This window comes from Poecilia reticulata, chromosome 3, assembly GCF_904066995.2.
Source record: "Poecilia reticulata chromosome 3, P_reticulata-male-v2, whole genome shotgun sequence".
NCBI lineage: Eukaryota > Metazoa > Chordata > Actinopteri > Cyprinodontiformes > Poeciliidae > Poecilia > Poecilia reticulata.
In genome coordinates this window covers 29998152-30286509 of record NC_088832.1, presented here as the reverse complement: position 1 = coordinate 30286509, position 288358 = coordinate 29998152, and the positions used below count along the sequence as shown (strand labels likewise).

Here is a 288358-nt window from a genome sequence, read left to right as displayed (position 1 = left end):
TGGTTAAAAATATAACTTTTAAAGGTATATAAGGAGATTATTTGATGTGCAGCCTTTAAGGAAAAGAAATAAAAGCAACACATGTAAGTTTCTTAGTCAGTGATTTGAATTACCTGGAATCAAGGGTGAATATTAAAATGAACTGAATATCCTTGAGAGTGTCTCCCTCGCTGATGAGTTTAGCCTGTTTTTATAAGTGTCAACCATGTGTTGCTACTAGTTACTCTTATTGGTCTGCCACTGTGAAATGGTCACCAAGCTAATTATTTTATTCAGAGTCCTCTTGATAGTCTTAGACTCTGAGAGAATTTATGTTAAGTTATTAATGAGGACAAACCTGAAAGGCTCCCAGCTGCCTTACGAAGATTTTCCTTTATGATTTCATTGGTTAAATCTTCTTCCCGCTGTGATTCAGTCAATATAAGCTCATCCCCTTTGCACAGATGCTGTATGTGTAACCCCAAAGCAACCAGTAGGGAACTAAATTAATTAGTGTGCACCAAGAAGAAATTTGCTGGTTGTAAATGCTTTTTCTTAAACCTTCTAATCTTTTGCTGGTGTCTGAATTACTTAAAATTCAACTACAAATGTGATTTATTGTTGTTATATGCTCATCCTGGAACAGTAAATTAAGTCAGTGACTCAATTCAGTCTGCTGGGTTTCCTTAGATGGAACACATTTTATCAATTTGAATAATAAACTGAACTTAACTGCACCGTTTGATAGCTAGAATCAAATAGGAATTTCTGTAACTGACTTGGAATTTGTTTGTGTGATTAGATTGAGTTAACTTCTTTCAACTGTCTTGAGACAATGTGTTAACTGTTGTTAGAAATATAGAAATAGTGAGTTTACGAGCCAAAGATCTGATACTACATTTGCATCTGATGGTATGGTTGTGAAAATCGTAGAATCTCAAAAAACAAGAGCAGCAGAAGACCTGGGTTGACACATGTCACTTAAAGAATTTAAGAACTACTGTGTCATTCTTTCTCAGATAATATTTTACTCTATCTATTTGAAGCATTTATTTACAACATTCTGGACCATATTTTTTTTTCCTCATTCTACTCCTTCCATAAGGATGAAGACAAATGGCTTTGTTTCAGTCCAAGAAAATATGTTTGAGTGTTTTCCTCTCATGAGCTTAAAAATTCATTACATTTTACATATAGCTTTGCAAACATAAAAAATGGTGAGTAAACAATTAGGCTAAGTCGAGATTTAATAGGTGGAGTTAATGCACCTGTAAAATCTCAACCATGCCAGGTACTGAAAACATGAGTCATTACCAGAGGAACTTCTACCCTTCCATTTATAACTGGTATGACTGAAATACAGTCATACCAGTTATAAAAGCTTTATCCCTTTTCGCTTTAACAAAAGCATTATCTCTTTAATGGTTGTGTCTTGTGTATCAAGATGACAACGCCGCACAGTGATTCACTGCCTGATATTTGTAGCAATAGCAAACAGAAGTTCAAATGTGTCCCCTTTCTAAATTCTTGTAACTGCTAGCTGTGCTGCAGCACTAATACCAGCTTTCATATTTTTACAGTCTTAAGTTGCTAAAATCACTGACTGCCACAAGAGGGAGCTGTGGCCCTGGCACCATTCCACGTTCTCTGCTAATGGTTAACGTAGAGCTGAGTTGTTCTGGCAGGAACAAATCCAAGCACTCCCAGGTTATCTGGGTATTTAATTTATATCATTTCTTTAAAAAAATCTCCCCACCTTCCTAAAATGAATCAAGGCTTGTTCTATCTCATTGGTTGGCACTCAATGAAAACTCCTGAAGAAAAACCTTGGCTTGCAAACCAGTCACCCCTCAAAACAGTACACTTCATTACGCAGGTACATTCTTCACAACCACAGAGAGATGGTAGAATAAATGGCTTGTGAGCACTAAATTTCCCAGTCTGCCTTCTGCACCTGGCAGTGACTGCTGACCATGAGGGCATGCCTCATTTTCCTGAGTCATCCTTCTCTTTTGAGTTCACTCAAAGTTCACATACGTTGGTGATACATGGCTGACTATAAGCCTGTTTGGAAACTATCAGCCCTGAATGCATCACTGTGTCTTAACAGATAAATGCACTGTTTGTTTCTATTTATGTGGGAGGCTTTCTGAAATTTAATTCTGCAAAATTGAACAATTGTTTCTTTGTAAACTTTTTATTTGCAACATTTTTTACCCTTCTTCTCAGAACTATTGTATGAATGAATCTATTATAACTAAATAGATTTTTCAAAAACAAATTAAGCTTAATTTACACTGCTTATCTCTAGTTTGTGATGTGAAAATACTTACGCTATGTCAGTGGTTCTTAACCTGGATTCGATCGAACCCCAGGGGTTCGGTGAGTCGGTCTCAGGGGTTCGGCGGAGCCTCTGCCGCGGAGATAAAGACACATGTGTAAAGTCGTGATGACGCCCCGCTTTGCCATCACTTGCTGCAAAGGATCACGTTACATTGCTTAGCTAATCAGAGCTGCGGAGGAGCCCTGATTGAAAGAGTTCCACTCTCAGCATGGATTTGAGCTTGTGTCTTTAGCAAAACTCACCGTTTTTACCAAATTCTATAGTCTAAATTTGCTCCTTAGTCGCATCTTTTTGGGTTTGCTACTGCCTCTAGTGGCGTGGGGGTGGTAACACAACAAATAATTACAGTATTCTGATTTAGTAAAGTAAAGTATTCTGTGTGTCGGCGGGGGGTAGGAATGAGAAGGGTTCGGTGAATGCGCATATGAAACTGGGGGGTTCAGTACCTCAAAAAAGGTAACGAACCACTGCGCTATGTATTTGAAGCTCATCTCTTTCAGTATTGTGTCGAACAGAATTTATCAGAAGTGTTCTGCAAACACTAGCTGTTCCTGTATTTGCACGATGCAAGTCTATTGCTAGTGAGGCTTGGTAAAGGGCAACTGAAAGTCAAACACTTTCTTCTGCATCTGGCAACTGTGCCTTGAGGGCATACTATATATTATTCTACAGTGTATCATGCTTTGAATATTACTGCAATGCTCCACAGGTTTACAGGTGTTTTACTTTGCATATCTAAAACAAAAACCCAGCCTATTTTATATGCCGTTCCTCAGTATTCATTACTTGTCCATGCAAATCTTGCTTCCCGCCGGATGTCTATTTGGAAACCTTTCATACTTGTTTATCTATCCCAAAGCAGACTCTGAAAAAGGAGGAGGCTGACCTTTCAGATCCACCCCAGTGACCCAACAGCAACAGTGACGAGCGCGGAAAGATCACTGACAGACAATACCCTGTCAGACACATGGGTAATGTATAAGCAGCTGAGAACACCCGACCTGTGCAGCAAGACACAGACAGGGGAAGAATGTTAAAGATGTAGGCTGTACAATTTTTTCCTTTTATTAAGCCAGATTTTTTTAGATCACTATGGGAAGCAATCATCTGATATTGACAGTGCCCAGAGTGATCTCAGTTTTGGGGAATTTTTAAGGAACATGACAAGAAGCTAAGCTTGCGGTCTCAAATAGAATATGTTGGCATTCAAAAGCTTGTTCATGCATTTTCATGTTGCTTCAAGTAATTTCATGTACAGTGGCTGCACAATATTTCCTTTGTCTGATCATTTATTTTAGAGATTCTTAGAGATTAAGCAGAAGACAACTTGGTTTCTTCTCTTGTTTCCATGTAAGTTGTTTTGTTCACATCCCAAGATGTAAATTTCTGCAAAAATTACTGGGGAAATGAGTTAAGACTCTATAGTAGGTGTATATCTGATGATATGCCTGCTGTTTCATGTTGTTTTTCCATGTTTAACATAGATGGCTTCTTCCACTGAGTTCATATGTGCATTACTGTCCTCAAACTTGTGACTCTTATTCTTGAGATATAAATGAACAGCTGAGTCTTGAATAGGAACTCAATATCTATTTGGAAACCTTGTGTGTTATAATTGCTCCATGATTGACTTTAATGGCTCTATTCATCAATATTAACATCTATTCTGACTAGATGCTATGAGACTTTTACTTTCAACCATGCTTAGAAGTGAAGAAGCCTTTTGAATAACATCTTCAAGAGGAGTAGAAACCCAATTACCTTCGACTTAAGCATTTAGGATTTTCTAGACAGAGCTGACTTTTTCACATTCAGTACTTGTTTTAACATTCATTGCTACATTGACAGTAGTGTAAACAAATGGCTGTTGCCTAATTTTTGTTTTATTCTATAAGCCAAGTTTAATCCATTTTGGTTCTAGCTACACGGTAAACGGTAAGTTGCCTCCATCTGCATAGAGTTTTATGAAGCCCAGGTCTTACAAAGTCTGAGGACTCCAAAGCACACTACAAATCGATTCGTCAATACCACATTCCTACACACATTCACACTCTAATGGCAGGCGTGCTGCTTCGTATACAACTGATAGGCAAAGCAGTCGAACTGTCTTGCTCTTGCCAACCACCAACCATGTATGACCCTGCAAAAATAAGGAGGTAAAAACAATGGATAAGTAGATGGGTGAAGTCCACACAGATAAGCCTCATAGCGAAATTCAAACTTAACATTGTTTTAATATTCCATTCCATCAATTTAAACAAGAATATCTGCAATCTTACAATGTGTCATACAAGCTGTAAGGCAAAAAAATACTTTCCTGGGAAATATGACAAAAATGTGGCATTATAAATAATTCTATAAAAGTGTGGCAGTAAACCAAAACTGAGAAATTACTTTTAATTTATTGGTCATTCTTCACCGACCAACACGAAACTGAAAAAATATATTTTGTCTGATTTTTAATCTGCATTGTGATTTTTGTCCATCTTGAGAGTCATTTTAAGACATCAGTGAGTGCACAGACTGCAGTGGGTTTTCAGTTGTTTGAATGTTTTTGTCAAACTGAAACTCAATTTGTTCTTTATTTCAGAAGTATTTGTCTCTTTGGATTTGTGCGCCAATCTTGGCAATGCAGGCTGAACCACCAGCCTCCATATGTCGGTTGTTCTTAGTCATCCAACTTACCAAATGCAGCTGGAAAATCAGAAATCAGATAGTCTGTGCTTTGTACCACATACTAGCATGCTGTATCTGAATAATGAGGACAGACTTCTTTCTATAAGCAACATGATGGCACAAATGTACATTGTTAATGATTGTTAATGTCCCACAGAATTAAATAGATAACTTTAGATAAGATTAATCTTTATTGTTCACTAAGGTTGAAATTGCTCTTCAGCTCTTCAATCGTGAAATATAATAGATTGTTACAGTGACACATTATTTAACTCTGTTAAGATTTTGGTAATTAGTGTAAAATATTGTTTTAATTCTGAGTTGTCCACAGCCTCATTTGTTGTCAGGTGACTGAAAAGTTTAAGATTCGAGAAATTTATAGTTCTGAGTCTTCCCTTTAATTTTGGCCCAATCCAGAGGTTTTAGGATTTTGATATCCAAACTGGCTGATTTTGTGTCTAGTAGACCAATTGTGATGATTACAGGATTAGTCTTGTAATCATTTGACCAATTACAATTACTGGGACTACTATTCTTGTAGTCCCAGTGGAGCTTTATAAACTTCAGCTTACAATCATGATGATAGGTCAGAAAAGGCTTTTTTTTAGGCACAACTACTTAACAACTGACTGGCAGGTAGTGTCTAAATCTTGTTGTCATGGAGACTTTGTGAGCCCAACATGTCGATCTTTGCTGCAGCTCTGAAACGGTGAGCCTTGAAAATGCTTTACCTCCCTTACCTTCCTCCCCTCTGTGTGAGATAGCAAGATAACCGTAGGCACTCATCCAGCCCAGTGGCTAAAAAGCTGGTTTCTCTGTCATGTGATAGTTATGCCTCAGGTAAACAGAAAGTTCTAGATTACAAATAGAAAATCCATGGCATAAACTGAAGTAGAAATGGTAAAAATAATTAAGATACATCTATTTTGAGGGAATCATCAGAGGTACCAATTATGATTTTGTAAAAGAAAAGACATTTCTTAATATGGGATGTTTCTTCCTGCTTATGGAATGCAACTGTTAGTGTGAGGTTGTGCTGCAATAAACAAAACATGTATTTACTTATTTATTTATTGAATTCCTTTTTTTGACAGATGTCCAAACAAATTACTTTGCATCTATCTATTAAAATAAAGACAAAAATGGGGAGAAAAATTCAGAAGTTCTAAAAGTCTGTCCATTTTGAATATGCCAAGGTTGTTGTGATGGAAAGAAAAACAAAAAAATTCTGGATGACTTTCTTTTTCACAGTAATGATGTCAAATTACTTGGACTGTAGAAACTATCTCAGTAAGTTTATGCCATCTTTTCTGATTTAATATACACTAGTTGGAGAAGCCCTGACTTCTTCATACTTTTCCAACACTTAAAAGTAGACTAAAGCCCCTTTTTAGCAGTGATTAGAAACAATAATGGTATGAATAACCACCAGCAGACTTGGTTTTAAAATAACCTCAAAGGTGTCTCAGTTGCTCACATGTTCTCTTTGGACATGTTTGGATTTCTTCTAGGCTGTGAATAAAAATTAGTTGTTGGTGTGTGTGATTTTTTGTTCTGTCTCAGTATTGGAAATATGCAAAAAGTTGGTCAGCAGTTATAAATAAATAAGTCATTGTTGTAATGCCATTAAATATTCTCTTTTTTTTTTTGGTGAGAATGGTCATTTTTAATAAAATGTACATACATACAAATAGTTTTTTTTTTTTATTGATTCTCCTTTTCTCTTGTGTTATTATCTGTTGAGGGCTGATTTTCTAATATCTTATCAGAAAACAAATTGCAAACCTAAAGATGTAAATTACAGAAAAGCTAACATAAACTGTTACGGAGTGAAGCTTCTTCAAACAAAACGGAGGCTCGTATGTCTTTTACTGAACCTTTCTGTTCAGTTCTTTATTGAAGAGCGAAAACGACGACAGCTGATAACGGCAACAGCTGTTCGTAACCAAGACAACCAAAATATCAACAAAGCAAGATAGTGACAAAACAGAACTAGATACTTAAGCATTCTTCAAAATAAAAGACTTCTTCTATTCAAATAAATCATGTCTTGAACTTAAATATATTTCACTTCATCCTTGTAATTAGATACAATCATGTTCAATTCAATTAATAATAATTATGTAATTTATGCTTAACATATAATTGTAAATCAGTCACTTATCATACTGAACAACATATAAGTGTAAAAAAGTCACAACATAAACAAGATGGAATTATTTTGTTAAAAAAAACTGTTTCAGAAAATATAAATTATCTTTAGTACTTCCATTAGGATGACGTCTCTGTACGTGAAATGAAAAGGTTTAGATAAAGTATTATCCAAGTAGAAAGTGAGGACTTTGCAATGGAAACCAATCTACATTTGGGTTTTGTGTATATGGCATCCTTCCACCATGTTTTGCAGCCCCAAATGTAGTTATGGCTGCTGTGCCATAAATCATACCTGCGGCACACACTGTATTTCATCTTCCAACCCATTTATAATCAGCCTCCTCTGACTCACAGGTGTGAAAATGAGACACAAAGTCCCTTAAGGATACAATTTTTCTTTGCAGTCGTGAAGGATTCCTCAGAGTATTATGAAGGACAAAGAACTACACAGCAGGACAACTTTGTTGTCTTCAGACTCATGTCTTGGAAAGTTGTAATGGTATCCCCAGAGGTAATTTGTTCCTCAAAAACATTCAGACGTGTAAAGGGACTCTTCATCGGGTTTCGGCTTTCTTCCTAGAATATCTAAAGCAGTGGAGAATCAGGCACACTTCTGTGTACTACATCTGATTCTCCGTATTTTTTTTCTCTGCTACCTTCACAGCTGGTGAGCTAATGGCAATGAGACTGTGCTATATGATCAAATGTTTATGGAACATGATTAGAGTACAAATGTTCAGTGACTTAAGAATAAGTTGCTGAATTTATTAAACAGTTGGTGCACTGGTTTTGAAAAATACTGAACAAAAATAAAGCAAGGAAAAAGACAATTTCCACCTATGGATAGAGAACAGCATAGTGGGAGGACTTCAGTCCACCTGCAAACACAGCATTATAATGGGTTTCTGCCATAAAGATAGCAAGAAGGAGAAGTATAGCCAGAACATTGCAAAGCGCTTCAAAGAATGTTTATACGGTTGTCTGGACACATGAGGGGGTGTTGCAGCGCATGAAGAAGATACAATATTGGAGAAGATTGAGCTTACTAAACAGCATGAGGTCTTCTGGAGCAATGGTATTTACAACATGCCCACAAACTCTATCTATTGTGACTACAAATCAAAAAGGAATTGAGCTGACAATGATTGTTGTCCTTCTTCATTTATCATAATGTGGCGCACCTAAAAATGCCACCACATTATTTTGGTTATTTTATCATTTTGAAATATTTACATGTAAAATTTATTATATTTTATCCAAAAATGAACAAATTATATTTTGTTTGCATTTCGGCATATTAATCTGCTTGCATCTGTATAGCGCTTTCCTGAGCTTGGGATGGGAGCAGTAGCGGCGAAACGGAACCTTTGTTTGGGGGGCGTTGCTTCCGGGTTGATGTTAGGGTGGAGTTCCGGTTTGCCTCAAACGCAAACAGCAGCGCTTCGGTGGTGATTGGTAACTTTTATTTTATTATCCTTCAGGTCAGTACACGGCGAAAACATACCAAAACTACTCTGTAAGATGTTTACTTCTTATTTGACCGGTTTATGTTACGGTTTCTGTGCACCGTTTTACCAGTAGTTACCAGTTTTATCAGGCGAGGGTAAAGTTGGCAGTATGCCAGAACGTGCTGGTAAAGTCTGTAGATGGGAAGGTGATTAGAAGGTTGTGATAACTTACTAACTCTGGGTTTTAGGAGTTTTATTTTGCTTTTGTTTTAATAATATTCAGTTCAAGTTACTTGTTGACTCATAAAGTACCTCAGAATGAGAGTAAAGTGAGTCCAGCCAAAGTTAAAGGTAAATAAATTATTCTTTGTTCATGAAGTGTGGGAATTGAGGTTAAAGTTGAAACAATGCTAAGTAAATTTCTGTATTTGTTTTGTAAGTCTTGTAATTTTATTTTTGATCGGTATTCAGTTAAAATTGGTGTACATTTTAATGCTCATGCAACAGTTGATTTAACAAAGAACTAAATGCAGTAAAGCATGAAAACTGTTGATTTACCCTGTTTGATACACATACCGTGATTGTCTTCATCTAAGTGAAGGATGTAAATGTGGAAAGGGTAATGTGTGAACAAAACAAACAGCCAATCAAAAAAACAAATCCATGTTTTTCTTGTGGACGCTAATGAAGACATTTACATTTCTATACATCTCACGGCACTAAGTCTTGTTTTCTCTCTCTCTCCCGACATACTTGTCCAAACTCATCAAATATTTTTATTATATTAAATAAGGGATAGGAAAGCAGCAGCAGCTGAGAGATGAGTGTTATCACATTTATCACCAGTAATATAAAATTTCCCCTGCAGACTGAAACGTACTCTTCCTCTTACGACATTAAAACTCTGTTGGCTAAGTCTAATTAGAGAGGTGAAAGAAACGGGAGATAAAATGGCCGATAGAAGAATCTGTCTGATCATATTTTTGCATCAGCTTTGACATGTTTTTTATGAAACAATAGATGAATCATATCTGCTTCAGTGTAGAAGATTAATGCTGCTTTCTGTGAAAGCTGTCATACCGAGTGACATCAGAATCCACGAGAAACTCAAATCGGCAAGAGCTTCTTGCTTTAAGCCTACGGCTTCAAAGGCGTTGCCGACATGCTGAGTAGGAGGTCTGACGTTTTTTATGTTTGACTCATTTGGAAAGCAGTGTCAGGAGAACAGTGTTGTGCACAACAGACATATTCTCCCAATTGAATGTAAGTCACGATCCCTTACGTACCCACACGTCCCCAATGGCCTCTCAGCGATGGAGGTAGATGGTGCATAGGCTTCTTTGTACTAATTGGCTTCATTGACTGAACCTTGTTGAGGTTTAGATATGAGACCTGCCTGGTGAGCATGCTGCACGTCTTAGAAAATAAATTAAACCAACACGTCTTCTTTTGTCACAGAAGGTGAGAACAAATCGCAGGAATACTGAAGTCAAACCACAAAATGAAGGACTTGCTAACTTACTAAAGTGTCTGTGAACTTTAAAATGGAAGTACTGCAGTTTTTAGGTGACTTTATGAAGTGCATAGAAAATTGAGAGCAGAACTGTTCTCCTGACAAAGAAAAAAACATGAAATATGCAGTAATAGGTATCTAAAAACCAATTTAGAGAAACTAGTTTTTGATTCCGTCTTTCCACCTTTGAAGTCAATGACAAGACCTTATGTTAATTAAAAATAAGACTTCCAGCGTGATGCTCTGTTGACCACTTAGCTGTTTTTCAGAGGCTCATTAGATAGACAGACACTGATTTGAGTATTACAAAAGGTCTGGCTTGTAGGTTAAACTAATTTTCAGCAAGTTATCTCAAGAATAATGAATTCAAATGTAGTCAATAAACTGCAGGCACAGCTTCAATTTAGATAGGAATCATTTAATTTTGTTTCAATACATTTTGCTTAGCTGGAAGTGTAAATTAACCTGCCTATACCTCCCAAAGAAATGTTTATGTGCTTTATCACAGGATTGGAATCGGTTAATTGATTTAAGTAACCTGTGAAACATTCAGATTTAAAATTGGAATGGTGAATTTAAAGGTTTTCAGCGTTTTTGCTATTCATCCGCAGTGCTCTGCTAAAGTGTTAAAACTTATTCAACATTCAACTCATCCAGCCCACACCTAATTTGTAAATAAAGTCTGTCTGTCTTGTTTATTCCCAGTATATTTGATGTCAAATCTGAGCTTTATCGAAGAGTGACGAGGAAAAAGCTGATGCATATATTCCATTAGATGTCCTGCTTACTGTTTTACAAAAGACATTTAGAAAGTGAAAGAATTTGATCTGAGACCCTATTTGAACCCGCTTGAATTATGGAACATAGCAGGAATTTTTTTTCAGCAGGACCAGAGAAGCTGATGAGTTAATGGGAAGAGGGATGGAGCTACAGTATATCTGGGGTCAATTCCAGAAGGTGAGAATTACTATCCTGCAATTTTTAGATAATTCCCTTCTCCAGCACATCTGAATTAAATGGCTAAATTCCCTCATTAGCTGTCATTTGGCTCTGCAGGTGCTTAGTAATGAGCCATGCATCTGATCCAGGTGTTCTGCAGAAGGGATGCATCTAAAAGTTGCAGGGTAGCAACTCTTGATGGCCGGTCTGGCCATATTTGGGCCAGATACTGTAAAATTCTGGAAGGAAATAGTTTGAGGTTTCAAAACATTTGAAATTGAGATAGGGGTTCATGTTCCTTTGGTGAAACATACAGCCAGAGCCCTATTAGTGGGTTATGCATCAACTTACTTCACACTTCACAAAACTGCATAAAAACAAATAAATTACAATAAGCTTTGTGGCAAATCTTGAACAAGATCTAGCAGTATGAATATTTTTAAAAGGCCCTGTTTTCCCACAAAATAACCTGCTGAATTCCCCACAGCTAATGTTATTTTACATTTGTATGTGTTCTGTTTAAGAAATTGAAAAAAATCCTGTTTTTTTTAAGTGTTTAAACTCATCTGATTAATCAAAATAAAAACATTTTTATGCATCTAGTTGTTTGTGCATGCTTTTTCAAGCTCTTTAGTATCTTAATAAGAAGAGGTGGCGAAATTCCCCACTATCTATCTGCACTATTATTTCAGTAGTAATTGTGGTGATTCTTTAGGGGCAGCAGCAAGCCCACAGCTCTGATTGATGTCAGAAATTATGGCGAGGAAGGAAGCAAATCAGCCGTGCCTGCTGCATCTACCAATATCACAGCACACTTTCCCAACTTGTTGGTTAAGGGCGAGCCAAAGCACATATCAATCATATTCACAGTACCTATTGATCGAGTGCAGATTTCAATCAGGTAATGACGAGTGAAAGAATAGAGGGAGCCAAAACATTTATTTTGAGAGTAATTTTTTTTGACAGTTGTGATGGAACATGTATTTTGATGTAAAACAGCAAAGTAAGGAAATGGAAAGGAGCTAATCAGAACATTTTTAAATATCTTGTTTATGTATGTATGCACAAAAGTACAAAGATGTGATTTGTGAAAGGGCAAAAACAGCATCTGCATGTTATTAAAATAGATGCTTTTCTTTTAAAGGCCCCCTGGTCCATGTTGAAGCATAAAGAGAACAAGAAGGATTAATAATAGTTGCTTTATGAAGCAGGTAAATGCTACGTAATTCTCCAAAGTCCATGCTGATGCTATATCAGATCTCTGCTCGGACACTTAGAGGTTGGAAGACTTGAAAAGTGCAATATGTTGTAACTAAAAAGTGCTAAAAATAAGTACACAACTCCCCTTATGAAATAAAATCATTCCATGAATAACAAAACGGCATCCAGCTTTCCTCCGCCTCCCTCAGTAGTGCAGAAAACAAACTAAATCATTTTATAATTCACAAACTCATCCTGTGACTACCAGTTACCGAATAGTTCAAATTGAAGTTTAAATAGGACTTGTAGTGTCCTGTATTGTGCTGTAACAGCAAGTGATTACTGATAAATAAAAATTCATTGTTCATCTGGGTTTCTGAATTTTGTATCAAATGTCTCAGCTGGTCACAGTGTTATCTGGTATTTAAGAATTGGAAAACAGCAGTTGTGTTTTTTTTTGTTTGTTTTAACTGGCAGGAGCCAAATTCGCAGGAGTCTTTTTTCTTCAGCTCAGCTTCATGTGGTGTTTTTTTGCCTTCAAAACACTCAAAAAGTTGTACAATCTTTTGCATCCTTCATCAAAAGCAAATTTAAAATAAATGTTCAAAATTGGAAAGCCTTCATTTGATTCTCTTTGGCAACATACTTAAATGGCAGAAAGTTCATTTTGGCTGTCGCAGTGTAATTTAGACTGGCTTAGCAAATACAATGCATGATTTGTATCTGAAACCTAGATTATTGTAAATGGATCCCTTTTTTCCCATTAGCAAGCGCCACTCTACGACAGTTCTTTTTCCAACACTTCCCATTCTTCTTTCCCCAAAAAAGACAATTTTCTCAATTTCTTTCTGGAATGCATCCAGGTGTTGGTCCAGGGAGTCCTTTTAAGTTTCAGCGTCGTCCTGGAATGTTGGTCATTTGAATGCTGTCCCCTTGGAGTCCTGGGTTGTAGTAACTGCCATAGTTCAGGTCCAAAGGTTCACCATTGTCTAATCTGAGGACTGATAATTAGAAAATCACAGGTCAGTTATTTTAGAATTGGAATGTCATTTTCAATTGAAAATCCAAACCAAACCAAATCTAAATATTTATATCCTAAGAAATTAAATAGTAATTTTACAATTGCAAGTTGTGTTGATTTGTTATCTTCATCAGATATCAAAAGTTGTTTCATGATTTGAAATATTTAGTTGTAAAATAGGGAGAAAAATAGAAATCTGTATGGGTCCAATACTTAGTTATGGCACAGTAATTCTGTGGAGATTGGTTTAATTCGCTTTGTAGAAAGAAGGAAGTCATTAGATATTGTGAGAGTGTGAATGAACACGTGACAAATGCACTGCATGGACATGCAGTGCATTTGTCTACAGATTGCTATTATCAATATATATATAATATGTCTCTTCAATTAAGCTTTTGTTTTACATTTTCTTAACAAGGTTTCTTGTGAAAAGAACAGTACAGTTCTGCACTTACAATGGCTCAAAGTCCAGTTGACTTTTGTAATCTGGTTGCACCACAGACAAAATGACCTGTCGCCACAACCCAAAATGTCTATAATGCCTATATACAGTATGAATATTCGCTTGTGGGCGTGTTGAAAAAAAAATGCTTTCTGCATTCTTGTGCCATTTAATTTTGCTCTGAGCTTTACAGCGAGGTTAAATATGAGGGTGCTTAGGGTAAACTGTGACTGACAAAGTACCTAGTATCTCAATGCTTATGACAAGAATGAGACAGATTGTTCACTATCCTATTACGTGACTATTTTGCTTGGTGAGGTTTCCTCATTATGGAGGGGTTACCTTATTAAAGCAGGATGAGTTATGCAGCTCCAAACATCAGCCTATTACAGTACAGTCTGGAGGCAGTAAAATCTGCCAGCCAGCACATCCAAAGCTCTCTTATTAACACGTGTTAATTGGCTATGTATCATGTCTCCCAACAATGTTAAACTTATGGAAACTAGTTTAAGAATGAACATAAAAATTCTCCGGGAAAGTAAATGTGCACTATTAAGGAGCAATGACTTGGACATCTGGCCTAGCAAAAATTTTATTTCAACATTTATTCTAAAGTTGAAAGTCAATCTCCCATCAGCCAGATGGACATCCATCTATCTATCCACAGTGTTGGGCAAAAATATTTACACTCATGGAATTTTTTCCCATCCTGTCACATTACGGATATATGAAGGGGATAAACAATGTAGAGCTTAGATCTGAAATTGATGCAAAACAACACAGTATTTCTAATTTCGCTATTAAATAGAAATCTAAAAAATGATGTAAACATTTGTATTCAACTTCTGTTATTGTGATGTCTCTAAATAAAATCCATTGTAATTGAGGATACTTTGAAGGACCTGCTGAGAAACACAGCAAAGCAGGACAGTCTGTTCATAACTATTACTATCAAGCATTTATGGAAGATCAGCAAGGACAAAACTATTATTGAAAGAAACAGTAAACGTATGAAGAAAGTTTTCCAGTCAGATGATGGTTTGTGGTAAGCTGACACGACACTGAGGAGGAGAGGCCTGTTAGAGGTAGAAATTAAACTCGTTGCAGCCAAAGCTGCAGCGAAATTGTTTAAACTGAAGCATTTTAACGTAAAGTGGCCAAATCTAGATCTAAAACTCAATGGAATTCAATGACAAGATCCAGCTCTTTGTGTTTACTAGGGCTGCTGCAAGCCACCAAAACAAATCCATAAATTAATGAATTAATTTAAAAAATAATTTGGGCATTGTACACTTCAGATTTTTACTTGTAAAAAAGTTAAATGTGTACAATTATCTTACTATAATAAACAAATTACATAAAATCCCAATAAAATATAGTTGTGGCTGTAAGGGACAAAATGTGAAAACTCTTTAAAACTAGTACGAATACTTAGGGAAGGAGCTGTATTTGCAACAGTCCCACCTCTTCTGCAGGCTCTGGTGAATAAAAGCTTTATCTCCCGCATGGAAAACATCTTCTCAGCAGGTGTCTTAGGTTTAACCTACCTGGATCTGAAGGGTACTCCTCCACCAGCTTTCTGTGAGTGAAAGCTTTCTGATGTTTCTTTTTCAGAATGATGTAGGCCACCAATCCCACGACGGCTGTCACAGCTGCTGTTCCCAGCACGGCCAACCAAGCCACACTCCTCTTACTCCTGTAAGGATCCACTACTGAACCTTCATTAGAGAAACGAGGGGTGTGGGTGGGAAAGAGTTATAAATAATTTGTCAACAATTAAATGATTTATATCAACTCCCATCTTTGAGGGCTAATTTTCACATAATTGGGGCTGAAAATGTGTTTTTGAAAAACGTGTTGGCACGCTGCATAGATACACATCCTAATTAGGCAGAATTGCGGAATTTACACTGTGATAATTAATGCAATTAACATGCCAAAAATCACGATCATTTTCTGAATTCATTTGAATATTTTAAGGTGCCATGCTGCGTTCATCATCTCAATAAGGTTTATGGGGAGTGAGTAGCACTTGGATGACATCTCTCAGTTGATGTCTCTATGGGTCACAGATATTAGAATCCATTTAACTAAAGGAAGTTATGGCTCGCACAGAACATCAAGCAGAAACAATATTCTGGCATGATGAGTTTTGGGAAGCTGTTGCATAGCCTTCCTCATTCTTATTGGTGTATTAATAAGAGCAGATACATATAGGCCATATGGTCATATTTTAATATGACCATCTGATTCAGCAAAAAAAAATTAGAAATTCATTTTTTCTATCAGGAAATGTTATGTGCATGGTCATATGTACAATTTTGTTTGGCACTGGAATGATGTTACATCATTCCAGTGCCAATGATTTTACATCATTCCAGTGCCAATATTGTTTTTATTGATAAAAACAATACTTTTATCTTTCAGCAATACTGAAGTAGGAATGCAGCAGTTCAATAGCCAAAGATCAAAATCAAACATTTTTCCTTTACTCTGCTGATCAAATACTGATGTGTGTATTTTTTTTTATCCTCTTCAGTAAAAACTTCAAAATGCCAACATTTTATTCATTCACACTTAATTAAAAGTATTCTAATTAAGTTTGCATTATATACCAGCAGCATAAACTTGGGTCTGTAAACTATTAAGATCTAATAATCAAAGCAATTATATGGAGAAATATGCCGAGGTTTTATTTGCAGTTGTACATTAAACAATGAAATGAACCCAACAACTTTGTATTTGTCAGAGTTCAAATGTTGCTATCCTAGCCTAGAAATAAAATAAAATCTTATAAACGTGCATTCACTTGTTTGAAAAATATTGTGAAGCCCAGGAGATTAAACTGATTGAATGAGCAAAGTGAGACCTCTAAAGGTGTATAAATCAAATAAGTGTAAGTCAAAACTGACATTAGCATTTATCCTGCAGCCAGCTGTACCACTGTAATATTCACTGTGGCCAAGTGAAATCAAACACCAAGGACTGAGTGGGTGTTTCCATTTATTGAGGTAAGGGAAAGCAAAGTATTATACTACCTGCATATTTATAGATATTTTGTTTATCTCCAGAACACGGTGGGGAGTCATTGTATGTTGTCTGTGAACATGCTGTGCCTGTCATGGTAACTGTGAAGAATCTTTTCTTTTTTTTTTTTTCTTCTGCTTCTGGCTCGCCCACAGTTTCACAACTGTTCCTACCGTTTATTGCCATCATTTGTTAGTGTTACGTCTTGCTGTCACATCTGTCCATGGGATGCGAGTTTTATTTAAAATCCAACCCTGTACCTACTCTTTATCGGCCATTTTGTTCTCACTGAGCTTGCCCACATGTAGCTTTCCGGGTGGTTTAACAGAAAAAAACAGAAGAATCTCCGCTTGAATTGCACAAATGTGTATGACATGCAGCCTTTCCCACTCCCAAATCTTCAAAATCTGGAGGTCGACACCACAAAGCTAGTCTCACGCTCCTGCATTAAGTGAAAGGCATCTTTAAATTCAGGACTCTGCTGCCTTTTTTCAGGCTGTTTTTGCAGCTAAAACAGGGTCTCATTGTCCTGCTGAGAGGGGAGCTGTAACAGACCCTTTCTCCCTTAGAGGCTCCATCGATAAAACCTGAAACTCAATCCAACCTTTGCCTTTGAAAGAACGAACATTTGTCCTTTGCCAGTGGGAAAAGAAATGGAGCCAAATGTGGGTCAGGGAAAGGGCGGAAATACCCAGTGTGTTAACATGCAACCGTGATAAATGTGCTTATAAGGAGCACATCTCACAGAATACATTAAGGATTTCATGCTAGTTTCTCTCACAAATTAGTGTTTGCCTTATAAAAAGTTTAAAAGATGTCACTCTTGTAATCAGGATGTGTTAAGTACATTTGAATACTCTCTTTTGAGGAAAAAAAGCAGGATTTCTCTCAGGCAAACTAGTGAACGAACGGCCAACATGAAATTTAAAACAACTGCAATTTATTAAAAAAACAGTAAAAGCATCATAGGGTTGACCACGCCAAAAATGTTTTGCAATCCATGTAACTCAACCCAATCTTCTGAACTGCTTCACAAACATTACCGGGTCCAAAATGCAGATGGACTGGACCACTGTAGTGTTGAGGAGAGTATTTGAACCCTCACAGATTTCTTTTGCTTTTTTTCTCTCGTATTTCAGATAGTCAAATTTCCAATGTAGGATAGGATAGGAGTAACCTAAGTAAAACCCAAAACCAAGTTCCATTCTATGTTTTTATATGGAAAAACATTCTAAACCCACCCCACAGAAAAATTAACAGCCACTGTCAATTAGGATATTTTATTCAGTCTGATATGGGAAAAAGTATCAGACCTTATCTAAAAAAAAACTAATATATAATGACATAGTTAAAAGGAATTTGAAAAATGAAATTTTGAAAATGAAAAATGGTGATTTTTGTTTATCCTCATAGGGCCAGGTCTGGGATATATTTCTGATAAGTTTTGCGCATCTGTACCTCCAAATAATTATTTTTGCTTTCTTCCAAACTATCCATTCGTGAATAAGTATTAAACTAGTTTCTAGAAAGGCACATATACAAGAATTAATTTTTCAGGTCTGAAATATGTTTCAGAGTCGGCCATACCTGTGTCTGTCGCAGAACCCCGATCCGAGCCAATTCCAATTTTCTTGTTAGCCGATTCCGGTGTGTCTAAAACTGCAGTAGTGGTGCTCTCAGACCTTGTTTGTGTGGTTTCATATGGTGGCTCAGTTGTAGTTGAAGATTTGGTGGTTGACCCCTTTATCTCTGGTGCTGCTGTGGTTACAGTGGTTGACCCCTGTATCTCTGGTGCTGCTGTGGTTACAGTGGTTGACCCCTGTATCTCTGGTGCTGCTGTGGTTCCAGTGGTTGACCTATTTATCTCTGGTGCTGCTGTGGTTACAGTGGTTGACCCCTGTATCTCTGGTGCTGCTGTGGTAACAGTGGTTGACCCGTTCATCTCAGGTGATGCTGTGGTTGTCACAGATGTGTTGGTATTTTCTGTCAGGTTTCTTAATCTTTCATCTTTTTCAGGTGTTACAGTTGTTGTTGTTGTTGTTGCAGGTTTTTCCGTGGTCGTTGTGGACTGTAAGTTAGGGTTATTGGAGAGGCCTCTAGCGCTAGTTGTAGTTGAGTTGAACTCCTCTTCAGGGTCCATCATGTTGGTTTGGCTTGAGTTTGCAGACGTGGTCACATTTCTCGGAGAGATGGCCGCGTCTGGCAATTTTGGTTCTTCAGCTGTTTCATTTTCAAATGCATGGGGCATGATTGTGCTGACATCACTTGAATTTGCACTCTTATCCTGACTTGTCATATTCTCCTCCTCTTCAGCCATGAAGCCAGATGCTATTCCGCTGCTCAAGCCATTGTTGAATGCTGTTACCTGATCAGTTCCCTGGTCAAATCCACCGTCTCCGCTAGATGCAGCATTTTCACTTTGGACTTCATTTCTGGGCAGCTGACGGAGCCAGGTCTTATCAATTGTACGTCCCGGAGAGTCGGTTGAATTTTGCAGACATACCAGGTGAAATGCTTGAAGAAGCAGGAGGAGGCTTGCTGTGATTTTTAAAGGCTTCATTTTTCTGTTGTTTTTCTGGACATAAAAAGAGAACAGACAAAGTAAAAACTAGGAATACACATCATATTACTTTGTAAGTTTTCCTTTGATAGCTTTATTTACATGTTAAATGTAAGACTGAGATACATGATAGGGTATTTCATTATCAGAGAGATCTCAGAAACTAAACCTATTTGTCACTGATTTAAAAACTAGAAATTGTGAATACTAAAGTATCCACAAAACAAATTAAGAATAATGTCTTTATAATTTAATTTACTCATGTAATATAAAATCTTTAATAGAGAAGTGTCTCTATTCACAATATCCAGAATCCAAACCAACAGAATAACTCCTGCCCTTTTGGCCAAAGCCCAACATGTAGGCTATGTAAGCTTTTAAAAAGTTAAAACTTTAGAGCTACAAAGATAAAAAAAATAATATAATATAATAACAGTTGTATCTTCTTTTGCATGTGTATGAGTTTAGAGGTGGATAGATTGGATTTTTAGTCCAGTAACTAGGTTCAAATCAAGGGTATCTTCATAACAGTGCAGAACTGTTGAGGGGAACATCTTTGCATATTTCTCATGGGACAGTACAGACCTTGACAGTGTCACTAGAACTGTCGCATGAATTTTCAAAGAGGTGTCAAGATACTTCTCTAAAGCATCAAAGGGAACCTTTGAAACAGCATCAGGCCATATCAGCAAATATTGGTATCTATTCAGCCTTACAATGATTGAAAACAAAATGAATGTCCATGAAGATGTTAAAAATTCCCTGAAATATTTTCAGTTTTGAGGTGAATATCTTTACAGGCTTTAAGTTGCTTTTACATCTTGATATTTTAGTGTGTCTTTCTAATGAACAAATGAGAAGCTGTCATGTCTTCAAAACATCTATTGTGTCTCCATTTTGTATGGTGTGTGTATACTGGGAGGAAAGGTGTAGAGTTCACAGGACAACAGGATGTCTCTCTTTCTTTTGTATTTTAGGATGAAGTGCTAGTGTAGGGATGGGTGCTTATTGACCTGAATTGATCAAATAACTAATAGCTGACGTAACCAAAGGGTAAGAGCTGTGTCCAAACTGAGATCTGTGAATTTTCAATGGTGGGTGAAGTGTCTACATGCTGTCGCATGGCATTAACTCATGTTATTATTTTGCTCGTTGTTTTCACATTAAAGTAGCAGTTGTGTAAATTCTGCATTTGTATACAGTATAAATAGCGTCGCAGAGTTGCCACACTCAAGACAGAATGTTTTGACGTGCGACCAATCAATGGCAGGCTGCCTTAGCTGGGTGCCAAATTGTGTATTCTACAGTATCTAATGGGTAGGAAGATGATGCTACAGTGTTCTTTCCCTAAGGCAGCATATCTTCTTTTGCCATTAAAACACACAGCAAGTATGCAGTATAGGCATGAGGCTATAATCATCCTCTGTCGACATTGCGGATAAGATCAATTATCCAGCTTTGATTTCTGATCCATACCAATTAAATGGGTCTTTCTAAGGATCCCCTAAAAATTCCTTCATGACCATAATTGCCATGTGGCATTAACAACTAGTAACAATAGATGTACATTTCAGATGGACTGGTAATAATTTGCAGTCACAAGGCTTCTAGATTTTCTTGTCAGTCTGTTGCTGCAGAAGTCATTATTATTCATGTTGTTTAAAAACAGTCCGGCAATGAGAGGGAGTGGCAGGATGCTCTTGTTATTTCTTATTTAAATATTTCCCTTCCTAATGAAGAGAATAACAGTTTATGTGACATTTAATAAAACCCACATCCAATGGGGTAAGTTTTATTTTAATAATTACATGCCACCCAGTTGCAATTGGGTGAGTCATTTTCTACTATGGGAAACTGCAAACTCAAACATTGTTTTAATGACTATAGAGCACAGTATTCTGCTGAGCACCAGTGTTTTTTCATGCTTCATAAGTACAAATACATTTAACAATGCATATTTTAAAAGCTAAAACATCTTAGAAGTGTTTATGATGATATTGCATTTTGGTTTTCTGTGACTAAAGCTCCTCTTTGCACACCTGCCAAGAGTAAATGCCTTCAGGAGAAATCTTTGTGTGCTAAACGGCTGTTTTTCCTTCCACATTTAAACTCATCCTTAACCACACTGAGTGCAGCAAAACATCTCTGCTTTTACCAATTTCCCAAAAGTTCAAAAACAAAATTGTTGCTTTGATAGTGCAGGTCAGGTCCACTGACACAAGTCATAATAGAAATCCTTGAGTAGTCGGCCCTGTCCGACTTCCTGAGACCCTCTCAGATGATAGTTAACAGCTCCAGGATCATGACACCCTGATCCGCAACATGGGGAGCTCATCTGCGAATTTCTATGCAGTTTATACAGTTCAGCAGAGTCGCAACACAATCTTTAGAAAAAAATGTGACTTACTGAAGGGGTGAATTGGCACAAATGCTCTGTGAGCTTTGTGTTCTCCCTTCGGCATGACTCCTACATACAAATGACAGCAACTCCCTACAGGGCATGGTTGCTCTGAGTTTCTCTGTTGATCTACTGCTTTGTTCCTTCTTAGTACCACAGTGAAAGGATCCATCTACCGAGTGTAAAATTGGTGCCTCCTGGAAATAAGGACATGCAAATGAGGTGATTTTATTTCTGATTCAGCCTCTTGTAACAATGCCATGTGTTTGCTGTAGCAATGCAGTCTGGACACAGCCAACTGGAAATGATATAAAACAATTTTCTCTTAATTAATGATTGTTTTTCTGTGTTGTCATGCCTTAGATTGACAAACAACAATGAGCTTGAAACAGTAATCTATGGTCAGTTTCTCAACAGCTTGTTTGTCATCCTCACAGCATGTGCCAGTTTTTGTCCGCTCTTTGAAAAATGAATGGAAACGCTGTGGGTGGTATGACGGCGCCTGCTTGCTGTGTGAATACTGGATCGATCAAACTGTTCACATTTGCCTGTCATTTAGAAAAGTGTTTCAATCCACCAGGGTGGAGAGAATGGAGTGAGATTAAGTCACCGGGATGAAGTGTTGATATTTTATTTTAAAGAGGAAGAAAAAAGGCAAACAAGTTTGTGTTTCGGAACAATGTGTGCTTTGTATCGTTATTTTCTGTCACACAATGTGGTAAATTGCAGAGGTAGAAATATAAAAGGTAAAATATAAAACACAGCAAATATTTTTGCATGGAAATTATGATTAACCTGAAGTGCAGCTGTTGAGTGAAAACTAAAAACAATGCTCTCAGAAGGGAGCCATGTAGCTTGTTCCACCTCCACTGTCCTTATTTCTGTTTTTAACTTGTGGACACTTTGAACCTTTGCAGAGAAGCAAGGTTTTGCGCATCTGTACCTCCAAAGTAGAAAAGAACGTTGCTGTTACTCTGCAAGCAATCTTTTCTAGGGGTGCTGCATAGCATTATTAAAATGTTGCAGTATTTCTCCCCAGTGAAGTCCGCATCAGGATGCTGTATCTAGTTGCTGCAACTGAGGGACTTTGTCAGGTGAAATAAACTTAAGGTATTGTTTTGAGCTCCCCAGGTAAGTCCTTGAAGCTCAACACTGAATCTGTTTAAGACTCTCATTTTGAACAATGAAAGAAAGTTTTATTCTTGACCTGCCCTGTTCTACTGACAGCTAATAAAAAAAACCCTGAGGAGGCCTTCATCACTCTTCAGAGGGTGGTATTATGTATTTTCCAGGTATGTAGTGCAATTTTATAGCACAAACGAGTAACTATGTTACCGTCAGTTGTTATAAAAATATATACATCAAGCATAAGTTACAAGAAATTTGACATTGCAATATGATGCTTTTAAATTAGCCTTTCTCTCTTTAAGAAGTTCCTTCTCTTTCTTTACCCTGGTTATATGAAGTTCAACAGACACGCAGTTGCATCAGATTTTTTTAATTGCTTTTGCTGTTAGTCTGGAGCAAGTGAGTGGGGGAGGCGTAGCTATGGGGAGTTCTGTGAGGCGGATACTCAGCTGGACACTGCAGCCCTGAGGAGGAGGTTTGTGGAAGTAGGTGGCGCTTTGTATGAGCATGCGCTTAGGCGCCCCTGAATTCAGGGATTCCTCAAATATCCATAGAAAAAAGCAAAACTCCAGGCATGTTTCTGATGAGGGAATAACATTATAATATGACAGCTCAAAAAAGTTGATTTACATGATTCTGTCTTTAAATCATTTTTGTGAGAGCATCATGAGATGGCTAGCTGTCTGCTACTAGCAGCATTAAGGTTGGCTTCAAAGTTTCCAGTTTGTGCAAAAGTTAACAGCAATTTCTTCATAATTTCTTTTTTTTTAATGAAACTTTTTAATCTCCTGTAGTTTAAAATCTAAAACATAGAAAAAAAAACTTAAACTGGACATAATATAATGCATACGGAAGAGGATTGGGGCCACTGGAAAAAAAAAATAAAACAGTTCTGACTTTAATCTCATAATTCTGACTTTTTTCTCAGAAGTCAGAATTCTGAGAAAACAGTAAAAATTCTGAGATTAAAGCCTGATTTTTTTTTTTCGTTTTTCCAGTGGCCCTAATCCTCTTCAGTAAATATGTGTTTGCTAAAACCAAAAATTTTGGTGACAGAAAACTATGGTTTTTCAACTATGAGAAGCTAAGATGTTTCAAAAAAAGTGGTTAAATAATAAATTTTTATCAAATGTATTTGTACTATTTTAATGCTGGAAATAAGTATACACATAAATAATAAATTCTTCTCTCTGCTTTCGAGTTCTCTGATTACACTGCAGGGTCTGGATTGTAAATAAAACCAGTTATTGTAAAACAAGTCAGACAGGTGACGCAGCAAAGATATTGACTTGTTCGGATTTCAGCCATGTAAATGTATTTGACGTCTGTAAGGAAACAATTCTGATTAAACAAAAACCTTATTTTAAGCTTTAAAACTGGTTTCAGAAATGCCACAGGTCACCTGCTGTGATTCAGACCTGTCAGAGTCAAACGTTACCAGTATTTTGAGCTTGTGCTACCCACATATGTGGGTTGTTTTAATCCGAACCACTGTCACTTCCTCTCCGTCATGTTATTCTCACATCCTCCCTCGGCACCGCTCTGAGAGTATATTTGACCGCGAGCGTCACACCAACAAGCCTTTGAGAGGTCAGGGGAGACAGCAGGAGACGTGTTTACCTCTGACCCGTCACGCTCAGAGGAGCCCTCTGTTGAAAAGAGTTCCCACTCTGCTGAATTGTCAGAGTCTGTAGCAGCTATCGCCTCAGCAGCCCTGTCAGCCTCAACTTTCCAGAGATCCAGTCCCACGTAAACAAAAGAACACACAGTGGCTAAAGGTAACACTACACCCTGCAAACCATTCAGCCACCACACAAAGACCAATACGACTAATTATGTGACATTTAAGCCGCCCAGGCTTTTCCTATGTTATTGTCATCTTTTAATTTATGCTAATATTAGTAACATTTCACGTTGTACAGACCTGTTCTCTGTTTTTATATAGTAATAAGAGAACAGCTATTCTTTTTTATACAAAAAACTTATGATCAGATAAACAACTGATGATAGCTCATTAAAGATGTGTCAGTCTAATAACATTTAAAACAACTAACTCTAAATTATCTTTACCTTTGTGGTTTGTTTTTATATCATACTTTAATGTAGCTATTTAAGGTTTTACAATTAGGTACATAATATAAACTATTATGCTTCCTTCCTGTTAAATTCTGTGCCATGGTTTCAGGACTCTAACTTCCTGAATCTAAAGCTTTGTAAAGCCACCACCTTGCCTGTTAGGATTATGTAAGCCCATGTGTCATATATGTTGCTAAAATAAAACTATATCCTCTGTAAATCCTTACCTTATTTTTTAAGCTGTGTCAGATGAGAACAGGTGCACCGAAACGTCTTCGCTGGCCTGCCAATATGTAAGAATGAATCATTGGTTGTCCTGGAGAGAGAAATGGATAAAAGGAGGAGGAGGGCCTACAAGAGTGGCATTCACAACCTGCTCAACCTGTTCTTACACCTGCCAACACACCCAGTACTGCATTCACCTGGTTCTTTGGAAAGGCCACGTGGGATGGAGATTGGAAAAACAAAGAAAACAAGAGGCTTTCAGGGTTTAGTTTGTCTTTGCTCACTTATTTCATGTTCTCATGTAGAAGCCAATAGAAGTCTTTAGTTGCCACGCTGGATCTGTGAATTCCCACAGTGGGCGGAGTCGTCTTCCACTTGTCCTCTGAGCCTCCTCTCTGTTCACCTGGGGACTGTAGACGACAGCTGGTCGTCATGGTAACAAAGAAGAGCCGAGCAAGCTCGGGTTTCATCCACGCCTTTTGTCTTAATTCTATATGAGTCTTTGCCATGTGACGTGTGACTTTGTGAACTCGCAGGTACCGTGCGTCAAATGAGCTGGGATTGTTTTTGTCTCGTTCTTCAATCAAGTGAGTCATGCTGCCGCTGAATTCATTTGAGCAGAAGAGTGAGGCGGATGAAGTGGCACTCGAAGCTCGGTGTGCTCCGAGCTGAGAACAAGGAGTGGTTGTGCTCTCTTGTTAATGTAACCCAGAAGTTCAGGTTTCAATTTAAAAGTTAGAAAACAATTTCAATACCCTGAAAACCCTGAACCCACTCAATGGAACCATTATTTTCGGTTATAAGCTCATATTAGCATCTGCAGCTTGTGTCAAACTTTCCCAGTGGAGTATGTCAAGTATGTTCCTTTTTTTTTTTTTTTCTTTCTTTCTTTCTACTGTTCCAGTGAGAAAAGGTGAGCTTTACAGTGAGGCACAGTGCCAAATTCCATCTGGTTCATTTATTCCAGTAGCATGTTAATCTGTTTTGCATGATGTCATGTATCATAACAAATATTTACTATGCTTCTATCATTTAATTACAAATAGAGCTGCATAATATGATAAATCGCATTCATCATTGCAATGTCAATATCAATTCAAAACACTGTGTGTTTGCAATATTCATTTGGACCTTGTATTTCAAGAGCCATGCATTGCCTCTTTGCATGTCAATTACATATTTGGTCTCTAATTGTCATCAAAGCACATGCTGAGACCCTAAACCCAAAGAAAACAGTGAGCGCATTTTAATTACGAAAAATAAAATACTACCTACTACAGCAGTGCTATTGCAACTGCATGTTTTTCTAAGTACTGCTATAATAAATATAGTGTTATGTACAGGGTTGTAATAAAAGAATGATGCCTCTATGCATTTAGCTTTACCAACACAGGACCGCTATTGGACAATCTGAGAGGTATTGAGGGGTTGTAAATAAAATCAAATTAGATATTTGGTTAAACTATTGTTTTTAAAACCAGTAAAAGTACCTTGCCGTTCCCTGACACCATTTGATATGGTCTGTAAAATAAATTCCTTATCTAGTAAATTTTGCAAGATTTTTGCTGAAGTTTTAGACCTTTTGATGCACCAAAAGAGAAGTAGAGCAGTAACTTGATTGGTTCAGATGAGCCTAAATACGTCATCTTTTCCCAAACAATTTGAGTAAAGCGAGTACAATGTAAAGATGAAAATCCTGGGAGAGCAACAAAAATGTTACAGTGTCCCAGTGTGCCCTGCTTATTTTTATAACCAGGAAATACATACGCATACTGACAAGCATGTGCTTCGGTGTTCTAAATATAACCAAATGAGATGTTTAACCCTCTGAAAGCACCATTGTTGAGAGCTCTGCTGTTGATAAAGTGATAAAGTGTCATAAAGGAGTTTCAAAACACGCAGTTGAATTTGCAAAGTTTCTTTACAAACAGCTTGTTGGCACTTTATGTGGTCTGCCAGTATTTGAAGCTAATGGGATCATGTAGTCTCATAGGAGGCATGAATAATAGAAAAACATCTAAATTTTTAACTGAGTGTAAAAAAGCTTCATGCCTCAAGCCATTAGGATTTGAAAGCCATTAAAAGCCTAGAGGGTACTTTATGACAAACTTCATAACAAAGACATTGCGTATTTATGAATTGCCACGTTGCAGTGTAACAGCTATGACAACTGTCTTTGTCTTTGGCAGAAATAAATTAAAACAGAGAAATTAAAGTCATGACAAGAAAAACACTTTTACAAATAGCTAATTAACAAATTAACACAGTAGATTACACAGTTTATGATAGTCTTCTGTGTCTGAACTGTTAAAAATGACTACCATTATTTGAGGATCATGTAGTGACAGGTGGAGGATAAGCAGCCATTCTTCTCAGCTTACTTTCCTTTTGAATAATGAAAGTTCAGCAAAGTAGATTTTAAAAATCCCTTTAAATGGTTGTCCTATATCTTTTGAAGCATTTTATCTGTTCAGATACAATATTGTCAATTTCTCAAATATAAAAATATTTTTAAGAAGCTTATATGTGTTGGCAAAGCAAAATCAATTTTCATTATCAATTTAAATGCACAGGTGAACTTGAAACTATTATATAAAGTCTGTGAAAGAAAATCCTACCAGTAGGTTTTATGTCTTGGTTTCAATTTATAGTTTAGAAAAGTCATCAATACTGTTTCACACTTCAACACAAAAGCTTGATTCTCATAAGGCCTATGAGAAATTATAATTGAAACGTAATTGTACGTAAATATTACAAAATTATCTAAGGTTAGGGCAGTAACATTAAATACCAGAAATGGATCTTGTCATAATGTTAAGTTTTTGTAAAGCTTTTTTCATCTATGAGTTTTGTTTTTAAATATTTTGAGTAATTTCTCTGCTGGTTTTTGTATTCTTCTTCTTATATGCACTCATATATTATATACAATTTTTATATATATCAAATAACATAAAGCCAAATATTTTCACTTGTTGTTGATATATGTTATCATTTGTATGTGATATATAAATATACATTCACAAATGTTTTATTGTGTTTTTAGGTGCCTTTTTTTCACAATCTTCCCCTTCAGTTTTTTATCAAAGATAACACAGTTCTACTGGCAAAAAATTGGAGTTCAACAACAGCAAAGGCATTCCCAAAGAGCTAGTGGCTAAAAACTTATACAGTGGATGGAGGAATGATGCATCTCACAATTCATCTGGCAGGTTATTGTTTTTTTTTATTTTATTTTATTTTATTTTTTTCTGTTTCTCTCAGACAGAACTTTCACATACTGCACTGTTCTTCTGTCATGGATACATTTTAGGCCTCCGGACACTTGTCGACATCAAACGCTTCACACTACACTGATATGTGGCAGGTGTTGCTGAAGGATCTTTGGAAATCACACAGTTATTATATACATAGAAAGGAATGTTGGTCAGATTTTTGTCTGTCTTTTCTTTGTTTGCGACTAAACGAAGTATGTGGCCTTGAGCAGATTACCAGTAATGATAAATGTTTTAGGAAACAAAAAAAGTCAGCATAAATATTCAAGTGAAAAAGACCATTCTGAAAGAAAGGGATCTAAACATATGCTGCAAAAGAAGTTATGCAAAACTTCTGCTTTGGACAAAAGAAGACAGTTTGGCCTCCTAGAAGCAAAATGTAGTGAAACTGAGACCGGATAACAGCTTAATCTGAGTTGCAAAGCAATTCCAAACGGCAGAATTCACAATCTGACTTTTTTTTCTTAGTCACTAGAGATTCCTTCTTTCTGCTGAAACACAAGGTTCAAATCAATTAAAACTTTAAGCAAGTGACTTTTGATCATTATACAAAAGAAAGTTCAGTTTCTATTATAGATCACTTCATTGCCATATGCTTTTTTTTCTTCTTCTAAAAAGTGCTTAATTTTGAGCAGCTTAATTCTTCTGCCAGAAAGAGTAAAGCATGTAATCCATCAGAGCTAATTTGATAATCCCTAGAGACTTCAACATGTGGATCATTTTCAGCTCATTTTACTTTTTCCACTAAAACAAATGATGTGTAGAATATTTTTTATGAATAACTGATAGTCATTACTACTGTAATGCAGAGCGTTTCCTCAAAATGGTCTCCATGTAGATGAAATAATTCACAAGAGTCCCACGTATTGGCAAACCTTGAACAAGTAGAAAAGAGAGGAAATGTCTCCTTTAGTTGTTTTTTAATTTAGTCTGTCCATCATTCATATGTATGGATCACTGCTGTGCAGAAGCTCTATAGTTCCACTGAATAGTAATAAATCTATTCATGCATTCATGCTTGCTTCTGTGCATATGTGTTTTTGCATAAATTCCTCTCAGATATAGCATTTAAAATGGCCTCATTGAAATGTATGCTGTATGATTCTTTGGAAAAAGAAGATTCGTGTAAAATATCAAGGTTTGTGTAGCATTATGACAAACTTATTGAATGAAAAATTACAAATGTCACACCCTGAGAGGAATAAATGCTTTTTTTGGTTGTACCCTTAAGAATGATGGAACACAAGCTTCACGGAATCCAAAGATTTCCAGGCTTTAAAATCAAATTACAAATAAAGTGTTCTCATTTATCAACAAAAACCATGTTAAAACCCAGGAATCTAACTTCTTAATTGAATATTTGAAGATTCTCTCTTGTCTAACATCATCAGCCATTTCTGGGTGTAGAAGAAAATAGGGCTAAATATATGAACATTTATGAGCCTATTGAGAAGCCACTTTGGCTTCACCAGAGAGAGCCAGCAACAAAAATGGCTCTAAAGAGAAGACATAATAGCCTGAATGTCATGATGGGCCTGCACTTATCTGAATCTCTGAAGCATCCTTTAAGCTATTACAGAACTCTGATTAGAAAAAATCTGAACTCACTGCTTGTATTTCCTGCTTAAATTTGAGAGACACCAAGTTTCATTTGCTTACTATCTTGATTTGAATGAGTACAGTTTAAATAATGTCTCGTCTTTTCATTTAATCCTCTAAAATAAAGCACTCAGATGTGCCTGTTAAGCATTAGATTTATTGAGTGCTTTCTTGTATTCTTGAAGACTTTGGCTGCTGTAAGTTTGTGCGGTTTAGTGTGAACAGAAACACTTTGCAATTCTTTGGAGAAACAATGAAAAAAAAGGGAAAAAAAACTGTTTGCTCCCACTTATTTCCTCCGTTGATCATAAAAAGTGCATAATTTCTAGCAAGTCTAATCCTTTGTGGTTTCCCCCGTGAGGTTTTAATGGATTTTGACTCTGACTTAGTGAAAATGAAATTTTGCACTAAATTGCCTCTAGGCGACACATTTATCTGAGGTAGCAACATGTAGCTTAATTACCAACATACGCCTATGACACTGGAGTAACAGCTACCTCCGCATCCCTGCATACTAATTCAGTCCCGTCTCTCTCTGGAGAGGCCCAGCATGCAACAGAGTAAGTCTGACAATCAAGATTTACCAACAACCATCATTATAGTTTTAAGTAATGGACATCTTGCTTTGCTTTGGGAAGAATCTCAATGCCACACTTTTGTTTTTTTTATACTAAGCCAATGGTATGTCTTTCTCTCTGGGCCTGATTAGAGTCCATATCCAACTGTTACATTGCTTTGAACTCACAAAAGGAAATAATGATACCCTCTAAAACCCCACAAAGAGCATTGGAGTCATGTGTGTATGTGCATGTAGGAGAGTGGATGCTTTTCTGTGGCTCTGGGGAGGATGCTTCACTGTCAGAGTTGAATTATCTTCTTCAGGTTTATGTCTGACAGAAACCACAGAGACCCCAGAAGGCAGGAGAGAAAGCTGACTGGCTGTGCAGTGATATCTCTAAAGTTTAACCCTTACTTTCAAACCTCATAAAGTGTCGAATGCTTTCCTTCCCTCTTATTTGGAGCCCAACACGTGTCAGTTTCGTGCCCTTTATGAGAAACACAGACTCAATTGCGCTGGCAGCTTATTAACTTTTTATTGTGAATAGCCAGTGAAAGCATTGTGAATCCATTTGAGGGTTTCCTATATCTTTTTATTTCTCTACTATTTTTAACATCAAAAAACGCAGCTCTGCTGTCTTCAGTTGTCAAGACCTCAATAAAAAATGCATAGTAATATTCTGAAAGTCTGAAGAAGAACAGCTCAATATTTCTAAAATAGGAATCTAAAAAATAAATGTAAAAAAAAAAACCCAATCAATTGCCCAAGATGTGATTCCCTTTTCAGAGGAGATATTTATTCTTTTTGGGGGTGGTGAAATGCAGTCTTGCAGGCAGGTGAACACCACAGGGAGTACCACAATAACCTGATTTATTAACGTTGAGAGATTCTGTTTTCAGAGAGTTAAAGGTATAAGTAAATCGTTTAACTTGAATTTGGCCCATAGCAAGGTTATTCCCTGCACAGAAGTGGAACTTCACTGTATCCAAGCCAAAAATACAAATCTGTTTGTCATCTTGAACACTTCGGTGTGTGAGGCTTCATTTATATTCACGCTTTTTTGACACGAAAGGACAAACAAATGCCGTTAACATTTTTCAAAAGCACGTTATATATACATCCTTTGTCTGTAGAAATAGAGTGACTGGCATATTTGTATAAAGTACAACATGCAGATACATTAGTATTTACGGTATTTTACAACTTCTGTTTTTGCTTTTAAGTTATATCTAAGTTATTTGTCAAAATAATGTAGTGAAACCTCTGAATCCGTATGTGATTTGTTCAAAGAGGCAGTTTGTATCTTGAAAATACGTAAATAGAAATGCCACAATAAAATAGATGAATGAATAAATAATGGGGGCAATGAACAGAGTTTTTTTTTTTTTGGAATAGAAGCTTGGAATAGTTGAGAAGACTATTTATTTATACTAACTTCCAATTCTTTGGAAGGACAAACAACTTCCTTTGTGACTTAAGGAAATACACTGTTGTACATTCTCCTTCATAGAGCCATGTACAAAAGGCCCAAATCCCAAAAAAGCAATGACAAATCTCAGCATCACTGGCATTTCACGCTACTGCCTAGACCAGATGGCAGATGTCTCATCACTATCTCCAGACTTGCAGCTAAAAGCAGGTCATTTACACTTGCTTGTTAGAAGTCCCAAATCATTGTTATGGTAAAGAGTAATGTTGCATGAGGTAGGTTTGTTCGGTGTAATGCTGTGCACAGAAGCATTGCGCTTTTTCTATGTCAGGGGCACAGTTCTTTGATGCCTTTGGAAGTAAACACCTCTACTGTCTGCTGCTTTTTGTGGCAGGCACAGGAAAAGCAGGGAAAACAACAATATGCAATACACTGACAAAAGGTAACTAGAGGTGCCCACGGCGCTGGATCGTGCTCTGGATCTCGTACTTGCAAACAATTTTCTTGGTATTCCTATTCAGAGGAAACCTTGTTTAATGGGGAAATCATGTGAAATATGCATTTGGAAGAAATTAAATTCAGATTTTAAGTTTATGGATGGAAATGGTCTTGGCGATTAGGCAACATGCTTCCCCCGGTCATCACACTACCTCCACCATGTTGTCAGATTTTTATTGAAGATGTAATGTTTCTTTTTTCTTTATTTTTTTAGCTTTGGACTCACTTTTGGTAAATCAGAATTATGAAAATGGAACTTGACTAAGGCATGTGCAGAATGTAATGCTTTTATTGTTGATCTAAGTTCCACCTAAATGACTCCTCAGTTCACTCATACAACAATTTTGGTTGGCTTGCCAAACCTGGAACGATTCTCTGCTGTTCCATGTTTTCTCTATTTGGGTGCTTTTGGTCCCCTCCAGACTGGCAGATGTCTATGACATTTCTTTAGATTGGTGCATGATGTGTTTCTTTTTCAGATGCATTAGCCCGCTTCATATTTTCAGACAGTTTCTTTTTAAAGTGATTTCTTAATACTTAAGTCTGAGTGTGGCAAGGGAAACTAGACCAGTATAGTTATTTGTTGTCAATTCATGATTTAAAAGGGAAGGAAACGATTATTTTTTCAAAATGACTAGTTTGCATCATGTTTGTTCCCTCAATGACAAAATCCATTTAAAACTGCTTTGGCAATTACTGATATTTGGTTTCCCAGATATTGTTTGATGATCTGAAGCATTTAAGTGCAGCAAAAAAGACATAGAGAAGATAGTAGAGGAAACAAGTTTCCTCTACACGCCACATATTATGGCTTGGATTTTGTGGGTAATAACTTGTATTCCCATCCTTTTCCTTTTTTCTCTCTCCTGAAACCAGAAGCATCCACCATCCCAAATTCAGTTCCATTATGATCACCAGCTGCTACTTTTCTCATTAGTTTCCTCACTGTATACCTCACTGAATAATTCAACCTTTGTAGTTTGTTGCACTTTCTCTTCCCTCAATTCACATTTTCTCTATCTCATCATTTTGTCGTAAACCCTATTTTTTTTCAGAACTTATATTGTAGATTTATCAAGTAAAACATTGTTGAATAAAGATAAGTTCTTTGCAGACATTTGAAAAACAAATATCATTGCAAAAATATGTAAAAAGGGGAAAATCTTTCAGGAAAAAAAAAGCAGAGAAAGAGGAAGCGAAATGTAAACTGAAAAGATAAAAAAATAGAAAAGAACTGACATAGCAGGCTGGCAGGCGGTGTGGCGGCCCCATAAATGAAGGCTAATAGCCCTCAACGCAGTTTGAATTGCGACCTTGACACCTTTGCTGCATGTCATTTGCTTTCCCTCCCTCCCCATTTCCTGTCTGGTTACTGTCAAACCAGAGCACTAGCACCGCAAATTCTCAAAAAAGAAAACTGAGATGGGAGAGCAATGTTTAATGCAGAGATCAGCAACTCCCGTCCTTCGGTGCCACATGTACTATACCTTCTGCATGCGTCTCTGCTCCAACAAACTTGGATGAAATGAATGCTTTGATGACCAAGCCAAACAGCAAAATGGACAGGCCCAGGAGGTAATTCAGCTTTTTTGAATCTATGGTGAATTGTTGGATTGGTTCTAATTCACAATCTCCCCCATGAATGTGTTTGGCTCTGTTCCTGGTGTACCTTTCTCTTCCACACCTTTTCCTTTCACTTAACCTTTTCATAATTGTGTTTGGATGCAGCAATCTGTGAACAGCCAGCTGCTTCAGCAACAACCTTTTGTGGCTTACCCTAAATATCGAGCATATCAGGGTCAGGTGGACATTTGCAAGATCAGCACTCTTCTCCACATAATCCTGCAGCCAGCTACATTTTTGTATTGAAAAGAAAAAAAATAATTTTATGAAATATTTAAATTATCTAATGAGGTTAAAATTTTGATTTGTATTCGCTGTTTATGCAGAATCTAACTTTCCAAAACTAAAAGCACTCGTAACAAATTTATGTTAATTGAATTTTTTGACTTAATAATTAAATAATTACAATTAGATATTTGATTATATAAATAATTTACTGAAAGGAACTGACAATTACTAAGACAATTACTTGTTGGCAGAGTCAACTAATCCCTGAAGAAAGTTGTTGGAAAACAATCTATTTAAGGCTCAAATGTTCTTAATGTTTCAAAGGTTGAGATATTTTTCTACATCTCCAAAACAAAGCACACAGTTATATTAAAATATATTGTAAACATATTGCATCAGTTTCAATTTTTTGGAAATGTGTTGCATTTTATTTCCTGCCGACCAGAATTTTGTACAGGGAATTATAAATACTTTGGTTGTTAAGGAGAAGTTGATAGAATAAACCTACTGGTTAAGAAATTTAATTCCTTATTTGTTACACGTGTCCTGACCATTGAACCATTTCTAAAAGTAGAAATCCCAACTTCTTGATTGGACAGTATTACATGAGGCACCAATAACTAAAAAGCATGGAGTAGCTCCAAATCCACATTTAGCTTTAGTTCAGTATCTAAGTGAAGCTGTTGCTATTTTAAAAACAACTTTATCTATAAGAAGCCAGAAGAGATAAACATACTCATTAATAATTCAGTAAAAACACAACAGTACGGATCATGTAGGCAGTTCACTCTGAACAGTTGATTAATTATTGATGGTTGGTCTGTTGTGGTCAATATTAATTGCTTTCTCTCGTCAGCACTGCATGGGAAGGAGGGGCGACAGGTGCAGCCGCTTGTGTCTGCTTGGATGGTATCATCAATTGACTGATATGTCGTTCTTTAAAGAGACAATGAAAGTGGGGTAAAGCTCTGGTTGCGTTCTTCAAACCATCCATGACATTGTTTCATCTTCCATGCATGTCATGGATGTGCTTTCTGTCAGGTCAAAGGTTTTTCTGGGTTTTCAGGACACTATTATCTGTTATGTTTTGTTTATTGTCCCCTTTTCTGTATTTTGTGCTACTGAACAACGCCGGGACGTGTTGGAAGCTTGTTTCTGCTCTTTGTTGCATGTCAGAATATGGACTAGTTGTCCTAGTTTTATAACTAAGCAGCTGCTGGAGCTGAGATGCAGTTGTTTAGCAGAGCAGGAACATCTGTTATAAAATAAAGATACCGAGTCTAAAAGATGCCTTAGAGCTGCAAAGTTCAAAGACACTTTTTGACATGTAATTCCTTTATTACATGTCAAAATGTGCAGTTATTCCTAATTTGTTTCGATAAAAATGAAAGCAAAAGAAAAAAAAACTGAGATCACCTGTGTAGTTTCTGTTTATGGTGTGTTTACTTGAGGAAATAACCCTCACCTCTGTTTGACAAAGCAGGAAAATCCAGTTTAAAAAGATGAATATTTCTCAGCCTAACAACTGATCTTTGACACTGACGGAAATTCTTTATGCAGGAAAGAAAACTACACACACAAAGAGACAGGCCCTTCATATTGTCGTATTCTTTGTGAATCATAAATCATCTAAAGCTCTTAGTGACAGCAGCTATTTTTGAAAACCATCTGTAGAACCCAGTAGTAATTGGTTATACGTTATTTCCTTTGGGACAGTGAAAGAAAAATTTATGACAGAGAATCATTATGATCACCAATGCATCAAGAACAGCTTTTTATGGGACTAAGCAATAAATCAAGTGATTCTCCTCAATCAGAACACTCCTTTCATTCTGTTTTTTATTTTATTTTGATTGCAAGCACATGTTCAAAATTACTCACTAAGACTAAAAGTGCAATATTTCTAGTCAGTCCATGTCAGAAACAAGTAGAACTGTTTAAATGATATACTATTCAGGGTCTCAAAATAAGCTACTTATTTTTATAATGAGTGTTCGAAGTGTGTTCGTTTATTTCATGAGAGAAATAAAGTTACAAACACCTAAAGCATTTTAAGTAACATCAGCTGGGGTGAACTGACTCAGTCACAGTTTTCAGATGTTGTTCGAAACAAATCAATATATGATCTAAAGAAAGAGTTTCCTCTGTGTTGCATTCAGTTTTGTCTAACTGTGTGACAACTGCATCTTCATATGTTTCGTGTGATTTAAAGGGAGCCTATCATAATGACAAAAAAATAAAAATAAACAAACATTGACCTAACAACAACACAAAACAATGAAGATCTTTGGGTTTCTGCTGAGTTCTGTTTTCAATAGTGGTCTAATACATCAACACATCATTATAAAAGCAATTTAACTCAACAGACAGGTTTGAAATTTACTTCAGGATGACCGGAAGCAACCATTATTAAAATAAAACAGCCACTCAGTAATGGAAACCACAGCTGACTGTGAATATAATACCTACATAGGAGTGTGAAGTCTCTACCCATTTATTCTTATAATTGGTTTCCCCTGAAGCAAAGATGTGACGAGCTGATGCACCACTGACCACTAGATGTCAGCATCAGCCAGCACCCTCACCTGTGATTACAGACAATAGGAGTATATAATGATGATGATTATGATGATGATGATGAAGAACTTGATTATAAACTTTAATTTATGGGTGCATCTCTTACACACTGACATTATGTTTGTGGGAGAATAGCTGGAAATGCTCAATCAGTTGTCTGTAGTTGCCATATAAATCTGAAGTAGCTTCAGCCAGGGGGTGGTTAGTCTCCTTACCTTTACTTGAGTAACTCTGAAAGAAATCAGCTTAGAAGAGTCATAATCCTGCTATTTCCTGTACATTTTACTTCTGAGGCAACGCTACTCTTCCTGTAATACAAACTCTGCATGTACTTCAGTTTCCTCTTAACAGCTTAAAAACAGGTTGCTGCAAATTGGGAGCAGCCTATCACAACCCTACACAGATAAAATAAAGAATGCAATGTGACGGGGCGCGGCAGTGGCACAGGGGTAAAGCGTGCGACCCAAACATGAGGGTCTCAGTCCTCAGACATCACGGGTTTGAGTTCCAGCCCGTTGACCTTTGTTCTCCCCCTCTCTCAAACTTTCCTGTCACTTCATTACCAGAAAAATGCTGTAGAGATGAAAAGAATCCTTTAAAAAATGTTTAAGAATGCAGTATGACAACAAACATTAAAAAAAAGTCCAATATCCTCCGAAAAACACAAACTCAAATTAGTAGTAAATTATACCTGGATATTTTCTGTCAAGTAAAAGCTGTTGCAAGGTTGTGCCATAATTCATAAAGTATGTAAAATTGCATGTTCAAGGAGAGTAATGCAGAAAAAGAATAAACCGTAACGGAGTGGGACAACCATGCACAGGATAATCTGATATGTTGAAAATTTGCTTTTATAAAATAAGCACTATCATCAGCTCTCCTGCTCTTTCGTAATGGAAGCTTGGTGATATAGTCTCACAGTGCAGAACAAAACTCTTATGAAATTTCAGATGTGTAGATTTAATTTGCTTTTAAACAGAGATCACGAAGCCAGCAGCACCAATTTTTCTGTGCAGCAGCTGAATTACCTCATTTTTATTCACATGAGTGCAAGCCAAAATTCTCTAAATGACTTCATAAAAAATATAGTTTGTAAAGCATTCTCCAGTGGCCTGCAAAGCGCCAGATCCCAGTCATATAAAACATATCTGACGTAAGGTGGGATTGGAGGCTTGAAGCATGATGACCTTGTATGATTTGTTTCTTTTATTCAGTCAGAATCCCTAACACTTGGGGGTGATTTTCTTTGCCTTGCTGAATAAAACACACCAGCTCTCCAGAAATAAAGCTTTATAACATCAACATTTACTGCTTTGAACAGTTTTTCAAAGAACATGCAGATGCATTTTTTGTTTTTATCATTTCTTTCATTTCCCAGTAAAGATAAGTGAAAAGTTTTGGTTCACAGCTGAGATTTACATGAACTGAATATGCATCCTGAATATGTAACCCTGTGCATGGACCAAATACACAAGATGAGAGTTTTGTGCCAAAGATGACATCAGTATCCAGTCATGTGCTGAAACATCTGCTGCTGTGTGATTCAGACTCACAAAGACAGTGAGGCAGATGAAAGAAGAATGCAGCCAGACATCACAGGAAGAATTCTCAGGGAATTCATTCAGCTAAAAAAAAAAAAAAAAAAATCTATTGTTCCTCACGTTTTCTGGAAGATGGAAGTGTTTCAAATCTGTGCTTGAAATGGTTCAATTGTTTTACATCTTTGGTGTAATCCAGGAGATTTTTCACTCAAGTCTTCACACACTTTGCTGTCTGTTCCTCGCTGTGCAACAGAAAGTACACTCAAGCAGGATGAGGCTTTTTACTGCCCATATTTTTGTAAATGGGTGTAAACATCAGATGACAGCTGAGATTAGTGCAAATTCTTTTAAACTTGTTTCATCTTCATTAGTCTTTGCACGTGTTTAACATCAAACAATCATTTTTTTTAATAGATCTTATTTTTGTCAGTGTGCTGGCATTTCTTCCAATGAGATAAGACAGTCTGCCTTAAATACCTTCGCATATGTTTCCAAAAGGGAAAATCTGACAGGGTGAAATATCACAGCACATTTATTCTGGCATTTGACAGTAATTAATACAACCTAAGGCATAATTAGTGCGACTGCTGCATATGTAGAGTTAGACAGAGGGCCAAGTGCCAAATGCAATCACCGTCTTGGTGTTTCCTAGTGATCCATACCAAGTTTCAGACTGAAATGAAGACGAGGCTTGTCACATGTGAGGCAAAAAATGAAACTCTTCTCACTTCAAAGTGAGTGAAATTCATTAGAGCACATTCTGCAGGTGGAGGACTGAAAAACGTCGGCCTAATCAGGCTAAACTGTCTGCTAGAAAAACAAATCATGAGCACCAGCTGCATGCTTTTTTTTCTTACAGTGAAATAGAATTATGCGTTCAGTAAGTCATAAGAGTTATGAGACTAATGAAATGCACAGAGTGCCACAAATGTCAGTGCGTTATGTTGGGATCTTGTGTGACCGACGCAACACAAAATGGTGCTGAACTGTAAAGCGGGAGGAAAAAGATACATGGTTTAAAAATGTTAAGTAATTAAGATCTACGAAGTTTAAACTGCCTCCTATTTAGCTCTGAGTTATTACCTTGTGGAATCGCTTTGTCCTCCAATTACAGCTAAAAGTATTTTGCTGTTATGTCTCTACCTGTTCTGCACGTCTTAACTTTGTTGCCAGTCTTTGCAAATTAGTTCATGCTCAGCCTGATTAGATGAAGAACACAAGTAAACATCAAAAAGATTCTTAACTGGATTTAAGTACTGACAAGCTTAGTCATTGTAACACATTGGTGTAATGTGATCATTCAATTGCAGCTCTGTTTGTATGTTTAGAGTCATTCTCCTGCTGTAAGGGGAAACTTTATCCATTATCTCAAGTGCTGTGCAGCCTCTAACAGATTTTGTTTCAGTATTGCTCTGTATTTAGTTCCATTCATCCTCCCATTCTGTCTGGGCTTCCTGTCTCTGTTGAACAAAGCATTCCTGCACTATGATGCTGCCACCAATATGTTTATTGTACTGGGATTGTTAGTTTTAAGTGTTCAGTGTGTGTTGTTAGCTTTGTACCATGTGGAACATTTTGAATATGGGACATAAACCCAATTAATCGAACCAGAGCACCATCTTTCATGTTTGCTGCATTACTTTTTCTTTTTAAATAACCACTTTTTTGTTGCCGCCCCTCTTGCGTTGGACTGTGCTCTGTGAGATTAGCAAAGCTTGGGAAGTGATGTTACTGTCAGGAATCCAGGGTGTTGTGTCTGTGTGGTGGGTTTCTTCCTCACCTCTGACTTTTCAGTTTCACCAGAGGGGGCAGTGCAGCATGGTGCTGCAGGTGTGCTGCTACACACCTGCAAATCATCAGGCTCATCAACCAGAGGTTAAGTGGAGCTGGTGATCAGTTCTCCTCTCAATGCCTGAGAATTAAACCAATGCTGTAAAGCTCTAGCTACCTCGCAGTTCTCTTTGAGATTTCCTTGTACTCGGTTGTGTGAAGTGTTTGTTCTAGATAACCTCCATCAGCTCCCAGGATCTGTTCTTTTGTGGAGTTACCTGGACTGATGTGCTTAGACTCTCTCTGAGATTCTGGGTGTATTATCCAACTTGCATCACATGGTTCCTTCTCCTCCTAACAGCCTGTCTGCTCTACTACATTCTCACCATCCACCAGCTCCAAATTTCTGCCCTCCATCAATCAACCTGCTCCGGTTCACCCAGCGCTCTCCAGGCTTCAACCCCCACATAGAACCATCATTTCTAGATTCTGGCTGGCAAACTTTCATCTTCTCCACATGTTCCCCAAGACCACTAATTTTTTTTGTAAGTAAATCTTTAACTTTTTAATGTCTCCTGAGTGTATCTTGCATGTGGGTCAGACATTTACCTAAAATCACGACAGTTTTATAACCCAACTGTACATAAACTTCATAAGTTTATTTCTGACCAGTTCACTACTTTCATTGGTCCTCATGATGCTCATGATTTCCTCACGATTCTTAAATGTTCTTTAACAATCATCGTAACAGAACACATTTGTACTAAGATAAAAAAAAAGACTACTTACTGCTGCTGAATTAGATTCTATTTAGGGGTGTCAATAAAAGGGGTCAAATTAAAATTTGGTTTTGGATTTTTGATTTGTAAAATGTAGGTACATTTTTAAGGCTAACATCCTAAATACAAAATATTAGGTGTAAATAAAGGTCTAACTACTTCACATGTGAATGTGTGCTACATTGAATTTGTGTGAAAAAACTCAAGGGGTATGAATCCAAAGTGCTGTAAATTGAAGACTTAGTCTTACAAATATAATCCACAAAAACAGCTTTAACCAGTTAAAAATAAAGAACCTTTAATGCCTGTTTTGCTGGAAATAATCACAAATTATGTTTTAGCTGATAGTTTAAACCCTATGAGCTATAAGCTAAACTATGTTTTGGTTTGGTTTATTTATGACATCATATTTCTAGAGCACTCTTTGGTTCAGTGCACTTGGCCAATGTTTGTATCGGGGGAATTGGGAAACTTTGCTTCAGACAACATATTTGATATCCTAGGGTTTTCACAAATTTGAGACTAAATCTGGATTTAATAGATGCTATACACGAAAGAGAATTTGACCTGTTTTTGCCAGCTTTGTGGAGATTTACTGTGATATGGAACAAAAAGGCAACTGGCTGACCCTCACTATCCTCTATTATTCAGATTTTTTTGTACAGCAGTGTTCGTTTATTGGATCATTTTCCTTAAATGTATCTTTGATACGCTCATCTGTAACCACATGTACACATAAAACGTCTGAAAGGCAAAGCTTCATTTGAAAATCTGGGTTCATTCAGTGTTTCAGTGACAAATGGAAAAAATTACATATGCAGCACCTCTTCTAGCGCTTTGTTGGAGAGGAGAATTGGAAAACCTTTGTTTTTAGTCACCCAAACCGCAGTAATTACGTCATATGGTCTTCTCTTTGGTTGCTTTGGAAATCATGGACCACATCCTTTAACTGTGCTGTGTGCCACCAAATGGATCTTTGAATAAGAACGTGTTTACAGCAAGGGTTGAAAAGGTGCTACGTTGTAAGCCATGTGAGAAAATTAGCTCTTAAAAGAGAAAAAAGGTCTTGGAGCAAAACCAAAAACCACCGTCTCAATAAACCACTCCACAGAAACGTAAAATGGTTGCATTAAGCCACATTTAAGAAAATAAAAATAAATAAATTAGGAGCTCGGAATAAAATTATGTAGTCACCTCTCAATAAAAATGAGTTCAATAAAGTGTGGGCACAGTGTCTAAACTCTGAGAAAACCCTGAGGGCTTGCAGCACATGTTAAAGTTTAATGTCCAATGGCCAAATGCCTAGGTGTAGAAAATTATTCAAATATATGGTTTGACTGTTTTCCCATGGCACTTTCCACATCCAGTAAAGATGAAACTGCAGACAAAATCATAAATCACTCCTTGAACATTCTTAGAGCTCTAATGTTCCCAGGGTATATGGTTAGCTGAGGATTTGCATACCTTTTAAAACAAATACGTGATTTTGTTGGATTTTTCTTAAGCTAAGACAAAACTGTCTGAACCTTTCAGAAACTTATCAAATAAAAGCACATCAATTAATTAAATAAACCATTTTCACTCTGATTTTGACAATTTTGAGAGGTCAAAAGGATTAAAACTGAAGCTAGCTATTTGGAAAATCCACTGTCCAGGAACAGTTTGTTCCTGGACAGACTACTAATTTATTCCAGATCAAGACCCTGAGCAGTAGGTTTAGAAAACGTTTGTCATATTAAAAACAGATGTATTTGTGGGAGATAGGGGAGCTAAACTAAAACCTTGTTAGAATATCTACTTATGTTAAATTCAGGAGTAATGATTTCAGTCATTATTTTAAATGAAACAGGCAGAAGTGAGTCTTGGGTTGCCCCTCAAAGTACCATCTTAAAAGTTAAATTTTCCAGCAAAAGTAATTTTGTTTCCTCAATTTTACATCATAATTAACTAAAATTACAGTGATGGTGTTTGTACAAAAGAAGCATACTGTCTCAAGAACACAAAGTGCCAGCACCAATTATACCAATTATTGGTACACCTGTGGATGAAACCTATAATCATCTTCTACTGCAATCATAGCAATGACAGGAAAATAAAGGTTTTTTTTTTTTTTTTTAATTGATATTTATCAGAGTTCCCAGGAACTATTGGTGTCTATTTTCTTTTAGTAGAAATGCAACATAACACATAAGACTATTTGTTTTAACCACAAGCCACTGAGTTGGATGAGGACCTAAGTTTATTTTACCACCACCCACAGTAAGCAAGATGGTAAAAGAGATTCAAAAGTAAACATATTAAACTCATCGTTCCAAAACTACTGCAAAGATGGGCCTCTTGGGATCAACAAGTCTGCAAAACAATCTTAAGACGGACCACCTAGAGCAGGGGTGTTCAAATATTGCAACGATTCTGGGAGGGTCCTACGTTCAAGAACAGCCTAAATTTAGTTTGGCAAATCTGCAAGACCCTTTTTCTGTTTTAAATCTACAATGATTTACTCATCCTTTTGACTGCAGAAATCTGACCACCGTGTTATTTCAGTAAAATATAGTGATTCGTTTATTGTTTATCTAGCAGGCAAAGAAAATATTTTTCACAATTACAATTAGAAAATTACAAAAAAGTTTGTGGCCTCTGGAGTACTTTCAACTTGACATTTTTGGTCCCTCTGCAAAAATATTTGGACACTACTTATTTAGAGAGATTGTCCTAAAAAGATGCTCCAATCTTATTAAATACTTCACTTACAAGACTAAGTGCTATCCTGTTGGTAAAAACAGTATGTTTAGTAAATACGTACTGACAGCAAGGTTGCCAATAATCATCCCATTAAATATTTATTGACTTTGTATGTTTTCCTTTTACAATTAATGTTCTTGGTAACACTTTATTTGATGAAGTGTGCATAAGACTGACATGATATTCTCATAAAACATGACATAACACCTGTAATAAACACGAAGGAATCTTTCTGAATGTCTGACAGTTGTCATGAAGTGTCATTCGGTAAATAATGACACTTTTATTGCAAAGTTGCTTTAAAAGTTGCATTAAAAGTCCATGAAAAGTGCCAGCTTTGCGATATTTTATAAATAATGAAACTTTAATTCACAGGCAGACAGCAGCAGGGAGAATCTCATTCCTGTGGTCTGGCACTCACACACAGCCAGGATGCTAAACAGAACTTCAGCCACCATTCATGTAGCAGCGTGATCCACAGATTACCGCATTGTTTCAGCTCTTGCCAACTACCACACAAACTGCTTACAGCATGTGGAAAGCATTCTCTCACACTAGAAGGACTGACCATGTGGCAAAGTTACAAGATGCAGTCAACAACTTTATTGCGCCACTGTGAAGTGGATGTTTTAAAACGACATACACATGGACTAATAGCTCAAATCAAAGGATTACAATGGCTGACTGCTGCTTTTTAATAGAAGCCCAAATGTACCTGAAAGCATGAAGACTCTGGTCTTGGGTAAATACTGGATAACCTTTAAGCTGTAAACATGAAAATGAACCACTTTTGGGCTCGAATTGTGAGTAAGAAGAAACACTTTAAATGACCTTTTAGTTTTAATTTACGGATTATTCTCAATCAGCAGCGCAACCCGCAAGCGTAGCCTCTTGAATTAACCTCTTATAAGTGCAACAGTTAAGTTTTAGTACATGGCACAGACTCCCAACGTCTCTGACCTGCTCCAAAGGCTTTTAGTGTTCTTGTGTAATTACACACTCATACCACCAAAGAACAGCAAAAAAGGCTCAAGCTTCATTAAAGGCCAACCATGGTTAATCTTAGAGCTTTTAGCACCAACTGCCGTCTTTATTCCATTAACAGTAGCTGCACAGAAGTTAACTGTATCCAGAGGCGTGTTTTTTTTCTTTCTGTTTTTTCCACACCTGTGACTACAAGTTAAAATTGGCAAGTGGCTACATCTGGTATATCTTAATAGTTTTGGTATTTATTTCCAAGAATACATTGAGTAATTTTGCCAATTGGAGATCAAAATGAGCAACATTTCCCTAACCCTGAGTGAACCCTCTTGCTCCAAAGCAACATTGATATCACAAGTCAGTATTGGTTTAGAAAAGCCAGATTGATGTCCATCTAGTTAATTTGTGAGGTTACTAAATTATTGAGGAGAGAACAATTAATCTATTATGAGTTCTTTATATTGTGTGTAAAAATAAAGTAGTTATTCTGTACTGAACAATTAGCGCTGCTTAGCATTAAGACTCCTTATAAATCTGCTGTCTCTGTGTTGGAAATGTGAATGCAGTAAGTTGTCTGAAAACATGATCCACAGAACATAATAGTTTCTGCAGGCTCTAACACATGTTGCCCCCTTGACCCTCGCATGGCTGTTCATAACCTATTAAAGCTCAACAGGAGTTCTGCTCATTGAGGCCACAACCTGACAAAAAGATGGAGTGAAGTAATCCCTGTCAGAGCAGAACACGTTTAAGGAGCTAAGCATAGAAAATAACCTCTTCGAGTTACAAAAAAAAAAAAGAAAGAAGGAAAAGAGAAAGGAAGACAGAAATGTGCACAGTGTAAAGTACCAACTTGACAGTTCACACTGCATCCACTCATCATGAAAGTTTACAGGAATCACACTGACTCCAAGGATGAGAAATTCAGAGAGCTTTTCCAAAGCGGAGCAATGTTATTGATCAGGTGTTCTGTATTGGACCTCCGATGAAAGATTAGTTCCTTTATGTTTGTACTTCATTGCTGAGACGAATTTTAAACTGCCGTGGCTTTTGTTTGACTTTCAAATATTTTTGCCTCTTTGAGATGGAAAGTCTTGGTTTCAACAGGGGAATCACGATGCATGTGGTCAACTACTTGACACACAGTTTTATTTCTACCCTCTTAGGTGAAAAGAATGGATGTCAGTATTGATGTTTTTGGGGAGATAACTGCCCTGGAGCCGACTCAAATCTAAAGATGGAACAATGGCCCCTTAGTAATGTGCAGAATAAACAGTGAACTGTCCTATGAGCAGCATATGAATGAATTGGCCCTGCAGCTATTAAAACAGCTTAGTAGCAACATTCTGAAGGTCATACACTGAACATATCAAGAAAACAAATAAGGTGATAATTGAAGAAGCATAACCTTTGTAAAAACGCATAAAAATAAGCAACAAGGTCAGGACGGAAAACGCATAAAACTCTGGGAAATGTGTTTGTCAGATGTTCCAGACTACTTTAGCTGTTACTTGTTTAAACAAATATTTCTATTTGTGTGTAGGTGGAATAAGCAGTATCCAGGTCTTCAAGAGCGATCATTCAGAGCACATGAGGTACACACACAAAAAAAATCAGCTCTGCTCACTCTTGTCAGAAACATTGGAATACAGTTTTATACTACAAAGTCGCCTATTTCCAATATTTCTATATACATTTAAAGAAATCTGATTATGATATAGAATTGATTTTCTGAAATTGAAATTTTATTTTTAGTTTGTTACAGTGTTTCCATACATTCATTCAGAGGTTTACTTATACTAGTATAGTTGAAAGCAAAGTTACAAAGTCCTTCCTAAAACAAAATGATTTCCTTCACACAGAAGTTGTTGCTCCTAACCTCCCCGAAACGCCTCATTTGCAGTCCTATTTCTTTTTTATTTTACTTGACGACAAATTTAGAAAGCACATCTGCATAATGCTTGCCTTGTAGCTATGGTACACAAAAAATAATAATAATAATAATAAACAGCTGCTGAGCCGTACTTCAGCGTTTGATCGATGGGACCAAACTGGGGCCTCTGTGCTAAAATGAAACAAGAATTTAAAATTAAATCCTCTAATACAAAACCCCAAACATTCAACCATTATCCCAATCCACTCAAAGCCCCTGAGGAAAACGAAGCGCGTATGAAAAATGAATGAAAGAATCCTTATTTTGGTAAAATGTTTATTTTCAACAGAGATTATAAGAGCATAAAAATGTTCCTGGTTCAGAGCTAAATAACACTCTCCTCCAACTAAAAGTTTACACTCACACTTTACACATATGAAAAAAAAAAACAGATGTGCAGTTGTATAACTGTATCTTTGACCCTTAGTCAGACCAAGAAGCAGCAGCACAAACAACAAGATTACAACAAGTAGTTTCTTATTAGTAAATCAAAAACAAAACACTTGTCTTTTCTAGCAGCTATATACACTTAGCAGTAAAACCAGCTGACTAGATTTGCTCGAGCTCTGTTTGGGTTGCTAGGTGAGGGTCGGGACTTGGCAGTGGTTGCTAGGGTAACAGGGTTCAGAGCTGTTACCCTGAAACCCTAATTGTGACTGAGTAATCAGGAGGTTTTTGGAACGGCTTGTTTTCCACACACTAAGAAAATGCTAAGTTTTTGCCAAAACGTTTCTGGGTTTGTTTGTTTTTAAGCACTTGGACTGTTTCAAGAAGCAACAGACACACAAATGAAATGAAAAAATATCCAAAAAGTAAAATTTGCATAATAGTCAAGTCACGTTTATTGGTATAGAATCATCAAAATTATCAAGCAAATACACATCAAATATGTGAACCAGAACCAAACATGGAGATACAGCATTCAGTTTTTCAACAAATCTGAATCGAATTTCCAGAAAACCGCAGAACAGATGAAGATCTGAGCTCCTTTAAATCGAGGCTTAGAACCCACCTGTTTAGAGTTGCCTATGATTAGTGTTAAGTGAAACATTGATCAACACATTTGATGTGTATTTGCTTGGTGATTTTGATTATGGCCTTTGATAAAAATGAACTGTTTACTGCTTATTTCATGAGTGATGATTGTGTGATATTTTTGTGATGCAAAGCGCTTTGAACTGCCTTGTTGCTGAAATGTGCTATACACATTAGCTTGACTTGACTTTGTTTGATAAGTTATATTTACATTAACTAATTTTAAAAAATCTGTTATGGGAAAATGAGAAGCAAAGTCATATTTATTTTGGAGAGCCGAAAGTCCAGAATCAGCTGGAACAGGCAAGTGTGCATGTTTCCCACCTATTTTGAACCATAATGGATATTGAGCCACATAGTTATACCAGGAAATTGCCACTGAATGTGCAACCATGCTAAAGAAAGAAAAAAACTAAATCCTAAAAAGAAAGGCAAAATAGATGCTAAAACATGAATACAGATATTTTTACTGGTCTTATTCTTTAACATTTTGTCAGATTGGTTGCAGTCATTCACTCCTCACATGATGCAAAATCAGTTAGGAGGTTGGTACTAAGCCAAGTTTCCATGTTGCAGTCATGTCTGATTGCGTACAGCCTGAATTCCACTTTATAATATTGACATTTATTTTAAAATCAATTTTAGTTGCCGCTTCACCTTCACTGTCACTAAAGCGTGGTGCTTTGGATTTGCTTTATTAACCACACAAAAGAAGAAGGGGCTGGGGAAGTTTTCAAAGTAAAGCCCTGATAAGAAAAAGGGGGGAAAAAAAGAGTCGGCTTTGGATTTGCCTTTCTGGACATGGCGTAGGTTTAGAGATTTCCACGCTTGTCGTTATCACGGAGCATGATTTACACACAATCCTGAGTGCAATATGGTGGTGACTCATTTCTGCATATGTCCAAGCGATTCTATGGTTCATATCAGCTCTTCCAACACACTGCCAAAATGATTCTCAATGGTTCAATGCATCATGTCTCAGTTAAACCAACTCTAACCTCATTCTTCTCTTTGAAATCCGGTGTGTAGCCGACTCTGACTAAGCTCCTCGTTTTCAGCAAACACATTCACAAAAGTGTCCATCTGCCTACTCCTATTGTTTGCATCGATCACTCAGTGTTGCTCACAAATCATCGTTCAGTGGATGCTTTGGAGGGATCTTTTAGCCTGTAGCCCACATTTTGAGAGAAAATGTATAAAAAAACGCAAGACTTGAATCTAGTTTTGTGTTTGGTATTTTTGATTTTTCCTTATTCCTAATGTTAGAATGTGGGTCTCTATTTGTGTGTTGATGAAATGAAGTGTGTCCACAGCCCCACATTTGTCAAACCTCTTGAAATTAATTTTCCAGACTCTGTCACTGTTTAATCTGCAACACAGCACTGCACTGTGGTTTTCTGTGTTTTTACCCATATTTTAACCAATGTGGAGCAGGCATTTCCCAAAGCTCTGCAGCCTTTGCTGCTGCTGACTCCCACACAGTGCAGCTCAGGGCACAGTGGAAAACATGCAGTCTTTACAGCTAGACAAAGTTAAGGGCTTTTTTATTAGTTTCTTTTTTGTAATTTTCTCCGTCCTTTTTTTTTTGTTCACTTTGTGAGTATTTATTCTGAAAACTTAGAATGATCATTGCGAGTTTCGCAACTGATTTAAGTTTTATAGTGTCTGCATAAAATAATGTTTGTGCTGTTATTCATTTATTTGAATAGCACATTTCAGCAACAAGGCACTTCAGATATACATTATGGAAATTCTTATTTTAGAAGCAACTAATTATTCAGTATAGCAATGCTGTACCATCGGTACTTTGTAGCCCCATTTGTACACCAACACCTCATCAAGGCTTGCCCTGGACTGGCTTTTACAGGGATAAAATGAACTTGAAAAAAAGTTTTCATACTTATTATAATTATTTTTAGTAATAAATAAATTTGCAATTCATGAGATAAACACAAACCAAATGATCTACCACACATCGCTGAGGTCTCTTCAGCTAACCACTAGCAAAATGTGATGAGCTTCAAAGAACTGAGTCAACTATTCTTATCAAACACCACCACATTTTGACCCCTATTTGTCAGAATAAGGTCAGGTTAAACACTTCACTGTGAAAAATTTAAATAAAACATTATCCTTATGAGATGTTGGCTTTATATCAGATGCTATTCTAACGTATTCAGGTTTAAGCATTAATAATAATCACATTAGCATGAATAGACACTGAAACAGAACAAAATCAAATGGTTGGGCTCATCTCACTCCATATATATGGAAGTGTGCATAGTTTTAAGCATATAAAAATTTCAGAACTCTAACTTTGGATGCTGTGGGGAGTTTTCTTTTTGGCGTGTATTTTTGCTGCCCTGGCCATTCTGAAGATAAAAGGTATTGACTGCACCCCTGAACCTTACACTGTACTTTTCAGATCATTTTGAAAATATTATTCTTAAGCATAATTTATTTTCTGCTACTTTAAAATTATTTGCTGCGTCACACACAATTTCACTAGAATACATTTTTTTGCGGATGCAACAGAACTGTAAAACCTGAATAAAAAAAAATTAAACTCAAACTTCTTTCATTTACAATATTTACTCTTCCTTCCTTGTAAAGATAATGTATTTCTGCCAAGACTTGGATTCCAAATGCAGGAAAGAGTTTCAGGATTACTTTAAATGGTCTTGTGTTTAAAAAGAATGCAGTAGAAGTAATCAAACAAATCTGGCTCCTAGGCTATGAGGTTATGTCAAACATTTCAAAAGTTCAAATCTATTTTGTCTGTTTAGTGAGCTGCCTCTTCAAATCTGAAAGAAACTTGGCAGAAGAAACTTGCCGAGCAACGTAAAACTCAGTAGTCAACTATAACAACATATAACACAGAGAACCAGAGGCTCTGCACCACTAAGCAGGATGGATTACAGACATGTATCTTTGTGCCAGCTTGCTTGGTATGTCATCATGTGCTCAAGTGGTACTTTTCCACTGCCCAGAAACAAATAAAACATCTCCCTCAAGTTCCATTTTATTATATTTTTCAATGTGATGTACGTCTTGCTTTTGAGAATTTGAGCTTAACTGTGTTTATCCTTGTCTGTAACCCAATAAAAGGACATACATTTCCAAATCTTTGCTGGCACTGCAAAGGTTCCTAACAAAAATATTTGAGTTAAAAGTTAGAAATAAGAATCGTGAAAACTTTTTTTTGTTTTTCCATGCCACCTAGCAGGTTGCAGATGCATCTAAGTAGCATCACTGCATATATGCATACTTGACCAGTTAGTGTAAAATAGCTGTTACACACTTGTATGAATTTCCTTAAAAACCACAATAGCCAGCTGGGTTCTTGAGCATGTTTTCATCAGCACTACATAGGACCAGAGCTCTGCAGGATTAACTTTCTTGTGGGGTTTGTTTTTATAATTTACATTGCCATAAACAAAAAAGTGAATTGTTTATGCTTCCCAAGTTCATATACCTCAAATCCCCCAAAGTCATTATGAACTGAATGGGACCAAATGACGCCAGGCTTGATGCACATAAACATTATTATGACTTTAGGATTATGATTCTTCTGTTGATGAATGTGGGTTTGAAATGGAAAAAGAAAAAATAGGCCCATTTATGATACATTTCACATTTTGAGGGGATTTATTCTTTGCAAATCTGTGTGTTCTCTTCATTTTCATAAGGCTATTACACCACTGTGCATCTACCTTGTGTTTAGATGGCATAGGAAGATGGGCTGTGTAGAACTCACTGCCTCCCAACATCTGATAGCATAACAAAGAAACCTGATTCAAATCTAAATGAATCTATGCTCAGGAGAAAAGTACATGTTTCTTACGTTTTATTCTTTTTTTTTTGTTTGTTTGTTTTGTTTTTTTACGCTTTTATCTTTTATGTAATCAAAAAACGGTAACATCCGACAGATAAACTGGGCAAATACAAAATCCTGATTTCAGATATCCAAAAGGCTCTCCAATCCATCGGGCCTTATCAAATAAATTAATTGCCCTCTAATCTATCCATTTTACTCTATTTCCCCATGCAGATTTAATTAAAATTCAGACACAATAAATTATTTTTGAGCCTGAATAGCCTGATCATATCCTGGCATCCCAATGCAATTTGAATTTAGGTATTAAAATCTTGTTTAGAGGTAGACTTACTCATGTGGATTTTTCGTATTTCTATATAAACCTAAACTTACAAACTAAAGAGAAATGTATCATAAACGGGCGTATTTCACAATTTTCTGACATAAATCATGGTTTTATTAACTGCAGATTAACTACAGATTTTTTTTGCAGTGTTGACTTACTGTAATTCCATATATTTTCTACGGTAATATAATGTTTCAGATATCACGGTTAGAAAATGTTGGTATTTCACTTTTTTTTTTTACAGTAAATTTACAGAGTTTTTTTTTTTTTTTCCAGTGTAGGAGGATATGTGCAGTTAAAGATCTGAAGTCACTGCTGGACAGATCTCAAGAACCATTATGTCTCTGACAGAAAACTGTTCTGACTGCTGCCAACGTGCAAAATCTCTTAATCTATGGCTTTGGTAGGAATCATATTTATTTTCTAGCTCTTTTACTTGTGTGTTGGTCTTATTGAACTTATTACACAGTATTGTTGTGCATCGCTGCACCTATCGAAAGATACCTTTCCCTCCTAATCTTTTTTCTCCATGGTTAATTTCGGTATGGTTTTTCCATTAGATACTATACACGATAGGAAAAACGGCTCACTGCCAGATCTAGATAAAACTGCAGCTTCAATGAAGCAAAGGCTTTAGGATGTAATTAGAAATGTAAAAATGTTTAAATATTTGTAATTAAGACAGAAATGATCACTTCTAAATAGTTTTAAATGTTTTTTCTTGACTTGGAAAATGAGTCTCTGCTGGTGGAATATTCATTTGGTGCGGCGGCAGAGGGAAGATCCTTCAACAGTGAAGAAAAAGATTTCACAGTTGTTAAAGCACAGAGTTTTATGTCACCGGAACGAGACACTGCCTGTCAGATTTGTTAAAGCAGTTTCTGCCTTAACAGGCCAAAAAATACAAGCCAGCTGCAAAACAGAAAATAATGCATGTAGATCCATGCTGTTCGTCCACACAGTCTTCCCAAACTGTTAATGCAACTTATGTGCTAAATTCAAATGCAAAATTGAAATCTAAACGTACACATTTTCATGTGATATTTCTCTTTGCGACTGTTTTGTTTTAGTTGACCAGTTTTGAACATGTTTTTATTATATTGGCTGCTTCATCTTCGGTTTTATGGATTTGGACATTATCTCTCCTAGATAAAGCAACTGCAGGATTTATTGTTACGACTAAATCTGCTTTTCATTGAATAAAAATTACTACAGACTCAGTTAATATAGCTATTGTAATGGAATGTATACAATTAACATTAATACAATACATTATTGTGTGTATTGTATTTCTAATACAATGCATACAATATATTGTATGTATCTATTACTAGATCTGAATAGATGTAATAGATCTATTACTATGTCTAGTAATAGATCTAGTAATCTAGATTACTAGAAAAACTTTCTAGTAATAGTTCAGGAGTAATGGCAGCCTTCTGTATGTAAGGTTTTAAGATATATTTTGTTCAGAATATAATTCCAGATAAATCTTCTGTCCTTGTTATTTTTATTTATTGTATATTTCCTTATTATTGCAAGCAAATTTTATTGAGAAACAATGTTTCTCTCACTGTCCAAAACTGACTAAGTTAATTGGTCTCTCTAAATTGCACAGTCTTAGTTTGTGTTTTCATGGTTGTTTGTGTTCCTTGATGTACTTGCAACCTACCCAAGATTCTCATGAATGGATGGATGAATATTTTTGGCATCAGAAAGTTTGCTTTAAGTTTTATATGGCATCTGAAAGTTTTATACGGCATCTGGAAAGAAACTGCTGCAAACAGAAAGTCTAATTTCTCCAGAAAATGTTGGGATCATCTGAATTATTAGTCTCCAAAGAGAAAATTATACAACTCCTCCTGTCCTTTCCAACTGGTTTTGTCATAAAAGACAAGTTCACAAGAGGTGAAGTATTCCCAGTTACTCAGAGATCAGTCACTCCACACGTGTGTGGACATAGTGCCAGTACATGTTGCTGTGTATTAGTCAGAACCACCATTTTTTTAACAAGGAAAGTCTAAAGCTATGAGTGATGCCACAAAACAGCCACAGCTGCCCATATCTGCAGGAAAGAAGATCATTATTCGAAACAGATTCAGCTTTCATAAACTTTCACACAAAAGCTGTTCTCATTGGTTTTTGAAAAATCTGGTACCCATCCAAATAAATGACATCAAGAAAAGGGACTGTGACTGGCACTAAAGATAAACTCCTTCATTATTTTATTCATGAAGTATTTCAGAGGCAGCAAGTCTGGTTTATGGTAAAAGAAATCCCAGATCTAGAGTCAAAGCAGAATATTTAAGATGAGATGTGTGTGTGTGTGTGTGTGTGTGTGTGTGTGTGTGTGTGTGTGTGTGTGTGTGTGTGTGTGTGTGTGTGTGCATGTTGAGTTTTATTTGTCAATTTCAGCACAAAAGGATTTCATCTAATTTAAGATGCTCCACCGAACAGGACAAAAGTTTTAACATCCCTTGAACTTTTTAACATTTTGTGTAATTTAACCATAAACATCAACAATGATTTCATGTGAGCAAAACAAAATCAAAAATAAAGTAAGTGCAGTGTTGAAAACTATAAATGACAAATATTTCCTATCACAGTCTTTTAGTGCAGTTATTGCTTAAAGTCTTTTGTCGGAAAGGATATTTATAAGCGTTTTACATTTAAAAACTAAAACATTAACCCGTTAATAAATTAGCTCAGGCCTTTTCAAGGAGCATCTAGGAATATCAATTTTTACAGCTTCCTGATTAGATTTAAGTCTGGACTTTAGGTGAACTCTGAAGTAAATTGGCTGCACTGGTTTTTATTTCAGTGCATTAGATGAATGCATACTATCAAGATTTTGCATTTGCATTGTGTTTTGTTGCATTTCATTTCATTTGGATTAAGTCCAAATGAAATACTTTGAAGTATTTAATCGTGATCTGACAAAATATGAAAAAGTTAAAGATGTGTGAATACATTTGTGAGGTGATGTACATCAAAACTCCTAGTGAAGAAAATGAAAGCAAAACCTTTTCCCAGCTTTCATCAACATCTGAATCATGGTCAAATAATTGACAGAGACCAAATTATAACCAAAAACAAAGGCCTCTAAAATGGGCAAAGCAAGTCATTAAACATTGCCGGCATAAACGGAACTAATAATTATTAGACAGAAAGTGATAAAAACAGGATCCTGATTGCCACTCATGCTCTGTTCCTCCATGAGGCTCAGAGCAGCAGAAACATTTGCCTGAGAATTTTACCCCAAAATAAACAGAATTACCAGCCATTCTGAGATGTGTTTTGTAATGACATGGACATTGAATGTGCAGAAAAAATTGATTTGTTCTTGGGCCATTGTCTCTGGCTGAAAAGAAATAACTTCATTAGAGCGAGCGGGCACACTCCGAGCTTGGATTACTGGAGCAGGAACTAATACTGAAAGGAAAGGAGAGTAGAAACAAATGAATTGAAATGGAATAAATTAGGCGAGGGTAAACATAACACAAACAGCAATTATTCAAATTGTAAGAAATGAAAATGTCAAACACACGAAATCCATGTATTATTTATGCTTCACATTATACCACACAGCAGCTCTGAAACAGAGGTGTTGAAGAGGGTAAACTCTTGACCTGCATGTTCTCTGCAAAAAAGTTATTTAAATCAAATTTCATCAAAAAAAATAATAATAATCTGAGTCATGATCCAGAGAAATTATTGGATGCTGCTAGCTTTGACAACCTAAATGTATGCACTGCATGAAAACTGTTTTGACCTTTTGATAACACAAGAACAAAAAAATAAATAAATACAAGAGACTTTCTGAATGTCATATTAGAGCATGCAGTATCTTGTTATACTGCAACAGTTTTGCTGGAGCCACTGAGCCTTGCAGCAAGTGATTTTGCTGCAGAGGAAGTACTCTGTCAAAATGTTCTTTCAGTTAGCTGAGAATGTCCGTGGATTAGAGCTGTACGTGCTCTGCATGCACAGCTGTGGACCTTAACAGACTGCTGACGATCTAACATGTCCACCCATTGCTGTCAGAAAAATAAGCCCAAAATGAAAATGCTCTGCCCGTTACATGATTCTAGTATATAAATTAAACAGTGTACAGATATTCTGCAGCCATTTAAGCCTATTTTAGCAGCCAAGAGAATGAATGTTATGCTTCCTGCGTGATGTTGTCATGTTTCCAAAGCAGAATGTCCATTTTATAGCACCGACACAAAACTTTTTTTTTCACACAGATGCATCGTTTGAGGCCTGTAAGAGACAAGTCAATGCATCTCCAACTTTGTATCTCTCTCGCTTTCTCTGCTGTCCTATCTAAATTCTCTCGTCCCTGCAGTCTGTCAGGAAATACAATAGATTCACTGACTCGTACAAGCCGCTGATAATGAAAAAGGATAAGAACAAATATTGGAACCTCTCTCTGTGTAAGCCTCAGTTGCCACAGAGTCTTAAAACTTTACGTTATGGATGATGTCATCGGCACCACCCTGTATTCAGAGTGAATGCTATAATTTATTTGGTTTATGGCTCTGTACCACTCTGCCACATGGTTTTTGGAGAGCCTCTTGCAGCGCTGTATCTGGATATAATTTAAAGCAAGCTGTGACGTCAGGACTCAAAGTTAAGAGAGTTGTAAGAGGCGCAGCCAAAAACAATTTCTTGGGAGATTTTCAATTATTTCTATCTGTAGGGGCTGAGAGGGGCAGGATATGTTGGCAGCACTGCACAAAAGCTTCAAACAGACCAGTTCAGCATACATTTGCTACTTTATATGTGCAGTAATTGTGAAATGGTTTGCATGTCCCTCAAATGCTACTCCATATTTGCCTGAAGGGATTTGAGTAGGCCTAACCTGTTTAACAATGTCTTGCAATTCCAGCATCGTGGAAACACTGGTAAATTAAGTTAAAAAAGCATGTTTGATGTTATCAGTTCATGTTGTGATGACAAATAATTGTAGTTGCTCAGGAAACACAAGTTCCTTCGCTCACTTCTTGATATGAATGAGATTGGCCGTAGCCGCTGGACAGCACCCCATCAAGAAAAGTGTGAGTTGTGCTTATTTTCATGTTTTCTCTTGCCGTTCACTGTGTTGAAAAGTCACATCTGTAAAAATACATACAGTGAGCAAGTAACTTCTCCAGTGATTTTCTGTCCAGGAAGAAGACAAATACAGTAACCGGAGCCAAATGTATCATCTTCAGACAGAGAACATGGAGGACATGTTGTTCTTATGGGTTGTAATTTCCTCTCTTTCTGCTTCCATTTTATTCACACAACTCTACCTATTTATTTTCTTTTGTTGCAAGTATTTGATGAATCATGGAGATAATCACAGAAATGTTCAAATCTCATGTGTAATGCATGGCAGATTATGATCTCTGAATGAACCAAAATAACTCTAAAACAACTCCACCAGATATTATTTCTTGGAGTTAAAAAAAACACACTTTTGTAGTAGACTTTACATAGAATATAGAAATGACTTGAATCATTGCATCAAACATCACCATGAACACTATGGCTGATGTGAAATCCAGTGGCAGATCGCCACAACCAGCTACAAAGTTTAAAACCCCAACCACCTTCAGCTAGAACTTATTATCTCTCCTAACTAATTAGATCTTATTCAAGCATTACTATCTTTGAGCTGGTGAAACATTCCAGTAAAACTGTCATATTTTGTTGCTGGACACTGATGCGTTCCCTGAAGGTCACATTTTTTTCTGCAGATTAGGGAGACATGAGAGTATAAATGTCAGGCACATTCATTTCAGTTTTCTTCTAGACATATTTTGCCTGGCAACCTTTAAACTTTTTCGGACAGAGATACAACAATGCCATCAATTACGGCATCATTTTAACATGCACGTATGCAAGCTATGGAGTTACTACTATGTACCGTTTGTCTGCTGAAATATGTATTACATTTAATAAACTAGATATGCTGAAATGCATGTGGTGATGTTACCACAAATCCAGCCATTGACAAACTTCATCTTTTACTTTCGATATGTTGGGGTGAAAATACTGTGGTTTCCACTTCCTGCATCAAGGCCATCATCCTGCTTGCTATACTTTCAGCAGATGCTCCACTAAACCCTCTTTAGCTGAACATTTCCTGCTGGGAGCACATATTGTAAGCAGTAGCTGCAGGAAAGGTCTGGACCAGATTTCCATCAAATTCTCCTTAACAGCTCAGATGTTTTTTGTGTGAAATGACTTGCAAAAGCTTCAAGGACAAGAGATGTACAAAATGTCAAAGTGCAATGAAAACTAGCACCGATGCTTCATTTTTTACCACCTTTAGCAAAGTAAAACATCCTTTTTCAAAGGAGATGGCACAGTTCAAAGTTTACATATTTCATCAGCTTCAGTTTCACCTCTGCAAACTCAAGTAAAAAGAAAAAAATCATGTACCACATTTTCTTGTCCTCTTTACATTTTTCATCAAGGTTAAAGAAACATTTTTACCATCTATGTCTTCCTCTCCTCAACTACTGAGCACAACCCCAAATAATGATCAGATACGTTCAAGTTCAGCCTGCAACCTGTTCTCACTACGCCAATGGATTTTAATCAGCTTGGCACAAGTTTTCTTTCAGTTTTTGTCTCATCTTCAGCTCATTTAAGTGAACTATTATGGCATTAGAATTATTGTAATTATTTCATTAGAATAGAATTACCTTTTTATCCTTTATAGCTGTTTGGTTTTTAACAGTCTTTCTCTCTGTTGTTGCTACAGTTGTTTTCATGCGCGCTGGTTTTCTGTTTGTGTGTAATCTTGCCCTGGTTTCTCACTGTTCCTCCTTCACATCTGAGTTTCATCCCTCAGTCGGGATTAAATGTGCCGTATCCCATGTTGACTGAATGGTCAGCCAGCCTGCCTTATTAAATTAAGAGAAGCCGTTTTGATTCCTTTGAACATTGTAGCCTCTCTTCAAATTGTGCCTTTAACTAAAGGATGCAAATAAGCAAATGTTAGGGAACTCCTGGCAGGGAACTGTAAGTTCCCAGAATTTACAGCTGTAAAAAATGTAATTGAGTTTATGGTATCACACATATGCTAATTTAGGTGGAGATGAATTTGAATATGGCACATACAGTATTTATACAGCTAGATATGATGGCAATTAAAGACCTTAGTCAATAGCAATCCAACAAATTTCCCAGTTTCTGGCATAGAGATTATTTTGTTGATGATACATTATTTATTATTTTATTGATGCTAAAAAGAGAATGGGGCCGGCTTACATTATAAGCTTCTGCCTTCTGGACAATCCATTAAGCTCAATAATCACTGTATTCCAAATACAGGTTACAACTGTAAAATCAAAGCCATGTTGTTCGCACAGTACTATCTGGCAGTAAAGTTCTTCCAGTATGATCCCTGCAATGTGGAAAATATGCATCAACAGCCATCTTGGCTGCATTACTGCAGTCGTAAGCGTGCATACTTATGCAGCCACGTTTGTATCTTTCACAATTTTTCCCTTTCATAGATTTTATTTCCCTTTTATTTATGCAGAACATATGCCCTGTAAGGGTGGAAACATTCTTGGACAGATTCTTTTTTTTTTTTTATCAAAACAGATCTCTGCAAGGAGAGCTTGTATTTCAATGGGACAACTTGTACAAATAAGGATAAAAAAATGAAATAATTTATCGCAAGACAAAAACCTGACATTTCAGGTGATTAACTGTATGTCAGTGTTGGCTTTATCTATGTAAAAATAGTATATATTCTGCTTTTGTATATCTTAAAGTCCTGCCAAGTTAAAAAACTATATTTCAGTAAATTTTTTTGCCACAACTGTAAAGCATCCAGTGGATGAGTTTAAAATGTAGCCTCAAACTTCCCTGCTTCCTGCTTAAACACTTCTTGGTCATCATACCAGGTTTAGTTTCTCTTCAAATGCAGTTTACAAACTCCAAGGCTGCTAATTTACTCAAGTGGTTTCCTTGTTCTCCGAGTACTTAGTCATGAAAAGGTGGCATATTATGTTGTTAGACCTGGTCTAATTGTTTCTGCATGGGGTAAACTCATTCTGAGTTCACAAACATAATGACAGACTGCATTGTTTTTCAATTGCCTTCGTAAGTTTTGTGCCCCAGTTACTGCGAGTTTAATTCAGAAAAGGTTTAAACCACAAACTTCTGTCTTTTTTATTACATTTATATTTGATAGCCTAAACCAAAGTTCTGCATAGTTCTAAAGTGGAAGGAAAAGGACTTTCACATGTTTTAACAGATTAAAACCCAAAACTGCAGATTCTAATCGGTTTTCATGCAGCATTTCATTGTATTTGCTCCATCTGTCTTCCCATATCATTCACCATGTTTCAATACATGTTTAAATACTGAAAGCTTAAGACTTCCTGGCTGGACTTTAACCTTCTCGATACCTGCAAGGTTTAAAAAAAATGTTCTCCTAAAATGTTTTTCAGTAATTTAATTTAGTGAAGAACATGTTTTGCTTTGGGAACTCGGCTTACAAATGTTTTGCACAATGAGGTTTGTCTTAGATTTTTAAAGCTAATATTAGTTTTTTGTCCTAGGCTTTTGTTTGCATTTTATATTTGGTAATGTTACACTTTCTTTTGTCTTCTCTTACGACAAACCTGTCTCTAGTTCTGACACATCTGCATTGCTATAGTCATTTTCTTCTCAGAATTGTTCTTTTCTCAAATACCTCTTTATGTTTATTATCTGCATTAAGTGCTATTAGAAGTCTTCTATTTTCTTTCTATCTTGTATGTAATGCACTTTTGGGCTGAAATTTTCTGGATTCCCAGTCTCACCAAGACAGGTTGTTTACCTTATTTACCTTCCTCCTGAGTCCCAGTCTGCATTTGGGCTCTAATGCACACACAGCAAATGTCAATTTACAGAGTTCCACTAACATAATGCAATTCAGTGCTGCCCTAGTATCAACTGGTGCCAAAATCTGAAAATATCCCTTTGCCAACAATCAACTGAAGCACTCTTAGCCAAGCTGCTGAATCACTCTAAGTCAAGTTCAGTTTGAGAGACGTTTTGCAAACTGGGATTAAATCTAAGTATGGTCAATTTAAATGGAAGTTGAGGGCATTTTATTCCCTAATTAGGACATTTACAGTATGCATGGCAGCTTTTAAATGCACATTTCATCCCACATTCTGACATCAGTAGAGCACCTGTGAAAATTTATTGTTCTTTTGCCACAATAAGATGTTATCCCATGACTCCTATGCGAGTAGGAGTGAAAATTATTTATATGTAAATTTGCATACTTTTAGTTTTGGGTGCATATAGCCAAATACTTCCAATCAAAATAGCATTCCACCCTAAAGCCATGCTGTGACTTCATTTTCTATATTCCTTTTTTTAGTCTGACACCATATTAAATTTCTTCTGCAGCATAATGTCAAGAGGCAGGCGCTTGTTAGGCCTCTTCATGCCCCTTTGAGCTTGACATTATTCTCATTTCTTACCAAGAGGCGTGCTAAATTTTAAGAAAAGCAGAGAATTAATGACCAAGTCATTATTTCTATCCAAACAGGCAATTTTTACTGAGCCATTTTCTGTATAAAAAAAATGGTGCGATATCAAAATGCTGTTAATGCAATCTCCTGAAAACAAGTCAAACCCAGAAATGATGCTTCAAGTTAGTTTAAATTGCTAAAAGTACAGCACACTGTGGCTGACTCTGTCTGCAGGCAACCTGAAAAGGCAACGCACATCAGGAGGAACCCTGCCAGAAGCTGTCAGAACTTTCTAACACATCTCAGTACTTTAGATTAAACCCATAATTAGAAATCTACAGAAACCTGTGAGCTGCAGTGATACTGAGACAAAGCCCAAGTGATCGAATCACGTCAGGCGGTGTTGTTTTAGTTTTTCATGTTATTGAGGTCGGATACTGACAGAAGGAGGAATGAGAAATGTGGAATTTCTGCACATCGTCAATCACCCTGATACACATTGCAGACAGTGGTTTATGTAAGGCTTATGTAACATACTCACTCATGTTCCATTTGCCAATTTTAACCCTGCTTTCATAATCTGAGAGGCAATTTAAAAGAAAAGAGAGTATTTGTTATAATTAGTTTTAAATGCTCTATTACTGGAAATGGTACAATAAGAGCATAATAGAAATGCTGAACATGTGAAATTGAATTTTAGAGAAATCATATTTTAGATTTAATTTGTTTCAGAGTTGCCTTGTGGATGTGCTGGTGGCTTTATTATCTTCTCTTTTAACAAATCTTTTTGAAAATGAGCGGACAAGTTGCAGCACAAAGAAACAGAGGAACAGTTTGTCGTTGATTGATCAGTCTCGCTTTTGTAAAATTGCACACTTTTGTTAGCGAAATTGACGACTCTTAGAAAAGCCCAATTTAATTAAACTTGCAACATTAATTCTAAACAAAGAACAGTTGAGTTTTTGTCTGTAGAACAAAGGCTACGGATGCATACAGATGTATTTGGCTCACACATTTGAACAATTTTCATTAAAAAAAAAGGAAACAGGTGAAAACTTATGTAAACATTTTTGGCCTTTCAAATGTGTTAACGAATCAGCATATAGCCCTTTTTATACATAAACCTGTTAAGGGGTTTACTGTGGAATCTTAATGTGAAGAAATTCTTATTTGACTAATGAGAAAATGACTCTCAGATGACTCTTAGGTTACTTTAATGGCCTTTGAAAAACATCAACTAATACCCCTATTAGACTAATTGCCATTCTGCCTTTTGTTTTATTGCCTCATAAAGATATGCAGTTTAAGGAAGTTGGCCAAGCTATCACAAAAAAATCAATCGGCTTATATAGTTCACCCTTTGAAAAAACTAATGGCACAAACACTTCTTTTCTGTGCTTATTTTGTTCAAATACAAAACCTTATTCAGCTTTCCATGTACATGTTTCAGAGATGTCCTAAACCGGTGTACTGTATAGCCAAACAAGAAAAAACACACACGAAGCACAGTGATTGTTTTTTTTTTATATGCAATTTTAATTCACATTTGTAGGTTTTACTTGTCTTCTGTACAGCTGCAGAAAATCCCTGAACTATATTTTTAGAACTCTACTAACCTTTTGGATAATTACGCAGCAGGAAAAGCAAATGCACAGAAACGGTTCATGAAGAAGACAAAGGCAAGCTGCAATAGACAGATTTTATGTTGAGGCACCAATTATATATCCTACAGACGGCTGCAAACAACCACATCATCTGTTATGACTGCAAAGAATGATCGCCATGCAGAAATATCAGTGTTAGTCCAGTCAAACTAGCTAGTTTCAACATAATTGCACATGATTAGAGGTAGCGTGAGATTAACCACCAGATTTGCATAAGTCACAAAATGCGTACTATGAAGCAGTCAATTTGTATGGCTAATGTTCCAGTGGTAGAAGCTAGAGCAGTCTAAATTTATGTTTACGTGTGACAAACAAGTGGAGAAAGCAATAATAGTTGTGAAGACTGACCATGATGACACTCGGTATCCGTTATGGCTCATGGATCATTACTGTCATATTCTGACTCAAACATAGACGCAGACGAGGTCTCCATCTTGCAAAAGCTCATCTAACTGGATGAAAATGTTTTAGAATGCAGAAAGAAATCCGTTAAAAGCCTATTATCCAGCACGGTGTTCACAAAAGCCAATAAATCACCTTGATCTCTGTGTTTACAACTATTCTGGCAATCCATGGATTGCCAGAATAGTTGTAAATCCATTAACTTGCCATTGGATCCCCTCTGACATGGGCTGATTTTCACTATGCAAAAACTACATATTTTGTTGTAATCCTGTAATAAAAAATTATGATTTTTATATCTCTATTGTTTCTTCATTCTATTGATGATCCATTAACAACAATATTAGCCACTTTCTAAAAAGTGATTAATAGATCAAGTTGTTTAGAGATAATTTCCTCTTGTTAAAAGTTCAAACAGAAAAATACTAATTTTCTATGGGAAAGGGATAGAATTGGGTATTTCCAAAGATTATAACCATATGCTTACCATGTGAAAGTCTTTCTTCTCAAACCTAACTCCTGCATGTCAAAACTCTGAATAATCACCCCTGCAGTGGAAAGAATGAGAGCAGTATTCCTCAGCAGGGGTAGGCGATCTAATGATGTCTGCTGTTTCCTCGGGAAAAATATGCACACACTCTGTGACACTGTGGGTCTAAGACATTAGATCACTCTTAGCATGTTAGTGCATGAACTCATCATGTCAAAAATCTAAGTGGTTCTTTCTTCACTGCATTTTTCTCCAGTAGCTAACTGGAGAAGGTTGACCCTGTTATTAAATTGGTTTCAATTTCAGACTTCTAACTTTACTGGCAGAAATTTTAAATACAAAAACATTTCTCATTGTATTTCTATTGCACCCAAATTAGTAGCTTTGGGAATAGAGAAGTAAATATTTAAATATATTACAGGTCTAGCCTGTATACATTTGGAGTTCCCGTCACTCACTGTGTTGTGTACTTTTGCTTCTTTTGAACTAAACTTGACGTCCTATTACATTGCTAACAAATTACACAGACATACAGAACTCTTTACAGCAGTTTCTGATGACATTTCACTAAATGATGAACATAAAAATTCTAATTTCAACAGCTGCTCATGAGATCAAATCACTGCATTGTGCAATCAAGAACTGGACATGAAACCTTGAAATTTCTACACCTCTCTTCTGAGCCACAGCTGTCCCGCATTTTCACAGAGACAAACGTTTTACTCTGGGCACGCTGCATTTGAGAGAGCGCTCTCATTATAGTTTATCTGTAGATGTCAAAATGTAATACCCTTCCAATTATCCATACAAGTTTGAATGTTGGTGATAAACTGGGGCATTTTGTGTTCCCTTTCAGGACAGAAGAAGCCATTCTTTCATAAGCTAAATAAATGTCTTGAGTAATCCTCTTGGATTTACCAGAAAATGCATCGTCACTGAGAAAAAAACAGGACTGTTTCTAAAGCTCCTAAAGCTTTTTTTTTAAATATGTGATCCTAACAAAGAAGAGCAGATAACATTTTTGTACTTTAAAAAACCCCATCATTCATTATAAAGTTAATAAAACCGGGTCATACTTGAACTTCTGCCCTAATATATTCTGAATACTAAAGGTAAGCAAATATATTTTATGTTGACGTATTATTTCTTAATACATTTATGCTTTGCACTTACTTTTTATGATACAAGAACTTAAGTGGCTTTTACACTTGAGTTAAAATTTAGGGGTTTTAAATTTCATGTTTATTCTGTCACAATATTTTTTTTGTAAACTAATCTGAAGAGAGAAGTATAGTGACCATGTTTTTGCTAATTCTAAAAAAAGACTATTTCATTACCTGTAAGAGGTCTTCATGTCTGACCCATTCTTGATGCATCCTTTGCCTCTGATGACCTTTATCATTTTGACTTTCTGCAGGTTGCTTTGGTACCAGCCTGGTGCTATTGCACCACCACTTATGCATCTGTGTTGCTCGTTCTAACAGGCCAGCTTGTTGTAAACCGCATCATTTACATACCCATCTTTTATTTGCCTCCGCACCAAATTACACTCGAATTAAACAATTCCTTCTGGGTACTGAGCTGTTTTATACATTGGCATTGCAATAGTTGATGAACTTAAACAAAGAAGGATCATTAAGGAGTTCTTAAAGTACACACTACAATGTCCTTCCACAATAAAAAAAAAAAAATAGTCATTTTTCTAGATTGCCAGCTGATGAGTTCCACCCTCAACAAGAAATCTACTGGGCATCATCCTGTTTGCACAAATACTAAGTATTGTTTCATGATTATTTTATGATTTACCATAAAACCATATAGAAAAATTAAGTTATCAATTATAGTAATTACAACTTTATTTATTTTTAGATTAATTATACACAGACATAACTAGAGGCAACAGCCAGGAGAGCGTGTTTTATTTAAGAGTAAAGAGTCAATATACTTTATGGAAAATCCCTATGAATTATACTGGCGTTTGTGGTTACAAGGTTCAAGGGAGGGGTGTGAATACTATTGCAAGGATTTGCAGTTATTTTATGAATAGTGCTAATATTTTTTTATAAAGTTATCCGGTGTGCTGTTATTTAGCAATATAAATCAATGCTTTTATTTATACCGACAATACTGTGACTATTGGGATTTATTTATTTTTATTTTTAATGTAATAAGATTTACCACACTGCAAATATTTCAGTCAAATGTCATTTGCTATTAAAAAAGTACAACATTTTTAAATGTGTGTGCCTGGACTGTAATTACAGGTCTGGTTTACAAAAGGGCATTTCAGGTTTATATGTGGTCACTTGTATATTTCTCAGGAGTGTAATAATCTTGAACCATATACGCCAACTTGCAACGGATGTGCGAATTAACACAAACTTGGTCTTGGTTCTGGTTTGAGCGAGGTTTTTTTTTTTAACTGGCCGGCCCCGGTGGCAGTCTGGACCAGACTGAATGCAGCCTTTTGAAAATGACGGAGGGGCTGTAATTTGAGAGTAGCACAGAGGTATTATTAGTCAAAAACTGAAGCGCGGCACTTGAGACGTCCAGATGTTGCGTTTGAGGCACCAGGCAGAGTCGGGACTACAGCCACGCCGAGGAAAACTTTTTTTTACTCACCGCTCTCCTGCTCGCCAACGGTGATGCAAGCTGTCCAGCTGGGTTAAAGAACGAAAAAGAGAAGCCGTGAAACAATTTCACGCCACTTTTTTGGTTTGTTTGGAGAGGCGGACGCTGAAACTACGGCCAAACTTCAAGTAACTGCGCAGTTTGGAACCTGTTTGCAGAGTTTGCGCTGAAATGAAATAGCCTTTAAAAGTGCATTTTAGCAAGTATTTAAACCTTTTTTTTTTTTTTTTGCACCCTGCAGCAAGTTTGCATCATGGCTTTTGTTCACTTGCTCTTAAGTGCCTGGATGTTGTTACAGCCAGCGTGCGGAGCTTTTTACCGGGGACCATTACATCCGGAGATGTCTAATGGCACTTTTCATCATTATTTTGTCCCGGACGGCGAATATGAGGACAACGACGACCCAGAGCAGTGTCAAATGCTTTTTAAGATGACCGACGAGCGAAAGTGCAGTCTGGACGAGGACCAAGACTCTGTCATAAGGGACGACTTCACCCTCGTCAAGCGGCAGATCGAGGACTCGGCGCGGGTGCTGGAGGGGATCGGGAAGAGCATCTCCTACGACCTGGACGGAGAGGACAGCTACGGGATGTATCTGCGCAGGGAGACGGCCCAGATCGGCGAGGCGTTCACAAACTCGGAGAAATCTCTGCTGGAGCTGGAGGTGAAGTTCAAGCAGAGCCAGGAGAGCGAGCTGAAGGAGGAGCACCGGCTCAGTGACGACTTCCTCACCATGATCGTGCACACACGGGACGCCCTGAAGGAGACCCTGGACATCTCCCTGGGCCTGAAGGACAAACACGAGTTGCTGTCTCTGATCATCCGCAGCCACGGAACGAGACTGAGCAGACTGAAGAACGAGTACCTCAAATTCTAATAGGAAAATAATCCCTTCAAACTTCCCATTACATCACTTTAAATATTGTTTTTATTGTGGAGTGTGACCAGGGCCGGATTTAGGATAATGCCGGCCCCTGGGCTAAATCCACTTTTGGTGCCTAATCTCACATAATTAATAATTTGCTGCAATTATTTAGGTATTGCAAATTTATTGTTTTGTTATTTTCTTAAAATATAAATATATTTACAGTAGATAATTGGCCAGTGTAGCTTGGAATGATTGACAGTTATAGTTTTCACAGTGAGTACAAATAAATATGTAGAAAGTATTCATTTCAAAGTCCCCAAATTGGAAAACAATTTTTAAATTTGTGTGAAATGTGTATACATTCAATGCAAAAATGGGTCCCGCCACTTGTCAGAATTAGTTTTGCAGTCAGTTTAATTAAATAAATTGTTTTAAATATGAAAAAATAATAATAAACTGAATTAGTTTGTGTAATTATGCACCTGAAAGAAAAGTCACTAGTAACTTTGCTGATAGTAAGAGAGTCTTGGAGATGAAAAAATAATCTGGGCATACAGCTTTTAAACTATCTCTTCATAAGAGTAATTGAAAATTGAAAAATATGTATTTTTACTAAACTGGATTGTAACCACAATGAACAATGAATTATTCACATTTTTATAAGCTGTCAAGTGCCATCATGTTTTGTTTTGGGGGTTTTTCTCAGTATTTGTAAATGACATATTGGGGATACAATTTTTTTTTTTGCCACATGGAAAAATCTTAATGGATCAAACTACCGGCTATCCTGGCAAGACAGCCTAACTACCTAGCAGATCGTAAATAATAGTTAGATGACAAAACAAGATACATCCTCATATTTCACAACGTTTAATTTTAATTATCTAAATTGAAACTAGCTAATGGTTTGCACACACACAAAATATGTAAACACTAAATGAGACACGGGTAGCTGTATTTCCCTTGTATATTCCCTAGATGTCAAATATTGTCATGCTGGCAATGCTGGATGGATGGATGGATGGAATTAGAGCTAGAGGCTTTGACTTTCAAAACATGAGATTTAAGTAAGTTTTTAATATGTTTTGCAGATTTATATAGGACTAGAATTAAAATCTGATCACATCCCCAGTTTATAGTGTCTGCACCATGTCCTGAATGCCTTGTGCCTGCTTTGGTTTTGCCTTTGAATAATCTATATTTAGCAGTGAAATAGCTGACCATAGTCAGGGAGAAAGATCCTATAAAAAAGTAACAATATTTGTGTCTCTTTGACCCTCTTGAAGAATGTTTTTCTGAGAAAATCAAAGAATGTTTACATGTGCATCGACGCATCAGTTGTAATTTTTCTCTGGCTTTGTTTTATTGGCTTGCAAATGTTGCACAATTTTTACTGTCTGAGTGCTAAAGGTTGTGACTTCTGTTTTAAAGTGGGTGGTGCCCCTTGCTGTGCTGTTTTGTACAAGGAGTGTAGTCTTGTAAAATATACAGGTTATTATTAAAAGTAAATACTGTGAGTACCTTTATAACAGAATACCTTAATCTGTACTAGTGTTTATGCATTTCTTTTTCAACTCAAGGAACACGCATATCTGTGTTTATGTTTTTGGTGTAATACTTTGACAGACAAGACTGCAGGCAGCACTCATGTACTTTTGAGTTTAAGGAATAATCTGTATGACAACATACTTAATCGACTGTATTGTGACTTTTAAAATAAAGTAATTAAGTACAACGGGGCTGCTGAGTTGCAACATGAATCAAAGCATTTTTCCCAGCATTCTTATTTTTATCCATTAGTTTGTAATGTCACTATGATACGCAAGATTTTCATTACCAGTGAGGTCCTGTGGCGCATGGGGGACCCTGTGATGTAGCTGTGGCACACACATAATTTATAGTATACAAAATATTGCCACATGGTTGAAAATGACAGAGTTCCTAGCATGTTTGCTTAACAAGACTTTGAGGTCTGCTAAGAATTATATTCTCAGGCCCTGGCCTAATTACATGTACTTTGAAGAGAGAAGCTGCTTACTGGTATTTATGGGGAACGAAGTTGTAAGGGGTGTGTGTTTTAGGTGCTGCGGTCGGCCTTACAAACGGCCTGTTTGTTCTCATCCAGCGAGCTCCAATCTACTATTTGTTTGTTTATTTTAACCGTGGTTCAGTCTTTGAAGGTCACAGATAATGTTGCATAAACGCTCTGACACTTTGAGGCAAAGGAATTAAAATGTCATAACTACATAATGTTAAATACCAGGGGTTGTAAATTATGTAACGGTTCAGTTTCGCTCACAAAGACTTTGTGCCAACCGATTACACAAAGGCGTGTAACATACAGCTCAGGAACCTTTAACCTGATTTCTATGTCTCTGCAGCAAAGGGAAGACACCAGTTTTCTTATTAAAATTTAAATAGACAATGTGTACCATGTAGTGAAAAATCTAAGAAATACTACAGAACAATTAGCTTTATTCCAAAGTGAAGATGTTGCTTAAATTTATATCCAATACTGATAATACTATGTAATTTAGCATTTATCATCGGAAGGCAGAATTTACTTTGCTCAAATCAATTATTTAGTAAAGCGTTTTGTGTTGAGTTAAATTAAATTTACAGGAAGTAGCTAAAATTTGTTAATGTAGGTGCATTCTTCCATGGTCTCACTAAATTTATTCCAAATAATATTTTGCTGCTATTTTACAGATAAAACTTATTTAATTTTGCAGGAGCTTAAGGCAGTAAATTTTTATTATGTCAATGCACTTGGCAGATATTACACTTCAACCCAATGACTCCACGTCTGTTATTCAACACACCTACCTGCTGCAAGGTGAGTGAGTTGCAACCATTATTACTCAGCCTTTGAAAATGATCTCTGCTCCATAATGATTCTAGCAGCTATCTGTTACCCTGGGTTAATTATTGCAAAAGGATGCTTTTAAAGCTCGGATGTGAGCGTATACCATTTAGATAAACGACCGTGCTCCTGCGGTTCCTGGAACAGATCATCCCTGCACCTTCAGGAAAACAAGGAAAAAATAAGAGACGAGAGGTAAGACTGAATACTTAAAAGTTAATATTTAATCTCCATGCTTATGAGTTTTAGCATTCAAGTTGTATTATTGTGAGATATTAATCCAAAATGTTAAATACCTATAGAATTCTTATGAATATTGAAAAAGTAAACATTGTTCAAACTTAATAAAACTATGGAAAAAATGTTGCAGCCTCAAAATGAATAACTTATTGACAGCACCAGCATACTGATGTTAGATTGCAACAACCACAGTTAGACAAAATATTTATTTGCAAAAACAAAAAGCACTTAATTTTAAATATTTTTGCTTCAAATAATCTTGAAATACATTTCTAGCAATATGAAAGTAAGCTGGCAAACTGTCAAAACTGGAATAAACTGCATTTATGCTACAAAGTATTGTTGCTCTCTCCTTTCAGTGATGAGTTTGTGCTTCACTGAGAATTTTTGTCTCCTTTAGTGGCAGTGAGGCAACTGTTGTAACCAAGCCCTTCTCCAGGTTCAGTCTGCGTCTTTGCTTTGTTTTGACCACAGCCACTGGAGAAACTGGGGTCTAACATAAATATCTGAAGGCAAATGGAAGACATGGCTCCACAGCTTTCTCTGTCATGTTACAGGAGGGTGTTCCTTTTCACACACAATCCACTGTCATGTGGCATGAACAGGAGTTGGTCAAACCATCTTGACATTGGGAATAATTGATTATTTACATTTTCATTTTAGAATAATAAAGCTAGGGGTTGCTGTGGCGGCTCGGAGGTAAAGCACAGCCCTCATATGAAGGCCCTAGACCTCGACGCGGCAGTTACAGGCTCCAGTCCCGATCTGATGACCCTTATCGCATGTCTTCCCCTTCTGTCATTTCCAAACTTCCTGCCTAATGGCTCTCAAATGAAGGCTGCTAGAGCCAATAAAGAGCAATGAAACTGAACAATCTACAATTTTTTACATGGGTACTATTTTTTTTTTTAACACAAAAAAAGTACTCCTTGGAATTCCTTCAAATACTTTCATTTGAGAGTCAGTCAGCTAGGCATCTTTAGAGGGGAAATCTTTGCTCCCAATTTTTAAAGAGCAAAGAGTAAAATGGGGTTGAATACTTTTACAATGTACTGCAACTTCTATTTCTTGGTTATTTTAGTTTAGTTTCCGCTTCATAATTGTGGCCTCTTGTTTTATTGTTAATTTTATTATTTAATACGCCATTTCTAGTTGGTTATGTCCCACTTCGTCATTTTAGGTTAAGTTACCTATTATTTTAATTCGCGTCTTGTTTGATGTCTTTTTTTTTTTCCAAGAAAACTTAACATAACACTTATGTCCTTGGACAGTGGGAACATACAAACTCCAGCAGAAAGACCCAAATTCAGGATTTGAACTAACGACCTTCTTCCTGCAATACAACAGTGTTGTACTGTACAACTGTACCACCCAATTGCAATTTGTTTTCTTGTAAGCCTTGTACCAGCTCACTCCTCTCAACAGCCTTTTTGATGCAGAACAATAAAACATGTTCTGTTGCCTTTTTCAAAGACAGCCACATTTCTCTTGTAATCTGAATATGGTTATTTCTTCCCGTTTTCCTCATTATGGGGACTTATTATGAATGTTATAAAGCCACCTGTTTTTCTTTCCCATTGTATCTCCAATCTCCTCCTGACCTTTTGTGTAATTACTGGTTTAATTAATTTCTTCTTTACTAAATGGCATCATTATATCAATTTGACTACTATTTGTAGCATGTTTTTCATATTTGTCTGCCTGCTTGTTTCCTTTTAGTTCTTCAAGCGAAGGTATACAGTAATTATTAAAATAACTTTTAATCTCATCGCTTAAATTTTTTATGGTTGAATTTACAATAATATGAGTGGCATGCTGTCTGAATTTTTGGTTTCAATGAATATATTGATGAACTATAATTAGATAAAACGAACCTCTTCGGGTAAAGACTTCCTCAATTCATCCCGCAGCTAAGACATTTGTCCTTTGAGCGGTGAGATTTCTGATCAGTTACAGTTAGTAGCACTGTTGCCTTGCAACAAGAAGGTTCTAGATTCAAATCCCAGCCTAGTATCTTTCTGCATGAAGTTTGCATGGCTTCTCTCTGGTCATGCCAAAAATGACTATCTGCTCTTCTTTCAATTAACATAGGTGGAGCTGGTGCCACAGGTTACATAATATTTTTTCTTATAGTTATGTTTAAACCTCTTTTTTTATGAATCAAGATTAAAAGACAGAGCTAGGTAGCCTAGCTAAGCCTAGTTAAATAATTATAGGGATGGCAAGAATTTGCTGATTAGGATAATGCATTTGAAATTAAAACCTTGCTTTGATTCTTTGAAGCCACCCTATGTGGGGAAATTAATATTGTTTAAAACATAATTTCAGTTTGAAGGCAGGTTCAGTTGGTTTATCAGCTGGATGTGTGTCTGAGAATAGAAAGTAGAGCAAAGTTTACACACATGCTATGATTGTCTTGTCCCTGACCAGACAGGCAGGCACGGCCGACCTTTCACCTACTTCCCCTCTCAAGCTAACAGCTGCTGCGTTGCTAAAGACAACAACCGGTCGGCGTTTACAAAATACAGGTAACGTTTGTTATTGGCGACAATTTTAGTGTTTTTACTGTTTATTTGTCAGTGCCGCTTGAATTCATAAACCTTGGCTTAAGTCGGTAAATAAGCCCTCAGGGAAAATAGGGGGAGTGTTTGTTTCGCTTATGGCTTTTTAAACTGGATTCCGGATGTAGCTTTAAAAACCTGCTTCATGCTAACAGCCTTATTGATAGCTCAGTCTTTTAAGCCAGCAGCTGGAGGCTATATGTGGGATTTCTAGTGAGGCTGTTTTCAAGTTGAATGTCGGTGAACTCTACGATATAAGCCGTGTGTATGTTGTCAAACACCGAGTCACGTGCGGTGTAATAGTTGCATTGTATTAAAATATACTCATGTTTTTGAACATTATCTGTAATTTGATCCCTAATGAATTGAAAGTTATTTTATCAAACCTATTAAAGGCTAATAACTGATGTATGACCAGGGATTGTTTGTTTTTCGCTGAACTAAACTTTCAGTTTCATGAAGAGACGAGACTCAACACATCTGATTCAAATGGATGCCATGCTGAGGAATTAGTTCAGAATTGCAGAATAGAATAGAAAAAAATAACCTTTATTGTCCCTCAGTAGGGAAATTTAGGTATTACAGCAGCAAAGTGACAGGCAAGTTCAAGCATTTAGATGTACACAAAAACATAAGAATAGAGCCACAAATAATATACTGTGCAGTAAGAGCAAATTTACGTCATAAGAAAATACTGTACAGTTAATTTGCAACTGAGGAGAAAAAATTCAAAAATGTGCATTTGTGCATCAATGAAAGATTCCATTTACAAGAATAGGGGAAAACAATGTTATTTGAAATGTTATTTGAAATGAGAACAACTGTACAAGTAACAGTTTGGAGTAGAATTTGTTAGCAGTGATAGCTAGAGTCTTAACTGCTGGAAGGTAGTAGTAGTATGCTACAAACACTCCTCTGTGCACCAGCAATATTTCTCAACACTGTTTCCCAGGTCCCACACCCCTTCATGTTTTAATTCTGCACAGTTGATTCAAATGATTGTTACCTCTACAGCACACTATCAAAGACTCTGTTAATCACTGTTACGACTGGCTCAAGGTCATAACAAAACGGGAGACCATGCAGGGGTTAAAGTGTAGAACAATGAATATTTATTAACAAAACCAACAATGGATTGTGGATATCAGTATCAGTGGTGTAATGCAAATGCTTGGATGTGTTGTACGAGTGCATATGGAAGTGTTGAAGTGCCAAAACAAAGACATTTGCAAAGGTGCAAAAAGGAGGGGAGCTGAGACCTGGCAACAAAACACCTCAAGCGGCAAAGTTGACGCCGAAGGCGACCCAGAAGACGGAGACAGCCAGGTTTAAGTACTCTGCACTCCCAATCAACCTGATCAGCAGCACCTGTAAAGGGGAGGAGCACAAGGACAGACAAAAGCAACACCTGCAGCCCAGCCCTTAAGGCCCAGGGCCGTAACAATCACCCATTCATTTAGTTCACGTGTATGTGGCAGTAGGGAACGCCTAAAACGTGTAGGACAGGTCCTGCCGGCTAAGGTTGGGAAACCCTGATATAGAGCAGGTGTGTCCACCTCCAGGCCCCAGGAGCTTGGTAATGAACAATCATTTGACTGAAGTGTTGCAACCTAAAGCATGCAGGATACTGGTTATTGAGGACAGGTGTTGGACGCATCTTATATACAGGATTTGATACAAATTATTAAAAAATTTACATTTTGACAAGTTACAACCACAAACCTTACGATTAAATTAAACACATGTAGACTCTTACTAATTTAATTCGAAGACTTATGGAGCCAAATGATAGCTGTGGATATTATTTATGGACATCAGAGTAAAGGGTGGGCGGTGCATAAAGGAATCCATGCTTTTTAGATTTTTATAAAGAAATGTTGAAAATAACATACATTTGCATACTTGATTATGTAAAGGCAGACTAATTCCTATCAGGTTAGGTTTTGTTTGCTTTTGTGTTTTTTACATTAAAGTAGACTTGAATAATTCTCATAATTTCTTTCTCCTTCTAAATTTTTTTAGTACTGGTGATAAAGCTTGGGAAGAGCATTCAGAAATGTGGATGAGTACACTTGCACGTTTTACTCGTCCCGTTTTTCAAAGGAGCCCGTATCCAGTGGTCTGCAAGGCAATGAAAGCTTGCTGTAGGATTGAGCTGCCTGCTCCAAGTTTCTACATGACTCCAGTACATTTTCGCAGACATCAAACCCTTGGTTCTGCCTCCATGCCTGTGGCTGCTCACTCAATGAGACATGTCCGTGCTCTGGAGGAGGAGAGGCTGATGGCGGTAGAATGGGAAGATGGAGGCCAAAGCTTGTACCCATTCACCTGGCTGAGAGACAACTGCCAGTGTCCGCGCTGCACCCTGCAGTCAGCTGAGGCCCGCTTGCTGTTGATGGCTGATCTTGATATCCACACCGGAATGGATTCTGTGGAGGTTACCAAAGATGGCAAGGTTAGTTGTTACCTTTATCTCGCCTATTTCCTATGGTTGATTACTCGCGCCAATACTTTGTTGCAAAAACATAAATATTGTTTGTTTTTACATAAACAATATTTATGTTTATGCAAACATAAATAATTGTTTATATTCTTAAGCTCTTTACATTGTGTGTGTCAGCCCAGTATTGAGTAAATGGGATCTTGTGTTCCTTTGATTTTGGGTCAGTTTCAAAAGGTTGTACAGCTTAGCAGTACAGCTATTTGTAAGAAGCAAACAAGCACTGGTTTTGTTCATTGTTGACTTTGTTCTTAGCCAATAAAGTCAATAATGAACAAGTAATGAACAAGAAATTTTAATTTCTGCAGCTGTGATATTTCATACGTATTTCTGGTAAAGGAGAAAGTGGCTGCACATGTAACATAACCCTGCCTGGCAAAAGAAAAGTCACCACCTGGATTTAATTGAGCAAATAGGTACAAGCCTCCAATTGGTTTGTTACTGGATGATTATCTTTCACTTGGCAACAAGTTACTTATCCCCAACCAATGCAATGGGCTGCTCCTCACTCCTTAACCATGCTGAGACACGCATGCTGTGGTTGTGGAAAAGATGCTAGTCTGTTTAAGAAGGAACAAATCATTGGCATGATTTGTTCCTAGCTGAAAAAAAAACATCTAAGGATATTGCAGAAAACATAAAACTTTAGTTAAGAACTCTGCAATGAATTAATAAAAACTGAAAGGAAAGAGGAAAACCATGAACTTGGAGGAAGAAATGTGGTCAGAATAAAACCCCAGAATGATTGTGGTTGAAGATCACTTAAACATTTGAAATCAAATTGAAAAAAAAACAACAACAACAGTGGAACTCAGGACTTTAATTGTAAAAATAAGAGCATTTCCACACACACAAAACAAAAGGAGATCAAAGGTTTGAGGCTGAAAGACTGTGTAGCCAGAAGAAAACCACTAATCAGTGAGGTTAACCAAGGACAAATGTTTTAATTTGAAAGGTACCATAACAAATGGACTCTGAGCAATGGAAGACGGTCAAGTGGTGATGAGTCTACAAGTACCCTGTGATGGCTTTTTGCAATGGTCAGACTCTCCCATCATCAATATAAGATCTTGGTGAAAAAAATAAAGCAACATTATATGAAAGCAAATCTTCCATACAGAAGCTTAATGAAACAATGCCGCTGCGAATACATGCCGTAATCTAAGCTGAAGGTGATGAAATATTAGTGTATTTGACATTTTTTGTAGGTTATGTGTTTTTTTTTTATTTGACTGGTTGAGGTTTTTTGGTGGTCGAACCTTTTGCCTCTAAATTTAGATCATGAGTGATTAGTTTAATCCTTTGAAATTTAACAAAGCCAGCAAAATGTTTTCATTTTGGTGGCTTACCTCAATTTATTTTTTCGATACACAAGGGACACTAGAAACTGTTTATTGCTTATGGTAATATCATATTACCGTGATATTACCATATGTTTAATCCTTTATAAAACTGGTGTATGTTTAAGTGCCCACATTTTCTTTTTAAAATATGTATTTATTTTGTATTAGAGCAGTTGTCCCTATGAAATGTACCTAAGTATATAAACTAGATTATTATTTGCTTTTGTATTTCTACTAGTGATGTGTGTTAAATTATATGCACACAACTTTGTGCTTAGGTACGGAAAAATCCTTTGCCAGGATGAGAATCACTGACCTCTGAGTGCAGCTGCCTTATGATGAAGTGCTGAGGTCAAAAAGGGAGATGATCTAATTTTGGCATGCTCACCATGAACCTTAGGTCCTCCAACAGAATCACCTCTGAGCTGCTTCTCCCTAAGGATTCAGCTCCTGAAGTGGGACACAGCTTTAAGCAGATTCAGTTTTGACTGTTCCAACCATCCAGGAGAGTCATCCTCAGATGTTTTTTGCCTTTGTTATGTAAATTGACTAAAATAACCCCGGTATAACTTTATGTTTGCACTGTACTTACTGTTCTTGAATTCCTTGAAAAGGTCATTCTTGCTTTTAGTTATTTAAAAATACTGAAACTCTGACTTCATCAAGTGCCTTTAAATGCATTTTAGTTGAACATAGTCAAAAAGTACATCATCATAATAAAAGATATATTTTTAAATATGTTTCTCCATTTGTGGATTAAACCATTTTTTTGAATTTCTAAAAGTAGATGTTAATAAAAGAAAACCTACAGTGGGTCAAAAACTGTTTATTTGTTCAAAAAAACCAATGCTTTCTTTGTTAACATGTTTCGACATCAAAATATGAAGAGTTGAAAACAGGGAATGTTTTGATGAGAATCAGTATGTAGTTATGTTTCCTCAGGTTTCCATTGTGTGGCCCGACCAGCACATGAGTGTGTTTGATGCAGAGTGGCTGAAGAAACGCTGTTTTTCTGATGCTGCCAGACAAGTAATGCAGGAGGAGCTGTTCCTCAATGGTGAGTTTATCTTCATCTTTTCTGTTCAAAATATGTTTTTCTGTGTTTTAGAACTCAGCTTGTTGTAGATCCCTTTGATATAATATTTTTTTCTGGTGTAGGAAGCACTTATCAAGTAATCTTTTCAACAAAAATGTTACAAAATAAAAGTAGAGGTAGAATTTGTCTCTGAGTTGTTTGAGACCATCCCACAAAGTCAACAGTAAAGTCCTTTTATTTTATAGGCCATAAAATAGGAAAGACTGTGTAAAAACAGAAGTTTGAGATACTAGTTATGGTAAGAGAAACAGATTTGTTTAGACATTCACATATGAAAAATGAACCGTTACCTCTTTGGCCATGTAAAGTGACTTTAATGAACAGAGTGCATTTGATGATCACTAAACATGTGTCATGTTAACTATAGACAGTGTATTGTTTAAAAACAACACATAAGGTGTCAGCACTATTAATATTAAAGTATTAGCATTAAAGCACAAAGTCATGAATGTTTTTCTCAGTTGAAACTGGAGGATACCATGTCACGAGCCACATAGTTATTCCAATAATAGTCAACGGTGATATTGTAGAAAGAGACTTTTGTCTTTTTGGACTTTAATATAATTGTCTTTCTATGGAAAATAACCCAGTGAAACTCATTTAAGCTTTGCTTTAATTCAGCAGTTAAATGTAAGAAACATTGGGCATTAAACATGTGTTACTGATTCCTTAACAGAGATAGTTTTCAATCCTACTTAAATAAAAGGGATTAAATGGTCCCATAACTTTGAAATAAAGTGCCTCAAATAATAAACTGGTATTGGTGTGTTCACTGATCACTGAAAAAGTGGGAGTCTTCAGGTTAGCTGTGTTTAACAAATGGCAAATTACCAGTTTTTATTTGCTGACCTGGCAACCGCCAACCTGAACCAACTGAGGGAAACCTGTTCAACAGAAGTTGTGCTCAGTGTTGCTTTCCACATATTTAAATTAATCTGTATTGACACAATAGAGCAAAATTTGTGACCAGAGACCAACAGCAGGGACAGTGATGCAGACTCTTCACAGGTAAAGAGCGATTTTAACTTGCCGAGAAAAACCGCATTTATTGCAAGCAGAAAGCAGGCAGTTGTCAGGACAGGGTTTTTACAGATGTTTCAGAATTACGCTCATTCACACTTCAAAACATTTCTGTCTGAATTATAGGTAGCTTAGAGAGAAGGCCATGTGTAGTTTCTATTTATTTATTTCACTTTTTATTTCACCCTTTTACCTTGTCAATTCCTTTCCATTTTGTGTGCAGAGTAATAATTTAGTTACAGGAATGATATTTTGCTGAACATTTCATGTTCAGTGTTGCCATTTGGCACTTAATGATCTGGCTACTTCCCCTGAAGATGTTCGAGGCTAAAGGGCAGCTAAAGCTTTAGATTTTTTATTATATAGTTTAAAGAACTAAAGTCGGTCTCCTGGTGCTGAGCTGTTGCCGTTAGTGATTATGTGCGTTTTTAGCCACTAAGGAGAGTTGCGGTTTGATGTGAGAGGATGACAAATCACTCAATGGACCTCTGAAAAATTTGTTCCCCCCACTCCTGATATGATTTTTATGCCTCTAACAGGAAAACTGCATCAGTTTTTCACAATTTATGCCTGGTACTAAAATGGTCATAAGGATGCTAATTACTTCAAAGTATGCATTAACACAGGACTGCATGAAAACTTCTGTGCCTGTACTTACTCTTTATTTAAGACTTTGTAAACACCAGATAACATGTTAATATTTCCTGGTTTGATGAATATTGCACAAGCTTGCACTCGTACAACTTCCACGAAGAGAAATTTTTTAAACGCCACAATGTATATCTTTTAATAATTGTCGTTCAGACGGACAGGATGTTAGATGAAGAATAATTTGAAGGTCCTTCTGGTGTCAGACCCAGTCACAATTTATATTATTTTGTAAAGTATGCTGTAGTTTTGTGAAGTTTTGAGGGTAGTTGAGCTCCTTCCACATGTATTGGGAAATATTTGCTGTTAGCCGTTACGTTCCACTGTAAAGATGAGATTTAGAATGATACTCTCTGTCTCTGTGTTCTGAGACTGGTGATCACTTTCCAATTATTGTTGATCTAACGGGCAAAGAAATTAATTTTTACGGAGGCCATAAATCATAGCGCAGCTGTCTCCCAATTAAAATGACGAACAAACACTTCGGTGAATTACTTAGTTTCAGAGTTGTAACTAAGGGCAATTTATCAGCTTGCCAAACAGCAGGTGTTTTCTGGTTGTTCATAAATAACAAACCAGCATGTGAAATAAAGCTTATCACTCATGACAATTCATCTTGTGTGGCAATACGAGGGCCACTGGATATGCCTTTGCAGTATACTGCACAATGATAGCTCAAAAGCTTAACTAAAGCAAACATTTTTTACATTCTGAAGGACATAACAAATTTGCACTTTATTTTATTTTAATAAGTAAACAAGGCTGAAATTCACTCAAGTGAACATATGTCTTCCCAGCGATTGCTGTCAAATAACAGACTTCTCAGTTTGGTCTTCTTCATCATCATTTTGCTTTTTGTTTTTGCAAATATTACAAATTTGCTTCAGAGTTGCATTTTGACAGCAATATTATATATTTGGACTGTGTCAGTCGATTGTTTGAACGTCCGTCTTGGACTCTATGCTTCTGTTATCCATACATACTTTTAAATTTAGACCTTTAAAACCTATTTTTTCTAAAAATGAGTGGCTAAATGTGATGTTTACTGACTGTCATGGGGCAACCTGGAAGAGAAATTTCCTTTTTGAAATTGAAATATAATGGGTACTTACCCAGTGGTCACAGCTTGAATTAATTAGATAAATAGAATGTGCATTTTTTATTTAGTCGTTACTAAGCATTGAGTGTGTATGTGTGTGACTGTGAGAAAGACTATTAGGTCCTGCTCAGACATGAACATTAATGGCTTCATCAATCTGGTAAAGCGGTTGTATTCAGTCATTCAGACGTAGCCCGCTTTCATGTTAATGTTCCTCGCTGCGTCATTCAAACGGTGACAAAAAGAGCCATAGTGTGCACTTGATATTTTGAATTTGCATAAATGAGGTACTTCAGTCTTCATACAGCTGCGTTGAGATACTTTCATGTTTTTGAAAGTATCTCATCATATCACCATAATAATCCATATTTATTTGAGATTTGTTGAGTATCATGAAATAGCAAAGCTGTTGGATAATAGTACAAATTTAATTTTAAAGGTTTTTCCACCTCAAGAATAGACATGGTCAAATGTTTGCATTCTGTGCTTGGAGGTCAGTGAAATGTTACGTTTGCTCTATTGAAAGCTGAATCGGTCAAAGAAATTGCTCAATTTATACCTGTATGTTTTTAGTATGTCTAGAATGTATTAATAAAACAGATTTTTTATGATAAAGTCACAGATAATTTTGTTAGCCCTTGAGACTATTAGTCTTTGTTTTATAGTGATGTTTTAAACTATGCATTTATCATTATTTAGTATCATAGATGTCTTTCAGCTTTTCATCGGTCAATTTGAAGGGCACAAACATGCTGCAGGGTACTTTGGTATTGTTGTGTGCACCATGCTGAACATGGAGCAGAAAAAGCAAAGGTCAGAGCTTCCTGACAAGCTTAGATTATAACTATCCATGTTCATGTCCATCCAGCTTCATGTCCCTTTGAATTATTCTGAGAAGACCTGTAACCCCAGCTCGATCTGGCTGATGGTCAAGATAGTGGAAAAGGGTAAGAAACCATTCAAAACACTTCAAAGTACACAGATATAACTAAAATATTACTCTCTTGTCCCTAGTAATTTATGAAGACTCAGAAAGACTTCTACATAGAGAGAAAGACATGAAAAAAAAACAATTTGCATGTTCACAAAATCTAAGATTTCTAGAATTGTGTATATATATATATATATATATATAGATATGTAATACCGATGAGACAAAACTGGAGATTTTTTTTTCCAGTTTTGCTCTGTGTCTAAAGAGAGAAAAAAGTGAAGATTTAGCAGAAAAGGACACTGCATACCTACTGTAAAACATGGAGGGGACAACCCCATAGCTCAGGCATGTGAAAAGTACAAGAAACTGTTGTCAGTTTCCAGAAATTCCTCCATCCACTTTAAAGTTGCTGTAGACCTCTCTGTATCCTTTCTGAACCGTTTTCTTCCTGTTTTTTTCAGTAGTTTTGGAGAGGCATGCAGTTCAGTTTTTTTCTTTAGTTTTTCCACTTGATGATATAAATCTTCATTGTGTTCCTTGGCATATCTTGAATTTCGAGAATAATTTTGTAACCGTTTCTTGACCAATAACTTTTAGACTTGTTGAACACTCTGCACACCATGGCTTTTACTGTGAAATGCGAATAAGAAAATGTCTTATTAAACGCTAGATCACTTCACTGTAATTTTGAGCTAATCAGAGATACTCTAACAAGTGGTTGCTGGCTCTGGTGTAGATATTGCGATTAATTTGAACACAGTCAAATCTGCAGATTCTTAATTTAAGTTTTTTCTCTCTTAAAGTATTGATTTTGTAGTGGTAATAAAATACATTAAAGGTGGAAAGACCTGATGTTTTATTGGGGATAAAACACCCCAATAATTTTATGTCCTGCACACATTACAATATGCGTCTTGTCATATTTATGATGTAAAATTTTAAATGAACTTGCCACGCTGATTCAAACCACACACTGTCCTGTTCTTTGCTCTTTTAGTACATTAATTTAAAATTTATCTCTTTACTTTTATAAGAAGGGTTACTTTGTCTTTAAAAACATCGGTTTTCTTAAAGACTGGAAGGGAACTCATTTTACAGTATATTTACAATGGCTCAGTACACTTTACAGTCTGCCAGACAGCAGAGGAGAAAGTTCAGCTGTGGAACAAGGTAGCAGCACTTCAGTGGAGCGGGGTATGGACTGCAGTCAGTTTGTGTACACACAAGTGGTCCTGAAGGACCCACAGGGCTAAGCGGCTCTTGTTCCACACTGATTAAGAGTTCATGTGTAAGTGTGTGTTAAATTTTATAAGTCCTTTATTCATATGGAAGTGTAAACCGATCCCTCTTATAGCACTTTACAGATGAATAGTTATTTTTTAATTTCTTTAAAAACCTTTACTTCCAAGGTAGAAGGACTTCACCATGATGCCATTTAACTTCTGAGCTTAAAGACAATAAAACCTGATATGTGTGTGTACACATTCACTTTGAGTTTAATTATTTCCTCCTGCGCACCAGGCTTACATTCCTTACACCAGACTAGAAAAATCTACATTCCTCTAAGATAAATGATGCTTAATTTTACTCTGCTTCCCACTTCCTGAAACAAAGTCCACAGTTTAAATTTCTCTTGTCTTTTTCACGCAGCGCAGCTAGATTTTATAGGCCCAAGTCTGCCTGTTAAAGAGTTTCAGCTATGAAAGTGTGGCACGCAGGGGACGCTGAGGTCAATATGATAATTGAAGGTTTGGGGTTATTATTCACCATGCATTATATGGTCTTTTTCAAGTTTGAGGTAATGTTTTTGTCTTCGACTTGTACGTTTCTATGGAATTTCAGATCTGAAACCGCAGTGCGCAGTTCACAAGAGGGACATAAAAAAGTAGTTTTACGGTGTGCATTTAGATGTATCACGTAAAAACATTAACTATTTAATGCTAAGTGAACTAAATGAACATTTTGTTTCTTGCATATATATAGCAGTGTTTTGTGTGATGGAGACTCTTTATGTCAGGTTTAGGCTCTACTTGGCAAACAGGATAATTCCTGTTCTCAATTATTCTCAAGATGTTAAATGCAATTTTTTACTTCCTCCTCAGTCAAGTCTGCAGCTTTATCTCCATTTTGTCACCATAAGTGTAATGGATTCACATGCAACTGTCAGTATATTTGGCTTAATGGCCTCATACAGCTGCTCCAGAAAAACCTGAACTATGTAATGCTTTGAGAAATGGTATGAGTCAGTGAAGCATCAAAAAGGCTGATGTCTGTATAACTGAGGGACTTATTCAGACCCCTCCATCTGTCTCTGCCATATGGAAAACTGATTTAAAGTGAGGGTCGAGAAAAAAGCTGCATGTTCTTAAAAATACATTCTCTGTCCTGTCAGTGTTGCCTTTCATGGGAACGAACAAAATGCTGAGTCTCCAAATCCATGTTACAGGAGTTCAAACAAAGAACTTTCTGCTTTCCAAAAAAAGTTCTTGCAGGCTTCCCTTTCTGTCTGCTCTCCTGTGTTTATATTTTTTAACATAGGTTTCTGTGGCAATTCTTCTACAGATGTTTGGCCAGGCCAGTTATTCCTGATAAAGATCGTTCACATTCAGATTTATTTAAGTCCCAAAGGGCAATTAATGTTGAAGCAAGTAAAAAAGAAAAAAAAAAGACATAGAAACTAGGAGACATACAGACAGCATTAAATACTATTTCACTTTTTAACAAAATGCTGTAACGAATCAGCATTTATAGTAGCCACTACACAGGTCAATACAAAAGTATCTCTCGAACTCTTAGATTTAATTATAATCTCAACTTTAATGTATTTTAATGAGCTTTTGTGTGATGCACCATCAAAGGGCGGCACGTTACTGTGAAGGGGAAGGAAAAGAACACACGGTTTTAATTTTTCATGCAAATATTAAATATTATACATTCTGAAGCAAACAAAAATTTTGACATGTGGCTCCTGTTCTCTTTACATTGATACCTCTAAATAAAGCAAGTTACTTTCAGAAGTCAGGTAAGTTTTATCCAACGGACCTATATAAATAATGAGCCCTATGAAGGCCTTGGAGGTTTGTAAGAACAAACCACATCATTAGAGACAATGAACACAACAGCGGTAGGTTATAAATTAATATAAGATTGTGTTGAAATCCAAATCTAAATTAAATAGACGTAATCTCTCCATCCAATCAGTTTGAGCTATTTTCTGAAGAAAATGGCTAAAAACAAGTTGTCTCCATGTGCAAAAGTGTTAGAAACATACTCCTAAAGAGTTTCAGAAACATTCACTTAGAAGGCATGAATACAAATTCAGTAACCATCTACTTTATAGATGGTTACTTTAAAAATAATTTGAAAACCTTATATCCTTTTGATTCCTCCTCATAATCACAGACATCCCAATGAAATGCGATGATGTAACATGAAAAATTTCAGGGGTGTGAATACATTTTGAAGGCACTGTAATGATTAATTAAGGACAACTGATTTATTCACAGTTCCTGTCTTTAAAAAAAACAAAACTTGTTGTACATCTAAGGTTTGTGTATCCGAGTTGGTGTTCTAAATATTACATCTAATGTTTGAGAGGAAATAAACCAAGAATGTATCAAATATTTCCACTGTAACTCTCAAGTTGATATGCTTTAATTACATATTGATTTGTGACGCTTTTGTTAGTCCCCCATCAGTAGAAATCTTTATTTGAATATCACTCACATAGTGTTTACCCACTCCCTAACCTTTAGGTCGCGCACTGTAATTTTTCTGTTCTGACAAGGTGAACTTTAAATGTTTTGCGTCACTTAGGAGACCGAGGATTTTAAATTGTTCCTGGGAAAGCTTGTGTCAATCACAATGCAGTGCAATGACTCTTGCTTTCACCAATAAATCTGTCAGTGATCTACTCCACGCCTGCCAGATGCTTTCAATATTTAAACCATGTCATCATCTTAAGCCTCCCATTTTGTGCCTGTCATGTTTGTTTAGTTGAGATGGGAATTATGACAAATTTCATGTCACTGCATATGGAATGAGGTAAAAAAAACGATGCCCCAAGATTGATATTTAGTAAATGTTTTCTGTCTTTCTGCTAAAGATCCCATTACGATCCTCACCCTCAACAAGGCGTAAAGACAAGTGTTTGTTAAGAGCTTGAGTCATTTATTGGTTAGAGTTACCTAATTAGGTTTCAGTAATACAAGCAAGTACCAGTGCTTTGTGTTCTTCGGCCCACCTCCCCTTCACATTTAGTGTGGTTTCACACATCAAGTGAACAATGCTTGACTGGTAATTTGATCGTGTAGTGGCAGGAAACAAAAAAGGCTTAATGACTTTCTGCTCCATTTACATTTATCTTTTGAGAAGTGCTGTACTTGGCTCTGAGTGCAAAAAGCAGTTGACATGCACACGTTTGCAGTAGAGCTTCATTTTTTTTGGCCAGACTGATACATCGATATTTGTTTCTTTATTTACTTTCCTCTTCAAGTAGTTGTCTATTGATATTTTGTGTGCTTGTAGAAATTTCTACTTTTTTGATTGTTTTCCTTTCTGGATATTAGTTTTAGCCATTGTCATATAAATAAATTAAGAAACAAAAGACGGATGCAAAAAGGCATATTTTTTTCATTTGGTTGAAAAAAGATATTTACACACGTCTGACATTAAATCAGACTGAATGACACTTTCTAGGTCAGATGAGCATTAACAAAATTATTCCCATTTGCTAAGTGCCAGAATAATGAGAGGGACTTTTTTTTATTACTGTGAAATGAAAATGTATGCTTTTAATTATTCTATTTTCATTTTTTACTTTAAAAAAAAGTGTTTTCCTTCATTAGGGGACTTTTAATCAGTTTGACTGCCCTATATTTGAACTATTATCAAGTCAGAATAAATGTATTGAATTTGGATGCGTTTGTGTGATTGCAATTGAGGTGACATTTTTGGAGACTTGGTGCTATATAAGAGACTCAAAATTTCCATTGAAATTACCATTGGGGGCCTGTATTGTGAAAGAGTTGCCTTGGTGCTAAAAGGTCTTGCATTTGAAACGTGGCATGAGGTTTTTTTGCTTTGAGTTTGCTTGTTCTACCTGTGCATTCATGGGTCCTCCCCGTGTTCTCCGGCTTCTTCCCACAGTTCAGAAACATGACTCTCTTAGATACGAGTACGTGTGCACGGTTGTCCTGTGATGCACTGGTAACATCTTCAGAGTGTACTCTACCCAATGGCAGCTGGACAGTGGATGGATGGATGCATCACGGTGTGGAAACACCCAACGTTGTTTCTGTACACCACTTACATGCTGCATTTTTGTGTCTTGGCGAATCACTTTAATTCTTATTTGTTTTTAAATGATTCTTTGCATATTTTGTTGGGTTTTGTAGTTCCTTCTGTGTGGCTTGTTTCTAACTCATGTGTTCCAGCTTTAGACATATGGTTTTCATAAGTTAGTAATCCATTTCAGTTACACATTCATCATAAACTTGCTGAATGACTGGGTCATAACTCTCCTGCACAGACCTGTTTGAGTTTGGACTTTTCTTCATTAAAGCTGCTGACTGATTCTGTTAAGCAGCAGCCGATTTGTCAGATTCTCGTCTTGCTGGTGGATTCTGGTCTTGATTTATTCTTTTTTTTTTCTTTTTTTTGTCAGCCTACAGCCTCTTGGAGACGTGTCTTTATTTCAGTGGGAATTTTCTTAGTTCTTCCAAACATTATCATCATTTCACACAACATTTAGTTCTTTAGCACAACCAACTTTCTAGAAAGTATTTGGGGAATTTATTCTGTAAACCACATCTTGAGTGTTTTTAATTTGTTAGCTTCTTTCACTGTTAGTGTGGTATAATGGACGTCGAATGGTTTCAGCAACTAACACTTTTCAAATAATGGACTCAGTCCAGGAATTTAGATTCGGCCCTTTTCAACATTTTTTTTCCTGTTTTTTCTCACAGCATTTATCTCCCTAATTGTTCACGGATCAGCTATATTTAGGTCACTTCCCACCTCTTTGTCATCTCAACATCTTTGTCAGACTGCGGGGAAAGCTAAATGAACATAATGATTGGCTTTTTCATTTTGTAAAACCAGGCGTCCTGCTTGGCACTTGAAACAACACTGACAGCATTGAGTAGAAGTTGCCAAAAAATTGACTCCCGTTTGAGAAACGTCTGCAGGGCTCGTCTTGGTTTTATGCACCCGAAGTTGCAGATGGAGAAAGTGTTAGGTTTGGATTAGTGTGTTGGGGCTTGGAGCTCTCCAGCGAGAAAACAGAAAACACTGCTCACTTTGTCTCCTCAAGCTGGGAATCCAGGAGTTAGCTGCACTGTCATACTACTGCTCTGTTTTATAAATAGGTGTTTGTGTTGGATTAGTAAAAGGTGGAGTGAGGTTTTTTTTTTTATATTTTACTTTGCAATTTGACGATATGTTATATAAGCTATAACCGTGTAACACAACATAAAACATGCTATTAGGAATAAAATCTGGAGCCAGATGTTTACCGGTTCAGTCATGACTCAAAGTTTCATCATTGTTTAGAAGCTCAGACAGAATTTCCTTCTTTCCAAGAAAAACAGTCATTAGTCGTTAGTCAGAACAACGTAACGTCTAAAATTAGAAACCGTCTTAAAATGCAGGTGTAGGTTTTGGTCTGTTTTGGGAAACCGTTTTAACACCAGAACTCAACATTCTGGTCAATTTCTTTATAACGTGTAGAAAAAAAATGAAAACATGTCCAGTTAAATTCTACCTTCAGCCACTCCCTCTGTCTGAAGCCAGAAAGAATTGAAGTGGTGGTCAGTTTAATTTATTACCAGCTTGTTAGGTCTATTGAACTAGTTCAGTGTCTGATTATACTCGACATAAGTGTCAGCCTATTAAGAGTTAGGCCTTTTGACTAAATCTGTGGGACCTGTGTTTGCATTTTGTCTTAACCAAATGAACTGAGACACAACTCCAGGTAATCCCTCTGAGTAAAAATAGTGATGTCATATATTCAAGGTTACTAAGATAGCTTATAATCTCTTTTAAAAATTTTCTAACAAGCACGGCTTCAGTAATTGCTGTGGTTTCAATGTGCTGCCATACTGACAGACAATTTAAAATGCTAAATCAACAAGGCTTGAATTTTTTTTTCCTCTCTCATTTGTTTTGGCCTGGGTTTTTTTTATCCAGCAGCACTGTATTTTTGGCTGGAGGTTGTACTTCAATTGTTTGTCCAATCCCTTTTCAGAAGCCAGTTTAAAATGTAGTAATACCTGCAGTAATGAGTAACCTTTATGCCCTTCTTCTACCTGCTGAAATATTTTACACACAGTGCCCTGCTGCTAATCTTTTTGAACATGCTGTTTTAGAGTTGCATAAATAAAACAACTGGCATATTTCACTGGTCATCCAGGATCAAGGACATAGTTAAGCTGGGTTTTGTTTCATTCCCAGAACAGGTTGAAATTTTCAGAGGTAGTTTTTGGTTCATTTCTGCCTGCTTGCATTTAACCTAGAATTTCTCAGATTATCCTTTGCTTTTCTCTTTTTAAAATTTCTGGTATCTTTTTTTTACCTTGTGAATAATTGATAGCAAAATTTAAAAGAACTTTTCTAGTTTAGCTCATGTTATTGAACTCCTAAGATTTGACTTAAATAAATATCTTAATGATTTTTTTATTGTAAAAATGTGTGAGAACTGTTAATGGAATACAAGTTCAATACTATTTTTTAAGTGAAACTCCTAATAAAACACTCCAGCTCAAATAAACCATTAGAGATATAATATGAATGAATCCTAAAAACTCACTGAAATATAGACTGCATAATAATAGGTTTAGAGCCATGAGCATATGATGTTAGCAATTGAGAACATATTTCTTTACCAAAGGTTTGGCAATAATAGCAAAAAGATATAGTAGTCAACAATGTGATAATTTTCATGTAAACAGCTGCTGAAATCATCCGGCTACGTTTGGATTTATTTATTTATTTTTTAATCTCACGACCAGGTTGAATCTGATTTTCTATGCTCGGCCGCTTCACAAGGGTTTATGCCATCTGGCTTTGAACCCTCCTCAGTACATTCCAGACGGACCACTGAAGTGAGCTGATCCAAGCTCAGAGATAAAACGTATCCAAGTCAAAACAAAAGCTCTGTGGATAACGGCAGTGATTGAAGCGGAGCTTTAAAGGACTCCCACCAGAGGAGAGCAGCGCAGGCCTCCAAGCTTCAGCAGAGCACAGTGAGAGCAGAGCCAAAGTGCCATGAACTGCGTAACAACCACAGGAGCCCGGGCTTCAGGTTTCCTCATCTGGAAAAGCCACTGTAGCACTCTACAACTGTGGGAGAAACAGAGGAGGGAATTGTCTGCATATACTGTCTTGTCTGGATGTCAGAAGCTGTCCCTTCAAGCACATGCCAGCACTTTTCTTCCTGTGAACACCACAGTAACTTTACACAAATGACCACACAGGAAAAAGCTCCAGGCAGTCATATAGTTTGTGTTTTTATTGCTAGGAAGTTATTAAAAGAAACTCTGGCAAATTGTGGTAGTTTACGTCTGTTAGTCACATCTGGAGGTTTTGCAAGAAAAACATTGTTGTTCAGAAAGAAGATATAACTTATAAAAATTTAACAGTATTTTTTAATATACCTAAAATTTTATACAGAATAATTTTCCTAACAAATAAAACATGTAAAGGATAACAGTCCTATCCTTGATATAGGCAATCATTGTGCATCATGTTTTAGAAAACCCCAAAAGATTGTCATACTTAGCTGCTCTTTAAACCTTAAATTGTGATCTAAAAGTGTAAGATTAAAATTCTAATACTTAGCTTTTATAATTCACTTTGCAATCACACCACATGATTATAATATGCACCTCAGATGTGACAAAAAAAATGCAAACCCTTTAACTCTCACCCCCGGAAAAAACCCTTCCATTGCAGGTTAAGAGGTTAATGTATATAATGGTGGCAGCATCATGCTGTGAGGATTCTTCTCTTCAGCAGGTAGAAGGAAGCTGGTTGGATGATTTAGGAAGATGAATACCGGACACTTATGAAAGAAAACCCCGAGAGACTTGAGACAGAGATTGACCTGAAACTTACCTTTGCTAATCTGAAAATGTTAGCAAAGGTAAGTTTAAAACTGAGTTGAAGAAAGTACTTGATTTGTTAATAAGGAGGCAGTTCACTGCTGCAGGACACTGGCTCTTATGGACTGCAGATTAAGATTAAAGCATGTTCATGCTCTAAAAAGGTCCAGTCAAAGTCCAGACTTAAATCTTGTTCTGAATCTCTGGCAAGATTTGAAAAGTGCTTTTCCCATCTGTTTTGAGTTGGAGTTTTGCAAAGAAACATGGATAAAAATCTATTTTTTTCTTGGTATGCAACACTTGAAGAAATAAAACCCTAAAAGGTTTGAAGTTATTTTAAAATTAATCATCTCCACACGCGGTTCTACTTTAGCTTATACTGTCCCAGCTTTCTGTACTACAGCAATCTGCAAAGATTTCTGGGAGGTGAAGTCTTAGTCTGTTTTTTCTTTTCCGTCTTCTGCTTTTTTTCTTTGCCGTTGCTTATTTTTTCCTTATTTTTTATGCAAATACACTGAGCTACATCAGGAGTGCTTGTCTTAAATGTTTAAAGTCTTTTTTGTTGCTTCTCATGCATGTCAGTACACATCCATCAACACAAACTGCAGGTAGGACAGCATGTCCCTGCAAGAAGCTTTTGGCCTGATGTAAATACCTATAAAGAGAATTTTTAATAACGGGTTTCTGATCATGTGAAGCTCCTTCGACACTCTCAGTGTAACACTTGTTCACATGAGCCGATGGTTCAGTTGATATATTTCTTTTAGTCCAATAAGGCGCATCTCGTGGTGTGTACCACTGAAGCTGCTCGAGACATCTCACTCCAGCAGCCTTCCCTTCCGAGTCTCTTTGCTCTCACAGCTCCTTATTTTCATACTGCGTATGACTTCAATGCCATGTCTGTTGTCAGTGAGGCCCGCTGTGTTCCCCACCATCAAGGCCCTGTGCAGCTGCTCCGCCTGCCTCTGGCTCTGCTTGTGTGTGTGGCAGGACTGCAAGTGTCCCAGAACAGAGTCATACTGTACGTTCAAATGCTAATAACTGCTAGTGAGAAGAACAGTCTCTTTGAGTCAAGTCATCCCGACTGAACTAAAATTAAGCCTGGGTAACTATTGAATTTTTCATTGCCTTTCTGGTGATTCTGCAGCGTCACGTCAATATATATTTTAATAAATGTGTGTGTGTGTCTTCTGAATTCAACTTTACTGAATTCAGAATGACTTTTAAAGACCTGCATCGGGTCAAATATTTTTAGTGCCCTGAGAAACAAGCATTGACTGTTTGACTTTTGAGGAGGAGGCACAACATCCAGTGAATCTTTTTTTTTTTTAGAACATCATGTCTTTTACTAAAGTATTCATATCCCTCCACAGTTGATTATGTCTCTGCAGAGTTTTTTTGTTTTTATTTCAATTTTATGTTCTACTAATTCTTTTGAAAATGGGAGCCATGGCCTCTGGGGGGCGCTAGGGAGGCTTCAGAAAGTTGACATGGACATCAGATTAATAAAATCATAATATATTACCTGACGGTGCAAATTTTAACCTCAGAATTCAGTCCCATCTAAAATCAGGAGGTAGCCATTAGTGGATAAGGGGTAGAAGTTATTTTTTGTAAACAAAAAACAAATGTAATCCAATTCTTTGTGGACTTTTCTGCCTCAGCCACTAACAGTTTTCTTGTAGTATTGCCATTTTTGATACCTCCAATTGGTTAGCTTTTTGTATTCCAAAAAGTCACCATTTTGACCGTAGCATATTTTTCCACGTGCTACTTTCCTTCAGTGCACTTCCAATGACTTAATTCCTGGCCCTCATTTTAAAAGGCCAGATTTGTAGAATATAAAACTAGCAGTTTGAGTTTGGTCTTCATGCTGCCATTTATCTCTCAATCTTTTTCTTTTGTTTCAGCATTAAAATTTGTCATCCACACTTCATAAAACTGCTTTCACACAGTCCACACATGATTGTACTTTTCGTTTCATCTGTTTACAGCTTGACCCGGTTCTGAACTTTTCACTGTTTAGGTTAAAAGGCCCTCATTATTTTCTTTCCATCTCCCATATCTAAGATTTGTGATTAACTCTCCCAGTCGTAAACAAGCTGCTGTGCGTCTCTGATTACATGATTAGACGGTAGATATTCAAGCAAGGTTCTCATCTTTTGTTCAGCCCAGCAGGCACACAGTGAACTGTCCTGATAATGGCGAGCGTGACAAGTTTCTGAATGAGATTTGTGCTGAACTGCTGCTGGGACTGAACACGTATAGGAAGACTACAACCTGAGCCAGAAGCTTTCTGTAAGGATCGACATCCTGAAGTGAAAAAAACTGAAGCACTGCTATGCCTGTGCACGTTCCCCAATTAATTGTAGCATCCAGGTTTGACCTTTGCCCAGGTTTCCCATGCTCTCTCTGTTTGCCTCCATCCTCATGACACGTTTTAACAGGCAGCGGATCCTTGACCTGAGTGAGTTGTGGAGCCAGTAACTGATCATTTGTGACAACAGCCTGGAGGGAGGTCTGTGAGTCCTGATGACCGCCGTGCTCCTGACTCGTGTAGCATCGGTCTTCGCGCCTCACTGGTTTTAAAAAACAAGGCAATAAAATCACCACTTGAAGTTGTTTTGTTGCGTCTTTAAATTTTCACAGGCCTCAGCAAACGGGCGTATTTTCTTTGGTGGTTTTGGACACTTCTCATGAGAATAAATCATGCTTGGTTTTCAGCAGGAACATTCTGACTCTATCAAATCCTCGGTTTATTTTCTTGTAGGCTGCTTTGTGCTGCAGCTTTATTAAGCTTTGTTTTGAACATAGCAGTTACTTAAGAGACACAAGGAGGCGCCATAAACATCAGACAGGTACACCCTTTGTGTGAAATCCCCCCCCACCCCCCTCTACCCACAAATGTACTTAGCAGCTGTTCCTTTGGAAGTCACTGGAGGGAGGCTGCATGGAAAAAGGAGTGAAGCCAGCTGGGTGGAGAGCAATGGGAAGATTCTTTCCATTTCTGTCTGTCTGATGGAGACGTGCTGTTTTTTTTTTAACGTTTTTTTTTTTTTTACTTTTCAGAGAACCATTCATCTTCAAGTGAGCAGCAGAGTTTATAATATTATTCAGCTCCAATAAGCAAAGGATGCAGTAATGGATTTAGAGAGAAATCACTTCCTTTCTAGAATAAAACAAACTGTCGTAGTTGATCTTGTCAAATGCAAAAGAACGTTTTTAGGATAAGAAAACTGGAGAAAAGAAAGTGTTGATCTAAAAATGTTTGTCTAGAAGTCTTTTTCCCACAGTAAACAAAATAACTAGATGTCAGATGTTTTATAATTCCCGAATTCAACATGTGCTGCACATCTGGACAGCTGTGCTCCATCTTATCAAAACACTCCAACTTACATGGAGGATTTCTGAATGGTGTTTGTCTGTGTTTAGATTTACAGTTGTGCCCTGGATTAAAAGTGCATTGGAAAATAAAGCTTCTCTTTTATTAACAAGAACCCAAAACTGATTCCTAACAGACACAAAGAATGCAATAAAGAAACATCAATGTGAACGCTCCCAGCTGTAGTTTCTATGGAGCAGCTTTGGGGTAAAAACCATAATGTGTTTGCATTTCAGAGCGTTACTATTGGGACGCGACGCTCAGTATTCCCCAAGCTGACTTCCAGGAAGTTCTCCATGACGACGGGGCTGCGCTCGCCTGGCTCCTGGCCCTGCGGCGAGTTGGTATCGTGCACCTAAAGGGGGCGCCTGCAGAGCAAGGTCAAGTGGCCAGACTGGCTGAGAGGATTGGATATCTCAGGCTGACGTTTTACGGGTAAGACTGTTTACTGGAAGCACATTCAGCACTGTGACTAAGCATAAAGGTGGTGGAGAATTTTAAATGTAATCACCACGAATGTGTGCTAATGTTACAAAAATGTAGGGCTTTTTACTGTTCATACTATTTTGAAAGGCTGGATCGCTTTTACAGCAAATACCTTGGAATATTTTTTTAAAATTACAGTTGGATGCACAAGGTTAAATGTAATGTGAAGTTAATGGTAATACTTATGGGCTCTGAGTATCCATCCTTCCCCATGGTCTTTAGAAACTGTTATAAGAAAACAACCAGTTTTAACAAACTTTACCAATTCTGATTATTGGGGATTACTGTATACTCAATAGAGATTTTGTTTCACCCTGAGTTGACTAGAAAACTTGTGCATCGATTTTTTTTTTAAGGTGAAAATGATTCCACGTTAAAGAAAATAGATGAAATGCGTCTTAATTATTTACTCTTATGATGCGTACATGCAAACTTCTCTACATTCAAAAAAAGAAGTCAACCTTTTTAAGCACAGATGTATTTAGAGCGTATTTAGAGTTTATGCACGAGTCATTCATCTGTTGCTTTGGGTTCATATTGACTCCAAAGTTGAGCTTACTGAGTATCGCTTAGCCTTTTTCAATCACAGCAGTTCATCACTTTGACTTGCTGATTGTTTGAGGACAGAGAGGAGGAAAACAAACCAAGTATTCCATCTTTCCAGAGGAATATCCTGGTGCACTCAGCTGCAACTGAAGTTTGAATCATAAAGCTCTTCCACCAGCAGGAGATGAGCTCATTCTGCAGGAAGTGAAAAGTCGGCAGACGAAAACTAAGAGTCTGCCACGAGAGAAGTTGGTAATGACTCGAGCTTCGTCCAGAACGAGGCATACAAACAGAACATTGAAGATAACTTTAGCTCATTAGTGCTCGACTCATGCTGCATCTCAATGAAGGATCTACTTAAGAGTCTACAGTCTGAGCATTCCTGTGAAGCTGCCCGGTTTCCCCTCAGGGATCCCTCCGAAGTTCATCTCATCTCATCCTTTTCTCCTCGCTGCCTAATTGTCGTTGCTGATCTTCTGTTGCCAAAGTGGAATAATTAAAGTGGGGTTTATTAATGAATGTTATCTTTGTCCTCAGGCATACATGGCAGGTCCAGGACAAATCCATGGCAAACAATGTGGCGTACACTTCAGGGAAGCTGAGCCTGCATACAGACTATCCAGCTTTACACTTTGCACCTGGGGTGAGTAAAATCTTTCTTAAATGCCGTTTAGAGGATTAAACAGGAACGGGATCAGCGATGAATCATGTCTTGGCATTTGGCCTCCATGACTTCAGAGCCTTAAAGGGAGCATTTGCTCGGCATGTGTGCCTCGGCCTGCTGTAGGTGCAGTTCCTGCACTGCATTAACCAGGCGAAGGAAGGAGGGGAGAGCGAGGTGGTGGACGGTTTCCACATGGCCGAGCAGCTGCAGCGAGAAGATCCAGAGGCCTTCCGGACGCTCACCTCGCTCCGTGTGGACTTCACCGACACCGGGACGGACTACTGCGACTTCATGCTGCACTCCAAGAACCACATCATCGAGTAAGTATTGACGAGACGTCAGGTGACTGTTTCACAATACACACACACACACATCTGATTTGGTGGTACATTGTGTAACTGTAAGAGTGTGTGTACGTGTGTTTGTGTGTGTACAGTTATTTCATTTGGAATGCAGACACTGCCATCTGCTGTTCAGAAATATTAAAAACTGATATGTATTTTCTTTGTGACTCTAAAAAAAAAGATGCGTTTAGGGCCCTTTGGATTTTGAACCACAACCTCAGCCTTTGGAATATGGCTGAAACATTCATGAAAATTTGGGATCTGTTGATCTGTTGGTTCAAATCTACAGGTTCCCATTATATTTGCTTTTTCCATTGTGTGAACGTAATGAGGTGATTATAAATTGCCTCATTGGCAGAAAACAAATCAGAATCAAAATTTTCTCAGTTGCTCAGCTTCCATGATTATTGAAATAACTGTCAATTAATTTAGAAATTGATTAATTAACTAAAGTATAAAGACTCTGACAATAGTCACTTAGTTAAAGAACAACACCCTCTTTGTAAATATGTTCATTAGCCCTTAAACTGTTGATGTTTGGTCAAACAAAGTGTAACGTTTTTCACATGTTGATGTTAGAAGTGGATTTTTTCACAGCAGATGTACCTTTACACTAACATAACACTGTTAATGCATGTCAGGCAAAAAAAGTGTATTTTACTTATAAAAGGAACTTAGCTATGTCTTTGATTTTTATTTTGCATTTTTGATATGGTACAACATTGACTTCAATTTAATCTTCAGAATAATCAATAGATTATTAAAATATTTGGCAGCTGCAGCTCTACATTTTATAGGTATAAAACAGGATGTTTAAAAACATTAGAGTTTAAGTTAAATAGCGTCCTGGAAGAAAATTGTTTCAGCTCCAAACATTGAAACTCACCAAAGTCTAATCATGTCCTTCTGTAATATCTCTAATCAGCGTTGACTCCGAGGGAAAAGTCACAAAAATCAACTACAACAACGCCACCAGAGACTCTGTGCTGGACCTCCCCTTACATCAGGTCCAGCCCTTCTATAGAGCCCTGAGGGCCTATGTGGACATCATGAACAGGCCGGAAAACGTGGTCACCTACACCATGAAGCCAGGTCAGTGGGTCCCTTTGAAAATGAAAAGTTTGCCTATACTTTATTTACCTGATAAACACAAAATAGATCATTGAAAGATTCAGTTTCAGAATGAGACTTTATTGATCCCAATGGAGAATTTATTTGTAGCCTACAGGGCCATACATTTATCTCGAAACATTCATCTACTAACCAAAATCATGAATTCTGTGGAAAAAAAAAAAAGATGTATAAATACAACGCTAGTACCTATAAAAAAATAACAAAAGCTGTGGGCATCAAATATACTCGACAGCCTAATTGGAGAAAGAATAAAGTAAAGATTAGTTCTGGACTTGGGCATAATTGTGGTGTCCAGAGGGACACCACACTTTTCAAATAGCTAAAAAAATATGCACCTCCATTCATTATTCCACCTTTATTTATCAAGAAATCTTAGGAAAATGAATTAAAGTTTGTGTTGTAATCAACATTCTGTAATGATTTACAAAAAGCAAGGGCAGTGTGTTTTCAGAGAGAAGGACGTTGTTCTGCAGGCTACTGCAGCTTGTCGTAAACATGGTGAACAACATCTTTGTCATCGTTAAGGTCACGGTGACATTAAAACGTCACTGCCGTCTCTGTCACAGTTGGCCAAATCAAGTTACCAATGTCTAGCAAAAGCCATGACATGCATCTGCGCTGCATCTAGCAGCTGAGATTCAGGACATTAATGTGCAGCAGGATGGATCTGTTGGCTCCCACAGCATTATTTCAAGTAGTAAACGTCCAACCCATTGGTAACCTCTGTGTCCTCTGTATTCACTGAAGGACTTTCCTCCAATAAAAAAATAAATAAATAAAAATCTTCAGCCAGATTCTCATTATTAGATGGATAAAACCAGATTTGTTTCTGCTGTGTCTTGAACTTTAAATGATGCCTGACCTTAAGCTTCTTGACGTTTAGCCTTTCTGGTTTGTGTTATACATTACCTGCACAATACCATCTCAGATCAACAGCAAACGCTCATGTCTGATCCTGCGTGTTTTATTCCAGGTGACATTGTGACCTTTGACAACTGGCGTCTGCTGCACGGCAGGAAGAGCTACATCAGCAGGCCAGACAGGCTGCGACACTTGGAGGGTGCCTACTTGGACTGGGACGAAGTGATGTCTCGTCTCCGGATTGTCCGCAGAAATGTCCACGGGGACGCGTGAGCGTCGGACAAAAGGTCACATTTACATAGAAAGACTTAAAGCCTCTTCTAGGATCTGAAAATTCTATTAAAACTACACATTGGTTGGCAACACTATTTGAAAGGGTGTGCATAAAACTGACATGACACTGTCAAAAACATGACATAACATCTGTCATTAACATAAAGAAGTCTTTATGAATGTTTGATAGTTGTCATGAAGTGTCATTCAGTAAATAATGACACTTTTAACGCAAAGTTGCTCTAAAAGTTGCATTGAAAGTAAATAAAAAATCCCAACTTTGTATTAAATTATAATTTAAAAAATCATGCAAAGTTGGCACTTTTAATGGACTTTTAATGCAACTTTGCATTAAAAGTGTCATTATTTACTGAATGACACTTCATGACAACCGTCATAAACATTCATAAAACTCCTTTATGTTCACGACAGGTGTCATGTTTATGAGTGTCATGTCAGTTTTATGCACACCCCTTCAAATAAAGTCTTAAAAAGTGCTGACAGAATCAAGATGTTGAAATATTAGATAGCAAGCTAAAAGCAAAGCATATTTAATATTCAGTTTGAAGCCTGAAACTTGTGCAACACAACAATGCAACGACAAATACGCCTTGTTAGTAGATCTAAAAGGTGCCTTTAGTTTTTTTTTTCTTTTTTAAACCTAACCTAACGTAGTTAGGTTTTTTTAATTAACCTTACTATGCTTCATAGACTATCCAGGGTATTTCACATAAAAATAAGCTCCAATTTATTATTTTTTAAATGTCATCATTCCCTGTTCTGATTTGCCAAAAAAGAAAAGTTTCCTGTTATTTTTAAAGAAATCATGATTCCTTGCATCACAAAGATATTTTGACAAAATGTCCTAAGATGTGAGGTTAATTGCAACAAAGTGCACATTTTTTTGTCTTTGTAAACAAGCTGTCATGTTTCTCATACATCCATGACTATATTCACACAGGTACAGTTTTTTTAAAATGGAAAAGTGAATATGGCACATTTTTTCTTATAAGAGCTAATTTGAAAGAAATTGGTTTTGGTTTATTTATGGGCAGCTCTGGTCTCAAAGTGGTGCAATTTGTACTTTTAATGGTTTAGTGTGAAGTTAAACAGCCATGTGTCAAACCAGTTCCTGCAATAAATCTTACAAAAAACACAAATGTAAGTTTTTTGTCAAAAAAAAAAAAAAATACACAACAGCTTCATTTAGGACAACTTTATTATATTGCCAAAGCTGTACATAATCTATAAATACCTTTATTTTATTTTTTTAACCTCAAAGTACTGGAATACTTACACCTGGCATCTCCTTACTGTTTCCCTCCCTTTCTCAGCCAGTGAGAACAATAACAGAGATGAATTGTAATATTCCAGATTAAAAAAAAAAAGAACAAAAAAAAAGTTTGTAGGCAAAGCAGAATTCGGAGATCAGTTGTATAGATGAAACGTCATCTTCTCAATGACGTCCTGGAATTTCTACCTTGCACAGTTAAGTTACTAAAAATACAAGCATGTCAGGATCAAAATAAAAGCTCTTCCAGTGATATTACTGTAGCAATATATTGCTGGTCAGGAAACTGTTCACCACGTGACCACACATGCACTCACTCATACACACACACTGTGGAATGGGCCTATTTTTCACCGTCATGGAACACAAAGAGAACTTAAAGACAAAATCTCCTCACAGAGTCGGTCATGATTATACATGTTGGCTTGAACACGTCTGAAGGGTCGATCACATGACAGAAATCTGATTACAAAAGTCATTTTGAGAGAAAATTAGGATTTCTGTCATTGTTCTGTCTTTACCTCTGAAGTTTTGGATTCTGGATTTGACTTTGATTTCCATGATCCAAAAACCCCTCAGGTTTTCTGTCGGCTGCTCATCACAATTTAACATTTACATTCAGCAACTCACTTCCTGGTGAAAAAATGTACAGTGAATTTTCTGTTTAGCAGAAAATTGTATCATTTGTACTTTTTAAATTGGGAGATTTTCAAAGTAATTAATATAAAGTAAAGCCTGGACAGCTAAGTCAATTCAACCCTTCATAAATTCATACATTCGTTTCGTTCCCAAGTTTTCTGCTGCCAAGAGCATCAAAAGTAAGAAATCCCACCATTTTCAGTCCATGAACACATTTTGGTTGAGAGAAGTCTAAGCAAAAATAAGTTGGGGACATGCTTGGTATAAATTATGAAAATCTTGTAGTTCCTGCAGTTTCTGTTGGATTCAAAACTATTTCTACCAAGGAATGTGATGCATCTTTGTTTGTTTTAGTGCTATTACAAGCATAATAATAAAGCAGGTGAAATGTGCAAACTAAAGCAAGAAACAACTAAAAATGGAAAATTGGGGAAGTAAAATCTGCTTATTAAACTTTTTAAAAAACAACTTAGTTTATGCTTGAATTATTAAACTGCTGCTGCACTTCTCAAATGCTGCTTTTCATAAGTGAATCCATAAATCTGTTCATCAAATCAAAACTCAAGAAACAAATTTTTGCTCTGAAAAATGTTAACCTTCAAATAATGCAGATAGAGCTGCTTTCTTATGTTACATGCAGACCCATTTTTCTGCTTGCAGAGGACGTTCTGTCTACAGGTTGAAGTTGGAAGTGAATCTAACTTTAATGATAAACCACCTTGAACTGTTCAGTTTTCTGTCTTGTGACTGACCGATAATTAACCATGGAGGACACTTTGACCAGTCATATCACACTGTATATTCAGTAAACACACAATAGATGTATATATATATATATATATATATATATATATATATATAAAAAAAAACGAAACATCTTACATTCTTCACCCTGTGGGAGCCAAGAGAACCCGACTCTGGCAATGGCTAACTACTTCTTAAGTATTGCACATCAAGCAAATCAACATTTTGTAACTTTTTTTTTTTCTCCAGAGAAATGTACAGTCTAAATGCATATATTAAATAAATACTATATATAGAAATATATATATAATATTTATTTTCATCCTTATAGTAACATGCAGTTAATACCAGAGGAGCACAGACGAGAAGTTTTACAGCAGAACTAGAACAGTTATTCAGCCTGGTGGGCAAGAGAACACATCTGAGAACACCGAAAGTATTTTAGGACCAAACACCATTAAGAAGAGTTTACATGCGGTGCTGTAGTGCAGGATGCAGCTGCTTTGTCACTGCACTCTAACGGGGTCTCCCGGATGCTTCACCAGATTCAACTTGGACAAACTGGAACTTTACAGTAATCACACGTCACAGAATAGCACAGAGCTGTATGGAGGTGGGCAGGAGGTGGTGAGCTGCTGCTGCTGCAGCTGCAGCACAGGACCTGCATGCAGCCTGTGGCTCAGACCTGGCGTCGCCGAGGCCTTCACACAGAGCTGACAAATTGCTTCTCCGACTCCAAAGAGCAAGCAAATGTGGAACTAGTTGGGTTCGGAACATCAGGACGACAACGGAGAATGTTTGGAGTTATTTACACGACATCAAGGACCAAACATGTCTAACACAACTGGATCTAAAAAGGATCACAGGCTCATATTTACACAGGAGGAGGGAGGGGGAGCAGGGATTGTGTGCTTAGATTTAAATTTGGGGATTGTCTGGTTAAAGAGAGATGAAGTTCAAGTAGAGAGGCACACCGAGGATGAGGAAGGAGGCTGGGAGGGGGCAGGGGAGCAGGAGGTGTTGACTAGCTAGGAAGGGGTCTTGGTGAGAGCAGCTTGGGTTTTCCTTCCGCTTCCTTCCCCTTCACAGCCGCCACGTAGGAGAAGAGGCAGAGGACAGAGTAACAGATCTGATGTGCCTGCAGAGGGGAACAGAGGCGAATTATACAGGAAACAGAACCAGTAATAAGTTAAACCCATTAAAGTAAACGGACATCAAACACTAAAACAGGAAATGCACCATTTAAAGTCCTTAAAGGAGCAGTATTATGTATTTTCAGGTACTTAGTGCCATTTTATAGCACAGCAAGTAACCGTGTTAACTTTAGTTGTTATAAAAATACTAAATATACCAGATATGATGTAAAAGAATGTTTACTTAGCAGTTTATCTCCTTGTCTCTAAAACTCCTGCTCTTTCTGAAACTCCATCAGGAAGCCATCGTCTCCATTAACCCTTTAACGTTTTTTACCAGTGTTGCACTGAGAAGTAGCTTGTATCGAGGTCAGCTGATGCACAGTTCCATCAGGTATTTGCTAATTGCTGCTGACTAGTCTGAAGGAGCAGAGTTGGGGAGTCGTGGGGTGGGAGTGCTCTTTGAGGACGAAGCTTGTAAGCTTGGAGACGGCAGCTCTGAGGAGGAGCTGCGCCTCGAAGGCAGTGCTGGGTCCACCCGGGCAAAACGCACAGGTGAATGGTTGCCATGGGAGATTAAATGATTTCTCAAACATGCATGAAAGAATCAAAGCAACATCTAGGTATGTTTCTAATGAAGGAAATGTCAATTGTACATAATACTGCCCATTAAGAGGCTCTGCAGATGCATGATACAGAATAATACAGCAAATTTCAGTAATATTAGATATGCATTTTTTTATTAAAGGAGAAACTCCATAGGTCAAATAAAATGTCATGCATCATGCAAAGCTATCTTAGCTGCTCATATTCAAAAGCATTTGAACCTTGAACGTTGCTTTACTGCAGGTTTGTGCAAAATTTAATACGGCACACAGTAAAAGCTTTTATGATCCTGTGGGGAAAGAGTTACTGATGTTGCTCAAACTGGAAAAAGTTACAAGGCCATCTTGGAGTTTAAATCCAGGATCAGGCAGGTCATGTAGGAACGCAAGAAATATAAGACCATGAGTAAACTTCCCAAGAGTGGCCTAAAAGCAGAGATTACGCAAAGTGCTCTGCACTCATTAGGGAACAGAAGCAGACTTCTAAGAATTAAAACCCTCAATCCCTTCAGCTGTGCACTTTCATCAACTGCTAGTAATTTCGGGATGCAAAAATTAATAACTTAAAAAAACACATCGAACTTCAGCTAAAATCGGAGTTGAGCTCCAAGAGTAGATCCAAGTCCAATTAAATTTGTGTTGCAAGACATAAAAACTGATGTTTTCAGACAAGTTTACAAACTTTGATTTTTAATTGATAAATGTAAAAAAAAAAAAAAAAAAAAAAAAAACTTTCCACCCCAATTTAATTAGAAAATTTTCTCAATATGTTTTATAGTTTTATTGCAAACATTTAAAAGGAACCAATATTTTTGCAAGGTACTGTATTAATATTATATATTTCATCAGTTTCTTTAGATGTTTCTTCATCTTAATGTAATAATTTCACTAACTATTTCTGGGGATTTTTGAAAACCTGATAATATCTCAGGCTTTTACTCGCATATAAAAAAAAACTTTACCAAAAAAAAAACCTGCCAAATTGCACTACTTTGTCCTAAACAATTGGATTGTTTAGGACAATCCAATGATGAGACATACATGTCAACTATGACACATAGTTGACATGTATGTCTCATAGTCTCATAGTTTGTCATGTATGAGTCATACATGACAAACTAATCACCATACCGACGCCAGCTGAGTCATCACCATATTTAGTCACAATGCATCCTAAAATACTCCAGGCAGAGGGAGTTTATGCTTCAAACAACGGCAAAAAGCTTTCTAGCTCTGATTAAAGACAGAACAAGAGGACTCACCATGGGGGTCTTGTACTTGTGGATCACCACTTCTTTAGTTTCAGGAACTATGTCGGTGCAAGAGACAAAACAAAGAATTCAAAGGCAGCAGGAAATTGGATGAGTTCATGATTGAGAGCTTCGGGAAGTTACAGGGTTGGAATTTCAATTATGTGTACAATGGGAAGTGGACCAAGAAGTTACACCGTAACAGTCAGAAAGCTTGTGAATAAATTTACAGAGTTCAAGCCAAGGACAAGAGAGCACTGTTTGGGAAAATTATGTTTTGCTCTTCGCTACTTTTCAAAGAGAAGCAGCTGGTGTCGAAATGACAAACAGGCTGCTGGTGACACATTCATGGCCCACTAAATGGACAAATAAAACACACACGTTTCTTATAACAGACTGTAGAGGTTATAAGATTTGAACGATTCGAAAAGAAATAAATAGAAAGACGACCTCCTTTTTCTAACCCTTTTCCCCCTGTGACCTGCCGCCACAGAGGAGCAGCTAGAAGATGCTAAGACCCTGCCCAGAGGACAGACTGACTTTTCATTAGTAACTGTGAACCCAGAGCAGAGATGAAGAGGCTGAGATCTGGACAGATGTCGGGGGATTTTGGAAATGCTAAATCCCTTGGAATCAACCCCCGTAAAGCAGCCGTCCCACCTGAGATCCCAACTGGTTGAGATACTGAGGCGGACATTCAGCAAACGACGACCACATGAGGAAAAATGTCAAGATGGATGTTCAAAGCAAAAAAAAAAGAAGAAGAAAAAAGCAAGTGATGAATGAAGGAGAGGAATACTTATTTATACAAAGAAGGTGAAAAATAATCAGCGCAGTGATGGAAAATGGAATAAAAAAATAATCAGCATTAATCTAGTTTGGGGGATTTTTTGAAGAAGAAAGGTGGCAACACTTTACCTGCTGGAGAATGAAGGTTTTCATAGTGGCAAAGATGAGGGCAACATTACAAAAGCAGCACAGAGGCATGACAGTAACTCAGCCAGACATCCAACTTCTACCTCCTGTGATTCTTCTGTGCTGCTCTGTCAGAACTGAGTCATCAGTTTTAACTCCAGCTTGCATAAATAAACAGAGCTGTAACTAATCCAACTGTTGATCACGACTGTCTGGACATAGAGACCATCATAGGTGTAAAACAATTTTTATTTTATCTCAGATTTATTATTCTGAAAAACTTTTTTTTTTAAATAAATGTAAATTAAGATTATAGATTTATTGTCCCATGCTTTAAAAATTGTAATAAAATCTAATAAAAATAAATTATTTATTGAAACATGTGACTTTTTCCTGCGTGTATGGAGTTCACTGAAATTAAAGACTGATTTATCTGCTGCTTATGTTTTATTGGTTAGACTGCACGAGTTGCTGTGGCAACGTCGACTGCTTCTTTTGCTGCAGAGACGGTGCTGCTAAGAAACAAAGAAATCTTCTGTATGCTGGAGTTGTTTGCCTTCGCTCACTTATGGTAATCAAATTGTGGCGGTAAAGCCTCAGATCAGAGTGTGCTTTCTACCAGCTTGTGGTGGAGAATTCACAAGCGTCTGCAGAGGAACATCTCAGGCTGTATGAAAATGAATGACGGCAACTTCACTAAGCTGCTAGCATCCCTCTGTCTACCAACAGCCACAGGAAACATGCCTCATGATTCATCCATCTGCTGAAATCACAATGAGTCATCTAGTATTTTTTCTGTTTTAGACAAAGTAGGTCACTTTATAAATCAGCAACTAAGCGCGTCAGTTTTACGTTTTTATCCATAAATATTAATGCACACCAAAGATTGATCTGGTTTACTATCAGCTGATCCTATAAAAAAATAAAAAAAACACTGATTAAACTTTCTTTCACCTTGACTTCAACAATAATTAGGTGCCAGATGTATCTTTTCTACAGCCGTTTATAGTGTCATAACGCAGCTCAGAAGTGCTTTAAAAGTCTTTGATCTTCTGTGTACGTTTTTGCTGTTCTTCTGATTGTAATTCACCAATTCACAGCAGCTTTGATGTGTCGGTTTTCCTCCATACAGTGCAGTACACTCGCCAGCTTGATATGGACTTTAATGTAAAGTTTAATCCTGCGTCTCAGATTCTGAAGTAAAGATTCTCTTTACTTCAGAATTTGAATCTTTATTAAAGCTACATTTTAACTGCAAAGTAATTTAGTCCTCTTGATTATGGAACTGAATGCTCAGCAACATTTATCAGTGATACAACCAATTTTACCTGGATCTGTTCTGATTGTTGATTAAATTACGGGATAATACATTTTTGAATCTGATTTAGATTTATAGCTCATCTTATCAATTTGTTTGTGTTGTAATTCATACTGAGAGATCGAGGTGTTATGCTTTGACAAAGTTGCAGGTAGCAAAGAGATAAAACACCTACATTTAAACTTGGGGAACTAAAACGCTTTTCAGTTATCCAGTAAAACTTTCTTCACAGAAAAAGGAATTATTTAACAAGGTTTGCCATTAAAACAGATTTAAACAGTTGGGTATAGCCATTAATAACTGTTAGGAAGCTTATCGCATAACTTTAATAAAATCTACACGTAAAAACAGTGAAATTGCAAGGAAGAGATGAATAAGAACTAAATACAACAATTAATTTGTTTTTAGTAATTAAGTTAATTTAAGTAAGTTTTCCAAAGGTAGTTTTAGTCTGAAATCTGAAATAAAATTGGCAGACTAGAAAAGTCGATATCAGCCAGTTATCGTCCAATCAGTGCTACTCCAGATTTTGCAAGTAAAATAATGAGATTTCCTGCTGCTTCCATTCAGTGTTACATTTCGCGTAATTATATTAATTTTAAAGGTAATATGACACATTTAGGGAATTGAAAAATATGGAAACGGTTTTAAAACTGGTTATAAAGAAATGTTAAGGGTTTTTTTTAAAGACGCCTGCCTTGATTGTAAATATAAACATTCAGTGGAAGACAGCAGAAGAAACATCTTCACACACTATTCCTTCTTATCAACTACATCAAGTGTTACTCTGACTCTACTCTGTAACTGAAAACTACATCCTCTATAAAATTTGATGCCCTCTTCCCCACATGCAGACATCAAAACCTCAGCCTTCCTAAAACAGAATGAGGATTCAATTTAGCAAGCCGATCCAAACTCTCGTCAGAGAATTTGCCATGAAGCTGAGTTACTGCCGTGCCGAGTACAGGCCTAGAATCAATAGATGGTGTAATTACCAAATTCCTCCAGGACAAAGACTCCCTTCACTGTATTGCACTTTTTAATGTGACTCAGCTCTATGAAAACCTAAAAACAAACAAAAACAAACAAAAACAAGACAGAACATTATTAACTCAACAACACCGGATGAAGAGTAAACACTTCATATTTAGAAATTAAAAGAAATTAACCGTGTTAAACTCGTTTCATTCAGTATGAAAGGTAAAATAAAAACAACTACACATGAAATGCAAGCGCTTCACAGCTACCAAAAGAAAAGAAACACACTATGAGAAGTTTCCATGGTCAAACGCATACATGGGGAATGGGAAGAAATGCATTTAGTCTGCTCAACAGTAAGTCAGAGTAACTCATTTAGTCAATGAAGTGCATCAGACGTATGAAACGTGTGGTTATATACAAGAAGAATTTATAATGGCAATATGGCCCATATGATGCATACATGGAAGTTTTATACAAAATGGAGACAAGGACACAAAATTAGACTTGCCATACACTACGACAATAAAAAAAAAAAAAGAAAGAAAGAGAAACAGGTAGAGGAAACAAAAGGAACCCAATAAGATGTAACTGCTAATAAGCAAACACAGCAGAGGTTGTGTACCTTCCGCTCCTTGCAGGGGGAGAGAGCATGGGAGAGAAATGGTTTGGATTATTATCGGACAGAAGAGCACAAATACTCGACGACACTCCGAGAGGGCGCTATCTATCTGCAGGAGCCTCGTAAAGATTCAAATCAAGAATCTGAGAGCCAATGATTTAAAAAAAAAAAGAGAAAAAAACACCACAAGAAGATTCAACCACAAGAGCTAGCAAATAGGAATAAGGGAAAAAGGAATAAAGTTTGACTAGAGTGTTGAGAAATTGATTCACCTTTGATTTCCTGGATTTTAAAACATCTCAGTCCCCCAGAGCCCTCCATGCCTCCTCCTCCAGCAACAACGGCTGGCACCAACACAACTCACTCACAACAGCAGAACAGGTAACATGAGGGCAGACCGCTAATCCCACTAGCATGAAGGATGTCACCTCTGACATCACCTCAGAACAAGTCATCTTAGCTCAACTCTGAGCAGTGGGAAAAAACAAAACAAAAAAAACACTTGACAAAACACACAAGAAAAACTGAGTCCAAATGTAAGCTTCTATCTACACCAATCTCCCATCAGATAATCCTTTTTAAGAAAAATGTGTTTGACTTGAAATTGTTACCGTCCACAGCAGCATATAAATTTAATCTTTGGAAAGAAAAAATTCAGGCCAAGAGCCTGAAAAAAAAAATCAAAAGAGGAGATAGAAACTTTAATAGTGTTTACACAGCTCTTGTAAATGTACTTAATGGATGTCACTTTTGTCATCTAAAAACCACAAACATCATGGTATTGTATTGGAATTTTATGTGATTGAGAGTATGGAAGTGCATACTCATAGAGTGGAAGGTAAAGGATACCAATTTCTCACAAATAAATAACTGAAAATTGTGGTGAGCATTTCTCTGTAATCCCTGTGTAGAACCACCTTTTGAGGAAATTACTGCAAGTCTTTTAGGTTATGTCTTCACCAGCTTTGCACATCTGGAGTCTTAAATCTTCCCAGTCTTCAATCCCAGCAGCTCAGACTCAGGGATCACATTACATGAATGTGATCCCTGCATGAAGAAGCCACATTGCATGAAGAAACCAATTAGGTGGCTTCTGAAGGCAACTGGTTGCACTGGATTTTATTTAAAAGCAACAGAACAAAAGAGACTTAATCCTACGCACCAACAATTGTCAGATTTTTATTTGTGAAAAAAAAAAAAAAAGAATGTCTTTCAGGTCACAAATATACACTACTATGCGTTTGTTTATCACAAAAAAAATTCCAGTAAAATACAGTGAAGTTTCTGGTTGTGGCATGTCAAAATATGAAAAAAGGATCTTTGTTAAACGTCCATATCGACATGTTCATGTTTGGTTCCACTTTGATTTATAAGCCACAGAATGATCTGTCAGTTTAGTTCAACCTTGGAGTCAACTACACTGCTGCCTAATGCATGAAAACGAACTGCCCTCCACACAGATTTATCAGCAGAAATAAATGCTGTGACACACAAGTGAAAAAAAAGGGTTTAAATTTTGGGCTTTGAAGACCAAACATTAAATAAAAAACTCAAAAAATGTCTTTGGGGCAGAAAATTTAAAAGAAAAAATATATACTGCACATATGTTTGCAGATATATTTTCTTCAGTAATTTGCTTGAGCAAAACAAATGTAAATTTTCTGTTTCATCATCTCCTTTGCACCTAGTTACGGAGCGATCAGTAGAACTGGCCTGCTATGATCATTCTGCCATTGGGGAGAGTTTGCCTTCTACATTTTGTGACAGTAAAAAGTTTCTTCCGTTTCATTCTAATAAGATACGGGACAGAAAGATAATCAAGAGTTCCAAAGCGGGAGAAAAAAATGCAGTTGGACAAAATGTGCATCAAGTTGATAACAGTTGTCTTCTTTGAGATGATGATGTCAAAAATGTAAAAATGTAAAAAATGTCTCTTGACCTTATTTGGATCCTAAGCTTTCAGGTCTTTGCATCAAATGAAACTAGTCTGCACTCTAATCAGCTAAGAAAATACACAAGCCAAGACTGCCGCTGCCCGCACAGACGTGAAGACGACACATGACAATGTTCAAGGGTCCAAACTTAAAATGAAAAGTTGCTATTATAATATAGCCAATTATTAATGAAAAGTCTTTGCTTAAGGTCATCTGTCTAATCACTGTTGCACAACACACACATTAACACATCGTTTCCTCCCACACAGTAAATGAACATGAGGTCTGAGCACCACAGATGTCGAAGGAAACCAGCGAGGCGGGATGTGTTAACATTTTTTAGAGAACGTCAAGCATGCATAAACACACAAAAAAAAGAGCTAATCCAAAAAAGCAAAAGCACAAACAGAAATTCTTCCTCTAGAGGAAAACGCACGTCAGGACCAGCCAATCAAATACGTTGAAATCAGTAGTACTACACGTCACGTTTTTTATCAAAATTTTTAATGACAATAGAGGAAGACGTCACGGGATGACAAGAAATGCTACAAAGGCAAACGGGAAAGACAAGGAGAGATGGGAACAGAAGGACGTGATGAAGTCTGAGCCATCATGAGTAATTGTTTTTATTCTCATGCCCTTATGCGAGATGAGAGGCAGTTTCTCTGCTGTGGTAATGGCCTCCTACCTGGCTGTGCATGAACTTCAGGTTGATTCCTTCCAGCGTAACCTGAAGCAGTCCACCTTCACCGGTTTTCATGTCCTGGACGGGGAATTCACCGCCAAGCTCTGGGCCTGAGGATAAGGATGGAGAGCGGTTTTCTAACCACAAGGATCAGACGGGGGGTTTTTTCTAATGTGAAATTTCACACATTTCCAGGCTCAAATGCAGAGTTCAGTCCTCATCAGATAACTTTTAAAGGTGACCTAGTATGCTTCCTTCAACAGGAGAGGACAGGTCTATGGGCGATACAGAACATGTTCATTAACTTTCGTGCACAAAATCCTTCTTAATGATAAGACTTTAGTTTGCTCAGTTCTGCCTATTTTGAGCTCTTTTCAGAATGAGCTACTTTAGAGCCTCTTGTCACTTTAAATCCAAATAAGATTATGCTGGCCACGCCCCCCAACTCAACATTAGATTCACATGTAAAAACAACTGCACACAAATGTGCAACTACACAAGAGTACATCCGCCTGCAGAACCACTAAGAACGCAAGTGGTTTCTGAATGGAACGAAAACAACAAAACACTTTTCCAACAGACACTGTGCAGCACATACAATGGTAAAACCAGCTGACCAAATGTGCTGGAGCTCCACTTGGGTTGCTAGGTAAGGGCACAGTGCCTGTAAAATGTGACTTAACAACTGGGAGGTTTGCAAACACTTGGTTTTTTGGACACCAAAAGACGTAGTCTTAATGTCAGAAAATTGCTGTATGGATTTTTTAAGCCCTTGGGCTGTTTTTAGAAGCAGCTGAGACCCAAATCGAAGAACAAAAACATACAAAATGTGAATTTTTCAAAATATGTCTCCTTTAAAGTTCAAATACAAACATGCATTACCTGCAAGGAAATAAGTGAATGGATGGATAGACTGAGAAAATATTTTCCACTTTTTTCATGCCTTCACTTCTGATGAATATGAAAACTACCTAAATTGATGGGGGGTTTTTAAGTCTGCAGTAGTGTTTTTTTTTTCCATTCTAATTATAAAAATTAATTAATGATTAGAATGAATTAATTAGAATAATAAAATTCTAATTCAGAATTTTATGAATAAAAGTATCAGTTATTTGCTTTATGGCAAGGTGCTCCATCATGCTGGATATCCTCTTGTTTTAATTTATATAAACAAGAGGATATCAATTAAATGTCAAAATAAGAGTTGGAAACAGACTGAGCCTCAGTCATTTCAAAGGTAGCAACCTGGTTTAATGCTTTGCTGTCTTGCTGCGGCTCTCTCCATGCTGTCTTTGACACAGTAGTAGAGCTCGCGACACTGAAACAAACAGAGGAAAGTTACTTTCATTTTTAAACAACTTCTTCCTAAAGTTTGCAGAAGCACAAGATGCACAGTTGCAGACCTTTTTGGTATAGAACTTGTTGAGCTGTGTCTCTTGGCCGTTACGTCTCCACAGACACAACACCTTGGTCTTGGGGCAATACGTCATGTTGATGAGCTTCTCGTACCACCAGCGCTCATAAACCGTACCGATGTTGCTGCGCAGGACTATGCAGTCATCACAAACCTTTAAACATTGGTGAACGTTTGTTAGTGCAAAAACAAGAACAGAGCATGATATATGCAGCACTGATGAAAGCCTTTTCCTACCTCCATAAAAAAGATGTCTCCTGTTGTATCAGTGCCAGCATGAACAACAAATGTTTGTTTCTTGATGTGACGACTTCCACTGGGCCTGATGGACAGCTCACGACCATTCTACATAGGATTGGTAAAAATCAATTACAAAAAACTAAGAGGTCAAATGAAAAAAGTGGACAATATATTCACCATGTTGGCCAATTTGTCCAGTATCTCATTGATCTCTTGGCTGTATGTGAGTCCGATGTGAGATTTGCCCATCAAACGTCTCACTTTCTTCCTGACGTCATTTTTGGTCACCTAAATCAACAAAAAACATTTACATGCTGGTCCACTCATCTCAAGGAAAGAAAAATATAAAACTACAGCTGCTTAAACAGAGCAATAGGCTGTCATACTTTCATCATCAGCATGTAAGCAATCATGTTGTGTAGAAGGGTGGCCAAGAGCCTGTCCTCATCGTCCTCCAGACGCTTGCGATCGTGCTCTCCAAGTGACAAGTATCTGAGTTATTACGAAAGACAGAGGGATTCTTAAAACAGTTTTAAAACTCACATTTAGATGGTGAAAAAATAACCTTTCAATCATTTCCTGAGGTCCCTGGTCCATCCCCATTCCTTCACGCTCCAACATCACAGCATCTAAGAAGGCGTCCTCCCAGAACTGCACCTGATCCCAAAGGGTGGAGCGCTCCTTACCTGAAAACAGTTTTTTTCTCAAGTAAGCAAATCTTCTTCAGCTGCTCACTTGGTTCAACTCAAATCGTATGCCAACTTCAATAGAAAATTCCTAAACATATGTATATTTCTTTTACAATTCTAATTTGAGGAACACAAGACATCCAGACTGAAATCAGATTCATCTGGACCTACCCTCAATGACTGACTTGGGTCTTTTTAGAACAAAGTTTCAGGTCTTTTTAATCAGGAAGGCTTTTAATAATTGCATAGATAGAAATGGGACATTTTATTCCAGATTTCTAGCTTTTTTTCCCCTTTGTTTATTATTGGTCTTTGTGAAGAATTTCAGCTCTCTGACTTTTGTAAAGCACTACATAAATCAATAAATGAGTGAAAAGGGACTGCAAATAAAACAATCTGTGTGTAGCCAATATATACAGAAAGATGGTAGATGTGAGACTTTTTTTTCTGTTTTGATATAAAAAAAAACATTTTCCCACCCTTATTTGCACAGATCTACACCTCACTAAAGAACAGGTAAAGCTCTCATCACATCAAAAGACTGAACAGAGCTAGATGAGCTAAGCAAAGAAACACACTCCACCAGCACAACACACACATAACAAAAAAGGGGCAAAGGCAAGAGATCAGCCCTACTTAGAGAAAAGGTTTCCATGGCCGCATCCTCTAGCTGATCCCAAACGGAGCTCTTATCCCGCCCTGGAGAAATTTCCCATGAGCAGCAGGAAAAGAGAAAAAAGCAGCGAGAGCAGCACCGGGGTTAGGCAAAGAGGTGTGAGTGGGTTTAATGGCAAAAAACGAGAGCTGAGCGAGCCGAGATGCACACCACAGAAACATGACAAGGATTAATACAGAGCGTGATTTTTAACACACCGCTTCAAAGCTTCAAGTTTGCATCAGACATTTTCACAGACAAGGACAGATAATAGAACTGGAGTTTGTGTTGACAGAACTACATTAATCCTTCAAGTATTTTGCATTTTAAACACAATTCAGGACTCAGGAAATGGTCCGGTAATATTCTACCAATGCAGATTTTAACTGTTATAGAGCTGAACAATGTTTACTAAAATATGAGTTCAAAGCATCTTGTTCACTTGCATCCACCTAAATAAAATGAGTATACCTGTGGTAATTTAGTAAAACCTTAAAAAATACATGTAAAAAAAAATATACAAGTCAAATGCACAATGTCAACAAAGCATAACAATTTAAACTCAAAGGAAACAGAGCTGTTTCAATAGACATGAAACATCAGATGATCTAATCGTCTGTAGAGCAAGTTTACAGAGCAAACAGATATCAAGAGAGCAGCACCTACCCAGCAAACCTTCAAACAGATAAATCCTCATACTGATGTCCTCCATCGGTTGAACTGGAGGCCCTTTGACTATTGCAGGTAAAGGATCTTTTGCACCTGGTTTAAGAGTGTGAGTTTTTCCCTATGGAAGAAGGACCAGGTTTGTCAAACTGCAAGCACAATGATCACAAGTTTGCTTTGCTAAAATTATCACGACAAAAATTTTATTTTATAAAAAATTTTGGCAGTCGGCAAATTTAGTACTTGCAACGTTTATATTTAATAAAAGAAAAACAAAATTTATGTCCAATGTCAGCTTGCACTTACAAGAGAAAATTTATTTGGACAACTATTCTACATGGCAGTAACAAGGTTTAAGGACTCAGAGAGGATTTTAACCAATCAGTATTCTTTAGAGTATATGGAAGTTTTTTTTGTTATTTTTTTTACTTACAAAGACTGAGCTTGTGGCTGGATTGGTTTCAATCTCGCTGTCAGACAGAGTTCCTCTGGACTGATTCAAATGAGGAGCAGCTCTCCCTCCAAGACCATCTCCTGCTGTGCTGCTCAGGTCACTGTCGGCTCCCAGGGTCTCACCAGAGCTATTGCTAATCTAAAATGTTAAAATTCAGAGTATGAATAAAGGTTTCACACGTAGACTTTTGAATGTTTACATTCACTGTTCACTTAATGCAGTAAAGGTAAATAGAACACAGTATTTTCCATTTTATTAGAGCTTTTTATTAATGAAACTGTAGCTCTGTGTCTTTGGGAGTTTTGCATATTTTCTAATTACATGAGCCATCTGAAAATTCAAACTTATTTTCCTTACCTACATTAAGGAATTAATTCAACATACAGTGGATTATTCTTATACCACAAAAGCATCATGTCTCATTTTTGAGGTTACAGAAAACGAACAATTCCTAAATTTATTCCATATGCTAAATTTAAAATAAATTCAATATTTTGGATACAATCTATAAACAGTAAAAATGGCATTTTGGAACTATATTAAAGAAGAGGATTTAGTAATTATTACAGTTCATTCACAGGCATGTGCCAGTTATCAGTATTAAGGTTTATCGAAATGTAGCCGTTAACATCTTTCATACCATACAGTTTAATCGAGAGCCAAAAAGCCAAAAAGGGCCAAAAAGTCCCGAGTCTATTCTGGGTTGATGGGAGTACAGAGCAGGGCTGTCCCTCCCCCACCTGTTGCTCAACACTGTGTCAGCAGGCTAAAATACAGCACCTAAGGCTGGTTAACAATATTTCCGGTCACAAAAAAATAAAATTCTAAAAAAACTATTTAAGTATATAGTGAAAGTCTTTTTTTTCTAGGTTTTTTTCTGCTCAAGCCTATATCAAAATACACAATGCAGACAGCATTGTTACTGTAGTAATAATCAATACGACACATTATTGAAACAGCAGTTGGAAAATATGATTATTTAAAATAAAACAAAGTGGCTCATGTCATGTATTTTTGGATGAATGATGGGCGCACTCCTGTTGACCAGCTGGAAAAAAAACAAACAAAAAAAAAGAATAAATAAAGTGCAAGTCATCCGAGTTGGCCGTGCCCTACCACTGTGCTGGCCTCTGAGTCCTGGCTGGTGCTCCTCGTGAGGATCGGCGGCTCTGAACTGGTTACAGACTCCGTGTCGCTCTTCTATACAAGGAATGAAAAAAAAAAGTTGATTAGCTGTCGCAGAATGTGAACTCTCTCTCCAAATAAGGTGCACTTAGGTTATAATTATAATCTCAAAGTAAAACAGTTCAATGTACTATAACAACAAACAAAACAAATTACATCCAAGATTTTATTATCACTAATATCTTTTCACACAGCAGTAATTATAGGACAAACCTGAGAACCAGATGCGACACTGAGTCCACTATCAGCACTGATCTGTGATTTCTTCTCCTCTGCGTCAGTCACCTGCGGGCGATGCTGCTTTGCCCCTTCAGCCCCTGCAAATTACATCTAATTATCAGCCTGTTTTCACATGTGGCCTCATGATGTTCTTACCTTACAGAAGGCCGCCTCACTCAAAGCCTGCACAGCATAGTAGCCCTGACACTACATCCCTTTGAAGGGACAAAGGCGTTTAGACATCTCACTATGTGTGTACCCTGCACACTCAATTACAATAGCTTTATGAAGTTTGAGAAAAACCTTTCATTTCCAATATATAAGCTGCTACTAGCTTTAAAGTGTAGGGAGGCATTTTTCTTTACTAATTATACAGAATAGGAAGCTTGTTTCGTAAAAAAAAATTCAAAACTTCCTGTGCAAGTTACTCTGGTTCAGAGTAAGATCATCTTAACAGGACAGAGAGAGAAGACAGAGGCAAGCACAGAAAGCAGAAAACATTGCAATTCGGAAAACATTACAAATGAAAACAAAACTGCAAGAGCGAGACATTATTTTTCAATCAGTGTTGCAAATGTGGCCCAATTTACACCAAAATCCCACAAACAGACACAGGCAGTTAGGCATGCAGACAAACTCATGGTCGGTAAAGGAGACATTTTCTGTTTCAAGTGTGCCTGTTATCTTTGTAGGTGGACATGTGGCGACACGTACATCCATAGAGGTCCGTGTAGTTCTCACTTTTTTGTGACATTTAACTTTGGCAAAGCGATTCATAATGCATCAGAAAACTGTGGGAAGTTGGCTGTAATGTTACAGCAAGTCACTTGAAACTGGAAAAAAGTACAGTTAAAAAGAGCAGGACAGGGCAGCAGGTATTCATTTCTGCTCATCTAGATGCATGATTGCAAGAGAGGAAAAAGAAAAACATGATAAAACAATACACTTTGCTTCAGCTTAAGCCAATAAATGTTAGAGTAAGCTTCTCTCATTTTTATGTCAGCTAGTCCAACAATCCTAAAGATTTTAACTTTTACTCTTCATCATATTTTGTTTTTAGCCTTATATAATGAAAACACAAGTTGTGCATAATTGTCAAATAGAAGGATGAGGTATGTTTTTCACCTTTTTTTGCTTTTACAAATACAAATATTAACAGTGTGACATGCATTTTTACTCTTTTGGAATAATTAAAATAAGATGACCTCAGCCTATCCAACTTCAACTTTTAATTTATACTCAAATATTTAAAACACATTGACACTATAACCCCTAATTTGGGGAGGGGTTGTCCATTCAGATCTCGATTATTGCTGGTTAGTTTCACGGATAAAAATATACACGAGTGAGGGAAGAGGTAAAAAAAAATAAAAATAAGTGCAAAGGGGGTTGAAAAAAAAATCACTTTAACACCCCAGTTTTTAAGTTAGGTTTTTTTTTTTTTTTGGTGTGTGAAAAGTCTCTTACTCTGTTGTTTTTCCATAGCTTTTTGCTTATCCTGGTGCTTGCTCCACAATTCTACCCAAGATGCATTGCAAGCAAGGAGAGAAAGACAGAGAGAGAGTCAGAGAGCTGGTTGAAAAGGCATGTATGGTGGGTGAGCATTAAAACCAAACTCAAAACAAAATAAGCATTATAATGCTTTACTTTCTAAAAGAAGGTGTTTTGTAATGTTGGCATGTAGTGTTGATTCATTTAGGACAAAATTATATAAAAAACAAATGTTATAGGGCTATATTGGATTTGTTATGCAACAGCTACTTAGGTAACATTACAAAACACCCCAAGCTCTCCACACAGAGTCCTGGAGAGCCACACAGTGCTGTTACAGAGCTTTGGCTCTGATCGTCTACGTTCATCCATCGCATGTGTCTGGCTTTCCAGAGCAAAGGTGAAAACGAGGAGGCTGATTGGGAAAAAGAGCGTGGGATGATGTTGATAGCCAGTGAGTGGAATGGAGTAGTTGCAGAAGCTGAGATGCAAGTCTCACAGCATTCTGTAGAATTGAAGGTGCAACTTCTAACAGGTAGAAAAAGGGGTGAGGGTAGGAGAGGTGTGGGTGGACGAACTGAGAGGAGTCCCCTGTAGACAGACCCAGAATTTTATTTGAAAAATCAAGGACTATATGCCCAAAAAACAAGTCTGTTGTAGGAATTTTCTATATACTGGGACTGTTTACTGGGGAGTTTTGTTTCCACCCTCCATGCTGATAGTAAAAGGAGCTGTTTTGTTTTTTGTTCATTTTCTACAGCACACCTTGAAGAAACCTGCAGTAAAGGCTCAGATGAACACCGATTTGACCATCGATGTGTATAACTCTACTTTCCCCTTGTCCCCTACTGCAGATTTTCACACTGCAAGAACAAAACAACCACATGCATTCAAGGTGCTAATAGGCCAACAACAGAACCCCGAAGGGGAGGAAAACAGCTTCACGGATGTTTAAGGAAAAGGTCACAAACACACACAGTCCAGGCTGGAAACAGGATGAATATTCCAGACACTTCAAAACTAATTTATTATACATCTTTAATTTAATTTAAACAATTTTAATATAAAATTTCAGCTTGTTAGCCATCCTATGTGATTATCAACAGTAATTTCAGTTAAAGTGTGTGGAATATAATAACACCTGTTGGTTGTTGTCTGGGGGATCTTTCACTGAGACGGCTGGAAGTAGGGTGGGGAGGTTTAAGGTTGATGAGCTTGTACGGTGGGGGGCAGGGGAAGGAGGGGGGTTACAGTGCACATGCAACCAGGCTTGAGTGGTGTACACACCAATCGAGGCAATAAAGTTCTCCTCGTTCAGACTTCGGGTATCAAAATGGCGGGCTCCTCTGCCCGTGGTGTGGTGAGGCAGCTGCAGCTGGGGGATATTCAGGAGGCCCTGAGGTCTGGCTGTCTCCATACGACCAGAAGGACTCTCTTTACTCCCCGGGCTGCCAGAACTGTCTGTGGGACTTCGCTTGCGCTTTTCCGGGTCTACCAAGTTACCAAAATTAAGGGGGCCAAAGACAAAGTTCATCAAACACAGGAGAAGGAAGTATGTTAAAAGTTTAAAATGGGGAGAAGAAAAATATTATTTGACAGGAAAAAAAAGCAAAGAACAGCTTTAGTTAATGCCTTAAGACAGTCTGACATGCAGCACAAACGCATTGGCAAGTAAACAATACAAGCATCCTGTTGTTAGCCTGGACATAGAATCTTATACATTTCTAAGAGTACTTCATATGAATCTCACAATTCGGTATAAACTTCATGAAGGCAGTTGTTAAGTTTTAGGGCATACCTTTGGTTTGATAATGTGTGCGTGCTATTTCCAGCAGGCTGAAGACACTAGCCATTCCTCCAAGACCAGCATTGGTATAAGAATGCTCCAGACTGGAAACTGTGCACTTCAGGATGTCCAGCATGCCTTTGTAAACTTTTCTGTTCACCTCCTGGAAACAAACAACTGGTTATTGAAGGTTTGCCATCACAAGCAACTCATAATCTGATCATGATCTAGGATTTTACAATCTCCAGATCATTACAAAGACAGAATACAGGCCTCAAAAATACACTAATGCATGCCCTCCAGAAACAAGCTTCAGATTTGATTTTCTGCAAATCAAGTCTCTGGCAAAACTATTCATACCCCTTGGTCTTTCCATGAGGTAAGATGCATGTTATTGGATCCCAATAACATGCATCGTTGATGAAATCAATGATTAATTGGGAAGAAGCTTGAAAAATAATGTTCTACAATTGTCATTACATTTCTTTCCTCTTAAAACACTGAATAAAATTTGACATTTAGTTCCCATCTTCACCTTCCCTTTTTACACATTTCTAGTTTAATTACTTTCAACTGAGACTACTAAACCTTTTTCAAAAATATTCAGAGCTCTGGACAAATTGCAGTGCACTGTTCAATCTTTTACTAGAAAATGGAATCACTAACCTACCAAAACAATAATGAATGTTAAAAAGTTCAAGGCTCATGAATAGTTTCTATCTTGCAGAAAACAAGCATCTCACCACATCACGTATGATCTCCTGTCTGGCGTCTTCCTCCGACTGGACGGCTCTGTTCAGCTTACTCAGCACAAAGACACGGAGCTGCTCGTTCTCCAGCAGTCGGCGAACCTTTTTCATGTTAAGCCAGCCGACGCCCTGTCCTTCCAGAACACCCTGCACCACTTCCTTTAAAAACTGCTGGTTCTCACTGGGCCAAAACACATCATTAGGTTATTTTGCAGCTTTTGAAGTGAACTACAGTCATTCCTATTTTGTCTAACATCTCTGATTGCTAATGATGTGTGGCAAAAGCTTCAGGTACCTTGTGTTGTTGACCCGCCCCTGCGGTGAGGGAGATTCTCTCTTCACAGTCGGGCTGTGTTTGATCACCGAAGACTTTTGGTCCACAAGTGCTCGGGGTGCACGCGCCCCTGCAAAAAAAAAAAAAAATCAAATAACATTCTCACAATCAGAAACGCACAAAAAAAAGAGCACTCAAGTGGACTGGACTCAATGGGAATTTAAAAAGCTGGAAACTATTTGCAAACTGTTGTGTTTATAACGTCACACAGGGCAACGAACATCATTGTGTACAGAGGACAGAAACATTTGGGAATTTATCTACTGGAGGACAGACAAATTACAGGGGCAGAGCCTATTATTACAAGAGAAATAAAAGACAAACCAAACGGACAAAATGCAAACTCACTCACACACACAATCAAGAATCCATTTGGCTCTCTTGGTAAGGGCATTACACATTAGCAGCATAAAGTAGTTAAGGTCAGTGGAAGGACAGCGTCGGTAGTAGTTAGTAAATGACATGCACAAAAGAAAACAATGAGGTGAAAATGGTGTTTATATTACTGTATTGTTAAAATGCAGAGAGCCTGACAATCTGTGATAAACAGCTAAATTATGATGTATTAAATAGAAGTGGTAGTGACAGCATGTGAGTCAGGTGTCTGATCTGCACCACTCACACCACCAGCAACAGACTCAACTGCTGTTTATACCAAGGAGTTAACATAAGATCAAAGTGTTCTTTTTTGTGTGAAGCAAAACCATATATAAAATGAGATGGGTTAATTGCATGTACTTTCATATATTAAAATCAACTTCAAAACAGTGGCAGGACGGATGTTGAGCTAAACAGACTAAACTGTAAATCCAACTTTAAATATGAAATAAATAAGACAGCTTTCTTTTCTATGTTTAGACAAGTTTAAATGCATGACACAGAAATTATTACACATTATTTAGGTGTTCCTATAACACCTGTATTTCAGTCAGGAATGAAATGAAAATATTTTGAAAATATGGTGTTCAAAATATTTCTGAACAGCACTGAAAGCAACACATTGTAGTTTAATTTCTTTTAATTCTAGATATCAAACATTATGCATTATCTAACAGTGGATGCAAAAGGATTACCATTATAATTTCTTACAAATACAAGTATTGTAAAAAAAAAATTAAAAAAAATCAATTCACAATAAAAGCCAAAAGCTTAACTTCTCAATTTTATTTCTCATCTCACAGTGAAAAACTTAAATATTTTAAATATTTTGATTTAGATCATTTTACACAAAACTACACCACGATAAGCTACTCAACACTATCATACCATAAGTAAGTAATAATCTATATATTACAAGCTTATAATATTACTGTACACAAAATGCATACAGCAAAGAATTGCATGGACTGCAGTAAAGTTTTACTAAGTATTTATGCATCTTTTTATGTCTGGGTTACATTTAGTGAAAATTATTTAATGTAGCATAAACTGCTTTAAATGGTATAAACTTTATGAGGTCATCAAGTCATTAAAGCTACAGTTAAATTGCTTCAATGCAAAAACCGCAGCCAGAAGACTATTTTGCAATAATACTTTATTGCCCAGATAGATATCTATGATTTTATTTCATTTCTTCCAGTGGTTGGTGAGACTATTCATTATCTGGGCTATCTGCTTACTCTGAGCCCAAAGTAGAAATACAACACGTTAATTATTAGTTTATTTATCACAAGTCTTTTTTTTATCGCAACATTCACAATTACTATTCCATATCTGTTCATTTGTGCAGCCATATTTAAACTTGGAACAAAACAAATTCAAATGTATGCCACTGTTTGATAGGTGCATAAAATTACAGGCTGGAAGTAAATTTAGAACTGATAGTTTTTTCACAGACCTCAATTTAATGTGTATAAAAATGCAAAGTAAAATTCTTATTTCTAAAAACCAATAATAAAAACTTAGCTATGAAAATTCCCAGTGTGTAAAAAATTGTGTTACACCTAAAATGTAGCTGTTGAAGAACCAGTGTCTGAGAATAATAGCTAACTTTTGCCCTGTGTACATTTAGTTTTATGATGTCTTGAAAATATCAAAATCAACAATGTAAAGCTTTTACACAAAAAAGGTATGAGGACTGGGGAACAATCCAATTTATATCTCCATCCACATAACTAACACCACTCGGTCTACTCAAATATAAATGCCACTTAGCGTAAGGGCTGTACGATATTAACAAATCTTGCAATGTCGATAATGGTAAATATTGTGATAATATCAGGTGTGACATATGCCAGTTTTCTTCTTTCCTCCCTTCTTCATCTGTGCTTCCATCACTGTGACCTTTAGCATTTTGGACAGTGTCATTTGTGTGTTGTGTGAGCATCTGCTGCCATGAGATTTTTACATAACCAGCAAACAGCTGGCACTAAATACCGTTTAGATTAAGGCTGCCTGCCAAACACTCGACGAGATGCAAAAAAGTTTCAGAGAAAAAAAGTTTAATGAAGAAGCTAATCTTGCATGTTTTCAAATATTCTTATCCTCCTTCATACCCTGTGTCAGTTATGATAAATCTGGTTTAGCAATTATTACACACCTTCAAAACACAACTTTTCCACCTCCCTTAGCTGTAAACCTGTCTTCTAAAATCGTTGGTACTTTATTGAAAGTGAAAGCAATAACTGCCATGATTCAGTTCTCATTTATCCAGTGGAAGACGTGGATTACCCTGTACGGCCTGTAGTATGACATCCTCGGGATAAGTACTGCATTTCTGCTTGGTGTTCTGCTCTTTTCCAGCCAGCCAGTGTCACTTCCCTCATTTACTTATTTCAATGAGGATAAAGAACCAAATCTTTAAAGCAAGCATTCCAGCTGCCACCTTCATGTCATTTCTTTAACCAAAGTGCAGTCATTCAAGCATTTAACAAAATCCTCACAGGCCTTGGGCAGATCTCTGCTTTCAAAAGGCTCATTGCATCTTGTCAATCACTCTACAGTAAACTCTCTCTGCTTTCCTAAAATAGAGTATACAGGTTTGGTTTGAGTAGTACTCCACTGGAAAGAGAAAAAAGAGTTAGGGTAAAGGAAAAACCCTTATTGCTTTTCCAATGAGGGTCATAGAGATAATTTCTTGGGCTTTTTGTTTTAACTGATGTAAGAGTTCGCATCCAGTACCATCCACATTATTTTCCATGTAGGAACACTTCTATTGCTTTAGAGGCACCGAGTTGGTTTATTATTTTTTTAATTCAGTTTACAGCTAATGAGGACTTATATATGACTCAACCAAATATGAGTAAAGCAACTATGTTTGTGTACAGTTATTTCAATGCAAATTTTTGAATTTACCAATATGGACGTGTTTATAGGACACACTAAAATCCCACATCAGAGCCGAATGTACAAACAGTGCACACTGTCTTTGTTGAACACGTTTCCATGCTAAAGTTTACATACATAATAAACTGATCATAGAAATGTGCAGCCTCATGGTAATACCAAGGCAGATGTACATTCATCTATTCTTTTATAGGCCCCTTTGGCGACACCTAGAGGCTACACCGCAAAACTCACTGTGGAAAAAAAGTTAAACATCAAAAGCATGCAGTGTGATGCAGAAAATACTCTTTCATAATTACTTTATCATCATTATTACAATAATAGTCAGAGGACCAATCATTTTGTGTGAATAGAGGGGTTCTTGATCCTTTGCAGCATAAAGAACTTAGGGTGCTCTGATTATGTTTTAATATTTTAGACCAAATTAATTTTAATAGACAAAAATCACACAAAATGCACATTTTTTAAAAATCTGCATCCATCCATTTCAGTTATTACACAACAAAACTACCCAAACCAATCTGAAAAAAAGAAATTATATCTTAAGCCCAACAGTCGTGGCATTTAGTTTGTAATAAAGAGCAGTTTGCCTTTTCAGGTGCTGTGAAGGAACTTTGAGACCCTCTTCTTTCCATGACTGGTTTTAATTTAGACCCAGTATTTTCAGACAAGAAAGGCATAATTTACATTATGACACTCAATTGGATTCAAGTCCAAACGTTGACTAGGTCACTCTAAAAGCTTCATTTTGTTTTTCCGAACAATTGGATTTGCTGGTTCTTTGGATCATTGTTCTCCTGCAGAACCCCGGTGTGACTGAGCTGAACTTCACAGACTTATTGTCAGACATTTTCCTTCAGGATTTTCTGACAGAGAAGAGTTAATGGTTCCAAATCCTACAAATGCAAGATATTTTCCTAAAGTCTGGGAGATGAGGATGACATTTGTTGGGAAAAAAATTTGAATGGGCCTTTGTGTTTTTATATAAAGGGTATATATAAAAAGGGTATTCAATTCAGAATTAAACATACAAGAAAGTGAAATCTCAAATCACATTAATAAATAAATCCCACCCCTGTATGGTTTTATTGATCCAAACCTTTTGAAGAATGTTTTTGCATGTGTCCTGTAAACAAGCATTTTCCTCAGTTCTCCAAATCCCTCCAGGAATAGAGATGTGGGAGGTGAATTCAAAATAACCACTTGCTTTTATCTTGCAGAACAAAACCTTGACTCCAGCTTAGTTTATTATTTTATTTTACTGCAGTCATGTCTTCTTGTTCTCAAAACAGTTACAGTACAGCAAGATTCAGCCAAACCCCACTTTTGTACTCTGAAGAAGCATGAAAGGAGTAGAAAAAGATGGTAGGTCACCAATATTATTATTCAGCATTTAAAAGTTATTTTTTTCTTGATGGCTAACTGGTGGGTTATTCATCAACTTAATGTAGAACCTAAATCTAAAGTTATATTGTTTTTCTGCAACTTAACTGTGATAAGTCTAGTTTAAGAAATGAAGCCAAACACTTTATGAGGTGAAATAACAGACTGAAATAAGAAAAGTCATTAGAAATGACAATATGACCAGACAAAACACTCAGTTTTCACGGCTTCTGATGAGGCTTCAGACAGTGACTGACATGAGAGGAAGACATGGTGGAAATGCTGGGGAAGATGTAATTGACTGGCTTGGAGAAGCATGCAGCTCACTCAAAAAAAGGGGGAGAACCCACCTTCTCCGCTCCCCGGGCCGGCCTCTGTAATTATCTCCATTAGAGAATTTAGCCCAAATACTGCACACAAAACTCAGGATTAGTGCAGCGAAAAGGTGAACAGAAAGAGGGACACCGGCCCAGACACAACCAGTCCGAACATCAACCCAACAAACAGACATGCATACTTAAAATGATGCAAAAGTGCAACCAAAAAACTAAAAAACAGAAGGCAAACAGAAAAAAGAAATAGCATGAACTCATGAGCCTGGATGTGACTGAAAAAGTGAACAACAGTCAAGTTTTTAGTAAGACGATTATCATTTACAGTTGGTGAGTACACTGTAAATATGTTGGCTATGTACACATCACTGCTTGAACTGTGTGTAAGATGCTGGACATTTTAACAGTTACAATAAATAGGGATAAATCCTTAGAAAGTATGCACATTTATATTTCCCTAACCCTTCTCCAATAAGGGAGACAGGCTTCTAATGGGAACAAAACACAAAAAGATAAGCAGTAGAGTCACTAATTAAATTAAATATCTTGCAAATGCTTTTAGAAGATTAGTAATAGCCAAGAGCAAGTATCACCAAGCACACAAATAAGGCAACAACAAAAAAATGTCAGTGAAGGTTTGCTATTATTCCATTAACTACAGACAGATCTTTCTGTGAACATTAACTAAAGAGCAAATGACATTTTATTAATTGACAAAATTAAGGTAGAAAGATATAGATGCCACACCAAGAAATGATGGCAGTCACAGAAAAAAAAAGAACAAAAAAAGACTTTCAACAGTGACACAAACAGGAATAACAGAGGAACAAAAAGGGAAAGTAAACATAAACATGTAGTGGATACTAAAGGTGTAAGTTCTATCTCAGTCCTACTCTGAGAACAGGATGCAAGGCAGGAACATGTCACTTTGTAAGGTCACAGAAATGTCTAGTCAAGGACAAACTATCACACCAGACATAACATACCCGGACTGTCAGGGGAATCTGAACAACAAAGACAAAACAAATCACGATCAAAAGGAACAGAACACCTTTAATGGCAGCTATTCCACATTGAGTGGAGCTATTGAGTATCTTCACCATGAATCATCTGTTGTTTTTTTTCTCTCAATTGAAGAGAAAATCCATCCTAAGCAGAGTTTATACTAACCCAGAGAAAAATGACAAGCACTATGTTATATGTTCATCAATTTATTGGTAGTTGAGAAGTGTTCATTCTTTTACCCACAATGTTTTGTTTCAGTTTGTCTTGAAACTTGACTCATTTAAAACTGTGTTATGATAGTTACTGAAACTTTTAAAGTTCCAGCAACTATCTTTATCCATATTACCCAGTTCTCCGCCTAACCTTACACCAACAAATTAGGAGTCAGTGGAGTGAAAAAAAACTGTACAAGAGAAAGAAATGCTGAGTTATTCCTTTTGACAACACAATAAAGTCTGCTTTGGAGTGGATTTTCCTGAGAGAAAATGTTTCACATTTCCTCAATATTCTCCTTTAAATAGTGCCATGTATGTTTGGCAATCCAGTGCAAGGAGAGAAAAGCTTTAAAATCCTTTTACAAACCTGCTTGCTCCATTTCCTCCTCAACATCAAAATTAAAATATTCTTTTACACCCCAAAAAATGTCAGAGAAGGCAGAAAAGAACAAACACATTTATAAACAAATAAAAATGTTTTCTTTTGACATTTAGTGTACATAGTTCAGCTCTTAATCTGTAACAGCTGGAGATGTATAAAAATCTGTAGCATAAATATTTTAAAAATTGAGCAAATAGGATCGAGTTATCCTAGGATGGCAGAAATGGACCTTGTGTACAACTTGAATCTGTGTAATAGTCATTAGTTCCCTCCTACCTTTCAGGCTGGGAAAAGGTGTTGATTTCTCCCTGGCTGCTTTGTTGGGAAGGGCCAGATTGGACAGGCTGAAGCTGGTGCCGTGGTTCTTGTAAAGATTACCTGGTGAAGGATCAAAGAGACAATTACTAAAGCAAAATATGATCAAATACTGTTGGTACTATTCAAGTCCATTAAATGAGACTTGATTGGTGGCAGGGGTATTCTCTGGGTTGAAAGTTCACATCCTGCCTGTTGTTGCACACTGTCAATCAGCTAGCTTAAGAAAGGCCGTAGTTTCTTTCATTTCACCGAGAAAGGCATTTTCACAACCAGAAATATTCATGGTTGTGACCAAAAAGTCTAATTGTGGTGTCAAAACAAAAGGAGGGCCACCTATCACTCTTACTAAAACTATAGTCAGTAAGATACAAGAAGCACATCTATTAAGCAGCCAACACAACTAATTAACCGCCTACATTCAGCTTTGTACAGTATTACTCTATAAAGAGCAACAAAAAAGGATAATATCTTGTGCAGTAATCGCTTGAATTCTGATACATTAAGGGAGCGTTTATGCTATATTTATGATTGAGGCTATGCATGGAAATAAAAAATGTTAGATGTTAAAATGTAAAATAAATGTAATGAACAACACTATATTATATAAGTAGCAGTAGGAATGGCTGTCCAGATAAAAAGTGTTTTTTTTTTTCCATTTCCGTTGAAATAAAATGAGACAATTTTAACTTAAAATACAAAACTTAATCCCGTGAAAGGTGTTTTGTACTAACTTTAAATTTGCCATTTTGATACATTTAACTGGATGCTGTTTATTACAACAAACAAATCATCATCATAAAAAAACAAAACAAAAGAACTGCCAGCCATCTTGTCTGTCAATGTGGAAGGGGGCAGTTTTCCCATCTGGATGTTTTAACTTTCTTCTGTTGATTCTATAGTAATCAGTGAAGCTACATTCATTCATCTACACTGATACTTGATTTATTCTTACTGGCAAAAGACATAAGTCCACCAAATCCATCATTGCTGCTGTTGGAGATGGTGGAATTGGGGGAGCTGTTACGCGAGTCTCCTTCTCCATCAGACTCTCCTGGGAGCCTCAGGCTGCTGGGACGTAAAGGCCGCTGAGCCCTGAAACCAAAAGAAAGGTCACATGAGATATTAAATCACACACACACACACACACACACACACAGGTTCACACAAAAATGGACGGTAAGATCAACACATCCATGACACAAACATAGCTTGGATGGTGAGAGAAAGAGCATCTAAATGCTGCATGTACACACTTGTTGCCATTGAGGTTCTGGTTGAACCGAGGGGTGTAGGATTCCACTTGCTCTTCTTCCGCTTCTTCCTCAGTGGGGAAGCCATACTGAGGCTCAAAGTATGGGTTGTCATACTCTTGCTTTTTGCTGACAGAATCCACCAGACCAGAATCTGCTGCTGGTCTGAGAAACGGCTGACTGCCGATTCCAGGGACTGGGTTCTGCAAAGCGGCGCTTGCTGATGCTTCAATCTCAGGTGCTTCAGCTTGTTCCTGTCAACACAGATACATATACATTGTGTAAATCATTTCTTATTAGCAACACATAAGAGAGTTGTATGAAGATAATCTCTAACGTTGAATGAAATAGTCACACACATGGTTGACTCCTTGGATGATTGTGCTAGGGCTTGAGCTTGCCGTTGTGCTGGAGCTTGAACGAAGAGGCTGTCCGTCTGACTGTTCAGCAGCTCCTTCCCCACTAGAAGGACCATCCACACTATGGCTATCCTTTAAATCGTGCAAGTCTTGAAACTCAACCTCGCTGGCATCGCCTAGTGCAGCATGAGTTGGAGGATCCAAACCTAAAAGACACGGACTACTCAATGACAATGCCAAAAAAAGAAAAGCATTCATACTGCCTGGGTTGGTTTTGAATCAAAAGATCATACTTGGTGTATCCCCCTGGATGTCGCCTTGAATCATCTCACTCACTAAGTCCCCAAGTGAAGAATAGGAAGAGCTGGAGTCGTCATATCTATCACTGTCACTACCACTGAGACAAAACCAAGAACAGAATATCTGAAGCTGCTCAACAAATATGTTACAAATGAGCCAGATCAGACAAGGACCTGGTTTCCTAACCTGTCTGTAGGATCAGACTCATTGCCTTCATCTTCCAATGGACCAGCCATAGCTTCCACCAGCAGAGAGCTTCCGTCATAGACTCTGTAGACCACTGGCTGCAGCTGATGTGCGTACCATTTTGACTTGTCTCCAATTAAAGATGGATCATATACATCTAAAACAGATAAAAACAGCAGCTTGGTGGTCAATTCAATTCAACACGATTAATCAACAGATTACTACCATGTTAAATGAGTCTTACTGTTGTGTATCCTCTGAAAGGCAAGGTTAGTGGGATTGAGCGCCCACTCTCCATAGAATTCCACCGCCTGGGTGTGGGACAGTTTATCGGCGAAGCAGGAGCGTCGTGGGCGAGATGCAAGAAAAGACGTAGACTGAAAAGCGACCACTGGTCGCGGAAAGAGCCGCAAAGTACGCGTGTGCATTTGGAAGCCCTGGAGGACATTGGGAGAGTTGAAGAATCGCACCATGGCAACCCTGAAATGAAAAAGAAAATTAAGATGTTTTAATTAAGGTAAATCATGTTATGTGATATTATAACAGATACATTGTTAGAATAAAAAATAAGGCTGCACATTCCCCTGAAAAACTCTAAAATCGTGTTTGGGCTAACACTGATTTTAAAAGCTTTGAATAGCCATTCTGGATTGTCAATTTAGCTAACTTACGCACAGAAGTTAGTCCTTAAAGGTTGTTTTTAACATAAATTGTATGTAATGTGTTGTTACTACCACAAGGTGGTGGCAGCACACTAACGGAAATGGTAGAAAACACACCAAGTTGCTGGATTGTTGTTTCTGTTTTTTTCATAGCTAATCTTCCATTTTCATCTTTAATAAGATGCAGTATTCTGACTTTTCTGTAGTGTTGCCAGTCTTTAAAAAAATAAATCAAACATGAAGTGATCTCAAATTTGTATTTTTGATTAAAAGGGGTCACCTTACCATCTTCAAAAGTGGAATCTATCCACATGGCCAAGCAGACTAATACTGCTCAATGTTCCAACAGAAACTTTAGATTTTTATGAAAACGTAAGTTTACTACGTGCCTGGTGGCCACATCAACAGAATCAACGTCATTGCCGTATATCAGAGGGTTGAACTCGGTGGAGGATGGCGAAGCCTTGTCTCGTCCTGGAGGGAGCAGGGTCATCTCCTGGCCTTCCTGGAACTTCTCCAGGTTCAGAATAGGTTGTGTGTTCAAACTCATGCTGGCCAATGCCTAAAAGGCACCAGTGATACAAATTACAAAAGACGCTATGGATCTAATAACAACGCTGTGATGACTACTCCCACTACAGGCATCAACAACTTCTAGAAATAGTGTTTAATGGAATATAATATAGGCATATTTATTATTTGTAACCACCAACAAGGGAGATAATATCTGCATCTAAAATTATTCAACCTCCACGGCATATTAAGCTTATTGGCAAAGTGGCCAAACTAGCAGCTATTAAATAAAAACCAGTGTTCCACAATTGTTGTGTTGTTTACTGCCATCTTAGAATTATGCAATCCCTGTATATCTTGTCATCCAAATGCTGCAGGACTCCAATGTCAGATGATGGAAAGTCCATCCACAGAATCACGGAGCCACTGCCCTGCTTCACAGTAAGCACAGTGTTCTTGATAATATATGATTATACCTCTTATTTTGATCAACATTTAAAACAGAACAAACTGTTGCTTTTGAGTCAGTAATGGTGTATGCCTGGAGATCTTCAAGTGTGCCATACTGTGAAAACTGAAATCTCAGTGCTGGCTGCCACAGGTGTTTATCAGCCTAATAATTGTTTCTGAACATCTGCCTCAATAGGAATCTGGTAGCAGTCGTTGAAAACTTTCAGGAGGTGAATCCTTCCAGCTGTCACTATAGGACCTTGTCCACATTTTTGTAAGATCAATTGAACAATTTACTTGACCAGTTTAAGAAATGTATTGAAATGTCGCCATCAACCATCTAGTTTCATCCATCAATGAAACTCTTCATTGGTTGCATTGGGGGTGACTGAAAACATGTATGGTCTGCAATGTGTGCTCTTATAAAGCTTTCTATTATAGTAATTCTAAGACAGCAGTTGTCATTGGAAATAGTGTCGAATTTTACATTAAAACTTGGTTATATGAGGTTGATTTAAACAGATGTTAAGTCTTTTGCTTATTGGAAACACCTAAACAATTTCGAAGGTAGACAACAAACTTAATTTGAAGCAGAAGCTACATAATTGTAGGTACAACGTTATAAATTGGTCCCAATCCAAAGATTCCCCATCTTTATGGTTTGGACTCAACAATAAAAAAGGTCATCAAAGATCAAATTTACACACGTTGATGCCTGTGGTGGGTGTGCCATTTTAGAGAGGAGAAAAAGGAGGAAAGTAAGTCACTATGCATGGTTTGCTTAGAGGGAACTGCTGCAGTCTCAGGATTCAATGTTTAGCTTAGCATAATGGAACATTTAGTTGCTGGGTCAGGATGAATGTTAACTTTGTCAAAGGGATAAACAGATAAGCTTTTATTGTCTTATTTTGGTTAAGAGAACACTCACTATGCCAAAAACAGATGCACGCACATTCATACATGCTCAAGCCAGAGTTAAGCAGTGTATCAGAAACAGTGTCCAGCGACAATCTGAAATGTTCTTTAGCATTTTCTATAGGTCAAGAGAACAAGAGACAATAAGTAATGACAGGCAAACCAATGTGTGAGAGAGGATTTCCGTGCATGGGCATTACACATTCCACAGGAGGAGAAATGAGTAACCTTATTTTCAGAGGAGAAGATCTGCTTTTGGGTGATCACGGTCAATCTAACCAGACACTAGGAAGGGGAATAAGAGAGATGCCAGGAGAATCACATGTAGGCTGGAGATGACAGTTTTGTGACAGACACTGGAACATCACATGATGGAAGGGTAACAGCATCTGCCTTTTTACTTTCTTTTCTTTGTCTCCTTTCAGAAGTACTTCCCACTTTTTCTGCTCTGCTGACAGCAAGTACATTTTGTTGCCACCAACATGTGAGTAATTTAAAGTTAAAGTCGTGAGGAAGAGGGTTTATACTAGTTTTGTAGTGAAACAACTCTAGCTCTGTTATTTTGTTTTTAAATTCTACAACTGACTCGAGTTGGATTTTTATTGAGAGTCTGGAAACAAAGAGGATTCAAATTTAGAGAGACATTGAGAAAGCAAGACAGAGAAAAAGGCTGATGAAGAAGTTGAGATGATTTTATACCAAATATGATAAGACATTGAGAAACCGACAAATCGATAACTTGATCAAAAGCCAGAATTCACCATCAGAATCCAGCCTTTGAGAGACAGGACAAACATCCATGGTCACCAACTGGGAAAACCCAGTGGTTACAATGGAGAGGAGATGACAGTACAAAACAGCAGATCTTTTCAGAAATACATAAAATGCTTGCACACCTCTGCATCTACAGAAAATGGAAAAAATGAAACTAATTCCCATTTTCTTAAAAAAAATAAACAATCTGAGATTTGCAAAAGTAAATGAATCAGTCTCTTGCAGGACTGATTTATTTGTAAAATGAAGAGACGAGTGCAAGTATTTTCAGAGGCTCTCACACAAGCAGCATTATGCTACGGCATCCAAGTCTTTAGAAAAATCAGTGAAGCATTCCTCTGTGACATGTTTACATTCACAGAAAAACCATTGTGAGCTTATTTCCAAATATATGCTAGCAAAAACTGAGGCTTAGCACACTCCTACAAACCAGCTTCTCAGTCACACACACAAAGAAAGAGCTGCTAACCACACACAGCTATAAAACTGGCTCTGATTCAAGGTGGATGAAACCAATTGATGACTAAAATGAATAGTCAAATTGAGTTTTATCCTGTGAAAATCTGGGCTAGGCAAAACAGCCTTTGAGCAACTAAATACAGTGTTTTGCCAGTAAAGTGGTTGATAAAGATAGAACTGGTATAATTAGTAGCGATCCTTATCTTAAAGTACGTTGGAAGATATCTTGCACTTGTGGAAAAAATTTTTTATGCAGATTCTTGAGTTAATTTGTGCATTTAGATCAAATAAAGTGGGTTGTGAAGCTTCGCATATATTGGTATAAAAACGATAAGCAATCTCCAAAACAGTCTTAAACAAAATAAGATTCTGAACTTTTATGTGAAGTCAAAGCTTCATGTAAACACTTAAAACGCAAATACTTTGAAAAAAATTCAGATTTAATTAATATATATTTTTTTACATTTTACTTTTCTGTGAGATTGTAGAACAAAAAACAAAGTCTCTGCTCCAACTCAAAGAGAAATGTAAATGGTACTTTTGAAATTTTAAGCATAATAGCTGTACCAATTAGCAATCCCAATAAGTGCAAAAAATAAATAAAAATAAAATTAAAAATAGCACATATTATGTATATCAAGCCAATATAGATAGGAAAGTTTTAGAAGGATATCAGCAGGTGGGGTTGTCCACAGTCCCATATTCATTGCTTGTACAGGTTTAATATAGGATGACAAAGGGTAAAAAGTCAGAGTCAAGTATGTTCAAGATCTGGGCATTTTTGAATTTGTTTTCAAACTCATTTGAGACTCGACAGCTACAGAGGATGAACAAAGTTTGTTCGTAGGGTCCAGCAGAAATACACAATTTATAATGGCAAATTTCTCAAATTGGCCATTATATGCTTATACTGTGGAACTAAAATCCTTGCAGCAGTTTTATACCCCTCAAAATTCTTCTAATTTTCTCATGTTACAACTACAAACTTCAATTTATTTTACTGGAATTATTTGAGATAGATCAACACAAAGTACTGCATTATTGGAAGCGGAAGGAAAACTTTTTTAGAAATAATCTGAAAAAAGTGGGGTGTGCATATGTATTCAGCCTCTGCAAGTCAATGCAAGATGAACCACCTATTTCTGCAAATAAAGCTGCATGTATTTTGGGGATATTATCTCTACAAATCTTGCACATGTAGAAACTGACATTTTTGCTCAGTGCTCTCTAATTTTAAAGTCTTGCCACAGATGTGAAATTAGATTTAGATCTGGACTTTGAATGGGTTTTCATACACATCTATGTCTGTGGTTGTATTCCTGTTGGAATGTCAACCTTTACCAAGAGATCAAATCTTTCGTCACAGTTAAGTTTTGCTCCAGGCACCTTATTGTCAACAGTGACCAACTTGTATGTCTGGTGAAGAGAAGAAAAGTATTCCCACTGCATTACACAGAAGGATATCATCGCACAATGACTTGGCTGGCTGTCATCCCTTTAATCTAAGGGATGACAGATTTAGGATCATGTGCAGTAGAAAGTGTATTTTTTCCCTCAGGCAATGGCTGTATTATTGCCATTCTTTCATAATTAAAAAAAAAAAGTTTGTGGAGTGTAAACCTGAGCTCAAGATCTCAGCAGCTCCTCCAGAGTTACCTCTGGTTTCTTAGTGGCTTCTCTAATTAATACTGTCCTGTTCGGCTCTGCCAGTGTACATGGGTGTCCATTTCTTCCTAGGTTTGCAATTTGTTTTTCAGATGAATTGAACATTGCTTTGTGAGATGTTCAGAGATGTTGAGAAATTGTGTTGTTAATATTTTTACAAAAGGCAATCAGTGGGACATAATTTCCTTCAGAGGCATCATCTGGTGAACACACAAACACACCAAAGTTCACAGATTTGTATTTGTACAAAATTTCAAAATCCAGGGCCAATTTTCATTTAGCATCACTACATGTGTAAAATAACAGTAAAAGCCATTGAAGTTTGTGGTTGTTATATGAAAAAATAAAGGAACTGAATATGAAGCTGTTTTCATGAATCAGAACCAGACTCTGAAATTATTCAGTAGGCTTATAAGGGGAAACTGATTGCCATCAGTAACACTAAAAGGTTTATTTGGGTCCAAGTATCCGACTTTACCTCCAACAGCTAGAGCATGCAAACAAAATGGAAACAAAAAGAAAAGAGAAAAATAATAATAACATGTTAGTGCACTAAAAACAAGCCCTTTTAAAATCTCGCACACTCATCTACAATACATACAACCCAGATGATGAAGAAGCCACCTACTCTTCAAATTGCTGAAAGAGAATTTTTACATGTATACAAGAGTGTGGTCAAGTCACAGTAAAAAGGAACAGCCATATAAAAACATTGGGATCACTGGTTTCTGGCTGCCACAGGGCAGTTGAATGAAATTGACTTTTTAAAAAAAGCGCTGATTACCTGTTTTAGATGCTTCTTTAGTTCGCCTGCTTCAGGCTCTGGCAGAGGGGGCAGATTCTCTGCATTGGTGGGTGCTATAACCTGCAAGCCACATGAGACATTTGATTAAAAATTCACTTGGTTAACATAATCTCTAAATAGGAAGGGAATAATCCACAAAAAATGTACTTTTATGGGGTTATATAGTTGGCCTTTAATTTCCTGCTTTATTTTTGACACCGTCTTGGAGCAGCATTTGGTAAAAACATGCCACTGGAGTGACAGGATGTGCAAAACATTGTGTTGACACACACACACACCTTACTGCTGTCGAGGTCAACAAGCCAAACATCGTCTGGCATTTTGAAATCCGATTTGTAGAGGAAGAAGCTGGCTGGAACACCGATAATGTAGGGAGTGGGAGCGAGAAGAAGCTGTGAGGAGGAGAAAGCAAAACCAGTTTGTACATAAAAGTTGGTATTCCAACAACAGATGGTGTTTACAGTTTTAATAGGCGGCTAATTTCAAACGTTTCTCAGACTTGTTATTTCCATGCGTTTCATTTTTTCACTTACCTGCTCAGCAGAAGCCATACATGTAGGGAGCAACGGGATGACAGGGAACATGTACTCCAGGGGGTAGATCATAGCAACAAAGGCCATGACACTCATGGACAAAGCATTGTAATCACGCGATTGAAGAATGACCTTAAAGGAAAATAATGGTAAAAAGAAACACAATAAATGTTATTCGACATAATGTTACTAGTCCCCTTTCAAGCAGTTAATGTCTCATTCCTATTATGTTAAGACTTTACAAATGTAAAACTGTCAAGTTACGTCTGTCTTTTAATAACTTCACTTCTTTGTTCTTATTCCCTTGTTGTCTAACATGCAAGAATGCCCGTTTTTGTCTCAAGTTTGTAACAGCATTATTAAAAGCCGACTTTCAAGAACAAGTGAAGCTGGGAGAAGAAAAAGCTCAAAAGAGATGTCAGTGTGACAGCTTTCAATTAGTTCAGCTTGACTGGAATATATAAGAATGTGAAATGCTTTTCAAACAGATGAACACAAGGAAATTTTACACATATTGACTTTATTTTACAGACATTTTGTATTTTAACTTTTAATCTATATGACTATTTTTTTTTGTTGTATTTTTTAGTAATTGAGATAACAATGCCTTTATATGCATCCTGTAATATTTTATAATCTTGAACGTGAGTTCAAATGATACCTTGGGATTAAATGATATCTTGTTCAGGCAGTTTCTAATCAGAGAATTCATATTTCTAAGCACTACAGTGTCACAAAAACAACCACACTCTTCAGTGTGGAAGTTGTTACTGCAGGTAGAAGAATTAAGTTGGCTATTTTACCACTAATACCACTTTAAAAATAAATAAATAAATAACCAGGGTATTTATCAAGTAAATATCCTTAAAATGAAGGCAGAACTTTTGGAGGGTGCTCTGTGTAGAGAGAGTGCTGAGGATTTACAAATAATTCAGTCTTATCTGTTTAAAATTGTCTAAAGCTCATATTATGCTAACTGCATCATCGGCATCCATTTACAGCAGAGAAGAATTATATCCTTCATTCAAAAACAAAAGTCTATAGTTTTTATTGAACGTAGTATAGTAAACAAATAAACAATGTTTTATTTTAAACCAATATGTTCTGAAATATAAATAAAAAACAGCCACGATTCCTGAGGCGCTGCTGGTGTGTGTGGATAATGGTCCTATGGAACAGACCTCTCAGTCTTTCTTTGTTTAATGTCTGGAAGTGTTACAAATGTCCTCTTGCTTTGAAGAAATTATAATGTAGTTTCTCTGTATAAATGTTGTGAAATGATTACAAATTTATGACTAAAACCCTGGGATTTACTCCCCACCGCAGCCGAGACTCTTATTCTCATTCCTAGAAAGCAGTAGAACAGAAAGGTCCATGAAGGCGAAATACCTTTTTACACTTTGGAACAGTTACAGCTTTTCAATAAATTAAATGTGAATATCCACACGTTTACAGTGGCAAAATCCGCATTTATCATCCTACTGCTGAAAATTACAGCTTTTAAGTTCAAAATGGGAATTTAACTGACTGAGACCTCTTTCAGCACTTCTGACATGTGAGGAGGTTGTGCTCATGGTCTCCTGACATAAACGCCCAGTGCTACAGCAAAATGGTAAAAAACAAAAACAGACAGGGTAAATCCAAATTCCAGCAAAAAATGAATATTTCTGGAATGCTAACCATACTAATCAATAGAAAAGGATTATTAATACAGACAGTCTAAAACTTTAGCTCTGTATTTATTTTGTCTTTGTTTTGAAATATTAGGGAAATCCTGTTTTACGGCAGCGGATTATTACACAGACAACGTTACTGCTTATAAATAATTACCAAAGATGGAAAGGCCTCTTGGCTTACATTTACTTACAATCTAGTAATTAATGAGGAAGCAGTATAACTTTGTCCTCTCACATATTATTTGGATGTAGATGTCATTTATTTGGAAAGGATTTTGTAAAAGAAAAAACAATAAATTACGTATCCATTCTGAGACAAACATTCATATTTTTAGATGTGAAAAGAAAAAAAGTTAGTGAGCTAGGATCTGTTTTGCAAAGGGAAAAAGTGGAATGAATTGTAAAATTTATCCTGATATCTCTCATAACCTGGAGGATTTTAGTGCATTTTTAGATTCATAGCGATGCAGACTGGAAACTTTAATTTTGGAAAAGTTTTGAAAAACATTTTTGAAAAGTCATTGTAGATTTTTGTTTTAAACATTTGAATTTGCATTTCCTAATGTAAACAAGTAAGAATACCAGTCAGATTATCATAAAATTTGCAAAAGGAACACAAAAAGTTACACAGCAGAGGAACTCCACAACATTGTGTATGAAACTAAAAGCACAAGTTTTGGTCTGGAAATGCTTCGAATGAGCCTATGTATCTGTGCCACAGTAACATTACACCAGCTAACTGAACAAGGATTCCAATTACACTCAAGTCAATGGCTCAAGGGGTGAAAGACAGCAGATGACAGAGAGAAAAGAGATGCTTTTCTCTGGGTTCTCATTTCCTCTCTCTCATGCTTTGTGTAAACCAAATGGCTATAAAAACCATAAACAGAAACTGAATAATAAGCGTTACTTTTTTATTCTGCCAAAATGAGTATTTTACTTAAAGATAAAATGCCACTAGTTGGTAATTGCAATAGAGCTGGGTTTTAAGGGAGAGGTGCAAAACATTATGTTTGCAAATCTTAGTAAGGTTAGTTGCTTTAGAGAAAACAGTGGGTGTTAGGTTAAACTCATTCACTCTAAAGAAAATAATAAAATCAAGTTTCTTTATCAGAAAATGAATAAATTATGAGGTATCCAGCCTGATGGTAGAGCTTGGTCAGTTTTTTCTTAGAATTTACAGCAGAGGAACTGTGTTCAGTGTTTTGCTGATCTTCTGAGGTTCTAATTAACATATTTTATGCATGAAAATTACCTTCACTGAAAATGCAAATACAGATATAAAAAGGTCCAAGGTATAACCAGAGCCTATCTTGAACTCCTGACTTGTTCCCATGCTTACCTTGTGCTCCAACAGGACACAGCTGAGGACCTGAAGACAGGCGTCAACACCCAGCAGCTCCAAGGGCAGGTGCAGTGGGAAATCAACCAAGGAGAAACGAGAGTTGTCAGGCAAGGCGAAGGTGAGTGGCCGTTTCAGTTCCTGGGGCAGCACCTCCACATCCACGCGCCTCTGACCTGCCAGTGGCACCGGGGAGCGCAGCAGCCGGTACACCCAGGACTCGATGTCCCGTAGGTCGACCAGCAGCTGACTGCCCTTCTCTTCCACTGAGAGCGCTCCGGTAAACACCCGCCACATGGTGTCCCTGCATAGATACACAAACAGATCACACACATTAAACCAACTTCTGTGTTATTATTTCCTCTTTATAGTTGGATTTAAATAGTTTAAATTTAAATAGTTGCAGTCAACTTAAATATTTTTAGCGTCTATGTCTGCTAATTGCAAAATGTCCAAAATAACTATACAACAGTTGCACTTAAATTGCAAAACATTTTCTAAGGACAATGGCGTAACAAACACAGGAGACTGTTGCTAAACACCATTTCTTCACACATAAGAGAATGCAATACTTATTCTTAAATTTCACAGATACAATTAAATTCCAATGATGCAAATACAACTATTCAAGAGAACTAAATTATCTAATTGACATGCAAATATACAGTTTTGCTGATAAATTTAATGATAAAAATATCGTGAAGCAGATAAATGATGGCCGATTTTACTGCAGCAGACAGCTACCAATACGCATGACCAAACCAACTGTGAAATCAGTAACCTGAAGGGTAAATGATACTGAAACACAGAAGAGGCTCTTTGCCAATCACCAAAATATTGATTTGAAAAGGCTCAACTTAACACATGCGTGACACCGTTCTGGTTCTTGAAGGGTATATTTAGTGTGTGAGGCAGGGAGTGAGGGTAAACCATTAGTCCTTCAGAGCCCTCCCACCTCGCAGCTGCTGCCCAAAGGCAGCTGGAGACCTCAATCTGTCAGAGCTGCCATAGTGAGAAGTGCTCTAAGCCATTAAACAATGACTCTCCTCTTTCTCTGTCACCACAACCCAACATTTCAACCTGGCAATCCAGAAAAAAAACAAAAAAACTCAAGTATGTTAAGCATTTGGCTTCAATACACTCACAGGTTGTACGATTAACTACAATTTTATGATGCTAATTACTAGACAGACTGGATCATTTTACTTACAGAGAAGTGCATTAAAACAATAATAAATTGTAATACCGAAGGGTAAAAAATATGTACTTTTACCCATAATTAGCTTAAAAGCTAAAGTCTAAATAATTTCATTATTCAAATGTATGCACAGTCACTGAAAGCATTAAATATCCAAAATAGAATATTTGAAAATAAAAAGCCCTGGAGTAAATAAAGGTATCACCTGCTGTATAGACTAACACAGTGATGCCCCTCATCTACATGTTACAACTCACTAAGACCCTAGGTTTTTTTCCCCCTCCCTCATAAGGAAATATAATTTTATTCTCAGATTTGTGATCATAAACAAAAAGCAAGATAAGTAATGATGTGGAAACTACAAATAATTAATGATTAATATATTATGCTAGAAGTAGTTAAAAGTAGTACAGATAATGGCTGCTTTCTAAATAAAATAAGTTGGATCATGTTATGAATTACCTGTCATATCAGTACCAAAACACCACGGTGTTTCTACTGAAGTAATCATACCCTGAGCAACCCTGCATCGATCATATTTCCAGCCAAGTATTTTTCAACTTTACCTTAAACTACTGACCATTATCTGTAGCTGCTGTCTTTACCACATCAATATTTAACACAACACAACTATAAAGAATCCAAAAACATAAAAACAGTCCTCAAAGTCTAAGAAAGGGAAAACACAGATGCTGGATCAGACATCAGTGTCATACTTGATGAAGTATTACTTAACATTGAATAAATCGCTCAAAACGCATTAAATTAAATACAACAATGTATTCATAATTCAAAGTGCAAAAGAAAAGAAAACTAAACAAAAGCTCGTTCTGTGAAAACAAACAAAAAAAAGCTGCAGATGGCCAGCAAAACCACACAGAACTATAGACAAAAGGCTCCTTTATTAGTTATGTTAAACATACAGATCACATGTGGATGAGGAGGAAAGAAAGGAGTGGAGATGCACCAATTAATCTGTATGAGATTAGAGTTATTCAAAAAAATTTTTAATATGTTGCTGCTTTTTTTCTAATTTGCAAAACAAACTCCAACAGTTTTCTGTTTACATTCGAGTTTGGTCATATACGTAAACGCAAAAATTACGATGATCTTATAATTTCATTTTTGTTTGATTCAGAATTACGCCCTGTGTCAAAAAACTGCAACAATGTGTTGTTATATCCAGATTTAAAAAATTAGAAAAAAAAAAGAAAAAAATCTGAATCAGCAATCGCATACAAGTCAGAATTGATCTGGAAAAGCCTGATTTTTGCTCATAAACCATTTAAAAACACAAGCCGGTGCCTTAATGTTGTGCTGTTTGCTCTTTGAGTCGTACTGCTCTATTTTCTTGACATTTTCTAACAAGTCCTTGTGAACAGATGAGCTGTCAGCAAATTATTTATCCTGGAGACAGTAAAAGGCGCACCAGTCAATACAACGTTAGTGGATTGAGCATTGTGCTAACAATGAAAAAAAAAAATCAATTTTGTGAATAAAAAGTCTATTCAGACAGAAACAATGTCACCCCATTCCAACAAAAAGAAACAAAGAACAAAAGAACAACTTGAGTGTTGCCATTCTGTTTTTTTTAAAACAAAAAACAGAAAAGTTAGCGTTTGACCTCCAGAACAACAACACAGAAGTCTCACCTTTGGGTGGCACGAGAGAGTCCCGCTCGTTGGGTTAGCCTCTGACTACAGCAGTCCACCAGCCTCTTGAGAATATATAAGCATTCTCTAAAAGTGGTAAAGAAGGGGTAGTGGCTGAGTATGCACAGCGAGGTCAGCGTACTGTTGCGGTTCCTGGCAGCCATCTTGGCAGCTCTGCGTTTGTGCTGTGGAGACTTGCCAGGGGTTTGCTCAGGACCTGGTTGCCCACTTTCTTCTCCAGATGAAGACGGGGCTTCAGACTTGGAGTTGTCAGGTGCGGATGGCGCAGCAACATGGCCTCCACTGCCTCCATCAGACGCTTCATTAGTGCTCTCCACTGCCTGCGCTGCAGTCTCTGTATGGCTACTCTTGTCGCGAGGGCGGTGATGCCCGCGCTGAAAAGATCGATAGAAGTTGACGCAGATTCCGTAGCGGGTGATTCCAGAGTCCTTGTCGGTCAGCGTGAAAACAAACGAAGAGTCATCACGCAGGCTGACCCGGCGCTGGCGGATGCTCAGGCAGCCCTCTGGTTGGCAGAAGAACACCACATCCGGCGGGAGCGGGAAGTCGTGATGATCCTCCAGGGGGTAGCGTCGGAGAAGCTGTGGAGTCTGGGCCACACTGTCACTACTTGGTTGCCTGAAGAACAGATGGAGAAACATGCCAGGAAATGTTTTGCTTCTCTTAGGTTTTATAACTGCTACAACATCTATATGCAAAAACTGAAAGAAATGAGGAAATCCTATTGCTTGGATAGGAATCTAAACTGTTCCAAAAGAGGGGTTCAGTTTAAAACACAGATATAAAGAACTCCTAGGCAAAACAAAGTAGGGAAATCACATTTTTGAATGTGTGTCAGTAGCTCAAAAACCAGAGATCCAAAAAGTGGACAAAAATTACCTTGCTCATAAGGAAAATCAAAAATGTACATTGTCTGAAATGTCCATTATGTTTTCTAGAAATTCAACAAATTTTTCAACAAACATGGGGGGAAACATTCCTCGTACCTACAAAACAGTGATTCCCAAGCTTTTCAGCTTACAACCCACAAAAAAACAGCGAAATAGACTTGTCACACTAATGATCAGATGAGCGTTTCTACTAAGTTAAAAAGGGCTATAATAACACAAGGTGTGACACATACCAATATATAGTTTTTATCTATGTGAAAGGATAGCTTTATGTCTTCCAATACTTAGAATCATATTCATTATCATTTTTGCTATTTAATTAAATCGTCTTAAGGGAATCGCAAGAAACTACACTACAGGGGGCCAGAACCCAACTTTGAAGAGCCCACAACAGTCACTGAAATAACTTGAAATTGAAAAGCAACTATAAATAAGTAACTGGATAGTACCAAATAAAATTCAACCACTGTTTCTGAATTTTAGTTTAACAGAATTATTTCTAAGAAATAAATAAAATCTAAAAACAACTGGCTTAGGCAAAAAAATTCCATAAAGACTTTTTGAAAGAATCAAGCTTTACTGATGGTGATAACTTTGCATTCTGGCATGCAGATGGTAAGGCGGAGCTGTTTTGTGGGGGCCTACGTGTTGCAGCACCCTCCCCCATGACTCCTCTTATGACTCAGATACATTTAAGACAATAACAGATTCATCAGTCGGGATCAGTGCTTACCTTGCTCCAACAACCACTAAGTAGTCAAGAAGACGTGGGCATATTTTCTTTTTCTCCATTTTGGAATATTAAAATCCTGTATGTCAAGACATCTAGGATATATGTTCCCTTTGTGTCAATGGTATATTTTCATCAAAGGAGGTTTGTAGCTGAAATTCAGATCCCTTGTCATCATTATGTCCATTCACTACAGACAAACCTGAAAAACACAAGAAAATATGATCATTACCAACCTGACAGTTTATTTTTGAATATGCATGTTACTATGAAAGAATACTAAATAGAAAAAAGAGTGAATAAATCGGCAGTTGATCAGTATAGTCAGATTTTCTGCTTGAACAGCTCTAACTGGTGATTGGCAGGACCTTCATCTTATATTTTACAAACATTTATGCCATCAGATCGGCTGCAGGTTGCATTCTTGTGATTAAACAGTATTACAGCTGTGCCAGGAGATGACAGCTCAACACTATCTTGCCTCACATTTCCCTTTACAGGAAATTAAAAACACAATGCACAATGTTGAACTAAATTTATTTTTACTAGACAAAGAACATGACAAAGAAACAAGACTGGAACAGCACAAGATATTTCTAGCTGTCCCCCCTCCCAATTCAACAATATCCCTTTAATAATTATTCAACTCAGAAATACACTGTAAATCCCTACTGCATTTCTAGCGCTGTGTGTTTTACAGTCATTTTTATTCGCTATTGTGCCAGCTGGTTGTTGTTGTTGGAGGATAAAAAGAGGCTCGCTGATGTAGTAAGCAGCTTACAGGCTGTCGGGAGAATGAGGACCATTGAGAGCATGCACTATGGCCCTTAAAGCCCTGGGACTTACAGGTAATAGGAGCAAACTCAAACACCAAGACATGAATCTACCACTATTTACCAGCTCCATTTTGACTCTTTAAGCCAAGATCTTAGAGGGTACAGTTATCAAACATTTTTGGCAAGTACAACCGCAAAACTATTTTATGGAAATTATCCAACTTTTAAATTGACTGAACTACTTTTTTGTTTTGGAAAAATGGATTTTGATGTACGTACAGGGGAGTAAAATAAGTATTGAACACCTCACAATTTTTCACTGTGAACATATTCCTAGAGGTGCTAGTGACATGAAATTTTCATCAAATGTTAATCCAAGTAATCCATTTAGAGAAAGGAACCTAAACAAATAATTTCAGAAATTATTGTTCAGAACTTATATGTAATAATGTGGAATGGCAGTGGAAAAACGATATTGATCACATAGAAAAAGGGAGGTGGAAAAAGGCATGGAAAGCCAAACCAGCTTAAATTAATCTGTGATTAGAAAGCCATACCGCTCCTTGAAAGTGCAAATGAGTATCACTACAAAATGGTCGCCATTTTAAAATGATTATTGACAAATAAGAATGGAAGTCTTGATTCAGCCAGTGCAGAGCACTCCTCCACAAAACAAGTTCAAACCACAGCAACTATGTAATTTACATTTTTAGGAGTTTTAGAACTTTTGAAAAACCTGGAATACCTTGATACTAGTAACTACTCACAAGAGGAGGGAAATTATTTTAAGGACTCTCCTGTTATAGTAACAGCAACATATCTCTGAAGCATATATTCTCGAGTAACAAGAGCTTTCGCAGTCGGCATGCCATGGTGAACACACTTTACTGCAACAACAAACACCGCATCGCTGTTCTGCTGAAACACCACCCTGAAAAGCAAACACTGAAGTGGAAGAACATGCTTGCATGATGTTACCATGCACTGATAAGGTCAAGGAGCTATCCATTTACCTATGCACACATTATGATACCATTTACTAACACACCAAGCAATGAACTGGCCTTAAATATGCCAGAAAATCTGATGGAATTACTGTTTTTCACTGGCTGAGACCGTTATTTATATTAACTAAGAAAGATGCCGAGTGGTAGGTAGGACAGCAGACATCCAAGGTATTCAATTTATTCTGAAATGTTCTCCAAATTCATTACTGTTCCATAACAATAAATGGATCAGCAGTTTCTTTCTACATTTGCTGAGATGCAACTGTTTGATGTTTTTCAGTGTTAGTATCACAACACAGGGGAAATGTGTAAAGTTGAATGGACTGAACACAAATACTCAGGTGTACTTCTCCCCTGATCAGCAGTTGGCAATTAGTCTTTTAGAATCGCATCAGCTCACTTAGAGTTTTGACTGAGATGGGACTGAAAAGGTATCTGTTATGACAAAACTGGAATGGCAAAACTGATAAAGACATCAAAACTGTTTTGGTGATGAATAAAGTAGCCAGCCTCAAACTCACTTCTACGGAAAAGTCCTGGACTATGCTTAATGAGTGAGTCTTTGCCAGGAATCCAACCTCTACAACCTCTAAAAAGTCACTTGTTTAGAGTTACCTGTGATTCATAACAGGACATTGACTTGTATATCTGAATGATGGCATTTGATTATGGCATTTGACAAAATATACTGTAAATTGTTTCATAATTGGTTACTGTATTAAGTTTTAATGGTGTAAAGCATTTTTAACTGCCTTGTTCCTAAAATGTGCTGTACAAATAAACTTAACTTTTCAATGGGATCAACAAGCATGTAGTTTATCTGTAACTTGCTAAGGCACAACAAGTACAGGGAGTATATGAAAATATTTGATCCTGTATGCAAAATTTTGACAATGCTTGGATTGGAAAAATTCATCATGAATTGAGATTTCTGTACCCGTTTCTTTAACTATTGAAGGGTAACTAATTATTTTAAGTTTTAATTTCTACATGTTCCAAGTCTTGGGGATTCTAACCACAAATCTACAAACTCAACATTTCTATTGTTTTATACAACAGAGATAAAGAATCTGTTTTGATAAGACATTGGGTATGAAAATGTGAATAAATGCAGAAAAACTTGTGGGCTTGCCTTATAAAAACAGACACACCACAGCAAGATAAACACAGGAGCACAATGAGCAGCACGTAAATCAGGAGTATGACCCTAACACATCCCGGCCAGGGCTGTCATTAACCAGGAGCCACAAAGGAACCAGTATTCGACACAGCTGTACAAAGAGGACATCAGAACATTAGGGCGAACTTTAACACACGTTGCCTCACTTATATTATGGCTCCAATTATCACTAATGGCTTGGCTGTGGAGAGGCCATTCACACTAGAATATAACACCTATCTGTGGCAGACTGACTGAGAATATACTCAAAGATTAAAATATTTGTCATTGTTAAAATCCTAATCTTTGAATTTTCTCATACAGCTGAGTTCAGCGTTGGATATCTGGTGTGCTGTAGTGAGTGGCTTCAAAAGTACAAAAGATGGGCAGAAATATGTTTTATGGAGTCAGCTTAATATCAGATGTCATTAGACTTTGTATAATTTATTCAAATACAGTGAAGACCGTACAGTTTCTAAGTGGATTATGAATGCTGTCGATTGTCAGTACCATGGTGTTAGAACAGGTGAACTTTTCTTGAAATATTTTTGAGCAATCCAGAGAAATTGCAGATTTATACATTATTTAAAAAGGGACTGGTGATATTTTAAATTTACAAATGGCAATAAGATCCACCTTTCCTAAAGCATGTGTCAAACTGTAGGAGGAAATAAGCCTGCTATTAGGAAATGTTGTGCAAGGCAGGGATGGGCCTGCACAAACTGTTATCCAGTCGTCATTATCTTGCAAAAGCATCAGGACAATGAATCTACATGCTGGTCTGGCAACATGAAGGCTTCCTGGTGCAATGCCAAAATGGCTGTTTCATGAAGCAGCAGAGCTGTAGGCACACAGTGCAAAGAACAGAACCACAGATTTATTTTTAGATGAGGATGGAAGGTCGGTGCCACCTCACTGATGGTTCTGAATAAGTGGGCTTGGTGCTGAACCGTTTGTCTCTCAGTAAAGGAAATGAGAATCATGGCTTGCAATAACAGTCTTCAAAGGCAACAGAATAATGCATTTTAAACACAACACACGGGTCTCTTCAGAATTACTGCAGGCGCCAGTCGTTGGTTATGCAAGCAGAGAGAGGAGAGATGGATTTGATTCACAGACCTTTCAAAATGGGTTGCAGTTCTTTCCAGTCAGAGCAAACTGCTGAAGCAAAGTGATGGAGTAGTTTTAGCTCAACAAAGTAGCTAAAACGCATGAAGGACGACGTGTGCTTCAAAAAACTATCAGTTATCACGTCAAAATATTGCTCAGTTGAGCAGCGCTGGTATCGTTTAGAGCCTGGAAAATAAAACTTAAAAACATCATGCAACCATTTGGAGTCTTGACATTGACACGACTAGAGGACTGATCTAGTCATTTTTGTTCTTCAGCTAATATAAATATGCATATTGACTAGAATAATGTGCTTAAGTGTTATATTGCAAACTTAACATCCAGATCCTGAAGTAGCCCTTTGACAAAAAATGTAGGTTCTTCAGACTCAACTGTGAGTCAACTGTTAAAATGTTGATCACTCTCTGTTGATGCTTTTATGGCATCATCAAATTACACAATGTAAAAACTGCTTTTTTGTAAAAGTAAAGTAGAAAAACTCTAAGACAGCAGGTGACAGCTGAGGTTTATCTATAGATACCAAGCTATAAAAGGTGCATACAATTAAAACTACAAACTGCTGTGAGGTCGTTTAAGGTTTTTCAAGCCATGACAAAAATATTACATTTTTTCCAGGCTGATGAAAGAAAAATATTCAATGTGTATATCATGATGAGTCTTTGAACTGAAAGACGCTGCCTTTGATCCTGAGGATAAAAGTCACTACTTCATTGCTTTATTTTATCCTGTTCAATATTTTCACATTTGCATCACAGATACCATATGAATTATCCATTATGGGTCAAAATGTGATTCATCAGCCTGCAGTGACCTTCACTATTCAACACTAATGTTTAATAAATCTGTTCTTGTATCAGAGAAGATGGTTATCAGATGTCGTTTAGATGTTTCTCAAAAGACACAAAATAAAAGTGAAGTATTCCCTCTAAGTGCTCCTGTTATTGGAATCTTAATTACACCTCCAGAAATAGGAGTCATAGGTGCATCTACACAAGTCAAAATAATATATTTAGATTGTAAATCTAATTATGGAAAAGTTTTTGACTTAGTTCTTAGTCAATCCTTTGGTCCACTTTCAAATATAGAACTTGTTTGTCAGCCAGTCTTCACATATGGATGCAAAAATCCCTATCTTGAAGGCTAATAGAATAATAGATGGGCAAATGGATAGTGAAAATTCAACTACTATTCCACTATTCTTTTTCAAAACTTATCCAGACCTGGAGAAAAAGGAAATGCTGCATGGGAACTCACTAAGTAGTGATAGATGGATTTACGTAGGTAACAGCTTGTGCGGGGGTCATGCACACACCAAGCTGTTCTGACGAATAGTGTGAGACAAGCTAGTATAAATGTTTCATCCGCATATACACATCTTTTAACTGAAATGTAATTTATTTTATACCAGAGGAAGATCGTGCTCAGAGGCTCCAATGCACAGAAAATGTTGCATTTATGCATCATAATTCATTCCATAATGTACTAAACTGATGCTTTCTTCCCTGTATTCATCGTGTCTGTGTGTACATTCTGTCCTCAAAGCCCGTCTTCCGCATTATATTTCATTAAAACCGACAAAGCATATTTAATCATACATTAAAAATGTAAATGAAAACAGAGAAAAACGTGACGCTACAGCTTTTCTGAACACGGGTGTTAAAAAGCTGGCTACGTTCATGTTTACCCAACTGCAACGGCCATTCAATCCTTTTAAATTAACTGCCTTATCGCAGGATCTTTCGGGAAGTATGCCACATGCTAGTTCGTGACCAATATGTTCGAAAAACTCCTCTGTGTCAATGACGGAGTGAAAAACCATTCACTGTGAGCTAGTTATAAGCTGTAGTGGGAATACTAAACTAACTGAGGAGATAAGTGTAAGGGCATTGGCTGTCATAGATTAATACTTTAACAAATATACTAAGGCAATGCCAACGCCTCTTGACAGCCCGCTGTATAACTCTGGCAGCGTTATCATTTTTATATTTGTAGCATGCAGTCCATGTTTTGTTTGTCCTTTATAAGCATCCTCTCACCTCCTGTCCGCGCTGCCTGTGTGCTCTCCTACGCCACGGATGGATTAGCTAGCAGGATAACTAGCTGTGCCACTGCTAACCGGAGCTCTGCTGCTGAACCTCTAAATATTTAACTACCAACTCCCACGTCAACAGGTCATATTAAAAAATTATCAGCCAGGAAATATGCAGCCAACACGCCATGTGGGTTTCAATTCACAAGCAGCAGTAGAACATCCTTACCTTCTCACATTAGCCTGCTAGCCGCTAACGTTCACTGTGAAACCAACTGCCAAAGACGACGGCCTGTGTCTTGAAAGCCTTTCTCGGTCACAGATACTGGAGAGGAAGCGGTGGTTGTGTGAATTATGTCGTGTTTTCTCAAGGTTACGGTTGGTCATTTAAAAAGCCGGACACGAACAATAAATGGGAGGGCTTGTCACTGAGTGTGACTGGTTGACAGCGTAGTAAGTAATGGAAATGCGTGTGTCCGCCTCCCTACTGGATGAATTAGTGGTTCGGTCAGTTACAACCTGCCTTCACATCCTACTCCTCCTCTCATCATCTTCAGTCTGCACGAAGTTCCGCATACTCAAAACCCAACTTAAAGGAAGTATTAAACTTGCAAAACAAACAAAAACCGCATTGTATAATTGTTCCCTCAGTTACTTTCTGATTTTATTTTGTTGCTTTTCAACTAAATGGAGCGACCGATTTTATAAGACACTATACCTGTCAGACAGAAATCTGGGTTCAGTATTGCCTGCGAGTAAAATTCACATCGATACAGAATTTGTGAATTACCCAAAGTTAAACATCACAAGTGCTTAATCATAGAAAAAAACATGCAGCAAAAATGCCTTGTATTGACATTTTACTAATAGGTGATAACAGGTGCAGCCCAACATATATGCAATATTTGCGACTGTTTAGAGCCCCCTGATGGTCATGGGCCCCAAAGAGAACTCAGTCACACAGCGTAGGTTTAGAAATACAAATACTCAGGAATACTTTCATACTTATCATTTATAGCCCTTATACTGACAGTGGTCTGAAAACGTTTGTCCCGTTCCTGATTTTCTGTTTATTGTGTGAACAGGACCAGCAGAGACTGCTTTTCTGGGAAACTAAAACGGGTCCCACTTTCTACTTGCATCCTCACTACATTCTGCAGCAGTATGGATTAGTATATGTGGATGTACTGCATCACGGCATCTTACTCCAGCTGCAATCTGGCAGATAAGAGACTCCTGCCAAGGATGGTGAAAGTAGCTGAGAAGCCTATTGGGAGTGTCCCTACCCTTCATCCAGGACCTGTTGCAGTACTGCAGCAGGAAACCCTCAGTACTTTGCTGACATGAGGCTAACAGTACTGCAACATCAGAAGCACCCCACTGCTAGTTTTGCCTCAAACTGTTAAAATGATGAAGTGCTGCAAATGTTTTATACTTTGAACTTCATAAATGTAAAGCTTGAGAAATGAAGAACCCCATCACATTAACACTACAGCAGAGCTTTAATTTATACTGTACATACAAAACAGGTCATCTTTAGAAGTTACAAGTATTAAAATAGTTTTGCATTTCTATATATCAATGTTTACAGTCACCCTTTGAAGACAGGAATTAGTTCAGATGTTACAATTACAGTATATACAGTAAAATTAACTTTGATAGCTAGAGCATTAACATGTACTCACACAAAAATTGTTTTGAGTCGATTACACCACAGCACACTCAACCATGATAGTTTCAGTTTCATCTTTTTCCCTCAGTCGGTGGGTTGGATATTTGATTTGGGCACCCTGGATCCCTTACACAGAAATTAGTGTTTGGCTGTAGGCGTCAAACCCAAAAGTTAACAAATCCCACAAATTCTATTGCAAAGGAACACAAAAGCAAAATGTTCAAACCAAAAGAATATTGTGTGCACTCTCAACAATAGACCTCTTTCTGAAAACATAATTTTCAAAGAATTAAAATGTTGTAAAAATGACAAAAATAAAAGTTACATTTTGAGGAAGAAAGCAAAATGTCTGAGCCAACGTGGTCAGGAAAATACCAGGGCAAACAGACTCTTAGTTTTTACATTTATGCTTGTCCTGACCCAGTCCAGCTTTGTTTGCATGCCATATAAATCAGTTCACAGACGGTTGGTTTGGGATTCTATTCAAGTGGCTTTTAAATTAGCGACGCAACTAGAAACATCTGAAGATGGGAAATAGCCCAGAGCTAATTAACCCACAATATTCAATCATTCACATTTATGCCGTCTAAAGAGGACACTAAAAAAATAAACTCCACACATTTTACACTTAAGTTTTTGATTATCCAAGATTTCAACTTCACACTGACAGGCAATTCAAGGAGAACAGCCAAAAGAACCAGATCCCAGTAATTATAAAGTTCACTACAACTTACATTCTAATGTCTTTGCTCTTTGCTGAATTTTGGTGCCTTTTTATTGAAGGTTCTCAACATAGACGCTGGTATCAAGTTCAAGAATGCTTATATAATAAGACCCTTTAGATCAAGTTAGCTTTATAACTACATTTTCCTTTTCAGTGTGTTGTTAAATAAAAGCAGTTGCAAAATTGTATTAACTTAAATTTAAAAAATAAATTTTTTCATGGTATTTCTCATGAAAAAAGGTATTTTTTCACAAAAATACAAATCACAAACAAAACAAAATGTCATACAGGTAATATTGAATAACAATCAGATTCCCATTTAGGAATTCTTTAAAATTAGACTGGAGCCTAGTCTAGTAAAGACACTTCCTTAATCTTTGTGAATACATTAATTTAAATGCATTGATTGACTGTATTGATGCCACTTGAAGGAATTTAGGATCTCGTTAGATGTAATGATTGTACATTCTTATAGATATGTGATGTCCAACTTTCATAAACGTTAATGGGCATTTATGAATGACCAAAAAGGTCCCTTTTGCAGTGAGAAAGGAAAAAAAAAAGTTATATACTTAAAATTAAAGAAGCCTCTACTTCTCGGAGGTCTGTTTCACATTACTTTACCTGAGCAATGAGTCCAACCATAAGACCTCTGAATTTACTCTGAAGGAAACGCAAACTAGTTGTTGTCATACATGAATCAGGACAAAATACATGCAGAAAAGCATCTCTGCCTCTGCACAGTTGCAGAAATCATCTTTTCCTCTTAATGAGACATTGCAATTTTTAAGACAGTAACAGCCAAGACCTGCTCAGTGCTTCCTGATTTAATTAGTAGAAGAAAGGTACAGAACCACGCAAATGACCGACTTTAACTTTCAGCAAAGATTGAATCGAAGAAAAGTGTCTCAAAACCCTTAACGCCTAAACTTAACCACAATTATGTGAGCGTCTACAACGAAGAAAAAAAAAAAAAGAAATGTTTGTGTGCATGTTTCCTCCACTGCACACAATGCTGCTTAACAGTCTTTTAGGGAGCAAAGGGTTAGAGCACTCTACTCCCTTCAGGGTAAAACAAAAATCTCAAGGCAATATCCAGTCCCTGACCACAAGAGAAGAGAGGAGTCGGAGATCTTTTCACAGAAGTCATGTCCCTCTCAGGGTCCATAAGCCACGGAGTGAGACACCTGGACCGCCGTCACTCATTGACATCCCAGATTTCAGACAGCAGCGGGGGAAGCTTTTTGTCCTGGAGGCGGAGAGCAAAAACCTGCTCCGAGTGGACACTGCTCAATGTGCGAAGGCTCACCAGTTTCATCAGCATACGGGGGAACATCAGGTGATCCTGAAGAAAACATTGAAAAAATATCAATTCATAGCACATTGTTAGCAAAGGAGATCTTTTAAAGACGTAAACCAGGTCTAACAATGTTTAATAGAAACAAAACATGATTTCTTTTCTCCAATATTTTATAAGAACTGTTTGAATAAAGGAGAAAAGTGATTGTTTAAAGTCCAGACTTTAACTTCTATCAAGTATATGTGTAGCATTATGATAACCTTTTTGAGTGAAAAGATATGCTGTAAAACGAACTAAGTGTAGGGTTAGGGACATACATTGTCCGCGGAATAATAATTGGGCAGCTACATTTTTGTACTGCAGTTAAACCTTCACAAGCAAAACAGGAACTGATTGTGTGTAGAAAATTGAGACTCTCAATTGCTTCCATTCACTGCAGCTAATTTTCACTCAGCTCCCTTATGTAAATGTTCCACTGGCAGAGATCAGGCACATTCATATCAAAATAACAATGCCCGTCACAACTGGGTCAAAAATGAAATCATCTACCTGATTGCTACAGGACTTCCAGTTTTCTGCACTAGGATTTTAGTCACAAGCAGTCACTCAACAACGTTGTAGCAAAATCAAACCTTATGAATTTGCAGTTTCTTGCTGGGCGCTGAATGTGTCATGAACTGATTCCAGAGTTTGGTGTTCTGTATGAGACACACTCTTAAGCAACTTTTGGCTGCTTGGTTTATTTCTTAAACACTTTTTTTTAAAACAAATTCAACAACTACACAATTGAGCATAATTAACATTTCAGATACTTAAAAATAAAAACATCCCAACTATGTTCTTACTAAAATCAAAAAATTATGAAGCACACCTCTAAAGACGGTAAACGTTTAGATTTTTTGACTTAAGGCTCTCACTTTCTTAAAAGTAGAGAGATTATTGTGAGAGGATATTGACAAACCCTCCATATTTAGGGGAACAATTTCCTCAACAAATCATCAAATTGAAGCCCTTAAAGTAACGAAATGCCTTAAATTTAAAGTCCACATAACCTTTTATAGCAGACAACTGCTCCTAAATTCAACCCTTCACCGTTAATATCAGCAGTATAATATGACCTCAGTTATGACCTAATGTGTCTGTTGTGCTGACACACTCTCGGTCATAAGAGCAGAGGTTACATAATGTGGCGGGAACTTACATTTGGTCTCTTTATCATGATGTAAGAGCGCAGAGCGTCCACATAGGGCTGCTGCAGCCTCTCAACAAGATCGTGATCCTGCACATTTGGCCGATCTACACAAATTAAAGCAAAGCATACACAGGCAACTTAAATCTGTCACTAAAGAATTTTTAATTTTGTTAAGATATGATAAATGTTACTCTAAATGCACAGTCTGCAAGATGAAATGAACCATTTCATCTTTGAGGGATTATAAGCATTTGGCTCACTCTGAGCCCTATATAATGATGATGAACAGCAAGCTGTGCAGTTTATTCATTCTGACCTGCAGAAAAGATGTTGATAGCAATGAGCAGAGCGTATTCGGCCTCATCGAGGTGCAGGTCGTTCATTCCTTTTGAAAACTCGAATATGGGGTTAATGAACTCAAACTGAAGCCCTGGGGGAATGAAACGAGAGAGAAAAGGAGGAGATGGGTAAAAAGAGGAAAAAACTGGGTTTAATGGGAAAATGCTTCAAGATTTTTATGGAAAACGGTACATAACATGATTTCTTTCACTGACTAAATAAGAGTACCTGCTTTGGCAAAATCATCCTTATTATAGCTGAAATCCTTCAGAAAAGTAATGCTTTCAATGGCTGGATTGTATCGTCGGGACGTCTCTAATAGCATAATCTGTGGAGGTCAAACACCTGAGTGACACACTGATGATGCAGAGTCAGTTTTTGGCACAAACTCAACTGCTTCCAACATTCATTTACAAAAAAATAGGCAAAAAGATGCTGAATCTTGAAAAATGTGCTTGAACCATTTTAACTTCAGAATTGTTGAGTCAAAGCAGCTTTGAATGATGGGAACTCAAAACAAACCTCAATGGTGGAGGTTTTTAGTAGAGCGATCTGGTCTTCTCTTGTCAGCTCCAGGAAACCAGGAAGCTGCTTTGCAAAATCCACAATCTCCTGAACGGACATTATTGCGAGCTCTGTAAAGTGGGCGAACCGCTGCTGTCGCACCTCTCGGTTTTGTAAGTCTTGACTCTGGGGCCAAGGCTGGGAATATTCACAAGCAGTCTGGTGAGATCCATGCCAATCAAACAGCAACAGCATTTGAAGACCATTTGTTGGGCTACATGTCGTCTATTTACCGTAACTTTTGGTCGGTCAAGGAAAGACCTCTTGTTGCATTGTTTCTGCATGGCCACCAGCTTCTCAATCATCTCCTGCTGCTGTGGGTCGAGCGTGGCTGCTTCCAGCAGAGGGGTCGGTGTGACCACTGTGGACGTGCGTGCCGTTTCCTCCTCCTGCTGCTTTTTCAGCTTTTTTAACCGGATTTGTTCCTCAGAGAGCACGCCTGTGGGTCACAGAGGATGCTGGTTGGCACAAAAGCTCAATCTCAGAGTCAAAGACGCAATTTTATTTACAGTAGATATAAAAATATTGAGTTCATTTAGCGTGAAGACACTCACACTGCTCCAGCATGCCCGCCTCCCGACACTTGCGCAGACGGCACTGCTGGCACTTGCGGCGCATGTACATGTCCATTTCACAGCGGCCGTTGTTCTTGCAGGAGTACTGGGCGCTTTTGATGACACTGCGGCGGAAGAATCCCTTGCAGCCCTCGCAGCTCAACACGTTGTAGTGGAAACCGGAAGCCTTGTCGCCACAGACGCTGCACACCTCGTTGCCCAGCATCTTCGGAGCAGGACCCTTTTTTCTCTTCACCGGCTGCCCATCTACACAAGAATACAAAAAGCATATTCGATTTATGAAGCGAGGCTTATTGGAAATTAAATATTTTCACAAAGATTAAACCCTAAACTGTAAAGTATGACATCTAAGGAATGCCACATGATCACAGATTTTTGTGGATAAATTTGCAGATTATTTCCTAGATTATAGTTACTCTATAAATGCAGTTTGGGGGGAGCAAGTTTGTTTGAGAACATATTCTTATAGATGGAAAGTTGAAGGATTTGGTGCAGAGGAGCAGCACATAGCAGCATTATGAGCAGTATGCAAACTGAATATGGTGGATGATATTTTTCAGTTGCAGTGAATGGATCTACATTAGAGTAAAAAACATCAGAAGTGTTGGGGCCTAACCAAACTCTTTGCTTTAAAAACTGTAAAGATCTTCTAAAGCAGTGGTCTCCAAACTACAGCCCGCGGGCCGGATCCGGATCTCTGAACAATACCAGAGAGCATTCAGATTTTTATTCATATACTGTATTTTTCGGACTATAAGCTGCTTATATGTGGATTTTTCTTCAACCACCAGGGGGCTCTTTAGCAGGAAGTGAATCATTGGAAGTCAAAATTGGAAATAAAAGAAGAAAGCGCCCCTTAAAACGGAATTAGGTTTTAATAGGGAATTGAAATTTGAGAATGTTGTTGATCAGTTAAATAGCATTGAGGGAAAAAAGAAGATTTTTCGTTTTTTTAAATACTGGGGTCATTATGAGAATTTGAGGTATAGATAATAGGATCCAGTAGTGCAACAACAATGGATGCAAGCTGCCGTTGAGATCTGAAGAAGAAGGAGGCGCCCATTTTTATTTAGCACATGCTAGTAGCAGACATGAAGGATCAGCACTTTTACTGTTACAGTTACCGTTCGGAAACTGCCGTAATTAATTCAGTTAAATCTAAACTTGGCAACTTTTTCTTTTTCAACCCTAATAAATGTGATATTCAATTGACCTGTTATTACTCAAATTTTGGGTGTCTGCCCCCTTCTGCTGCATTGTTGTTGAAAACCTTGGAGCGGCAGAGATATCTGCGGCTTATATGTGTATGTTTACTGGTTTAAAATTTTTTTTTAAATTTGGGGTTGTGGCTTATAGTTCTGAAAACACGGACTATAATCCTTCCTGGATTTTTTCTGTGAAGAACCCAGAGAGGGTTATTTGGTTATTATTTATTTCATTAATAGTGTTATTATTTATTTCCTGACTTTGTTCTGTGAAGAACCCAGAGAATGTTATTTGATTGTGCTTTCTGGAAAACAATACATTTTTACATTTAGGCGCTCCTGCAATTGTCACACTTTTTCTGTTACAAACTGACTCCGGCCCCCCACCAGAGAAGGGAAAAGTTATGTGGCCCTCACAGGAAAAAGTTTGGGGACCCCTGTTCTAAAGCATCTGCTGCTGTGATCATCCAGATGTAATCAGGGAGTTGCAACATGTCTACAGTACCTGCAATGCTGCAAATATCTTCACTTGCAGCAGTAACATTTTTGCATCATAACTGCATATGGGTGCAGCTCTCTGTGTTGTAATCAATGTGCTCTTATCTAAAGTAAGATTATACAATCACAGTGTTAGAGTCGAGATATTTCCTCTCAAAAGGCAAGAGATAGACAACCGCTGCACATGTGCACCTAAATGCATGTGTGGTTCAGTTTATTAAGCACACAAATCGATCTTAGAGAGGAGTCATAATCAAACTGCTGCCACTTCCTTTGCTTTAAACTTAACATAAACAAAAAGCTCATCCCCTGACCTCCTAGACTTAATATGCAGAGTTTCAGCTGGGACTGAAACGATCTAGCGGGGTTGAAAGAGACAAGCTGCTGAGTAAAACCACAGCTTACTGTATTATGTCACATCACCATATTATGAGCGTATTTTATTGCGTTTTTTTGGGGTTTCGCACTAAACAAACTCTACTCCATTTTAAAGCCAATACATAAGGAATTGTATATAAAAGTGTGAGCTGAGCGATAAATGCTAAGGGTCTGTTTTGTGAACACTGGAAACTTCTCGATTAAAAAAAAAAAAGCTTTTAGGCTTTGTTTAGCATTTTAAACAGGCTTAAATTGGGAACCACGGGCCCCGTTATAAAACAGTCCATAATTGATATGTTGCTTAATGACCAGCCTTTCAGTCAGTTTAATGAACAACATTTAAAAATTAAGTTGTGATGTAGCAAGTCAAATATGAAGTGTTATTTAAAAAAAGATTTAAAATCCACTGATTTATAAAGCATTTTAAGAGTTTTGTCCTTGAAAGAACAAAAGAAAAATGTCTGGGAAAGCAAACATTACCTACACTTCATTCAATTTTCCCCATACGTATTCAGCCATGAAAAAGGTAAATGCTAATTGCATACTTCTCTAAATGTTTCAGGTCTGTATGATAACCCTGCAATTCTGCAAGTCTTAGATTTTTCCAGCAGAAATATAGAAAGAGATCTAAGAAAGCACCAAATTGATTTAATGATTAATTCTGCCAGTGGAGGAATGTTTAGAACTTTTGAGTTAGTGTATCTAATTATATACTGAATCTATTGGTACTTTTGTACCACTGACATGATCTAAAATGAGGGGATTGGAAATCTCCAAGAAGAAAAGGAGGACAGTTAAGATCATTTAAAAAGTGCTTCAGTTCTGCCTTGTGAAATTCTTACAAAACAAAGGGAAAACAAATCTGTTTACTTTCATCTCCTTTGTAATGTATCTTAAGACGATCCTTTTTTTCCCCCCAAGAACATTGCAGGCACAACAAGGTTATCTGTGCCACCACCCACATATTGCTAAAAACAAAAACAGAGAACTCGCTACAACATAGTTCAAGCATCGTGTCCCGTCTCCTTCGTGCTCAACTCAGGCCGGCCTGCTGAACGTCCTGCAGAGACTCCTCCTGCTGTGTAGAGCATGTGTGAATAACAATCCACAGAGAAGTCGGGACACCAAGCAGCAGAAGACGGATCATAACAAGCAAGCCTAATGTTCCAGAACCACTTTGCAAAATTAAGAGACTTGATTGGGATTATGAGAGGTTTGGAAACAAGAAAAACCCCTAAATAAATCTAATTATTTAGGGAGAACTGGACCTGGGCAGGTGTATTATAAACACTGCAATAACTAATCGAGGCTCCACTAAAAACAACAATACACGTGCACAATAAGCAATAAATCAATTCATCACAAGATAAATTAAAACAAACTCAATCATTTTCATTTGAATGATTTATTGTTTTTCTCTTTTTCTACCAAAACCTTGATGGCAAAAGTTTTTGCCTGGTGCATTGGTTTCAGCTAGCCCTTTTTATTCTTTTTACAGAGACTTCATGATTCATTTTATTTGTAGTTTCAGATGTTTTGTTTATTTATTTTAGGTATTTGAATATTTAGTTCCAGTGTTAACTCTTGGTTAGAATTTAAAGCTTATTAATCTTTCATTTTTTGCATTATTATGCCCTTACCATTAGACTACTTTAAAATGATTTGAAAACAACATTATCACTTATTGCAATAACTTGTGGGACAAGTTATTGTTGAGCAAAATTAGTTCCATAGAAACAGCTGACTGTAAGGTCCTGGATTTAATCCATTTATTAAAAGCAAACTCAAAATAAAAACAAGGAAACTTTTATTGCTCTGCTTACCTACGCTACCAGACGCGTCACCTGCACACGGATCCAGTTTGATGTCACTTGGCTCCACCGGCAGAGTGCTGCTCATGTCGGCGAGCAACGGGCCATTGTGGGAGGCGACTGGGAAGTCATCTGGCTGGGAGAGGTCGGTCAGTGACAGCAGGCCGTCGGGCTTCATTGTGGCGTTTCCTCCGCTCTCCTCAGCCAAGCAGTCCAGCTGCAGCTCAGAGGCCCCGTCAAACACCTTACTCTCATCTGACAAAAGAGAAACAAACTCGCTGGACTCAAAGACTCATTGTTCGGCTTCCTCTTATCTTATCTGTTTTAACAGGTGTCCAAAACAAACAATTCTTAGAGAACGGAGAAATGTAAACAATATGATAGGGAATTAACAGAATCAGCAGCGACTTTATGGTTATTACAATTTAAAAACAGTCACTCCTTTAGAAGAAGCTTGGAAATAAAAAATGCAGCTTATGCGTTCTATGACTTTTATCTTGCAGAATTAGTCTTATTTTTTTTAATGTGGGAGAAAAGATACATTTATTTTAACTGGAAGAGTGACATTGGCACATTTAAGAAGAAATAATCCTGCCTAATCGCTCAGATTTAAGAAATAATCTCTTCCTCTTACCATGACCAACATCTGGGATATCAGTCACAGACAGCGTGGACATCTTCTGCACAGCAGCTTGTCATTACGAAATCAACGTGTACCTGTGGAGTAAAAATAACCACGCCGAGTTAAAGCAGCAGAGTTTGCCTTGCAGAAGAATAAACACCACTTGTGACAAACCTTTGAAAGGTTTGTCACACCTACAAACTTTAATGTTTGCTTTGGCCATCTGTGTAACTGTGAAGTGGTTTCCAAAGTTTTTTTTTATTTTTCTTTTGTTTTTTTTTTAAAGAATATGTGAAACCTGTTGTACAAATTAACGGTCTTTGTTAATCTGTGCAACATAATAATAATCCCAATCAAGTCTCTTTACACATCTTTTTTAATAAATTTTTCTAAAAGATTGTTTATAAACTTAATTTTTTGCCCATTCTTCTATGTAAAATAACTCAAACTAGAATTAGAAGACATTTTTAAATTCTTGTCAGTGTGGATTAAGGTCTTGGTTTTGTTTGACCTATAAACACACAGACATGCATTAATCGTTATAATTTCACTGAAGCTCTGGCAGCAGGTTTAGATTCACAAGTCATTTTTAAGCCTTTGGCACCCTCCAGCAGATTTTGTTCAAAAGCTGCAACGTATAAAGCCTTTGTTTTCACTTAATTAATCAAATAAGGACCGATTAAGACCAAAATCTCTTTGACAAGTTTGACAGGACCAAGAGCTTAGTAGCATGTTTTATGGTAACTGGTTTACTAAATTGTCCAAAATCTATCAAATCACAATTGTAACAGTTTGTAATTATAAGGAACTGCTTGGAATAATTATTTGGTAGGAGGTAATATGTCTAGTTGCCCTGCAAATCTCTCACATGTTTAGTCAGAGCCATCACAAATTTATAATTGCTAAACTAATTTGGTGATTCCTGGAAGTAGGTGGACACAATTAATTTTATTTCAGGTAACAGAGTGGAGGGGGCTAAACAGATACATATGCTGCAATCTACAGGTAGCTAAAAACACAAATTATCACGCAAAACTTCAATGTTTGACAATTTAGAAAGCGAATCTCATGAAATGGAGTCAGTATTCAGAGCGAAATATTTCAGACCTTTTATTTCTTGTCTTTCTCCATTTTTACAGATAATTAAAAAAAAATCAAAATTCAATATTTCAGAGATTTTGAATATTTGAAAAAGTTTAAGTTTAGAAAATAATGGAGTCATGACTGACCCTAGTCAGCTAATTAAGCAAAGCATCTGTAAGAGTTTCCTGAGTCTCAGTCTGGGTCAGTAGGCTGCACAATCATGGAGAAGACTGCTGACTGGACAGCCACTGGTATAAGGAGGGAAAGCCACAAAAGGTCACTGTTGAAAAAGCTATGCGTTTACAGGGTGCTATATCCAAATATGTGCAAAGAAAGTTGAGTGGAAGGAAAATGTGTGGTATTAAAAGGTGCACCAGCAACAGGGAAATACAGCTGTTCTTCAGTGCATGCTACACTGCGCTGAAGTAGTGATTTGTGCAAAAGGAGCTCCTTTTGCATGTACTGTTGATTGCATTGAACAATATTTAGCAATATTAAAATTTTCTGAGTCAGTGAATTTTTGTTTTTTATTTTCTGTTAGCATAATCATCAAAATTAAAAGAAAAAAAGGCTTGAAATATTTCATTATATGTAATGAATATATACAACACACACACACACACACACATATATATATATATATATATATATAATTATGGTTAGTTATTACCATAACTAACCATAATTATATGGTTAGTTATTTGTTGACAGTAATTGCTTATTGTCAACAAATAAGCAATTTCCTTTTGAGGATAAATAAAGTATGTTATATTCTAATCCATTATAGGATTGCCAAAGAATCTTGAAACTTTTTGTATTCTAATTTTATGAGATGTACCACTACATTTCCAAAAAAAAATAAAAGGAAAAGAAAAACTGAAGTAAGGTTGGACAGAGATCTATGCTTGTTCGCAGACATGACAGGCAGAGTTTGAATCCTGATGAACTTAAAGCTTCGAAAATCTTTTAACAGTCAACAAGATGACAAAATATGCAAGATTCCTAACAAAGACATGGTCAAATGCACACAAAACTTTCGAATTTCAACATAACTGTGATAAGACGGATAGATGTAAATAAACAAAAATTGTATTCTCACTCAAAAAAGGGATGCGGTCCAGAGAATGAGATGACTGGGCATCTTAAGCAGCAATGTGTGGTTCTTAGAAAGACTTGAAATGGAAGACTTTAATTGTAGTCGGACACTCCTAATATCAAAGTGTGTAAAAAACCCAATTGGATGCAAAAGCAGAAATGAAAGTCTGTCATGTGCTGCTGGGAGGGAGAGGGTATATTTCAGGAAACTGATTCAGCACACACACCAGCATAAACTGAGGCTATTCTTAACCAGCCTGCAGGACAGAAAAAGCTTAAACAAAATGCATTTTACTATTAATTTTGATAGGTGAAGAAATGCAAAACAAGATAAATTCGTGTATGGTTATCTTATAATCCGTTTAGTACGTCTGCCTAACTAAAGTTGAGGTCTTGAAAACCTGTGTTGGATTTAAATGATTTTTCAATAAAAGTGCTACAACATAAGCAGTAGTTGGTTGTTGTTGACTTTCATTCTGTGGCTTGATCAAACGGCTTCAGCTATTGATAGAATGCAGTATGGTTAAGCCCTGTAAATATTCACAATGGAATGGATTTTGTTACTGTTTTAGTTCTTGGTTTACATAATCTGCTAAAAAAAAATTAATACGGTCAGAAGCCACAACAGCAACCCAAACCACGAGCTGAGTCAGAGCTCTGAGCCTCATAAACTGGATTTCTGTCATTTGCCAGATTTAAAAATAATATTCACCTCCTTAATGCTACAGGGGCGACACAGAGGGACATGCATAAAATGTCCAAGTGAATCTATGCCATGGATATAAAGTATAGATGCAGTAATAATTTTAGCAGAAATTAGAAGTGGCCAATTTTCCCTTGATTAGTGCTGATTGGTCATCAGCAGGTCAAATACTAAAAAATATCAATAGCTGCTCCCTCAGTTCATTAAATCTATCACAACTCAGAACTCCATACATTTTTATTCTATGGAATGATTAACAACATCATGTACTTTGATGTGTCTATCTGTATCCAAAACGCTGCAGAATGCATTTCTGAATGAGCGGGTCAGATCTAAAAGAAACCTCATTACCAGACTTTAATCTGAAGCTCAAACATAATCTAATCTGACCGTATTCTGTTAATAAAATGTGCATTCCCAATTAAAGAGCAGCGTTGTTCAAAGTGTGGTCCAGGGACCATTTGCAGCCCATGGACAGATGGTGTGTGTCCACTGACAGAAATTCAAGAATGATACAAATTTAGAGACTTTTTATTTTCAATGTAAATAAAGTCAAAACAACAAGGCTTTATCATTCTCTTTAATTTCACAATAGAAAGTACTGCGTCCATCTAAATGACTTTCAAAGTCAAATGACTTTCATTTGAGTGAAAGTCATTTGAGTGACTTTCACTCAAATGCAAACTTTGGAGCAAAGAAATTAGTTTTTAAATAATTTATAAAACCAGGCAGAATGTAGAGGTATTATCAAAAAGAGTGAGAACCAAATCTTGTTTTTATTGCTGGTAACAGACTAAATCTTTTTCTAGTTTTTTGTTTTTTTTTTCATATCTGAGGTCAAAAGAATTTGCAAACTGAAAGCCTTTCTTTTAATAAATCAAATGTGCAAAACTCTTTAAGATTTGCCTCGACACTTCTCTTTCCTGCAGCAAAGTAAAAAAATTCTCATTGCTTTTTGTTAAATTATTACATGCTTGGTTTATTGTTGAACAGGTAAAAAAGGAAAACATGTTCTTTTTTTTATTTTATGTTTTTTTTAATTTTGGCCTACCATTTTTGTCCCACGTGGTAAAAGTTTGGACTAAATTAATCCCATACACGTGTTCATTTCTTTTGACAAAGAAGAGAAGTGATGAATAAAAACTGAATTAGTGGAAAGGCTGCAGAGCTGATGATGGGAGTAATTCATCTCTCCATTCTCCACAGACTAAGAAGAAAATCTTTCGTTATATAACAAACAAGCATGTTTGTTATTATAAGGAAGACGATATGAACTTTATAATATTGGCATTTACAAATGCTGACCAAATGTTTGCTTTTGTTTGTGTTAGTACACTGTAAGCAGATTTTCTCTTAAATTTGAAACAGAAACTTTTTCACTAAACAAAACAACTTAAAAAATACAACTCTGCTAAAGAGCATCATTAGGCTCAAATATATTTGCAACAGTGAGCATGTGTCAGGTGAGACTGACCTTACCTCTGAAGTGGATGTCCCAATTACTGCCTATCCATCTCGTCCATGCCAGTCCACAGCTTGAGTCTGTCGATTCCTCTGCGCTGATGGAGGACCGGCTTTCCCTGGTGGGCCTTATGGGACGCCCAAAGCCCACTGACTTATTGTGCCGAGGTTTTAATGACTTGATATCTGGAGGAGAGCGAGTAGGAAAGAAGTGGCTTTCTACAATGCCCTACGGGAGACGGGAGGGAAAACGGAGCGGGAGGGAGGAGAAAGGGTGAAAAAGGGAACACCAGGGGTTACTGTAGGTCATTGACTCTTGAATATTAAAATGCACTGAGGTGCTTTGCTTATTTTCTCCTGAAGCAGCTTATTGTATTTACTGTACGTAGACTTTACCAGTTGTCCTAACGCTTTACCCCCAAATATTAGCTTTTTCATAATTAAAGAAAGCTAGCAACATCTAAAATCATATATCAGACTTTGAATTTTCTCAATAGAAAGTAGATAAAGGGAGGCCTTATCTGTTCAAAAGGCATCAGGTGTAATAATTGGAGATATGGTTTTACTTTCTGCAGTAGTAAACCACCTCTTCATTGCATAATGTCTCCTGTTATCCACACCCTGATCTGACTGGTAAAGTCCAATGTCCTCAACATCTTATCGGTCACTCACCTTTGCCCATGTTCCATTTTGCCACAGATGGTTGGAAATAAAATTACCAGCAAATATCAATAATGTCTTCCTGGCCAACCTTATTGCACCATACATTCATTTACATAAGGAAAATCTGATTTAGTCCATTTAAACATTAATTACTGATCACAAATCAAACCAAAACTGTGGAATAGCATTTATTTTGAAGCTCTTATCTTTCCAGACTCCTGGGCAGACAGACACCAACCTGCCCTGTAATAAACAGTTCCACCAGTTATTTACAGCCAAATATCAAATATGTTACCGTCACAATTTAGGTGACCGATTGTATTCATTTTCAAAACCAAAATCCAAATGAAACACAGTATTAGGGTCGCTGGAAATGAGAAAACATTTTACCTTCTTTTGGTGGAGGTTATTTTCCAGGATAAAAATGAAATGTAGGAAATATGGTTGAAATTTCATTTCAAGAATAAATCTGAAATGGTGAAAGAAGAATTTTTGTGATTAAAGTCACAAATGGTGGTATGTTGACACTGCTGTGCTCTTTCAGAGCAGGTTTGGTGTGTTTTGAGAGTACGTGTCCACAGGATGTTTGTAAGCTGAAAAAAATGTTTTTTGTTAATAAATCTTATTCTTAAGTCCTGGCCACAGTGTTCTTTTGATTTCACTTTATACTATTTCATCTTTTTTTCTCACCATTTAAATTTTCCCCCCTATTTATATTGACTTTAATCTTAAAATGGGTAAGCAACACAAAGTATTCTCCGCTTCTTTTATCCAAATGACCCCAATACTTTGGTTGAGCGGAAAACGTAGAGTTTAGATTATAAAGATTTCGATTTTTAACCTAATGACACTCAAAGTCATTTGTAAAATTGACTTTGAGTGTCTGTAAATCCCCTGTCAGCAAACCTTTCATAAATAGCCCCAGAGAAAATACGCAGGGCACTGGTATACAGGAGCAGTCAGCACAACTGGGAGGGAAATGTGGCTTCCTCAAAGCGTACCAACTCTCACTCGAAAAGCAAAATGGGATTCCCATGTTCAGCAACAAACTGGTGGGAAACGAAGGCGCCGCTGATTTTCAGGAATCACTGGCGCCACATAGAATTGGGGTTCTCATGCACGCCCTAGTAGAAGAAGAAGTGATTCATTTACTGCTTGCAGATCCACCCTAATGTTTTTTACTCCTTCTGACCTATTGGCAAGATTAACACTGGGTGGGGCTGAGCAGAGAATTATGTTAGGTCACCGTAGCGGTGGACATGATAAAAAGATGGAAATCATGCCGCATGAACAGGTGAACCAGACATTATCTGGATGGTTATCGAGAAAAAGGGCTTATCAAGATAAGACAAGCAAAGCCTCAAGTAATAGGAATTGGTAGATTTGAAACCTAGTTGTAATTTCTCTTACTGAATCAAAAAAACTATCCAAGTCATTAATATTTGAGCAAGTAAGGGCACAATGTACTGGCATTACATATGGTAATACCGTTATTTAAAGCAACTGTCACAACTTGTAAACATTGTTTGTAGTCAGCCGACAGTCTTACAGTGTCTGTTTTGAAGCATTTCAGCACTGATCTTCTGAGGCATTGCCATGGTTTTCCAAAATATTCAGACGGAAAACACAGAAATTCCAATAGTAAAAATTTCCATCTTATAAAAGTCTAATATAAATTTTTAAATGCTACTTACCCTCTTAAATATATATTTATAAAAATCATCATCCTTTCACAAACTATTAAGCGCTTTCTCTCAAAAATACCGTAAACAATAAAACTAGAAACAAAAAATATGTAACTTAAAAGGCACAAATGTGTAAAGCACCACCTCCATAGTCAGGATGCATTTCTCTACATGTTTTAAAACCACAACCATGATTTGTCCACTGAATCCGTTTCAGGGATAACAGTTACTTCTAAACTTCTGACAGAACCATAACTTGCAGACATGATCAGATCTGAACAAATGACTTAAATGCTACAGAGAGGTGCTTCCCTGTTCATACAGCACAACACTGCTATATATTTTACAAGATCCCAGTATCATTTAAAAGTTATTTATTGCTCTTTCTTGTAAAGTAGTTACTTTTGTCATGCAGTATACCTACTAATAGTGAGAATGAAATCTGGTGTAGATCTCCTGTTTCTGTGCATCAAAACTTTCCTTGCTTTGATGGGAATTTTCATTAGTCATTACAAAGAAAGGCATCCTTAGATGCCAGACATGAAAGATCAGTGGAACATTTGCTATGGATCTTAATGGTCAAAGAGTTCTGCATTTGCACGTCTTCATAACGCTTCATTTGTTATTTATCCACCTTAATTTCAGAGAGAAAACATATTCTAATACATGCCACCCACGTTATCGACTCTGAAACGCCGTTTCCTCTTTAGGAGTTTTGTTTGTTTTTTAACCAAGAAACTCCAAACTTTCACATGTCTGAATATGTGGGTAGTACACTGACATTTAGGCTCTTTTTTTTAAAACCCCAATCATATTCATACAGAACTGAAACGACCACAATGAGCATAAGTGAAATACTTTATAACCTAGTTGGCATTTGTCAAACTGAAGTAGTGCTATAGAATTTCATGTCAACTAACTATGAACAGATAACTCACATGTCTGGAGATTTATATTGACAGAGCTGGAACTTGTTTTATTTTTCTGACCACACATTCGCTGCTAACATTAGCTAAGTTAGTACTCTTGACACACAACTTGTTTTGTGAAACTAGCGTAAAGGGGATTACTGCTGCTTTACGTCAAAACTTTGGCGAGCCAAGTAGTCTAGATTTTGACAATTTACATAAAACACTGCAATAACAAGAATGGGGTTGTTTATGGGAGATTAGCTTAATGGTCAACCCACACAGCAAGGCCAACATCATGAACGTAACGACAAAAACAAGTTGAACTTAGCAACCGGAGCTAATTTCAGTCCCCAAATCTCACTAACAAACTCAGGAAAGACATAAAACAACCAACTCTTTACCTTCCAGGGGGTTCACGGCTCTGTGACGGGTTGTCTGTTCAATAAGTTAGGAGATTCAGTCCTGTACGTGATTCCTGACTACGGCTTTGACAAGCCAAGCTAACTCGTTAGCCAGCGTAGTACATCATGTGACTAAGACGCCCCTAGGCACGTGGGTGTTTGCTACCCTGTGTTTTGACTTGCAGGCAGATACAAAAAAACAGACACTTGATATTCCGTTATGATCTATAGAATAGAATAGAATAGAATAGAATAGAATAGAATAGAATAGAATAGAATAGAATAGAATAGAATAGAAACTATGACTGTTCCACTATGAAAAAATTCAAGTGTAGCAAGTACACACTTGTGCATACCTTATGCATGGAAGAATGCATAAGGTATGTTAAAAAGAAAAACAGGAGGATGGGATAGAAAAGAAACTAGACTGAACACATGGGTCAAATTTACAACATAGGAAAAATAATTCTGTACATTTATTAAAAACAAAAATGAAAATACCATACTCAGATCAAAAAGATCAAAAGAAACATGCAACTGAGTAGAACTATTTAAACATCGATATTAATCCATAGAAAACAGCAACAGCCTATTAACGAGAAATAAAAATGTCTGAAGGAATGTACCAACTTACTGAGTTTGTGTGAACTAGTGTTGACTATAGCACACCTATAGATACACACAAATCTTATGTTCAGCCATATTAATATTTGTAAACATTACAAAGATATAAAATCCAGCTCTCAAATTGAAATATTTGGCATTTGATATTTGGTATTTATTTCCTATATATGCCCTGGCATGAACTATGTGAGAAAATTGTAATAATTTGCTGTATATGGAAGAGAATGTGCAACCAAAAATATTGATCTCTTCCCAGTAACACTGATCTGATGCCTGTGCTCTGGTATTGACAGTATTGATATTCAAATCAATACACCCAGTATTATCTGACACTGAAACAAGACACTAGTAAATTTACCAAGGACTAGATGAGAATCGAGAAAAAGAAAATCCAGGGGAATGTCAAAACCTTTTCTATTGATCTTACTGAACTTCTGTGAGGTGACATAAATCAGCTTAAATCAAACATATACTGTAATCAGCCTTAATGGGAATTAATAACAAGTTCATAAACCGAAGTAGATGGAAAAATTGGTGTAACTCCACAAACGGCCACTAGAGAGCACACGACTTCAAGACCAAACAGGAAGTGTGATCATAAAAGAAGGAACACGGAAGGCAGCAATCTTACAACTGTTGTTTATGTTGTGCACGTTTTTAGTATATGTCTGCATTCCTGCATAGTTTCTTAAAAAAAACTCCATCATGCCTGTAATTTGTGCTGCACCGGGGTGCAATAATAAGTTTGTTAAGGGGTCGGAGATAAGATTTTACAGGTAGGTATAACACTTTTAACAAGAAATTGGACGGTATTTTGTTTAGTCCTGCAGAAAGCTATTACACGTCAGATTTAATTGTGATTGTAGACAAAAACAAACCTTGTATTTTCGTTTTAAACGCTTTTATAAAGTGCAACTTTGAACGAAGATTCATTTTTTTAAGGAGAATGCAATCGCTCTAGTTATATCCTCCTGACTACCAGGAAAAACAATATTGTCCAATCGCCATTTTTTTTATCCCAGTCTTTGTAAGGTAATAAAATGTTTTATGCACTTACTTTCTCTTCCCCCCCCAAAAATGTTATTACTGATAAATGCCATTTTTATGAATTAGAAAAAGGTACGTACAAAAGTCCCACTCCTTCACATGTGGTATAATAGAAAAGCCCTAAATATCCTCTCCAGATACCAAAAGGAATTAATTCAGTAGAATGCAGGGGGTGGGAGATATTCAAGTTTAGAAATGTCCTCTACAGAGGACAAAAATGAACTACTGGTAGTCAGGAGGATATACACTATTTTTGTGATAGACAAATCCAGTTCCATTCTCAACAGTAAGTTGCTTTTTAAAATAGTTATAGTAATAGTAATTTAATTATCACGTGGTTGAAACAGACTTATTTTCTGTGGAAAATTATTTATAGCACTACATTTTCTTTATAGATTTTGTAAACAAACACATTAGTGGGAGTCGTTGACTTTTCAGGCATTGCAGTATTAAAAACATGAGGTGAATTCCATCTGATCAATTTCTAAGAATGTATTATTTACTCCTTCCATAACTTTTGCACAGTATTATATAGTTTAAGCAAAATCAGTTGAATCTAATGAATGCTTGTTACCAGGCCTCTGATTAACAATGATTGAGTTGTGTTGGAGAGGGGATCCATCTAGATGCTGCAGGGTAGTAGCTCTCTATGCCTTGACTTGAACAACCCTGTTCTACATAGTATTATCATACGATATAGTCAGAGTCATATCTAGACATGGATAGTTCTATCGCATGCTGTAATAATGATATACAGTCAAATTTAACATCATCAAATGGAGCCCAGCCAGTGTGGTGACGGTGTAGATCAGCGGTGTCAAAGTGAGACATGTCTGTCACGAAACGTATTGTCAATTTGTGAAAAAGTTGAAATCCTTCCATGTCCCTTCTTCTCTGTTTGTCAGATTCCCTCTTAGCAAACCTCAACTTGCCACCAAATGGGTCCAGAGCCTGGGGATGAAAAGCTTCATCCCGACCCCCAACACTTGCCTCTGTTCTGAGCACTTCAGGACAGACTGCTTCAGGGACTACAACGGAAAGCAGTTCCTGAGGGAGGACGCAGTGCCCACCATATTCGCCCCAGGACAGGAGAGTTCAAAGGTGGGAGCACGTTTCCTCTTGTTTTTCTGTTGAAAAATTGCATTCTCCACATGAAGTGAATAAATAACTCTGCACATTTTACAGATTGAACTTCGTAAAAGAGGAGTAATACCAAAAGAAACAAATGTGTCAAATCAGATGGGGACGCTGGCAGACAGAGACAGAATGAGAGAGACAGTCATGCGCAGAGAAAAAAGAGGAGGAATGAGGGTGAGTTTCTTTTGGTGTTGATTTATACATTTGTAACTGGATATTTAGATGTGCTGCATATAAAGACACATAGCCTTTCTATTCTAACTGTCTGACATTAAATACGAATCAACTTTTCCTGTTTTAAGTCAGTTAAAACAGGATTTTTTTAAAATTATTTCTATTTGCTGAATGTGTGAAAAATGAGATAATCTTTTAGAATGTGTTAGTTTCTTAAAATTTAGAAGTTAGCTTAAATTTTCTTCACATTTGATGAAATTGTCTTTTAAACTGCATGCCTTAAGTCAGACTTCAACAAGACATATTCTGCCAATAATGCACACCAGCATTTTTGAGTTGTTGCTTTAAAATACATCTACACACGTGTCTCAGTTGAACCTACATCTTGTAAACTAACCTGTCAAAAACCTTAGAAAAGCCATAGCATTATTAAATGGACTTTGTCAAATTGTATTAGGCCATATTAATATTAGTTTATGTAAACTTTTGATTTTGACGAAAGAAATAAAAAAAAAATCTCCATCAGTTTTCTGACATTTACCCACCGGAAATAATTTTGTTAATCTCTGTTGGCCTAAAAACGGAAGAAGTTATGCGTCTCTTCAGTGTGTGTAAATATCTGGTTTCAATTGTAGGTAATGTTCTTTTCCTCTTTAATGATTTTAATTACTGCAAGCAAGGTAGTTTTAATTATGTCAATCATAAATTTCTAACTGAGATCACCCAAAGAATGTATTATGGGATGCAAAATGTTGCAGGGAGGACGCGGAAGCCGTGGAGGAAAACAGCTTTCTGACAGGTGAGGCTGTTTTACTTTTTCTTTTTTCTTTGCACATCTGCACTTTAAGGGTTTGTGAACAAAAGCTGGTCCAGTTCTAGATCAGGTCCAGAGCTAAAAGCATTACTTAATCCAAACAGAACAGCAGAAAACGATCTGGTTTTCTACATCCAGAGAGCTAGAAACTGCTCTTACAGTTCTGCTGGACATTATTGAAACTGTACATATACCAGCAGGGATGTAAACACTTATTGAGTTTGTTGGGAGCAGAGATGGTTATATAGCCTTAACAGCTGCTGAGATGAAAGCTCTGTACTAACGCTGTCATCAGGCTTCTTTTTATGGGTCCAAATCTATTATATTATAATGTCTTATCAAATGAAAATAATTTTAACCCTTCAAGGTTGTACATCGTTAACCTATTTTAGGTTTGAGAGAGTCTGCATAATCTTTTGCTGCTGTGTGTTTGGGTGTGCTGGTCTCTTGGCACACACCATGTAGGTTTTAATTCATGAGGATATGTAGATTATTTCAATTATCCTCTGAGCTAGAAGGAATTTTATTTCTTTCTCAGGTTATAACTGCTGTAAAAAATACACAAAGAAATGTCACGGCTTTAGAACTCAGAGATGTGATCCTGCTCATATATCTTGCTATGCTTCAAGAGCAGGAAAATATTCATATAAAGTTTGCTACAATTATACATTTCTCAAAGATTTTGACTGACTGCATAAGTCATAAAGTGTAGTTGCTGGTGATAATTGTTCTGCTGAAAATCATAACTTTTTTAAGTTTGCAATTGGAGCTGCTTTTCTATCTCCTCCACATACACCCACTGTCAGATTTTTCAAAATCCCTTCCAGCTGCACATTTCCACTAAGTTTGGAGTGGTTTCGCATTGCTTGTGCACCATCATTGTCATAAAACATTCTGGTATTATTGCTGTATTTGTGTGATTCACGGTTTTAATCTCATACCAGACTCTGCTGTTAAGGTGTGTGGTAATCGGTCCCCCAAGATTGCTGATGCTCACAGCAGAAAAGCCCTTCCTTTAAGAGGAGCAGCTGCTCACTGTCAGCCGGCATCATTTAAATACATGGACCCGTTTCAGACCAGACGGTGGAAACACAAACAACTGACTGACAGGGTTTAAATGAAAGGTTCTGGGAAATTAGGTTAATATTCCAAATCGCTTTGTCAAAATGTGCCTTAAGCATTAGATTTATGTGGAAATTATTCCCCTTTACATAATTTCTTGATTTAACTGATTGAAACTCTGAATAGCTGCTGGGAACAGATTTTTGAGGTTATTGAATATTTTGTATTCTTTCCTGTAATTGGCAAGTTGATATAGAACTGGCACTTTTTCCAGTACAGCAGAAATGGATTAATGAAAAACTCGTGCTATCGTTTCTCACAAGCTTGGACTTTCCTTTTGGCCGTGGTTTGTTTAATTAGATTAGTGAAATCCGAATTTGATCCTTGTTTCATAATGAAGTGAAAGACAAAACTGTCCCCAGGTTTTTAACTCTCTTCACTGACTTCTTTATATTAGCCGACATTGCCACTCCGTGTTAGACGATGGCCGTGTTAATGGAGACATACGAAGGGATGGTTTATATCTGGTTGTGATAAATTCACACAGTCATAATGTGCGATATAAAACAAGTGAGAAAGTAATTATAGAAAGCCACTGAAGGGGCGGGAGGAAGAGGCTTCAGGAAAATGAAATCAGATTGTTTTGCATCCGAGGGAACAAATCACATCACGTCACCTTTAACTCTCCGTCATGCAGGCAGAACGTCGCAGCCAAAAGCAGAGTGTACGACAGCAAGGGCCGGCTGCTGTCCAACGGCAAAGACATGTGCGACTGCCTGGACGTGGACTGCATGGGCTGCTTCTACCCCTGCCCCGAGTGTTGCTCCAGAAAGTGCGGTGTGGAGTGCCGCTGTGACCGAAAGTGGCTCTACGAGCAGGTGGAAGTGGAAGGTGGAGAAATCATCCGGAACAAATTTGCAACTTAGCTATCATTGATGCCCTTTTTTTTTTTTTTTTTTGCTTTTTGTTTTTAAAAAAAACTCTATCAATATATCCTCATTATTTCCAGTGAACTTCGGCCTGTTGAAACATTTTACTTTGCATGAAGAAAGACAATGTAGCTGTTATTTAAAGGTGTTTTCTAATTATGCCAACATGTGTTAATAAACCTTTTCTTTGTTCTTTTTGTGATGTTTTCACTGTTATTGTTTTTGATCACCATCTCCATCTACCCCGCATCTATTGACTTGAAATGATTTTCTCACTGTTTGAAGCTAAGTCAAACTAAACTTATTTTGTTTTAGATCTTTTTAGAGTTTCCAAAATTATTTCTATTTGCTAAATGCCTGAACAGAGAACTTTTTTTTTACAGATTTTTTGGAAATTGAAATTCAAAAGGTACTTTTATTTTTGTTATTTACTTTGTATTCAGACTTTAAAAGTTTCATTTAAAAGAACTCAAAAGTTAAAAAAAAAAGGTTTGGATTGTTTTTTTCACATAAAAAAATGTGAAGGAACCCTTTAATTCATTCATAGCCACAGTGATGTCCATGTTGCACATATTAGTAATCTGCTTAACAGAACATTCACAATATGCTTGTTTTTTCTTTAAGCTGCTTTTTAACCAAAGTTTTCTACACATAAAAACAATTATTGCTTTTCATTTCCCTTCTCACTGACCCAAGGCAGCTAGGGACCGGTATGACACAGCAGTTTCAGAGCTGCAGCACTCCTACGAGTATCATTTTTCATTTATACGCATTCTGCTGCCCTTGAGCATCAGCTGCAGGTGAAGTGTCATGGAGCCCTGGGGGGCATCACCTCGTGACATTTCTGAAAGAAAATGGATAACCAGCTCTGAAATTCACCGTCCTGCTGAGCCTGGAAGTAAAACTGAAGTGGAAATATTTCTTTTTAAATACCTTGTAAATAAAATAGAAGTAGTTGGGGAGAGTATGTGGGGAGGGGGGCGAATGTGTGCAGTCAGCTTTCCATAAAATAACAGAACAGTGCTGCAGTTCTATTCATTGTTGCCTTTTATTACCTGCACCAAGTCCATTTTATAGCTCATCATACAGAGGCTACAAATAAATGAAGCATATTAATATTTATAAGTGCTGAGGGCGAGTCGATGTAAACAAGTCATTCATCACAGCAACAGAAGCTTTGCTCCATACTGAGTAAACTTCCCGCCTCCTATACAAACATTTATATATTAAGTATATTAAGTGTTTATATAAAGATTCAGTTTGATGTTTATATTATTAAGTAATATGAAGAAAAAATAGTTTTATTTCTGAAACAGAGCTGTTACAACCTTTAAATTATAGCATCCTGAATGTGATGGGGTCCTTGAGGTTATGTCCTTCCACACTTTGGTAACATTACTTTAGGGGTGTCACATGGACTCAAATAGCTTGTTAAATATGGCATGTGTTGTCATAACATCTGTTGACCTCTATAAATCTGCCAGTGAACTGCTGTAATGTGTGACCCTTTACATAAAAATATATCAGATTGAGTTTGTGGGATACAGTTCAAGTAAGATATTTGCCTATTGCACGGATTGTGGCCTTTTGAGCCAGATGAAATATATAGGAAATATCATGACCTCTTACTTTAATTAATTTAGGAGCACAATTTAGAATTTTCTTGGTGGATTTAAAGACACAAACTTGTGTCCTTTACATCACAGACATTTTGACTGGCTTTCAGTCCAGAATTGAAAGCTTATGCCCCTGCTCTCTCTATTTCTTTTTTTTTTTGTTATTCAGACATGGTGTGCCGACTGGTATGCCTATGTCTTTGTGTCTCATTTGTTCTCTGATTTCTTTAGCTTGGCACATGATGTTTGCTTTGGGAAATTTTGTAGCGTTGTTGGTTGTTACTGTACATCCTAAGATCTGCCTTCTAAGGATGACGGTGTGCGTCAGAGAGTAAAACGTCAACATAATTTACTCACACTAACTGACTTCAAAGGAGAATACTTTACAAAAGGAATACTTATAGGGTTTTTTTTTTGTCTCATAGACATCTATTTTACTTTTAGAGATCTGAACTAACGGCATCTATGTTCTTAAAGAATAATAATAATAATTAAAAAAAACAGCTGTTCTAAGTTTGTGGAAACTTTTAGGGAGCCTTCATCACACCCTGACTGCAAATCTGAGTTAATTACTCCCCTCTAGCAGAGACGACACAGCGACTGACCCGTGTATAAAACTTGATAAAACATCTATTTAAGCATAATAACATAAACCTCCGGGGATCTGCTGGGCATAATACAAATCGGCTATAACAAGACACTAACAACCAGAGCACACATCAGCTTGTCAGCTAAAACTCGCTCTCAGCTGGAGATGTGAGAGAAGATAAACAGGTAAAAGGTCCTTCTGTGTGTTCACAATAGAACAATCACTTACTCACAGTTTTTTATGGTATATTAATAATTATTTTTATTTTAGTTTCTGATTTCATATTAAATCAAAAATAATTCAGGAACATTAGAAATGTTGGAAACGCTACAGAATGAGAGAAAATGTAAACCTCATTCCTAATACCGTTGATCCTTTTGTATTTGTCCTTTCAGCAATTGGCAGAAACCCTGGGATTCATCTGGATGCCAGTGCTGATGCTTGTTGGTTTGTCAGCTGCTTATCTCTTCACTGGGACATCAGATTGGCTTGAAATTTACTTTTGTGCCTCTGGCAGAACAACAACTCATTATACAGTAGTTTGGCATTGATTTAGAAGCAAGATTTTTTTTTTTTTGCCTAATTACAGAAACAGAGATTGATTTCTAAGTTAACCTCCAGGGCTTTGGATCAGTTCATTCAGTTTAACTGAAGCTGGATGCGGTGGATAGTACCTGGATGGACAAATATTTAGAAATTATGGAGCTTTACATTCTCCTAATCTCTGTGCTCTGACTTCTTTTTTTATATTTATTTAGCATTTATTTTTTGCTGCCTTCAGGCTGTTTGCATTGATGGAGAAACTGTTGATGTTACACTAACACTGGGCAAAATAGTCCCTACCACAATTCCTTGTGGGAAACAGTCAATATCTATACCTGCTGAATCTCTCTTTTGCTTTGGTCAGCTTTTTACTTCAGGCTTTCTGCCTATAGTCTCACCTCCTTGTGCTTTCCAACTCAACACAACAAATTGCAAACTTTCTAACTTTCCAACAATTTTGTCTTGACTTGGAGTCCACTTCCATGCAAAAACAAAATAAAAACAAAAAGTTTTTTTGTTTTGTGTTTTTACGAAGAAAGAATCTGAATTTTGTCCTCGATTTAAATATATGATGATTTTCTTTGTAGAATCACGTTTTTATGGAAATACAAACAGAGGTTTGTTTGGGGGATATTTCTGTCAGTTTTCAACATCAACAGACTGAAATAGCTTGAGCCCCATCAAATTGAGCGTTTATGAATGTAAATATTCAGGCTGTACAATCAATTTTCAGTTGACATACTTTTATGGTTTGATTTAAACTGCAGATGTCAAATTTACAATTTCCGCTGCATGATCAAGTCAATGGTCCGGTAGATCTGGTAAACAGGACATCAACCACTAAAACCACAAGTCCCTGAATTCCCTGCTCGTTGATTGGCATTTCAATCAGGACCCACAACTCACCCTTCATCTGCTGACATTCAAAAGTGATCACAGGTAGAAGAGAGTGCACATCAGAGTAGAAAACAGAATACTGAATGTCTTTTTCTTGCTACATTAAAATTTAGCTCCAAAGACTGCAGAGAAAAGTAGAAAGATGTAAAAAAAATAAATAATTGATTTTTATAGCAGTTCCACATCTTTTTCATGTACCTGTGGTGTGAAGCTTTTTATGTTAGAGTTTATCATAATATTTAAAGAGAAGGAAAAACTTACTCTCATTTTTTTTCTATTGATGAATATCAATTTGACACGCTGATACATCATAAATCTAGCTGCATGTATGGCGTTTTTTTGTTTGTTGGAAGCTAAATTTTTCAGGTTTTCTTTTGTGTTACCTTGTAGGCACCTTCATCCAGATTCCAACTGTAACCAGTTTTGTGAGGAAAAGAAACTCCTCAGCATAATACTACTTCCACCGTGTTTCTCTGTGGGGATGCTGCATTCACTAACATGTCCAAAAACAAATCTGCATCACACAAAGTGTTTTGTACATATGCAAAACCCTCAGTTTAGAATTCATTTGATCAGATAGTCATCTCCCTCATGTGGCTGTGTTCCCACGTGGTTTCAGGCAAACTTCAAATGGGAATCTCTTCTAAAAATCCTTAATACTATCAGAGGGTGAGTCTAAAAGTTGTGGTACCAACAGATTCCCTGCCATATCTGAAATCTTTGAGATTTCACGAGAGTCACCTATCGGCTGCTTTACTGAATAATCCCCTCATTGATCACAGTTTGAGTTTTGGTAGACACTCATGTCTTAGCTTACGGTTGTAACCTACTCTTTCCATTTTCAGGTGCTGCTAATTATGTGACTACTGTTAGAGATGAGTTGTACAGAATTTTATTTAGTCTTTCTGCATGTAATCCAGCTCCCTCTCTCAGGTTAAAAATATTCATGTTAGGTCAGCTGGTCTCTCTAAATTTCCCTATGGAGTGTGTGAGTGTAATTGTTTGTGTATCTCTGTGTTGTGCTGTGACAGATACCATCCCCTTGCAACTGCATAGAATATAAACAGTAGAATGGATTCAGCCCCATTTAAGCTAAATAGGGCTGAAATAAAATACACACATTTTCCTGATTTTTATAAGTAAAATCAGCTTAAAAGTATGTTTCATTTTCAGTCCACTGCAACACTTAGTAACATCAAATCCCAATAAAATGTATTGAAGTTTGTGGTTACAATGTGACAAATGGTGAAATGTTCAAGGAGAATGATTGCTTTTGTAAGACAGCATAGCTGTCACTTACTCACAGTGAGCAGGTGTATTTGCCATAATCATTTCTAATCAACATAAGTAAAATTGTCCCCATCATATTAAATCAAAACAGATGATCCAAACCCTTTAGGAAAACAAACATAAAATAAGCACTAAATATGCAGTCACACTACATTAATAGATGTTAATGGCTTTAAAGAAAAATCTGTGTTGTCAGCCGTGTTTCATATGAATATTCAGCAGCTCCACCAAACTTTTACTATTACCAAAGTCTCTTATTGGAAGTAAAGAGTTAATCAAAAGTTTAAAAACTCAGAAGTATTTGTGATGTGCCACAACAAAGTAGGAACAGGTTTCACAAGCAGAACAGAACATTTATTTTTTCAAAGTAAATGAAACCATGAACTCATTGCTGACACTTCAGAAACTCACTAATGCCTTACTATCAATTATCTCAAAAAATGCAGTGGTCTATTAGACCATTGCATTTATTATATAAAGGACCATTCCCTCACACTTGCTGAAATATGATTTTTTATTTAGAGCAGTAATAATTTGCTGTACCGTTAAGTTACACAACCTAAAAAGAAGGTTTTTCTACTAAGCATAAAAATCTACCAAAGCAGTGTTGTATTCCAGGGAAGATCCAAGTTCATTACATATATATATGTTTTGAGCTTACTAAGCTGTTTCTGCTTTTAGCGGCACCCCTGGAGAAGAGCCAGTGAGAAACAGGGACTCCAGTGGAGCTCTTAGAAATACTGCAGGCCGTATATTTTCATTTCCACCTGTCAAAAAGAGGCAAGCCTTTTTTATTTTCCCTTCTATGAACCATTTTGCCAGAATGAAAAACTGACCAGCAGAATTACGGCACTTTCAGGGTTGGTCACCTTGTTTGAGAGGAAAGGTGAAACTGATACTCGGACATCCAATCTCTTACTTCTGATGATGATAAAGCACCAGGCCAATCATTCTGGTTTAAGGCACTTTAAAACAATTGATGTTCATATAGAAAAAATAAACAGAAATATGAGCAGTATCTTTTTTTTATTTCAGTGTCAGATAAAGATGTACAATAATAAGTATACGTTTGCCGACCAAAGGAGGAGCTTAACAGCTGGGTATGTGGCCATGAAAGCGGCCGCAGTATGTATCCTCTGTGTTGCATGTGGTGCAGTGGCAGTTTGTAGCCACGGGGTAAGTGATGCTTCCCGGACACCCCTCGATGTGTTTCACCTCGTAGGACCAGTCTCCGTTGCAGGTCTTATGCACAGGCGCCTCTTCAGGGCTTTCAAAGACAGGGTCCTGTTACCAAAATGGATTAAAGATTGAATATATGAAGACAATTCAGTGGGAAACACTGGTGGAAGAGTTTTACTACATCATGTTTAATAAAACCAGTAATTGCTTGTTTTCAAATGAACATTTTCACAATGAAAACATGAGATGACAGAACTGAGTTCAGCGCGGTTTTAAAGACAAATAAGTCTCACCTTGATATGTTTTGTTAGTGATTACGTACAATTGGTTATCATGAATAACTCAGACAGTTTGAATCCTTCCTCACCTGGGAGCAGCACAGCCCTTCACAGATTGTGGTGTGGATCCACACCTCCTGACCGCATCTCTCCATGGGGATGCTGACGTTTTTCAGGTTGCAGCTGAAGCATCCCTTCCCCAGGGCTAGCACCACCACAAAGACAACCAACTGCATCCTCCGCCAGGTGTAGCACAGACGCCCGCTGCAAGAGCAGGTCACGTCTTAGATTAGATATTTCAATACTTAAAAAAAAAGTTTTTCAACCACTTTTATACATCAATTTGATCAGCACAAAGCAAAAAAAATAAAAAATATAAAAAAATAAACACCACTGGCAAGCACTATAAAAACCATCTCAGCAGAAGAAGCAGAACACTGTCCTGTGCTCTGGATCTTTTTGTAATTTCTCAGTGAACCAGGTTGGGTCTATAGACCTGTGGTCTCACCACCAAGCTTCCCAGAAAGGCATTAAAAGAAGTTTGATAAAAATGACTGTTTGACCATTTTAACAGGTATTAAGGTTGTAAGCAGAGGGGTAGTGTTTTTCTGGCTCAGCCTGTTGGATATTTAAAAAGTTTCCTGCTTTGCATTACTACAAAAATGAAGCAAACACAAAAAAACAATTTTAAAGAAAATGAAAACATCGTAAGTTGGAGGAAAAGTGACACAATTATCCAGGAATGCTTTGGACATGTCAAAAGCGTAATAAAACAAAATGTTTGTTCCAGCATTTTGTTTTAGTGTGAAACCCTAAAATTATCTAACCATACCCTGGAAAGCTTTCTGGCCATTTCTCAGTGAATTTTTTTTTGTTGTTGTCTTGACTTTCTTTTCCAGGTTATTTAGTATCAAATTAAAAACTGTTTTAATAAAACCTAACTGGCTTTAAAAGAGATGATTTAGTCATAAATATCCAGTTGGTGTTTCTGAATATAAAACAATTACAGATCTTATTTGTTTGACTCCGAGTATGTTTGAACATAGTAATTTCAGATTTTTTTCTAGTGGTTTGAAGAAAAATGGTGATCAATATGTGCAAATCTGATTTCTGAGTTAAAAATAATATTTACATGTTTTGTGTAAAATTAACTTGTTTCTTTTAGAGGGACAACAAAAGTCTAATTTGTTACACCACAGAAATCACATTTGTTGTTAAAATTAAAACATATATCAAATTTATTATTATTTAGACCATAATTTTTAAAGATTTAAAATACATAATAGTAAAATAAATAAAAATAATATTTCTTCTACTGAAAGCAAACTGAATGTGAGAATATGTTTTTTCTACTAATTATCCAGCAAAAAGTTGTACAACTGTTGGAAAATAAAGGTTCCTAAAATTAATTTAACCACACTAGCAGCACATTTTTGAAGACATTTCATTCAGTTTAAACCTCTCTAAACAGACAGCTTACCTGTAAATCTCTTGTTCTTTTAAAATAAGAAAATATCTTCTCAGTCACTCTTGATACATCTGCAGCAGTTTGCCACTTGACATCTTCTCCGTCTGCTTAAATATTACCAGTTGTAATCCATCTAATCTTTTCAATCTATTTCCTAATGCGTCCTCCACCTACTATGGCTTAACTCAAATCCACATCATTTTCCCCATCTACATGTCAGGAATATCACATGGCTCAGGACCTTTGCTCCCACACATGGGGGTGAACAAGTCTGTAATTTCAGAAGTGTTGTTTAGATTAGATTGATGGAAAAACTCAGATGGAGCACAGAAGCATTATAAGTCCTCTGCCCCCACACTGCTGTTAGAGTTGCCCTTAGCAGCTGGAGTAAGTAGGAGACTTGAGGCAGAGAAATGGTGCAATCCCACTGGGTGTTTATTCACCAACCTTTAACACACAGACAACCCTTCTTACAAAGACCTAGGGTCTCAGTAGCAACCACACTAATGTGGCCAAACATGCAGCCTTTTATAGTCCCTGGCTGCTCCAATTAACAATCCACCAAGAAACAGGGTAAAACAAAATACACACACACACACACACACAAACTTTGACAAAATAACCAAATCTTCAGAATAATATACATTACCAAATGCTATTCATTTTAAGCATCTCTAAAAACACATTTCTATTGATATAAATATAAATCCAACATAAAATTTATAAAGTGCATAGTTCTGTTGCTCCCCGTCTTCCATCTGCTTTGGTCTCTTCTGGAACCTTTAAAAGGTGCTCAGGCCCCTGGGGAATCTTTTAGCCTGAACACCCTGCAGAGGAAGAGACAGAGGTAAGCCACACCCACACAAAGCCTTCAAACATTTCAGTGCATTTAAAACAGTCACAATATACTTATATTATCCCTTTGTTTGTTGTATTTTAACAGGACACCATCAGTTCCAGCTGAGATGCCACTGCATAAAAACACAATCAATAAAATACTTCAATCTGTTTGTATCTGTTTCTGTTACCATTCAACATGCATTTCTTTTGTCATTTAACACACATTTTAAGTGTTGTACTGCCAAAATGTTGATATGCAGTATACTGTACTCTGCATCTATTGCTTGTTGTAGCATAGGTCATGTCCATTTGCAGGATTAATGCACATTTTGTGCATCAATCTAAACACACAATATGTAACCTGTGCAACAGTTTGTCCACCGTTATTTAGACTGGATGACTTATCTGTCTTGATGGTTTATATCTTGGAGTGTTTTTTTTTTTGGTCTGCAAAAATACCTTTTTGTTGTTAATTTATTTTGTTAAGCTAAATTTAACACAATTTTGGGAACAGGGTCGATCCTTAACCACAGCTCTGATTACTCACCAATAGAACTACAACTCTTCAACTTTTATTATTTGATTATCCTATAGATTCTGATGATTAATTGGATAAAAAACTGGCACATTCTGAAAAATTTGTCATTTAACAATTTGTGTTTTTCATGCAATATTACAGATTTTAAAAAAATCAAATAATTCAATCTACTTGTTTGTACAGTCCTGGCTAAATTACTTTCAGCAAATGGTCTTATTTTGAGTCTGCATATGAACCATAGCCTCTGGGCCATTCTCATCGGTAAACTTCTAAAGTTACAATATTGCAGCTTGGTTCTTGTTGGTGAGCCTTTTGGACAATTTCTATAAATCTATACTCCATATTAACACAGCCCTGTACACAAGGAATCAGAATACCCTATATTCTATGTTGATGTCTCTACTTTAGCTTTGAGTCGTTTTAAAACTGCAGCCTGAACTGGACAGTCCAGTGACGGTAAAGCACTTCTTTGGCAAGGCGTCACGCTTCATCCAGCAGTGCCTCAGTCTGTCTTTGCAGCCGCAAGGGAGTTTATTTCTCCACCATCCTGCAGAACTGCCACACCTGTCTAACAAGGCTACAAGGACTTTTAAAATGTCACCCCGGTCCTCTGAAGTGCTGCTTTCTCTAGTAAACCTCAAATATGTATCATTGTTAGTATCCATTCTGTTCTTAATGAGCACCAGCCAAAGCTGGTTAATTTTGCATTCAGAGTACGACACCTAATTTGCCATTTTCTAAGCGGTTTATACAACAGCTGGTAATTTCTCTTGATATGCCTGCGTCTGTACTGAAAATATGCTTCATTAAGTCTGCAGACACACATCCTGTACATTCACGCACTCATCACACGAACAGCTTTTTTTAATATTCGACCCAGAACTCTGAAAGGGCAGAAAAGACATTCAAGTTTATGTCAACATTGTAGTCCCAAAAATAGCCACGTCTACCTGCAGCAAGAACAAAAACACACACACACAAAAAAAAAACGCAGGACTGGTAAGGATGTTTTTCTCTTTCCAACAGCAAAAAGAAGATGGCTTGTTCTGTAATGTCACATTCATGTCCAAGAGGAATCAATTTATGTGATGGATGAGGTGACGGTTTGTGGGCCCAGGAAGATTTTCTGGTTCATATCTCTGAGCAGTACAATAAAATAAAGCTCCTCTGGGTGTTAAAAAAAACCTCATATGAGCTGTATATGAAGAGATATAAAAGCTAAGCTGAACAAGTTGCTGACTTCAGGAATTCGAGTCACAGGTTAATGCTTAAGCACTTTGGAACAGAGTCGTCTTGGTTTTTTTGTGAGCTCAGTGTAAACACTGTCCTGACAGGACTAACAATACTAACAATATTCACAACCAGCTTGTTTTTCTGCAGAAACTTTACTCTATTGGAGTCGATTCCCCCAATCACCAATCACACCAGAGACAGAAAAACAACCCCTCCGGTTTTGTGATGAAGCTGAAACCTTCATCTCGAGGATCACCCACGCTAATCTCTATAAACAAACGCCTCTACAACCCATCTAAGGTCAAGGATTTTGCTTTGTGACTTGGATTCATGTTTCCATGTGAACTGACTGAGAAGCATAGTTGTAGGAAACATTCAAAGGGACAGCTCCCTCTTAACCTCTAAGGAATACAATGCCTTGCAAAAATATAAATTCCCACTGAAACATTTTTTAATATTCAATTATTTTGACATTACTTTTTGCTTAGGAGAACAGCATCAAATCAACATGTAAAGTGAAAGGCATAGGATGTTTTTGTATTTAACCCCGTTTACTTTCTAATTAAAACTTGATTAAATTATTTAGGGAAGGAGGGAGAATTTCTTTTTAACTAAAGCTTTATATTTCTTGTGTTTAGCCCACAATGCTGTTCCCTTTTCTTCTTTAACACTGAAGTCACAGCTTTTAAGTTTGTTAGATTCTAGTAAGAAAATTTGGGATGGTAAATTGCACAAGGCTTATCTATGTTCATGCACTAGAATAAGATAGAAAATCATATTACTCTAGCCAGGATGACATGACTGAATTATGCACTTTTTTCTTCTCAAAGATCAGAATCTGGGTCAAACCTGCATTTTCAAGCTGCTAGATGAGCTAATTAAGTTTCATATTGCAATCATGTTTAATAAATTAGGCATTCTGATGAGACTGGTTTGTCAGATTATAAGTAAAATCTTTAAGCAAGTATTTTCTGTAACCCCACATTTCTGCATTGAAAATCTTTTCTTTTTTTCTCATGTATTCTAATAGTCTTTTCATGAGCTGTAAATGGGAAATCATCACCCATTAAAAACAGGCTGGGAAACATCAGTTGGACTGTGATTAATCTACATAATATGTTTAATTTAGCCAAACAAGTAACTGAAATAAATTACCCCTTCAATAATATTTTAATTTATTGAGTATAGCGTCACAGCTGACCTCACCTCAACCATCAGCATCTATCTTTCTTTAAAAGCAATTCAATTTCTTTAGTGTTCACCACTCATCAATGTCCAACATTGTCCCTGGGATTTAATTTGGAAATACTAACAGTAAAATATTGTTTTAAAATATATGAACTTTATCGGGAAAACTATCACAGTTAGCCTTTATTTAGCAGTTACAATTACATTATACAATTACATTTTTATAGTACAGTAATTATCAATCCCCATCACAATTAGGACAATTCACAGCAAATTTATTGATATCAGCACATCTATGTAATAAAAATCTAATGCATCCATTATTCATGCTGCTTTCTGCATAGAGAAAGTGAGAAATGTATTTTATACATAATGTATGTCTGATTTTCAATTCAGGACCTACTGAACTATTGAACTAAACTAAACACACAAAGCTCAGAAAGTAGTAACAACTGTCAGCTTGCTGCTAGAAAGCAAAAACAAAATTACGCATAAAGACACACTTAATATCGGATTGCCTATCATTTTGTCAAGATATAAACAAATTGTTGATAGAGGCAGTTGTCAGCTAAATTTGTATTTTAGGACATCTGAAGCTGACAAAGAGGAAATAAAAAACATTTAGAAACCTGACTCTTATTTTTTTTTTTACATGAATAATGTTACAACTTCTATATGTCCATTACTGGCAATTGTCCAAAAAGTCAAATGTACTTTAATTAGTCTGAAATAGCAATGTATCTTATGTCGTAAAATTAAAAAAGGAATTAATTCTCTGCCTTTTAAAATGTGGGATTTGTGCGAGAAAAGCTTTTTAAAAAAAAAAACTAATTAAATAAATAAATGCAAGCTAAGAATTACAATAATATTACACAATCCTTTGAGTTGGATTTGCTCACTGCATACAAGCTTTGATCTGTTGCAGCTCTGACTTCTGTTTAAAATGCATCTTAACCCTTGTATAATAAAACACCTCGCATCTCCACTTCATCTCACCCTATTACTAGCCTCACAACTCCCCCTGGTGCTGACTGAGGTGGATGCTCAATGAAGTGCAAGAAGTGAGGTTGCATGATGAATGTTAGGTGGGTGGAAAGTTGTGCAGACAAGAAAAGAAACTCTTCTGATGTATTAGGTGAGTTTGTGAAAGACAGAGACTGTGGAGACAAGCTTCTTAGAGACACTGAGTGATATTTGCACCGTCAGCGGTACTGATTATTACCAAAGTATGCTGTGCCGCGGCATAAAATTTAACAATTTGTTTCAGATATCCTCTTAGCTAAAAGATGCAAAGACTGGGTTACTTTCTGGACAGGCAAGCACCCAAAAATACCCCTGCAGGAATATTGCAACCAGAGATTTACTAGATACCCCCAGGAGAAGATTAGAATCCCTTGGAGGAATATTGTTTCTGGAATAACAGGCGGTTCTGTCCTAATTAGAGTGTTTGATTCAAATGAATCAGATGGGTAGAGGTGAATTGGCTATGGCTAATGATTGTTGTGTATTCCAGCAGCAGGCCTGCAGGGGTCCTGCAGAGAGAAAAAAAGCTAATTATCTGAGCAATCAGATTCAAAGTAGTAGTCTTAAAAGGTGCAATGAATTAGACCTTTACTCCACCGTAGCCCAGTGGGGTCCAAATAAATCTATTGTGAATTAAGAAGGACTCAGCTGTTACTTTACCGGCTGACATACTACTTTAAAAGTATGTGGTTTATAAAAGAAGTCACAAAAGAATAGCATAGATGCAGAGATGCAGCTTGCAAATCTCTAAACAATTATATTGTTTATTTAAACTGTGAACATCTTAATTTTTATTTTCAACAAAGCTTTAATCTGGCATAAACATGGAAAACATAGGACCAAATGTGACCATATTAATGACTCACTATACCAATATATCAGTATTTGAATCCTTAATTGCTTTTCAATAGTAGAACAAGAATTGACTAATTAATACCTAACTGCAGTAATTTGTTAGACTGACAGTTGTGTTACAATCGCCAATCTGGTGTATATGCCTCAAACAAATCCATTTAATTCAATTTGCTTTTCTCTGACTGATAAAGGAATTAATAGCAGTTCTTTCTCTGCACCATAGACTATAATTCCTCAACTAATTCAAATATTTCTACAGTGCATTTCAATTCAAAGCTTGCCTCTGTCCAGGGGACAAACATGGCTTTGTCGTTGGTTTTTGATCAGGTTAGCTGTAATTATGATCATGCCAACACAAATATGCAGTTTTGTCTGTTTTCTTCATTAAAAATATGCCAATTTTCTTGCTTCTTAAAAATTAAAACTGAAATATGTGCTGCAAAGCTATTTCTACCTCTGGGTCATTTTCACATGGTGAAATACCAACTGGACTTTAATGTGGTACAGTGGATTTTTATGTCAACACGATGTAGGACACCATTTTCAACAATAATTTTTAAATAACAAAAACAAAACAACCCGCCCCCTTCTTGGAAAACCATGGTCAGCTTTACTTTGATACCCCAAACATAATGTGGTGCAACTTTGTAATTGTAATTTGACAAGGGGCAAAAAAGCTGAAGTTGTATGAATATTATTATACTAATATTACTATATTTTCACTTTTGGAGTGACTGTAACCTATAGCACTTTTTCATTGGCTGCCATTGTTTACTTTTAAACATATGGACATTATTACCAACATTATGTAGTATTTTTAAGTTGCATGCACAAAAAAGACAGTTATGACTAATGAAATTATAAAGGAGGACTTTAATTTTCACAAATACCAACTGAGTAATTTCACTTTCTAAACAGGTGATATTCCCATTAGAGTGCTCTAGTAATTATACACCAGAGGGAGGGAGAAACCGTGGGCAGTAATAGTGTTTACTCCCAGAAGTAATGTTAATGTATGCAAAGATTTTTAAAGCTTTAAAACGTGAAGATAACCTTCACTGAGATTATTATTAAAATACAACATACATAACAGGTGTGAATCTAAGAATATTAACACAGTTTAATGGAGAAGCAGCTCAGTAGACAGATAAAATACTTTGTTTAAATTCAATTTAAAAAAAAATAAGGCAACCTTAAGATCTTACAGATAATTTCTAAATATGTTATTAACCTGGCTTTATAAACAGTGAATAAGTATGAGACTTTTCATACATGATGCAGAATCCCTTTTTGGCAAAGCACTAGTCACTTCATCCACCCTTTACATTTCACACTGTTTGTTATTTTACAAGAGTTTGCAGTTTTATTAATAACTTCTTTGTTTATCATTTTGTTTTTTGATATTTATAATTATTTTACATTTAGATGATTATTTTTTTTTATAATTTAGTTATTTTAAATTGGTTCCTTAAATAATTGCAGATAAAGACCAATTTGGAAGAATGTATGTGTGCAGGGTCAAATCAAATACTGTAAAAAATATAAAAAATAAAAAAAATAAAAATAAATGTACACGCTAAGATGACAAAAAAAACAACAACTGGTGCCTGAGAAATTAAGGTGCATTTTTATTGAAAAGTGTACGTTGTACTCTATAATCACCTTTATTTGGTAGGGATGAGCCCAAAGTAACGCATAAGGATTTTACAGAGAAGACACCGGTTGCGACCTGATGAAGGACAGAGCAGGCTGGCTGTGAGACTGCAGCACGGTGCGCAGTGACCGGCTGCATCCACTGGGGGAGGACCGAGCTCCGCCTGCATGCGCTGCGGTACATGAACGACTTTCTCACTAAGACTCTCCATCATCACACACAATGGGAGGGATACAGGAGTATAGGTAGGGCTACAGCGGCAGACAGACAGATGTGTGATGCTCAGACTCAACCATGGGGCCATTTACCCTCGCCTGTGCCAATGTAAACTTTTACCCCCCCTCCTTATTATTCGCCGCTATCGAGTGGAACTGTCTTTGATGCCAACTCGCTGCTGGCACACCTGCTTTCGCTTTTTTCTTTTTTTTTTTTTCTCGTCTTGATTGGTGTTGCCGGTACAACAGGAGCGATGCAGCACCAACGGGAGCTGAAGTGCCAGTAGATCCTGTTGAATTGAGGCACGGCGTCGAGACGCAGCCAAAAAAAAAAAAGTGTCCTCCTCAGAGTGCGTCAGAGCACGGATGTATATGCTGGATGTAGATGTGGATATGGTTGCCCGCCGGATGCGACGAGGGATTTGTGATATTACACCCCAAAACCAAGAAGAGGATTTGAGCACAGACGGAGAGCTGCATCCTCACCCAGCATTCCTCCGCCTCCTCCTCTTCCATCAGATTTGTTTGTAGGGGGGACAGAGGCGATTTATTTTGGCCCCCCTTTTTAAATGTAAGTAAGGATGAAAGAATGATACTTTAATAACATAATTTCGTGCGCAATGTTATTGTAAGCATATATCTATTTTTGATGTACCAAAGCTAATAATAATAATAATAATAATAATAATAATAATAATAATAATAATAATAAAGCCGTGAAGACGCGTAATACGAGTAGCATCGTGGTCAATGTATTCACAAAAACAACTGACATTTCCATAAACGCATCCCCCTTTTTTTTGCATAGACCAATTGGTGTTTTCTCTCTTTTTTTTCCTTCTCGCAGCTGCTGAGCGCATCGGAGGAACAAAGTCATTCAGATTCATCGGAGCTCCAAAACATAAGAGCTAAGAGCCATAAAAAAAAAAATCTCATCTCATAAAAAATGGCAACCATGGGCGACCACGGAGGATCAAAAGACGCTTTTTCGGGCTGAGAAGTTAACCACCTGATGGGCACCGGAGAAGCCGAAGAAAGACTGTTTGGGTGTCGCTTGTTGACTCGGTGATTTATCATGCTGAGCATAAAAGGGGCGCTGCAAGTTTGACACAGCATCTGCGTAACAGGCTATGCCACCGGCCCTGGTGTTGTTTGGTTATGGTAATGATGTCATAAAATATACACTGGGCGCAACAAGATATGCTCATCAATGTTTTTTTTTTTTTTTTTATCATGTAAGTAGCAACGCGGACTCCAGCCAACATGGACCTTACTGAGGTGTGTTTGTTAATCTGACTTTCTAAACGATTGATGCCTCAGTCTCTCTGTGTCTGCGCGACAGAGCTGCAACTTTTATCCTCTGGTCTGCATCCGCCTTGACGAGGGCTCTGTAGCCTTCGCGGACCGAACCTTTACAAAAATGGAGTTTGCCATGGTGGGTGCGGACGGCGGGTGCAACAGTCACCTGCCGTATGGATATGCCCAAGCCCGCGCGCGGGAGAGAGAGCGCGAGAGGGAGCGCCAGGCTGCCCAGTCGAGAGCGGCGGCGGCGGCGGCCGCGGCTGCAGCAGCCGACGGTGGCTCCGGTGCGGAGGGAGGCGCGGGGGGCCCCACCTCCGCCACCTCCTCGGGCGCTCATCTCCTTAACAACCGCCAACATCAGTCTCGCGCCGCCTCCTCCTCCGCCAACATCAGCAGCAGCGGCGCCGCCTCGCGCCCCTCCTCCTCCTCCACCACCACCTCCTCCTCGCAGCAGGAGCCCGAACAGCAACAGCAGCACAGAGTTCTCAGAGAGCGGAAAAAGCAGCGCGGCGTCGGTCGGTGGAGGCGCAACCGGAGCACTCTCGGAGGGGACTTGCGCCACTCGGAGCTGGCGCTGCTCGGATCCGAGGAGGACATCATGATAGAGGAGGAAGAGGCCGAGGGAGCGGAGGAAGAGGAGGAGGAGGAGGAGGAGGAGGCGGAGGGGGGAGAGGCGGCGGAGGGCGGACGGGGGAGCAAGAGGTCGAGCTTTCGGTGCAACATGGATGATGAGGAGGAGACCGTGTCTATCACCGACAGGCGTCCCCAGTCCGGATACGAGAACGTTTACAACGAGTGCGGCTGCTGTGAGAGGGTCGTCATCAACGTGTCGGGGCTGAAGTTTGAAACTCAGCTGAAGACGCTCACTCAGTTCCCGGACACCCTTCTGGGAGACCCCGACAAGCGAATCAGGTACTTTGACCCGTTGAGGAATGAATACTTCTTCGACAGGAACCGGCCGAGTTTTGACGCCATTCTTTACTATTACCAGTCAGGAGGGCGGTTAAAAAGACCTGTCAACGTCCCGTTTGACATATTTTCCGAGGAGGTAAAGTTTTATGAACTCGGCGAGGAGGCGATACTGAAGTTTCGGGAGGATGAGGGCTTTGTGAAGGAGGAGGAGAAACCTCTGCCGGAGGACGAGTTCAAGCGCCAGATTTGGCTCCTTTTTGAGTATCCAGAGAGTTCGAGTCCTGCCAGGGGCATAGCGGTGGTGTCTGTCCTGGTCATAGTCATTTCTATTGTCATTTTCTGTCTGGAAACGCTGCCCGAGTTCAGGGATGAAAAAGAGTATCTGCAGCCACGCCAGAACTCCTCTCAGCCTGACCACGGATTTACACCTTTCAACGACCCGTTTTTCATCGTGGAGACGGTCTGCATCATCTGGTTCTCCTTTGAGATTATAGTTCGATTTTTTGCGAGTCCAAGCAAGACAGCTTTCTTTAAAAACATAATGAACTCTATAGATATCGTGTCCATTTTGCCTTACTTCATAACCCTCGGCACGGACCTGGCGCAGCACCAGGGCAACGGGCAGCAGGCGATGAGCTTCGCCATTCTGAGAATAATCCGCCTGGTCAGGGTGTTCCGCATCTTCAAACTATCCAGACACTCCAAGGGGCTGCAGATCCTGGGGCATACCTTGCGCGCCAGCATGCGGGAGCTGGCCCTCCTCATTTTTTTTCTGGTAATAGGCGTCATCCTGTTCTCCAGCGCGGTGTACTTCGCCGAGGCGGACGAGCCCACCTCGCAGTTCACGAGCATCCCCGACGCTTTCTGGTGGGCCGTGGTTACCATGACCACGGTGGGCTACGGCGACATGAAGCCAATCACTGTCGGTGGGAAGATAGTGGGCTCCCTTTGCGCGATCGCGGGCGTATTGACCATCGCGCTCCCGGTGCCCGTTATAGTGTCCAACTTTAACTACTTTTATCACCGGGAGACGGACAACGAGGACCAGTCGCCCGTGGTGGAGAGCATGCCGCCGGGCTGCCCGTACTTCCCGGACTTTCTTAGGAAGTTCAAAGGCTCGCCGTCTGGCTCCTCGCTGGGTGACAAAGGGGAGTACATGGAGATGGAGGAGGGGGTGACGGAGTCGCTCTGCGGGTTGGACAAAAGCCCCAGTAAAGGAAATGGCACAGACATAAGCAGAAAAAACAGTACTAACTCGAAATCAATTCAGACTGACGTGTGACTAAGAGTTTTATTTTATTATTTTCTAAACAAGATACACATCCGATTAAAGACTTTTTCTGGCCAGCAGCAGCTGAATCATACCCCCCAATAGGCCTATATACGTTTTACGCTCGCCTCAGAGACCCCTCACACACACACACACACACACACACGCACACACATTCACAATCATAGGCCACCAATTGGCACCTTAATGGCATCCATGCCTAAATTTGCCTGATAGACACAGATTTATCCGTTTATCCAGTGTGGGCTTCCAAATCTGACATGGAATCTGAATCAGACAACAGGCTATGCATTCGCACTTTATGACTTTCATCTGTCACATCACAGGGGTAGGGACAGTCGTTTTTGCTGTTATGCAATAAAGTTAAAATTTGTTTGCACTATAAGTAGAATTTGCGCTGGGTTAGAGACAGTAACTGTAGGACATTCAGATGGTCATCCTCTGCTCACCTGGATACAGAATGTATGAGTAGAGAAAAGGAGAAACTATTTCACTTAGTCTGCCAGAAAACAAAAATATAAAACTGAGCTCTATTCACATAAAAGACGCCTAAGAGAGAATACTTTTATCTTTGTTCATTTAAAATACTCAAACAAAAATGATCTACACATTGATGAGATATGTCATAACGTAGGCATTAAATAAACCAGGGCTATATTGAAATAAGCTTTTCCATAAGAGGCCAAAAATAATAATAATAAAAAAAGACCCACAATGAGAGCTAAGCACAGGTGTCATTGTTTAAAATGGCTGGAGAAGTCACCCAGCCCAGGTTTTCTATGAACACTCTTAAAGCCTCGGCTGCAACATTTTTTTTTTCATTAAAAGCACCTCAAAATGACAATATCCCTTTACAAAGATGAATATGGAAAGTTACAGCGTAAAAGACTCTGACGTGGAAACTCTTTATAAGGAGAGATTATGAGCAATTTTCTCGCCTTTCTGCTGGACTCAGTGCACAAAAAGGTATATATATATATTTATATATACCCATATATTTTTTTTTTTTGCTCAAGAGGACTTTTGATTATCTCCGAGCACAGAAGATAATCAGGATGTGGATGTCTTCCAAGGTATGTAGTGTTCAATTTCTGTGTAAAGCCAACTTTTACTGAATTGTGATTGTGGGTTTTTGATGTAGGTAATCACAATTGTGGCTCATTGCCCACGGTGGCACAGTCTTGGGGAGGCACATGTAAGCAGTAATACACGTATCTGTTAGTTTTGAATCAAACACGCTTAGTGCACTATACCCTTTAAAAGTAGTTTAAAAATGTGGTCCTATACAATAGATGGGTAAAAAAAAAACTGAAGTTAGAATCTGATTCCTACTTTACATTTTGATGTTAAACTAAAGAACTGCACTTAGTTTTTAAGGAGCATAGCTTAATACCTTGTTGTTTAATATATCTCATCTGTTGTTGTGGAAGACAAATACCGGATTATAAAGGCACTGATAAGACTGTGCTTAAAAGAGATCCTGAAGAGCCTGGACTCAGTTTTCTGCCATTATTAGTTAATGGTTCTCTTTTACAACATGCAGGGATCTAATTATATTTGATCAATTAATAACAGCTGCCATTATCTCATTCAAGGTGACATCAGGTCAGCCTCCTCAGAACTTGTGCCAAATGTTTTTGGAAAGTTTCCAGCTAAGAATTTTTGCACTTTTGTACAGTCACTTTTTATTTTACTTGTAATTAAACTCAATAGGATATTGAATGTGATCCTTTTTATATAACTCTTGATAAAGTGCTGAAGTAGCCATAGAGTTTTCTTCCTTTCCCTACTAGACAGTTCAGACATAAAACGCTTATTTATAAGACTTGTCAGGTCTCAGCTTTCTACTTCTTTTACTGCATGCATTTTCACTCCAAACAGCAGATGTAGTAGGAGGAAACTGTAACATGAGGATCTGGTGTGTAGCACTCATAATAAGTCCAATAAATTAACTTTTATGATCTCAGTGTTTTAGTAAAGCTTTCTTGCATACTCAATCTAACCATGTCTAAAAGGTTAAAGCTTTGGACCAGGGAGAAGTGTGCTTTGGGTGTGTAATGGTTGCAGTTGTGTTTGTGCTGAGCAGCATTTGGCAGTAGAAAGATGGCTTTACAACCAGAGGAAAATTTCACTCTGTTTACTCTAAATCTCTCAGTTAAGAGTGTACAGAGGAGCAGGACTCCATGACATCAGCTAGTTTGAAAGCTGAATATGCCTCTTAGACAAAGTGGAAAGTTTTCAGCCTTCAGTGTAGTTTATTCTCAGAATGAACTCACAGTCCTGGCCAGACATTTACATTCACTCATCATCAGCACATGTGGATGTCATGTTAAATTTGAGTAAATGACTTTAATTTATTATAAAGACAAGAATTGGGTGCACAATTACAAATTTCTTTTACAGTGCATCTGGAAAGTATTCGCAGCGCTTCACTTAGTCACATTTTATGTTACAGCTATATTACAAATTGTATTAATGAATCTTTTTTCTCAAAAGTCCACACACAAATGTGGGGAAAGGTTTGTGAGATATTTGTAAATTTATTGAAATAGAAAACCAAGAAATCTCATTTACGTACGTAAGCACAGCTTTTGCTCAGTGCTTTGTTCGTCCACGTTTGGCAGCAATTAAAGCTTCAAGTCTGTTTGAATATGATGCCTCTAGCTGAGCTCAACTATCTATAGGCAGCTTCCCCCATTCTTCTTCGCAGTACTTCTCAAACTTCATTAGGTTGGGAGATATCTGTCAGCCACTTTTTAGATCTCACTAGAGAAGTTTACTCCAGGACATTCACAGAGTGGTTCTGAAGCCATTCCTTTGAGATCTTGACCAAGTGCTTTGGGTTGCTGTTTTGTTGAAAAATGAACCGTTGCCCCAGTCTGAGGTCAAGATGCTCTGGAGCAGGTTTTCAGCCAGGTTTCTCTATACATTGCTGTGTTCATCTTTCCTTCTATCCTGAAAAGTTCACCAGTTCCTGCTGCTGCAAAACATCCCCATAGCATGACGCTACCACCACCAGGCTTCGCTGTAGGGAAGGGCTGATTGTTTAAACCTGAAGAAAATTGGATTCCAGCATGATAATAGTACTAAACAGACATAAAAACCTTTTCTAGCTAGGACAAAGAAGGCTGACATTAAGCCTAAGGAATTGTCCCAACTTCATCCCTAATGAAAATGTATAGACTATGTCAAAAAGTTAGGTGTGTACTAGGAAATAGCTTGCATCTAAGATGTAAGATGCTAATTCTAATTTTCTAATTATACCAAAAAAGTTATCTAAACATTAAATCCAATCAATTGCTTCTGACCATAAATAATTAACATTTTAAAGAGGCACAGCCAGAGTTCAGACTTAAATATGAAAGAAAATCTGAAGGAGGTCTGAAATTTAGGGGATGGTAAGAAATAATTTCAACCACAAATATGTCATGCCCATCCACAAAGATGAATGATCAAAATATCAGTGTCAGCAATTAAAAAAATGGATTTGACTGCTGCAGCCCAAAAATGCCTCCAAATGTGAATAAAATCATGAAAAGTACTCTTCTCAAACTGATGCCCCTTTCACATCGCTTTTTTATCCTTTTAGAGATCTTTACCTCATTTCTTATCAGAAACAAACCTCTTGGTAAATTCATTACTGTGATTTTGCTATAAAAATAGCACACTCCAGTGCTTTTCATACAGCACCAGAATATTTACATAAAAACTTAATTTCCAACTTAACTTCTAATTTAGCAGACTGATTCAGCCATCACACATTACATCAGCGCATCTCACAACACAATCACAGCACCGGTGCATAATAATTTGTTGCATAGCTTATATCCTCGGAGGAGCTATTCATACAAGATATTTTTAACACCTACACCCACATCCAAACATCCACAGCACCATGCTGGCACCCAGCCAGCTCCTGACACCTCACACTCAGCACTTACATAATGTGGCTTACAGCAAGAGGCACAATCCAAAACATTTTTCAGCAAAGTGTGTGTGGGTCAGGCATATTCTAAGGCTTGTGGCTGCTGAGCTGACTGTGAAAACAGTCTACATCTACAGCCACGGAGGCACTGTGAATCCTACTGTCACGTGCAGGCTGATTGTTTGTAGTGTAGATACAAGCCATATGGCTTGGCTACGTGAAGAGAAAATCTGAGGTATTTATGGGTATTTCTCCAAAGGTATGTCGAGCCTGTTGAAGGACATAGAGAAGAAGTGGAAATAAATCAGCTGTAGATAATGTCAGACTAGGTTATGTAACAATAGGGCAGAGTCCAAATTAGTCTGGCTGGGCAATAGAAAGTTAAATGGCAGTTCTGCTAATCAGATAATAGTCAGAGACAATTTATCTGTAATACTGAGCTGGTCTGAAGGATTTAGATGTTTTTTATTGAAAGTAGAAGAAATATGACCTCTCATCCTGTAGAACAAAGTCTTGAGGTCACCTTTGTAAGACATGTAACCAAAGTCAGAGAAAAGTCAGTAACTGCAGTGCCCTAAAAGGTTTCTGTGTTACACGAGCTTGATTTTATTAATTACAAATATATGTTATATGATGCAACTACAAGGCAAAAGCTGATCAGGCTCTTGTAAGCCTTTTTTCACATTACTGTGCTTCAATATAGAACAAAATAGTTCAATGTTCATTATAATATTGGTACAGAGGTTTTGCATTTCATGCCTTAGTAGTTTTATACCTCTGTCAATATAAGTACTTCTTAATTTAATCTTAGTCCAAATATTTTAGTAACCCATACTAAGATGCTTGTTTTGTCATTTTTGTTTTGGCAGACCAAATTTTACTACATTTTAGTAAGCTAAAATATACTCAATATTTTTCTGACAAAAACGTTTAGCACAATGCTCTCACACCTTTAAGACAATAAATTTCTTGAAATATTTTTCCTTGGGCAAAATAAAGTTATTTTTTAAAAGTTAGTTGATTTATTTATTTTTTTTGCAATATTGTAGTATAAAAATAGTAGGATATGCTTTCCAGATGAGTTTGAAAAACAGTAATTCTAAATAATACCCGTTATACACAAATTGCACACATAATAAATAAAAATAAATAAATACACTAAAATATTGTGATAAAAGAAATTTTTTTTGTGGCAAAATTCTAATACTTTAAGTTAACTTTTAGCATTATTTCAAAAACTAAAATTTCTGTTTTAAAAAAGAAGTGTGCATGAAACAAGGTTAGGTTTGGTGTTTGGAAATAAATATAAATATGAAGCGTTACCTTTTTTTTCTCTCCAATTGCTAATTTGTTGCCCAATATTTAAGCTATTTCAATTTACAAATGCTTTAAATGATTAAACGATTTGAACTGAACAACAATGTAACAAACATTCCTCAAACAATGCCACAATTAGAAAGTGTAAACACTCTTGTGGAAAAAAAATACACTTTACAAACAGCAACAAAGTTGCTTGCAAAGTGGACAGAAAAGGTCCACTTTCTCTGCCTCTTGTGGACAGAGAATGAAGTCAGTTCATTCTCTGTTCACAAATCAATGCTGATCGACGACCTCCTGTGCATCGGACTGTCGCATTTTGAATTTTTGGACTTCAGATTCATGTTTTTCAGCTAAGCAGCTTATTTTATATTTATTTAAATATTTCTTTTTTTTTTTTTTAAATCAGGCAATTAGAAAATGATCCCAATAACACTACTGGGTATTAAATTCTAGCGAAGCCACTAAAACCTGATGGTTTTCAACAACTTCGCTGTCAGGTGAAGTACATTAAGCCGATTTCAGTTTCATGCAGCTCTAAACACAGGGTTCAATCCACCAGTACCACTAGCAACAGGCAGCTTCCAGCTGCTCCTCCAGCAATCACAGTAACACAATATCTTTCAGTATGTAACTTTGTAAAACATGGTAGCTCAGCCTATATGTTAGCTAAAGCATACTTACCTATGAGCTGATTTCAGGATTTCTTGTCACCAGATGTTGCTTCAAGTTTGTTGTGTTGGTGACACTTGTTGTTGTATCTTAAACCTTTTGGCATGTGAAACATTCAGTCCAGAAATGTGCGACCACCTCCTCGGCTCCACCATTCATTTCTACCTTTCAACTTACTTAATATAACTAGATCATATTAGATTTCACCTTCTAATATGATTTCACCCGAAGTTTTCTTTTCTTTTTAAATTTATTGTATCAATTTAATCAGTTTTCTTTTTTCTAACAGGCTTCAGTCTGAAAAAAAAGAGAAAATTATGCTGAATATCATTGTTCAACAAAAAAAGTAACACTTTGTGCCAAAGTTTTTAGAGTATAAAACAGAGCTGTCTGCTGCAGGACATTTTGTACCAGCCACACATCAATTCACATTTGGTTTGGGATCTTTCTACTCTGAAAATAAGCTATTTTTAAAAATATTTTTTGATATTTTACTGCTAGTATACGATGGAAAATATGGTTTTGTTACTATTCTGGTTTGATCAGGGTTCATAATCTCATATTTCATAAGGGTCAATGGACCTAAATGAGAATTAAAACAAAAGTAAATAAAAATAAGATGCAATGCAAAGTTCCAGGATATATTCAATTAAACTGAGTTACACTTGAGATTTGAGCATCTTTGAGTATTTTTACAAACATAATCTCAGAGATTATGTAAATGTAAAGGTTTAAGTATCGGTAGGAAATGGAAGTTTGTAGGGACGAAATATCCCCCAATTGAATTGGGGCTATGAATTGCACCCAAAACACACCAGAACCTGGTGGTTATTGCTCTGTAATAAAGATCATCAGAGGTATAAAAGGCACCGTAAAGAAAAGTAGAAGGGCTGCATTGCTTGTTTAATATAGATCTTTGAGATGGAAATGTTCTTAACTAGGGGTGTAATTTTCTCATGCAGATGAATGATGATGTTTTCATAATAATCTAGAGTTCAATCAGCTCAGCATTACAAGTTTTAAATGTCCCCTAATTTAGCTGTACATTCTTTTTTGTGAAGCTTCATAATGGTGGCCTCTTTTCATAATGCTTCTTCTTAAACAGTTCCAGGTGTGAATAATAGACTCAGCTTCAGGTTTTCTCTGCCCTGTCTGCTTCAACAGTTGTGTCACTGAATTAGGCTCCGCACATTCTGCAGTCTGTGTTTTAGTGACTCCTTCAGACTCAAACAGCCTGATCTGCATAGAGGATACCAAATTGTGCTGACAACCGAAAGGTCAAAGTCACGACTGACCCTGCTGAATAATAGCTCATTTAGCTGAAGAGAAAATGACTCCCACCTGCAGCCAGGACAGCCATCCATCTTCTGGATCTGTGTAGACGTGCTCAGGGTCAGAGAGTGCTGGAGTCCATCCCAGATTACACCAGGCGAGCTACGGGGGACATATCGATGGGACACTGTAGAGTCAGATTTAAAAAAAAAAAGCGCATTGAAATTCAGCAATAGCTAAAACGACTGCAGTCTAACACAATGGTCCTGCAATCAATTCTTTCTCTACAAAAGATCCCGCTTCAGAGAGGTGTTGATTTGCCTACCAATTATCTAGGAGGAGGAAATGAGTGTGACAGTTTTCTCGTGAGTATTTTAAATATTTTTCCTGCCCCCTGAAGGCAGGCCGCAGTCGATACCGGAAACACCCATCAGCGTAACTGCACCCTTTAAATGTTGGCATAAAACTGAACGGTTACCTGTCTGAAACGGCCTTTAGATAATCTTTGATTTCCATCAGTGCTGCAAATACATTCGTGGTTGCTAAACAACTGCTACTTTAATTTTTTTAGAGTCCACAAAAATGGAAATTAGTTGTTCTTTTGCATGTTTTGATGCGATATGTGCATAGATGATCAACAACAGATCAGACAAGGCTTTTAAAAACTAATTTTGTAGGGGTTTAAACTATGTACTTTGTATTGTTAAGTGGGCTATTCATCTTTCTTAATTGTGTTACTATTATTAATGGAGAAGATTCACTCAACTGGCTTCAGTCTACAAAATAAAGATTTTTTTTGTTTGTTGAGTTTTACATTATTGAACATAGTGAAAATAAAAGATTAAACAAAGTTATTTAAAAAGAAAATACATTTAAAACAAAAGCAAGCAAAAGAACAGAACAAAAATCTGAAAATAGAAATTAAGCTTAGTTTAATTTCATTCCCTTTCAAAATGACACAATTAATTCTAAACATTTTTATAAAATATAGTTGGCTGTGCATGAAATCAAGTATGGCAACGTGAGAAAGCAGCTCATTAAGTGTAGTGGAAGATCGCTGATGTTTTGGGCCTGTTTCTATTCCAGAGGCCTCAGAGCCTTGTTAGAGTAAATCGCATTGAGAACTCTTTTAAACAGTTAGATATTTAAAATAAAATTCCAGTGGACTTGCCAGAAAACTGAAAACTAATTGTTTTTCAGTCTTCGATTTGTGTAATAATTCAAAACAAATGACAAAATTAACGCAGAAATAATTCACCACTCACAAAGCCAACATCCTTCTATGGTCATCTCAGTTCTAAGACCAATAAACTTTAGTCACGAGGGCTTACTGGAGTATGGAGAGCCATTTCAGCCAAAATTAAATAAATAAATAAATGGGTGAAATAAATAAAAAATGAGTAAAATAAATCAAAAAATGAAGAAAATGAGTGAAATAAATAAATAATTTGTTAAATAAATAATTTAGCTTTTTCATTAACCCATTTTTTCATTTATTTATTTTTCATATTATCAATTTCTCAATTTCCCTTTTTTCATTAATCTATTTTTCATTTACCCACTTTTCATTAATCTATTTTTCATTTAACCATTTTTTAATTTAGCTTTTTCATTAACCCCATTTTTCATTTCTTTATTTTTCACATTATCAATTTCCCAATTTCTCTTTTTCATTTATCTATTTTTATTTATCCCTTTATCCATTTACCCATTTTTCATTAATTTATTTTTCAATTAACCACTTTTCAATTTCCCTTTTTTATTAACCCAATTTTTCATTTATTTATTTTTCCGATTATCAATTTCTCTATTTCTCTTTTCATTAATCTATTTTTCATTAATCTATTTTTCATTTGTCCATTTTTTCATTTATCCCTTTATCTATTTACCCATTTTTCATTAATCTATTTTTTAATTTAAACATTTTTGATTTCCTTTTTCCATTAACCCGATTTTCTATTTCCCAGTTTCATTAATCAATTTCTCATATATCCCTTTTTATTTACCCAATTTTCTTTATCTATTTTTCATTCAACATTTGTTTGAAAAATCTTTACTTTTCCCATTTTCCAATTCCCCTTATTTATTTAGTATTTCCTTATTTTCTTATTTATCACATTCTATTTCCCCGCAAAACTTAGGGAAAAAATAAATGCAAATGAGGAGAGGCACGTCATCAGGCTACAACTTCCCCAATTGGTTGGTTAGCGTCACACCCATACTTTGCTTCAAGAAAGATGGCGACCTACTAACGGGTTATCAATAAGCTGAAGCTCATTAACTTCATTAGAAAATAGTGTTATTACTCCTGACTTTAGTTCTCGTGTGGCCGCTCAGACAGAACGTGTTTCAGTTGGCGGCTCTCATGGACTCAGAGCTTCACCGTCGGGAGTTTTTATAGTTTGAACGAAGCGGCCGCTGAAGTTGGCTTACGATTGAAGGTTCGGGACACCTTCGTAGCTACCAGCTGTGATCCAACTATAAGGAGCAACTTTACTGTACATCGTAAGTGAACTGCAATATCCAGAGGCAGCTCTACGGACCATCGGGCTGAAAGAATGAGAGTGGAGAGCCTTGGAGATCTGCATCGGAGTCCATCTTTCAGACATGCACCGCTGCTGTCCGTCCAGGATCCTCCGGTTGCCCAGACGTTGCACGGTAAGCTACTAACGCTGATGTTTGTTTTCCAACTACAGTCATATTTAATCAATAGGGCTCAATTACGATCGTGGGAGGGTTTGAGTTGATCTCGGCAATAGGTGACAAGCTGAACGCCTCCAGGATGTTGAGACCAGCACGTCCTCTGATCCAATACATCTTAAGGATAAAATCAACAAAACGTGTTCAAATTAATGGCCCAACAGGTTGATTAAAGACAGTAAAAAGGTAGGAGTGGTTTCGAGTCGATCGCCTTGTTTTACCTTTGTAAACAGAAAACCTGAATACAGTGACCTTTAGTGAGGGTTCAGAATGGATAAAAGCTGAACTCCTTTGCCTCTCTTGGTTACATCCCTGAGGTGTGCCCACATGCATATAAAGTAAATATGACTATTAATTTAAGTATTTCTTTGTATGTATAACTTGACCACCTTAGTTTGCCTGTTTTTGGTCAACGTGTGCCACAACATTTGGTTACTGTTCCTTAGAGGTGGACAGAGGACCCACAATTTATCCTCCAGGAACAACAGCAGCACTTTATCATGTTTTTACTCAAAGTAAATCGTAGCTGAATAAGAAATTAAACAAGAGTAAAGAAGCATTTGGTAAAAAGTTGATCAGTACTGAGTAACTGATCAAGTTATCAGTTATTTCATATCTAAAAAAAATTATTAGAAGGCCCAAAATATTAAGTTCAGTGGAAATGTTGGTATTTTAAAGACAAAATGAAAAATTAGTTTAAATAATAGTGATGCTTCATAATAAAATGACTTGAGTAAAAGTAAAAAGTTCAGCATAGTAAGAGTATTCCTAAAAGTTCATTTGAGTTTCAAAAAGTTACTCAACTATATTTAAGTAAATGTAATTAGTCACTCCTAAACTCTGCCCTTCTGAGGGAACAGGAGAAGGAACTGTTAAGGAAATAAATTAATCTTATTTTGATACTAAACATTGTTTCAATTAACAAATGAATCATAAATAACACCCAGAACATATTCTGTTATGTTTATTCAAGGGTGAAGGAACAGAATGACTGGAGATCCTGGCTGAGAGGGACCAGGGCTGACAGTGAGGAGAACCGTCTGCACTGTGAGCAGCACCAGAACTCCTGATGGGTCTCCTTCAGGAAGAAGCAGAGAGACGGCCGACCTCCACAGAGAAGAGTTCACCCAAACATCAGAGGAAATATGAATGCTGGTGCTCAACAGAGCAGCCTCTTTTCTTAAACCCAACACACACAGGGTGTTGTGGCCCTGATTAAAAACCTGCTAACTTCAATTTAACTGAAACACAGAACATCCAGAAATGTGATGAGCTTCAGCTATAGAGTGGAAATGACAGTGAGATGAAAACATGTGTCTATATCACTCTGTTACACAGGACATTAACATTTTAAAGTGTTTGTTCCAGAGCACCTGATACAAACGATAGCATTAGCTCATCCATCAGACATTTACTGAGGCCTGAAACATGCAGGGCAGACGACCTGAGGACTGACTGGTTAAACTATTTCACTGACGCTTCAGATTGCAGATTTCCAATTGAAGGCGTCCGTAAATGAACACAATCATTATTCAATAAACCAAGCTGTGTAAAATAACTGCTAGGGTTGCTATTAAGAACCCAATATGTCATGTTTGTTCATTTCTACGTTGTCGTACATACATGGTACTCTACTCACTGTTTAGCTTCATGTTGAAGAATCTTCAGTGTAATGAAACCAAAAAATAAAACAGGTCCAAAACTTTCAATCTGTATTCTATTTGTGTAGCTTTGTTTGGTTCGTTTATTTTAAGCCACAAACAAACGATCATTTTATTGTCTCTGGGACGTGAAAACATGAGATTTGATTAAATTAGAACTTCACATATTAGAAGGAACACAGATTTCATAATCAGTTTATTTATTCAAAACGGTAAAATACAGACGGTTCATGCATATCAATGGTATAAGAACAGCCAATTTTTTTTAAATGAATGTGTCACCAGTGCATGTGGCCGAGTGTTCCTGCTCCAGAAAGGTGAAGGTCTCTGGTCTTCCTGAAGCTGTGAGCCCACTGGGAGTCTGAAGGGAAACACTGAGACCAGAGGCCTGCAGGATGAACTGCATCTGAAAACATACATGATGGAAACATTAATGAATGTGCTGCGCCAAAAAGCTGTACTTTTGACCTGGTGGCGATGGAACCAGTTATGGTAGATCTGAACTTTGGTTTGATGACCTAAATATGAGAAGCTTCAGACTGACAGGAGTTAGGTTAAAGCCACATCTTGTGAAGTTGGGATATTTTTCCTCCAACAGGATCCAGAGGAATAGCAACAAACCAGAAGTTGGACTAGAATTTATTTCAATGTCATTTGTGAATGTCAGCTTCTCATTTTCTACAGTGCATATGCATGTGGGCCACACTTGGCCCACATGCACTTGGTCCACATTGTTATGATTCATGATTCATCCCTCAGAAGGGCAGAGTTTAGGAGTGACTAATTACATTTACTTAAATATAGTTGAGTAACTTTTTGAAACTCAAATGAACTTTTAGGAATACTCTTACTATGCTGAACTTTTTACTTTTACTCAAGTCATTTTATTATGAAGCATCACTATTATTTAAACTAATTTTTCATTTTGTCTTTAAAATACCAACATTTCCACTGAACTTAATATTTTGGGCCTTCTAATAATTTTTTTTAGATATGAAATAACTGATAACTTGATCAGTTACTCAGTACTGATCAACTTTTTACCAAATGCTTCTTTACTCTTGTTTAATTTCTTATTCAGCTACGATTTACTTTGAGTAAAAACATGATAAAGTGCTGCTGTTGTTCCTGGAGGATAAATTGTGGGTCCTCTGTCCACCTCTAAGGAACAGTAACCAAATGTTGTGGCACACGTTGACCAAAAACAGGCAAACTAAGGTGGTCAAGTTATACATACAAAGAAATACTTAAATTAATAGTCATATTTACTTTATATGCATGTGGGCACACCTCAGGGATGTAACCAAGAGAGGCAAAGGAGTTCAGCTTTTATCCATTCTGAACCCTCACTAAAGGTCACTGTATTCAGGTTTTCTGTTTACAAAGGTAAAACAAGGCGATCGACTCGAAACCACTCCTACCTTTTTACTGTCTTTAATCAACCTGTTGGGCCATTAATTTGAACACGTTTTGTTGATTTTATCCTTAAGATGTATTGGATCAGAGGACGTGCTGGTCTCAACATCCTGGAGGCGTTCAGCTTGTCACCTATTGCCGAGATCAACTCAAACCCTCCCACGATCGTAATTGAGCCCTATTGATTAAATATGACTGTAGTTGGAAAACAAACATCAGCGTTAGTAGCTTACCGTGCAACGTCTGGGCAACCGGAGGATCCTGGACGGACAGCAGCGGTGCATGTCTGAAAGATGGACTCCGATGCAGATCTCCAAGGCTCTCCACTCTCATTCTTTCAGCCCGATGGTCCGTAGAGCTGCCTCTGGATATTGCAGTTCACTTACGATGTACAGTAAAGTTGCTCCTTATAGTTGGATCACAGCTGGTAGCTACGAAGGTGTCCCGAACCTTCAATCGTAAGCCAACTTCAGCGGCCGCTTCGTTCAAACTATAAAAACTCCCGACGGTGAAGCTCTGAGTCCATGAGAGCCGCCAACTGAAACACGTTCTGTCTGAGCGGCCACACGAGAACTAAAGTCAGGAGTAATAACACTATTTTCTAATGAAGTTAATGAGCTTCAGCTTATTGATAACCCGTTAGTAGGTCGCCATCTTTCTTGAAGCAAAGTATGGGTGTGACGCTAACCAACCAATTGGGGAAGTTGTAGCCTGATGACGTGCCTCTCCTCATTTGCATTTATTTTTTCCCTAAGTTTTGCGGGGAAATAGAATGTGATAAATAAGAAAATAAGGAAATACTAAATAAATAAGGGGAATTGGAAAATGGGAAAAGTAAAGATTTTTCAAACAAATGTTGAATGAAAAATAGATAAAAGAAAATTGGGTAAATAAAAAAGGGATATATGAGAAATTGATTAATGAAACTGGGAAATAGAAAATCGGGTTAATGGAAAAAGGAAATCAAAAAATGTTTAAATTAAAAAATAGATTAATGAAAAATGGGTAAATAGATAAAGGGATAAATGAAAAAATGGACAAATGAAAAATAGATTAATGAAAAATAGATTAATGAAAAAGAGAAATAGAGAAATTGATAATCGGAAAAATAAATAAATGAAAAAATTGGGTTAATAAAAAAGGGAAATTGAAAAGTGGTTAATTGAAAAATAAATTAATGAAAAATAGATTAATGAAAAGTGGGTAAATGAAAAATAGATTAATGAAAAAAGGGAAATTGAGAAATTGATAATATGAAAAATAAATAAATGAAAAAATGGGTTAATGAAAAAGCTAAATTATTTATTTAACAAATTATTTATTTATTTCACTCATTTTCTTCATTTTTTGATTTATTTTACTCATTTTTTATTTATTTCACCCATTTATTTATTTATTTAATTTTGGCTGAAATGGCTCTCCATAACTGGAGGACCGAGCACTCTGAACAAACCAGAGGAATGGTCTGTTTCTTAACATGGTTTTTGTTCCTGGTTATTTTAAATCAAAGGTTGAGATTTTCTTTTTTGTGTAAAATCATGCTACTGAAAAAAATATGAATTTATTTAAAGCTTTGAACATCTTTAAAATAGTTGCACATACCGGTAATGTTGAGAAAGTGCTACGTCTTTCTCAAAGCAGCTTAACTGCCAGTTATGCCTTGTTTACACAAAATGTGGTCATTCTTACTCATCCCTCCATTTTGCTGATGTATACCTTCTATTCTGGCTGCATCACCACTATCAAAACAGCAAAGGAATAGTGGAAGCTCTCGTCATTGTTATGGTTTCCATGCTCTTGTGTCTGCACACTTGTGTCTTTTTGCATGTGCGGCAGATAGAAACAAAGATGGATGTTAAAAATTACCTTACAGTTGTCAAAATCTCTGACGGGTAATTTCAAGAGTAGAAGAGCTCTAAATTGCCCAACTTTCTGTAGCTGCCTGAAAGTGGTGGGATAGTGACAGTAATTAGCAATGAAAGATTTCTGGATGTTTAATGTGGTCTCAACAGTGTTAACCACACACATAGCTCCTTTTGTTGTTTGTCCTAGTTACTGAAATAAGGAAAGCACTTTTGTCCTAAAAAACACAGTTCACTAGAGGTTAATCAGTGTAACAAGATTAGATCTTAAAATCATATTACATATAAAAAGTCAAGTGATCTTTAGTGGTAGCACAAAGATCACTTCTGATTTTGAGGGGCAGAAAAGTAAAGTAATCTGTAAATCAAAATATCCCACCTCTCTTGATGTACAAGGTACCACAAATAAAGCTACATATTAAACATATTAATTGATCAAATAAAATCACAATGAACTGATTTTATACTGGTAAAGATTAGTGTTGAGTCAATTGACAGCCAGCAAAATTAGCTTAAGCAATATTTTCTTCACTTGGACTCAAGTTGACTTTGGATTTTTTATTTTTTTTTTTACGTGAATGACTATTTGTGTTCAAATGGGCTGCAGACACTTGCAGATGCATTTCTGAAGTAACACTGATTACTATGACTACTATGAAAGATTTTTGTTTTTATCTGTAAAAGTCTGAATTTGCCAAATGTTCACAGCTGTATGAAACATTGCTGACATTGATGTTATTTCTTCTTCAAGGTCATTGTGACAATTAAGCTCTTCGACTTTCCCTCCTGGAAATTTGATGGTTCTGCCCTGAACTAGACTGGTGATAAACTTCTGAACTTTGCATCAAGCTTCTTTTGTTATATCTGGTTTCGAAGGACTAAATAATCACCAGCTGGCGGCATCACATGCAAAATGTGTAGCTGTTGCTAAATAGTGGAAAGGGAACAATTAATGCCAGTGGACCTTTCTATTATACAAGAAAACAAGATTTCTATGAATTCTTCACAATTATTACAATGATATCAAGTTTCCTACAAAGGCCTCTAAGTATAGAAAAGCATAATTAGATAATAAGATAATTTTCCAATTGATAGGTTTAGAAAAACAAAATTATGAAAATTGACATCGGAAAAAATAAAAAGTTTTAAAATTGCTTAATATACAATTTCATTTAGTTTTTGTATTTGTAAGTTACTGACAATAAAGAGGGACATTTTCTTACTGTGATGCAGTTCTTGGTTAAATTCAGTGAATTTAACCTGGGATTCAAATCGCTTAAACCATATTTTTATTTCACAGTCTAATTTAAGACATTACTTATCACAAACTTTGCCTTAAAATATATTTATTCTTGAATAATGAAGTACAGATTAAAAAAAGTGCTAGCAGTTTCAAAATAGAGCTTATTGAAGTTAGATTTTTCCATCCACGTTTTTCAGGTTTCATTTGACCGTTTTCCTAAATTTATAATGAACTCTTCCATTTATATTGCACAAATTGGCTTAGAGACTGGATTTTTTTTAAATATGGAAAAGTGTGAATTTTTCACAAATTGAATATCTACGAACCCTGTAAATATAAGACAGACAACCAAAGCAGATCAAAAACCCATTGATTGAAAAACATTGAGCAACATCAAGACCAAACCTAACTAGACATGGAGACATAAAAACATGGAGACATAAAAAAAAAACATTCAGGAATTTCAAACAACCAAAACCCACAAGGTTTTGGTCTGTTGGTGGGCATTCTTGTTGTTGTTTTTTAATTCTTGTGTTTCCATGAACTTTTTTTGACCATACTGTTATTCGGACAAACGAAAAAGGCTTTCTGATGTTTTATTTCATGTTTAAACACACAAGACAGAACTCTTGCCAGTTCTTTTATCATTATAGTTAAAATCTGAGATGCACAAATTGAAACCACCACCATCATCAAAACTTCAGCTCATACAAAACTTTTATGTCTGCACAGCTGGTCTTCTAATTTTCTTCTAGGTCTTTCCGGCTGGTCTATATATACACGTCATATATATATATATATACTCTGTCTTTAGTGGACTATCACATAGTCTGGAACAATGCTGGTTGCTTTGTCTTAGAAATTGGTCATTTCATAGAAGCATAGAAATAACTTGAAGTGTACTGTTTTAGGTAATTACTGTGAATTACTAGTGGCTTATGAGCTATGACGTCCACCTGATAAAATATTTTCCTTGGAAGTAACCAAAGCAACAAGAACAACAACATCATAAAAGTAGGAATTTCATTAGGTTGGAATGTCTCAGCATTCGTCTGGGTTTCCAATGCATTAATCAGGCCTAACAGCTTTCTGAACTGCCAAAGTACACAATAGAATGAATAAACTCAGCTTGTTTTTGTTGTGGGAGCACTTTAGTCAGTGCTAAAAAAAGACATTTTATTGCAGAAGTTCAATAAGAGCAGTATTAATCCATGTGCTTCTGGGCAAGAAGGAAGGTAACTGAGATTTCCTTTCAGCTGATGTCAGATTCTTCAGTTCTGAGAAAGCTGACAGACTGAGTGAAACAAAACTGGTGAGAATAAACATACAGTTAAGCATCTGTCATCTAGATAAGGAAGCATGTCCAGCATCGGCACTGCTTCTGTAGGGTCGGCTCACCAGCTGCTGAACATCTCCCTAAGACAAACATGACTTAGCAGCTCAGAACAGCAGCTCTGTCATGATTAGCATCTAGAAGATGTGAATACTTTCTCAAAAAAGAAACAAAATAACCTGGAATAGATTATTGTCGGTGCGCTTTTTGCTGGCAGATAAAAGTAAGCGTGTTCACATAGCTAAGACCGACCAAATTAACTGTACTATTCACTGTACTACGAGAGGGAAAATAAAAAAATCTGCTCAGCTGCCTCTAACCTACTGCTATAAGTTCAGTGTTCAGAACATTCTGATGCTAAACTAACAGAAGCAGCAGTTACATCCCTTTATGGGTATATTTGTCCTGGTCCAGCTGCAGAACTGAAACAAAGCACAACACAGTCTGTAGGTCTTCCCTTGCTCAGTTGTAAAATATTAAACAAGCTGTGTGAAAGTATGAGTAACAAAATTCTTGCATAGTTTGGATTCTCCTTTAATAGACAGAAAGCCCTGATCAACAGTGCAGTGATGTGCAAATGCTTTTCCTTGTTATTTTTTTGATGCATTAGCATCTGCAGTCTATCCTGACTTCTTGCTTTAGTTTCTATCTTTCAGTAACTCATTATGTAATTCACCATCAATCATCAAATGTATGCATGTAATAAATTAAAACATAAATCTCCACTAAAACATGAGTAATTGCCCCTTTTCCAATTTCTACATTGGGCACACAATTTCTGCAGCTATCTACAACCTTTTGGCATATTTCTGGCTGAATAGCTGACATCTCTTTATTTAATTTGAATGGCTTGCTGGCATTGACTCAGCCTTTAAGCATAACCTCAGTTGTATTTAATAGGATTGAGGTAGCGTGTTTGGGAAAGTTATTCCAGAAGCCTAATATGTCAAAGCAGTTCTAAATTGTAACTGAAATTCTCCTGTTTGTAAAATAAATGTTTCAATCATCTAGCTGCTAATTTGAGGTGAAGTTGAATAATTTGGAGTTAGTTCTCCTTCCTACTCCAACCCACTTTGTGCAATCCACCAGTACCACTGGCAACAGCTTAAAAGCCTGATGTTTCCTTCACAGGGCTTGGTATCAAACTCTTAGGTTTAAAAGCCTCATGGTGAAACTAAATATGAAATATTTTTTCCTGCCATTAAATAAAAATAGCTCAATTTTGGTTTCATCTTACTATGGACTTTTTTCTCCAAAGGACATTTGGTGCTTCTTGGCTTGTTGCTGAACAATCTCAGCAACAAACTTTATTTTTTTTTTTCATCAGAAAGGAGTACTTTAGGTCTTTACAAAATGGTGACACATCTGAATAGAATGTGTAAACTGATTGGGTCTTAATTAGCAGGTGTCCAGACATGGCTCCAAACACTTTAACAACTTTTAAATCTGTAATTAGTTCCTGGATCCTTCTTGAATTCCTTGGATTCATTGTTCCGAGTACTGGTCAATAACGGTAACATGAAGTTAACAGTCCTTGACTTTGTAAAGTTAAAATACTTTCTTGAGCTTTCAGTGCCTCCTTGTTAAAATACTTAAATGAAAAAAAGGTGTGCATCAATTGTTGTTTTTAATGCATCTTATATAATCACTCTACACTGAAAAAAAGGAGTGGCTTTGCATAAATTATGAAAAACCTAACAAAATCATTCTAGTAAACAATGAGTGTCTTGTGTTCACCCTTGGTGGTTGAATGCATTTTCACGTGCTTCCTGACATCTAATTTTTGATGTTTCTACAAAATTCCACATACATCCAGTATTCTGTTTCCCTTCCCCCTTCTACACAAACACGTTATCCTCATGGGACGGCAACAGCTAATAAAGCCATCCTGGGATTAAAGCCTGGTGTAAGTTGAAACCATCTTGTGGTTTGCATGTAGCATCTATCCATTGATAGACAGAAACCTGATTCTTTGCAGCCTCCTCTGTATCTCTGCTTTTTAATTAGCCACTTTAATCAAATGGTATCTCAGGCTTCAGTGCATTACTTTATTCTACATGTGCAGAATGCATTGCTAATCACACATGACACTGTATTGGATTTCAATATCCATGGAGAAATCAGCTGCTTCTTTCAGTAATTTTTTTTGTCCGACTCTTAGAGTTTATCCAACTTCATAAGAAGAACCAAATGTAGTTTGATTTTGCATGTCTAGATTAAGCCCAAAGTATATAATACGCACCATAAATCACTGTTTGCTGTAGGATAATAGATTGGATCTCAGCCAGTTTACCTGCAGAACACACAGAGGTATGATTGGTCTAAATGTTGATTAAGAATGCCATTGCACACAGACAATCTGGGGCAACAGAGGATTATAGATTTGTTGGGAAAGGTAAGCATTTCAAAGATTTGAAATATCAAGTTGAGGCTTTTTCCCTTCATTTTCCAGAGTGCAACCTAAAACCACACATTGCTGCTGCTCTCTGTGAACAAGCTTGAGATTTGATTAAATGGAGCAGCTGCTCAACCACAGAAAACTTTTTTCTCCTGCTCTCTGTGAAGATGAGCGAGGGAGCAGAGGACGGGTGCTTTGCTGGTCCTGCAGACAGTCGAGGGGCCACAGGTGCTGATCACCAACTCAGATGTTTAAAAAAAAACACACACAAGGATGTAACCACAAAATGGCTAAAGACTGAGATGAGGCATGAACAGCCATTTGCAGGTTTCAAAAGTCATCACTAGTACATTGAATTGTTAAATACCTTTTTATGTATAAATCAATTAAATTGTACTGAACTTGTCCTTTTATCAAACACAAAGGACTGTTGTAACAAAAGCTATAGCTCATGAAATGACCATGTTGGAGTGAGGCAATCCTTTATCTGATGCCGCTGTTGGCATTATATTACATTAATTTGAGTAACAGTTTTGCATTGAAGATTTTTCTTTTGTTTTCATTTTAAGCATTAAATGCTTAGAAGCATTGAAGCATTCAATTTCATTTCCTAGTAGTGCCCAGAAACTGAAATGATTAGATGGTACTCTGGACATTAATTTATTCCAGTAGTGATGACAAAGATACCAAAGCAAGATGTCTTTGTCCCTTATACCTGCATTTTTACAGGGCAATATACCACAGTCCAGTTACTGTTTCTAGAATCCTTTGGCATAAGAAGGGTTCCTCGCACAATGACTCAGCTAATTCTTGGAAACATTGTGTCATCCGTCACTAACTCTTGTTTCGTGCTTTGTCACTTGCATCAGTCATGCCCTTTGTAAATTTTACACCTGTTACGCAGCTCCAGGATTGCTTGCTTTTACACTTTGCAGAATAAGATAATTAAGCTGTTGGGCATCATGCAGGGATGTTCACAAATTATTTTCCCCAAGTTCAGTCCCAAGTCTCTAATGACTGTCGAGGGTTTAGACGGTGTTTAGAGTACTTAAGTTATGGGGCATAAAGATTCAGGGTAGTATTATGACAATATGTCTATAAAACATAATTCTGTCACGGGGGGAGGGGCGTCTGGCTGCTGCCACTGGGTGAGAGATGAGGTACACCCTGAACAGGTCGTGTGTGTTTATGTTCTTTTTTAGTTCATTCAACACATCGCTCCTTGGTACTGATAAAGTGAAGCTTAACTTTTTACCCCTTGTAAACATTAAGCAGAAACTGTTGCGGATAGTTAATATATTTAGTTTTTTTGTCATGCTGTGAAATTAATTGGAAATTTCAAGTTTTCAGCTCTTGTGAGCCACATTTTGAATAAGCATCACACAAGCCTCTAAACTCTTTCGTGCTTTGTTTTTGTTTTTTCAATCGAGGAAATAAATTAACTGAAAAATTTTGAACGTAGATCACAATAACAACCATCTGTTATATGCTTGAGCCAAACAAGTTTTGAATGATTTGACTGCGCCATCAGTGAGGCGTAAATCCGCATTTTCTTGCAGAGTTTCTAAATGCACGCTGTGTTGCTCACTTGCGGTGCATTTTCAAATCAAACAATCAAGCCTTGAATGCAGATCAGACTCAATTATTTAGTACAGCTGAATACATACCTCTTTCCCTCATGGATTTTTCACTACTTCTGACCGGCCTGTCAGCTATAAATGTTAAACGCTAATCAGTAATATCTAGTTATATAAGTGCAACGTGTGCAGTCAGCATCAATTATAGTCAGAACATCTCCCCCTGTGGTGAGTCTAGCTCATAGAAAACATAAATCCCAGTTGAGACTGGATCAGGGGGCGTCTTTGCTTGTATTGATCAGTGTTATGCAAACTTGAGCCTGGCTCTCCAACTTTAAAGCTCTCTGGGTTTCTGTTCTGACCGAGTGTTGCTTTTATATGTTGGGAAATGGCTGCCATGGCCAAACCTCTACAGACCTCCTCTCCCACTTGTTCTCTCGGCTCCCCTGCTTTGGAGCAACGAGATGCTTTTATGTGGAGTGACTAATGCTCACTCTGAAGGGCCTGGGGTATATCTCGCTGGGTGTGCACGTGTCTAGTTGATGCAATGGTGTGTGTGTGTGCGCACACGCGTGCGAACACTGCACACAACCAATCGGCGTACCAGGTCTCACTTACATGAAAATGAGTCACTTTCATGGTCAGTGAAGACCAAGATCCCCCTTCTCTGACACACACACATGCACACACTTCATCTTGAGCCATGCAAATGGTTTGATTGGTAAATGTGAGGAAGAGTTACTGTGTACCATGATGCCACAGTGTCAATCCAAGCTAATGTGAGGACAATCAGAATGAGAGTTATTGTGAGAACCTGCAAGGATGCAAAGCTTGCCATATGTATCACTTTGTGCTTGGTTTGTACTTTTTAAGTTGTCTTTAATGTTTTCATCTTTTCAGTCTAAATGCTTTCACTTAAGTTATGCAGATATACAAGATACAAAAGATGACTACAGGGAAAAAAGAAAACCAGCAAAAAACAACTCAAAAATGAGGACACTGGTAATTTAAAAGTTTACTAAATAGCTTTTGACTATACAAATTATTAATAGACAAATTTGAGAAATATTTGTGCCAAAACTGTTTCGATTTGTCCTGTCCTGTAGGAAGACCCAGTTGTGTTTGGGGGAGGAGATACATCATTCTTCTTTATTTCTCCATCCACACTGTGCAAGGCACTAGTGGATGGAGTGTTTGTTTTTTTTTCTTACAGTGTAGAAGCATTTGTTTAAGAAGTATCCAACATGTACAAAATATACATGACAATGAGGGTCACTGAACAAATAAGCGTTATCAAATAATCTTTATAAGTTTATGTCAGAATAATTTTAAAACCAGGTAAAAGTCAGACTTTTTCTACATTAAAGCTTTATGGCTGATAGACGTTCACTTTTTTGTATTTCCAACAATTGTACTTCTAGCATTGTTAATTGTAAAGTGTCTCTATAATATGACTCAAATAAAATTGAATAGTGATTCAAAATTTATTGTAAAAATTCAATGATCAGCTATATTTCCAGGGGTTCATTTCTTTGCGCTGATATTGCCCTCTGTGATGTCACAAATCACTTATGTTTCACTTTGGTTATCTCTCTTATTCTGTCCAGTAGATTTAGGAAGATCGACATCAGTACTTATTAGAACAGGAAGAAGTTCAAGGATCTGAATATATTTGTGACATGAGGTGTGGTTTGAAATTCAGCAGATAATGTGGAAGCAGAGATCTGATTATGCAAGTCAAATTTTTGTGAACACCGGTGCTTGAAGTTGTCCACTCTTATCTGATTCAGCCAAGGCAAATGTTAAAGCTAGGGTAAAACGGGGCATAAAGAATCATAAGGCTGTTTTTATCCTTTTATATTTTACTCTTAGGAGGAGCAGTTTACCCATATTTTGTTTACAATAGGGCATCACCTTAATAGCCAGCACAGCAGCAAGTAATTGCTGCTGTGTATTAAGCAATAGCTTAATATAAAACCAATAGCTTTTATATTAAGCTATTGGTTTATCTATAAAGATTAATTTCGTCTTAAATCTTTGTAATGTGGGTACGAAGCAAGTCGCAGTATGTGCACTTTCCCAGATTTCATCATGCTGCATTTGTGATCCTGGGACTTATTTGCAGTTCACATTAATAATTATTAAAGGTTGTTAAAGATAGCCAATGAAAACTTATATTCACACACTTTATCCTTACTATATATTGCTTTTCAGCTTTTTATCATTTGTATAATAATTATTAGTTTTAACCAGTGACTTTATACATTTTACCACATGGACAGTGCTGCGAAATTATTTGCCTCCAAACAGATTTCGTCTGTATCTGCTTTTTTTGTCGTAACTCAAATGTGTCAGATGGAACAAATGAAATTAAATACATATTTTTTTAAGTTGTAGTTGATAATTGGATAAAGCCAGGATGAATACTGCCAGACCTCCACAATCAACAAATAATCTGGATGACAGCATGGTATTGGGAAACAGATCTCAAAAACCAATACATTTTGTCCAGATCTGAAACAATTAAACAGATGAGAAAGAAAGTAACAGACATCAATTAGTCTAAAATTGATTAACAAGCAATTTCTAAGGATTTAAAACCATGAACCACTGAGATGAACGCAAGAAAACATGGATTAGTTGAGAACCTGTGCAAGAGTGGTCGGCCAGAATTACTCCAAGTGTACACCAACAACTCATCCAGGAATCATTTTTTAAAATATTTTTGCATTGCATATCAAACAGGATTTTAAAACACTGCACAGCAAGAAATGCACATTAGGCAGAGAGACAAAACTAAAAGAGATCTGTGAATCCCGTTCTTATTTCCTGGCTAAAAGTCGGGACCACTTTCATGATATTTTCTGTGAAGTAAAGGGACTGACGTGTGCAGGTTAACTGGACGACCAGCCTGCACATATATGACCTGCAGTAAAATGACAAATTGTTTGGAGACCTTGGTGTTAGTGTGGGATTTAGCAAACCACCTATGAGTAATTTACCTGTTACCTCTGGGTTGAGTCAAGTGAGCTGTTTTGCCTGTTTTCAGGGATTATGCAACCAACCAGAAACCACTGGTGGCAGCTGAGTCATGAGAGTGGGATTAGTCTTTGTATCTCACTCTACAGGAAGTCAAAGAAACGTATTTCCCAAAATGTGAAAATATTGCCTTAAAAAGACCAGCAGCTGTAGGCTGACATTGTTAAGCCAAACAGCACTCTAATTTCTCCTTGTAACGCATCTTCTGCTGCATATACAGTACTTTGTAAAAGTATTCACATCTCTTGAACCTTCTGACAGTCATGTTATAACCACCACCGTTAATGTAAGGGGATGATATAAGATGGGTCAACAATTTGTTTTTCTGCTCCTACTTTTCCACATGTTCATTGTGTCATCTACATTGTTTGTGGCAAACTGGTCACTGGACTTCTTTTGGCTTTCTTTCTTCATAACTAATATCTTTCTTGTGAAAAACGTATCCAACTGAGTCCTGCATCTCTGCATTTTTGGCAAAGTAACTATAGTTTTCTTGGCAGCCTCTCTGATCAATGCTCTTCAAACTCGGCCTGTCATTTTAAAGTGAATGGCTATGTCATGTTCAATATCCAGATGTGTCATACTCTTTCCGTTATTGGATTAGGGATTTAACAGTGCTCTGTGAGATGCTCACAAGTCCGGATATTTTATTTGACCCGGGTCTCTTTAAAGCTTTTACAATGTTATCATTTTCTTGTCTGATGTGCTCCTTGGACTCCGTTATGCTGTTTGTTCACTAGTATATTTTGATACACTTTAAAGCTTCACAGTTGTATTTAAATAGCCGACTTCTTTAAGGCAATATTATTTAAGTTTCAGATTCTTATTTCCAAATAACAGTTCTGTAATCTTTTCCTTTCACTTTGCTTTGATTCACTAACTTGTATTAATCAATCACATAAAAAAATCATTTGAAAATTGTTATGAAATGTAAGTTTAAACATTTAACTGAGTTCAAGAAAATAAGTATGAAGTTTTTAAGATGTTAAATCAAAGGTAAAATCTAGCAAATATTCAAAGAAATAATGGGACATTTGAATGATGAAAAAAGTTAAATAAATGACAAGCTAGTGAGTTAGTAAATTTATATTTTAAACCTATTTAATTTTATAGAATGTGCATATGCTGTTGTGATGTAACCATGAATCAGATTAAGAAACTGGTTTCATCTAAACTTTTAAATCAAAGCAACCGTAGAAGGAGCTTCACAGCTGAGCTTCACAGAGCAGCTCAGTGGCTGATTTAAGCTGCTTCTGGTCGTCGGTTCTCTTCTCTTCTGGTTGCTTGACAGTTTCCTCAGCGGCACATCGGAGCCTCCCTCTTTGGCTCCCTGCTCCCCTCTTTGATCACGCGTAGCCTCACACCGAGCGCCAACACTCCCCTACTGACATTGAGTTTCCTCTCTCTGTGTCTTTCCAGTAGCTGAGTAGTTTTGCTCTCAATGGTTAATTTTAAGATAGAAACTGTTTTTTTGTGTGTGATTTTTGCACCTGAAACTTTAACATTATTTGGCAGAGAAATATAGATTAATGTGTTGATGAATATATGCACATTCTGTTGCTATAAGATGAAAATTAAAGTATTTACCGGACATCATGTAGTGATTCCAAAATTCTAGATTAAAAATGTGTAAATACTAATTTACATAAATTTGAAAAAAAAAAAAAAATCTTGCATAAATGTGAGCAAGTGCTCATGAACATATATATTTTTTATTTTCATTTTTTTTAACCAAGGCTGTGGCATGTTATTAATAACATTATGTGGAAATACTTCTCCCAGCAGCCAACTGGCCAGCTACTTTCAGTTTTGGCTTCGCTCATACCTCCGAGCCTGAAAACCGTCTTTATGTTCAAGGGATTTTTCTTGGAATGGCTCCGTGCTGCTATTTTGGTTTGCTGTAACTGACGTCTATTGGGTTATGTGGGGAAACCACAATGTCCTCTTTTAGGAGTTTTGTTTTATTTCTCTTGCCACTAACAGTTTATCCTCACTGCCTCCAGCCAGCTCCTGGCTTCATGCAGGCATGGTTTTCTGCCTCTCTGTTGAGATATTAGGTTCTGCAGTTGGCAGATTTAAATGAATAGCACAGCTCTAATGGAAAATTCCAGTAATTTCTTACTGTTAAACCACAGGGTGTTATTTTTATATTTTCTTATCTTTTACAGCAACAGCTATCCATTTGTGATTTTTGAGATTATATTAAGACAAAAAAAATTACATTAAAACAAATCTTGAATCAATAACAATTTAACTGAACATGTAGCCTACAATAAGATATATTCTAAAACTTCCTTTAAAAGTGAACAAACAACAGATTGTTACTAAAAGCAATGTAAAATAAATATAAATAATTGTTATATCTGAACAAAGCTCTGCCATGCACAGAGCACTTCACTATTATTGGCACCCCTGTTATGTTTCATAATCAAACTTGCTGACCTGAAGATGTTTCTTTTTTCCTGCAGCTAACATTGACCTTTGTGCTGTAAACATAAATTAGGTTCTTACTCCAGCTTTGCTTGTCACACTTCCCGATTGTTCCAAACTTTAGCTGACTGTAGATTTGGGCAAGTTTTTGTAAATAGATTGCTGAATATTTGTTGACACTATGATCCACTTCAAACAGTAAAGAACATATTTAAAAGCTGCTGCTAGTTGAACTGATAGGGGTGCCAAAAATTGTGACACCAGCAAATTTGTAAGGAAACATGGGAAAGTTTTTGCACCTTATTAAATGTCCTTTAAGTAGTTTCTATTATTTATTTTTATTTTTTTTGCAAGATCTTATTCTACCAAAATAAAAATCCCTCCTTTCCTGGAGAGTTTCTTGTAAAAGGGTGCCGTAAATTCCTTTTGTTCCTCTCAGAAGAGCTTATCTTGAGTTTTGAATTTTGGCCTGTATCATTTTTTTAAATGACATTGCAAGATTACAGCATAATTACCTTTGAAAGTTAGCATCAGTTATGTTCAGTTAGCTATTATTGAGCGACAAACAAACCTTTAGAGGAAATGAGTTTGATTTACTAAAACTAAATCAGAAGGTGCCCAGTGTTACTCGTACCCCAAGCCTACAAAAACATTATTTAAAAGGAAATATCACCCAACACTGGATGTTTATCAGAAGGCAAAATGAACTTTCAAAGGAAGTCAGAAGGGAGGGAGGGAGTATTTACCCAATCCAAGCATGGACCTTTCTTGGATTCCCATATTTTCAAATTCCCATGTATTTTCTTTTAAAATTATCTTTGCATTATAAGTTCTTCATTACTGAAGCTTTTTGTTAGTGTTAGCTAATAAAATCCTCTTCAATAAGACTACAGAAACAACATGGGAATGCCCTAAATTAAACATTAAAAGACATTTTAACTGAGCTTAACTGATATGCTGACATGGCAACGCAACCCACGCTTCTTTAAAGCTAGCAAGTGGGTGTACCCTGCATAATTACAATAAATTACACTAAAAGGTTTTCCTTTTGTATCCAAAACAAACTTTGCAGATTCTAGACAAAAAAGTGAAAGGTAAGAAATTGTTGTCTCAGAAGATTTGGCTTAATAAAAAGCAACCTGACATCCTGCCACCCTATAAAAAACAGCTTCGTTCCTGAAAAAAAGGAAAATAACTACATGAAGCTGTCATTTACTGGCAGCTCATTGCTAAACTCACAAATTAAATACAAAAGTAGATTAAAAAAAAAATTAAATATGTCGCAAAAATCAGCCAAGTATCAGTCGTTAAATAAAAATTAAACAAACATTAAAAACCCACAAAGCAGAATGTTTAATAAAGAGCAAGTGCCGGGTTTTAAAAATGTAGCCATAGGTGAGAATGAAGGCTTTAAGTGGGTCAGTCAGTAGGGGAGGTTGTGTAATGGGTGAGAGTCTGTGAATGAATGGATGAGAGTCGGTCAGTGTGTGAATGGGGAAAAAGCTTAATGGATGTATAAATGTTAAAGACTGAGTCACTGAGTGAGTCCAATAACAAAGCGTGAATTATTAAAACCGCAATAATGTTTTTTTCCTCTTCCATTAAAAACTCCTAAAAATGTTCATCTTTAGAAAATATACATTTACAAAAATGAATCGCATCTGTTGAAGTAGTTCTAAATGTGCATAATAATATATATGTGACTGAAACTGTCATTTAAATGTCTGGAAGTATGAATTTGTTTTCTTTCTAGACATGTTGTTTCGTCTTCCTTGTGGCACAGTGTGTCAGCAGGAGGGGGAAGACGTATTATTAGTTATCTCAGTGTTTGCCTCTGTGGGTTTTCCTGTGAGCTAATTGGAGTCCTCCCATGTGTCCCAGCTGAAAAAACTGCATGTTTGCAGATAAAAATAGGTGCAGCATTTCCTGCTGTGCCAGAGACGGTATTTGTCTCACAGTCTCCACCTTTGTGCTGCTTGTTATTTCCACTGGTAACTATCTGCTGCAATGGAAATGGAGAGTTCAGTAGCAAATGCAAATAAAAAAAACAGATAATGATAACATTAGTTGTTTTTTTCATGACTAAAGAGATTTTTAAACAGCCATTTTGACAGCTGCTACTGATTTAGTTTTGTTTGCTATAGCTAGCATTTGTTAGCTCTAAGCTAAACCTTACTGCCTTTAATTTGGCTTGTTTACTAAAATATAAACTCGTGCTTGCTCTCTTGCGCTCCATTTAGTGGCATTTCTGAATAGTTTATTGCTCATTAATGTAGATCACTTGCCAAATTGTCAAGACTTTTGGATAGCCACCATCAGCTTTGTTGTTGGGCTACAGAAAAGAATCAGCTGCATCATTTGTTGTAGGTGATCTATGGAGAAGCAAGAATTGAAATTAAGTGTATTACATTTTTGTGACTCTGAACTGATTTGAGCTTAATATTACACAAAAACAGTTAAAAATGTAACATTAGTAAAAAGTAAAAAAAAAAAAAACAACCCTCAATGTATCTTGCCTTCTCATTAATTGGTGCTTCTTTAATAAAAAGATTTGTTGAATAATTTTAATGGTGCTGATCAGTTAACTAGTGAAAGTATTTATGTTTCTAAATACTGATCAGAGATCAGAAATGCCATTTGACATTGTGAAGTTATCCTACAAATACAGTAAAACAACTTAGATGGGTCATATGGAGCAGTTTGCCTTTTTTTGCCTCAAATTGAAAAAATGGTGGGAAAATGTAGATGTTAATAGTTCTTAATAATCACATGGCTGCTGTTTGGTCCAGATAGCAGCTAGTTGACTACTATGGACACTGAACAGAAACTTCTTTCCTGAAGCAGATTTTCATTGAGAAATTAATTTAGAAAGCTCTGCTAAAAAACATCAATGTAGTGTTGAGTTCCAGCTGCAAAAAAAATATTAAAGTCCTAAAACCAATACAAAAATTTATAGAAATGATAAATTAGGTGATAACTTGTCTTGTTATATCACTATATCAAAATTGAATTGTGGTTTGCACTAGCAGTTCTCCACTGTGTTATTTTCTAATGCACTCTCTACTCACATTCTGTATTTTACTATGACCAAAGTGCTGCTACGGCTGCTGTTTTCCTGTTTCTGACACCAGATGGTAAGATAAAGTTAATAGAGCTAGAATCACTCAAACATTTTATCAAAGTCTCAAAGGCTGCACCTCGACTTCCTCTTCTCCCTCGTGCCGCTTCCTACATGCTGAGATGTGCACGCACCCCACGGATGGAGCGTTCTCCAGCAGGGAACATGCGGGAAGAACTCAGCAAAACGGTTTTAGTAATAGGGTAGAAGCATGATTGCTCGATGCCTCCCAGTCTCTTATTCACATGCGGTATTGTAACTGTACCATGTCTTGCAAGATAATATTGCAGGCATTCTTCTTCAAGGATGAATGCAGGTTGTTTTCTAGAAAGTTAATAGAAATATTTCTCATCATAAAATGTCCTATGCCTAATCCCATTCATGCATTTTTTCCTCCTATAGTGACAGCCCAAGTCCACAGCTATATTTGACTCTGACGAGTGCACTTATAGAAGAGGTTTATTATTAGCTGGTTTTCAGGCAGAGCCTAGAGCTGTCAGTGCAGATCGTACCTTACAGTTTAGATTCTGTCAGAATACATCCATCACTCTCCTAATCTTTAATATTTCTTGATTTTCTTTCAAATGTCCAGCCTTGAATCTTAATATGTTCACTGCCACTGTTGTAGAGACATTTGAATGTGCACCCACGTTGCCTTTTTTTTTTTCTCAAACTTTAAATTTTCAGGTTATTGAGCTAATTTTAATATTTCAGCCACACTGGTTTGTGCATGAATGAAGAATGAGCCCAGCACGTCAGTCTCAGCCACTGAAACGTTGTTATTTGGTTAATATTCAGAGGTGGACCTGCTGGAGTGTCACATAATTGTTCTTCTGCATAACTCGGGGTTATCATCATATTGATCTGATAGAAAAATCTTCCCTTCAGAATATTTTATATATGCCAGAGTTATTATTTCCGTCAGCCAAGACAAGTGGTCCAGGTCCATGTCCTGAAGAAACAAAGCAACCACAGACCATCGCATTACCACTGCCATGCTTGGCTCTTAGTACAATGAAATCCACAAATGTTCCACTTATGACTTATCCTTCCACAGAATATTTCCCCAGAAGTCTTGGGATCATCAAGACATTTTTTCTTCAGCCTTGAAAATCCCCCATGGATCTAATTTTTGCCCACTCTCTCGTTCCATCTGTTGAATCATGACCTCTGACCCTGAGACAAGTGAGGCTTGCAGAACTTTAGATGTTATTTTGTGTTTTACTGGAATGCCAAAACTATGCATTTAGTTTGGGATATGATTTGCTGCTTTTTTTATCTTTTAGTCTGCTTCATATCGTCTGCCACTTAGTAGTGGCTAGACAAATTGAGCTGCCATTAACGTCAACATTACTTTTTGCTAATATGGAAAGTACTCCTGGATCAGTGCTGCTGTTTTTAGTGTATCTGCTGTCTTCTCAAAGCTCCAAGAATGAGTCTGGTTCTGCTGCTTTTGTCTTCCTGTTAAAGGGGAGTTTTCCTTTCACTACATGCAAGCTCAGTATGAGGAATAGCTGCAAAGTCAACAACACAATGTAAGTGATTGTCTATCGTCGCTATATTTTCCTCCAGGAGGAGTGACAGCTGGAAGTTAATAACTCAATGGAATCGAATCTGTGACAGAAATATGTTTTTAAACGTTGAGATTATATGTGCTGTGAATTGGCAGTATATAAATAAACTTGGTTAACTTTTTTACATATTTGAAATCTGTGTTTAGACTCTTTGTAGTATCTTTGTCTAATGTATGCATTTTTTGGCAATCTGCAAACTCTTGTTATGTCTTCAATACTTTTTCACAGCACTCTAAAGCAATCCCACTTTATCACTAATGCCGATTCATTAAATTAATCACAGTTGTGTTTAAGATATTGTGGTGACAGAGAATTAAACAACTTTTCTTATCGAGCATTGACCAATTTTGGAAAAATCTGAAGGCGTTCTTGATCAGGTATTAGCCAAACATGGAGAAGCAGCAATCCGTTTCTATGCACCACAAACAGGGAACAAACTTTCAGAAAACTTCAAAGCAGTTTCCTTTGATTAGTAGTGCTTAGAATATTGATCAATATATTTGCTAGATGATGGTATTTGACAAAATGCAATGGTTATTTCTCGCTCCATAGTGACTAAAGTTTTAATGTTGTAAATCACTTTGACCTGCCTTGTTGCTGAAATATGCTGTAGAAATATTCGACTTGACTTTATTGTAGTGTAGATTTGAGAAAGTATCTTTAATCTTAATACCATGAACCTAAACTTCTGCACTGCTAGATGTACATTCTGCTTTAGGCAGTGGTGAATCAATGAAAACAATCCATGAAGGCCCCTTTTGAATAAATGATTCTCAAGATGAATGGCTCTTTTGGATTCTGTAACTCTGCAAAGATGTTGGCGATGCTTGAAGGAATATTCAAATAATCTACGTCTAGGTAGACAGTGTCTTTGCACTAATCTAATTCAAAGCAATCTGCCCATTCACATATATCAACCCAGAATCTTGTTTGACATCCATAAAGCATTTTCTCCTTTGCAGGAGCACTCAATTTTAACATTTGACGTGGTGTTATCTATCTGCTGCCTGGTTTTATTTGATTTTCAGCTGTATATATCGCAAAAGACGGATTTCCTTTTACTTTTCTTTGCTGACAGACTTTGACTTTTTTCTCACTCAGGTTAGATGATTAGATTCAGTGAACGCAACTGCTATCATGTTAAAATTGTAAACAGTTATTCCTCTTTCAAACCCGATATAAAACTTGTAGGAAATAATTATTTACTTTATTTCAACTGTAATCACCAAATTCATCTGTGCATGCCAAGGTTTTCCTGTCAAATTTGATCAAGTAGTGTTATGTTCATGGGCTGCATTGCCATACATTATACTGAAAAAAAAAAAAATCCCACAGGACAGGGCGGAGGGCACCATAAGTCACAACTAAGAAACAAAAGTTTGGTCTAAATGTAATTATTCTCATGGCAACGGGGGCTGGAATCTCTGATAGGGGCTATTTGTCTATGGAAAACACTATCCTCAAGAGTCTGTGTGAGTGTGCCACATACCCAAAAAACATCTGTGTGTGAACATTTGCACTTTATGTAATCCTGCTGTCTTTTTCCATGTATCACCCATAGTTTGGAAACTGTGTGTTTTGGATAGCTGAGTGATTTTCCCCCCACACAAACCTCTGGAAAACATGAAGACCTACATTTATATATAAAAAAAAAATGCCTTTCTTGTGGGAGTCGATCTGCTGCAGTTTCTGGAGTGAAATTCAGCTGCTGAACAGTCAAAAAGGAGCTTCATGATATCAGTAACAGCTCAGGGTCCCGGCTGTTGTGCTGCACGCTGGTTTTAAGTGGCTCTATGTAACAGCTGGGGAGTGGAGTTTAATCCACAGTGCGAGACTGAATTATGCATTATACTGTGAATGTTACACCATGTCTATTTAAATGCAGTGCTTGTTGTGTCTCTCAGTCTGCACCATTTTTGAAGCTCCTGGGCTGTGACAGAATAACAAAATATAGCAGTAATTATGTAGTTGCTGTAACTTCATCATTCATAAATACATTGATTTTCTGTTAGGTAAGCTTTTAATGTCCTTACCATTAAGGGCATATCACACTATCTGCAAGAAGAGTATTTTTGAATGCCTCAGTCATCCTTAATTTTTTTGGCGACAGCGTATGACACAAACTTTGTAATTGTAACTCGAAAAATATTGACTTCATTCCCCTCAAGCGCCTTTATAACTGATTCTGCAAAATGTCTTTATGATTTTCCACTATGTGATAAGAACATGTGGAATGTTAATTATTATATTCAAGAAAGATGGAAATCTACATAAAATCTGAATGCATAATGATCACAGTTCCATAGAGTTCACATTAGTGATTCCAAATCAGGTGCAAAGAATAGGAAACCCTGATAGAGAGGGTCACTCCAGGAATTTAGCATCCCAAAAGTACATCTTCAGTAGTGTAGACTGAGAATCTGAATATGGTAGCATGAGCTTAAGTAACATTAATCCTGCAATATCAGCTGCATTTATACATTTTGCTGTGGCGGTGGGAGCTGTATGGAGGATTGCAGCTCTAAGTTTATTGCGAAATTCAGGAACCACATTTAAGGAAATAGATGAATGCCAAACATTTACAACAATGGAGGACATTCACTTTATGGAGTATAAAAACGTCAATTGAATCCTTTCTATATTTATGTGAAACTGAAAAACCAACAAAAACAGATCAATGAATGACTGAAGAAAGAATTTGCTGTGCCACTACTACAATCCTGCTGTCACAGAATTACTGAAATTAGGCTTTTTGTCTTTGCTGAAATTACTGATATTTGGAGACATTGGACGTCACTGCAGTATTTTTGGCAAAAGTTATGAAGCGACAATGTGGAACATCTAAGGAGTCACATGAAGCGCTGGAGCGACAGGTCGCACAGTCCTGGGTGAAGGTCACAGTTTCTGTTTCTGTTGTATGGAAGCTTTGTTTCTCCAATCTTCATCTTTTCAGTGTTATTGATCCATAAATCCAATGTTTGTTGTTCCACATAAAATCCCAATAAAAAAAAAACTAAAAAAAAAAAATGCTTTAATTTCCAAACTCCACAAACAATGGGCAAAGTCTTTTAATGTTTCTTAGAGGTCACTTTTAGAATCGATGTGGTAACTTCTGAGATGGAAACCAGTACATACCTCTGTGACCAAAATACTGAGGAAGGCAAACATTAGTTGAACAGATATTTATTCAGACAACAGAGGAGCAGCTGGTGTATCAGTTTACAAAGCCACCAAACAAACTCAAGTTGTTTTCATGTGGAAGCCAGTCAATACTTTACTTTGCATGAATCATGGATGGATGGAAGGATATGTCAGAATTTCTGTTTGGACTCCACAATATTTTTGTTTAGAAAAAAAAAAGAGCATAATTCAACATTTTAACTCAGCTTAATGACAATGTGAAAGGATATGTTGTGTATCTACTACTGATAGCTTGTGTTCACATTTATAAAACTGCTTCTCTGAATAAATGGAGATTTCTGAAATATGTAGGTATATTAATTACAGAGTGCAATGGAAGTAGTAAAAGAAGTGGGCAAATTATGGAATAAGATAAATCTGTGTATCTAACTCAAAATATATTTGTGAACTGAAATCAGAGACGAAGGACAGGATAGAAAAGCTCTAAAGCACATAGGTGAAGATTTATGTATTCCTCAGTTTGTAAAACAAGCAACGCCTTTGGTGCACGTTCAGAAAAATATTTTTTTATTGAAGCATGAAAGGACTAAGTGAAGGTGCCACTGACTGACTAACAGTTTTGACAAGAGTGTCTTGGAGAAAACGGGAAAATAATTGAGTGTCCTCAGTTTGTAAAGCAGAGCATATTCCAGGCACTTTCCCAATATTTATGCTCAGCAGTTTAATAAAATTATAGGAAGTTGATAAAAAAAGGTTTTGGACTGTGTACAGAAACTGATTACTAATAATGAAAAAAAAAAACATGTAAAAATAAAGTCTGCAAAATGTTATCATAAACCAACTGAATAGTGTTTATTTTCAGTCAATAAAAGTCATCACAATGAGAATAACTACCCTCGTCTGAATGTTTTAATGAATGACATTGTGATTTGTAACTATTGATTATTTCACTCCTGAGTCAATACAAATCTTTAATAATAATAGAGCTCCAAGCAGAACATAAAACCATAAATGCTAAGCTATACATTGTGACATACCAACTCAAAACACCATTGAGGAAAAGCATTTCCTGGTGGTCCGTCCGTCCATCCATCCATCCATCCATCCATCCATCCATCCATCCATCCATCCATCCATCCATCCATCCATCCATCCATCCGTTTCTGTACATCCTTGTCCCTTAGTGGGTCAGGAGAGTTGCTGGTGCCTCTCTCCAGCTGACGTTTCGGGTGAGAGGCGGGGTACACCCTGGACAGGTTGCCAGTCTGTCGCAGATTTCCTGGTTGTCATTTTTCTAAATGATAAAAATCTGAAAAGTGTGGCGTGCATATGTATTCAACCCCCTAAAGCTAAATTAGAGTCTACCTTTGTGTAAGTTAAGTTCATTGTAAATACAACTGTTCTCCCAATGCCACCAAGCTTTTGAAGAGCGCTATTAAACAAACCACATGATGGAAACCAAGGAACAAACCATATATGCAGGTGAAAAGATGTAAACTAATACAGAGTCAAAAATGTGCAAAGGCATCAACATAAAACCACAACAGAAGTAATGATTTTTCTTACTTTTTGGCTGTGCTTTTTGGCTTTTGTGGCCTACATAGCTGTGTTGCGACTGTTTTTATTGCAATGTGGCTTTCGGTGTTGATTTGAATTCTTTTTTTATTGCTTTGTTACTTTTGCATTTTGATCCTTCTATGGATTCCACAAATCTGGCCTTTGAGAATAATCAAAAATATAAAAGCCATGATTAAAACAGAGCCATGTAAAGCTCCTTTTAGCAGTTTACGTCATGTAGAGGACACAGCAAACATGGAGGAATAAGTTCTGGGTAGATGAGAGTGATACTAAATTTGTTTGGCTGATATGAAAATCGTAAAGTAAAATAAAATAAAAACCCGGACTGGACACCATTACTATTCAACATGATTGTGGCAGCATCATGCTTTGGGGATGCTTTTCATTAGTAAAAATGTAGCAAATGGTCTCTGTTAAAGCATTTATCTACACAAAATATTAACCAGCATGGGATTGGCTGAATAAATATACATTCCTTTTCAACCCCTTTAATTGTAAAACAAAATTGCAGTGCTATGGGTTGGCCCATCTCAATTACATGTTGTTATAGTAAAGTAGAAAAAAATTGACAAAGCTTCAGGGGCATATAGCTGGGTAATTTCAATTATGTAGCTGCAAAGTTAATAAGAGTCATTGGTTTATTATAAATGTAATTAGTTAAAAAGTAACAAAAAAAGATAATTTTGTAAAGAAAACTTTAAAGTTTTTCCTTTTCTTAATGACATCCCTCAACATTTCTAGTCTTTGTACGAAGCTAAAAAATGCCACCAGCCATTTTTTTCAAAGGTTCCTAAATATGGAAATGGAGGTATTGGAGTTGCTCTCTTTCATTTATGTTGCATCAACTTTGGGTATTAAATTTTAGAAAGGAATCAATACCAGTAGTTTCACTGATCCATATTTTGAAGGTTAGTCTCTAATGTACAGCTTTGATTAGATAACAATCAGTTTTTGGTTCATCTAAATCTCACTCTGACCTGAAGAGTATGAGAAAGAGAGTTAATGTACTTAGAAATAATCCATAGAAAGCCAAGGCTGCTGTTTTCCTCTCATTGCAAACTGGATGCTGAAATGATTTATCAGGCTGATGTTTACAATAACAGCATCAGCCTAAAATAATGCGGGGTGAATTTTAAGCACACAATATTTCCTGTTGTTTCATCAATCTGCTGTAGTGGCTACAGTTTTATCCCATGTGGCAAAGATTAAGTGTCCCTCTTATATCTTTGACAGAGAGAAAACATTTTGAACTTACATTTGAACAGAAACCACAACACAGTGCCTTAAAATCGAAAGGATGCAATGTTATTGCACATTGACACTTCATTTCTGTTGTGTATTTTTTTTTGTATACAGGGTTAACTTAGCAAAATAAACAGCTTTCTGAGTGCATGTCAGCCTGCAACAGATTGAATGATGCTGAACTGTGGCCTCCTGTGCATCACTGCTTCATTATTCATGCTTGCAAATTGCCAAGTGGACCGTTGAGTTGAGTAGAGTTGGGTTGAGTCAACCCAGGCAGGTAAACAGGGCCACGGTGTGAGTCACTTTGCTCATTACTCTGGGCAACTATACAAATTTTTAATAACAATAATTTGTCTGATTACAGCCCTGCATCTGCCATTCCACGCAGCTCTTATTTTCACATTAGTTTTTCATACTGAAACGGTTGAAAATAAAGTAGAGTAATTCTACCTTTAAATCATCCATACTTTGCATACATTTGATTTATATCTCTTGGCAGCAGTGCTGAGTGTAATTGGATGGGGTGGCTAAATGCAACATTAACGCAGATCCAAGTATCACAGAGGAAACTGCCAACACCAAACTAAGCCCCAATAAGCATAAATCATTTCACTAAATTCCCAATACAGTGAAAATAAATATGATGCATTTTATTTCATGTTACCTGACTAATGCCTGGACAAATACACGAACATCAGCACAAACTTATGGAGATTGAAAACTTTAAAAATTCTAAATAAACAAAAGAATGCTTCACTAAAGTTAATGTGACAAAAACCAAAAAATAAATAAAATAAAAATAGTTCGTAATAGCATTTAATTTATCATTTAATTAGTCATGCATTAAGCATTAGTTAAATTAGGAGATTAAACAGAGATTTTAGGGTGAGTACTCTGGAGAACTAAAGCTACCAAAAATAATGATAAAATGAAAATCAGACTTTTTATTTTGTTGTTTTCTTATTTTCTGTTTCTCATTTTTTTCTGTAAATCTTTGCTCAACTCTCACTATCCTCTTTTAATTTAGCAATTTATTTGAGCATTTTTTGACACTGCTGGCAAGATTAAAAATACACACGGGCCAAATGTCCTAGATATTTATTTTCTTGTTGATCTCTTTCTCTTGGTTTAATTCAATTTAAAATAATATTTGTGAAGGAACTTTCATTTTTACAATCATGTTTCCTCTGAATACTTGGCTATTAAAGCTACGTTTAAGTTTTCCAACAGAATGAAGCAGCAGAAAGAGGAACTTACTGTGCTCTTAAACGAAGCTGAAACTTCAGAGTGACACTGCTCATTAGGAGTTTCTTTTGAAAGGAAGCAAATAAAGATTTTCAAAGCGAGGTTTAGGCCAGACAGGGCACACTCTGGGAGAAGTGATGGACAAACTAATTTAGGCGTTTGACAAGAGACTGTACTGTTATCAAGATGTGCAAAGATAACGGTGAGAGAGTCAAATCAATCTGTTTCTCACATGTTTTACATCAGTTTGGAAGATTCCGACTTCCCCTTGTTTGAGATCATAAAGCCCGTTGATTAGGCTCATCTGTGGGGTATTTAAGCTCAGCAGGATCACCGGTGGTCTTTGAAGACAGTGGTTACTGCGGAAACATTTTAGTCTATGAAGCGTTTAATGAGCAATTATGTCTGAAAAAAACACAGCTCTAGTTTGTGTGTGTGGCCCACCTTGGCTTTGCCATGGTCCCTTAAAGTTTATGTGGATGCCAGCAGGAGAAGATGTAGAAATTAATCAAAAGCTTATTGAAAGTGATTGTTGAAAGGCTTAGACCAAGATTAATCAAACTGTTTCTTTTACCAACGCTCAGCTAGCGCAAATTGTGCAACAGCGCAGATGGTATCTGAGGTCATTTTTGTTGCTCAGAGGTTACAGTATGCATACATGATTTCAATTAAATGAAGCTTTTCAAGTAGTCATGATTTTAACTTTATCATTTAGAAATGAAAACCACTTTCAGAAGGTTGGGACTGGATTGATGTAGGTTCCATGGCAATTTATGCAAGTAGGTTTTTGGCAGCTTCTTGTGTGCTGGAGGAAGAACATTGATGTCTTCAGCCTCCAATGCAACAAAAAAATGACCACACAAAATGCACATTTTATCAACAAATCCATGAAAAGGAACTTTCATCTTGAATGTAATTAGTTTTTAAAGAAGGGAGAAATTTCTTATTAATCTGATTCCAGACACACAACGGCTCCACATGGTGAATTAACTGATTGGACTTGAATAATTACAACAACAACAACAAAAAAATCCCTAAACCCTCCTGTGTTTGAAAAACCAGATAAATGAAATAGAGATTTCAAAGTGATTGCTTGGCTGCATGCATTGAACGACTGCTGTAAGACATCTAATTTGGTGCTGGTCTGTGCTACAAAGAATTCATTAATCATTAAGGTTGTCTGGGGAAGAATTTCAAAGGATGCCTTTTTAACTATCCTGGGTGCAGTTGAATCCAACATTAAATGTATCAATGACATATTTTCTTAGTTATGAGGAAACTTCTAAAAGAAGCATACCAACACTCACTCTCAAACTTTAAAGGGGCAGTATGTAAGTTTTATAAAACAATGTTTTGTTTTGTTTTTTTATATTTGTTAAATTTGTCACCATGTATGTGATAAGATTGATAATCTGTGATTTCTTCCACCTCCTCCCATATCTACTATTTCCATCTGACAAAATGCACCATTCCTGGTCTAAACAATCAATCAGAGCCAGGAGGAAGGTCTTAGCGCTGTCAATCAACTTCATGTAATCTCTGCTAAATGCGCTAATGGCGGAGAAAGTTACCAGTTTTATCTGCCGTCACCGGTGGCCACACTAACTAGTCTAAGCATTCATGACAAGCTGTGCTAGCTGCAGCATAACAGAGAGCAAGGTGGTAGGAAGAGGAGGATGAGCAGCACCTCATGGAGGGGTGATTGACAACACAAATACCTGCCTCTTGGCTCTGATTGGTTGTTTCTAGATAGCATTGGGAGCAATGGAAGAAGGTAGAGGAGCTTGATTTCTTTTCACATATTATCTGTCTCATGGCATACTGCCACAACAGTGACAGTTCCAACAAATATGTAAAATGCATTTTTTATAAAAGTTACATGCTGCTTTCTTAGTCCATTTAATTTGTTTCTGTAAATCTCAAAATGAAATACTTCCATGGATGGTTGTCTGATATTTTGCGCAGCATTTTAGCTCAAAGTCCTAATTTTGTACATAAAGAAGATCCTTAACTTAGTCATTTTGTATTCCCCCCCAATCCTTTGCCTTAAGTTGACTGAGAAAGTACTGTCATTCAAACATGAGGAAAGGCCGAACACAACCCACCAGCTGCACCAACACAAAACGCACTCCAGTGCACCGCTCACCCCACCTTGACTCTAACACAGCGCCAGGGCGACGGCCGCAGCATGGCGAAGACTGGCCACCCCACCAACCTCACACCTATGAACCTAGAGGCTTGCTTTTTCATTGTACCCCCAAAAGACAGACTCCCACCGCAAACACTACCCACATTCACACACATGTATTTATTCCTAAACATGGGACATTTTTGCCCCTGAGCTAAAGTACTGGCTTTCTCTAAAATGTTCTGTCATATAATAATGTTACTGCCATAAAAGATGCAATTATTAGAAGACTTCTACCTGTGGTGCTAACAATCGTCAAGGGTGCTGTGCAAGTAAATGGGCTATTAATGTTGATATTGTCAGCAGACCTTCAAACTCGCATGTTGCCATACCAACACAATTAATAAAGCACTTTAAAGCAACCACAGCTGAAACAAAGTGCAGCAGCTTACATATGCTAAAATAAAAATAAAAAAACCCCCAGAAAAATATGACATGATAAAATAAATACAGTAAAACCAATTGAAACAAATTAAGGTCAAAGTCTCACTGAAGGTGAAAACAAAAACATTTGTTCAAATTGCATGCATAAATTGTGGCCCAACAAAACAGGATAATTTATCTAAATGAGAAAATATCTAAAGGCATTAAAATATAATTAAAAAAATACTCAAATATACAAAAAGTCTAAGCCCTAATACAGTGGACTATTATTAATATTCTATAATCTAGCTGTATATTCAAGGCAAAAGTCAAAGGAATGAAAAGTAATGTAAGACAGCACACACTTTTATTTACCTCCTATTTAGAGAGCCAAAACATCCAAAAAATAGTTTTTACACTAATGTGAAATTCACCATTTTGAAAACACCCATCTGCATTTCTCTTTCATAGCATTCTTAAATGGTTGTGCTTAGACTCTCAACTAACATTCATGAAAATTGACTCGGAAGCTCTTATGTAGTGTAATCATCAAAGAAACAACTACAGAGGTTGCATTCATCCACACCAGCAAGCCGTGGAGAAGTAAATTATTTAAAAAATAAACCTAGAAATGCTGACTTGCACTTGGTATTTTGTTTTATTTATCCCTCAAGCATTACAGTAGTCATTTATAGTATAAGCATGCATATTCTGTAATAACTGTAAATTAAAACAACCCTCTTCTGCAAGAGAAGATAAACCACCTGTATATGCACCGTTTCACTGAGCATCATAACAAATCACTGTTTTGTTGGTGTCTTTGCAGAAATAGGACAGTTAATTAAAAATTAAACGTATGGCATGCGTTGCAATATTATTATGCTGCAAATTATTAATGATATTAGTAAGTTTTTCAGCCTGTTAAATACTTAAATGCTTTTTTTGTTGATATTTTTAAAGTTGTTGCAGAAGATAAATGATGGAGCCATTTCTGAGGTTTATAATAAAATACCCAAAAACACAATTACAGTGGGGCAAAATGGAATCTAGTTTGTAATTTCGTTTGCAAATTGGGGGATATATTGCCGGCAGCTACCATTATCAAGGGAAACAACATGGTAATTTTTATGCTTGGTAGCACAACTGGCAGGCATCTGCATCTGCTGTTGATAAGTGATTGTAGGCGTTTCATTAAGTCACTGTTGCAATGCACATATGTGAGAAAAGCCTGCGGGGGCCTGAGATGGAGGAGGCTGGTTTGGAGGATGTGCGTCTTGACTGACATGGAGGAAAAGATAATGACAGCTTATGTTCTGTTTAACGCTCCTCTTCCCTTTTGTTTGCACAAAATATAAAACGGTGCTTAATTTACCAGAACCACAGATAAAGACTAGATGTAATAAACACTAGTGGAGGAAGATAAAACAGTACATCCACAATATGTACCATACTTGAAGCTTTTCACAAAGTAGTCAGTAAATCTTAACAGCTGGTACTTTGCATAAGTATTGATATTTTTAAACAATTCTATATTTTTGTCCGATTAATTTAGGGTTATATGAAATAAACCAACACATATATGAAGTTGATGGAAAAATGACATGTTTTTTTTTTTTTTTTACAAAACTCAATATTCTGCCCTGACATTCATATATATTCTCTTGATTACAATTATGCTCTGCTTTTTGCACCATTTCTTTGTCCAGAATAGCCCTGGATTTAGCACCATCCAGTTTTCCATCAACTCTGACCAACTTTCCACAGCATGATACCGCCTCCACCACATGTGTGTTGTTAGTTCTCTAACAACACACACAAATAATCCAATAGCTTCAGGTTTATATGGTATTATGGGAAATAGAGCAAAAGAAACAGCTAAATTCAATGTAAATAGAGTATGTTATTCTGCCATTTGACAGGGTACTTCAGTTCTGTTTCATTGCAGAAAAAGTTTACTACTGCTCTTGAACTTGGAACAGTTAATAGGAGTTGACATGTTCAGCTGTTGATGTTGTTCTGTGCTTCGGTTCAGTGGTCCTTCAAGCCAAAAGTGAAGATCTCTGCAGAGAACAAGGCAGTTCCAGGGAGGTCCCACCTCACTAGTTACAGGATTTGAAGGATGTCTAACTGTCGGCTGAGTGACAGACACCCCACCAGACGTTCAAGTGAATCTGGCTGGTTGTGGTTTTACTGGATTCATTCATTGACTGTCTTCTTTCCTAAATGTGTTGCTAAATCTGACATTTTGGACAGTAAGCCCTTTTATTCTGTCAGCAAGTTGTGAGCTAAAAGATTAGATAAGAGCTGATGTCTCATTTTGTCAAACTGACAGAAAAAACAACCATTAGAACTTATAGATTTTTTTTTTCTGCTGCAGACATGAAAATAATTGATGGTAACCCAGTTTTAAGCTGCTTCTGCCATGTCATATCATGCTGCAAATATTGTCCATCGGTTATGCAACCGATGCTTGGATCATAATTGACTTGTTGAATGAAAACGACAAAGATGAAAGTCGTTTTTTCTGCTTCCAGTCAGTCTAATTCCTGCCACTTCTGTCACCTACAGGTCTAGCTTGTGGTGAACCGGAGCACTGTGGCATTAACGATTTTCTCCCCGACGCCTGCCTCCGTTTGTGTTCCAGCTTTAATTCACTGTGACAGACTGTCACGGTGTAATGTGACGTGTTGCGTCGCACATGTGCTTTCCGAACGGCACGCTTCTCACACTCAGATGGAGGCACAAACAAAACGCAGCACCTGAAGCTTTGGCAGGTCAAGCAGCAGCAGACAAATGGGATGAGTACGGTGACGGCACCGCTCCTATCCGGGCTCATCGACAAGTTGGCCTAAATGAGCATTAGCAAACAAGCAGATGTGAAAAACGCTTTTCTTTTTCTTCAATACAAAATATTGCTGACAGAGAGCTTGGTGACAGAGTTGAAATAAACAGTGTGTGTTGCATCCCCAGTGTACGTTGTGCTGCACATGTAGCCATTCCTTGCCAGAATATTTATAGTCTATCATGTTCGTCTGTGTATGTTTGCGTGTGTGTGTGCGTGTGTGTGCATGTGTGAGCAGGAAAGAGCGTGGATCTAAGAGCCCTGCAGGGGTGTGAGGCAAGAAGCAGCAAGAGGCAGAAAATCCCCGCTGCCTTTGGATTAATGTCAGCAAACAGGAAGCCAGGCATCATGTTATATGTGCATCTGTACTATAGAGAAGTCTGTCCCAGATGAATTGCAATTTAGTTCCTCGAATTTAGATTCAGAGCAAATTAAATGTTGCTCTTTGTACAACTTAAATGTTTTTAATAAATAGCTCTCTAATTGAATTTGAAGACTGACCTGAAGTGATGCCTGCGGTGCCTTAGATGTTTCTCTGGGTTCTGTTGTGACCCCATGAATGTGTTGTTGACCAACTTTTGCAGCAATTCTTGTAGATCACCAACTCCTAGGAAGCTTCACCGCTGCTTCATGTTTAACGACTTTTATTGTGGTTTCATCAGAGTCACATATGGTTTCATAAGGGTTTGTTTCTCATATGGTGTTGAATTTCTTTCAGATTGAGGCATGGTTTGTTGTGTTTTGAAATATTTTACTGTATTTGATGTTGCCATTTAAGCAACTTAGTGACACTACAAATCTGGCAGTAATCAGGCCTGGTTGTGGCTAATAAATTTAAACTTGGTTTCCAAAAAAATTCAGTTCAACGCAATTAATTTATACTATAGCAAGACAGCAATTGTTATTTTTCCCCATAGGGTCAATTTAGTTTGGATAGCTGGAGAAAATAATACTTTTTAGGCTGCTTTTTGCATTTTATTTATAAACTGAAGCTTCAGTAACAAATGGTCAAAAACAAAAGCAATCTGTAAAGATACCTTTTCACAGCTCTTACATCAGTATTTGTGCTATTGACTATTTCAAATAGTTTTGAATGCTTTTTCAATGTCTTTTGACGACAAAGCTTTTATCTACAATAGTACACAGAGTAAAGTTGAAAGGAAAAATATAAAAAGTAAAATTTTTCAAATTTATGCCAGAAAGCTTTGAGTTTGGGATCTTGGAGTCTTCGGAAGCTGCAGCATCAAAAAGAGGCTTTCTTCTGTAATGGAAATCACTGCATGAGCTCAAGCACACAGTGGAAGTACACAGACTGAATGCTATTATTATTTCTACATATACAAGGCAAAAGTCGACCATGAGAAGAAAAGAAAATCCATAATTTAGATTTAGAAACTCTAATATCTTCCCTAAGCTGGGATAATTTTGAGGTGAGGTGAGAATATGTTCTCCTTTGGTTTCTCCAATTAACATTAATTTCTGTGTGTAAATAATTATGAGGGTACATTTCAAGATGTTACGAAAGTGACTTTCACATCTATAAATTTGGAGTATATTTAACTTGTTTACTTTTCCTAAATACTTTGTTCTATACTAACATTTTATTTAATTTTTCTTATTAAACACGAGTTAAAATCAATCCAGAAAATGTTGGATTCAGACTTTCTGCACTTTGTAGCACCATAACTTTGAAGCCTTTTGATCTCACTTAATATGTGGTCGATTTTCAAAATTGACGACAAAAGGTTCCAGATTGTTGTCACATTTTGTAAAGCTACTTATTAGATTTGTCAGTAAAACCAAACAAACTTCTGTTAAATATTTAGTATAGAGTAGTGAAACTCTGTCTGAAACATATGAGGAAAATCACCTTGGAATTTAAATGCAACTCAAAAGATTCAGGATCTATGCTTTAATCTGTTGAAGGTTGTTTTTTTTTTCTGTCAGGTTTTTTCCAATTTGAATTAGCTCAGTTGTTGTGCTTCTTGTATGACAAACAAAGTAGATTTACATTCTCTTCCTTCTTTTTACTTGAGAGCCACCTAAAAATAACAGCAGCAACAATCATAAAAATGTTTCGGAGTATTGGAAAATACTCCACATATGCTGTTGAAATCTAGAGTTTTTTTTTTTTTTTTACCCTTTTGTTTTTTTCTATTTGTCAGTGAAAATAAATCTGCATCTACTGTATTTTATTCAGTTGTATTCTCTGGATCTAATCTTTGTTCTACCCGTTTAAAATCAATATGCAGATTTTGCCCACCCTAACTTTTCTTGTTTTACACTTTGTTCTCAAACGAGCGGTGTAAATACACATATCATGTCAAATGCAAAGCAATGTATCTGAAACAGAGGCATCTTGTGCATTGGACTGACTTATTTTTCAAATGTAAAATTATTGCTTTTCTGTAAAGTGCTCATCTCTCCTTTGATAGTTTTACTTCAGACACAGACCAGAATATTTAAATGAGATCTTAAAACACTTTGTTGCTAGAATACTCCCAGCGGAGAGATGGCTTAAATGGGAACTGTCACAATAATGCAAACCTGTTTAATAAAAAATTAAAAGATTGAGTTGACAGTTTTCCACCTGCAATTCAGCAACAAAGCATTTTATAGCACTTGTTTACTTTTTTTTTTAATTCCTCCGTTGCAGGTCTAGATATTTGCTCAATAATTCTACCTGAAAGGAGAAACTCGCATCGTCTTTGGAGATTTCCATATTACAACGGCAGCACCAATTAACACCATGATATATAAGATCAGACTAACTCATGGGCAGCGAGAGCCTGTAGACGTAATGTGCACACAAGGTAATGAGAAGCTGCTATGTCTCATTTCCCAACTTGATTCAGCTGTAATAGTTTTTGTCTGCTAATGTCCTTTTTGCCCTCATGCCTCTTAAAGAGGTTGTTCTGGTCTGTGGTGCAGATATTATCTGTTTGTCCATGTGGAAAAGCTTCAGCTCTGGACTTCCTTGCAGGGAACTAGGCACAACGTTTTCTCTAAATACACAACTAGCAATTGCTTTCAACAAATATTAGAACAAAAACTTATCTTTTCTTCAGCAAGTGTTAAAATTAATACTGAACCTTGACTGAAAAATGTTTCACAGTTTTATGCATTCAAATGAAACCAAGCGACAAATGCAGATTTGTAATTCAACAGCTACCTTTTCAGCATTAATAAAAAAGTTAATTTTTTTATAAGCCCTTGTATTGTTCACTCTTCTTAGCAACTTTTAGTTTTTAACTCTCTAAGACCTTTGATTTTCCACAGCAATGGCTACTGTGGATGAAAACTTTGAACATGAGAGTGAATTCTTATTCACTCTCATGTGAATTCTTAGTATTTAGTTGTTTTTTTTTTGGCTTGAAATGATTGATGTCACATGGTACAATTTAAGCTTGTGAAGGCTGTTAAAGAAAACAGCCAACTGCTCCATCTGTTCCTCTTTCTCCCTCCTGACCATGTCCACACAAAACTGTGACCCAGTATGCGAGGTATCCATGTACAGGCCTGGGAGGAAAAGGGCCTGCAGGTCCTCTTTTCATAGCCTCATACTGATGCATTGCTTTAAATACTCTCATTTATTATTCATATTTGCAGAGGGAAACACTTCTGTTCATCTTATTAGTTTGCACGTGAAAAATCAGGCATTTGCATATGTGCACACGACAATTTAGATGTAAGGAAGCAAAACTTGTATACAGGCTTAAATATCCAGTAATGAGAATGCAGATATCAGGTAATGCCACTGCGAAAGAAAGTGTACTTTACTTTTACTGTTTGCTTACATTTCTTACTTGCAGTTCATATATAGCATTGTCAGCAATAACTACATGCTTTGTTTCCCCAACACTTGTCCCTGTTCACACGAGATATTTATTTAGTCACCTTCCTTCACATATGTTTATGTTTATTTGTAAATTATCTGTACCTAACTGCAGCACCTTCAGCTGTAATCAGATGCACCATGCAAGTCAGCAAGATATAAAAGTGAGCCCATAGAAAGAGCTTCTGCAGTAATTGGTTCTTTTATAGTGCAGTGACTTGCAAAAGTATTCATGCCAGTTAAATTTACACATTTTGTCATGTCATGACCGTAAACTTCAATGTAGCTGATTTTATGGCAGAATTTTATGTGGCAGAACAAATGGGAGGTGGAAGGATGCTTGCTATGCAAAATTAAACATTGTGTGTAAAAAGATCTACAAAAAGCGTTGCACTATTCATCCCTCTTTGCTCTGATATTTCTTAATAAAAGAAGAGTGCAAACATGTGTGAACATGATGCAAGATTGATTCTGTCTATGAGGGAACGTGATCTTTTCAGTGCATGTTTGTTTGATAAAAAAGGAATAAAAATGACCAGATGAAAGATTTATTGGAGATTGACCACGATCAAACCAAAAATACCTCTGTTTCAAGATGTAATAATGAAAGACAGTTGATGCCTACAGTACACTGAACAAATTATGAAAAAATGTTTAATATCATTGGTTGTTAAAGCAGGTAACGAAACTCTGACAAGTTGGGTACAAATTGAACTAAGCAGTTCAACCTGAAATGAAAATAATGACTAAGGCCTGGAAAACAATCACATGAATAAAGCACCCAATTTTAATGTGTAAACAGAAGGTTTTTTGTAAGTTGTAAAGAAATATTGGTTCATTAAAATTCCCAGTAGTCTGTTATTTTAATAAATTCTGTTTATTTTACTTTGCAAATCAGTTCAGTTTTTTTTTTCTTTTGTTTTTCTGCCGATACACACACTCCTCTTTCTGTTGTGTTTATCAAAAGTATTTTGGAACAAAAGATTTCGGAAAGGATGCAGTAAACTGCATCCAAGCTTGTTACTTTTTTTTGTCAATACCTTTAATAAAGCTTCTGATCATTGTTAAAAAAAAGGTGCTGCTGTCAATGGGCAGAACAACAGCGCTAAATGGATTAGTGAAGACATCAATAGTGAGCTTGAGGTTTGAATGAAGCTGAACTCAATCTGCACAGAAAATAAAATAGTAATTGGTTAGAAGATGGCTTAATTTAAATTCCAGCAATCAAAGCCTGTTTGTCCCTAAACTGCAAAGTGATTTTAAGAAATCAGGTGAAGTAGCTGTTGAGTCATTTGATTTTAATAATTCCATCAACCGCCTGCAGTTTTGTTAGTTAATATCATTTCATGCTCTGAGGCTATAAAAGTCTCCCCACATAATTGTTGTACCTGCAGGATCTCTTTCTGGCAGTCTCGACTGGCTCCTTTCTGCAAACACTATAATCATTTTAAATCTAGTCCCATGGAAAACAGCTGCCGGGCCCCTGAACTGTGAATAGGGATGACTTCTTGGCAGAGAGAGGGTTTTGTAGATCGTAACAGGTCTAATGCGATGCTCTCGGCTTCCCCTTGAGCAGACGGTGTCATAATGTGGCAATAAAAAAAAAAGAGTCATGGTTTCTTTGTGCCACAGAAGTGAGCCGGTTCAAGGGTAAACAATCCATCCAGCTGGACACATAACATATTCAGTGCATCCTATGTGTTGGTTTGAGAAAACATATGAAGTATATGTCCTATTTATATAAAAATATATTTATTATTAACCATCATGGTGTATTTTGATATTCTGGGTGGGGGCAAAATAAAACTTCATTGCATAACCCAGATATGGAAAGATAACATCCTAATATGAATAAAACAAAAATTAAAAGCTTTCTGCTAACTTTTGCATGAATTTCTATTAAAACAGCCTAAAATGTAATGCTGTAGTCTTGTCAAAACCTGAACTTAAATTTAAATTCTGTGGCATTATCTTAAACAGATCATGGAAATTAAAATACTCTCCACTGTGGCATTAAATCAATACTGTAATGGTGCTTTAATTAGATTAGGCATGTATTTTATATACTGGCCCCATCTTAGTTTGAATTTATCTCCATGTCTAATTAACAAAAAATTTTAAAAACTACATTTTGTACTTACTTGATTTATCAATTTTGATATTAAAATTTCACTGATAGTCTGAAACAAGCAACTGAGACAAAAAAAATGATAGAACAAATTTCTAATTGGGTACATATTTTCTCATGGCACTCTGTGCAGTTTTTATGCTACCGAGTTTGAAAAAGAAGAGATTGTACAAACTTTCTGCCACGAGTGCCCTTATTAGAAATGTCAGAATTTCAGCTGAGCTTACTCAGCAGCTCCTCAGTATGTATGAACAGAACGCTTCTTTGAAGATTACTCCGTGGCTCTGAGTGTGATGATCCCATTTCCAAGACTTCTGTGGAAATGCGAGTTAGTTTCTAAATATTCCATCGTCATGGAAAATAAGTGAGAGCGATCATTTATCTTTGATATTCTGCACTCATAATTAATTTTTTTGTTTTGTTTTTTTAGATGTTTATAATTCCTTTTTGGGCTGACAAATATTTATTTGATGTTATTTACCCATATTATCTTGCAGTGGAATATAGGCAAAGAATGGAGGATTACTTTAAATCATCACTTGTCAAAGTGGGTAAGAGACGTCTCGCTAGCAGGCACAATATGGTGGGTTCAAAATGTCCCTGCGACAGACGGCGTCATGTTATGTCTGAAAAGTGTGGTACAAAAACCCAAAACTACTAGTGTGCAAAATGGTGAAAAGGAAAAATGATCAGATCTCATCAAAAAACGCTTTTCTTATTCCAAACAATTTCTTACTTGTGTACACGGCATAACGACTCTGCTACTGCACTTTAATGAGACTTATTGTGTGGCTTTAATACTATCAGACTCCAAAATGTTTTCACATATTTAAGATTCCATGCATTCATGCACGCTGTCCAGGTATATCAGGAGAGTATTTCCAGTAGTGTGATAATTCAAGCAGGAAATCTCCAGCTGCGAACTGCATGTACAAATGGTCAACTTTAGACCAAATCTGCACCACTTTTTCTTTTTTCCCCACTCTCATCTGCTAATGTATGGGTTGCATTCATAAATTTAGACCTTACATTTTTTTCTTTATGTCACATCTTTCATAAAAATAGGCTCCTCAGGTCCTATACAGTAACAAGTGAAAGTCTGCATGGGGCTGACAGGTCCTGCTTGTCTTCCATCAGTCATTCCCTGAAAGCTAATTGCAGTACGTTTATTTTCCCAACCAGTGCTCCATCCTAATGAAAGTCCCTCCCATTGAGATAATATCCTATCTTCCAAAAAACCCCACAGATTTTCTGTTTTATAGCCTTCTCAGCGAATCTCAGCGATCCTGGCAGACATTATACGTCTTCATTTTGTAGGCAGAGACACATATTGCTTAAGATTTTCTTTTTTGTGTAAATTAACAATGCCATTTTGTTCCTCTTTTTGTCCAGGCATTGATTTTCCATTTTAAAACGTGAACCCTGTTTTTCTCATAATGTCTGAATGGACAGCCATTTCTACCCCTTGAAATCTATATATTTTTTTATTTTATAGCCACAAACTTGAATGTGTCTGGGATATTACATGAAAAATGAGCATAACATAGTAAAACCTTTGAATTGAAAAGGAAAGGATGAATGTTTTTTTCCGTTTTTGTAACAAAGAAAAATATTAAAAGTGTGGCATGAATAAATATCAATGACAATTTATTCTGATACACCCTGAATATAATATAAATATAATCATATTCAAGAAAAAAAAAAAGACAATAGACACATCGCGGATGAAATGGTGGAGATCTTTACATGTTAATGTTTCACAAAGAATTGTTCAACCTGTCATCTGAAACTTGAAATGCTGAAAACCATCAAAAACGTTGCTGTCCATCTCGACTGGCAGGCTAACATGGTAGGAATTCAAAGCTCACGTGGAAGAATCTGTCAGCAGGACAACTATTAATGAAGCTTGAGCCTTTGTGAAAGAGTGCCAAGACGAAAGTCACTGTAGGGGGAAAGCCAGAAAACTTCCAGTATGCAGTTTGCTCCATGCAAAACTGGTAGTTACAGTATTATATTGTGGGGATCCTTTTCTACAGCAGCGAAAGAAATTTGCCATAGTTGTTGGGCAGATAGATCACACTAAGGAACAGACCGTAGATGAGGGCACACAGGTACAATCAAAATGGTTTATCAAAGCATATTCATGAGTTAAAATTTTCTTAATTCAATTGGGAGGTGATGAGTACAGATTCTCTAATCCAATCTGACTAAGATTGAACTATTTTTGCAACAAAAAAAAAAAGTTCAATCTACTGCATTCTATTCTCCAAAAGACTTGCTGCAGGTATTATGGCTACAAATCCTCAACTCTGTGGAACTGGATACCGGTACATATGCATGCCACAGTTTTCAGATTATGCATCTTTTGCATTGCTCAATACCGAAAAAATTGCTAAATCCACTGAGGTTCGTGACTAACCAAAGAAGATCTCAAACACTTCAAGCCAATATGACACCACAATGCGCCACATTTGAAAATCTGTAAAACTCGGTGCTACATTTTGTCTATCATTGGTTCTGTAGGTTTTTTTTCTAACGGTAAACAAATGTAAATAACCACGTTTCACTCTGAAGCCTTAATAAGAGAATTAGATAAAACACTCAGTATGTTTGTTATAATTGCCTTGCGCCTGCTGCAGCTATGATTGCATACAGAATGTCTTCAACTCCTATGAGACTGTGGAAATCCTCAAATTATTGAGATAGAGAATTATACAACAGCTGCTCTGTTTAAAAAGAGGACACTCGTCTATAATAGTGTGCATCTTAATAAGCACAAATAGCTGTGACACAGAACAGTTACTCTGCAAAATGTTTCACCCCAGAGGGCGTAACCAAAAGAACATAAACACTTCATGAGGAAGGAATTGCAATTTGAGTTGAAACTTCATTTAAAAAGAAAACAGTAACAGAAAGTTATTCTAGGCTCCAGGCCAATTAGCAGTAGCGGTATCGTTTTGAATGCAGTTTTACCTACATTTTTCAAAGTTGCTGTTAATTTGCCTTAAGCAAATCTCCATTGTTTTCATTTTTAATTGAGCATTGCATAGAGTAATTTTTCTTTAGTGAATCAATAGTTGTTCAGTTCACTACTGTTTTGACAACTGACTGTCTTTTTTTCAATATAGCAACAATTTGCTGGTAACTCTACCACAAGGTGGTGATAATGCACTAACTGGTTGCTAAAATATTACAGATGAAATGAAAAAGAAAATCTACATCAATGGCTGAGCATCTATTACTGGTCTTTTTTAGTAAAGGCAACAAAGTATAAGAAGAGTGTTATCTCTGAATGATGTGATATCATTTATGCCAAAACATGTTTAATCAAAGTTCACACATTATAGAGTAAAAATTATAGCATTTAATGTTTGATTATGGCTTTACTTTATTTTACATCATACTGTATATTAATTTTTCTTTAATATGACCAGTTCTCTTCAGAAACACAAAAGGCTACAGTCTTTTCTGCTGAGAAGATTAATAAAATTGTATCGTCTATTAAAATGAAATAGAGAAAATTACTAGATAACTTGGTAACATTCACTTAGTAATGATATTCATATTAAATGATATAATAAAACAGCTTCTGTATGCACACAGTAATACCATTTAAGTAGCACTACACATGTTGATGATATATGTTTCTGTCTAAATCATAACCTTGAGCTATCTGTAAATTGGATCACGGATTTGTGACGCCATGATTTTATTGCCTTCATAGCTACCTTTGCTTTTTTACTGTACCAGAAGTAATCCTAACAGCAGACTTTGATTTGATAATGCTGCACTCTCTCTGTACCATCTCACCAAAATAAATTTAAAACCAAAAAAAAGTTCTCTGTTCAAGAAATACAAGATGCCTTGAGGAATTTGGAGTCATTGTAAAAAACAAGTCCACCCTGTTTAAATTATAGGGTAGTAAAGTATAAATGTGGTTCTCTTTATAACTAGAACTTTGCATCTTACCCAGTGAAGACAGCTGATCCAAAATGTTCCGTTATAGGACCAGTTTCTTCTCCATTTATGAAACTTTTCTTGGGAAAAGGCCTAGGTTCAGCTAATGCTTGCTTTTATGCAGATGATACACTTAATTATAAAATGGCATAACTTTTATTATTTACTCTCTTTGACTTCTGTTTAATCCTTTTCAAAGTACTCTTTTACATCTAATTTTATTTCTTAATGTCAAAAAGAATTTTATGTTTTCACAAAATCCTGCCTATTAGATACTACATTTGATGGAACATTTCTGGAGTGGGTTGTAAATGTATTTTGGCATCTGACTTGACTTTAACCAAACCCTTGGTTGCCTCTTTGATGGACTTTTGAAAGTGCTTGGATAAAAGTTGGATTTTTAGGTAATTTTTTGTTTCAGGAATGTTTTTGCTAGACAATTCCAGAGTCCATCCTTATCATATTTAGACTATAGTTTACACGAATGCATAAAAAAAGTAAAAAATAATAAAAATAAAATAACTTTATAAGGTACGTCCTGCTGCTCAAGCACTTTGATGCAAATGCAAAACCAAAGAGTCATAATTACTACTTCATGAATTGGTTCATTATTCCTTGGGAGAACTTTAAAGTTTTCTACACATGAAAACTGTACAGATGATGTGTCTTCCTTTTACCATGACTATCTGACTAGCATGTTTAACAGTTAATCCTGGACTGCATTAAAAGTATTGTAATTAACTTGCTTTACTTAACTTTATATGTCCTGATATCAAAGTACACAGCCACTGGAAGGGAAATGAAAGCTTGTGTTGGGGCTAATCGCTCCACTCAGAAGGTGCCATTTTCTGAAGAACGATGACGAATTTCCCCCATTTCCCGTTTCTCTCTGTGTTGCAGCGCTGCCAGTTACAGAAAGAGGGAATATCCCCCACGTCTCTGGAGAGTGCAGACAACAAGCAAAACATTGTGACCAGTAACTTCAAGCACTAGCGGACACTGAAAAAAGCAACAACCGGACGGGACCTCGAACAAATTCTGAGAAGCAGGGACGAAAGCTGCTGTAATCTGTCAGTAAACAAACCCTCAAAGGGTTGAGACCGGACTTGGAAAAAAGAGTAAGTCGTGGCCCCAAATGATTGCCTTAATTACACATATATAAATGTATGGAGTGATGATACTAAGAGACTTATAAAATTTAAAGATGTTTTCTTTTGATGTGAAAAAGTGTCTTGTAAGGAACAGATGTGAATATTTTACTATGATAGAGATGTTCGGTTGTAATGTCGACATTACGTTTTAGCTGGGTCAGCTTTGTAGCCATCATAGGTTCTTAAACAGTATGTTGGCTGTCTGCTCTTACGCAGCCAGCACAAATTTATTTTTCTTGTTTCATATTGTCAACAGAACAAGGCTGGCCTGAGTTGCTGGCAACAAAAATCTTGATTTATATTCATAACACAAGAAAATCCTCATTTAGAAGATGTTTAAAGTTATGGGAGAGCACGCAGCACACTGAAATACATCGGAAGAGTATCTTCTTTCATCAAGATCCACTTACACTAAAGCAAAGATGTCAGTCACATAAACACCTGTCATAAATATCTGCCACATTCACTTTCTATCAGGGTGAAATGGCAGACGAAACTCGGCGAGCTTTCACCTTCCGGTTTATTGATGAGATAAAATACTTTACTCTTTTTCCTTTTTTTTTTTTTTTTCTAAGATTCAAATTTAGAGCTGACCAGCTGCTTTGCTGATATGTTTCACTCTGAATTTACTGTATGCAAAAGTAACATGAACATGTGTTCTATATTTTTTTAAACCTAGCCTTGATAATTACATAACCAAAGGTGAAACCCTGAATTTATTGTATGTTGTGGACTTCTGAAAAACGTTGTGATATAGATGCACTCCGAACAGGAGAGGGATTTAAAAAGAAAATGTAAATATCAGACGTTTATACATGTGTGTCCGAAGATGTGTTGCAGGTACAGTAATTTGAGACTTTTTTTTTTTTACACTTTCTTTGACTGTTATGACCATCAAGTATCAGTTTGGTTTGTTGAAAGCATGATAAAATCACATTACTCATGTTGTTACTAATGCTGCTCAAACATTCTTCATTGCTGTTGATTTTTTTTCTTGCATTTTAGATTTTGTTTTATTTTGTAGTTTGCCGATCATTGTGCAGCTTTGTCTGAAAACCATTGGACTTAGTTACATCTCTTAGACCTGCAATGTTGCCTGTGAATGAAATGAGTAGAAAAGTCAGCTGCCCTTCCAGTAGTAGAGTAAGTAATAGCTCATATTTCTTTTTATAAAGACAGTGTTTTATTTCTTTATATTTTCCTTTTCCACACCGTGTTAGTTACCCTGGCACTTAAAAGCTTGAATTTAGACTTCTTAAACTTAGTGTTTCCTAAAGAAAATCCAAAGTTCACATTCCTGCTCTTTCTGAGAATTTGTATTTGTACTTGCCTCTTAAATTGTATCCCTCAGAAAAAAAGAAAAAATGTTTACTGAATGTTCCAAATATTTCCTTAGTGTCAAGAAGCTTGTAACCAAGAAATAGTTTTAAAATAAATGTTAGGTAGTTTACAAAGGAAATCATTATGGAGAAGATGTATATTGAGAAGACACAGCCAATTATTTTATTGTCTTTTTGTTAATAAAAATATTTTTTTTAACCAAGACCCTAGGTTTTATTCAATGAAGAGAAAATGGATTACTTCTCTAAAATACAAATGACATAGAAAATAAACATGAAAACAGCAAGAGATTGTAGCGTACAATATTGAGAATTTTCTTCTACTGAAAATAAAAAATGTAACATTGGTCCAGGTATAGTTAATAAAAAGTGAGCAACACAAAATGTCATCAGAAACATTTTGTGTCATAAATATCTGACATGAAACATTAGGGTTCTGGTGTTTGGCACTGTTTGCTTCTGCCATTGTTTACGTCTGGATTTAACGCCTCTGATAATATATTTACCTGTCAGATTATTATTGTTGATTGGTACATCATCACAACAGTAATGCAGAGGCTCTACTACAGGTTTAGTCTATTATGGTCACTTCAGATTAAACTGTATTTTGGCTAAACAAAATAAGTCAAAGTTGCAAATTGTGAGACAAAACGGACAGTTTAATCTGAATCAGCAACAAAAGAACCAAAATGATGTCATGATCATTTCAAAATTTAAGCTTTTTAAAAGTTGACATTTTAAGATAAATATGTCCCTCAGTTTGTGTACAACCTGTGGAAAGTTATGATGCAAAATCAACTTATTTCCTTCAACAAAAGGAAAATGATCTGCCCTGTAAAAAGGCACTAGGCCGACATTGTTCTATATGAAGATGATGAAATTGAGATATGAACAATTTCCAGTTTTGGATAGAAAGTGTAATTTGTTCAGTCTAACTATGCTCATGTATAACATTATTTTTTATTAGTGTTTGGGAATTTAAAAACATTTACCAACTGATGATTTGATTCATTTGAAATGTTTTATTCCTCCTCAAGTAAAACTTTAGTAAAAAATATTGACAATATTTTTTACCATAAATGTAATATTTGAAAAATCACTTATGTTTACGTTCATTTTATGTTCCCCATTGGGAATTCTCTGAACTTCAGCTCCAAATTGCAGATGAGAAGCTGATTTTGAGGGGCCATTTAGCCAGTTTTGTATTCCCCATGCAGGAGTGTGGAGCACAAACCGCAGCTTCAGCCTTGCGGAGAGGAACATACCTACTTTAATATGGCTGAGAAATATTGCACATAGTTTTATTTAAAAGAAATGAGCACCTAATATTTGACTTGTAGAACAAAATCACAATCAGGGTCGAATTATATTTTACAGGCGGTCGTTAGAGGTGTGATACAGCCAAGCTGTTTCTAAAAAGCTAATATTTGAGTCAAAGCACCTCATTAAAAGTTCAACCACATCCTGTCTACAGGACATATCAGAAAAAGAATTATCCAACTCACGCATTTCTCTTTTTTTTTGAATGACAACATAAACAGGGTGTAAAAATATGTTCAGAATTGATTTTGTCCAACTGATCTTGTCATATTATGCATCTCCAGCGTGAGCTGTGTGACACCAGTATTGGCTCCCTAAATCCCATCAGCTCCGGTCGAGGAGCAGGACATTACCTGAGGATTGAAATCTGAACATTTGCTCCCCAGGTGCTTAGAGACCTTAAACGATGATATCACACCAACACTAAACTGTGCCTGGGAGGTACCTACTTAACACATCTTAAGGTACAAATGATTCAGCTACAGCTTGATATAGCCACAAGGGTAACATGCCCACAGGTTAGGAGATTCAACAAGAACATGACCAGCCTGGGAATTGATCCTCCAGTCAAGCGGAACAAACAATCTGGATAGCCTCTAACCGATTTCCTTTATCTGTGAATTAAAATAATTTATCAGGCTGTGGGGCTGCAGCGGCGCTGATGCATGGCTCACTTACACCTGCTTTAATAAGCGGTAGGGTTGTAACAAAGAGAGGATTCATGCTAAGTCATGCAAAGGAGACAGAGCATCCCAAGGGCTGATGGTGACTTTGGGCTGCAGGGAGCAAAAAGCATAGACGCTAAATTAAAAGGAGATATTTATCCAGAACATCTCATGAGTGGAAGATGAATATGATTTTGTATGTCAGTGCTGCTAAATCATCAGCATAATTAATGATAAGTGGTGTGACTGAGCAAATAATCCAATAAGGTGTGAAGGTTGAGATGTAAACATCTTAAATCAGAAAGACCATCAGATATTAACTTAATAGATTTAAATTAATAAGTTAAATACACAAAAAAACACCTTGTTGATGATTGGTTTAACAATCAGTTAAGTGTTTTTTCTGTTGAATAAAGTTTTTATATTTTCCTTGAGAAAATGTATAGGATCCCAGAGTGTTATTTAAATATTTAATTGTGACAGTCCTAAACTGTCAACAAATAAAATAAAAATGATCCCAAATGATCAAAAGGAAATCATGAACATTTTATGTTTTTGCCAGAAATTTAAATATGCACTGTATAATGCGATAAGGTTTTATTTTGTCTTAAATAAACTGACCAAATGGGATATGTTTTCGTTTTACACAGCCAACTCTGCAACCTTCTCTAAAACGCCTTACTATTGACATTCTCTGCAGCAGATAGACTGCATGAACTGAAAGTACTGCATTAGTCTGAGTATAAAAGCTAATGTAACAGCCTCAGAGAAATGTTGTCTTGACATCAGAATAAAATCACACCTGCCTGGAAAGTCTTCTGAAATGCAAAATGGGGACACAAGTTGAATTTGTAATGAAGTACAACACTGTTTGATTGGAAACCTTTCAGATTGCTTTTAAACAATTTATCTCCTGCAGAGCAGAGTCACTGCTGCAAACACTCTCCAGAGGCTGGATGCATGCATTTAATCTATCTGAATTCATATAAAAAAAAGCTATTTATTAGTTTACTAAAAATACATGCTAATGAAGGAGCTTACTGCTAAAGCATCAGTCCAGTAAAACCTTCTGTGACATGTTTGAAGCTCTGTGGAGAAAGTAGTTGACTTTTTCCACAGAGTGCAATATTTTTATGAAATAAGGAACACAGGATTGAAACGGTGAACTAATGTGTGGTTTGAAAACAAAAGCAGTAATGAAAACAGAAGCATATCTTATCACAGCACCTGTCCTCAGCCCTTTGAGTCTGCTTAGCTTTGGTGTGTGTACTGAAGCTAATGTGATATAAATGAATTACACTGGCCTCCCTATGTCAAGCTTTGAGATTTCCCTCTTACAAAAAATGATGAACCAAGTGGGTTTGTCCCCGTGGACGGGAATAAAGCAACATAAACCGCAGCTAGAGTTACTGAGCCATTGGTCTAAGAAAAGCGAGAAATATCAACTGCTTGCTGACTTAGAAAATCGTGGGGGTTTTTTGGCTGTAAACTGAGTTTCTTTAATTGTGGGTCAAATAAAAAACAGCTGGAATACATTGACTTTAGCAGTTAGGGTGATCAAATTTACAAATCTTTTCAAAATTTGAAATATCTTGAGAGACGGCACAAATAACAGTGGCACCTTGAAGCACTACTAAACTGAAACAAGTTGCAATTATATTGCAGTTTGTTCAAAGGCCTTTTAATAGTATTCTTAATTCTTGAACTTTTTCAGATGTTACATTACAATCACAAACATGGTTTTAGGTTTGTAACGGTACATCTAGAAAGTATTCCCACTGCTTCACTTTTTCCATATTTTGTTATGCTGCTGCCTTATTCCATATTGTATTACAATGATCTCTTTTCTTAAAATTATCTACACAAATATCCCACTATGATAATGTGGAAAATAAGTTTTGAGATTTTTGCAAATTTTGTAATAGTAGAAAACCAAGAAATCACATTTATGTAAGAATTCAGTGCCTTATGATGTTATCACAGCTTAAATGGAGTCCAACTGTGGTAAATTTAGTTGATTGGACTTGATTTGGAAAGGTACACACCTGTCTATATGAGGTGTGTACCTTATGTAGACAGTGCTGGTCAGAGGTCAAACATGAAATATGAAATCAAAGGATTGTCTTGAGGCACAGAAAGATTGTGAGAAGGGCCTTAGTCAAAGAGGTGAATGTTAAACATCTCTGGATGATGTTTTTCTGAAAATGACTGACTGACTCCTTCCATCCAACCTGATGGATCTTTAGAAGAGCTGAAAAAGAAGAAAGCCAAATTGACTATAAAGACTGTTGTGCCGAGTTTGTGTCATTGCTGCCAAAAATGACAGAAAGACTGAATACTTATGTAAATATATCTATTTTTTTTTCTATTTCTAACATTTGCAAATACCTCCAAAGCTTTTTTCCATTTGTGTGTAGAATTTTGAGGAAAGAAATTCATTTATTACAATTTAGAACAAAGCTGAAACAAAACGTGGAAAAAGTGAAATGCTGCTGTGAATACTTTCTGGGTATTCTGTAACCGAAATTCTGTGGAATTAGGTGGAAAATGTCTGTGCACATCAATTTTCAAGTCTTTTCCTAAATTATGTAGGTCTGGAGTTTGACTGGGAAATGGTAACATGAATATACTTGGATCTTGTCCATTTTAGGTCTGGCTAAATGTTTAGAGTCATCTTGTTAACAAGTGAAGCCCCATCTAAGTCTTCTGCAGCCTTTAACTTTCTGGGACTGGCCTGTATTTGTGTCTCACATCAACTCTTACCAGCTTCCCTGTTCTTGCTATAGAAACAGCAGGAACAATAACATGATGGTGTCAGCACCAGTGCTGACGATTTTTCAGCAATGGTGAAAAATGGTCGACTTATAAGTTAACTTATAAGTTTCCCTTTTTGGGAAACGTATAAGTTGCTATGATAGAAAGTTAATTGTTTCCAAATCTGGCATGCTTTTTGAACCAATTAACTTCCATCAATTGAGATCTTTTCAGATTTTATTAGTTAAAAAAACAAAACAAGCAATGGAAAACCAGATCCGTTTCCTTCCACTTGACAATTGTGAAAAAGTTCAAGGAATTTGAAAACTTTATACTCACTATACTTTTTACAAAACAAAAAATCTCTTCTATGATTTAATTTACATGCATTCAGCTTTTTTCTCTAGCTGTAAAATTAGTTTTTGTGCACATGTGCTGTTGAAGCTGTAGCAGATGTTGCCTTCATTTAATTGCATTTGTCTATTAGCATGGTTTATCATTTACAGACAGAGCTTAATGAAGGAGGGCCGGTGTGTGTAAATGGTAGAAAGTTGCACACATAGTAAACACAATTGAACAATGTATATTTTTACTTTTTAATCCGAAAAGAAAAAAAAAGTGGGACAAGCAAACCAATAATCATCACTTTTCTATGCAAACTAGTGCAGTTTGGTCAGCCAAGGCTACAATCATATTTGCATTATGATTGAAATCCAGCATATCTATCGTCATTAACAATGATTCTCACGGTCGTTTTGAATGCCCAGAAGTAAACAGTTCTTTAAGAGATTGCTGCAGATGGTCTGTGATGGAAATTATATCAGTTTGTGGGACAGTAAAGGTGGTGGGTGCATTTACTTTCAATGTTCCTACTTCACCTGTGTGTGCGCCTAATAATCAAACTGTTCATTTGCCACCATCACTCATAAAAAATACCATCAATCAGCAACAGAAAAACAACAAAATGAGTATTAATGAACTTGTAAAATGCTTCTGCGGTTCAGGTGTTGAGAATTATCCACGTGCGTTTTGCCCAGCCTTGCTTTTATTCTGCATGATGCTTTGTTTTGAGAAATATGCATTCTAACCCAAGGTATGTTTGTATTCTTTTCCAACGAGGGTGCTCCTCTTCTTCCCTTTCTCTGTATCTCTGGAGCTCGTCACTTCTGACCTTAATTCTCCTGTTCTGTTTCCTTCATTTTGTTTTACTTTGTTATTTTTTTGGCGGGGTAAACCTTCCAACTTCTGGATTTTCTACATTCATAACATTTTGTAGACAGCAATATGAGATGTGATTGAAAATGGAATATGTGCAATGTTGATTAAAGAAAAATATAATATATTCAATAAAAATTCAGAAAATAAAACAGTTTTAAGATGTGTTTTTGGAAACATTTCAATTCCGTGGCATTTGCTGTTTGAGACAGATTTAGTCGGAACGTCAAAATGCCACTGATGCTGATGAAACCCAGAGAAATGACCTAGTCTATGCTACTATATTTGCCTGACACCTAAAATATTTAATCCATGGTAGTCTAATAAAAGCAGTTTCCAGAATGGTTTCGTGAACAATTTGATGACTACCGAACTGTCGACGAGTAATCCATCAAAATACAATATCTTAATTAGCTAATGGGGAAAAGAACTGATTTATTTATCCAACTTTCTATTCATCTGCTGTACTCATTTGTCATCTTATTCATATCCGAGATCAGATCACAGGGGCAACAAATCCAGGACAGGAACAGACATTTGTCCTCCAGAGTGATTCTCATGCTCATTTTTTATCTTAAGGTGTTCCCAGGGTACACGGGATTTAGAGTAATGGCAATTAATTTAAGAAATTGCTTTATAAATAGCCAGCGCAGCAAATTAGGGGATTTATCAGATGATGGTGTGCTATCCAGTGACAGTAAGATCCTAGTGTTTTTTTGTCAATACCCCAATCACTCTATTGAGTATCCAAGTGTATCTGAAATCACCTCTCTATGCATCTGAAATAGTCAAGCTGTAACAAGTTCACTTGCGCTTTAATGGCTCACAGACATGTGAATACCATTACTTAATCCTAGATGATGCAGATGCTCTGTCTGCACATATGAAGATGAACTCACATCAGCATGTTGAATGCTTGTAGAAGCTCCATCTCATTGCAGACCGATATATTTTCTGATTGATTCAACTAGTAATCATTTCAACACTTGTGAGGTTCAAACTCTGCATAAAGCACCAACTGTTTGGACTGAGATGATCAGCTGATCCTTAAATATGGGAAAACATAGCAAAGTCAAAGCACACATTTGTGTTTCCTTACGATCTTACAGCAGCTTGCCCTTGTCCAGACAGCTGCGTTTTAGGAAACATGTTTTATATCATCTGATAAGTTTCTTACTTGAGTCTCTGTAATCAAGTCTGGCTTATAAACTTGATCTCAGGTTTTAGACAGGGACATATTTAAATGTAATCCTACAAAAAAAATATATTTAGTTTTTCAGTTAATCTTTGTTTTACATTAAAATGTGCCTGATGATCTGAAACATTATAGAGTATCAAAAAGCAAAAACAGAAAAAAGCTCCAAAGAAAAATCTTTGTTATTGAAAAAAAAAAAAGTTCCTGGAATTAAATTCTGAAAACAGAGCATGAGGGGAAAATACTTTATCCACCAGCCTGCATCTTGGTTGGCCCACTATCACACCCACAATTTGAAGCTGGGCCTTCATAAGTTTGTTTATGGAGGAATGAGGTCCAAATGTGATTAAAATCACAACTCACTGAATTCTCTAAATGACATTTCAAGCAGTTTCTTCTGCTTTGCTACGAATGCCAGATGGACGTTGTTGTACTAGACATCTGGGTAAATTCAAAAGCAAAATGTTTTTTTAAAATAATTCACTCCCCTCTTTTATACATCCCCACTGATCCTAAACTATTCTGTCACTGCTATTCTGGTTTGAAAGCAGATCTAAACAGATCTGAGAAAACATGGCACATCTCACTCTCTCTCTGCTTTCTCATCTCATTTGCAGTCGACTGAAGTGTTTGGACATATTTTTGAAAGTTTCTTTTCCTCAGCTCCATCAGCGGGGGGTGAATATCACAGTGACAGAACCTTTCATCCACACAAGCTTTTAACGACGGCTGCTTTTGAAACTCGATGCCCGAGCTGTTCATGTTCAACAACGTTTAAATATTTTAAGTGAGTCCGTTGTGGTGCAATTACTTGACTCTTGGACAAACACCAGGTCATTCGTCAAGCTGCTGATGGATGAAGTCGGCAACGTTTGTACTCTGCCTCCTCGCTTCACAACACAAAGTCCTTTTGGGATGCACAATGTTTTACTTTCAAAAATTCTCAGGTGACGCCGAAACAGATACGATATATTTTAAAGTTTAACAAACTTTTATCAGGAGTTTGTTGACTGAAAGGTTCATCTTTTGAGTTTACATGGTTTAAAAAAAGAAGAGCAATGTAAAAGATATATTTAGAAACTCAACCTTTACAGCACACTCTACAAAACACATCTCACTGATCATTCACAGGGGCGCTGTATACTACTGTCACTCATGCTCCAAGCAACCAGAAACATGAGTTAATGTCTGCCACTAACTCACTCAGCTGGCTGCATTGTTCTGCCAGTAAGAGAGGAGAGGCAGTGATGTAAAAATGCATATTTCACTCTCAAACGGCCTACTTTCAAAAGTAAACTGCGTGTACTTGAACATCCAGAACAGATAATTTCAGTAAAAAGACTTTATAGATTGAAAATTATGCAGGCATTATAAAACAAAAGTATTAAAGGGTTGTATTTCCTCATTTTATGCTTCTTTTTATCATCTGTTGCATCTGGAATAGAGTTTAAACAGTTATTTTGTCAAATAAAAGTCTAAATAATAGAGTTTCAGCTTAAATTAAAGAGTTCATTGTTCCTTAGGTCTTTGACAAAAACTCTTTGTCTGAAACTTTACTGGTGGATCCCAGAGTTTATAAAAGCAGAGTGGGAAGTAGTTATTTTGGTTATTATTGTCCTGTTGAACCGCATCTTAGCTTTTGTCCATGTGCCAGACTGTCCTTAAATGTTTTTATACGACATTTAGTCAGTGATTTCGATTAGCGGCTCTCCAACTTTTAAATAAGTAACACCCCACTAGACAGAAATTTTCTATATAATATCTACAGGTCCTTCTCAAAAAATTCGCCAATTGTGATAAAGTTCATTATTTTCCATAATGTAATGATAAAAATTAAACTGTCATATTTTAGATTCATTGCACACCAACTGAAATATTTCAGGTCTTTTATTGTTTTAATACTGGTGATTTTGGCATACAGCTCATGAAAACCCAAAATCCCTGTCTCAAAAAATTAGCATATCATGACAACGTTCTCTGAACGAGCAGTTAACCTCATCATCTGAATCAGAAAAGTAACTCTAAACACCTGCAAAAGATTCCTGAGGCTTTTAAAAACTCCCAGCCTGGTTCATTACTCAAAACCGCATTCATGGGTAAGACTGCCGACCTGACTGCTGTCCAGAAGGCCATCAATGACACCCTCAAGAAAGAAATTTCTGAACGAATAGGTTGTTCCCAGAGTGCTGCATCAAGGCACCTCTGTGGGAAGTCTGTGGGAAGGAAAAAGTGTGGCAGGAAACGCTGCACAACGAGAAGAAGTGACCGGACCCTGAGAAAGATTGTGGAGAAGGGCCGAAACATCCAGAGCCACCGTGCACAGGCGTGTGCAGGAAATGGGCTACAGGTGCCGCATTCCCCAGGTCAAAGATCAAGCCACTTTTGAACCAGAAACAGCGGCAGAAGAGCCTGACCCAGGCTACAGAGAAGCAGCACTGGACTATTGCTCAGTGGTCCAAAGTACTTTTTTTGGATGAACGCAAATTTTGCATGTCATTCGGAAATCAAGGTGCCAGAGTCTGGAGGAAGACTGGGGAGAAGGAAATGCCAAAATGCCAGAAGTCCAGTGTCAAGCACCCACAGTCAGTGATGGTCTGGGGAGCCATGTCAGCTGCTGGTGTTGGTCCACTGTGTTTTATGAAGGGCAGGGTCAATGCAGCAGCTATCAGGAGGTTTTGGAGCACATCATACTTCCATCTGCTGAAAAGCTTTATGGAGATGAAGATTTCATTTTTCAGCACAACCTGGCACCTGCTCACAGTGCCAAAACCACTGGTATTACTGACCATGGTGTTACTGTGCCCAATTGGCCTGCCAACTCTCCTGACCTGAGCCCCATAGAGAATCTGTGGGATATTGTGAAGAGAAAGTTGAGAGACGCCAGACCCAACACTCTGGATGAGCTTAAGGCCGCTATCGAAGCATCCTGGGCTCCATAACACCTCAGCACAGCCACAGGCTGATTGCCTCCGTGCCACGCCGCATTGAAGGCTGCAAAAGGATTCCAGACCAAGTATTGAGTGCATAACTAAACATAATTATTTCAAGGTTGACTGACTTTTTTGGCATTAAAACACATTTCTTTTATTGGTCGGATGAAATATGCTAATTTTTTGAGACAGGGATTTTGGGTTTTCATGAGCTGTATGCAAAAATCATCAGTATTAAAACAATAAAAGACCTGAAATATTTCAGATGGTGTGCAATGAATCTAAAATATATGACAGTTTAGTTTTTATCATTACATTATGGAAAATAATGAACTTTATCACAATATGCTAATTTTTGAGAAGGACCTGTACATATATTGTAGTATTACCTCCAAAAGTCAGATTTTTTTTTTTCAGTTTGTTGTGTTTTTTCCACAACTAATAAGAAGGGAAACATTGCACATCAAAATTAGAAACTTGCAAATTCAAGAATGGCAAAACAAACAATGAGACAGAGTTCGGTCTGGCTGTCAAAGGTTTAAAATAGAAATACCAGCAGGAATAAAGATTTGAAATATGATTAAAACTTTTCCATACATAATTAAATGACAACCTTGATTTGTGAACACATTTCCGCTGGACTGCATAAAACATGGCTGCATATTTATGAATCTACACAGTAACTACTTTGCCTTTGATTCGCCTTACAAACAGCTGATTCCAAAAGGGCTGCCAAAGGTAGCCCAAGTTGCCTGAGTGGGTTGTGTACCACAGTTTAAGAACCACCATGGATTTATGATCCTGAGCTTACTCTGTAGTTACACTGTTTTAGGGTTAGGTTGCTGCATTTCCCCACTTTGTTGTTTATTTGCTGCTATTAACTTTGTGTACTCTGTTTTTCTTTCTCTAGAAAACACTGCATGCTCAGTGCTACTTGTTTACGTTGTGAACTTTTTTATGGATGGTTTCATTTACAGAGCTATTGCCATCATTAACCAATGTGCTCTCTTTGTTTAATGTCTCATTAAAAGTACAACTGGATCAGTGCTTCTGTTTTTAAACAGTGTTTCTACTGGTCAGATACATTGACAGTTGTTGCTAGCACTGATTTGGTGGACTCTTTTTCTTTGTGATTGAAAGTAGTCCTTTTTCAGTGTTTATACAGTTAAATGCACCTCTTATTCCTGAGTCAGTCCCTTCTTGTATCCATTTAATGCTTGGCATGCTTCTGCTGGAGGTTCCTTCCTTTTAAAGCAGTCCTTTCTCTACTGTTGGCATACACTTGTGCAGAACAAATGATTACTGGAAGATAAATGACTCCATGCATTTTTCTGAAATCTTTCTTAGATAATTGGCACTATAAAGTCAACTGATTTACAGTGTACTGTATCCAAATCACTGTCAAAAATCTTGTAAGCCCTTGAGAAGTTTGGCTTCTTTGGAAAAAAACATATAACAAAGACAAAGAGTGAAAACAAACTCTTAAATCTGAATAAGCCTTTAAATGCAAGAACTCTTTCAATGGAAACTAGGTCTTGACAAACATACTAAGATATATTGTTTAATGAATTTTTTTTACAATAGACAGAGCATAAAATTCATAATCTTTGGTTATTAATTGTAAAGATGGTGCTGTTGCAGAGCTGTCTTGACATCAAACTAGTTAGAGCATCCGTTTCCATCTTCCAGGAAAAGACCCCACTCCTCAGAGGTGTAAGACAACACCTACCAGAGAACAATATCTTGTCACATGGTCCGTGGTTGCTTCTATTTAGCCATGCCAAAGCATTTGGCACACACCGTTACTGTCTGGATGGAAACCCAATGCCGCAGCAGTGTACACGTCGAGACTTGAAATTCAATCCCTCCAACCCCTAAAGGGTACCTGACTGCTTGTTTTACAAACAACGGCGGCGTCATGGGACAGCTGATGGAAAAGTTGTCAGCAACAATTGTTCCTGCTGCTATGAACAAAATGCTTTTTTACATTCCCAGGATGTGAGTAGGCCTTTTGCCAGACAAAAGTCAGCATGATGCAAGGCAGTGACCTCCATGGGGAGCATTTACCAGCTTTTGCACAGACCCATCAGTGCTGACCTTGAATATACTCCCTCAGTATACTCCTTTCAATTTCCTTCTATTATAATTGACAGACACGTAGAAGGGTGTGTTTTCTGGTTAAAAATATGGCTTCACTCAGGTGGCTTCACCAATGTGATGTGATGTGTTTTGGAGTTCATTAGTTTAAGCAGTTGTGCATGTCATAAAAGAAAGGTAACAGTTTGGTGTATTAAAGATATTAAAATAGTTTCTAATGCAAGTTCAAACCCAAATGTATCACTACTTACAACTTTTAAAAAAAATCAAACTAGATAAATTCTTCTGCTTATCTGGGGTCGGGTCGCAGGGGCAGCAGCTTCAGAAGGGTGGCCCAGACTTCCCTCTCCCCAGCCACTTCTTCCAGCTCCTCCAGAGGAATCCCAAGGCGTTCCCAGGCCAGCTGAGAGACATAGTCCCTCCAGCGTGTCCTGGGTCTTCCTCGAGGCCTCCTCCCGGTGGGACGTGCCGGAACACCTCACCAGGGAGGCATCCAGGAGGCACCCCCGGGGCCCTGCCACCGAGGAGCGTTTTGGCAACCTCGTCCCCAGAGATTGGAGAGCCCAACCCAGAGTCCCCAGGCTCAGCTTCCTCAACAGAAGGCATGTTGGTGGGATTGAGGAGGTCTTCGAAGTATTCCTCCTACCGGCCCACAACATCCCGAGTTGAGGTCAGCAGCACACCATCCCCACAATAAACAATGTTGGTGCTGCACTGCTTTCCCCTCTTAAGACGCCAGATGGTGGACCAGAATCGCCTCGAAGCCATGCGGAAGTCTTTCTCCATGGCCTCTCCAAACTTCTCCCACGCCCGAGTTTTTGCCTCAGCAACCACCCGAGCCGCATGCCGCTTCGCCTGCCGGTACCCATCAGCCGCTTCTGGAGTCCCATAGGCCAAAAAGGCCCAATAGGACTCCTTCTTCAGCTTGACAGCATCCCTCACCGAAGGTGTCCAACAACGGGTTCGAGGGTTGATGCCGCATAGCAGCAACAACCTTGCAGCCGCAGCTCTAATAAGCCGCCTCGGCAATGGAGGCGCGAAACATGGTCCACTCAGACTCAATGTCCCCCACCTCCCCTGGAACGTGTTCGAAGTCCTGCCGGAGATGGGAATTAAAGCTTCGTCTCACAGGGGACTCCGTCAGACGTTCCCAGCAGACCCTCACGACACGTTTGGGCCTGCCAGGTCTGACCAGCTTCCTCCCCAACCACCGGAGCCACCTCACCACCAGGTAGTGGTCAGTGGACAGCTCCGCACTTCTCTTCACCCAAGTGTCCAAGACATACGGCCGCAGATCCGATGAAATGATGACAAAATCGATCATCGAACTGCGGCCTAGGGTGTCCTGGTGCCAAGAGCACATATGGACACCCTTATGCCTGAATATGGTGTTTGTGATGGACAATCCGTGACAAGCACAGAAGTCCAACAACAGAACAGCACTCAAGTTCATATCTGGGGGGCCGTTCCTCCCAACTACGCTCCTCCAGGTTTCACTGTCATTGCCCACATGACCTTTGAAGTCCCCCAGTAGAACAAGGGAGTCCCCAGGAGGAGCACTCTCCAGTACCCCCTCTAAGGACTCCAAGAAGGGTGGGCTCCGTGGGTAAAAGTCCGGCCACCAGGCGCTCGCCATCGTGCCCCACCTCCAGGCCTGGCTCCAGGTGAGGCCCCGGTGACCTGCGTCCGGGCGAGGAAAAGCCAAGTCCAAAGTTATTTTTCTTCATAAGGGGTCTTCAGGCTGCGCTTTGTCTGGTTCTTCACCTAGGACCCGTCTGCCTTGGGCGACCCTACCAGGGGCATTAAGCCCCAGACAGCATAGCTACTAGGATCATTAGGACACTGCTTGGGCTGCCACGATAAGGTGGCAGCCCGAGGAGAGGTAGATAAATCATTTAGACTGAAAATTGTAGAGTGTCTTTTAAAGCATGTGCTAAAAATAAGAGTAAGGTTTAGAAGTGGAAGGAAAATTATATATGATTTTGAAAATATTTTTATGAATAAAAAGATGAAATATGTGTGAGATTTGAAATCACACCCCTTTATTCTGGTGCTCCTAAAAAATCCAGTGCAACTAATCAGTAGTTTATCAATACATTTAGTAGAAAATCAGCTGTTCCATCAAGGCCTCAGTTTTGGGAAACATCCAACCCTTTTCTTACACTTTATAATCCTGATCCAGAAGCTTTCTTTTCGAACACTAAGTTTCCCTCTGTGCTCTTCGTACGTACTGTCCTCTGGATAAGGTGGAGGAGAGAACTTTTTTTTTGTTCAGACACTAAAAATGTGTATTTTCTTGCCTGATCTGGCAGACAATCCTGAACAGATGTCCTTTTTGCTCTTACTCATCCATCCTCTGCAGGTCAGATACTTCTCCTGTGTGATTTTCCCAGACTGGGTCACCATTAAACACCATGTCACTCCACCCCATCTGTGAATAGCAACTAAACTCACTGCATTTCAGGCTGATTCGATCAGAGGAGCTTATTGTCAAAACTGAAGCTACATAAAAAGTAAGGAGATCTGAGACGTATTGATAACTTTGGAACATGTGACCAGTCTTGTGCCCAAGGACTGGAGTGCATTCCATAAGGTGGGAGGAGAGAAGCATGGCGTTACTTTGCAGGGAGTAAAGAGAATGTTTTCAGTGATGAAAAAGAGCACTTGTATGAAGTAAAATTTCAGTTTGTCGTCATGGTAACAGGCAGTGTAGTCTGGAGCAAAAAAAACCCCCAAAAAACACCTCCTTGCTAACATAAAGGCTTGATCAGAATCCAGCTCCTCTCTGCACAGGCTCCTTTCCTCCATTTTATATGTACAAACGCCGATTGTGTCACAAATGTTTAATGATCCGCGATGCTGCGAATCGGATCCAAAGTGCAGCTCAGCCGAGCCGAGGCAGCACAAAGGCAGCTCGGATTGAAAATTCAACTGTTGTATGGTGATACGAAGCAGGTTCCAGAAACGTGAGGTGAGTCACTGAATTATTGCTGAGGACACTTAGTTTGATGTTGTGAGACTATGAAGTATCCATGTAAGCAAAGTAGTGTGATTCACATTAAAATGTTGCATTAGCAAAAAAAATACTTTCAGCAATCATGGTGAATTTAAAGGGAAATGCGTAATTTTAAAAAAAAGTGAGAAAGTCTGACTTGTCTCTGCTCGGAACATTTCTGTTTGGTTCAGTGGATGTGCAAGAAGGCCTAGCATCTGCAATGGGCACATTGCTGCAGCCAGGTCAGGAATAACAAGTAGTAAAAACAACAGGAGCCCAAAGGTAGAGAAAGCAGCAGATGCAGTTTTTCAGTCTGCTGTGTGCGATCATTAAGAGCTTTGTGTCACCTGTGAAGTATTCAGAAAGTAGTAGATAGGTTATCCAAGTAAATTACATCTCGTCTCATTTGGACAACCATATCCAAAGTAAACAGTCATGGTGACCTGACCTGATTCACAGCATTTACAGCTCAGTACAGTTTTTTTTTTTTTTTGCTGCGTAACAGAATTGAGTAAGTTTTCAGAAACTTCCGAGTTTTCGTTTTCATTATTTAAAGTCACCATTGAGCAATCAGACAGTGGATAAAACTGCAAGCGCTGCATGCAAACAGTGTGCAACACCTGCTCCTGCGTACAGTAACACGTGCAATGTGTTTGCTTATTTAGGGAGAAATCACCTGAGTGAGCACTGATGATGCAAGAAAAAAGTTTCAGTGAGAACACAAGTTCTGCTTCATGTAGCTTTAAAGAAGCCAGTAAGTTGTGTAGAATTTCTCCTTTGACGATTTATAAGCAAAAACAATGAAACTATGAAAAATATGACAATAAAAAAAAACCTTTGCTTTCTAACAATGTGTTTTCCTTTAAATCTAGGTTTCTACAGTTAGATTTAATGTCTCTTGGACTTTCACATATATTCCGCTGATCTTTGTATCCTGTTCCTTAAGTTCAAACTTTATTTGCTCTGTTCCGTTTCCTTTTTCCTTTAGAAATCAAGAGCATGAGTTTTATCCCCACATAACACCATGCTATGTTCTTGCCCACAATTTACTTTTTGGACCAATTTGTTTAGATTTTTTTTTTGTGCACCACTTCAGTTGCTGCAGATGTCTGTGAATTTTATGCCAATGGCTTCATTAGAATTATCCAAGAATCTGATATTTTAATACTACTCTTCTACCCACAAATAGAATTTGAACTGAATTGGACTTTGTGAAATGCCTGAAAATTTCGGTTGAATTGAGAATTTAGGTGGAAAGCCTTTTTGCCTTTCCAAGAATTTTACTCTGGCAGTTTTAGGTTTGCAGTCCGTCGTTTTCCATTCATATTTTACAAGCTATTCAAAGGCACCCATGGTACAAGGCCATCAATTTTCTTTAGTCATCACTTAAGGTAAGAGGCTCTCAGTTCGTGGATGTAAGAGATAAGAACAACAAAATTGAAGAAGTTTTAAAATGTGAAAGTAGAAAAGTAAAATACCTGCCAAGTGGCAGAATTAGGATAAAGTTTAGGTCACGATGAGGATTAAAGCATGGAATTAGAAAAAGACAGGGATTAAGCATTGGGTTTAAGGAGTGAACATTGTCAGGGAAGGTTGTCAGGGGTGTTAGGAGATAAATGTGTGTGCACTTATGTGTGTGTTTCAGAGAAGTGGAAGACGGTGCATCAAAAGGCAGGAAAGCCGGAGTGTTTGTCTACACAGATCCGGTGTGAGATGAGGAAGCTTCTTTTACAAGCTGACAACTTTAAGACTTCTCTGTGAATGAAGCAAGCACATACAGGGATTCAACACTTTTTCTTTCAGGGCACACAACAGAAAAACATTCTCCTCTTCAAAAATCCATTATTTCTCACACAGTAGAGGATAAGTGAAGAAACGCTGGGATACGACTGTCATTGACTCTTGACTGTAATCCCTTGCTTCACCACAGCTGTAAACCGATGTTGCTTTGATTTTCTTTGTGCATTTGAGTGAAACGAGTCACGTCCTCATCCCCTTCAAGAAAATATGGCTAAAATTATCATGACCTTTTCTTAAAAGAAAAAAAAAGGAAAAAACGTCTCATTTTCCAGACAAAAATAGAAATCAAATGTCTTGCGGGGAAACAAAAGCCATTCCCTCTCTCTATACTGAACATCACACAGTCTGCGCCTGGGAGCTCAGGCTTTGCATAAAATGAGCATTGATAAATTTAGCAGCACTTACGCAACTCACGCTCAGTTTGAATCTCACTGATGAGGCAGAAAAAGGCGTTTATTTCATTTCGGCTTTCCTCTGCTAATGAAATTTTTTGCGGCAAACTTGCAAAACGTGCAGCACCAGTGATGGCAGGGCTTGACGGAGAGCCCCACTAAGCTGACGAATGGCATGCTGTGAAGGTAATGTTACAGAAATGGTTTTTAATCTGCTCCTCTTTACCAACCAGTAGAAATTATGTGAATATCCATGTAAGAAAAAAAAAATGTTTAGTCTGTTGTGGTTTTACCTGCAATCAGAGCTCACTTCACAACTTGAAGGGCTTCTGCCTGACAAGCCCCCTTCATTGTCACCAAAGAACAGTGGTTTTCCAAATAGCTCTGACAGTAAAAAGAATAAACTCTGTCAGTTCTGCAGGATGTGTTCTTTTCTCTTCACTGCGTCTGGAGGCAAGAAACGCTCAGACGCACTGAAGCATGATGGTAAGAGATACTCATCAAATAGTGTGTTAGTGGAGAACAGGCCACACTCTTTCACTTTAGGAGGACAATTCTCATTCAGTTTGAATAGTGAAATAGAGTTTCACCATCACAGCGCTAAATCTTCATATTATCTCAAAAACAAAGCAACAAACGGAGACAATGACTTTTTATTTACACTTCCAACCTGACTTCTGTGTTTGAAGAGGGAAATAAACACCACAGTGGACACTGCGGTGACTTTCTATTCCCCTAATCAACAGGAAGCAGTCACCTCTTTATAGTTTGCTACTTAGCTGCCTCTCTGCTCCACAGACACATCAAGAGACATGAGGGGAGAGCACACTGAAGGGCTGCACACAATCTCTTCCTATTCTCCCCTGGCAAAATGACCATCCAGCCATGCCAAATGTGGATCAGGAGTGAGAGGGATGAACATAACACAGGCAAGCAGAATCCAGGGCAACACAATGCAAGTGATAAGCCTTTAGATACTCCTCAGTCCATTTTGTTCAACATGAGGAGACAGTGCGATAGTAGTGGGGCTCATGAACGCTTCTAGGTGGGAAGAACAGTCACCACTGCTACTTTTGATGATGCAATGCAAAGCGGGAAAAACTGGATTTTTTTCATGTTGCAAAGGAAACTCACCTTAATTATTGTTTTCCTACCACAGAAATACTGATGTTTTGGATTTGCAAATGGAATAAGCACCTACTGGCTATAAAAAGGGGCCTGAGGATGGCAGGACTGAGGGTGTCATGAAGAACTTGGCATGTTGGAGCGCATGGGTACAGTGCCTTACAAAATTATTGAACTTTTCCACTGAAAATAACAGCTGCCAGGTTTTATTCACAAGAAAGGTTTGAAACATCACATCTTCTTGCTTCCTAAAATTCCAGAAAATACAGTGAATTTTGTAGCCAAATGTGAAAAAGTTCAAATTGTTCAAAGTTTTGCAAGGCAGTGTGTCACTATCTAAAAACAAGAAAGATCAGATCTGAAACTAACAATGAATCAATATTTACTGGATCAGCCTCTATGTTTTGGCTCACTTGACATTCTCTAATCAGCAGCCACGAGCAGATTTTCTCCCAATTTCCTTTAAATATCAGGCTCAAGAACTACCACAAAAGCTCCGACTTAAATCCAGAACACAAGAGTTTAATTTGGACAACAAAAAGTAAAAGAAATGCTTAGACTTTAAAAAAGTATGTCACTTTAAACTAGTTTATATACACTTCACATGGAGCAGCCAGCTGAGATCGTTAGATCTCTTCCGAGTCTGGACTCTGACATACATGCTATGATTTTATGCATGCAGAATGCATTTCAATAGTTAACTATCTTTTATATATAAAGATTTACCCTAGCCCTAAAGATGTGCTTTATAGAACCAGAAAAAACTAGCTATTTTAAAATGCCTTTTTCCTCGAGAGAAAGAAAAAAACACAACAAAAGACATCCAGTGTCAGTCAATTCCCATAATCAAGAGCTTAACTGATCAAAGACCACTTGCAATTAAGCATGCACTTATTACAAATGTCATTTCAACAATATGAGCACTTACTACCTAGATGTGACACTTAAACTTTTTTACAGTGACAGAAAGCCTTTATAACTTTTTGTTTTGAGTTGAAATGACACAGACAAGGGTTGACAAATACAGCCAGGTGGACAGAAAATCCCCAGATCCCCAAAGTCAACCTTACTAATTAAGGTCTAATGATATGCGTTGTTAAAATCGTCTACCAAAGTCATTTTTCACCACATGTTTGGGTATAAAAAGTCATAATCTTTGGCTTCCACAGATGGTGTTTTTGATTGACCCCCAGATGGCCTTTTGTTTTAATTATTCCATCATTTCACAACATACATTTAAATTGGTATTTGCTGGAGCAACAAAATAAACAGAGCAGAGAGTACAATGCGCACTAAAAATGCTGGACTGACCTTGGATCGCTGTAAATTCTCAGTCATCCCGGATTTGAAAATCTGAGGAAGAGATGAATAAAAGACAGATTAAGGTTTAAAACAGATTTACAAGTATAAAGAGAAAGTGACAGTTAATAGTCAAACAAGCATGCAGATGATAAACTGTGCAGTACTGCTTATTTCCTGCAATCATAATGATTATCACAGAGCCACTTAGAAACTTCAATCACCATATTTCAGATGTCAGGAGTGAATATTTTGCTTCATACCATTTTGAAAAGAAGCATTTTGGGTTACATTTCTAAAAAAAAAGAAAAGGATATTTGAGATTAAGTGCAAAACCTTAACGCATCCATCATCCACACTCATACCTGAATACACTTTAAATCTAAGCCCACAAATGCTAAAGGAGAACATGGAAACTTCATGTAAAAAGATGGGATTTGAATCCAGGACCTTTTTAGTGCAAAGCAGCAGTTCTACCAAGCATGCCATAGTGTAGTCCAAATCTTAATGTCAATCTTTAAATTGGTTTTATATAATAATTTTCTGCAAAACCTAACTGTTTAAATCATAACATTTGACAGCATTTACCATTCAGCCGCAAAATGCAACATGTAGTTCACGTATTTGGATGTCTGCCTCTAAGATGGGAACATGGAGTGGAGTATTTCTCCATGAACAGAGCTGTAGTCAAAAATAAAGTGTAAGAAATCTACTTTTTGCACTTTCTTTCCTTCCCTACCAAATTCTGATTTAGTCCACAGCATATAACAACAGGGTATTTTGTTCAGACTCATCAGTAAGAAGTTATGGCAGGCTCATTACATCCATGCAATCTGCAGTATAACCCTCCCAACAAAAAGATAAATAAAATGAAGCTTAAATATAATCATAGCTGAAAAAAAATACTCAAATCAATAAAATATTAATAAGATTTAAAACCAGTAGCTAAATGGGTAATAAAGAATTAGAGATAAATGCTTTCAGCTGAGATCAGGAGAGACAGAACGTATTATCCTACAGAAAACAAAAGACATTTAAAATTAACCAAGAAGTAAAAAAATAAATTGATCAGCTGTCTCTGAAACCTAAAACAAACAGAATCAAGTCCCATAAGTGTAATTGTCAGGTTTCACAGACCTGTCAACAACTCTTCATGTCAAAACATGAAATCAATATCTTGTACTGACCGTGTTTTATTAAACCGTCCCCCAGAAAAGAAATCTCAGCTTATAAGGCAATAGCAGTTATTTAAAACCAATATATTAGATATTTCTAACAGTTTGTAGGGAATAATTTCAACAAAAATGCTTCCTAAAGTTGCCAGCATTGAGATGAGTGGCCGTTTAATAAAAATAAAATACAATCTGGCTGTCACTTTAAATGTGTACTCTGAGAACTTTCACACTTCAGTGGCTGTGCTCAGCTCAGTCAGCTCCAGCCAAAAGTTGATAAAAAATATGATCAAGGACAAGATGAAGCAATTTAAATGCATATATGCAGCCCCTCTCTTTTGTTTTGAGAGCGCGCTTTGAGGAGCTGATGGTGGAACTGGAACCGCAACCCAAACTCTCAAATGATATTTCCATATCAGTTTTAGCACAGCAATGTGACACCACATTAAAAACAGTAAAGAGAATACCAAGGAACATTTGTGATGAGAAAATGTGATATTGATGCTATAATTAAAGGGCAACAAAAACAATACTTGGTGTTATTCGAGTATAAAAACCAAAGTAAACGACGCTTGGATCCGATTGTTTATTTTCAGCTTCAAGCAAGCTGGTACCTTCTTCCTAGTGACTCAGTGGGATTTCACTTGCTAATTTAAGTCACTCAACAAAAGGACTGGTGGTCATTGAAACAAAATATCTAAAATTATTGAAAGCTTTGAATAAAACCATTATGTGCAGTAGGTCCTCACTGACCGCTTTAGGAGCTCTGCTAAGGCCTTGATCCTCCTGGTTCTTCATATTGACAGCATTCTGTCAATATGACTTATTTTAGTGTTTTGAATGTGTTTTACTGGGAAATGACACAGGGGCAGCCTCAAAACATGAATTTTTTTAAATAAAATTATTACAGAAACCTGAGATTGTCAAACAGTCAGAGGCTTCATTTGAGCCACTTTTCAGAATCACTGTTTCCAGTCAGAGTTGTAATAAATAAAGACAAAATTTGTAGTGAAGTTTACTAGTTATTATTACAATTCTATAAAATAATCTTGTGCAGTGGCTAATGTTTATACCAAATGGATTGTCTTCTGTAAAATCATAAAAAAAATGTTTGCATTGTTAGTGCAACAAATGAATGAAGTTTCAGGGGGTTTTTTTATTCATGCACCCATCAGTTACATAAATGACAATGATTGTGAGGCTGGGAACAGAGGGTTGACTAGGCCAGGTGGATTAATGAAAAGCGATGGGCAAACGCTGCAAACTGCAACACTTCTTAGGCCATCCAAGGTGAGATAACGCCTACAGTTTCAGTTTATGTAGTTAAATTGTTCATTAGAACATTTTCATATTTAATATGACAACAGAAGAAGCCTCCTGCTATAAGAAAGCTAATTGGCAGCATGCTCAAGCCGAGTCACCTGAATCTGTCCATTAAAAGAAACTCTCTACTGATCTTCTGTCAGATCAATTACAGGAAATATTTGACATCCAAAACAAGGAATCAACATTGATGATGTTCCTGAAAAACAAAGGCAATACAGATAATCACTGCCACCAGACTTTAAATTAAAAAAAACAAAAACATGCCTTTTCATCTGGATTTCAACAAGGACTGCAGGATTTAAAATGTGTTTCTGTGAGTTCTTTTCACATTTAGTAATCTGCACAGGTCTCCTTTTGTATTGCAGTTTTTCAGCTGACGGTTTATTTATAACACGTATGAATAAAATGGAGCGAAGGCCAATAAGATTAGAGACTACACGGGAAGTGCCAACCAAAATGAGTTGGCACATTACGAAAGTTTAGCAAAGCAAGCCTCCAGTTCCCTTCTGTTCATGGCTATTGATCATGTGAAGCGTCTCCAGATTTACTTTGCAGAAGTAGTATTGTCTTTTTTTGCTTTAGGCACAAATTATTCAATGACTCAATGAGCATATCTGGTCGAAGGCACTTTGTATTGTTTCAGCTTTTTTACATTACATATGTGATATATTCATTTGTATATTTTTTTCAAAAACAAACACCAGGACAAATCTACACATCTTTGAAGCAAAGTAAGAGCAGTGATGAAGATAAGGGGCGCTGATTCATTTTATTTGTACTCAAAACATATAGAAATTTCTTCTTTTGCTGATGCAGCAACTTGGGAAAGGGCAACAGAGCCTAAAAGTTGGCACTGAAAAATCCCTCTCTATCTGCTTCAAAAATTTACCCATTACAATAATTTGTATATTTTCCCAATGCATGTAATGACGCAGCGATTGCAGTGACCAGACACACTTAGGTAAATTATAGCCTTAAAGGCAGGTCCACAAAAGTGTTCAAACCAAACCCAACCAACTTTATTTATAAAGCACTTTAAAACAACCACAGCTGATGCAAAGTGCTGTACATTAAAACACAATATAATAAAAAAAAATAAAAACTTAGTTTTAAAAAGAAAACATACAATTTAAAACTAGATCACGCTGGTGTTGAAAGCCAAGTAAAATAGATGGGTTTTAAGATGAGCTTTTCAGATCAAATAAACAAGATGATTTGCAATTTGAAGAGATTGTTTAGGTTTAAAGTGCAAATCCAGAGCATTGAACACTCCTAGAGTAACACACACCTTGTATTTGTTGTTAAACTCAGACCTGCAGTTGTGAGATTCTCTATCAGAACATAATGCAGGTCCTTAATAGGCCTTAAAATTTGGTGGAGTAGCCATGCTCAAGTCAAAGCTGTGATTATCCAAACGCTTTACATGGATCAGACGTCTCTGTATTTCTCACCAAAACATATCCATCAGCAATAGATTTAACGTGTCCTTTGTTTAGCTCAGTGTGTTGGAAAGCATTGCATTTAGAATATTCTTGTTCTTTAACAATAGATTTTTAAAAAAATCATATTGAAATCTGCTGCAGATTTAAATATTGGTAAAAGTTGAAAATTGATCAGATTTGTCAGCTATGTTTGGTTGTTAAAAATCAGTTGCTACTCACAAAAAACAGCTAAAAAAGCTAAAATAATCCAATTAAAGCAAACTAATAAAAACAAAACACTGAAAGTTTATATTTGTCTGATAGTGTAGTGAAGCTGTTTGCATATATTCTGTTTTCAATTATTTGGTTTCATGTCAGTCTTGGCGTTTGTTCCTCTGTGTTGCTGCTGTGCTTGCGCTCAAATTTTCTTCTTCAACTTGAAAATACACTTTGAAGGTTTTGGCTGGTGCTTTGGAATGATTAGTGTGTCTGAGCTTCCTTGGATACAGTATGGAGAGGGGCAGTGAGGCAGGGCTGCAGGGAAGCAGCAGAGGAATGAAGCAGAGTTCATTTGCATATTTATTGATCTCTGCATACTGAAGGAGGTAAGAGGGTAGTGTTAGATCTGAGCCACTTTAAGGCATGAAGAGATTATTTTCATGGGAAAAAAACTTCAAAATGTGCAATTTCATTGAACTGAGATTAGTTTTAGAGGTTTAATTAATGTTTTGTGAATGACTAACTCTTAATAAAAGTGCAAAAGATCCCAGCCTTTTCTGTGAAACAACCCTCATGAATTTTTGATTTCTTTCCATATTACCATCTTTGCTGTTGACTTTTTTTAATTCTATAACTGCATGAGGAACAAAGTTAAAGCAGATCTGTTGGAAAAGCAGACATGACTGGCACTCAGAGGACATACAATGACACCGACTTATTACCTCCAACTTGGTGCACTACTGCAGCAGTTACATTTATACACTAATAGAAAACCATAATATGAACAGGAGCACAAACATATGTTAAATAAATCAGGTGCTAATATTTAAAACATGATTTCCTTCAACAGTCAGATTAGAAATTAAGTATTTGCTCTAAAACATTCAAACTCAAGGAAAGGCCTGGAGAGCTTTTCACTGAGAATTTTAACAAATATACAATTCCAGCAAGAAGTTTACATACACTATTTATGGACATTGATTTCATATTAATTTTTGAGCCTTTAATTTTTTTTTATTTGAGCAACTCTTTTTTTCAGGATGTGCATATTCTGCAAGATCCAGCAAAAAAAAAAAAAAAATCTCTATAAAACAAGATGTATGTGAACATAAGAAAATACTTTAGAATGTCTCTAAACACATGAATACACTAAAATCATCACTTCTTTTTTACTTAAGCTGTTCTTAGGGTTTGTTATTAATTTAGTTTTTATTTTCTCTCAGTTCCCTCAATAAAGTTTCCAACACAGCTGTTCTGCATTTTGTTAATTAGATTCAGCTGGTTTCTATACTACTACTCATCATCTTCCACATTTATAATTCTTCCAGTTTCTTTCACTCCCTGGCAGATCCTCTTATTCTCACGTCTGTTGTCTACCATCCAGTTCTGCTGCTCCTTCTTTGTACTACTCTCTCGAGTTTTTGTAAGTTTGTTTATGTTGATGAATCACCTTGATTAACAAGCTTTTGATCATAAAAAGATTTAAATCAGAATAATGGCAGGAGATTGTGTGTCATTTCTTTGGAACTTGCTTTGGCACAATTAAACAAATGTTAATTTTGAATAACTTTTATCCTGTGGGTATTGGAGAAAATCTGCAAGAGACTTATGAAATAGAGCAGATAAAATGCATAATAGCCTAACATCTAAGTGACATTGCTGCTGATGAGTTCATGAAAACACCCAACTGGAACTTCTCCATCTCACTAATAGATTAATTTTCTGCATTGGAAAATTGGAAAGGGCTACAAAAGTGTATAAGAGGCAACACGTTTTAAATAAATGTGTCTGTTTAATGTAAACTATGCGTAAACGTTTGAGAAGGATTTCAGAACAAATCAAAAGGGATGGATCATCATCAAGCCATGCTTTATGACATTTCTTTTTGAGGCTTAAGTGTCGATTCAGCATAATGTGTCCTATTCATGTCAGTCCCTCAACAACCTACTCCACCACTTTTAATACAAGATTCAGCGATAAAGCTGCTCACGACATCTTACATAATAGACGGCACTGAGGATGTGCTGAAGATGAAACGGGAACATTGGATCTTTGATTGTTTGTCAGCTTTTTTGCTTGATTTGTAGATCAAGGACTTTATCTTTGCTCCCTTCTGAACTTTCTTAAAAACAAGTTTAATACAGTACAACTCCCCTGGAGATAAATTCCCTAAGGCTTGACAACAACAATATTTTTCAATCACATGGTTCAGCAAGAGTATCTGGGGCATATTTGTTGTCTTGTTTCATGTGACGAGACAATTTTCATCTTGTAGAAATGAGGGATAATCTGAGTTCACATTGTGCGCTACGTCCTTTAGCTCACACTCAATAGATGAATTAGTCACTGTCAACAAATGCCTAAACTTGTCAATGGGGAAAATTAAATGTCTCTAATAGGCTTTGAGCTCGTTTTCAAAGTGGGTACAAAGCTGCATGATTTTCCCACACAGAGCTGGAGTTTTTTTTATCCATCACTAAATTAAAACCATATCCAGAAACAATGCAAAATTATAATCTTTATGAAATGCATTTTATTTATTTAATCATATGCAATAATCATCATGTTGCTTGTGAAAATATTGTTTAACTGTAGGAGAGCAATGGGATTAATTAATGATTTATTAATTTGGTAAAATGTTTAAGCAAACCTATCCAGTGTTGTGTTCAGGCAGACTAAAGTCACAATTTAATCTAAATGTTCTGCAGATTAGATTAGATGAGCAGTAGACCAAAACTTTAACAACAAAATCCATCCATCCATTTTCTTTCACTCTTGTCCCTCAGTGGGGTCGGGAGGGTTGCTGGTGCTTATCTCCAGCTAGCGTGCCGGGTGAGAGGCAGGGTACACCCTGGACAGGTCGCCAGTCTGTCACAGGGCAACACAGAGACTTAACAACAAAATGATTTACCTAAACGAAACACATGTACCTGTATAGTGTGCCATTTTTTTCATTAGATTTGTTTGTTGCAATGGCTTAGGGCACAGAAAAAATTTTCTAGTCACACAATTAGCCAATTTAGCTTAACTTTATTTTTTAGCACCATTATGCTTACTCTATTCAACTTATTCAAAATTATTGCACCAATGTAGATTACAAATAGCAAATAACTGTTTAATTTCCCTCTACGTCAAGAGCTTTTTTGTGTCTGCAGTAACCTGAGGCTGTTTTTTATTATTATCAATAAGTAATAATCAAAAATAAAGAAATTATCCCCTTGAAGAGAAGTAATACTTTAAGAAAGTTCAAGACTCACAGAAACATCAATGACAGCAACAGAATCTGCACCACTGGTCAACAAAAGCTTGCCAAGGAAGATGGCACCATGACTGGACCCAACAGCAGGATCTGGTAAGAAATGAATGAAAGAGAGAGCATTCAGATAGGGGAGAGTGATTAGTGGAACAATGAAAAGTGAGTCTAATTAACTGAATGAGCTGCAGCTGAATGGATGGGACGAGAACAACTGAGACACTGCAGGAGAATGGCCAGAAATGGCAAACACCATGTAAATGCTAAATCATGCCACAGGAGAAATAACGCATTGTAAATAAGAGGATAAATAACATATACCAAATAGGACATGAGTAAATACAAGAATCTGTCAAATTTATTCAAGACCACTATGAAGCTAAATGTCCTAAAAGTTTTCAGCTTTAGCAAGTAATGCAAACTAAAGCAACAAAGCACATCAAATAGGTCTGGAGTAAATGTGTACAGGTTTAGTCTTTGTTAAATATTTTAATAATCCACCCTATGTTGAAGGTTTCAGTAAGGATTTCATTCCCCTACAGAAGGCCGAACTGTCGAATGCATTTACTTTTGTAAATTTGATCACTTCATTTTGTGAATAAAACAATGTGTTACTTTAAAACTGATTACAAATAGAGTGGCCTCTCTTTGTTGTGTGCAACTATGTCACATAGCTATGTTTCTACAGAGCATGTTTGGATTCTCATATTCATAAGGTTGTAGTTTCATAAGGATGTAGCAGTCCTGGATGGTGCCTGCCTGCCTCCCCCTGTGGGATGGCTGAACTTGTTAAAAACTGCCAGATGCCAGCTTCTTGACCAAGTCTCCAAACATGCCTGGTAACAATGTGATCCTTGGAACATATCCAAGCCAGTCTGCTCTGCCCAGGCCAAATCTCCAAAAGTGACAGATTCTGCTGTGGAGTGATATCCCTTTATTTTAGTTTTCTGATTTATCTCTATGTTAGACATTTTAACTTCTCATTATAGAGATGTGGTAGATGACTATTCACAATAATTTATCTGTAGATTATTCACTTTTTCATTGTTTTCCTCATGTCTAAAATGTTTAAGATGACAATGCCTTTACTTTACTATAATATATTGTACTTATTCCAAATGATTTTGTTTTAGCACCTATTGGACCCTTCATGAGCATACTGATTCTGGCATAGCTGACGATTATCATCCTGGCTGGGAAAGCGACCCACATCTGTCAACTGCCAATTTATTATTTGCTGTGGGAACCACATAAGCCAGTGATGAATGGACCTGCCTCCTCTGCTCAATATGATGCTGCCTGGCTTGCTGTCCAGCCCTGGGATCGCTGACAAAAACTGTTGAAACAGAGCAAACTCACAAATGTGAGCTTGACAGTATTTCTCTCCAGTTTAAACATTTTTATAAGTACAAATAAAAAATGTGAAACAAAAACCACGATTATATATTACAATTTTGTATGCAAATTTCAATTTATTTAGATATCTATTGATAAAATGTTATGGATCCCTTAAGGCTGCAGTGTGCAACTTTTACAAAAAAAGTTGTTTTTTTTTTATCTTGTTAAAACTGTTATATCATGACAATTTAATGTGACAGATAATGTGAAAAAAAAGCTCCTCTGCCTCCTCCCTGCGATCTGCAGAAATATACGTTTGATCAGAAACAACCAATCAGAGCCAGGAGGAGTTTTAGCACTGTCAATTACCCTTGTGTAAACCTCCCTCTCTGCTACACTACAGCTTCTTCCCCACAACGGAGCCTGTTGTAAATGCACAATAGTTGGCATGGCTACCAATGACATTTGCATAAACAGTTTTCCTGTATTGTGAGTTGTGTTATACTCTCACAAAAAAGACAGTTTTAACAAATATGTAGAAATCATATTTTCAGAAAATATGATTTCTACATATTTGTAGAAATCATATTTCTACAAATATGATTTGTAGAAATATGAATACGAACATTGCAGTTCGTAAAGCTGCAATGTTCGTATTGCAGCTTTACGAACATTTCTTCTGGAACATTAAAATCCCACTGGAAATATAGCACAATAACATACAAAAGAGCATCTATCCATATTCAAGCCTTCCCACATACAATAAAACACATCTTAATTTATTTTCGTAAAAACATTTTACTTCTGAGGCAAAAGATTTCCGGAGTTCTGAGGAACTTACAAAAATGCAATTGGAACTCTCTAGCTGTTGAAAAACAAGCCAGCTCTGATCCAGCGCTAGCACTGGCTTAGGATAAGCATCACGTCAAAAAGTGGTAACGGTGAGATGAACAATTCCTTACAGTGAAGTCACACGGACACCTACAGCTGTCTGGCTGAATGGCTGTCAATGTCTCAACACTAACTTCACAGTTCAGGCACTCTGACTCATTCACCTGATGATGATGTAACCAAAACGACTTCAGCGGAAGAAGCTCATCCAAACACCTTGCTGACACTCAGCCGCACGTCTTTTATCATTCACTGGGGATATTTGGCAGCCTCAGCACTGCTAGTTTACAGACATGCACAACAATTTTGAGGGCCGAAACAGCCTCTGCATGTGTTGTTGCAACAGAAACTGAAGCATCTGCCATGAAACAAAGCTACTAGTAATTATATGAGATTTTAGATGAGAAACTCCTCATGTTTTTAGTACTTCAAAATAAATCTACGACACACACTTTTCAAATCCAGAACTCTTGAAGCATAAAGTAGCTTTTCCCAGAATTAAATATACATGTATTGTATGTGATGAAACCCTGAATGATTATGGACGTAATCTCTCTTTAGGCACAAACTATATTTGAACAAAACGTATGAAAATGTTACCTAAATCAACTTGAAACAATATTTAACTTGTGATGCATGATGCATCACATTCATACCAGTCCGGCCTCAATCTGACATACAACATTTTCCACATGCATAAAAACACACAATGGGTGAATTTCCTCTACAATTCTGCAGTGTGTTTCATCACCTGACTTGAAACACACTGACATTTTACACAGTTATAGTTTTTACCAATGTTTTTGCACTTCAGTAGCCGACATTTTTAGAAAAAGGACAGCATTAAAAGTTAAATTCAGCTTTCCACCAGTTATTTTTTCACCATCCTTCAAGAATAAACTCTTAAAAACATTACATAAAAAAACAGTGAAGTTAAGGCATTTTTTGGAAGCATATATATTTTTTTAAAGGTTAGGCACACATTTAAAAGACAGACGGATCTATACTATTGTCCTCTATTCCATTATCTATTCTATTCTGTTATGAACAACCTTTCTACCACAAGCCTGCACTGAATCTCTCTCATCCTGCCTTTTCCCCCTGCTGTCATCAAAAATATCGTAGGAAGTGTGAAATAAGTTGATTTGTTAGCTGTCAAAGGGGAACGGTGATGAAATGGTGGAATCCCTTTGACAATAAACTTGATATATTTATCTAGCGCATTTCCTTAAGATATGGTGAGCAAGACTGAATTTGTAATTGATATTACACTCTCCATCTGGTTTGTCACAACACCTGCTTTTAATTTCTTTTGTTTTCAAGAGCCAATTTGCAGAAGACATTACAGGTCTCTCATGGATAAATTATCAGCTGACCTAATCACTCATACATTAAATAGTTGTAAATGTCTTTCGATTTGCATGTCAAGGATTTTATAATTAAAGTATAGAACTGATAAATATCTGTAGGACACACTGTTCCCTCTTACAATTAGAACATTGCCATAGACATAAAGACCCATCCACCAGAGCAATAATATTATATTAACTTATAGTATTCTAATTTTTGAAATTTGTTTTTTCATGATAACTGAGTTTTAGCATTAAAAACTGAGTACACATTGTTGAATGGTTTTCTATAATTCCTATAAGGTTGAAATTACACAGGCCAGGCAAATTTATCCTTACAGCTCCATGGTTAGGTGGTTAAATGTTGCAGAAAAAAACCAATTTTTGAAATCATCGACAACCTTCTGTTGTTCAGTTTGAATATTGACCTCTTAAAAACCGTGGAGCTCATTTTATTGCTTAGTTTCATGGTATTGACTATTTAGCGTAATCTGAACATTTTGAACAGGGTTGAGATAGGGGCCATTACACAAGCTTAATGCTAACTGGCTTTATCTATTCAAAATCCCTTTTTATGCATGTTTAATATGGAGATACCCCTTCACTTTATAGGTGTATTTTTTTTTTCTTCGATGCATCTGTATCACTCCCTGCTAAACAGATCCATGGTATATAAAATCATTCTCCAGAAGACATTTGACTTCCAGTTGAGTTTATGTGTGCTGATTTTGGAGCAGAGGATATGTTCATAGTTTGCACTTTAAATGGTAATGTTAATGTTAAACTGGTGTCTAGGCTCATTGTAGTTCATAAGATTGAGCCTTAGCTGTCCCTTTTTCTCCGTTAACCAATTTCCCTTTAATCTCAGGTTAGATTATTAGAATTTGGACAGCTGAGTGTTAAAATAGATAAAGGCCAACGTTAATGTTGAAGATGGCGCACTCATAGCCTCAACCTCAAGTTTTTTTCTTCAATTTCTAGACATTTTATTAGCCAGCTCAATATAAGGAAATCGACCAGTTTAAAAGAGATGTACCAATTCTGTCATTGAGGGCTGTAAAATATCTATTTGCTGGTTTGTTGAGGACTTCAAAAGCTTGTGGATTCTTAGCAACCTGTCAAGGTACATTTAACACATTATTGGTGGGAGTATACATTTAAAACTGTGTGATCTGGTTAAAAACAAGAAAGATTCAAATGGATAAAATTCAAGACATTAATCTCTGTAACTTAGAAATGCAGAGTGAACACATTTCAATGCACTGCAGCACATCAGCCAAAATGGAGAATTGCTATGTCATGTTTTGTTTAGTCAAACCCAAATGTAGGCACAAGCAGGGGCAAAAAGGTGAAGGGGAGAAATTTTAATAATGAAAACTGTTACACTTACAGAGCTGTCACCAAGGGAACAGGGTATGGAACCAGGGTAAGAGAAACAGACTGTGCAACATATGAAGAATGTATAAATGAACAATGGACAGGAGAGAACTTTTATACTAAAGCAAAGGTGGAAATGACAAAGAACCAGGTGAGCTTATCAGGAGAAGTGTGGTACAGCTGTGGCTGGGAGAAAGAAAGAGAACTGAGGCAGGAAGACAAATTAACACTGAGTGAGCTGGACAAAACCTGGAAGGACCTGCAAACCAAAAGACGGAAAGTCAAGATGATGAGTTAAGAAAATACATTTGAATGTAAAGGGAAAAGAATGTGAGAATAAATTAAAAATATAAATACAAAAAAACTAACTTATATGGCAATGCAATTTTAGCCATAATGAACACAGGAAAATTAACAAGCCTTATGAATATAAATAAACTACAAGAAAATAATAGAAACACAAGAACCCAAATAGGTAAAGGTTGTGAAAATTTTCTTGAAATATGCTTAGTTATGGAACCAGGAAACACAAAATGCACATCAGTCTCTTGCAAGTGATACTCAAAAACTGTTTATGGTCATTTAAGATATTGATTTGATTTAGTGAATCAGTCATTTTCTCAAAACGTTTCTAATTAAACCGAACTTTCATTTTTATCAGTGTTTATATGCTCATCTGTGATTTGATTTGTTTTGACTTGAGTTTTCCTGCACTACAGCTTGTATGTTTGCGAAAACCCTTAGTCAAATTGTAAATGGGTATATTAAAGTTGATCTCAACATCTCTGTGACAATCAAGAAATACATAAAAAGACAAAAGATCCTGAGGATCCTTAATTCTACGTAAAGCGGTGGCAAGTTCATCTAGAGACCGTAAGCACTTTCAAATTGTTACAAAACGATACACTTTACTGAACCTCTGACTGGAAATTGGAAACATTTCTTTAAAATGATAAAACTACAGTTTCTCCAGAGCCAATGGCCAGTTACCTTCAAAATGCCCCGTCACACCACATTGGATTCTCTGTGCAGGCGTTTGTTCTGGCCAAATACCAATTGATTTCCTTTTTACAAAGACAAGTGGCTGGCACCCAGATTGTTATATCATCATTCATTGTTTCAGGCTCATTCAGATAAATTTGATCACAGCAGGATAATAACGGTCAATCACGCTGTAAAGTAGCTTTAATGTTGCCTTTGTCATGCTGTTCCAACCCCTGAAATAGAAAGACAGCCAGCAGAGTTTGCTACAGAGGCAGGAGACAGAGAGGTGTTAAGTATTCAAGGATTTTAGCTATATGAGGGTGACTGTGGTCCTTTATTCCAGCAAATAATTTATGCTTGGTGTGACTCTAAAGTGTAAATAGTAAGTTTTATTTGAATCAGTTAGAAGAAAATTATGTTACATGAATCTACCCTAGCTATGACCTGGACTGTAGTTAGTGAAAACATTTATTATAGTGAAAATGTTAAGGGTTTTGTTGGAATTCATTTTCTGAAGACTCTCTTCCAATTCTGGTCATTCAATAAAGTTTTAGATAAATTCTCCCAAAACTGCAGATCAGACATGATCAGGCATTTATTAGATCAACTGCTGAAATTTGTTTTAACATTAAATCCGATAGACGTTTGCTATATCATTTCAATGAGCAGGTTTCTTTATCACTTCGTTGGTACTGATTGCTTTAAAGCCAACGTCACTTCATCTTTACTGTGCAGCGTTGATGTGTTTGTACAGTGAAATCCATGGAGCTCACCGAGTTTATGTGTAGGCTTTCCTTCCTGACACTGAATGTTAGTGGGGTCAACTCCTGGTTACATCACTGCTTGGCACTCGGCCTAATAAAACTGCTGTGGGAGTGTATCGGACCCGGCGACTATGACTGCACATTAGTACCTTCAGATCATGTAACATAGAGGCATTACAGTTTAAATGCTTTTTTAAAAAAACGCATTTATCTAAATATTTCCAATGCACGCCACCATATGTCAAAATCTGCAGGTCATGAGCATTAACACGTTTCTGTTTGGAAAAGTTCAGCTGTCAAGGCTACTTTGAATATAAATTTTTGTCTGGCAGTGCAGCACAACGGGGAGCAGGAGCATGTAGAAAATAGCACCACAGATTGTCCTTACTGTCACGTCATGTTGACTCTAATGAGCAAGCTGGAGCAAAACAGACAACAGCATCCATTCTGATTGAAGCCGCAGCCACATTACCAACAACTTTAGCAGCCCAGAGCAAGATTAACATCCTCAGATGCATCTCAATTGAGTCACTGATGCAACTCCAACCCATTTCCAAATGAGCGTCTGGCGAGACCCTCCCTGTCGAAGCGGATAGGATGACGGCACAGAGTTGTACGGACAAAGGGTGAGGGCGTTGAGCTGCAAACAGGATGGAAATGACTGAGAGAGACAGACTGAGATGCAGAAACAGAGACGGAGATGGAAGAAGACTTTCTGTCTTCACATTTTGTGTGTTTTGTTTTAGAAAGAGTGATTCTGTGATGAATCGCTGTGTGACCTAAATCTGAGCTCTCAGAAGAGAATTAAATAGATATCATTAGATGGTTGCTCAAATCCATTTCTTTCAAGTTACAGTACTTTAATAGCTGGAGCAGACTGAAGGACTGTTGCCAAGGTATTTGATTATTAGCGTGTGTTTGGCCTCAGAATGACGGTTTTATAATTTTCTTTGATGTATTTTGTGTGTTTTCAGGGTGATTGGATCCGTCAGCAGAAAGTGGAACTCATTAGCTTTATGCTATGTTGTTGCATGACTTATAAAAACTTGCTAAGGCTAGATTCATCCCTATTTGTAAGAGCAACAATTACAATAATTATTAACCTTATATTAGTAATTATTAAACCTAAAAAGAAAATACTTAAAAAATAAATTTAAATCTACCTTTACACTTTTCACACATTTGAATCCAGGCCATGAGAAGAGCAAATTACAAATATTCGCAATAGCCTCACTTAAGAGGACTGTTGAAAATGTTTTGAAGATAACCAGACACTCCTCCATATTTAAGTGATGCACGCTATGTTTAACCCTGGGGATCTGAACAGCTCATTCTAGTTTAAGGACCGATAAATTATAATAATGAGACGTTCGTGGTTGTCAAATGTATGACAAACATGCTGCTGCAAACTTCCCTGAGGCCCTTTACATGCGCACACAAATGGCTTCTTCATGTGAGGCCACTCCACTGTTGACTGAGTGATTTGGTCCAGTGCCTGCTCCTGGAAAGTCTTTTTTTCCTCATGAGATGAGGCAAAAATCCAAGGATCCAACTCATGGATGTGTAAAAATGGCACAGCAGGACAAAGTCGGTCAACTGGGTTTTCTTTGGGTTGTTATCTTTGTCTAACAATAAGGTGGTGATCTGAAAAATGATAGGTTTGTCTAAAGGGAAGCAATTTCTTGTCACCATAAGTGATATGTTGTCAGGTTTTATAGTGGCTTTTTTTTTCTTTTTAACATTGTCAGTGTTGTGTTGGAGCAGCATACAAAATCTGTTCTGTGGAAAATAGGACAAAATATGTGTTGCTGTCAAGAAAAATGGATAATCCCACATCTGGAGCATCATAAGTGAGTGAGTTATGTGAGACAAGCTGCTGAGGTTTCAAACATATTCATGGCATTGACTTCATAAGCTCAAGCACCGTGTTGAATTTGAACTTGGTGCCAGAAATTCTTAAATAACTTGAATCTATATCAGGAACAACAATGTCTGATCTGGGACATACCCTTTATTTATTTTTACCATGCTGCCATTCATTTTGAAATAACAGTACATGTTGAATCTTTTCAACTATTTATTACTGTCAATGTGCCTTTCTACAACCTGTGTGTTTTTTGGTTAATATAAAACGCTTGTGATATACTGCCTGCAGCGATTTATTAATGTCGTTAAGTCTGACCAAGAAAAACTGCTGCATAAAAGTGTTGGAAAATTACACCAAAGCGCTCGCTAAAAACGAAATAAACACAGTGAGGGGATCTCAGATTTATGTCCAACTGCGTATCTGACACAAAGCTTTAGCAGCTTCAGCTTGTAAAAAAAATCCTGTCAGGAGTTTAATTTCATGAAAGTGTAATAAAGACAGAGTCTGAGTATTGGTTCATAACCTCCATTAAAACTAGATGAGAAGCACTTCAGTAACACTAAGGAATTTAAAAAGGATTCTATGTAATGACAGCAGAAAATGAATATGAGAGCTTAAGTAATAATTTTGAAATGTGACAGAAACACAGGTACTTTCCTCTGGCCGCTTCTAAAAGGCTCCATTTCTCTTGCCAGATTGAGTCCGGACTCTGTCCGAAACACAACAAGCTGCCATAAAAGAGTCATTGATGTTTTAAGGAGCCTCCACCTCCAAGCTTAGGGCCAATTTCAGAGCCTCAGAATGAAATAAAACTGAGGGAGGGGAATCTGTCATCACGTGTTTTTCCTCAGAGCTTTCAAACAGTAAGTCTGGCACCTGATCCAAATATAAACACTCACTCACTCTCACACACATGCACTTGTTATATTTCTCCCCTCAACATTACTTTCGCTCACAGTTGTCTCTCACTTCTGCCACGTGTAGTCAAAGCTAGAAGCCATAAACCCCCATCCACTAAGGACAGTGACAGCGGCAGCAAACAATGGTACATGTGCGCATCAGAGTGAGAATCCATCCTGCTTGACTGGCTTCACTCAGTCACATGCATCTTCATTTATGGTACAGACAAAGCTAAAGACGTTTGTTGCAAGTTTCAGAAACTCTTTGGTCAACGTAAAGATATCTGAGCAACATTAGGAGTTGGTAGAGCTGTTGCCTTGCAGCAAGAAGGTTCTGGGTTCGATTCCCAGCCCCGGTCTTTCTGCATGGAGTTTGCATGTTCTCCCTGTGCATGCGTGGGTTTTCTCCGGGTACTCCGGTTTCCTCCCACAGTCCAAAACCATTACTGTCAGGTTAATTGGCCTCTCCAAATTGCCCCTAGGTGTGAGTGTGTGTGTCTCTGTGTTGTCCTGCGACAGACTGGCGACCTGTCCAGGGTGACCCCGCCTCTCACCCGGAACGTTAGCTGGAGATAGGCACCAGCAACCCTCCCGACCCCACTGAGGGACAAGGATGTAAAGAAAATGGACGGATAATACATAAGGCACAGAAGGCTCTTGTTTGACTTGAAGAATTGTCTTTAGAAATGTATTAAAAATGAAATATACCCGGAAAATACTAAACCAGAGAAACATTCAAAGTTTTTACACATTTTCTAAAGTGTATGCCTCCATCACATCTTGATTTTGTTATTTTTAGCTTATTGCACCACATTTTGTACCGTAGAAAATGGCTGCAGACATGTTGTTTTGACTTTGAGCAAACTTTACAAAGGGTGAGGATTTACAGAACCATTGTTTGTCTAAGCTAAATTGGAAACAGATGATTAAATTTAAAGAGATAATTATGTGCAGAAAACAATGAATGAAGTATAATCAGGCTTTATTTCATAGTAATTGTTGTTGCCATTAAGTTAAACTGCTGTGATCACAACATCATAAAATATTGTTTATCAAACTGAATCATGAAACTTAGCTTGCCATCGTTACTTCTGTGGATAAATGAGACCAGTGTAGATCTTTCCACCCATCAGCTATTTGAATGTATAACCAGCTCTGCTCCCAACAAACCCAATGAACCCAATAAAACCAGTGAAAAATGAGAAAAGACCCAGACAGTATTACATTTCAGTGAATATTTTATACTTATGCGACCACCGGGTATGGCCAAGACAGTTTATATCTCTGCAGTTGTTATTTACACAGATCTGTCTGCTCTTTTGCTTAATAAAAAGCATATTTAAACAAGTTCACATTATGTACATTTCACGGTAACACTTTATTTGAAGGGGGGTGAATAAGACTGTCATGACACTTTCATAAACATGACATAACACCCGTCATGAACATGAATAAGCCTTCATGAATATTTATGACTTTTGTCATAAAGTGTCATTCAGTAAATTATGACACTTTTAATACAAGTTGACGTTATTCAAAATGTCTTTGTTATGACAACTTGACATTAACCAAGAAATCATTACTGATATATATTTGTCATAAAAGTATTACTGATTGCACTTTAAAAATTTGGTGACTTTATGTTATTAAAGGTAAAGTTTAAACAGTAAACTTTACCTTTAATAAAGGTAAAGTTTA

General features: G+C 37.0%; 8 protein-coding genes and 4 long non-coding RNA genes across 40 annotated transcripts; 6 read left to right on the top strand and 6 right to left on the bottom strand.

Annotated features, from left to right (window-relative positions):
- Positions 1 to 11973: 11973 nt before the first annotated feature.
- Positions 11974 to 25476, bottom strand: LOC103462719 (uncharacterized). The gene is made up of 4 exons (XM_081605457.1): positions 25133 to 25476; positions 18331 to 19318; positions 15264 to 15434; positions 11974 to 13254 (listed from the first exon to the last, which is right to left on the bottom strand). Exons 2-4 carry the CDS (start codon positions 19301 to 19303, stop codon positions 13145 to 13147), a joined length of 1254 nt encoding a protein of 417 aa, XP_081461583.1. The 5' UTR covers positions 19304 to 19318; positions 25133 to 25476; the 3' UTR covers positions 11974 to 13144.
- A 14467-nt stretch (positions 25477 to 39943) lies between these two features.
- LOC145551002 (uncharacterized) lies at positions 39944 to 53068 on the top strand. Its single transcript, XR_014086763.1, has 3 exons — positions 39944 to 40771; positions 46272 to 46323; positions 52136 to 53068. It is a non-coding gene; the product is annotated as an uncharacterized LOC145551002 (long non-coding RNA).
- A 13261-nt stretch (positions 53069 to 66329) lies between these two features.
- fibinb (fin bud initiation factor b) lies at positions 66330 to 69129 on the top strand. The gene has a single exon (XM_008405678.3). The coding sequence runs from the start codon at positions 66776 to 66778 to the stop codon at positions 67397 to 67399; it is 624 nt and encodes a 207-aa protein (XP_008403900.1). The 5' UTR covers positions 66330 to 66775; the 3' UTR covers positions 67400 to 69129.
- Positions 69130 to 72821: 3692 nt separating this feature from the next.
- Positions 72822 to 101252, top strand: bbox1 (butyrobetaine (gamma), 2-oxoglutarate dioxygenase (gamma-butyrobetaine hydroxylase) 1). Of its 2 annotated transcripts, XM_081605455.1 has the most exons (9): positions 72822 to 73030; positions 74875 to 74880; positions 75091 to 75509; positions 77840 to 77954; positions 94414 to 94612; positions 95747 to 95852; positions 95997 to 96193; positions 97143 to 97309; positions 98325 to 101252. In XM_081605455.1, exons 1-9 carry the CDS (start codon positions 72901 to 72903, stop codon positions 98483 to 98485), a joined length of 1500 nt encoding a protein of 499 aa, XP_081461581.1. In that variant the 5' UTR covers positions 72822 to 72900; the 3' UTR covers positions 98486 to 101252. The 2 variants fall into 2 exon arrangements, with proteins under 2 accessions (XP_081461581.1, XP_008403901.2); XM_008405679.3 differs by lacking the exon at positions 74875 to 74880 and having other exon boundaries at positions 72924 to 73021; positions 75077 to 75509.
- Positions 99687 to 150495, bottom strand: madd (MAP-kinase activating death domain). Of its 26 annotated transcripts, none has more exons than XM_081605438.1 (39): positions 150113 to 150490; positions 143785 to 143983; positions 142141 to 142779; positions 139291 to 139594; positions 136273 to 136404; positions 136018 to 136131; positions 135719 to 135799; positions 132265 to 132321; positions 130548 to 130720; positions 129741 to 129976; positions 129497 to 129653; positions 129304 to 129407; positions 129011 to 129216; positions 128655 to 128905; positions 128354 to 128493; positions 127360 to 127461; positions 127069 to 127110; positions 126468 to 126485; positions 125500 to 125559; positions 120443 to 120551; positions 120142 to 120328; positions 119411 to 119561; positions 118900 to 119103; positions 117589 to 117639; positions 116116 to 116219; positions 115837 to 115917; positions 114697 to 114855; positions 114264 to 114384; positions 113579 to 113641; positions 112819 to 112939; positions 112640 to 112745; positions 112431 to 112541; positions 112251 to 112358; positions 112003 to 112167; positions 111845 to 111917; positions 110603 to 110709; positions 107376 to 107445; positions 104160 to 104206; positions 99687 to 102297 (listed from the first exon to the last, which is right to left on the bottom strand). In XM_081605438.1, the coding sequence occupies exons 2-39, from the start codon at positions 143841 to 143843 to the stop codon at positions 102184 to 102186; spliced, it is 5127 nt and encodes a 1708-aa protein (XP_081461564.1). In that variant the 5' UTR covers positions 143844 to 143983; positions 150113 to 150490; the 3' UTR covers positions 99687 to 102183. The 26 variants fall into 26 exon arrangements, with proteins under 26 accessions (XP_081461564.1, XP_017159444.1, XP_081461563.1 ...); XM_017303955.2 differs by having other exon boundaries at positions 115834 to 115917; positions 150113 to 150489; XM_081605437.1 differs by lacking the exon at positions 150113 to 150490 and adding an exon at positions 149891 to 149976 and having other exon boundaries at positions 115834 to 115917.
- An 871-nt stretch (positions 150496 to 151366) lies between these two features.
- On the bottom strand, positions 151367 to 168912 carry nr1h3 (nuclear receptor subfamily 1, group H, member 3). Of its 3 annotated transcripts, none has more exons than XM_008405656.3 (11): positions 168766 to 168912; positions 165119 to 165334; positions 160776 to 160858; positions 160154 to 160396; positions 156229 to 156495; positions 155908 to 156113; positions 155633 to 155812; positions 155339 to 155438; positions 155088 to 155201; positions 154781 to 154875; positions 151367 to 153624 (listed from the first exon to the last, which is right to left on the bottom strand). In XM_008405656.3, the coding sequence occupies exons 3-11, from the start codon at positions 160816 to 160818 to the stop codon at positions 153478 to 153480; spliced, it is 1395 nt and encodes a 464-aa protein (XP_008403878.1). In that variant the 5' UTR covers positions 160819 to 160858; positions 165119 to 165334; positions 168766 to 168912; the 3' UTR covers positions 151367 to 153477. The 3 variants fall into 3 exon arrangements, with proteins under 3 accessions (XP_008403878.1, XP_008403877.1, XP_008403880.1); XM_008405655.3 differs by having other exon boundaries at positions 165124 to 165334; XM_008405658.3 differs by having other exon boundaries at positions 165124 to 165291; positions 168766 to 168900.
- Positions 168913 to 169980: 1068 nt separating this feature from the next.
- On the top strand, positions 169981 to 174749 carry arl14ep (ADP-ribosylation factor-like 14 effector protein). Its single transcript, XM_008405654.3, has 5 exons — positions 169981 to 170165; positions 171342 to 171537; positions 171622 to 171747; positions 172506 to 172546; positions 174321 to 174749. Exons 1-5 carry the CDS (start codon positions 170095 to 170097, stop codon positions 174547 to 174549), a joined length of 663 nt encoding a protein of 220 aa, XP_008403876.1. The 5' UTR covers positions 169981 to 170094; the 3' UTR covers positions 174550 to 174749.
- Positions 174750 to 180494: 5745 nt separating this feature from the next.
- On the bottom strand, positions 180495 to 182762 carry LOC103462710 (follicle stimulating hormone subunit beta). Its single transcript, XM_008405653.3, has 3 exons — positions 182425 to 182762; positions 181034 to 181208; positions 180495 to 180771 (listed from the first exon to the last, which is right to left on the bottom strand). The coding sequence occupies exons 2-3, from the start codon at positions 181178 to 181180 to the stop codon at positions 180577 to 180579; spliced, it is 342 nt and encodes a 113-aa protein (XP_008403875.1). The 5' UTR covers positions 181181 to 181208; positions 182425 to 182762; the 3' UTR covers positions 180495 to 180576.
- An 8423-nt stretch (positions 182763 to 191185) lies between these two features.
- On the top strand, positions 191186 to 256119 carry kcna4 (potassium voltage-gated channel, shaker-related subfamily, member 4). Its single transcript, XM_017304047.2, has 2 exons — positions 191186 to 194536; positions 248423 to 256119. The coding sequence occupies exon 1, from the start codon at positions 191379 to 191381 to the stop codon at positions 193452 to 193454; it is 2076 nt and encodes a 691-aa protein (XP_017159536.1). The 5' UTR covers positions 191186 to 191378; the 3' UTR covers positions 193455 to 194536; positions 248423 to 256119.
- On the bottom strand, positions 200150 to 282216 carry LOC145551165 (uncharacterized). Its single transcript, XR_014087005.1, has 4 exons — positions 282160 to 282216; positions 277196 to 277287; positions 269813 to 269854; positions 200150 to 200836 (listed from the first exon to the last, which is right to left on the bottom strand). It is a non-coding gene; the product is annotated as an uncharacterized LOC145551165 (long non-coding RNA).
- LOC145551164 (uncharacterized) lies at positions 202673 to 205058 on the top strand. The gene is made up of 2 exons (XR_014087004.1): positions 202673 to 203307; positions 204323 to 205058. It is a non-coding gene; the product is annotated as an uncharacterized LOC145551164 (long non-coding RNA).
- LOC145551163 (uncharacterized) lies at positions 205190 to 207847 on the bottom strand. The gene is made up of 2 exons (XR_014087003.1): positions 206660 to 207847; positions 205190 to 205416 (listed from the first exon to the last, which is right to left on the bottom strand). It is a non-coding gene; the product is annotated as an uncharacterized LOC145551163 (long non-coding RNA).
- Positions 282217 to 288358: the final 6142 nt, after the last annotated feature.

Excerpts from the sequence above, each read along its gene's own strand:
- kcna4 (XM_017304047.2), top strand. The coding sequence starts at position 191,379 with ATGGAGTTTGCCATGGTGGGTGCGGACGGCGGGTGCAACAGTCACCTG.
- bbox1 (XM_081605455.1), top strand. The coding sequence starts at position 72,901 with ATGATTGTCTTGTCCCTGACCAGACAGGCAGGCACGGCCGACCTTTCA. Across the intron at positions 75,510-77,839 it reads AGGTTACCAAAGATGGCAAG|GTTTCCATTGTGTGGCCCGA; the intron begins GTTAGTTGTTAC and ends ATGTTTCCTCAG. Across the intron at positions 97,310-98,324 it reads CACCTACACCATGAAGCCAG|GTGACATTGTGACCTTTGAC; the intron begins GTCAGTGGGTCC and ends GTTTTATTCCAG.
- LOC103462719 (XM_081605457.1), bottom strand. The coding sequence starts at position 19,303 with ATGAAGCCTTTAAAAATCACAGCAAGCCTCCTCCTGCTTCTTCAAGCA. Across the intron at positions 15,435-18,330 it reads GGGTTCTGCGACAGACACAG|GTTCAGTAGTGGATCCTTAC; the intron begins GTATGGCCGACT and ends TCTCTAATGAAG. Across the intron at positions 13,255-15,263 it reads GGAGTACCCTTCAGATCCAG|TCCTCAGATTAGACAATGGT; the intron begins GTAGGTTAAACC and ends TCTAATTATCAG.
- madd (XM_017303955.2), bottom strand. The coding sequence starts at position 143,843 with ATGGAGAAAAAGAAAATATGCCCACGTCTTCTTGACTACTTAGTGGTT. Across the intron at positions 129,977-130,547 it reads TCTGTTGATGTGGCCACCAG|GGTTGCCATGGTGCGATTCT; the intron begins GCACGTAGTAAA and ends TTTTCATTTCAG. Across the intron at positions 107,446-110,602 it reads TGAAGTTCATGCACAGCCAG|GTTTTCATAGAGCTGAGTCA; the intron begins GTAGGAGGCCAT and ends GTTTGTTTTTAG.
- nr1h3 (XM_008405656.3), bottom strand. The coding sequence starts at position 160,818 with ATGTCCACGCTGTCTGTGACTGATATCCCAGATGTTGGTCATG. Across the intron at positions 155,202-155,338 it reads GGATGATTTTGCCAAAGCAG|GGCTTCAGTTTGAGTTCATT; the intron begins GTACTCTTATTT and ends TCATTCCCCCAG. Across the intron at positions 154,876-155,087 it reads TATCAACATCTTTTCTGCAG|ATCGGCCAAATGTGCAGGAT; the intron begins GTCAGAATGAAT and ends TAATTTGTGTAG.
- arl14ep (XM_008405654.3), top strand. The coding sequence starts at position 170,095 with ATGCCTGTAATTTGTGCTGCACCGGGGTGCAATAATAAGTTTGTTAAG. Across the intron at positions 170,166-171,341 it reads TCGGAGATAAGATTTTACAG|ATTCCCTCTTAGCAAACCTC; the intron begins GTAGGTATAACA and ends TCTGTTTGTCAG. Across the intron at positions 171,538-171,621 it reads CAGGACAGGAGAGTTCAAAG|ATTGAACTTCGTAAAAGAGG; the intron begins GTGGGAGCACGT and ends CACATTTTACAG.
- LOC103462710 (XM_008405653.3), bottom strand. The coding sequence starts at position 181,180 with ATGCAGTTGGTTGTCTTTGTGGTGGTGCTAGCCCTGGGGAAGGGATGC. Across the intron at positions 180,772-181,033 it reads AAGGGCTGTGCTGCTCCCAG|GACCCTGTCTTTGAAAGCCC; the intron begins GTGAGGAAGGAT and ends TTTTGGTAACAG.
- fibinb (XM_008405678.3), top strand. The coding sequence starts at position 66,776 with ATGGCTTTTGTTCACTTGCTCTTAAGTGCCTGGATGTTGTTACAGCCA.